The 263,012-nt window shown below is 40.1% G+C and overlaps 6 protein-coding genes, 2 non-coding genes and 1 pseudogene across 14 annotated transcripts; 1 reads left to right on the plus strand and 8 right to left on the minus strand.

Moving 5' to 3' along the window:
- The first annotated feature begins 47,577 nt into the window (after positions 1-47,577).
- Positions 47,578-142,453, plus strand: LOC102799146 (spermatid perinuclear RNA-binding protein-like). Of its 2 annotated transcripts, none has more exons than XM_087849443.1 (18): positions 47,578-47,834; positions 83,554-83,672; positions 92,285-92,514; positions 93,815-93,980; positions 97,932-98,076; positions 107,061-107,185; positions 112,097-112,192; positions 112,393-112,504; positions 116,525-116,622; positions 119,688-119,781; positions 119,978-120,046; positions 127,090-127,298; positions 129,192-129,341; positions 133,132-133,266; positions 134,449-134,589; positions 134,890-135,013; positions 136,215-136,265; positions 141,296-142,453. In XM_087849443.1, the coding sequence occupies exons 2-18, from the start codon at positions 83,670-83,672 to the stop codon at positions 141,382-141,384; spliced, it is 2,037 nt and encodes a 678-aa protein (XP_087705569.1). In that variant the 5' UTR covers positions 47,578-47,834; positions 83,554-83,669; the 3' UTR covers positions 141,385-142,453. The 2 variants fall into 2 exon arrangements, with proteins under 2 accessions (XP_087705569.1, XP_006797754.2); XM_006797691.2 differs by lacking the exon at positions 141,296-142,453 and adding an exon at positions 136,366-138,222.
- An 18,320-nt stretch (positions 142,454-160,773) lies between these two features.
- Positions 160,774-207,403, minus strand: LOC148100334 (uncharacterized). 2 transcript variants are annotated; one of them, XM_087849445.1, is made up of 4 exons: positions 207,236-207,403; positions 188,500-188,607; positions 172,241-172,346; positions 160,774-161,089 (listed from the first exon to the last, which is right to left on the minus strand). In XM_087849445.1, the coding sequence occupies exons 2-4, from the start codon at positions 188,540-188,542 to the stop codon at positions 160,813-160,815; spliced, it is 426 nt and encodes a 141-aa protein (XP_087705571.1). In that variant the 5' UTR covers positions 188,543-188,607; positions 207,236-207,403; the 3' UTR covers positions 160,774-160,812. The 2 variants fall into 2 exon arrangements, with proteins under 2 accessions (XP_087705571.1, XP_087705570.1); XM_087849444.1 differs by lacking the exon at positions 207,236-207,403 and having other exon boundaries at positions 188,500-189,208.
- LOC102799434 (putative G protein-coupled receptor 21) lies at positions 181,494-185,453 on the minus strand. Its single transcript, XM_006797692.3, has one exon. It carries the CDS (start codon positions 184,513-184,515, stop codon positions 183,445-183,447), a length of 1,071 nt encoding a protein of 356 aa, XP_006797755.1. The 5' UTR covers positions 184,516-185,453; the 3' UTR covers positions 181,494-183,444.
- A 5,627-nt stretch (positions 207,404-213,030) lies between the features above and the next one.
- On the minus strand, positions 213,031-226,894 carry p2rx7 (purinergic receptor P2X, ligand-gated ion channel, 7). 2 transcript variants are annotated; one of them, XR_015719868.1, is made up of 14 exons: positions 226,270-226,894; positions 225,545-225,692; positions 225,375-225,446; positions 225,163-225,235; positions 224,199-224,295; positions 223,589-223,669; positions 222,925-223,060; positions 222,275-222,411; positions 222,001-222,091; positions 219,608-219,673; positions 218,716-218,826; positions 218,507-218,614; positions 214,891-215,853; positions 213,031-214,789 (listed from the first exon to the last, which is right to left on the minus strand). XR_015719868.1 is itself a non-coding variant. In XM_087849447.1 (13 exons), the coding sequence occupies exons 1-13, from the start codon at positions 226,389-226,391 to the stop codon at positions 215,347-215,349; spliced, it is 1,749 nt and encodes a 582-aa protein (XP_087705573.1). In that variant the 5' UTR covers positions 226,392-226,894; the 3' UTR covers positions 213,031-215,346. The 2 variants fall into 2 exon arrangements, 1 of the variants encoding a protein (XP_087705573.1); XM_087849447.1 differs by having other exon boundaries at positions 213,031-215,853.
- Positions 226,895-230,287: 3,393 nt separating this feature from the next.
- On the minus strand, positions 230,288-234,735 carry gstt1a (glutathione S-transferase theta 1a). The gene is made up of 5 exons (XM_035910702.2): positions 234,575-234,735; positions 233,912-233,999; positions 233,266-233,422; positions 231,367-231,543; positions 230,288-230,673 (listed from the first exon to the last, which is right to left on the minus strand). The coding sequence occupies exons 1-5, from the start codon at positions 234,681-234,683 to the stop codon at positions 230,473-230,475; spliced, it is 732 nt and encodes a 243-aa protein (XP_035766595.2). The 5' UTR covers positions 234,684-234,735; the 3' UTR covers positions 230,288-230,472.
- Positions 234,736-239,468: 4,733 nt separating this feature from the next.
- LOC102799999 (glutathione S-transferase theta-1-like) lies at positions 239,469-242,987 on the minus strand (annotated as a pseudogene). Its single transcript, XR_015719869.1, has 5 exons — positions 242,410-242,987; positions 241,780-241,867; positions 241,294-241,450; positions 240,582-240,756; positions 239,469-239,838 (listed from the first exon to the last, which is right to left on the minus strand). The product of XR_015719869.1 is annotated as a glutathione S-transferase theta-1-like (transcript).
- A 1,055-nt stretch (positions 242,988-244,042) lies between these two features.
- Positions 244,043-250,390, minus strand: cfap157 (cilia and flagella associated protein 157). 3 transcript variants are annotated; one of them, XM_087849448.1, is made up of 8 exons: positions 250,001-250,389; positions 249,156-249,427; positions 247,369-247,522; positions 247,040-247,286; positions 246,306-246,406; positions 245,758-245,908; positions 244,930-245,035; positions 244,091-244,198 (listed from the first exon to the last, which is right to left on the minus strand). In XM_087849448.1, the coding sequence occupies exons 1-7, from the start codon at positions 250,066-250,068 to the stop codon at positions 244,958-244,960; spliced, it is 1,071 nt and encodes a 356-aa protein (XP_087705574.1). In that variant the 5' UTR covers positions 250,069-250,389; the 3' UTR covers positions 244,091-244,198; positions 244,930-244,957. The 3 variants fall into 3 exon arrangements, with proteins under 3 accessions (XP_087705576.1, XP_087705574.1, XP_087705575.1); XM_087849450.1 differs by lacking the exon at positions 245,758-245,908 and having other exon boundaries at positions 244,043-244,198; XM_087849449.1 differs by lacking the exons at positions 244,091-244,198; positions 245,758-245,908 and having other exon boundaries at positions 244,610-245,035; positions 250,001-250,390.
- Positions 250,391-261,665: 11,275 nt separating this feature from the next.
- Positions 261,666-261,737, minus strand: trnac-gca (transfer RNA cysteine (anticodon GCA)). The gene has a single exon. It is a non-coding gene; the product is annotated as a tRNA-Cys (tRNA).
- A 542-nt stretch (positions 261,738-262,279) lies between these two features.
- On the minus strand, positions 262,280-262,351 carry trnac-gca (transfer RNA cysteine (anticodon GCA)). The gene has a single exon. It is a non-coding gene; the product is annotated as a tRNA-Cys (tRNA).
- Positions 262,352-263,012: the final 661 nt, after the last annotated feature.

Raw genomic sequence — 263,012 nt, forward strand, 5'->3', positions numbered from 1 at the left:
AGACCCCGGCCTGATGGTGGAATTGGATTGTTAAAGTAAATTATAAATATATATATATATACGTATACATATACATATATTTATAATTTAACATGATTACTTTATATTCAAATGTATTTAAATAAAAGTGCATAAAGTGTAGTGCATAAAATATTACCGAATATTACAGAACATGCAATAGCAAGTGTTGCTGTCTGCTCGTATTCTCGTTGCTTTTTTCAAGCTGTTATAGCACAGAACATGTTCCTCTTTATGAGACACGAATCATAGGAAAGGAAAACATGTAAGCGCAGCACGAGGACTTTCATCTGTTTACAGGCTCAGTAGGTGGAGGCACAGAGCTGTCAGCTTCTTGCAACATTTCCTGCCAACGTTTCCTGGTGAAGCAAAATCCCAACACCAACTGAAAGGATTTTACATTCATCTGCACCTTTTTGTAACTTTTTTTAACCACTTCCACTCAGTGACGTTCAAAACTCTGTGACCATATCAGACATCGGTCCTCCTGTCATGCAAAGCTGAAGACTAGTCAGAAAATCAGAGGCGGTAGGAGCACAAGATTTTCTGAAATGACGAAATATTTCAGATTCCGCTTTATTTCCAGGTCAGCAATCAGACTGAAGCAGATGTCATCAGCTATGTTAATTCCAGCATTCAGATGATTCTCAGGTGGTTTTCATTTTAATCAGCCTCTGAGAATATGTATGTGCCTCAAGCTTCCCGCACTAAGCAACAATGGGATTTAGTTTTATTCTTTATTTGTCAAGGACCACTACTGTGGCCATGACTGGTTAGAAAAAAAAAATCTAAATAAAAAAGGAGACTCTTTAAAGGCGGAGCTTCTGTTGGGAACTTTACTGTAAGCAGCTGACGTGACAGCTGTTTATGTATTCTGAGAGCAAACTGCAACTCGTTTCCATGGTAGCAGTTTTACAAAGTATCCTGAACTGTTGAGATGAGGTGAAACAGTCTAAAGTCCAGTTTTTATTCTGACAAAGAAGGACGTACGCAGCTTTAAACCACTTTGGGGAACTGGATCAGCTGGGCCCAAAGCACCTGATGTGAGCACAGCATCAGAAGATCAATGCATCACACTTGGTTCAAATAAAAAACAGAACAGAAATTTCTTTTAAAATGCACAGAAGGCTTTGTAGTAATGCTCTCAGAGGACAAGCAGTGTCTTTAAACCATTACTTGGAAGGAGACACAAGGAAAACCCCTCAGGCTGCAGGACTCAGAGAAACCAGTTAAAAATACCCACTGAATAATTCCAGTTAGAGATGAGTGGCAATAGAAGGGTGACTGTGAGGAGACAAACACAAAGGAAAATGAAAAAGAATGCACAATAGACTTTTCATTACCATCCATCCATTCGCTTCCGCTTATCCTTTTCAGGGTCACGGGGGGAGCTGGAGCCTATCCCAGCTGTCATAAGGCGAGAGGCGGGGTACACCCTGGTCGCCAGTCTGTCGCAGGGCCAACACACAGGGACAGACAACCATTCGCACTCACATTCATTCGCACCTAGTGACAATTTGGATTATCCAATTAACCTATCCCCACAAGCTGCATGTCTTTGGACGGTGGGAGGAAGCCGGAGTACCCGGAGAGAACCCACGCAAACACGGGGAGAACATGCAAACTCCACACAGAAAGACCCCGGCCTGATGTTGGAATTGAACTCAGGGCCTTCTTGCTGTGCGGCAACAGTGCTAACCACCGTGCTGCCACCCGTACATTTAACAAATTTCAGTTTTCATCATGGACATCTCATTATTGAGATTGCTCTGTTAAAAGCCATCACACTGAATTATCTAACATTTAATCATCCACACAAGTCGACACAAAATAATAATAATAACAATTTAGTATTTGAGCCACAAGAAATTGAAATCCTGGCTGAGTTTGGAGCTGAGGAGGTCTCCAAGATATTCAGAGAGGGACAAAACCAAATTACGGCATCTGGTGATGATGGCCACGGATTTTTCAAACGTGTCTGCTTCAGTGTGGGCTGTTTCGAATGGATTTTGATTTTCTGGATCCGAATACGACAGTTAAAACAGCTGACTGGTGGTCGTTTACACACATTGACATTATTATGATGAGTTGGATGTCTTTTACATCTGTTTTTGGCCACTTTATCTAAAAATCTGAAAAAGGGAAGCAGTTACACAGCGGCTATTCTACCACAAATACACTGACTTTATTTTGAGCCCAGCGAGGCCGGATCCAGTCGTTGCAGTTTCATCAATTACCCAGAATATTATGACATGATGTTAGTTTGTTTCATCACTTGGCAGCGTGTCCGTTTACAGATGTCTCTACAACCAACCTTATTTATTCAGTGATACATGGCACGAAAGAGGAAAGACACTTCAAATTTCCATTCAAAAGCCTTTCAGATCTAATGGGAACAAACAGCATTCTGGATGTCTGTACTGATATGGACAGCGTGATGGGTTCAGAATAAACCTACAGAGAGTTGAATTCAAAGACGCCCTGAAAATCAAAGTGAAAAAATAATGCAGCGGGCTAGTCCATTTTGGCAAAATCTCAGTAGTTTCCCCACTTGCTTGTATGCATGCCTAACAGCGTTGGGGAACATTCCCTATGAGACCATGGATTGTTTCTTTGGGGAGCTCCCCTCAGATCTGGACCAGGACATCACTGAGCTCCTGGACAGTCTGAGGCGCAACCTGGCAGCCACCCATGGACAAAGCATAATGTCCCAGAGGTGTCCTATTGGATTCAGGTTAGGCGAGCGTTATGGGTCGGTCAGTGGTATCAATTTTTCCTGTCGAGATCTGTGCATCCCTCCATGGATATGTTGCCCCGGACGATCATTGGACCACCACCGTTTGACATCGGTGGTATAGCTTTGAAATCGGTGGTGATTGGTCCGTAACACTCGCCTAATCTGAATCCGAGTTAGACTAATGAAGGTTATCTCTCTCATCATGTCAAATGATGTCACAGGTAACATAATGTTGTCCCCACCCTCTTCTGACCTTTTCACGTCTGTCGCGTGGTGGTCAGGATCAACCTGCTCTCATCTGTGAAAAGTACAGGGTGCCAGTGGTGGACCTGCCAGTTCTGATACGCTCTGGTAAATGCTAATCTGGCTCCATAGAACCAGGAAGTAATCACAAGTCCCACTAAAGGACATTCAGTTCTCAGGCCACTTTCACAAAGTCTGTTTCTGACTGTTAGATCAGACATATTCACACCAGTATCCTGCTGGAGGTCATTATTGTAACTCTGGCAGTGTTCATCCTGTTCCTGCTTGCTTGAAGAAGCAGATACCGGTCCTGCTAATGGGTTAAGGACCTTCTACAGCCCTGTCCAGCTCTCTTACATTAACCGACTGTCTCCTGGAATCTCGCATGCTCTTAAACCTGTGCTGGGACACACAGCAGACCTTCTGGTAATGGCATGTGTTGATGTGCCATCATGGAGGAGGTGAGCTACCTGTGCACCTCTGTAGGGTCCAGGTCTCAACAGCCCAATGCAAAACTATTGAAAAAGAGTCAAAAAAAAAGAAGAGCAGGGAAAAATGTCAGCAGCTGTCACCAACAAACCAGTCCTGCTTCAGGGGTTGTCTCATTGTTGCCCCTCCACCGAACCTGCTGTTAATCCCATAAACACCAAAGCAACTGAAACTAATTAACTTCTGTACTAATTAACAGACCAGATCAGTGTCCCAGAATATATACTCTGTTTAAAAAATGGTATTTTAATCGTTTTGAGCAGTGTACATTAAAGCGTATATTTTAATGTCCATCCATTTGTCTTTGCTTATCCTTTTCAGGGTTGCGGGGGACAGTGGAGTCTATCTCAGCTGTCTTAGAGTGGGAGGCAGGGTACACCCTGGACAGGTCACCAATGTGTCGCAACTATGGGCAATTTAGAGTTTCCAAATGGCCTACCCCCACTAACTGCATGTCTTTGGACTGTGGGAGGAAGCCGGCGGGAACCACACGAACACGGGGAGAACATGCAAACTCCACACAGAAAGCCTCTGGCCTGATGGTGGAATTGAACTCAGGACATTCTTGCTTGCTGTGAAATTGTTCTTGCACCGTGCTGCCCATAATTTAAAGTGTTTTTTTTTTTTTATGTAACTTTACCGTGTAGAATTACAGATTTCCCGCTAAAAGAAAAGTCCAGGTCAGAGTAGAGCTCTAAAGCTCAAGTGATTGATAGTTTGAGAGACTGTCCATCAGAAAATGAGCACCTACTAAAAAATATTTCACTAATTTCTGGTTTCAGTTAGGAACTTTAATCTTAGAACTGACAAACACGTCATGAAAACCAACCAACAAACCATCGGACGTTTTAAGCGCCATTTCTGGTTTCAGTGACTCATAAGTTCTAAAGTTTGATAACATGTATCCTGAAAGCATTTTGGCTGAGGACCAGTGATATCAAAACTTCTTTTAATCGTTTAGTTCTGTTCTACGTTTACACACTGCTGGTGACACAGACTGAGGTTTGTGAGACATTTTCGATGAATAAAAGCTCGTTTCACACACAGACTGGTCTGTTACTGGGGCCTGAACTGTGTTTTGTTCTGTCCCAGCTGCCAGCTGTGACTTTCTGTCTGCTGCATACAACAGCTGTTATGTCATCTAAACATTGAGTAAACGCAGACAAACAAAGGCTGTACCAAGGAAGACATGTCACTGTGTAACAGCAAATCAGAGTACTCTCACAGCTGAAATGCAGCAAAACAACGACTGCCACCGTGCAGGTACAGCAGAAAGAGACTAAGTAGGGCAGTAGGTCGTTTCTGTATGAGACAACTTCCTGAATGCAAACACTTCAACGTGCAAATTTTCATGTGTGAAAAAAACCCATCCATCACCGCAAAGACGTCCACCTCAACGTTTTTCTGCTATCACGCCCACTATCTCATCTAAGAAGTTTCTTGAACTTGCAAACGAGCCAAACTTGCCTAAGCTGTGATTGTGTTAGAGATGAGTGATAGAGGATTTAGATATTTATTTATTTATTTATTTAGAACATTTACATAATTTTCTATATTGAGACACTTTATTTTATTTTTTATTTTGCTTTTGTGGCTCTTTTTCTACAATAAATATATTGTAAGTAAATCCATCTTTCTTTCTAGGATATAGGTTAGAGGTGAGTGTTAGAGGATAGAGATACTTTTCACCCCAAAGAGCCTAAATATATAGTTTGTTGTTGATTGACTGCTGCTGTGGTGTTCGTGTTCTTCGTGTTTCTGGTCTTGGCCACTAGGTGGCAGCATAACTCCTCAAACAGAAGGCGAGCGGGAACTCGAGGTCACTGGTGACTGTTTACATGTCTGTATGAGCAGCAGCACGTACTTCACAATTTTAACAGAAGCTCTTATTTTAAGGAAGGAAGCGGTTTCGTTTCTGAGTATTGATAAGAGTCTTTCTGTTTAATTTGTGCTCTTGTGCAGTTTGTCCATATCTAAGAGTTTTCATCTTGAATTTCAGGGTCTCTAAACTTCACTGAAGTACAGATCTCCACTTCCCAGTTAATTCACTGCCAGAAGAAGAGATGGTAGTCACACCCGTTACTGCCGTTTAGAATCCTAATTGAGTAAGACCAGAAAAATTCACTTCAAATATATCTGAAGTGTTGGCTTTTTTTCCTCTGATGGTCCTTTCACAAATCTTTGTCATCCAAGAGAATCACTTGCTCAAACAAATTCTTTCTCAAGAGAACTTTGAACTGACTTACAGCTTAGAAAATGACTAAGGACACTTACAGGAAACTTTCATGACTCTTCAAACTTCTTCAATTTCAAAGAGAAACTCCTCAGACCTCTCACATCTACAAGTTATTTTATTTTAAATACCCCGCACTGTTTGCTGTTTACACCACTGCACATACCAAACACAAAGAGCTATTTTGGTTTATTTTACAGAGCCAACAAACAGATCAGTTAGTATTTTGTTTTATTGATCTTTTATTTTTGGACTTATTATTGCCATTATATTTACAGCATTGTGATGGACCGAGCAGCGAAGGAAACTCAGGCACAGGTTAAAGTCCAAAAAAAGGTTTTTTTATTTAACCCAAAAACATAGTTGGTTAAATCATATTAAAAAAAAAATCAAAATCTTGGGTCCATAAAAGATGCCAAAATAACAGAACTCCACTCAAAGTTGCCAACAAACAATACTGGTAACTCAAACAAACTGAGCTAATTAAGTGAGACAAAGGAGAAACTTAAATAGTGGCTGATCAGCCCACAAAAACACAACACACGAAACCTAACTGAAACTAACATAAAGAACTCCAATTCCCCCCATGATCCCGAGTTATGGAATGAGCCAATTTGCTGCTCTCCATATAGGCTTGCTCCGCCCCTTTTCCACCTCTTGGCTCCTCAATCAAGGGACTGCAGCAGCTGCAACTGAGGTAACTCAGAAAACAAAGAGATTAAATCATACATAACAGTGTAAACTCAAATGTGCGCACTTATGTTAGAGTACAGTATGTGAATTAATTCTAAACCAAAACCAGTTATTCATTGACCCGTAAATTAATTCCTAAAGAAAGACAAACGTCAAAGCAGTGTTATGTATAAGCCTCAACACTGATATTACCACTGTGTGTGGCTGTAACTGCAGCCACACACAGTGTTGGGGAGTAACGGAATACATGTACCGCCGTTACCTATTTAAAATACAAAATATGAGTAACTGTATTCCGTTACAGTTACCGTTTAAAAAGGTGGTATTTAGAATACAGTTACTTTGTTGAAATAAATGGATTACACTGCGGTACTTTCCTGTTTCATGTTTGGGTTTTGTTTGACAGCTACGTTCTGTTGCTCCAGGTGGCAGTGTTACGGTTGCCATGGTTACAGGGTGACGCTCTCTCTCTCTGCGTGTTTCCTGGGTGAGAGCGACTTTTTGTTGTTGTTGTTGTGCTAAGCTAATAGGCAGAATGCTACAGGTATAGCTCTAAAGAATGTAGCATCATAGGCAGTGTAGTCCGTGCTGCAGGGAGAATGGACTGCCATACACGTTATGTGTCTGTGAGCGAGGGAGGGAGAAAAAGGAAAAGTACGAGCTGTCATCGAGCAAAAACAGGAACTGGAAGCATGTAAATATAATAATAACCACTGCAGCCAAGAAGAGTGCCTGACGAGCCCAGTTGTAAGTAAGCTATTAAGACTCGACTGTACACCGTGTTCGTGTTTTCCTCCAAAAACAATAAGTTCTGTTGGAGCAGCCTTTCAACGCCTCTCTCTGTCTCTCGCTGGCAAAGTTGACCCAGACAACAAAGTAAAGCTAGTTTTCAGCTACGAGCCCAACACAGAACCCACCATATTAGCCAGAAGTCTCTTTACTACGGTTCAGAGCCGCGGACCTTCAGTAACAGTAATAAATCACAGCAATAGTACATTCATGTAGTTGTAAACAGCATGATAATATATTAAGTAATCCAAAGTATTCAGAATACGTTACTCTCATTGAGTAACGTAACGGAATACGTTACAGAATACATTTTGGGACATGTATTCTGTATTCTGTAATGGACTACATTTTAAAAGTAACCTTCCCAACACTGCTGATATTACAGCCACACAGTGGTAATATCAGCAGCATGGTTTTATCCAGTGAGACATTTTGCTGCACTTTTAGATTATTTAGATCATTTACATAATTTTATATAATGAACTTTTATTTTACAGTGTTTTTGTGGCTCTTTTTCTACAATAAATATACTGTAAGTAAATCCATCTACCTGCAGTCGATTAATTACCCAGAATAATATTTGAAAAGTGAAAAAATACTAAATTGATATCTTTCTTTAAATCTTAAGCTCTGTTGGTTTCTCTGAGCTTTCTGAAAGCACGTTGCACTCTTTGGGGATCTTGAATGGGGGGAAGCATATATTTTGCATGCAAAAATCATTAATACATGAATTAATATAGTGAAGTAAAAGCATAAAGTTGCTCAGAGAGTTAGAGAGAGGGGAGCTTTAGGTGAAATAAGTCCAAGTGCAACAATAAAGAGCAGCATAAAAGAATACAACTTGCAGGTTTGCAGTCAGATTTACAGGTTTTGGATTTACAGAGCCGTGGTAAAATATTCCGTCTTTTATGAAATCAAAGTGAGATGCAGCATGACTCGGGAGTATCTGCATCTGAAAGCAATTTCATTGACCCAGGATCAGTTTGGAGTTGTGTGTGTTGCATGGGGTGAAAATAAACATCCTTTTTTATCTGCCGCTAATAAAGTTCATTTGCCCTTAAAAGAATAAAATTCTGTTTGTTTCCACATCAGTTTAGGACTTCTCCGAGGCTTAGACACGGTCAGGGTGTAATCCTGGATGAGTTGTGAATCAGTTCAGTTCACTTTCTGTTCTATTTGCTCCAAAAAAAATGAAATCTACTGTCAGCTTAACACTGTTTTCGCTTTAAATAATGTCAAGCTTTTAGCTAAGGGGTTCACTCTCAAAAAGGACGTCAGTCTTTTGGTCCAATGCAGAGACACGACCAAAGCAAATCCAAGTTTTTCTAATTTTACAATGAAAAAAACAAACAAACTTGGAACATATTTGTGATATAAAGGCTGCAACTTGGCAATGGTTTCATTGCTAATTGATCTCAACTGGCAATCATGAGCAGAAAAGGCCCCAAAAAAACTGTTTATATTGAGCAACATCGTCTTCTGAGAGCTCTCGTTATAGTGCCTCAAATCAGAGTGGGGAGGAGGAGGGGTGGATGGATGATAAAACTTTACAGACCAGCGTTGGCATCTTCAGCCTTTTGTTTGGAATAATCATTATCTTAAAAATCTTAAAATTAAGTTAAGATTAAGATTATAATCCCCCAGCCTTAAAATGTTTTGCATATATATGTAAGCGCACATTACATTGACATTGCCACAACACCAAAGCTTGGTTATAAATTTATATGTATCTTTTTGTAACAGTTTAGTTTAAAAAGTATGTCAATCAGAAACAAATAAAACATATTTGTTAATTTGGACATAGCCTCTGGGTCTGAAAACTGAAGCCAAGAGAAAGTGCTTTAAACCTGCATTCTTGTTGGCAGCCAGCAGGGGGTGCTTCCTTTCAACAAGGCTACTCCTGAATAAATGTTGCAGTTCAACTTTAAGGCCATCACTACGGAGCCCCGCAGGGGACATGGGAGAAAAAAAATTAAGACGGACTTTTGTGAGATCTCGCAAAACAAACTCGGGATCTCTCAAAACTTTTGCGAGATCTCGCAAAAGTTGAATTCCAACAATGGCGGCAGCTACTTAGCTGTAATATTACTCTTTCTGGGTCACAAAATACACTTTTAAGATATTTTGAGGCGTGAATGTAGTTGTGTAAACGTCAGATACCTGCTCGGTTTTCAAGACATCACATATTTGCAAAAGTGCTCCGACGTTTTCGGAGATCTGACACCCACTAGCTCGAAGCTAACGGGAGGTCGAGACCTACTACAGCCGGGAGGAACACCGCTTTCCCGGCACATCGTGCCTCGACCTCCCAGTCGGCTTCGAGCTGGCGGCCTCCAAAGAATGCGGCTAAAACTTTTGCGAGATCTCGCAAAACTTTTGCGAGATCCCGAGTTTGTTTTGCGAGATCTCGCAAAAGTCCGTCTTAATTTTTTTTTCTCCCATGTCCCCTGTGGGGCTCCGTACATCACAGCGTTTCTAAGTTTTCCTTCCTAACAAATGTTGCTGGGTTTTTGTTAGTAAACCTAGGAGCTGAACTCACTAAACTGGACGTCTTTTTGAGCATATTAATGCAATTATTTAACAAATAATGCAGCTTGCTTGTTTTGGTGAGTGAAACGTACTTTATAAATTTTTTATTTAGCAATAATTAGCATTAGCTTGCCATCTAAGCTGCAAACATTGGCAGCATAATTTATGTCTATGCCATCTTTTATATACAGTATATAAATTTAATAAAGAATCCAACTGTATGGAAGTCAGCGGGAAAATTAGCTTATTTCTCACTGTATATGTGACTTCTATCCTCCTATTCTTTTCTGCTTATCTAACATTTGGTCATGCTAGCAGCAGGCTAACCAGGGTATTCCAGACTTTTCAGTTCCTCCTGGGTGATCCGAGGTGTTTCTAGGCTTCTCCACCAGGTTCTGGGTCTACCCAAGGGTGTGTTCCCTTTTGGGTGTACCCAGAAAATCCCTGGGTGGCATCCGAACAAGATGCCCAAACCACTTCATCTGGCTCCTTCTGACATGCAGGAGTAGCAGCTCTACCCCAAGATCCCTCCAGATATCAGAACTTCTGGTTTCAAATATTATTTTAAAAAGCAAGTTGTTCCTTTCACAAATTGTTCTCCCATTTAGAGTAAAACAAATGATGAAGCAGGATTTGTTTAGGATCATGGCTACATTTTGATTGACAACTTGTTTTGTTAGCATTTCTGGGGAGGCATTAATCAATTGAAAAAGTACATCAGAGTTGTGTTCCAGGTTTACAATCAGTTTAAAACATCCTGGGATCATGAAGTGAAATCACAGGAGAGTCTTCTTGAAAGTGTCCCTGAAAGAATTGAGCGGCTGCTGAAGGACTTTCCTGGCTGCGCCATCTGTCAGTAAAGAAAAATGACGTCTGACATGATTTTGTCAAGGTCTCTTTACCTCAAATAAACATGGAGAATATGAGGACATCTGGTTGATCAAATTAAAATGTGTCCCTCATCTAATGACACCATCTGGCCTGCTGAGCTGTAAGCTTGCTAATTTATGATTTTTTTTTTCCCTGTGCTCAATGCTAAATCACTGCACGTTAATTAAACGCACGGCACTTTCCTGTGGCAGTCGACTAAAGTAATTCTGAATGAAACACAGAATCAGATCCAGATCAATCAAGAAGGGATCATTGAGTGGAAAGAGCCTCGTTCTAGGCCAGATTCTAACCTAATCTACTCCTCATGTCTCATGTTATGTAAAGTCAAACACACAGCTTTTAAAACTAGATTTGCATTCGGATTCTTCTCTTTCAGCTGATCTGCAAGGATGTTGCAAGAACATTAGCCAAAGCAGGAGGAGGGAGCACATCCCTCTGATTCAAACAGTTCAACTGTAGCAGGCTGAATTTTCTCAACCTGTAATTTTGGACTAACTAGCAGCACGAGACCTGTGATCTCATTTGTAGTTACGAAGCATTTATTGTTTACAGTATAATTACATGACATGAATAACCCGGCTGTACACATGGTTAATGTGTTAATGTCCTCAATACCCTGGCTTTTATTATGCAATCACAGACTTATTCGCTTGTTTTATTCGATTTTTTTAGTGTATATTTATTGATGTTTTATATAGTGTATATTTTGTATAACCTGTACACCACTTTGGTCAATTAAGGTTGTCTAAAATGTGCTATATAAATAAATAAACCTGACTTGGTCATTCCTACCATAAAGTTGGGCATTTTTCCACTTGTCTGTGGAGATTGGTTCGCTTTTGTATCAGTTTTTAACTTTTTTTCAGTTTCAAAACATCAAGTTAGTGGCAGCGAGGATTCATAATGAGACTTCACTAACCGGTGTGATGTGAATTGTCTTTTTTTCTCAGCACTGGTAAAACCTCTCACCCTGCTAACAGTACAGACAGCTGTGGTTCGTTATAATGCACTGAAGATCATTATTGTGTAGAAAAACAGGACTGGGCGACGCATTTACTTTAAATTGTCCTTGTGCAATTTCAGTATTGGGTTTTAATAATGTTATTTATTAGTCACCGACATAAAGGAGGCCACACGCACCCTTAGGAAGATGTTTAGTGTTTTATTTTCATTAAATAAAATAAGGAAACCAAATTACAGTCTGCCAGCAAGTCAGTAAGTATGCAGTGTATGAGTGAAAGCATCCATGTAAAACAATAACACAAAGGTTTGTCCGTCAGTCAGCCTGTATTAGAGCTTCTGCCAGAGCTACACTACACTACGCCCAAACTGCTCAGGTGTGAGGCATCCTTAACGAGGTCAGCTCCGCCCACTGATTACCTGGAAGAGACTGGCAGACAGAGCCAACGAGGAAAGTAAAGCATAAAAGGAAAAGGCTGAAATAAATGAAACTGGCTGCCTTCAATTCAATTCAATTCAATTTTATTTATATATCGCCAAATCACAACAAAAGTCACCTCAAGGTGCTTTATATTGTACAGTAGATACAGAGAAAAACCCAACAATCATATAACCCTCTATGAGCAAGCACTTTGGCGACAGTGGGAAGGAAAAACTCCCTTTTAACAGGAAGAAACCTCCAGCGGGACCAAGCTCAGGGAGGGGCGGGGCCATCTGCTGCGACCGGTTGGGGTGGGAGAAGGAAAACAGGATAAAGACATGCTGTGGAAGAGAGACAGAGGTTAATAACAGATATGATTCAATGCAGAGAGGTCTATTAACACATAGTGAGTAAGAAAGGTGACTGGAAAGGTAAAACTCAATGCATCATGGGAATCCCTTGCGACCGGTGTGCACTGGTTATATTCAAATGACGTCCACTGTAAAGTAATCTGTAACATTACGATTACCCACCAAGGAAAGTAACTTCTAAAAGTGCTTGGCTTCCCAAAAATGGTGAAACAATTACAGGCTAATGTAGTTTGATTTTTTTTAGACTCCTCAAACAGCGGCTCCCTTCATTTTTTATCAAATTTGACCGAGACGTGGTGTGTTAGCTGAGGACTTCTTTCAGCGGTGGATTAATACGCACTTCTTCTTCTTGCTTATGTCCTTCATGTCTGCAGTGCAGCACTTGTGGCACTTTCAGTGCTTTAGAAAGCCCTTTACCCTGTTTATTTTATTTCTGCATGAGTAGTTTTGCATCTTGTGTAACAAGCCTATGAACCAGACGTTTCTGTGGGTTTTTTGTCCCTGCCTGTCAGCCCTCTTGCATACATACCCTGAAGCATTAATGAACAGAGATCTCGTTGTGAATAATGACACAGAAATGTCAGCATAAAGGCAGTGGCCTCCTTTTTGTTATCGCGTGTGCTGAAATATTGATGAGCCTCTCTTTTTCGCCGTTGCCGTCTCAGATATTTGCCTCTGACTGATGAATGCTGGGGCATTTTTCCTGCCAGGCAACCAGGACTGTTTACTGTTAACAAGAGCCGCAGTGCAGGCCTTGTTTTTAAAAATCACAAGGGGAGAGGATGGGTAACCATCCTGCGACGTGAACAGTTTGTCACTATTTTCATCTCACTGCGGTCTGTGCCCAGTTTGCCGCTTTCCTCGAGAGCTGCTTTACATGTCGCCTTTGTTTTTAGCTTCTGGAGTCTGGAGGAGACTCATTCTGCTGCTAATTTCACCGGCTCTCCCTCTGTGCTTCATTTGCTGAGCACATCACTACGGCTGTGATTTATCACCACTCTGTGGCTTTCTGGTAATTCCCAGGTGAAACTACCTGTCTTAACAACTGCCTAAAATAGAAGACTTATCACCAAGAAGTAGGCTACAGAGGATGTGAATTTTCCCTCCTGTGTTCATGTGTGCGTTTGGAGTTCATCCCACTGCTTAGAAATCATTTCCCGACAAGATTCACACACTACTGAAAGGGTTTCTCTATTCGTGTCGAGACAAATGAGGGCTCGTGAGTTGCTGCTGAATTAAAAAGATATTTCTGCAGCACATAATCTCTTTCAGTGTGATATGAAAGACCAAAACCGATAAATCATTCACCGAGAGGTGTGCTTACCACCCTTGTTCTTACAAGAGCTCAATCATAAGTAAGGATCTTTTTTTAAAAAGAAGAAGCTTTTTCTCTTCACAAGAAAATGAGGACTGTCTTATCAGGAGAAGAATTTGCATTAACTTTGAGGGGAGACTGTATTTTTATTTTGTGCTTAAAATTCCAGCACAGGAATTTTAAAAAATGGATGGATGCTCCTTTTTGTTCCATTTTACTTCCTGTTTTTGTTTTTCCCTCCAATGTGACCGTTTGCCTCACCCTGACTGGTTGTACTGTAGCTCTGTGTGCGTGTAGTACTGTTTCCCATTGTTAAATGTCAGTGAGCTTAAATGTCAGTATAGCTAGTAAAACAAACTTCAGAAACAATAACTTGAAGTAATCTTTTCAGTATAATTTTATCAGTTTCTCACTATGTTGTGGAAGAATTGTGGCCGACCGTCTTTACCGTACTGCTTCAACTCTCAAAGTCTCCCAACACAGCATTTCAACTGGGCTGAGGTCTGGACTTTGCCTGGGCCTTTGCAACACTTTAATTTAATTTCTTTTTGAGCCATTCTGCTGTAGATTTGCTCCTGTGCTTTGGCTCATTATCCTGTTGGGTGACCAGGTTTGGCCTTTAATTGTCACATTTAAATCTGGAATACTTTGGTAAACAGAGGAGTTCATGGTCGACTCAGTGACTGCATTTTATTGCCTGAAGCTCAAGTGCATTTGGGTTATGCAACAGGACGAACCAGTACATCCACCTCTGAATGGCTCAAAAGGGAAAATAAAAAGAGGCCTAATAATGACGTTCTTGACTTTAGCAGCGCAGTTTCATTAGTGCTTCTATTATAATCTCTCTTTGAAGGCTGATTTCCTAATGAAGACCAAACATGAATCAGATTGAGATGCCTTTGCATGACCTTAAACAGGTATTTCGTGCCTGGAAATCCTCCAATGTGTCTGAATTAAACCAATTCTGCAAAGACTGTGCCCAAGTAATGTGAAAGACTCATTGCCAGTTATCACAAACACTTGATTGTATACTGTATTTTCCGCACTATAAGGCGCACTTAAAATCCTTTAATTTTCTCAAAAATCAACAGTGTGCCTTATAATTCAGTGCACCTTATGTGTGAATTCTGGTTGTGCTTTTTGACCTGGAACCGATTTTATGTGGTACACAGCGCTCAAAAATCTGTCAAAAAATGTTTTAGTACGACTTTGGTAAGCTATGAAGGCGCACCGCTTTGATGGATTGTTGGAGAATTACGGCTGCCGGAGTAATCTGGGTCCAAACCTCCGCTTCAGGTCCCAAAGTCAAACAAACACTGTGGCATCACTGAGAGTTAACCCTGTCAAGGCAGGCGTTGCCGATTTGCAACAGTTAAAAACTAACAACCTGATTACCCCACATACATATTTTATGAGTTTTTTTTACTCAGAAGTACCAGTGCAGGACTTGGTTGTGCATTAGCAACAAAAAGTTTAATTTGAGCCTGAAAGGGTTAAAAACTGTCTAAATTCTTTCATCTTTAATAAAATGATCAGCTTTACCAGGTGTAACAATTAAGTTTAACATCCAGGCATCCATGAAAAAAGAATTTATTAAATTTAACAGAGTTAGAAGTTAGCAGGAAGTTAGCTTGCTAGTTTCCACCTAAACATGATATAGCATGTTCTGACTGAGAGATTTCTGAAAAAATTAAGACATACAGCTTTGCTTTCACTTCTAACATAAATAAAGACAGAAAACTAAACAGCAGAGACGATTGTAGGGTTACTGAAGTGGAACTAGCTGGTATATAATGATGTGATTGCTGCTATGTGATTGCTAGCTACACAGCTATGTTAGCATAACATAAACACAGTGAAGCTGTAGGATGAAAGCTAATTTTTTTCCACTCGATAAAAGTTAGCGTGAGGGTTCCAGATGGTTAGGGACAAATGCAATAGCATGGCAGGATGCTGTAAACGGACCAAACTTCAGTCAGGAGAACAACTGAGAAAATTTATCCACAATACGAGGTTAGTCATTCAAATACTGCTGCATGGGAATAGAGCAGCTGCGAGAGAATTCAACATTAATGAATCAGTGGTACAGAAGTGGAGGAAGCAAGAAGAATGAGTTGAGTAAAGTTTGACGTATCTGACTGTTTGTTTTGCTTAATGTGTCTTATGGTCCGAAAAATATAGTAGTTATTTATTAGGTTTAGGCCTTTTCCACGCAGGTAGCATTGGATAGCTTTTATCAAAACGTCATTTTATATTTATTCAGTTTATCTTTGTCTAATATTACAATTCGTTTGATGTGAAAGATGTAAGTGTATCAAATGTGGGGGAAAAAAGACATCAAGAAGGGAGCAAATACTTTTTCACAGCGTGAATGTGGCACTCTGATTTCACTGCTGTAAATGTTGAATGGATTTAATTATGTCATCATCGTGTTCTTCTCCGATGGTTTAAAGACACCCAGCTTGAAATTTAGCCACAACAAGATTACTGTTACTTGCATAATTATGGCCTTCAACAAAACAACTTTCCCTGCAGCTTCAGTTTTGCAGACAAATGTCCAAAGCTTTAATAAAATCAGAACAATTTTGTTCTTGGTATGAGATGACCATGAAAGCTGTCAGCCTTTTCTTATCTTGAAATTCCAATAAATTTAAATATGTTTAATATTTGCTTACTTTTTTTTCCTTGAGATTATGCAGATAAATTCTAACCACATGAAAAATTAATTTCAGTCTCTCTGTTCAATCCCAACTATTGCCACTGTCATATCCACTCTGTGCAGTGTCTTCTTTTTCTCATGGACACACACACATTGGCAGGTCTGGCCAAGGGCAGGCGTGCTGCTTTGTTCAACAGTTTTTCTTCTTGGAAATTTCCACCAAGGGCATTTTAGTTATAATCTTGTAAGCAGTGACCCAGCAAGTTTCCTGATCTTTGCAAAATCTCATGACTGTTATGTCATCTTTAGATTCAAGTGAGTGCTAGACCGTCTTTTCAGAGCCTTAAATAGATAATGGACATGACATCAGTGGACTGCAATGCTTTTAGATGCAAATCTTCAATAAATATTATTCTATTAATTCATTATGTAAACTCAGCCCTCAGTTTCAATTAGTTCTAAATCTAGAGAGGACAGAGGGCACTGAAGATGGGCTCTCCCAGCTGTTTAAGGAACCTAGACTGGATTATTTTGTGCTGTGTAAATTCAGAAATGTTTAAATGACGTTCTTAGCGGCGCAGTTTCATTAGCGCTTCTATTATAATCTCTCTTTGAAGGCTGATTTCCATGAACAGGCAGAGCTGCAGTCTCTTTTCCCTTCCATCAATTGGCCAGCACCTCAGCGAGCATGCAAACCCAGTCTGAGTTTCACAGCAGATGGATGAGTGGCAGCAGCATGTATATATCAGCACAGATGGATGGATGCCAGCAGCAGCAGAGCGACGGAGGCAAGGACTTTGCATGTGCTGCTGTTTTTTTTTGTTTTTTTTTTTCTTTTGGATCAGACGGAGCCCTCTGGGCAGCTTTTAAATATAAATGAGTTAGGTATTGATGACACTTTAATGATGTATGAGGCCACAAATTGTATTGATGAATCGATCAGGCATTTTTCTGTGTGTGTGTGTGTGTATGGACAAGTAGGCTTGAAAGTCTCCTCACACCTCAACACACTCGTGCTGTCCTCATACATGTCCTGCAACAGTCCCACAGCTCCTCTCTATCATTTCTCCAGATCCACAAAGACACCCAGGTTCTCCATCAGCACTCTCAAAGCCAATATTGCATCTTTAGTGCTCTTTCTCTGCATGAAGCCATAATGCTGCTCACTGATTCTCACTTCTCTTCTTTACCCAGCTTTGATAACTCTTTCATGGTACGGCTCATCAGCTTTACGACAGTTCTGCACTTCACCTTTGCTCTTGAAAATCAGAACCAATACACTTCTCCATTTCTCAGTCTCACTCTGCAAGATTGAGTCAAACAGTCTGGTTAAAAAGGCTGCTGCTCTCTCTCAGGGACCAGCCACCACTCTTCATCCTCTTCATAGTTGCCATCACTTTTTCTTTACTAATACTCTGCACTTTCCTACATTCATCAGCTCCTCACAGCACTCCTACCACCTTCTCAGCACATTTCTATCTCTGTCTTAATCACCCTGACCTGCTGAGCATCCTTTCTAAAAACTCCAGCCCCTCTTTACCCTCCACTGATTTCAGAGCTGTGCATTGAAGTCTTTAGCTTGTCTGTATCTCTTAATCTCCCATACAAGATGATATGATGTGCCAGGTTTCTAAAGACAGTTTGGGCACTTGGGGAGGCCTTTGATTGATGCCCAATCTGCAAATTACTGGGCTGAAGGCTCCTTTGGGCCCAGCCACATGTTTCTCACAATCAGTCCCTTATCCAAAGACGTGGGCCCAGGGTGGGGCACTGGTGATCAGTAGATGTTGGCATCATAGGCATATTTTGAGTCACATTTAATTTAGACCCTCAAACAGAACCAGTTTTGCTTTGGAGACCTGACCAGGGTTAAGAAACCCCAGCAACACCCTCCTGGGATCACTCGGAAATGTGAAATGGTGGTGATTCATAGAGGACGAGTCTGAGTCTGAATATCCTGTGTGGGAGGAATAGTGGGGTAAGAGTGGAGCGGGTGATTGGCAGATTGGTGCATTCAGCTTCTGCTGTGGTGAAAAAAAGAGCTGAGGGTGAACAGCAGTCACCAGTGTTCATCCATTCACAAATACCCTGTGGGTAGTGATCAAGAGGAAAGGATCAAGTGTACAGGCATACAAATGAGCTTCCTCTGTAATGTGTCTGGGTCAGCCTTAGACACAGGGAGAAGAGCTCAGTCATTTGAGAGGAGCTCAGTGTAGAGCTGCTGCTTCTCACTGAAAAGAACCAAATGAGGTGTTTCTGGCATTTTCAGAGCAGTCTGAGCCTGAGTTTGTGTCTCATCGGGATTAGCCGTGCAGACACTGACCTCATTATTTAAACTTTGGCTATGTTTAATATGGACGTCCACCAACAAATAGGTCACCTTTAGGCTAGAAAATTATGCTAATTTAGGCTCTGGACATTTTTAAAAAGAAGACTAAGTAGTACATTTTGGGTTTTATTTAATAACATAAAATATAAGTGGAAGATTGTACCATTTTCTAACATTTTGTTTAATTCTCACTTTTTCAAACAGCTGTTTGGGGGGTAAAACTTCAAGGTTAAGCTTTGTTTTGTGATGCAGGCAGACTAAGAGCTTGGGGAATGGATTTTCTCACTAAGGGTTCTCACAGTTACAGAAGTACAAATCAGTGTCTGCAGACACGCGTGACAGTCTTCCACGTGTAGTGTGAGCATGAGCATCTGCCAATGCTTGTCTCAGAGTTTGTCCCCATGTATGTGTGTTTTTGTCTGTGTGTGAGAGAGTGAGACACTGCAGACTCTTCTGACCTTGGACGCCCGTGAAGCTGCTGGAAACATGCAGCAGCTCATCAAATATTTACGGCTCCATCTAATTCAGGACTTCATGTGGTCTTTCTTCCTCTGGCCTCGGGCGATTGGCCAGAGGCTGCCAGGGCAGGGAGGAAATCATCTGCTCTCAAGTCCAAACTTACTCTGAACACATGAAAAGCACCAGTCACGTATCATCCCTTTAGGAGCTGTTACACAAGCTTTCCGGGGTTTAAACTGTAGTCGGGTCCGTGCTCTGGAATTTACGCCTGAATGTTTTGGTCTTAAAATGAAATGATTATTATAGTAATAACTGAGATTGTTTTGATGTAAAAAAACAAAAATCTCAAGCCAGCTCTGTGACTGTAGGGGGAACAATACTGGTCAGCAGAGATGGGCAGTAACGCGTTACTGTAATCCGATTACTTTTTTCAAGTAACGAGTAAAGTAAGGGATTACTATTGCAAAAACGGTAATTAGATTACCGTTACTTTCCCGTAGGAACGCTGCGTTACTGCGTTGCTAAAACCGTGATTTCTTGCGAGAATGTCTCATGACAGTGACGTAAGCGAGTGCGACGTTGGTGACAACAGCTGTGTGCAGATCAACAATGGATAATATATCGAGTGCGGAGAGAATGTGAGCGTGCAGACCACCAGTGGGTGATGTCGCTATCTCACAGTTACACATAGGGTGTTTTTTGTCTTTGGGCAGGGGGAGTATTGACCCCTGAGGGTTGAAAGCTCTACTTTAGAGACAAATCCACATAAGTACCTGTTGGGGTGGTGTGATCAGTCAAAACACGGTTCACATTCCCATTCCCGCCTTTTTCCCCACTCACTGTTTAGTTTTGTATTCACTCACTTCATGCATTTCCTTTTGTAACCCAGAGTAAAATCTGTTTCCTGCACTTATTCCTGCCATCGAATGCATCGCAGGTACATGACTCCAACCACATGACTTTGCTCAGCCAATCGGACGGCATGTGGGTCATAGTAAGCCTGTCCCGGCTTCCTCCTGTCAGATGCGTGGAGGCAAGCCAGGTGACAGAGCTGTTGCAGGTTTGTATTGGCAAACACTTGCTTTTTCCGTTTTAATGCTTCTTTTAACACCCACTAACTTATGCAACTTAGATGCTGGTTACTGTGAGCCAGAGCCATAGTGTTGTTGTGCACTGAACAGAACGGAATTGGTGAGTTTGAACTTTTAATTGATTGTTTGTATTGCTACCAGCTGGCGCTAATTGGTTGCTGCCGGTCCAAACAATTTGATTTTGATTTGACTGGTATTTGTTGAATAAATAGTGCTGTGAAGCTATATAGTCTGTATATAGCAGTTGAAATGTTTCAGTTGAATCCTTATTGGTTAAATATACTGTTTGTTTATTTGTGTACACAGGAACAAGAATAACTTAATGTTTTTAGCTTAATTGGCTGACATTTTTTGTATTATTCTTGTGAATTCTTATTGGCCTTGTTTATTTAATGCAGGCCAGGTGAACCCTTTTCGGGTATGAAAAAGGATGGCGAGCCAATGAGCGGCTAGGAGCAGGACTCATTCCGCAATCGAAGCTTCCACTGGTTGGGTAGGAAGCTATCAAAGACGACGCTCTGTCCCCATTTTCTAAATATACTGATTTTCACACTCATACACACCATTCCCCCGTTTATGGACAATAGCGCTTGGACATCTCTCATGGACACTCAGATAAAACTCATGGACTTCAGTGTGGATCAGTGTTTTTGATGTCAACATGTGTTGTTTATGGGGAACTGTTTTCTATGGTGCTTGGTACAAGCCGGAAGAATTGGCTTAGTTGTTTTGTGCACCCTCACTGGGTTTTTGGTTAATAGAATAGCTGCAGCAGGAGTGATTATTTAAGTTTTCCTTTTCTTTTCTTGTTAATTTTCTTTGAGGTTCGGTTAAATACATGATACCTGCAAAAGCATTTTGTGTTGTATGTGTTTATTAATTACTGCCCATCAGCTCCTGTAGCATTCCTAGATCTTCTGATTAATAATAATAACCATAATACTTCACTGATTGATAATGACCATAATACCTCACCCAATACCTAGCCTGTATTGAGTCATTGGCGCTTCATCAGTGTTACATTTCTTGGCGAGCCAGCCAGGAGCTGATTTGGTTAGTAATTAATATATATTCAAACTCACCAATTTATTTTTCCCCATAATGGAAGTTTTTGAGACACTTGCCATTAAGATCCCAAATGCGGTTTTAATCGACGGAGTAACTGAGCACTCAGTTGATGAAGCTCCTTTCACTTGCTGGTTAGAGTCAGTGACCTAAAACTATTTCATTAGGTTTAGGAAAGTAAAGCACAGCCATTCAAACTTTGCACTGAGAAAAGATGAGTTCAGAGTGACAACACCATGTAACTAATCACCCTGTGCACACATACCACTGCTAACTGATCCACCCCAGCTGCTTTGAGAAACTTGCATAGTGTTACATCCTGAGAATAAGAACAGCCTGTGTGCAAACACTAGAACAGGATACCTAACCAAAGCACTTTAAGCCACTGAAAGTTAAAGGTTTAGCATATAAATTCACACAGTTCTGTTTGATTCTTAAGGAAGATGCAACTTCGAAAGTTTTTTGTGACTCTTGCAGAAAAACGTCTCTCTGCATATGCCCACGTGTAGAATAAGCCTCATGTCATTAATTAAACTCAATCGAATAAGTTTAGTTTTGTCAAAAGTAGATTTCAGGGCATTCATGGTTATTTGTCACCTGCTAAGTTAACAGCACCAGCTTTATTCTTAGCTCTGTACTTTGTAGATGTAGGACAAATATAAATTGCTACTGCCTTAAAGGAGAAGCAAAAACAAGTTAGTAGAACAAATAGTTGAAGAAATAAATACGACAATCCTTTTTTTAAAGCTTTGTCATAATCATGAGGGCCTCCTCTGCTAAAAAAAATGCCAAGTTTGTGCTCAAATCCTATGCAAATTACAAAAGTAATAGATAGTAATAGATAAATAGGTTGGTGAATGTGAAGAATTGATAGGCAACGGATGTTGAAGAGAACTGAGACGGTTTTGGTTGCATGCAGTTAAACAGCACGTGTGGAAAGCGAAAGACAGACTGGATTTGCCTATGTACAATCATGTGATGACATTATTACAAAAAAATTGTAATAATAAAATAATAATGATGAAAAGTGTGTGATGTGCAAAGAACTAAGAAGCAGTTAGTTTAAATTTCAGATGGATTTTCACAAACGCTTATTCAAACTTTAGTCAGGTTTCTTTACAGGCAGCAGCTGTCCGTATGTGTTACAGTTAAACACGTAAAGCGTATGCTAAAGATTTTATTTCAACCCAAATTCTAATTTGAAAGAATTTACTCAAGTCCGAGCTTTAAATCTCCAGTCTATCAAATGTCACTAAGCAGTCTGTAACTTGTCTTCATCCTCTCCTGTCATGTCTATCTTACGTCTTTCTCCATCTCTGAGTGAAGTTACCTCACTCCTTTCTTTCAGGGAAATACAGCAGCTGCACCTTTAGCTAGCAACACGCTGTGCGACAAACTACACACAAACTGTGTTTGTTGATGTTTATTGAGCTGATAGAAACATTACATTAACAATTACCTGCTGAAAGACTGTGACCACAATGTATGGACTGCTGTTCTGGATCGTTCTAGCCCTCTTTAACCGAGTCCAGAGCAATTAATGCATTAATCTTTTATTTTTTACCTTTTTCATCTCTTCCTTGCAATAAGCCCGTTGCTGAATGCACAAATAGGATTGTCTTGTGTTACTGTTTCCTTCATTTAGGTTCAAATGGGTTTAATACTGGGAGGGAGCTCAGTGAAGTGAATTATCTGTAGATATACATAAATATTGTTAGTATCTGTAGAACATATAGATATTTATTTAAAAACATAGGAAGCAAATGTAAAAAAACCTGTCAGAAAAATAAATACTCAGAGTACAGATACATGAACACTCTAATTAAGTACAGCAACAGAGTATTTGTACCTTGTTATCTCTGTCTTTTATAAACATATATATGAGGCAGATGAAAGTTTTAAATTTCATGCTCCCTGAAATTTGTTATTCTTTAACAGGCACAGCTTCCACACTCACCTCTCCCACCCACTCCCACTCCGCCCCACACCATGACTGTAGATGTGTTCTGACACCGTTTCCATACAGATTTAAAGGTGTTATCACTGTCTCTACTTTTGGTACCTTGCAGAGTCAACCTGAGTTTGGGTGACAGAAAAGATGGAGATGAAAGCTGCTTCACACATCGGCAAGCTCCATCTGACAGAAATACTGTGAGGTGACATGAGTGTGAGCGTTTTTATTCCCAAAGCAAGAGACGGAATAAAAGAGGAAAAGATTAATCACTCGTGATTGTAGCTTCCTGTGAACGGAAACCATTTGTACTTCAGTTTTCAGCAGGTTTTGTAATCTGGCTCTGTTCACATGAAAGTCAAACTGCAAACTCTGGAGGGCTTTTTGATTTTATTCTCAGAGCAAATGTCTTGTCTGATAGCAAAATATCCAATCTTAGCCTTATCAGAGTTTTTTCCCCGTAAGGTTCATCTTCCATCTTTTCACGTGTACAGCAACGTAATGAATGTGGTTTATGGCCATGCTAGCATTAGTGTTTATGCTGAATAATCAAAAGCTAATTGATGCTAAATGGTGCAAATGTAATGTCTCTCTGTTTGCGCTCGTTTGGCATGTTACATTCAACATACGTTGCCCTAAGTAAGTTAATTTGAATATTGTTTGAATCACCACTAAATACAGAAAGAAGAATTTGAAAAAAGAGGCCTGGGAGGAAATCATCCATGGGACGGGTTTTTACCAGTTAGAACGAGCAAAAATCTGATCTATGGGGAGGCTTGTGTCTCCCAAAGACACCAACAGCACAAACACAGTCAAGCGGTCAAGTTCAGTAACGGGAATCAACGTGGCCACACCACAAGTTTAAGGCCTAACATCATCTGAATGAACAAATGATTAACAAAAAAATAAATAAAATTCATAAAATTCTCATGAGGGAGAAAATTAACTTGATAAAAGATATTTGTGACACTGTAAAAACATTTATTTCTTCTGTAGTTGATGTCTGAACATGGGAGTCTCACGTGGCCACTAGAGAAAGTGACGTTGCTTCTTCTTTAACTCGGTGCTTTGCGATGAGCAATAATGTGTTCGTGCTAAAATGTCAAACAGAAAATCGTCTTTTTTTATTCCCACTGAAAATATCTCAGAATTCAGTCATTATCTATAAAATTCTAAGAATGAAGTGACTCGCGTACTGTTTGTTACTTTGTTGCTGACAGTTACTTGCTACTAGATATTCAGAGCTCCGTTGCCTAGGTAACCTGCTAATGTATTTTACCACCCTGCAATATATCAGTTAATGGTGTCCCTCACTGGTAATCAGTGTTGGTCAAGTTACTTGAAAAAAGTAATCAGTAACTAATTACTGATTACTTCCCCAAAAAGTAATCCCGTTACTTTACTTATTACTTATTTTCAAAAGTAATCAATTACTTAGTTACTTTTTAAAAACACGATTTACAACCTGAACAGGTGATAAAGCGATAGATCTTTCAGCCCAATTCTACTTTTTCTGCATAATCCATCATACAAAATGTAATCAAATGGAAAAGTCTCTTTTTAAAACTTGTTTTATTAGTTTTAATCTTTTAACTTTATGTATCAAGCAAAAATGTAATTATATGCACCATTCTCTGGCTGGAAGAAATTTGTTTAATATTTAAACCTATTTTCTGCACATTCCAGCACATAATTTTTGTGTGTGTGTGTGTTTACACTCAGTCTTTCAAATAGATGCAAGTAAAACACAGCAGAAAATAAATAAAATCAAAGACTAGCGGTGCTTTTGCTCTATTTTCACCTGTAAAGCAGGAGTAGGGTAGGCGGAGGTTTACCCTGGTGCAGGTGTGCCGCAGCGGTCAGTGGAAGAATCCGCGAGTTTCTCTGTGAGTTTCCCATTACGTCGTTGCGCACTCGGTGCTTGCTTGGAAGTTTAGGGGTTTTTTCGCTGTAAAAAGAAGTTTTCTTCCCACGCACAACGGACACTAATGTTTTTGTCACTTTTTATGGAATCAAACTCAAAGTAAGGTCAGTACTTCCACGCTTTAAACGCTGCACGCTCATACTCTCTCCTGCACTCGATATATGATCCACTGTTGATCTGCACACAGCTGTTGTCACGAACGTCGCACTTTACGTCACTGTCATGAGACATTCTCGCAAAAAAATCACGGTTTTAGTAACGCAGTAACGCAGCGTTCCTACAGGAAAGTAAAGGTAATCTAATTACCATTTTTGCAATAGTAATCCCTTACTTTACTCGTTACTTGAAAAAGTAATCGGATTACAGTAACGCGTTACTGCCCATCTCTGCTGGTAATCACTTCAAAGTCCACCTCGAAGTTAAGGAAAGTTGAATTCGAGACTCGTCCACTACATGTTGCCATTTACGTCACTTTTAGTTACTTCCTGTGAGGACGCCTCTGTACTCCACAATAAACAACCTTGGGCTTCACAAATCAGATGCTTGTGTCACCTTCACCAGGCCTGACAATCAAAATACACATTTTTACTTTTGTCTAATCATCTTCATCAAAACTGCAAATAATTGTGTAAATATGAGTATTAATATAGCCGCAGTAAACACTGATAATATTGTAACTGCTGCTTCTTCTTCGTCTTCTTCTTTCAGCTGCTCCCTTTAGGAGCCAGCACAGCACTGTCACCCCATCCCGACTATCGTCTCCTCTGTCACGCCAACCATCTGCATGTTCCCCTTCAACACATCCATTAACCTTCTCCGTGGGCTTCCTCTTTTCAGCTCTACCAAATTTCATGAAACAGAGCAGTGGTGCATCTTTCTTGGTCATAGTGATACTAGTCAAAGTCAGTTTGATTCAAGAATTGAATGCCTCAATTAAAAATCAGCCATACAAAGGCTTTAGTTGGGATACATGCTTATTTATACTGATGCAGAGGATTTTAAGAAGAATATGTATTTGCAGCAGAGCACACACTGTTTTTGAACTTTATCCTGCTATTTTCCACAGTACAGTAGATTAGCGATAATGCTGGGTTTGCTTATGATTGCATACGTATACACACAGTCAGAGAACCTGGTGACCAGCATGTGTCCACATCCCTTCAAAACTTATATACGCACATGTACAGCTAACACCACCTCACTGATTTTGTTTCACTGCTGTGCTCAGCTGCTTCTTGTCTTTTTAGTCTCTTCTGATCCCTTGATTGTAATTCAGCGGTGGAGGTGAAGGGCAGATGGAGGCGATGGGAAGATCTGCAGTGAGGAGAAAACAGAGGGAGAGGTTTCCTCAAGTGAAAGGCGTGATTAACAGCGAGGTTGAAGGTGACTCTGAGAAAAAAAGAAAAAGAGAGTGTAAGGATTTGTGCGTCAGTGGAAGTGAAAGTGCAAAAGAGAAAAGCAGAGGAGGGAGGTGATGTGTCGACAAGACGTTCGCTGCTGTTAACATCATGTTTTTGTGTCTGCGTGAGAACACAGTGAGGACAAAAGCCACGGAAAGAGTTCAAAGCTCAGCCTGTCATTATGCAGATGTCAGGCTTTATTGTTTTCTTTTTGTGAGCTTTTATGGAGAAATGTTAAGTCTCTCATCTCAACCACTAATCTACAAAATTAATTACACAGATTTACAGCACTGTGGTGCAATAGTCACAAACTGCCTTTCAGTCAGGACCACTTCAGTCCAAACAACATTGTTCCACCTTTCCACAGTTAAGGCCGGGCATGCAAATTAACCTTAAGTTCAGTGCACCTTTTTCCTTTTAGTTCACCCTGAGGTCGGCAGGGACTGGCAGTGACTTGCTATTGTCTGCTATTGTCTTTACAGTCAAAAGCACCTGTTAGTCCGGGCCTAACTTCCTACAAGGTGACCGCATGTTTCACATCATGACCATCTCACGTGGAGTAGCATGGACACCCATGTGGTAACTCAAGAACAAGCCAATGTAGGTTTTTCAAATTCCTCCCATAGGTGTTATCTACCAAGAATCTCAGATGAGTTTCAATCCAGGAGTTTTGTAATTTCAGAAAATCTTGTGATTACAATAACTCAAACAAGGCAATGTAGGCTTTGTAAATTCATCCCATAGGTCAATCTACCAGGTCTACCAGGTCAGCTTTTAGAAAAAACACCTTGTGCTTTTCAAATTTATGCTATCCGGTCGTAAAGTCTGACGTCACTAGCCGTGTCTGGGCCTAAACTCCGCTGCAGGTCCATATATCAAACGATCACTATGGCATTACTGAGAGTTGAAAAACTGTCTAAAGTCTTTCATCTTTAATAAAATGATCAGTGTTCTGCTCTACCAGGTGTAACAATTGAGTTTAACATCCAGGCATCCATGAAAACGGAATTTATGACATTTAACGGAGTTAGAAGTTAGCAGGAAGTTAGCTCGCTAGCTTCTATCTAAATACATAATAGCATGTCCTGACTACGGGGTTTTGGAAACAAATTCAAACGTACAGCTCTGTTATCACTTCCAACATAAATGAAGACAGAAAGCTAAACAGCAGTGACGTTTGTAGGGTTACTGAAGTTTGGCTAGCTGGTATATAACGATGTGCTACGTGACCGCTAGCGACACAGCTATGTTAGCATAATATAAACAAGCTAACTTTTTTTCCACTCGATAAAAGTTAACGTGAGTGTTCTTGGTGGTCAGGAACAAATGTAATCGCATGGCAGGATACTGTAAACGGACCAAACTTCAGCCAGGAGAATAACTGAGATAATCCATCCACAATACGAGGTTAGTCATTCATATACTGCTGCATGGGCTGGGCTGTAGTTACATCCTAAGGTTTTAAAAACTGAGCTTAAATAAAGGATTAGCGGTAATAAAAGCCGAGGGAGGTCAACCGTTATCACTGACTGTTTTAGGAGCTTTTTGAGATTAAATAGAATAAAATACAAAACATTAAACATGTTAACAACACAAAAGCCATTTTAAACGCAGACTACTTTAGGCCCGGAAGTAGGATTCGTCACGTCATCACTTAACGACCGGATAGGTGCTGTTAGAGTGTTAGAGGCTGTTATAAATGCTAATACTGATAGATCAATAAATAGCCAGTATTGGGTGATAATATTGGCCTTCAACAAATCACTCAGGCTCTCTAAAATGATATAGACTGAACCATCAAAACTGCAATCTGCTCTTTTCAAGCATGAGTTTGGCTCCTGGCTAAAACTGAACAAACGTTATGCTCAGTTTGTCTTGATTAAGAATATGAGCATGTCTGAAACTGTTTATCCAATCATCTCCGCATTCATTACTTTTATGGCATTTGGGAAAGTCTTATAAAGTGAGACAAAACTGCCAAATGCAACATCTAATAGGAGTTTTTTTTTTTTAAGTCAAATAAAATGATCTATGGAATATGTTCGGTGACAGCACACGACTGTAAAATGTTGCTGCAAAGCTCTGCATAGCACCTACAGACTACCAACACACAACCATGCTGGGAGTTTAATAGAGCACTTAATCACTCGGATTCTTGGTCAAACAGCCTTTGCAGAGCTGTCAGATGTATCTGCTGCTTGAACTCCGGGACGCACCGATGTGAGCGCAGATCTGAGCAGCTGTTAATCGCTGAGTCTTCGTCTTCCTTTCCTTGGGCAGTCATCCCGAGTCAATTTAGATTTTTTTCACAGGGTTTGAACTTGAGCTGAACTTCAAAAAACTTTAAATGTTATTGAAATCTTCAGCAGTTTTCTTATATTCTTATACACAGAGCTAAATCCATTCGCCACTGTGTGTTTACATTGGACTCAGAAAAGATGCTGAGCATAAAGAACTCAGAATAAGCAGGGAGTAAAAACCCATCTATAACTCACACACCTGTGATCAGCAAATGAAATCTACTTCAACTGACAGGACGTGCCTTGGGGTTTTCCCCTTGTCAGCAAGAATTAGGGTTTTGTCATGAACAGCCAAGGACCAGACAAGACAAGCAAACTTATTTTTGGAAGATGAATTATCTTATTACAGAAACATCCATGAGTGAGATGTAACCAAAAGACTGGACTGTTAATGTAAGGTAGTCTTGACTTCATCATTCGATGTGTGGCAGTACTAAATGTGTTTGCATAATTCAAACAAATTCATGTAAAAAGTAAAATGTATTCATACGATTTGTGATTGAAACACACCATCACTATGATGGCAGCGTAACCTGAAGCCAGGTGATGCGTATCATTTGGGAAACCAAATAGTGGGTATAAAAACACAAAGCCAAATACGCAGTTGAGGATTGTGTCACTGTAACTGTGAACTGTGTTTTTGTCCTACGATGAATTAGTTCATTCTGCGTGTCCTCATTCGTGGGGCGTCACTTCGTACAGCTTTGCTGCTAATGTGGCTAATTTACAGACAAGGTGTCCTTAAGCATTTGTGCTTTGATGCACCGAGTTATGGCATAACTAAGAGTGATGTGATACTCACAATGCATCATTGTCAGGGTAACTATTATTCAATTCAATTCAATTTTATTTATACAGCGCCAAATCACAACAACAGTCGCTTCAAGGTGCTTTATATTGTAAGGCAGACCCTACAATAATACATACAGAGAAAAACCCAACAATCATATGACCCCCTATGAGCAAGCACTTTGGCGACAGTGGGAAGGAAAAACTCCCTTTTAACAGGAAGAAACCTCCAGCAGAACCAGGCTCAGGGAGGGGCGGGGCCATCTGCTGCGACCAGTTGGGGTGAGAGAAGGAAGACAGGATAAAGACATGCTGTGGAAGAGCAACACGTTCTCACTCCCAAAGCGTAACATTTTACGCTAGGTGACAAATCGTCAACATATTACGTTTTCGGCTACCCACCACATTCCTAAATGACGACCTCGGAAAAATGAGGAAATATGAGAACCGTATGGACTCAATCTACACATGTTCGCTCTTTTTCTTCAAATCACTTAGAAACACGCTATTTAACATCATTTAAGTCCTGGTTAAGGTGAGGAAAAAGGTTATGGTTAGGGCTAGGGATAAGGTTAGGTTTAGGGCTGGAATACAGGGCTGGAACGTTGATTACCGCGGGAGCATCATTGCACCGGATTTCAGCCATAACCCGCCGTGTACCATAAGAACGCCGAAAGTCTCCTTTCGCGTTCCTCAGGAACGCCGCGGGACGTGACAAAACGTCGCCATGTTACGCCTCGGGAGTGAGAACGGGCTGGGAAGAGAGCCAGAGATTAATAACAAGTATGATTCAATGCAGAGAGGTCTATTAACACAGCGTGAGTGAGAAAGGTGACTCGCTCTCCCTCCCATTCTACTTTTAAATATCTAGTAAGCCTGCAGTGTGAGAGGGAAGTGCTCTAATGGGGTAATATGGTACTACAAGGTCATTAAGATAAGATGGGGCCTGATTATTTAAGACCTTGTATGTGAGGAGCAGGATTTTGAATTCAATTCTGGATTTAACAGGAAGCCAATGAAGGGAAGTGAATACAGGAGAAATATGCTCTCTATTTCTAGTCCCTGTCAGGACTCTTGCTGCAGCATTTTGGATTCACTGAAGGCTTTTCAGCGAGTTTTTAGGACATCCTGATAAAAATGAATTACAGTAGAAGTAATAAATGCATGAACTATGAAGGAGAATATTTTAACCTATTGTACGCAGTGCTAAACCTAAGTGAGACATCCATGATGCCTAAGCCTAGAACCCAGAAGAAAAATCTTCTGGGAAAAATGTCAATGTTCACATTTTGGACAGAGAAGACAGATGGTTTGAAAGAGGAGTGAAAGAAGCCATCTATGTCCACTGTGATCGACCATCTTTGAACAGAGGTGGTGGTTTAAGACACCAACTATCTACCATCTATAAATAAGACGCTTTAACACTCACTCACATCCTGGGCCATTTGACCTCAGTAAATCCCATAATAGGGTGGGGCTAGGTTTCACAATGGGTTCACCTGTAACCTTAGCTTATTGTGAACCACACCCATTTTCACACCTTGGCTCGTGTGATTAGGTAGAGGGTCAATAGGGGGTCCATGACCCTATTGGGACTCTCCACCACTGAAGAAGCTTCTCAGAACTTAAAGAAGTCCAGACGCTTTTCTTTCCAAGCTCCTTAGACTACGATTAAAGCGACAAGCCAAGAGATCACAGAAAAACACACTAGAGAAGAGCTGGGCTACACTAACTGAAAAGAGTAGAACAATCCAGCGAAGGCCAGTACTCCACGAGGCCTTAAATACTGCCTGGAGTAATCAGCTGGGATGAACAACAGGTGAGTAAGTTGTGGGTGTTGAATCCAGGGGGATACAGAACCTTCAGGCACCGCCGTGGTGGAGAAGGTAAGCACAACCACCAGAGCAGCATCCAAAAGAGCGTGACAATTAGAGCCTCAGACTAAAGTGCTATATCTGGTTAATGCAAACATATCTAACTTCAGCCAAGTTAAACTGCGCTGATGAAAACATATTCCTAACAAATGCACAGAAGCAAGAGAAATGCTGTTTCACAGTGTTTGCAAGAAGGATTCAGACATTTCATCAAGAAATTAGACTGAAGGCTTTTTAGGGTTTTTTATTTAAGCAAACCTAAAGCTATTTTCATTTGGTTTCATAACTATAATATTATAATAACAGTGAAAAAAATGTATTAATGAACCTCAGTCTTCACCTGCACTCTCGTGTTAGTCATTACACATCTACACTAATTATTTCTGGTCGAAGGTGGAAAATAATGAATACCAAACAATGCAAATGAGTAAATAATTGATTTTCAGAAGCAAATAAAAAATAAATAATTGCTCTTGTGAAGCCTCACAGGCAGAGAGGTAGCAAAGGGCATCGTTTTTCACTTTACAAATAAATAAAGATTCTTCACTGATCTTTGTGCTCATCAAAAGAAAACCAAATGCTAAATTTGCATTTGAATTGCCAAGATTATAAATGCCTTTTGTTTGCTTGCTATTAATAAACGAAGTTGTTCTTTTTCAAAGCGTGACTGCAGCAGACTGAGGGACTGATGTTGTGTAACAGCCCACTCATGTATTCAGTGAAAACACCGGCTATTCACTAAAGTCATTCTGTGAAGCTGAGTGATCAGCCACAAATTGCTTTGCCTCACATAAACCCAGTTAAGAAGGAATTATGAGGTTTGCTTAATTAATTAGTTCTGCGATTTTATCCTCACATAAATCACAAGTAAAGACAAACACGAGGTGCTTACGATAACAGCATTCAAAATTTATAATCCTTTATTGAAGATCCATCAAGTGATCGCCTAATGGGTGACATTACACAGTGCTGTGATGACTTTTGCCAAGCGCGTGACCTCAAAACCTCAAACATGTCATTCTGGTAGTCGTAAATCAAACCTGCAGACTTTTTGGAGCTGTTTTCTTCCTCCTAACTGCTTCAGCTCAAATGTATCCTCAGTATTCTTTCATGTTTACAACAGCTGTCCTGCTACGTGATCCAAATTCTGCTGACTATCAGTAAAATTAATACAAAAACAACCCCCTGACTAGGGATGCAATGATACCAGTTTTTTCAAACCGATACGATACCGATACTTGGATCTGAGTACTTGCCGATACCGAGTACAAAAACCGATACTTCTACCACACACACGCACACACACAAATGCAATGAATTGGAAGACAGGTTTTATTTTATTCTCTGCCGATAAAAAAATAAAATCTTAATAAAAATGACCACAAAAAAATTTCAAGTGAAAAATAAGCACTTCTGTTGCGGAGTCTCCACATTGTAATTTTACAAAATATCACTGAACTATTGGCACTGTCCCGAGCTTTCAGAATAATAAATAAGCACTTCTGTTTATTTATTATATTTCATATCGCAGCTCGAGTATGCTGAGAAGACGGTGCAATCCTATGTTTTCCACAACCGGCATTGGCTGGTCATCCAGAGCGATAAAATGAGTCGAGTCTCTGTTATTTTAACTGCCCGTGGATTTTCTCTTGACATTTTTCTTCGCTTTTCCAAAACCTGAGTTAAAGTTGGCTGTTCCACACTGCTGACATTTTGTTTAGCCTAGCTACAGCAGCCTCCAGTTTCTCTTTTTTTCTGGAGCCGCCAGTCTCACTCGCCTAACCCTGTGCCTGTTTAGCGTGGGATGTCCCCCTTGTGACCAATCTAAAAAAACTACAACAGAAATGACAAGCCACCCTCTGATTAATGAAATAAGTTGGTATCGGTTCATGGTATCGGTTAACTTTTACGAGTATGAGTACACACACATTTTACAGTATTGTCCCCGATACCCGATACCAGTATCGGTATCGGTGCATCCCTACCCCTGACATTACCCGTTTAGATACCTTGATAAAACTGAGGGAGAATACATTTCATTGAAGCTGCTGGGGTGGCTGTGGCTACGGAGATAGAGCAGGTCATCTGCTAATTAGAAAGTTGGTAGTTCCATCCCTGGTTCGCTGTGCTGTCCTTGGGTAAGATCCTGAACCCCAAGTTGCACCTGGTCGGATTTACAAATCAATGCACAGTTCAAATTCAGCAAATGCACTGGTGATCTACTGAGAATGCTCTAACTGATAACCAACACACAGCCGGTTCATTCCAATAATGACCAGCAGCGTTCTCGCACCAGCAAACACAAACTAGTGGGACAAAAACAAGCAGACCAGATGAGTAACACACTAAAAATAATATTGTGTAAGTGTAGATTTCTTGCTGGAAACAGCATGGCAATTCAGAACCATGAGAAGCAGCTGAAGGGGAATCAATACAAGGGAAAACTCTTGTGTGGGCCTCTAGGCTGAGACAGCCGCAAAGCCGTGAGCCAGACGAGAGCTGGAGTGTGACAAACCATTCCTCTATAATCTGTGTAGCAGCTGAATTATATGATGTGAAGAAGAATGTAAAATCTTTTTTAACTGGAAGATTCTTAAGTTAATTACATTTTTGTGCCACGTGTCTATCCATCGCCCTTTTTTCAGGCTGCAGGTATTTATTAAAGTCAATATTGCCCCTTTCATTTAACGATTCAGGTGTTAATCTAAACCACTTGAGGTCTGCCAGTCACATTAATAGCTGCATTGCAGCAGACACTTTAATATGGCGTGCTCCAACAGAATATGCCTCAGCCTTGTAAGTATGCCACGTTACATTTAGTTCAATTCTGCCCTGTTTCATCTAAAAGAGAAAGAAATAAACACTAACATTAACTGATGGTCCTGCTCTGTATTTACAGGTTTTCTGCATTAGTCTGTAGTTTCATGATTGCTAAGTCAGGCAAATTCACAAATAAGCAGATGCACATTTATTTTCGTCCTTGAGATCAGTGTTGGGCGCGTGACTCTAGTCTGTCAGGATTTTTATGTTCCCTCTTCTTGCAGTAAAACCATTATCCCTCCTGTGATTTACTTTATGTGGAAGCTGATACTGTTATTATGCCTCTCAGCTGCTCACACCTGTACTTGCTTACAGACACCTCTACTGACTGGAGTAATCTCATGTGTGTATAAAACTGATTACAACAGTCTAATGTGAGTTAGTGTGTCTCAGTCTGTATGCGTCCACTAGTGCACTATGAGTACTACACTATGTTCAATATTTAAGGTATGGTTGGTATTCTGTTTGTAGTCTGTTTATATTTTGGTTAATTTTCTTGGTTTTGTATTACTCAGTTAGCATCTTCTGTGACTCCCCAGTCGTGTCCCTATATCTGCCCAGTCTGTTTGTGTTCTGTCTATGTAATGATCCGGTTACCCATTTCGTTTTGTCAAGTTTCAGATTCCAATTACTTCCTGTTTTATTTTGATAGTCTCTCATCCTGTCCTATTAGTTGGATTTAGTTCAGCTGTGCGCTTTTCCCCAGGTGTATCTACTTGTCCCTAATCCCCTCTTATGTACTTAAACCTTCAGTTTGCTCGTGTCTTTGTTGTGTCCTCTCTCATCTCTCACTGCTCCTCTAATGGTGTGGCTTCTTCTAATTTTATCTTTCAGTCAGTTTGCCAAAAAAATAACACCATCTGTTGCCAGCAAATAAAATCTGTGTTTTAAGCTTATTTCCGCTCTCATGAGTCTGGCTTTGGGGTCCAACGGGAATTTTAAAAAATAAATGCAAGCAATCATGGAGGGTAACCCATGAAGAAGAACAGCAGACATGTTTACAAAAAGGGAAGATAGTCCTATCTGTAGATTAGAGCATAAGGGTAAAACAGGTGTTCAGGTCCAGGCAGGCTTGGGTTTGGTATCTCCTTTCTTCTTCTGTCCATAGAAGGAAAAATGTCCAGGGCTGGCATTTCCTTGCCGGCCCACCTTGGGCTAAGTCTCTGTCACTTGGGCTTTTCTTCCCACATTTGCTGCAGTTCTCTGCCAGTGTCATCATGGTGGTAATCAGGCCCACTTTTTGCCCTCTAACCTTGTTTTTCATCTGCCTCTCAATTGCCTGCTTCAAGTCTGACCTCAAAACCTGTTTACCTGGATCCCTGCTCACTGAGGGGTTTTGCAAACACCACCAGTCACCTGAACCTGATCATCTCAGTCAGTTCCTGCACCTGCAAAGAAAAGTACTTACCAGTTACTCACCTAGCTGTTCACTCTTTCTGACTCTCATCCGCATACTTTAGATATTCACCTGCCTGCCAGTGACCCCTCCAGAGCTCCTGTTTCAGAAAAGAAACTGTTCTCAATAATTACAATATTTCATTGAACTCACCTTGGCTACTCCTAACTCTCCTCCCCGTCTCCCCTCTCTGACAGTGATGCCAGGAACGCTTCAGTGTCCCACTGGGGAGCTGGAGGAGGTGGCTGTGGAGAGAGGGTCTGGTCATCTCCATTTAAACTGCTGACCCCACAACCCAGACCCAGATAAGTGGGAGAAAACAGATGGATGGACTTTTGGGACTGATCCTCTGTATAAAAGCTACAAATACAGGACATGCAATGCATAAATTACAGTAAGAAAAAGGTGTGCAGAACACAGATTTTATGTCTGTGAAGGTTCTCAGTCATCCAGGTCATCGTAGTCTAAGCAGCTTGGAAAGAAAAGCGTCCGGACTTCTTTAAGTCCAGACGCTTTTCTTTCCAAGCTACTTAGAACACAGATTTTAAGACTTACCAAAAGCTTCAACAAATCAATGAACAAAAGAGATCATCAGCACAGATTCAGAGGCAAATCTGAACGTATTTACACACAAAAATGATGTAAAAACTCTATCATTATGTTAATGAGGGCAGGAAGGCTCCTGGAAGGTTTGTAATTTGCATTTAGAAGTAGGAGAGAAAAAAAACTTAACGCTACCCAAGATTAATAAGCACTGCAAAATGCCCCTGAAAATCAGATTAATAGCTCGACGCTATTTAATTTCAGGCCAGAGCTCAAATTCAAAAACTGATTAAATTCTGCAATTAAGTACGCTGGACCCGAACCTGTGAACACTCCCACCAGAGCTGTCTGCCACTGTGTTTCACTGCTTCAGCTTCAGAGAGCGCTGAATAAAAATCTGCTGCTTCTGGCTCGTCACGGGCTTTCTGAACATCAACTCGCTTGTCAAACAAAAGCTAAGCTCAGCATTTGTGATGGCTGAGTGATGTGTGCATCCAGAAAACGTCCATCTGGCAGTGGATTTCTCGTCCACGTGTTTGTCTCCGGAGAGTTACTGCAGCTGAGTAATTTAACTGGGAACAGCTACAATGCAGAAACTCAAAACACAAAACAAACAAAAACATATTTTAAACAATATGAAGTTTGCAAAACTTGATCTATTTAATTTCTCTGAGCATGCAGGTTCACTGTGTGCATTCGTTGCTGCTTTCCTCCAGAATGCACCGCTGTGAATGTGTCCTCTAGCTCGCGCTGAACAAATCTGTAGGACTGCCTTATTTAATCTGTGCAATACTGTCAAAATACAAGCATCCTGTCTCAGAGTGATGCTACAAAAAAGTAATGCATTTGTTATTTGTAGGCTGGACTGTTGTAATTCCTTATTACCATAAGTACTAACAGGGACTAGAAAGAGGGATTATGCATTTTAGCTTCTCTTAACTGGCTCCCCGTTGAATTATTCTGCTTACATACAACATCCGATGATCAGGACCTGTCTTATTTTAAAGCCCTATTAGTATTGTATCACGCCGACCGTGCACATCGCTTTAGACTGCAGGCTTACTCGTGATTCCTTGAGTCTCTAAAAGTAAAATGGCAAAGCCTTCAGCCGTAAGCTTCCTGGGAGCTCCCAGTTTGGGTGGAGGAGACAGACACTCTGTTCTTTTTTGACAAAGCTTTTAGTGAAGGCAGAGGTTAATAAATACTAGTGATTAAATGCAGATAAACACATAGTAAGTGAAAAAGGGGTGAGAAGGAGAAACACGCAGTGAATCATGGGAATCCCCCAGCAACCTAAGTCTACTGCATGGTAACTAAGGAAGGATTCAGGGTCAGCTGATCCAGCCCTATATGCCTATATTGTCAAAAAGCAAAGATTTCAGCCTAATCTTAAAAACAGAGCGTGTGTGTTTCCGAATACATACTTGGAGCTGGTTTCACAGAAGAGGGGCCTACCTCCTCACCACTCATCCTAAACACAGGTACGCCACAGGGTTGTGTGCTTAACCCCCTCCTATATTCCCTGTTCACACACGACTGTGTTGCTAAACAAGAGTCCAACATCATCATCAAGTTTGCTGATGACACAACCATCATAGGCCTCATCAGAGGCAATGATGAGATGGCCTATAGAGAGGAGGTGATGGCGCTGTACGAGTGGTGCCTGGAAAAGAACCTGACTCTCAACATCAGCAAAACTAGAGAGATGATAGCGGACTACCGGAAACGACCAGTCAGGGAACACCAGCCCATCCACATCAATGGTGTCAAGGTCGAAAGGGTCAGCAGCATCAAGTTCCTTGGAGTCAACATCACCGAGGACTTCTCCTGGACCCTTCACACCACAGACACTGCTATCAGGAAAGCTCGCCAGCGGCTTTACTTCCCGAGGAGGCTGAGGAAGTTTAGCATGAACGCCAACATCACCTCCAATTTTTACAGGTGTGCAATTGAGAGCTTGCTGACGAGCTGCATCACAGTTTGGTACGGAAGCTGCTCTGCCAGCAGCCGTAAATCACTACAGAGGGTGGTGAAGGCAGCAGAGCACGAGGCTTCCTGCCATTCAGGACATTTATCTCCAGCGATGCCTCCGTAAAGCACACAGCATCATCAAGGACCACAGCCACCCAGCACATCAGCTGTTCTCCTTGTTACCATCTGGCAGACGTTACAGGAGTCTGTCTGCTCGGACTACAAGACTTAAAAACAGTTTTTACCACCAAGCCATACGACACCTCAACCACAACACTTAAACACACACACACAGTCCACAGGACGCACTCAGAAGCTACCCTGCAGCTTCACAAGTACTCTGTTTAATCTGCACTGGTCACTTCACTTTATTGTCATTGATATTTATATTTAAAAGTGCAATACTGTAATTTTCTGCTGCTCATTCCTGTGCAATATCCATCTACCCTCCCGTCATATTTCTTTTCAAGATTTTCTTATTTAATCACTAGTGTACATATATTTATATTTATAGATACATATATATTTAGTCATCTTTTCTCTTTTACCATGTCTCTCTAATATTTAGCTCCTTACTATTTTTATATTTTTATATTTTATTATATTTTATTATATTTTCTCCTACTGTATCATGCTGCTGGGTGACTGCTGCTCGTCAAACACATTTCATTGCAATGTTGACCCTGTGCTAACTTGTATATGACAAATAAAACTGAAAACTGAAAGCTGAAGGCTCTGCCTCCCATTCTACTTTTAAATATCCTGGGAACCACAAGTAATCCAGCAGTCTGAGAGTGAATCTGTTAGAATTATGCAGTACTATGAGGCCTTTAAGATCACGTGATGCCTGATTGTTTGTTGTTTTTATCTGTCTATGCTCCTTTTTTCTGTCTTTTTTCCCACCTCGTAGTTTTTCCTCCCCACTGTTGCCAAGAGCTGCTCAAAAAGGACCATCTGTCAACATCCTCTCTATAATATTACAGGATCTTTACAATATAAATTACCTTGAAATAGCTGTTGTTGAGAATTTGCACCATATAAATAAAACCAAACTGAACTGAACTTCTTAAGTAGTCAGGGATCTCTTCCATATCGAATTCTCTTTTCACTGAAATCAAAGAAAGAGAGGATTTCTTTTTATTTGCTCTGCTGCGGTGAATCTGAAAATGGCCTAAAAAGTAGTCAGACTTTGCATAATGTAGCAGGAATGAAAGTCTAAGTTTTCAGCTTACATAAATCCACAGGATTGTAATAAGTGTGAAACCAGAACGATGCCAAGAGTGGAACAATCAAAACTTGTGCCTGTTTATACGAAAACAGGCTGTAGGGTTGCAGCAGTGAGGGAGGCTCTCTCACTCCACAGTCCACCTGCTGCTAAGTGACGCAGACAGGGCTGCCACACACGCGCGCGCGGGACACACACGCGCTCACCCCTGTAACCCGGCACTTTGCTGATGCAGCAGTACAACAGCCAGTGTGTCTCTCCATCTAAACAGTGTTACTTGAGAGCGGTGCAACATGACAGATAAGCCTCGTCCTTCTCTCCACTTGAAGGGCTGAGACGGCTGCTGATGCACACCGTTATAGATTGACGTGTGGGACCTGACGTCTGTGGCGTTAAACGCATACCAGATGGAGGGAGTCAGCTTTGTGCGTGTGTAAATGTGAGATTGTGTGTGTGTGTTTGTGTGAAAGAGACAGTTGACTTTAAATGCGAGAGAGAGAAAAAGAAATATCGTAGGAGAATGAGAGCAGAAAAAATAGCGCGAGTGTGTGTCTTTGCTGCAGCGTGAGAGATGCCAAACACAACAATGGTGCGCACACATCAGTTCAAACCACAGGAGCCTAAATGATCAGCTGTCACATGTCGTCTTCATCAGCCCCAACTTTCAGCTGAACCTGAGTGTGATTATTAATTAACGAGAACAACCAGCTAAGCATGGAAATTGCTGCAATTATTGTAATTTTCAACATGACGTGGCATAAAGTCATCAAAATCAAATGCTCATTTGGATAATATGTGATGTATATTAGCACGCTGCACTTCTTAGTTTATTCATCTGCGCGGTGGTGGTGACTCACCAGCAGGATTACTTTGTATTACCTGAATTGCCTGAGCTTCTGCTGCCAGAGAGCTTTTTTTGCCTTTACACCTGAGATCAGTCAAAAAGGTGAGATGCTCCACTCTGCTGGAGGATCTAGGAACCAAAATCACCTCTCAGCATAACAACTTACTGAAAAAACATAATAACTTAAAAAACAAAAAACAAAAAAACGTGGTCAGAGCAGTCGTGACGGCAGCCGACCTCACCGGCGCCATCTTGGAAAATCCAACAATAATAATAATAATAATATTTAAATATATACATTATTGACAATATATCAATATTTCATCTTTAAGTGTGTCAGGATATGACTGGCAACAACAGGGAGACATATCGGCGCCTCGTTTTAAGATTTGGCTTGAGATGACTTACTGGTGCACCGCTCGTTCCAGTTCAGTAGCTTTGTGTTTCCTGTCTGTAACTCCTCCATATTTAGAGGTTTAGAGGAAAGAAAACAAAGTATATTGAATTAATCTGTATTCATGTGGCAAAAAATATCACAGCCAAACAGTATGACAGAATTAACTGTCAATAATCCAGTAATTTAAAAAAATAAGGGGGTGTATTATAAAACCAGCTGGTTAGCACATCTGTACAATTAAGTGATTTGTCTTACATGCTGATGTGAAAGTGCAGCTGGTACCTGCAGCTGTTTCACTTGCCAAATACACACGGTGGAAACTGGGGCTTTTCTCCTGGTGATCAGAATAATCGCTGTGAAAGATTTCATCACTAAAGTGCTAAAGGAATTATTAAAAATTTGTTCAGACTACAAACTCATCTCCATCGGACATGTTGGCAAATGTGATTAACAACAGAAAATTCATTTGTGAAGATGAGAAATAATAGAGAGTAATTATGTATCCACTCGCTGCCGCTGCTTCTGTTTGCACGTATCTGATCCACAGATCGTGGCTGATCTCAGGGCAGTCAAAGCAGAGCCAGGAGTAGCTTATCTAACATGCTGGTCTCCTGTCAGCCTCCCATCAAAGACCAGAGGGTTATCCACAATATGCAAACAACCAGAAAAACCATACGCTTCAGAGCTTGACAAGCTGAAGCTTTGCAAGTGGAGCAAAGACACACCCAGGAATCATCTGTGGCTCAAAGTCGAGCTAAATCCAGAAACAATAATCAGCTGTAGCTTCGAGACGACAGTGATTTACACGATGGATGGAAATAGGCAACATGAGATCCTTTAGGACAGAAGACTGTTAGAAATGTAAGGAGAGAGGACACTTTTACTTTGTTGGGCTTTAATTGATGTCTATTTTTAGATGTCTCTGGGGAAGTATTACTTGCAATGGATGGATGGATATCTATAGAGAGAGATCTATGTAGATCTATGTAGGGGGGGTTATCATGAAATCTACCGGCCTGTGGCTTCAACTGGACTGAAATCATCAGCAGACCTCAGTTTGAGTGTGTCACTGCAAACTAAACATCCCTTCTGAGAGAAAGCAAGGCTATTTGAATAGAATAGAATAGACAAGGAAAGCAAAGTGCAAGTTATATACTGGTGGAGTTGTGAATTTAGATACCATAGATATGATGCCAGGTCCAGACTGCAGAAAGCAGCAGTCAGTACTGCCCTTATCTGGCAGCGCAATCAAAAGAAGAACTCGTGCCAACTCAGATGAGCCGTTTTGTGCAGATGATTATTGTGGTGTTCCTTGAAATTTTAGTCCTTTGGTGCAAAAAAAAAGTTTGAAACCACGGGTAAAGCTTTTTTCAGACATGGGATCATCGCTGGTTTCATCCAGTGGTTAAAGTGACATCATTCAGACATGAGTCACGTCTCTTTTAATGTTCCTCGCAGCTTCATTCTAATAACACTAACTTGTGTTATTTTTTATTTTATTTAAATTAAATGACATGTAAATTTGATCTAAACGGAGTGACATGTAGCTGGCACAGGTTTGTTGGTCAGAGCGGTTGGAAGTGCTGCAAAGTCTGCCCAGATGTTGTGAAACAACCTGGAATTTTTTGACATATTACTTTTAACATGCTCCGTATCTGGGTCAAACTAAATCTTCTTTTGGCATGCTAATATGGTAACTGGAACACATCCTCCATGTGCCCTGTTGGCCACACCCCCACAACGATGACATAACTAGCAAGCTTTGTCATAAATATTCTTCCACATAAAAAAAAAATCAGGTCTTTTGAGATAAAAGGAGATTAAAGATTATTTTTTTAAATAAGCAGAGACCCTGGAGTGTATGTTTGAATGCCCACATGCTCACAGAACATGTGGTTTCCCTTTTTCTGTAATTTACAGAAACATGTAATAGTTGCATCGCTTGAAAATGAAACTTTAACAGTCTTCACACCTTTGCTGTGAATCTTCACACAAATGCACTGTCCCTCTCTTTTATTTAAATGAGCCCCACATAACAGGATTCAGCAGGGAAAAAGAAGCGTTCTTGAATTTCATCAGTTACACGACAAAGGCTGTCCTCGTGTCCCTGAATCAAACATTTCATGCTACGTGCAGCCATTTGTAACAGTGCACAGGTTCTCTGAGGTCAGCGAGGGGTAACAAGCAAAGACCATCATGCACAAAATCCAGAATGTCCTCGTTTAGGTGAAGTGGGAAAGCAGCTCCTTTGCCAGTGCACATCAATTTACTTTTTGTATTTATTTTATTTATTTTTGTAGCAGTAATAGTATAAGTAGTGCATTCATCTGCAGATGTCCAGGTATCATTGAAAGGCAGCATACACCCAGGAAAGCTTTTGAGTCCATCACAGTGCAAAAACAGCGAGCCAGACAGCCACACACTCACATCCACACTTAAGGCCGATTTAGATTCAACAGTTAACCTGAAAGGCCCATGTGGTCATTTCTATGGGGAAAACTAACATGGCTGATGACGCCTTCTGCCAGACGCTAATGAAAAGTGGTGAAGGAGAACATGCATCGGTGCACCTGACAACCAGGTTCAAACCCAGAACCCTTTCTTGTTCTTGTTTTCTTCCCTCCTGCTATGCAATTTACAGCCTTTTGGTGACCTTAATCCATCTCTCACTTACTTGTAGCCTACAGTATACTCTATATATAGAAGAATAGCAACAAAGTTGAGTTTAACGCCATCTGTGCTGCAGCACAATAACTTGTGTTTAAAAGAGATTTAAAAATACTTTAACACAAGCAGAGGTGTATTTAGAAGATCAGTTTAAACAGAAAGCCAGATAGTTAAGTTAAATAAAATGAAGGTTAGGTTAAAGTAAAGTGCAAAACAGGACAAATAAATTAAATGAAGGAATAAAAGCAATAGAAGATTAAAACGTGAGTGTGCAAGCTTCTTCAGGTTGTTTTACAAGTAGATGGTCCTGATGCCAAAACCGCAGTCACCTTTAGATCCAAGGTACACTCGCGCTGTCTTCACTTTAAAGCTACAAATAAATGGTAAATGGTAAATGGCCTGCATTTGTATAGCGCTTTTCTAGTCCTTAAGGACCCCAAAGCGCTTTACACTACATTCAGTCATTCACCCATTCACACACACATTCACACACACATTCACACACACATTCACACACACATTCACACATTGGCGATGGCAAGCTACATTGTAGCCACAGCTGCCCTGGGGCGCACTGACAGAGGCGAGGCTGCCGGACACTGGCACCCAGTGTCCATGAGGCTGATGTGTTTTATAACCGCTCAGTAGAAACCCAGTTTAAATCTGAAACGTGAGAGTTAGTGTTTTAGTCCAGACCAGCTGTGGAGAATAATCATGCAGACACTCATATTTACCTCTTGGCATGACTTAAAAATCAAGTGAAAACACATTTCAGATAGGCTCACATTCCTTTTGTGATTTCAACCTTCACGTGTGGGTGTCTTCACATCGCCATGACTTTGTTTGGCAATGCTGGTTCTAGAATTGCTCTCGTGCCATATTTGACTGGCAGTGCCAATGGTTTCCGCTCTGCTAATTTCCAATGTACAATCAAGCCTTTACTTGCATAAATGCATGCGAGCCTATTGCCCAGACACTCACCTAGACCTAACAAACAAAAACAGGGTTTTGATGGTTTTATGTGGATGTGATCTTAGTTCTCAGCCATGAAGCAGCAAGAAGAGAAGAGAAGAGGTAAAACTAGGATACGAATTCTGCAACGCAGCCTGAGGCCAGACCCAGATGGGTTTTGAAAGATTACAGTAAAATCTTAAGATTCACTCTGAAATGAACAAAAAGTTAGGAAGTGGGTGAGGCGATGATGCCACCTCAGCCAAGTTACTCCCTTCAGAGGGAGCCTGAGTAAAGAGACTGTCTTTTCCTTTATGGTAGTGTGTGAATGTGTGTGTGAATGGGTGAATGACTGAATGTTGTGTAAAGTAAAGCGCTATACAAATACAGGTCATTTACCTTTTTTTTTTTTTAGAATGGAGGGAATTATGGAAGTCAAGGCTCCAGAAAATAAGAGGCTCAACTGAACGAATGGTTTATTTAATGCCACTAATTTTGTAGTACATGTTATAAATTAGACGTGTTTTTAAATTTTGAATTCATGTCTTTGAAAGCTGGTTGTCAGTTGGTGGGCATATGAACTGTACAGCTGTGTCACATTTTCTGTGGATAATTCAGCAGCAAAGTGATTCACGCTAACTGGTAAGTGCACTGAGTGACTTTGTTGTGGGCTGAAGTCAAATTAGCTTTGAGAATATCGCGTTACAACCAGCCAGACTAGAGGTGCACGCCGGCCGCCGCAGAGGTCTGAGTGGTTGTTTTGCAGCAGCCTGCTATTGACTGGGCACAGCTTAAGAGTAAACAGTGCACCAAAGCACGGTGTGCAATGTCACAGCAGTTTTCAAATTAGAGGCTGCAGATGGAACATTTAAACAGTTGAATGGGAGGGCTTGCACGCACAGTAAGAATAGCTATGGACGATCATCCATTAATCTTCACCCAGCAGAGGCTAGCCTCCTGATGTAGTTACATTAAAGTTGTAATTTTGAGCTCTATTTTTAGTACAGCTGTGCCCAGAGAGTCCCTGAAAGTCCTTGGCTTGTGTTATCTAATCTGCAGGGAACTTACCTCCCCCTCAGCCTTTACACCTCAGCCTGAGTAAGCTGCACATCTCACAGAAAATCTTATCAACACTGCATCTAAAATGCAGAAAAGTACAGATTTCCAAGCACAGTTTGCTTTGCTATATAGTGTATAGCACATTTAAGCCCAACAGTAGAAGCTCTTTTAGGCTCAAATTAAACCTGTATAGCCGAGTGAAAATCGTGAAAATGCGTGCATGGTTTGTTGCAAATGGACAGAAGTTGCAGCACATAGATACAGTATCTGACTCAATCTAAATACCTGTGAACCCGAAGCATAACTGATCTATGGACTATGCCAAGGTGCTGCAGATGGCACACCAGCATCTTCCATAGCAGCTGTGTGAGCGAGTGAATGAGAAACACACTGTAAATAACTTTGTAGAAGCACAAAGGTTAAATAAGCATAATGCATCTACCAACCATTGTTTCTGTGTTATAAATGAAATTGAGTTGGATGAAGAAAAGAAAAAAAAACACATAAATAAACTGTAATCTGGAATAAAAATCAGATGGAATATTCAGTGTTCCCAGAGCGCTGAATTTTCTATTATCAATAATCTTTATTATTCACCATTCATTACCAGCCATCACTAATGAGCAATAAAACAGCTTTTAGTTTTAGTACTAATTTCTAAAGTATCATCCATGGAATCAGATATTTTTCTGTGTATTACTGACTGAGAGTGAAACTGACAAGAAGCTTTAGCTTTTGTAGCCTAGACAAACACAACAAAGCACATAAATCTGATTCATTTTAGATTATCTCAGAATATTTTAAGTTATACCTTTCTTTTCCAAGAGTCTGGATTAACCACCAGGCACCTATTGAAACTCAATAAAAGGCTAGATTTTAGGGAAAAATAAACTGTATTTTAAAATATTTTATATGTTATATCAAATATATGATAGTCATGGTAACTGGTGGGTGCAGACTTACAGTATCTCTCTGATACAATAGCATTAGCTTTTATGCAGTTTTCTGTGTGTTCATAACTTGAGAAAAACTCCAAACTGAATTATAGATGAAAAACAACTTGCAAAAAATAAGCAAATTTCTGACTTAATTTTAATCCAGTTCCATTCTTTCAGTAACATTTTTCCACTCAAAAGGTCCTTAAAGGATACAAAAGAAAATTCTACTGGAACCAGTCCCTGAGGATTTTATCAGAATGGACCTGGTGGGTTGTATGCTATAGGATTCTTAACCTATATAATTTTAATATATTTAATCTTATAATTTCTACAGAATCATGGAGGAATTTAGTGTGCATCTCATTCTGCCAGATTATCCCTTGGGATTAAGTGGACTAGGTGTTGAAAAGGGGACAAAGATAATTAAAGAATTAGTGTAATTATTTTAAAAAAGAAACAAGCCCACATTCTCATATGTTTTTACATTTTGGAAAGATATAACTACAGAATTTTAAATGTGCACCTTTTAGACTTTTAACAGATTTAATGCTACCCCCTTTTATTTCAATTATGACTTTTCATTATAGAGGTTAAAGGTTGTGAAATTCTATGGGTTAAAATCCGCTTGTTAAAATGGTAAATGGCCTAAGATTCTATTAGAAAATATAAGATTGGTCCAAAACCAAACAGACTCTTGTATTAAAATGTGAGCAAATACTTGTTTCTTTTGCCCACCATTGCTGTTTTTTTTTCCATTTGACATTTTTGTTCTGTTGACAGCCCAAAATAAAAGTCATGTTTCCTTCTCTCTATGTTTTTCTTCTCTTTATTGTTTAAATTCCAGGGAAATATACAGAATGCAAATGTTATATAGGGGAAAAAAGACTGGTCCCAACAAACAGATTTTTATGCCAAAATCTTTGTTTTGTTTTGCTTTGCTTTTTAAAAACTTTTTTAATGGGGGATTGCAGCTTTTATATTGCCTGGTCCTATTTATCTGAAAATGTAAGACTGTTTCCAGAGGCAGAAAAGGACAGAATGTAAGAATATTGCTTGAATTCTTGAATGTCACTAAATCTGAAAGCTGTACTGTACTCTAAAAATAGTGTGACCAGAGCACAAACCCCATTTATAGAGACAAACTGGACTGCAACTGCTCATTAGACGATCTCTGTTTTTGCAGTAGCGATCGTCGTGCGCATGCGCGGCGTCAGTCTCCACTCTCTCTCCCTGCGCTGAGCGCTGACAGGCAGCAGGCTGGCCGGAGACCGTTGGTGCTGCTGCCGTTGTTGTTGCTGCTTCCGCCGCCACCGGCTTCACTCCACGTTGTGAGCTTCCGTCCGGATACAAAGTGACGCCGGAGCGGGACTTAAATTCAGTTAACGGACAGAAACAACAGCAGCAAAGTGTTTTCGGAGGCTTTGGAGTCGCTGACCGGCTGAGCTTTCTCCTCTCCCGTCCTCCTCCTGGTCGTCCGCGGACAGTGGTTTGAGGTAAGTGTCCGCTTTTTGTGACAGTTTTTGGGATGAGCGGTCGGCTGCTGCCCTGTGGGTGCCTGGTTTAACTTCAGACCGGCTTTAGCTCAGCTTCAGGACTCCGTGTTTTGTTTGAACGTGTTTGAACCAACTGCTCGTTCACGAGACGGACAGTTTAACGGGAAGTTTTCCTCGCGCGTGGAGACCCGCGAACCGTCCTGAATGTGGCTTTTAAGAGAAAGCAAACTGTCAGCACTCCTCTACAGGGTATAAACCCTCTCCTGTAGGTAGCGTATGTACTACCTGCTAGTAAATGCCAAATGAAGTTTTCGCTGGCGTTCATTTGTGGCTCTGACCAGCGGAGAAAGAGCACCTGTTTGTTGGAGTATTTGAGGAGGACAGGTAGGCCCGCATAGCGCAGATGCACCTACACCCTGCATGATTTATCACACATTACCCTGCAGGTTTCCACTGAACAGCATCAGTACTTTGCAGCCTTGTTAATGCTGCATGTTTAGTCTGCTGCACTGCCTCATAGTAATGCTGTAAATATCAGGCACTCCATCTGCTAAAGGCTGAAATATGGATCTTTTGGACAAACCGCCTTAATATTCATGCTAATCTCAGAGGCGTGTCGGGGGGGTCATTGGGTGGTACTGGGCCCTCTTAGTGTAACAAACAAAAACCCCACATCAACAGGACAAACTAGGAAGTTTTCAGCAGGTGCGCATTTATTTACCACCCGCATCAGAGGAGAAAACCTTTGCTTTCCATTGAATGTGCTTCCTTGTCAGGAGAACACACTGTTACGTACATGTTGTAGCTGTGCAGTGTCACCAGGGGGCAGTGTCAGAAATGTGTGGACCAGGTCTGTGGGCTACTCAAGCTTGTGTTTATGTGGTTGCTGTGTCTTTTTAGCTATTGCTGTTCAGTGCATGACTGTTTCTCAATACCGAAGTACGCAAGTTTGTACTTGTGTACTTTGCTAGTACTTTGTTCATGCAGGAGTCTGAGCTTCCAGAGGACAGGTGGAATGGCAGTGTATCTGATCACATGACATCTCAGCTCAGCCCACCTCATCTCCATGTTTTTACTCCAATCCATCCATTCTCTTCCGCGTATCCTTTTTAGGGTAGCGGGAGGGCTGGAGGCTATTCCCCGCACCTTGGCTATCTTTTTACTCCCATTCCCCATAATTTCACGGATTAATATTTACGGTGGAAATTGCCCATGATACGCTTAATTACTAGATTTCTTTGAAGAAGAACAATAAGCATAAAAAAGCCATCAAGGTGAAATAATATAGAAAGATTTGGAAAATAGCTTAATTTAGAAAAATTGCAGTAAACACTTGTTGTTGGCTGTAGCTCAGGAGGTGAAGCAGGTCATCTACTAATCGCATGGTTGGTGGTTTGATCCCTGTTTACTCCAAGTTGGCGTGCCAAATATCCTTGGGTAGGATCCTAACCCAAAGTTGCTTTCCGATGCATCCATTGGAATGTGAATGTATGTGAATGTTAGATAGAAAGCACTCACTCAGAAAAAGCATAGAAGAAAGTTTGAATGGGTTAATGAGGTGACTGTTCTTTAGCTCTTAAAACAAGACTAATATGATAGTAGTCAGCACCTCTAGATCTAAAATATAATTTATATGGCACATGTATGCACATGTTACTGAAATAGGAAGTGACTGGTTGTTATATGGCACTTTTCTACTCTGAGCACTCAGAGCAACCTCACTGCTTTTAGTCTTTATGATTATTATTAGTGATTCATATGATCTGTTTCACGCTGTTTATTGAACAAAGACAAACTGTTCAGATGCTAGAATGATTTCATTTTTATTCTAGTAGACTCTCACAACTTACAACAGACAGCTGGCTTTTAGAATAGAGTTGAGTAAATATTAAAAACATAATTTGATCATTTATGGTTTATCGTTTCATAGCTTGACATCTGTCTCCATGAACAGCATAAACATGCTGGCCCAGATGTTTCTGCTTCCAGAGAAAAGGCTCATACTTTCCTCCTGGATTAAAATATTTTTAATGTTCGTTTTAATTCAGGAAAAGCTGCTGTTACAATAAGTACAGAACATTCCTACCTTAGGGAACAAACCAATTTTCTCAGAAACAAGTAAAACACTGAAATAAACGAAACATCAACAGTTAGAAATCATATGAGTGAATTATATCTAGTGCTTAACTTTCACTGAGTGGCGAAAGGGTTTTGAAAATGATGTGCCAGCACTCAGGTTTTCTGCCAGGTATAATGATCCTTGAATGAGTGGTCAGCTGACAGCTAGTGGGGCAGCTGGCATTTAGACCAGCAGAACATCTACAAAAACATCGGAGCACTTTTGCAAGCAGGCAATGTCTTGCTGATAAATCAAACAGATATTTGAAGTTTACAAATCTGCATTCATACCTAAAAACATTTTAAAAGTTTGTTTAATTCATCAAAGACAGTAATATTTTAAATTTTACTTACAGTTTTGGCCGCTGTCCTCCACTATTGCCGCTTTTGAGTTTCAGATGAAATGCATTCTGGGGTACTTGGCTGCACCAAGTACACACAAGTCATGATTAATGTACCCTCGATAGAGTGGGCGGAGCAAGAACACATCTGGGCATTTTCAGCAATTTTGAATTGGAAGTGTACTGGGGTTGCTACTTATTACATTTCATAAGTACAGAACTACACACATTGTGCATATTGAAAAACAGCCCATACCCAAAATAAGATTTGTTCTAGGAGTGTGCGAAAGGGCTCCTTCTTGTTCCGTCTTTTCACAATAAAAGTTCTTGTCATACACTGTGTGACTGGGCTGTGCCATTTCATGTCATCCATGTTTAATTTTTTGGAGTGATTTAAAAGTGGAATATTTCACAATATCATTGCTATCGCAATGCCATGTGTTTACATGTCCAAGTGCACACAACAACAAGACAAGACTCAGAGCTGGAGGCAAATCTCAGCCTCTGATAAAGATTTAGTACCTTCAGCAAACTCCACCAAAGCACAGTGCTTTGGAAGATATTCAAAAAACCGTTCTGCAGCCCAAAAGTAAACAATATGATGGAAATTACTGATATGGTTATGTGGTGGGAAAGCAGCGATTTAAGCAGCTGGTTACAAAGACTTGAACGAAAATAAAACATTCAAGGTAAAAAAACAAAAACAAAAAACATTCTGTTTTATTTTGTGGCAGTGTTTTGCAGCGCTTCTCAAGTTATAAAGTTAAATTACTCTAGTTGTTGTTAGTGTTACAGTTATTTTATACTTTTACATAAAATTTCCTGGGAAAACATTCCTACTACTACCAGCGGTTTGGTCTATAAAATGACAAAGTGGCCTGTCCAACACAAGCATACAATGTACTATAGTGAGTTTTAACGTTTGAATAAAAAATATGTAGGCAATGTGAAGATACATGGATATAAAATAAATCACCAGAGTCCTGCTGCCATAAGAGTAAAAGCAACAAAGATCTTTTTTGTCTCAAAGGACTGATAATAATAAGTCAAATAATTTCATCATGGTTGTTGAGAATAAAGGCTCAGAGCTCTGCAGCCTCTGCAGCTGTAATGAGGATGTTCAGGTTACAAGGACAAGGACTGGGTGAGACTACACTGGCTGTGTAATCATTGCCATCGCCTTGTGGTCATTTGAACACACCCTGGACCATGTTTGTTTAATGAGGAAAAGATTTGACATGCGGAAAAGAGTTTATGTAGCCATTGTTTTTGAAATGTCTCAGTTAGGGAACTTTAGTTTGTTTATATTTTATTTAAAACTGATTTAAAAAATCATTAAAACCACAGGCATTCCTTAGAGAAAATGTCCTCATTTTTTGGAAATCTGATGTGTCATGTTCAAATGCAAAATGAGAATTTTTCCTATTCAGACATTAATATTAATATGTACAATGTACCATTCATGCCTTGTAAATAATTCATTGTGTGTGTTAAATTGTGCCAGGCATCTTATAAATGTTTAATTATTAATTGGAGGATTAATTATTCGTACTATAAATAGCTGCAACTGTGATTGTTGGTGTGTAAAAATGGTTGATGTGCCCGGCGTTTCTGGCGAACCTTGCCATTAACCTTGCCGAGCGTTTATTAATCTTTCTTTCTTTACATCTGCCAAGGTATTTTCCCTCCATTACTTTTTCTACATTTAGAAATTTTTGTTCTATTCACAACCTGAAAAACCATCAAAAAACTCACATTTCTTCTCTCCGCTTTCTGCTGGTCTTTGTTGGCATTTTCATTTTTTTAACTTCTGGGAAAAAGCTGGTTCAATTTTGTAAAAGTTTTATAAATGTGCATATTCACTTCTTTGTAAAACATACCAAAACAATCAATGTCCAGCCTACTGGTGTCCATGCAAAATATTCTTGTAACTACATAAACATTTAAGGTGAGTTTTCTCCAGAGATTGATTGTGCCAAATTGACATAGATGACTGATATACTACAGCTGAATTGCTGAACAAGCAGATGATGCCAGTCGCTGGTTCTTAAAAATTGAGACTCGAGTTCTTTTGTGACACACACTACATGGCTATCTGCTGACTCCAAACACTGGCTCAGTCTGACTGGAAGAGACCTGGGCCATTTGCCAGTGATCATGTCTTAATCACATGTATAATTAGCCTGACAGTTGTTAAGTGTGTGCCCAATTTTAGACAGGATGCTACAAGATCATCATCAAAACAACAGATACCAGTATTGGGAGTATCTTTTGAATCTGTGAGGTTCAGTAGAGTTCTCAGGCAAACAATGCCAAGCAGCACCAAAGCTTTTGACAAAAGACATTTCACACAAAAAAGAATTGAATAAGGATTTGGATTTACCATGGCAGTAGTTGAAGCTTTGTGACATTCAGGTGTGAAATTCATTTTAGTTAATTGGCTGCATACAGGCAATTGGATATCAAGTAGGCTGAGCCGGTCAAACCTTTGGATAACAACTTTTATCTTTTTTTTTTTGTATGTTCATATTTCATGGTTACTTGATGTTTTTGTGTTAGTTACAGAAAAATACTAACTACTAAATACTAATACTAAAAATACTAACTGTTACTAATACTAATGTTTATAGTTAATATATTTGTATAGGGCTGAATGATAAACAAATTATGGCAGTACTAAAAATGTCCTTTGTTTGAAAAGAGTGTAAATCATTCAGAAATTAACTAAAACTATCAACAGAATGTGAAGATGGCATCTTATCTATTGTGCTGCTTTGATACTGGTTGAAGTTGAAATGGGGACCATTGCGAGAGGGGAGAAATTGAAACCTGGGGAACACAACAAGATGGAGATAAAATGAGAAATCAAGACAAATCCTGTGTGTATTTATATCAGACATCACAACTTCTACTCTTCCCAGAAAGTTAGACAAATTGATTCATTCTATTAAAATGCTTAATGAATGAAACGGCACATTATATTTATGTCAGTCTATGTAAACGGTGAAGTTCTAATCTGAATTTTAATCACATTCAGGGAATTTGTACAGTTTAGATTTGTGTCCAAGAAGAGACATTTAAACATTAATAAAACTGGTGTTGGCTCAAGGTTTGTGTAGAATTCATGTTATTATTGTAGACAGTTGACATATTTTGTTGGCTAGAAGAGCTGATATTTAATTTATCCAAGGTAGGGCCTGGCACTAGGAGACACAAGCTAGTGTCACAGACCCTGAGGCTTGTTCTCTTCCACGTCTGAAAGAAGGGATCTTTTGATGTAAAGTGAATGTATTAACCAGTGCACCAGGGAACCATCGCTTAAACAAACTGAGAAAAGTAAAGCAAAATAAAATATAAAAACACACCACATTTATATGCTAAAAATGGGTAATTGTAGCCTGTTCCTAGGTGGTTTCTAGGCAACATGATGGCATCATGATATCTGATATAGATACAAACCTTCAGGTTCCTAAGGTGTACCTGGTACAGGTAATCAAACAAACCCACAGACAGAGTTGTGGTCACTTAGAGCAGAGCAGGAATCTTCCAAAACTACGCCTTTAAACCTGAGAGAAATTATATTTTTATATTAGTGGTGATGGTATTTTTTTTTTGCTTTGTCACCCAACCCTTTTCTTATTTTATGTCCACTAAGGAGGTTGACTTGGTTTGGTTTGTCTGGATTTTTCAAAAATATCTGTATGTTAGCAAGAATGCTTAAAGTTGTGGGCGGGTTATTTTGTCTGAGTTTGGGCTTGGAACTTGGAAATTATTAACTTTTAGAGTCATCACCAAGGACTCTTGATTCTTGGTACATTTGTCATCACATCTTCACAAATGCATATCAAATTAAGATAAGAAAAATTCAGAGTTCTTAAGAATTGCCCACACCCACCCAAGAAAATAATCCGAGACTGAAGTCATGCACTGTGTGGAGTGAATTTTTAGCTGTGGGGGAGGCTTGGAGTCTTGGACCGCTCTTATAACAAGTGAATCAGAGTCATTAGAAAGGATTCAGAGGCCAAAAATAAGCCTTTTTACCAGATGTAGAAGTAACTTAAAAAACCCTCAGGCCTAATCTATGTTCAATGATATTACTCTGTCACATGTCTGTGCCAGATTGAACCAGCTGATTATGACTTAACAGTCACTTCTGATGCTGCTGATGTTTTAAATGACAGTTCGAGGCTCAAATGAAAGCAAGTTGGTATGGAACAGCAACAGATCCTCTCCTGCTCAGGTTTTACTGCTTGAAAGGCAACAGGGAAGAGAAATTGGGATCTTCTGGTCCTTACCTCTGCTGTAATGGACAGTCAGCAGCTTAAAACATGGAAATATTAGTGTTTGGGAACAAAGAGGAGCTCTGTACTATTACTGCTCCCCTGCATTTGCATTCCGTGCATTTGCCTGAACCCGATAAATACACACACACGTCACAGGTTCAGGTTTCAGATGGGGGGGTTGTACTCGGTGAGCAGAGCACTGCTCGAAGCAACTAGCTTCTCCAATCCCAAGGTAAATAGAAACGGTAACCAGAGCCTAACCTTGGAGCTCAGCCTCCTTGGGATGGGGTGCAGCTAAAAGTGTTGACGAGGATGCAACACTGCTCTTGTAAATGAGGATCAAGTGTGTATGTGACATTTTGATTTCAATTAGAGTTGTCCTGTGCTGTATGTAAGGAATACACAAACAGTGAATACTAAGAGTTTGTTTGAAGCTGTGGTGACCAGTGGTGCTGAGGTTGACTTCAGATCAGCACAAACTCATTGTGTCTGACATAAAAAACAAAAAAACAAAACCATGCAGTGTTTATTTTTCCACCATAAGTGTCATGAGCTTAAATTTTTTTTCCTTGATACTTTTATTAACTGAGAAGTTAACAGATTAAGACGGGACAAGTTGGTAACTGTTTTGAATGACTTCCTAGTTCTTATGTCAATCAAAAGAAGAGATGTTACGTCACTGATATTTTTGTTGCACATTATTTAGAATTGCTATTGTAGTAAATCAAAGAAACCCATTGGCTTGGCTTCTCTGGCCTAACCACTCAGAAAAATCTCTTAGTCATTACCTGGACTTGTCACTCAAAGCATTAAATAACAGAGAACATTATCTATTATTAAAACTTTTTTCCCTCAAATGTAGTACTGCCAGTAAATCTCTTACTTATGTAGTGGTGAATGACAGGCCAATGACAGGCCATGATAACCTTGTTATGAAAAAGACTACAAAATGAACAAGGATCCAGATTCATCTCGCTCAAATGAAATGAGGAATTCAGACTCCATGGGCGTAATCGATTGTTAAGGACAAAATACAGGTAAAAGTTAAAAATGCACGCCCTCCTTTTTTTTACAAAGTCATCCAGTGGACGGGATTGGACCTTTTTGGTGGACTGCATGCTGGACATCCCAGCTGTGCAGCTGTCTAAAATCACTTCACTGTCTTTTCCCAACGTGTCGGTTGTGACATTAGCTCTGGAGCACCATCACATGGTATGTTTTTTGTTTTTTTAGCTATCCCCAGCTGTTGTGGGTCACTTCAGGTGCTGCAGTACATGGAGGGGATGGCAGTGATGCTGTCCTTTTGATTTGCCCTCCCTGCAGTAGCACACAGTGTCTTTATAGCAGAGCTGCCTGCACTAAGTGAATATCTCAGGATGTTTTATATTCCCTGTTGATCTTCCATTTTCATGAATAACATATACTGAGCTTGCCTTTATTTTTTTTTTATTTTTTTAGCATGGAAAGGCTTTGAAAACACATTTAGATGATCGCGGGAAGCTAAAGCTCTCCATGGAAACCAGCCTCATGAAAGTATTTGCTGTTAGAAGATCTCAACTCAGACAGACCTGCCACACTTATTTAATAACTACATGCATGAATGAGAAATGGTGGATTAACTTGCTAAAAAATGTGGTGCTTAGGCTAAAACCGCTATTAAGTATTCACTGGGAACTGTTGTATAATGACTAGCTAGCTTCAAGGTAGCATTGTTTTACTAATTCTAATAACTTTTTTAAGGCTGTAGTCGTTTATTTTATATTATTTAATATTGTACTACACTATATTTCATTCATCTCATTCTATTTCTCTTGACAGTAATGTCTTTAAAGATAAGAAAAGTGTTTTGGGTTCAACTTGAAAAGCAGATACAAAATGTCAAAGTGAGATCAGAGGTTAAATGTGACATAATATTTGGATGCTAACTGTATGACATTTAGATTTCCCATATACCTTAGTCACCCTTTGTAAAAATACACAAAGAAATCTAGCAGTGAAGGTCATACTTTGCTTTCATCTTGTGGGAATCTCACTGGTGCATATCAATAGTGAAATATCTCTGCATCTCTTTAAGCTCGTTTTTGTTGAAGAGTGCAGGTCAACTGGAGGATTAATCCTTTTAACCTGAAAAATATGTTCATAAATTGACTGTGCATTGTTGAGATGAGATTATACATTTTCCACCAATAATGGTGATGTTTAAAACTCGCAGTCAAACAGTAAATTTAGAGTTTATCACAGAAAAAGATTGTATTTTATGACAATTAAAAGCGGCAATAACAAGTTCCTCTTACTTTCTTCTCCAGTGGGGGAACTTCAACTCCACTGTTGAACTACAGGACAGTAGTCCTTGTTCTGCTCTGTAGCCTCAGTGAGCTGCAGAGTTACAGAGTAGAAGAAGAATTGGCATCGCCAGCTACCATCAAGAGTTCATCTAACTCAGCTGAAAGACCACAACATCGTCACCCTGTCAGTATTCTGGACCATAAGTCCATGACTGAAAGGAAGCTTACATATAAGATGCATCTGTGATGCTGCAGTTCAAGAAATATCTAATAATGAAAACATAATCAAAAATCAAACATAAATAATGGAGATGGGAGCAATAAGATTTGATGTTCTTTAATAATGCATTATTACAGTGGAGGCCACAGATTCAGCCTGTTTTTAGAGACGGATAACTCAATATTTGGGTAGTATGGCTTCTGTAATTCAAACTGTTTTTCTTTTCTTTTTTATCCTGATATTTGTAAATTTGTCAGATCTGCACAAACCCATTTGTCCTTTTAAAGGACAGCCAATGCCTGAGATTAAGATTAGAACTTCACTTTCTTTATTTCTGATGACAGAGAAGCTTTGCAATGCTGGACACATGTAATCACATAAATTATGAATTGAAACTAACATTTAATGACAATTACATCAGCATATTGTTCTCTCGACCTGCTGCCAGCATTGATCTTCAGACTCCGGTCTGCTCTCGTGTATTGGCTGGTCTGCAGAAGCTTCGTGTTCTCTGTAACTGAACAGAGCTGTTGAGGTAAAACTGTGAAACCTGAGTAGAGACTTTCCTACCATCAACAGCTCCATCTTCTCTTATTTCAGCTCATCCTTCGCCCTCATTTCACCAAGCTAGAGAGCCCGGCTCATCCTGCATTACAAACCTCAGAAAATAACCTTGCTTTAGAGCCCTGATGATGACAGAATCCAGTTGGAGCCGGCATCTCTTTGGTTTTGCTAGGGTGAAATGAATATCTCTTCATCTGAGACATTTTTTTTTATTTTTTTAAAACTTTTTTCCAGAGTCCCTGAGGACATCTCTTCTCCCGAGCTGTTTGATGTGCTCTGAAAACAGAAACCCTGCAGCACTCTGGATGTTTAAATTGTGGTAGCTGCCAGTCAGTTTATTTCTGCCAGCACCAGAACTTGTTTACCAAACCCTGCATGGACTTTGATCACAGCCCTGTTAGCTTACATTTACACTCAATTCCTCAATGGCATGCATCAAAAGCCAGACCTCTCTTGAAGTATTTCTTCATTTGCTATTTAACTATTTAATGTACGGAAGCGTAGAGCTGCCACCCAGGCAAAAGAAAAATACAAGTGTATCACGTTATAACGTGAAAAGTTTATTGTTCTAACAAGATACTTTTCCTGTTTGTACAATATACTATCATGTTTGTACAATATACCTTTCACGTTTGAACAATATAATATCACGTTATTACAATATACATAATTATCACGTTCGTACAATATAAATATTATATTGTACAAACATGATAGTATATTGTACAAACAGGAAAAGTATCTTGTTAGAACAATAAACTTTTCACGTTATAACGTGATACACTTGTATTTTTCTTTTGCCTGGGTGGCAGCTCTACGCTTCCGTATTAATGTGTGTTGTGATTGTGACTATGAACTTGTGTGGTGCTTTTTCAGCAGCTCACTGTTACTAAACTGTGTCTGGTTGCTAATTTTATTTCTACTTTGCATGAGTGGCCAGTTTTCAAGTGTGCAAGTCTCTTACTTTTATTTTGAAAGTTCCACTAACCAGCTAGCCCAAGCAGTACATCTCTGGAGTTGGAACAATTGGTGGTGGGCTATTTAACTGCTGGCTGGTATTTTGGCCTGAATTATAGTCAATATTTAACAGTTTAACTTTTTTAAAATAGTGACTCGATGTCATAGCCTCTGAATAGCAATAAATGAATGTATAGATGGATGCTACCACCTGTGGAAAACCATTAAACCTGGAGCAGTAAAAGGTTGTGCAGCAGCAATAAAAATCAATGTTCCACCAAAAGTGGTGAAAAGCAGAAGATGGGCAGTAAAAAAAAAAGGTGAGGAAGGGCTGAACATATCAGATCTTTTAAAAAGGAAAAGAAAAAAGAAGGGCACTGGAAGATGATGCAACCAGATGTGCAAAACTGACATGTTTTCAACAGCACAAAGCAACTGGAAGCTGTGGATAAAGAGTGAAATGTTGAAGAGTTCAGACTTTTAAGTATAATACTTGTCAATCTTTTACAGAGAATTTTGGTATGCGACATTTGTATGTGGCCAAATATCACAAATCTCTTTAATTTTTTCAAAGATGACTTGCCTTTGAGAAATACAAAAAATCATTTTATCCATTGTCTTTTTATAGTGACAAAAACCCAAAGTCTTCCACCAATATTGGCCTATAAATTAGCAATGATGATCTTAGAAATTAGTCCTCTCTTTTGTCCTGGCTCAGTGGCCAAGTTTCTGCCACAGAGGTAGCAAGTACTTCTGAAGGAAAGATAATGTGCTCTGGTCAGACATGCTCCATCTCCACCAACTTGGACTCCAGCTGCTGACAGTACTGCTTAAGCTTATTAGTTCATGTACCAGATGATTATGTTGTTTAGCTTTTTATTGGTCATGAAGTATTTTGCTAATACGATGATTGCAGGAGAAGAAACATATGAACAAGATTGTTTGAGAGTTCACTTAGAAAAGCAAATGTACCAATTTTCACTGGCTCTGTGCCTATGTGTGTGTACACATCGGATATTTCCTGACTCAAAATGCATTTTTAAGAGAGAGGCTATTGTGCTTGTTACCATGATTAGTGTATAGTTGATGCAACGAGTCCATGCCACCTAATTGAAGACGTCTTTGCATTTTCCTGGTATTTCTGCTCATTTGATGATTTATTTTTATAACCTTGATCCACAGATAATGAAATATTGTTATTGCCACTCTAGTGATTTGACTTTGGGGAAGGGTGACAAACTTTTTTTGTGTATAATAAGCGCTGTCACAAATACAATGTAAGTCTGTGAGGAAAAACTGTTCTTCATAGTCTGATTGTCCTAACATCACCCTGTAAGACTGCCAATACCTGAAATGATTGTTGTGAAGATGGGTGGGGGAGGTGAGCATCATTTTAAATCCCTGTTTCTGCTGGAAATAAAGCAGTACAGTATGAGATGGGAGAGCCAAAACAATAGTACTCAGAATAACTGCAAGGTTACTAATAAATCTGTCACTTAATCACTTGAAGCAACTCCTGTCACATTTATTGGGTTTTTATTTCTAATGTAAAAATATTGATTAATTGATCTTACAGAGTCAGCAACACATGAACCAGTCTCACTTTAGGAGTTGTGTGCTGCCTTAGTGCTGTCTAATTTATAAATGCACAAGCATTAGTAAACTTATGAATTTTTTAATCTCTATATGCTGAACTTGCACAGACATTAATGTATACTGTATTACATTTTGGCACTGGTGCAGCTTCCTGATCAGCTGTCAGGCTCAAATTCAGTTGTGATGTGTTTACAGGCTGCTGGAAATAATGCATTGATGATTATGATTATAATGGTCAAAGGTACTCACAGTAACATGTAGGGGGTCAGTTGTGAATGCTGGGTTGCCAGTCCCAATCAAAGTCTGACATATATTTTATAACAACCAATCAACCCTGCAAGGAACTAGGATTTGTATCAGTCCTAACAAGCTATACGCATGCCAGTGCATTACCTGCACTAACCAGGCTGTGGTCTCCAGTTCTTCCACACAAACTCCAGTTACTGTGCTGAATCAGGGGTGATGGGAGTCTCCCAGGGATACAGGACTAGGATGGAGGATAGTTGGTTTCTAGTTTTGGCAAGAACAATGTTCGCCTTCACAGTAAACGCTGTGCCTTACCCCTGAAACCAGCATGTTTCAACTAAATGCTTTTACTGTCAAAGCGAATTTCCGTTTCTGGTTTGCGTCATTCTCTTCACACTTTAGCTACCCCTTAGATAGTAGCTGGTTTAGTTGGATACTAATTTATTCCTAGCAACCAGTGGTTGCCAGGCAGTTGCCAATGAGTCTGTAAACCATTTGAAAGAGATGGACTTTCAAATGGAAGGAGCATGAGTCACTGCTTGTTTGAGGTTTGATGGAAAAAGGCGCACATAGAAGCAGGGTACTTTGCACACAGCATGAAAGGATGGTCTTCACTTTCTCCTCTGTGCATTCGTGTTCATCCAGCTTCCTGCAGATGAAGGACAGAGGACAGAGTTTATACACTGGATAAGCATAAAATGGATTTCAGGGTGACACTGGCACATTGAGCTGAAACTGGCCCTTTTATTCATCATCAAGACATCAGCAGCCAATGATCCCTAAACACAGCATGAGGACCAAAGGAATATGCCGTGACTTTATTTCTGTAGATACTTTTTGTCATCATTCAATCAGTCAGCAGGAAATACTATCAATTATCTGTTGACTAGACTGTTGGTGTCTATTTTTCCTAATATAATTCAGGGTGGTAGCTATGACACCCAATTAGGGCAATTAAACTGAAAATAATGTTAAATTGAAGCGTATTGTGCCAAAATAATTGAACTTTACAGTTTTCTTTGGAATGAATGTGACATGTTTGACTGCATATCATTTTGCTGTCCAGTAAACGATGTGAGCAACAAAGATAACTGGAAAACTTTCTGGGAAAATCTGGGCTGATTAAGAGAGACGTGCATCTCACTGTAGATGATGCAGCTCTCATATCTAGAAACATGGCTGAGTTTCTATTCTGTTAAAGGAAAGAAAAAGGAAATGTCACTAGTGTGATGTCAGTGGAGAGTTTGTTTTCTCTCAGTGGTCCACTCAGACTCTCAAATATGCTGTCTGTATTTTTGGCACGTAAATATCTGAAGTAGACTCAGATGGTTTGGATGAAATTACATTTTTTATCACCACAAATGTAATTAATGCTATTGATATCTACGGTAGTTTTTTGGCTCTGATCCCAACCCAAGTTCAGTAATAGAGGAGACAATATTGAATTGACTGGAGTCCTGCAAAATCATTTATATAAACATTATACCACAAGCAAGGGTTCTGCTTAGAGTAGACAGACTCACTTCAGTCCAAGTCACAAACAGAACAAACCGTCTACATTCCTGTTTACATACTTAGGTTGCACTTTAAATACAAACAAATGGCTACATAATAACCGATATGTTGGAAAGGAGGAATGCATTTCGATAAATGTAACCTGGCAGACGTTCGTCCACCTCAAAGTGCTGTGATGGAGGGAAAGTCATCTCAACCGATGGCCAGTGAAGCTCAGAATTCGCAAGCAACTGAACCGTGCAGCAGTGACAGTGTCTAAAACCCCCCTTCCCTCATGGATTTCCATCTTATTCAAACACATACGTTCATTCGAGCAGCACGGTGGCACGGTGGTTAGCACTGTTGCCGCACAGCAAGAAGGTCCTGAGTTCAATTCCAACATCAGGCCGGGGTCTTTCTGTGTGGAGTTTGCATGTTCTTCCCGTGTTTGCGTGGGTTCCCTCCGGGTACTCCGGCTTCCTCCCACCGTCCAAAGACATGCAGCTTGTGGGGATAGGTTAATTGGAAAATCCAAATTGCCATTAGGTGTGAATGTGAGCGCGAATGGTTGTCTGTCCCTGTGTGTTAGCCCTGCAACAGACTGGCGACCTGTCCAGGGTGTACCCCGCCTCTCGCCCTATGACAGCTGGGATAGGCTCCAGCGCCCCCCGCGACCCTGAAAAGGATAAGTGGAAGTGGATGGATGGATGGACTGGAGTCCAGTGTTTACCACAGAACTGCTTTCTACTTGTGGTGATAGCAGGGGTGCATACACGTGTGGATGAGAAAGATGAAAGATGATGAATGCTGTTCGCATCCTAAATGACTTCTGTTTAATAAGTGATGACCTAATGATCCTATTTCTCGGTCCTTAAGCCTAGCGCATTGGATGAGCTCTCATCCTCATAATGAATATTTTCACCTAACAAAGCCGCGCCAGGTGGCTGAGTTTGTTAGCTGCGTAAATCCACAATTTTTCGACAGTCCTTACTGTTATCATGGCTTCTCAGGGTGTGTTACGTGTTTTTGTGAAAACATGGTTTTGACACAGTTTAATGTGTATTCTGCTCTGTTCCTTTGTTGGGTTTTAAATAACCAGAATATCTCCACACTTCCAAATTAGGTCAAAAGGCGACAGTGTCCTCGTCTTTTGAGACTTGGGCTGTGTGTTGGGGTGCTAGCGCTGTTGCTTTAGTTTTCATTTTGTCTTTTTTTTTCTTCCTACGTAAAATCCTTACATACTAGTGTGTAGCAGCCCACACATTAGCACATGTGATGCTGCTGGCTATGCTCTGTGCATCAACCTATCCTGACATTGCTGTAACTCTATTGCAGCCACATGACTGGTCTGTGGAGTGCTATTACCTTTGTCACTGGCTTTTCATGTTGTCTGTGAAAGTATGGATCTCTGTCAACTTTATATTGATGTTTTATATTGCGATAGAGGAACTTTTTTTCACAATAATTATTTTAATGTTTTTATTGTCCGGCTGTACTTTGCTGTGCTAATATATTTATATTAGCATGCCTATAAGTCTTTTTGCTAGCCAAAATAAGCTTAACTTTACTAACCCTCCAGACATTGCTGGTATTTAGTTTTCCATCTTTCTACACATCCAAAGTTATAGCACTGCTCCTTTTTATTTATATATTCTTTAATGGAAGCTTTAGAAACCAGATAACTACCCCAGACTCTGTTAATGCTTGTAAATCATTTTTTTCATGTCTATGTTGACATGAGATTTTCTTGTAACTGTTGGGAGAACAGTTACATGAGCTGAAAGAGTTAGCTCTCGGTGGTCTCTGTGTCTGTTTGCTTTTGGGAACTGGATCATTTGAATCTGAAATGAATAATAATGTCAGACTTAACAAGTGGAGTCTCTACTTTTTGGAAGCACGCTGTCTTTTCTTCTAGCTGACAAATAGTCATTATTCTGCTCTGTAGCCCTGGTGAGCTGTAGGTTCTGTTTAGAGCGACCATGTTGCTCACAGTGGGTTTTCGTAGAAGAACTACCATCTCAAGCTGGGATCCACAATAGTGGAGTTGAAATCCATCAGGCCACAAGAGAGGCAACTTTCTGAAGAAGCAGTTTAATGATATCAAGGACCACTGCGGTAGGGGTCTGATGTGAAATTTAGTATTTTGCTTAGTGTGGCCTGAGTTTGTTATAAAGAACCAGATCAAACTAATGAAGGAATGTAAATATTTGGTGATCAGATTAAAACCTGTCAATTGAAACAACAAAACTGTCCAAATAACTTATTTGCAGGTTGTTTTTCTGTGTGGCTTAATATAACCACTTCAGTGCTTACATCTCGAGGTAAGGACTGTCTCAGGGTTTATACTATAAGATGGCCTCGACAGTCAGGCTGATGAGAGCTTACATTTCAGCTCTTTGCTAACCCTGAGTGATATCTCTCATCTTTTGCTAGCATCATAGAGCTGTTTTTACTCAAGTCAGACTTTTGAAATTACTCGCTGCTGAACTTTAAATCAACTCATTAAACCAGGTTTAAACTGGAACAAAATAAAAACACTTATTGGTGAATATGAAGTTAAAGCTGAGGTCATCTGATGCTGTTAGGATGGGTGATTTATTTAAATATTTTTTTATCTCCCCCTCCCTCTCATTTCTTCGCTTCTTTTATTTCACACAGCAGGAAAGCTGTGACGAGGTATGTAAGCTGTGAGTGTGATGAGGTGGAGTCAAGAGGCACACTAATGAAAGCCATTAGTGGACTGAACTACTTCAGAGGAGACTCTCCCACAGCTTCACCTGAGCGCGATCCAGTACGGGAATTGCGTCACGGCCCTCAAAAGCTGCCAGGGCTCAAGCTTTCATCTTCACTGTTGAGAACATAAAAGCTCAACTTTCTTTGTGTTTTTCATGGTGTATTTAGGGCCTGACAGTGAATAGGTTTGGCTCAGGGCTCAGGACTGTTTCAGGCTGTTCTGATGGCCCAGCTGGTGGAAAGTACAGCCACAGCAAGCTGGTTGAATCTCAAAATGCTCTTTATATGTGAAAAATCACTTTAAAGTGAATGGACCTATTATGCTAATTTTCAGTTACAAGTGTTTATTCTTAGACTCCACTACAGTGGCTTTGCATGATTCAGTTATGATTCATTTATGTTCTGCTCGGCTTTGGTACAGCTCCTTTGTTTATAAAAAAATAATAATAATAATCCTGTCCTAGCTCTGAAATGTAAAAAACAAACAAACAAAAAAAAAGGTATTTGAGTCCCTAGTTGTTGTTGTTGTTGTCGTTTACATTTATAATAATAAGAAAAGAAAAAAAGTTTTCCAAAGGTACAAAAAATTGTATACAATAAAAAAAAAAAAAAGTTTTTGTTTTTTTTTACTTTTAAAGCTCATCTTACAAGACTAACTGCTGGTTTTGTGCTGTCAGTGTTGGACGTCTGTGTGTGCAGGGCCACAGATGGCAATGGACTCTTGTACCTCAGGAGACCAGCAAAATGTAAAGCTTGTTGACTCTCCTTTTAGTCCTTTGGATCATTTGGAAGAAGAATAGCTACTGCACTGCTGTCTCTAATGGCAGATCTTAATAAACTAAACTAGTCATCATGGCTCACGCTGAACTAAACTATACATGAGTTTGCACTTTGAAATCAACGTTACAGTTTCCATGTCTTCAAATTTAGTAGGATTGGTGTGCGTGACCTCAGTTTTACCGTAAGATGGTAAATGCAGCGGACTGTGCTGATGCTTTTGAAGTCATAACCTCTCTGAACTCACCACTTTCCTACTTTACAGGTCTTTCTGTTTGTTTGAGTTTGTTAGGGCTCTTCTTCTTCCTCGCATGTGTTTGGCATCATTTTGAAATGCTTTGTTCCTATAATAGGATCAACCAATCATCTGTCATTTGCATGTGACTGCGTATAGATCCACAACCGACTATAAAGGCAGGGGAAAATGCATCGCTATAAAGGAAAGAACTGTGTTGATTTATTTAACAAGAATAAAATAGAGGAATAATGTTACCCTCATAATGTTTTAATTGTTATTAGTGGCTCTATAGTGTGGTGGTGTACAGTACGTGTTTGCCTCTGATTTTGATCCTGGGAGGAGACACCTTTGTGGTTGCATCATTAAGGGCATCCAGTGTGAAAAGTCTGCCAAACCAAACATGCGGCACAACCCGCTGTGACAGCCACCTGTGAAACAGGGAGCAGCCCAAAGTAGCTTTTTCATTTTGTTTTCATAGTCAATAAAAGTTAAAATCATAATTAAAATGTCAAATTCACAAGCAGCCCTATCTCAGTCAGGAAAAACAGTTTTTCTTGGTGTTTGCTTTCATTTTCACATTCTGGTTAGGGAGCAAAGGTGGTCCACACTGCTAGGTTTAGACACCCAGTGCACTGTGCTGTGGAAAGAGATTAAACTTTAGGCCAAAATACATTATAGGAACATCTTACAAAGCTTAACACAACATTGATAATGGAACTTTTACTTGTGCGTCTTCATACGACCGTAACATCACCACCTCTTTAAGGCAACAGCCTACTGAGGCACCTAGAAGGTACAGAGACTCGTATCAGCTCAGGTTGGCCTTTCATTGAACTGAACTTTCAGTGAACACCGAGATCAGGGGCTGAAACCTCCAGAGATAATATTTAAAGAGCAACTCTGATGGTTTATGTGTAATGGTAAAGTCAGAGTAGAGAGACCGCTCAGGCCCTTGTGATTTGCTCTGTTGTGTGAAAGATTAAAGGATTCAAGGTCAAATCTAATGATGCTGTTGTACCTTGGATTTGGAAGCAGTGTAAAAATGCATGTTTTTGTATTTGTTTCAAAGCACTATTTCTACGTATATTATCTCTTTTATGAAAGAAACCAACAATTTTCACCATTTGTGTTACATATCGTTTGAATTGAAATAAAATCCTTAAATTTCATGGCCACTTCATCAGTATTTTATTTTGATGCCAAATCTCTGCAAGGTTGCATAAAAGAGCTCATGTTGAGAAATGGATTTTTAAAAAAATAAAACATTATAATATCAGGACAAAAACGGTCCCTAAATCCCTGCATAGACTGCCCCGAACTTTGAAAGTGGATTTCAGTTTGCGGCTCACAGCTTTATTTGATTCCTCAGGTGTAGTGGCAGCAGGTCTGCTGGAGCGCCGCGAGGTGAAAAGTCTGGCGGTGAGATAACTCTCCCAGGCACTGGATTGTATGAGGTGAATGGTTGTACTGAATTGGGCTGAGTCCATGAAGGCTGCCTGGACGGGAGCCCAATACTACGCTGCTGTGTATTATAATTAGCTTCTTACACTGGAACCTTATTCAGGGCTCACACAGGGCTCCCAGGGAAGTTTGGGAAAGGCATTTCATTCTGTGCACTCCCTTCAAAATACACAACAACCGCACTAAAATAACAATGAAGGCTATGCAAGAAGCAGAAAAAATAGATTGAAAGAAATTTGTTTGGGCTCATTGGTGAATGGGTCAAATGTTTCAGTTTTTAGATCATAAAGGGATGAGCCAAATGCTCAAATAATTCTATGCACCATTTACTGTAGCACACAAATAACTGCAGTGGGTTTTTGGTCAGTTTCCACGGATGATTTTTGTGTTGAACTCACTCCTGAGTGGACATTATTTACCTCACTTTATTTGTCTAATCGTGAAAAAAATCTAGCTTCTTTATCTGGCGTATAAACACATATTACATTACAATGTTTTTACGTGTCGTTGTGGTTACATGTTTTAAGTAATCCTTTGAAATTGATCTTAAATGACAGTTTTGGCTTCCAGTGTTTATTATAAAAGAATCTTTGTGCTTAAGATGGTTTTTCAGTGTTTCTTTTGACTTGTCAGGTGTTAGAAGGTGTTATTTATTCTTTTTTTTAATGCCTACTTAATCATTTATAGCTTAACTGTAAATTTAGTTAATTACCAAGATGAACTGAAACATGAAGTTAGTCTTAAAGCTCCAACACTTCAAGTTCATTTACTTGTGTTCTTGCTAAATGAAAAACGACACTTCTTCTAACAGTGTGCTATACTCCGAATGTCAGCTTGTTACTCTAAGCAGTAGCCTGTAGTCGGAGTGATACTGACACCCATTTACTCAAATATATAGTCGTTCAACAGTGCAGATATGTGAAATCATTTAGGAAGGAAACGGCCGAGTGTAAGTGTCCACGTTCTCTGCCCTCTGAGTTCCTCTCTGCTGAGCTGTGAGCGGTCAGCCATGCATGGCCACATGATGTCTCCATTACCTGGCTGAGAGACGGACATGCTGCCTGCCACACGCACTCATATACCACCTGCTGCTTGTGTTCACTGCAAGCAACTCGCTTCATTGTCACTCTCTTCTGATTGGTTGCAGCCCGTGCCATGAGGCGAAATTGGATACAGGAAGTGTTTTACAGCTGCACATATACCAAAGTCTGCTCGCCAGCTTATTTGTTGTTGTTTAAGGAGTCCTCTGCAGGGCGTTTTGCACTAGTTATTCTTTGAGGCCGTATGGGTTGCATCCCTATTGTTGTCTGTTTTAATTATTTGAAGCTGACAGCTAGGAGAAAATGAGCAATTAATGTGGACTTGAAAGGTAAAAAATGGGTTTATTTAATGTGAATCTCTGTTTACAGTAGGACTGTTCAAAGCAGCTCTCTAACCAGGGTACAATAAAGCTGGAGTTGCCATTAACAGTTTACTTTTAAGCCTTTATTAAAGTTGATATTTTGTGGGTTTTTCCTTTTTTCTCTCTCTCTCATGGGGGTAAGAATGAATAGTAAAAGAATAATATTTTCACAGTGATTATTTTGTTTGGTATGCTCGTAAAATTCAAGAATTAAATCATAGAACTGGATATAATCATAACAGGTCCGTGTGGAATAAAAACGTCAGGTATCTTTAGTTCAGTAAAGAAAACATACCCAAAAGATATTCAAATTTAAGAGCGGCACAATTTAACAACTCTGAATTATTTTTTTTTTGCTTAAAAAATTGCTAATTAATGAATAATTGTCCTGCCTATAAAAACTGACTTTTTTATATGGACGTAGTTCTCCAACTGGAAACGCTGAGTTCAGATGAACAGAACTGACTTTTCTTACCTGGATGATTGAGCATGCATCAAGAAATTTATTGGACTGGCTGTTTCTTAGCTGAGGTGTGGCTTAAAAGCTGTTAATGGAAGTCAAGCGAAGGGCAGCCAGTCAGAAAAAAGGCTCTTAGGGAGCAGAGCTTTAAAGAGACGGGAGCAAAACGGCGTTTTTTCAGACAAGAGATGCACTAAGGCCCTCTGTGACTTCATGGTATAACATAAATAAGGATTATTGTGAAGTTTGAATTGCGCAAAGCTATTATAAAACGGCCCAAGAATAAAAATATAGAGCTGGAAATGAGTTGGGTGAGGCAAACAACCTAAAATCTTCAGTGTGAAAAAACTAATACCTGAGTCCTGACATTGAAAAAGTACTGCCTACCCACTGAATGAAAAAAATGTTTGGGTGAAATTTTAGCTTTGAGTTTCCATAGAACAGATGCAAAAAGGAAAAGGTTGCAGACTCCTGAAACTTTTCAAAGATTAATCCAGGCTTCATGTTCACGGTGACAGAATTTGAAGAATCCATAGAATCGACAATAAAACCAATGATGTTAGAAATGCATTCGACAATGAAGACTAACCTTTCTTACCCTTACAAACACAGCGGTGCTGTCTGTTAAAACAGAAAGCGGGTTTCTATTCAATTACTGTTGGTAAATATCCACAGTGCAAACTCAACTTTCCTGTTAATTTCCTGCAGCAGTTCACACAAACAGAAACACGCGCACATGCATGAAATGTAAACTTAATCTGCTGCATATAAAACTTTCTTGGGCAGAAGCAAAAGTGCTTTACAAACACTATAAGGATAATAAAGAAGATGGTACAGCAAGCAATAAAATTGCAAGGCAAGCTTCCTTCTATGGATGAGAATAATAAGGCAGAAGTGAAGAAAGCAGCTGCTCTCTGTTCTGTCTCACAATTTCCAGGCGGAAATTCTTCTTTGAGTCATTGTCGATACAGAGACAGCTTTATCTTGGAGATGGTTACACTTCTGTGCTATGACAACATCCTCACATTCACAGTTTGACTCAGTTTTCCTTTGCAGGAAAACTTTGGTGGTTAAGTTTTGGCTATTGTCAGCAGAGTCTGGCAAGTTTGAAATCCCTTACCTGCAGGGAGAAAGAAGCACAGCTTAGTTAATAAATTCAGATCCTGAATTAGCTTAAAATGCTCAAAAAAAGTTGAAGTAAACATCTATGATCAAATAACAGCCAAGCACAGTCCATCTGGAGAAGCTGTTCAGTGGCAGCAACACAGCCAGACTTGAAGTTTTGGTATTGGTATTCCGTCTTACCTGTTATTCACTTTAGCTCATTTCCTTTGGGAGGGATTGCTATTTTCCTAAAAAAAAGCAAGTGCGCACTCATCTAGAAGCCAAAACAACAACAACACAGTGCTGCTGAAGTATATTTGCCCTATGGTTTTTATTTCTATCTTACTTTTTTTAACTCTGTCTGAATGTAGTGCAAAAAATGAGTGCAAAAAAAACAAATTTAGTAATTATTATACAAGAAGCCCATTTTTTGTTGTACATTTGTAAAATCTCTACAGTAGATCCTGAGGTAGACATTCTGTGTTAACTTAACTTAAATTTTGCAAATTTATGTGACAGATTAGGTTTTTCAAATTAGTAGCTCCAGAGGGACAAACAGAAGTTCTGGTACCTTGAACCACTTTTGAAAAGGTTTTTAGACCTGTCTGCTGCCCTGTTAGTGGGAATAAGTGGACAGATGGTAAAGATGGACAGTACAAGGTAATAACATTTGCTTGTTCCTTTTTTTCGTTTTTAAACTTCTTGGATGCATGAGCTAAACCCAGGCAGGCTTGAAGTCCACTGGCAAAACCTTTGCTGACAAAATTATTATGCCTACTTGTGTCAAAGTACCACATTAATGGGTTATTGAAGGGTTTCACTCGCCTAGCTGAAATATAAGGTTCTCGATGGCCTGTTTGGACCATTTTGAGTTCTTACAACAAAACTGCTTAAATTTAGAATCTCTTCGTCCTAGTATGACACAAGCCCAGTGCACAACATTTGTCTAAAGTGTACATACAAATACACAAACATGGACACACACTGCTGCTGATGCTTTTAGTATCAGCCAGGGATGAGATTGTTGTGCTTACTTGGATATTTTCAGGCCCTCAGTGCGGCGCTGATCCATTAATGCATTAATGAAGGCCTAATCCTCCTCTGAAAAAAAAAAAAAAACCCACTGAAGCTGCCGTTTCATAACTAAATAGTTGAGTTTCCTGAGTTCTCTGTGTGGGCGTCACCCGGCTGGGCTTTATAAATTGCACCTTCCTCCAAAGGAGCCTGACTGCAGGTGATCGTGCAGATAGTGGGCTCCGTCTATTGCTAAATCTGCTGCTAATGATCAGAGGTTAACCGTTCTGTGGAGAGACCTGAACACATGCCGCGAGGCGCCAGCCTGAAGCTTTATGTTCAGTGTGCCAACTCCAACACTGCAAAGATGACAACAATTACTCATTTATACATTTTTCTATCTGCTTGTTAAAAAAAATTTTTTTTATCAGTTTGAGAGCTTACATCTGTACGCATAACTCCTGAATTAAACGTAGGCATGTTCAGCACCAGAGTAGTTCAGCTGATTGTTGTCTGCACGACTTTGATGGTACAATTTTAAACAGCTGTAGAAAATGACAGGGCTGGAGGCTGAAACATGCTGTGCCAGACTGCACATCGGCAAAAAACACAGCAGGGTGTTCTCCTTATACCTGCATGTACAACTGACAACCACAGTAAATAAGTGAACATTTAAAGTACCATTATTTAGCTTTAGATGTACATTTATAATAAAATATTTAAGAGGAAAACATTATTAGAAACTGTTTATACAAACAAGCAGAACATGGGTCAATATGGGCAATGAATGCTCTGTCATTGTGCTATGGTGTGAGCTTTGCACCAGGTGTCCTTTGGCACTGATGTCATCACTACTGTTGGATGCAGAGAGGGATCTCTGGCCTTCTAAAAGGTTTCAGAGCCCACATTTGGATACTGGAGAGTGTCTCTTAGTGGAGACTGTGATTAGGGGTCCAGCTCAGGAGCTTTCGTGATTTTTGCTTTACTTAAGTGCTGCCAAGCATTGAGAATTTGTTTTATTTTTAAAATGTTTTTTCAGACACAAGCTAGCTCTGTTACGCGAACTTATGTATTTAAAAGGCTCGCCGTGACTGTTAATTACACATGTAATGACAGAAAGAGTTATTATGGTAAAAGAATACAAAAATATCAAAAATCCAAATAAAAGTTCTCTGGGCAAATAGGTCCTCAGCTGATATCAGTCCAGAGCGTGGTGCATGAAATGATTTACTGTTCTGTCATCAGTCGCTGTGTGTCTGAAGTCTGAAGTAGCAAGAACTGCATCTAAACTCCCGCCAAACAGCTGTTATGGCTTTGTCACACAGTGTGTAGTGTGGTGGGTGGATAGCCAGTGGGTCTAACACTTTCATGGTGGAAATCCAGGAAACCATCCACTGTTAGTGCTGTCCTTTTTTTCACAATCACTTATTCATTTTCACAGTCAAATGTGCAAATGTTTGTAATATTTGATTACAAATATTTGATTTTCCTTCAGAAAATTAACCCAGACCTTTTTTTTTTTCTTCTTTTCTAACAATCATTTAATTGTGACACCGGGGGCTCCTTAACAAGCTTCCAAATATGGCAAGGCCAGACTCTAACAAATACTGCTGTTCTGTTAATTTTGTCCAAGAATGATGATTTCAACAGAAGCCTGGAGGCTCTAGTCAGAGTCTTTGGACTCTCCCTGTTGATCCAAGTGTCTTGATGTTGCATTAGGGTTCAGAGCCAAAGAACAGAGCTGTCTGTTTGTTAAGGATAGCTTATTTCCAACAGTGATACAATATATAATCTGCTGATTATTGAGGATTTCACACGTACACTTTTATTGCGCGGGCAGTCCAGGTGTATCAATGGCCATCTGGGTATAGTTTGTCACGTATTTTAATGTTTTATCCATCCGAGAACATGCAAACACACACGTGCTTCTATCCACACTTCAGCCGCTAATACAATCTAATTCTGTGGAAAACACCATCAATAATTTATAATTAGCAACTTTTCCTTAAAGCTAGTATGAAAGAAGCATGCAGTCACCCACTGGTTAGTGTGTTCCCACGATGACGTCTAGAGCTGAGCATTGGTGGTCGGATCTCAGTGTGAAACTGTACGTTTTTTGGCTAAAAACTTTAGAGCATATCATCAATAATCCTCCAGCAAGGAGGATTATCGATGGTATAGTTCATCATGGAATGAACTATGTTCCAAGGACCAGTCATGTCACAGAGAAAGTAAGCATGTTTTCCCAGACATGCTCTTTTTCTTAGAGGAGTCTCCCCCTCCTAGCAAGGCCTTTTTTTATTCCTTACAAAACTGAGGCTCACACCCTCGGGCCCACCTGTTTTTTGTTGTTGTTGTTTGTTTGTTTTATATATCTATACCCATATAAGAAAAATACATAGCAAATGAAATGTTCCCCCTTTAAATAAAAAGGAGGACTTGTGTAGTTCACCTCACACAGCCAATAATCTAGTTACTATCTCAAGACAGCTCAGTTGTATATCATAAATCTTGACCTCAACTAATGGATCTTTACAGCCAGTACCAATTTAAGATTTAAACGCAAACAACTGCAGAGAAAACAATTGAGCCCGGACAGGCCGTGGTGTGAGCTGTGAGTCGATATGCTCTGTTTTAAATTGTGTGGACCGTCACCCTTTGCTTTGTCTGCTTAAACTACGACCAGGATGCCTGACGTTTGGAGGCCTCTGCCTCCAATTAGCACTTTTCTAGAGACCCTGATGTGGTCTCGCCTCTCATCTTTATAGCAAATGTGTAGAAATTCTGCAGATCCCAGCCTGTGATATGGGATAATGGCTTCTTTAAAAAGACTGTGAGCAACAGCTAGAACTTCACAGACAACCGGGTGTTAATTAACATCCCTCTTAATTTTGATGATATTTTACACGCTATTTTTATCTCTGGCTGTTAGCCCTGACTCTTCTTTCCAGTGCTTGGCTTTGTTAAGATCTAGAAATTGAGTCTTTTGTACAAATTTTTAGAGGCTCACTGAAATGTATAACATTTATTGTAACATGACTCCCTTTTTCTCGCATTCTAGTCTTACACAGGAAACTTTAGGCCTGGCTCAGACGTCTCACCCTGCCTGCGACTCCTGACTATAAATTCAGAGCATGCTGTGATATTTTTTTAAGGTAAATATTAGAGATGGCATGATACCACTTTTTTATGTCCATCTCTAGTAAATATAGCCTTGTCCCTAAAAGCATCTACCTTCGGATGTGTACCTTCGGATCTCTGTTGCTGAGTGTAGCTCTTCCCTGCCAGCTGTGGCTTACATTTATAACATTTGTAGTGGGGTTTATTGGCTCTGCAGCAGAGTCGGACATCTCGGGCTCTGCCAGGAGATCACAGAGGATCTGTGCAGCTGGTGAAATATGTTCTCTGCTGTGCTGTGAGGCGTCATAATGTTCAGGGTTACAGTACCTGCACTGAAACGCATTATGATTCTGCAGAGCTGGTGGGAGCGCCCACACAGATTGCCTCAGTGTTAGGAGAAAGCTGCAGAGAATGAGGCTCTGTCACCGAGGTTAGCGGGTCAAGACTCGCATTGTTTTTGAAATTAAGTATAAAAGAAGGAGTTTCTGACCCGTCTTCACATCCTGCACATCTGTCGTAGTATGTGCTCTCACACTGAAAACCTGCAGCATGCCCCAAAAATATCCAAATCCAGAGTGTGTTCTGGAAATCACATTGCAGTCAGGATAAAGGAGTGAGTGTGCACAGACTGATGGACGGGGGAGATGGTGAATGAGGCTACGGTTTCATGTCGTCATGTATTTTTCTGTACAACCCTTATCAGTTTGATTTTATGTTACACAAATTTTTCATAGTAAATTAGAAAAGTGTATACTTGAGTTTTTTAATGCTTATTTTTTCCTTTTTAAGTTCTTTTTTTTTAAACGAAAGATGTTAATGTATGGAACATTACAAATAGTAACGAGAGAGAGATTAGGATGCAAAGGTGAGTCTCAGCTTGAATCTGATTGGCTTGCTGAAGCAGCCTAACAACTTCCTGTTTAATATTTGACACAGAAATCCAAACCGACACGCATTTTGCGTTAGATTCATAGATTGTATAAAATATGGATGTAACTTTCTGGTCAGAAAAATGTCAATTTGGAAGTGCCTTAAACCTGCATTTTATCTGATGGTCACCAGATGGCGATAGTTGTGGTTGCAAAAACGCTTGCAATTGGCTGGGAAATGGCTTTCTTCCTGGACCTCTGTAAATATTTACTTACGAGTTTATGGGCTCAGTTGCTCACCTTGTGTCATACTGAATAAAACCAACACTCTTATTTTTTTACATTTTGGTCATACCACGTTATGAAAAGGTGGATTAGCCATGTTTTCCACGGCACATCGACTAATGTCAATCACAAATCAGCGAGCAGTCAATTTGTTTTGGGGTTTTTTGTTTTTGTTTGTTTGTTTGCATTTTTGTGTAACCAAGATGGCGGTGGCCAAACATTTTTTTTTTTTTTTTTTTTAAATAAACCATACTCGATGTAGACAATTGGCAAATAAGATAAGATAACCTTTATTAGTCCCACACGTGGGAAATTTGTTTTGTCACAGCAGGAAGTGGACAGTGCAAAAGTTATGAAGCAAAAATTAGAATACAATAAGAATAAATACAGTATACAACTGTACAGAATAGAATAAAATAAAATACTATATACAGTAGAATGAAATAGAATAAAATATACAATAAGATAAAAATAGAATACAAATGCTGTATACAACTGAGTAAAAATACAACGATGCCAGAAAAGATTATTGCACATTAGTGTTATTGCACATTAGTGTTATTGCACATTAGTGGATGTGTGTGTTTGATCAGTTAAAGTCTTTATTGTGGAGTCTGACAGCAGTGGGGAGGAAAGACCTGCGAAATCTCTCCGTCCCACACCGTGGGTGCCGCAGTCTCCCACTGAAGGAGCTGCTCAGTGCTGTCAGAGTCTCTTGCATGGGGTGGGAGATGTTGTCCAACAGGGATGACAGCTTAGCCGCCATTCTCCTGTCACTCGCCACCTCCACTGGGTCCAGAGGGCATCCTAGAACAGAGCTGGCCCTTATGATCAGCCTGTTCAATCTCTTCCTGTCCCCAGCAGAGATGCTGCCGCCCCAGCAGACCACACCATAAAAGATGGCTGAGGCCACCACAGAGTCATAGAAGGTCTTCAGGAGTGGGCCCTCCACTCCAAACGACCTGAGTCTCTGCAGCAGGTACAGCCTGCTCTGCCCTTTCCTGTAGAGGGCGTCTGAGTTATGAGTCCAGTCCAGTCTGTTGTTCAGATGAACACCAAGGTACCTGTAGCTGTCCACAGCCTCAATGTCCATACCTTGGATGTTCAGTGGTTGCAGTGGAGAATGCTTGTGCCTGCGGAAGTCTACCACCAGCTCCTTGGTTTTACTGGCGTTAATCTGGAGGTAGTTCAGTTGGCACCAGTCCACAAAGTCTTGAGTCAGTCCTCTGTACTCCTTGTCGTCCCCGACATCACTAATAAATAACCTAACCAAACCTAATAAATAACATTAAATGTTAAAGATTTATCAAGTCAAGCTCAGAATGACGTATGAAGTTTGAAAGGACTTCACAGGCAGAAAAACATATTTAAAAATGGGAGAAAATAATTAAAGCTCATCAACATATTGAAAATGCGAAGCATACAAATACACAAGGAAAAATCCAAAACAACCAAAACTTTAACATGCATTAAAACCAACCGAGAGAGAAGGTGAGAAAGAGAGTGTAACAGAGAGAGAGAGAGGAGGAAAAACACACAAACTTAGAAGAAAACCAAACAGCCAGTATGGTATAGATAAAGAAAATGTGCATCGGCTTGACCTGATTACTAAATGTGACTGAAACCTAACAGTTGGTGTGTCTGGTCTCTGAATATATGCTTGCTCAAATTGGATTCAGATTCATTTTTGACATTGGCTATTTGAGAGTTTTTCCTCATGCTTGGAACAAGCTGCATCCTGTTTTGAATGAGCTTCATTCTGCTGAAAGTCCAGCAAAAAACCCTTGTAGTAATACAGCTTTCTAGAAAGGAAATGAGCGTGATGCATTGATTACTTGACAGTGCAATTTTGTCGGACACCTGGCAACAAATCTCCTGGGAAAGAAACTAAAACAGCCAGGCTATAGGCTTTTGTTTTCCCCAAGCTTTTGGTAGTTTTTCCCTGCTTAAGTGGTGGATGGTAAAACTGTGGAAAATACCGAGGAACTATACTTCACAAAATAAATTCCTGAGAGAGAGGGTCATGGAAACAAAAACTAAAACATGAAATCATGTTAATTTTATTCTCATTAGTTTTTGAGCCGTTTTACTTTAGTTTGCAGGTATCACTTCAGAAGCAAATCTCAAGTGTAGGAAACCGTGTCATTCTCAGCACTTGGATTATTATGAGAGAGTCTGGATTGTCTTTTGTCGTCAGATCAAGTGTAAGTCAGAAAAGCTTTGTAAAAGAGAAAAAGCCTTTTTCTTCCCTTCTTCCCATCCCCCCCTGGTGCAAGCTCACAGGATTGCGCAGGGCATTATTTGAAGTCTTGTATGAACATAAAAGCCTGCTCATAAAAGTTCCCTGCAGTGAAAACGACCTAAATAAACACAGCCCTGAAATAAAACTCTCCCCAGGTTCAGCTAACCTTTCCTCAGAATGGAGGATGGGGACAGGAGAGGCTAGAAGAGGCATTAGGGACCGAGTGGCTGAGCATGGGATGGTTTTGTAGTGGCAGAATGCAGCTATTTGGTGGATGTAGTTGTCCAGAGTGCATTACAGCAGCATGAGTGGTTGCATTTTTAGCCAGGCTACAGTCTGACCTCTGACTCTGGTAGTGATGGTAGTGTTTCAGTCCCACTGGGGATGGAACCAGTAGCACTTCTGCCTTTCTGCGCACACAGTCACACACATTCACAAAGGTTGTATGTGGAAGTTGTCTATTTGAATTTCAGTGAGATTTCTGAAAATATCTTGAGCTGTGAAGCTGTTTGTTTGTCTGAATGCATCATTCATTCATACCTTAGTCGCCTACTGTGGCTCACGCAATCCTAGCAATCTCTTACAACGTCCTGTATTCTGCCAGTTGTGTTTCTAGTTTCCAATCTTCTGACTGACACCAGGTTTACTGCATCTGCTCACGTCTCCTATCGGGTTGCTTTCTGTATATGGCCACATTCAACAGAACATGTGAAATACAAACTAAGTGTAACACATCTGAAAATGTGATCTGCAGTATTGAAAATACTGTTATTCAGGCCACTCTCATTCCAAAATCTTGTGATGGTTTGTGTAACACATCCCAACCACCTAAACATTATTAATGCCCAGGACACACCCAGATCTCATCAACCTTTCCCACAGTTCAAGGAACGTGCTCAGAAAGAGCTCACAGCTGAGTGACTGTCCAATAAAAGTATCTGAACATGTGTCAGAACAAGCCTGATCTGCAGAGGTCACAAGCCACAAGCCACAGTGCATCCTCTGCCAGTGGTGTGTGAGGTCTTTTGTCCATACCACAAAATATGAGAGCTGTTGTGAAGCATGAGTGGGAGCTACCCACTGTTACATGGTTTTAATTTTATAGCTGATCAGTGTGCAGACATTGTTTTTTTTGGGCTCAGCCTATGACCTGTGCTTCTTTGCAACAAGCCTTGCCACTATCACCATGCAGTAAAAGCTATTTTCAGTTACTTTACCTTTACCTTTACCTGAACCATTACACACCATTACACATCTGTGTACACCAAGACAGAACATGATCTTAATATAAAAAAGGTGGCTAAATGAACCCCAATGACAGTGTATCAATAGTGTCCTTGCAGTTAGCTACAGTGATTAAGGATGCCTTCATTTCTTTGCCATAGCTGTTGCTTAATCCTCCTCCTCCTGGTTCGTATGTTTTTTAAATTCATGCATTTAAGTGCCACATTTCATTTTACAACCTTTTGAAGCCTCTGTTGGTAAAGTAATGAGAGCTCAACAGCAGTGTTGTGGGATGGTCACGACATGGGAAGATATAACTGGAGAATTCCTTTTACATTCAGTCTAATTTAGAATTCACGTAATGTAAATCTAGACTACAGGGTACTTTTAATTCTTATTGTTGGTTAAAAACATATTTTAATATAATGTAACTTGCAATAATTAAAGAAAGAAAAGAAAGAAAAGAAAAAAAAAATCAAGCAAATATAATAAAAGTGTCATCACACTTGTTGGCAGATGCTGAATATTTAAATTGGATTATGATATCTTTGTGGTCCTTATTATTTAATTAGGGACATGTAAGATCCTTTCGTGTAACTGATCCCCCTCTCTGTGCCTGTCCTCACAGCCAAGTTGTTGCCTGGCTCGACCCTCCTCTGTTATAAATAACCAGTCCTCATAAACAACTAAGGTTATTTGTACTCCATGTGCAACAAGCACTGCATTTGTACCACGTCACTGAAGCGCAGCGAAACTAATTTTGCTTTTGTTGCTTAATTCTTGCAAACATTTGTCTTTGACAGGAGTTTAATGACGTTAATGGCTGTTTGACAGAATCAAATGAAATGCATTTGCAGAGTTTTTGTTCTTGTCGAAGCTCTGAGATTGGGGAGTGCGTTTTAATTTATTGTCCTATAATGTGGGTGTTTTGAAGCCCTTTGAGACTCTAGCTGTGATTAAGTTTATGCAAATAAACCTGACTCAAAGAGAGTGGATGCATTTAACGCAGTGTTTACATCCTTTATTATGCAGGCTTTTCAGTGTAAAACATGTCAGTCCAATGATAAACGTTGTGTGGAAAGTGTATTTTTAACAGTCTTGCTTGCTAGTGCTCGCTCCCTGGCCTGCTTTTTACTTTTTTTTCTTTTTCTTTTTTTTTTTTAAAATCATCATTGTCTTTTTGTCACATGCTGAGCTCACCATCTGCCACTGCTGCAGTATCGTCAACGTCCTTAAAAAGTCATTGCTGTATTCTTAATTATCTTGCTTTAATCGCCTGCCCTCTTCAGGGAGATAAAAGGTTATTAGAAAATGAGCCCACACGGGGATTTTATTAAAACTGAAGCACAACTCTGTATGCAAGTGTATATACAGCCACGGTTGGGGATGTAGGTCCTGTTGTCCTTGTACCATGTGCTTCTTTTTTCCTTTTTCTTTTTATAAGTGCTTGAAGCTACATCCATCACACTTGAATCCTTCCTCTGGCTGTATTTATATTAGTTCTGTATGACTTGTTTGTGTTGTTCTGGTCTGTCAGGTCCTGCCATCTGAGAGTTCTTGGAGTGTGATTGATTTTAGATCCTCCTACAGTTCTGATCAATTCCACTTTTAATCATAAAATGCTGATTTAAGAAAACAACACTCTGTGTCACCTCTCACCTCACCCACTAACGCTCACAATCAAACAGAGGCCACTCTCAAATGTGTTAGCAGTTTACTAAAACTATATGTGTAATATATTGAATAAATGTTTTAATCAAATGATACTACTTAAAACTTAATAAAAGAATATGAACAAATAAAAGATAATAAAGAATAACCTGATATAAGTGTTTTGTAAGCATGTATTGCAATTCCTTCCAATGCCCAGGCCAACCTCACACTGGATTGGCCAGACATATCGCTGGCCAAAGCTCTTGACCTTCAATTAAACGGACTGAGCCACAACTCTTTAAAAGGCACAAACTGCAATGTGTATAAAAATATGCATCTGGAATACAAGGTTAATATGATAACAGTATGCATAAACATTTTAAGGCCACCTTAAAGCTATCTGTTACATTATTAAGGCAATGATCATACTGCAGATTATATTGTACTGATAAAATACTTTTGTTCAACCCCACAACAGTCAATGAGATAATTTTGTTTTTGAGCATATTGAAGTTCCGACATGTCACGTCACAAGGAGGCTTGCCTGCTCTTTCTTAACGAAAATAATATAATATAATATAATATAATATAATATAATATAATATAATATAATATAATATAATATAATATAATATAATATAATATAATATATGACACTAAATAATGGCACATTAATCAGCTGCCTCTGTAGTGAGTTTCCACAGGATTCCTCTGGGATCTTGGACTGCAGCGGTAGTCCAAGGAACACGAGGAAATCACCCAAGTAATAGCAGTGTGTTTACCTCCACCTGCAGCTCTGTAAAACAGTGAGAGCAATTTTGAATTTTTCTATTATTTTGTCTGTAAATGTGTCACATACACGGGTGTAGAGAAACCCATGGCCTGGTCCTCGGTCTGTCCGCCAACAAAAGAAGTGGTAACTACATCACCTTACTGTGTCCTCCATCCTCTTCCTCCTCAGTAATCCATCACTGGCACTCAGTCAAATCACACTTTTCATGCTAGAGATGTGTTAACCAAATGGGAGCAGAGATGTAGCAGAAAAGTGGAGCGAGGAGGCCTGAATCCTGTGGCAGAAATGCAGCTCTCTTAGTGTGAGAAGCAGGCTCGTTAGCATTCATGTGTTGCGTTCCTGGTCTCTCACACGTAGCAACATCCTCCATTATTGAGCAGTAGTAAATGCTTTGAAGTTGTGCTGTTTGGGGAGTTTGTGCTCCAAAAGAGAGTAGGAGTGGGGACGCGAGGCTTTGAAAGGCAGAAATCTCAGCTAGTTATTGTGTTGTATTGATCAAAATCCTTTTTCCTGATATTTCTCTGCCCACTGTTGCACTGTGTTTTTTCCTTTTACTGGATGGTAAAAATGGCTGTTCCACATAAAGCAAAAGAAGCAGCAGCACCATCAGCCTGCTCTGCTCTGTCATTGAAAACAAGGTCAAGGTGACGGAGAATCTAATTGACGCTTGGCACAACCCCGCCAGTCCCCCCGGGATGTTTAACAGCAGCGCTGCTCACTCACCCTCCTGCACCGCCATTGCCACGTGGTTACACCACAAGCTGCGACTTGCATCTCATTAGCATTTGACAGTGTGGGCCAAAGCTGCAGTTTCATCTAATGCATTTAATGGTGAGACTATATTCAGAGTAAATTAATTAATGCCTTAGTGTGAGTCTGCGGTCAGATAACATTAAAACAATTTCACAGCAGCGTCACAATCAAAGTGGTGTGTTTCAAATTGTTAATAGCTGGTTTATTTTTATTCATAATAGGGAGCACATCTTTGATATCATCCATATTAAAGCATTTTGAATTTTTAGATTATTATAGCCAAATAACTTACACTTGGTACATGTTACATGTTTACAGGTCTGTGATTTGAAGGAGTTGTTGAGCAAACTGAAGAAATCCTATGGATGTCGTCATATATCTTTTCTTTCTGTTTTTCTCTTTCTTTAATTTTGACTGTTTATTATTCTGCACATGTGAGAATTCAACCTGGTAAATCATTTTAAGGTGCAGTTGCTTAGTAGCGCCACATGGTAGTGAAAAGGCAGTTCCTGTTAATAACATTGAACAGAAATTGGAGGCAGCCAAGGGTGTAGCAGGAGGTAGCCCTCAGCAAATGGAGCTAAGGGACTAAAATACTTATTTCTACATTTACACCTGCTTCTAGACTTTTTAAAAATAATTTTAATTTTCACAAATGTGAAATGGATGATCTGATTGGATTTATAACAGGACAGATTCCCCAGATTGCATTAATTTCCAAGCAATAGCTGGAGATTATAGGTGTAGTTAAATCACAACAGAAACTTGGGTGCTCCAACAATCGAACGATCCACCCGTGTAGGCAATTGGTAACAGTGGGAAGGAAAAACGTCCTTTTAACAGGAAAAATCCTGTGACAAAACCCGGCTCAGGAAAGGGCAGCCATCTGCCAAGAGAAGAGAGCAGAGGAAGGTGGGACAAAAGAGACACAAACGAGAGAGCTGGAGTTTAAAATTACTGACACATAACTGTAAACAGGACTTTAACTCGGGAGATTGGGGTTCATTTAGCAGCAGATTGACGTCAGCCTCGTCAGATTTACGTCCCGCCCTCACATAAAAACTAAAAGATGTGGTGGATTTGTGGAAAGTGTGGTTCCATTCCAATCTTTGCTTTACTTTGATGCTTTTCTGACAGTTTTCTCAGTTTTCATACCTTCTGTTTTAAGTCCACTATAGTTGTACGAGGATGGAAGATTTGTGATTAATAGATGTGCAACATGGAGCACAATGTCCAAAAATGTGACATTTGGGATTATTGTTTAAGTCTTGATAATGCAGCTTCACATTTATAGCATGTAGCTGATGTTTATTCAGAGCAGCTTAGAATAAGCTCTAAATCCTGGATCACCCACATTATAAGCAACAAACTGTACAAATACAAAGATTAAAGCAATACCAGCAATCCAACAAATGAATAAACTCTCTGAGTGTGTGGGTGTAACAAAGGTTAATGGAGGAATTAATCTTTATATTTTGTCTCCGCAGTGAGACTCTGACCGAGGAGCCGACAGTCGAGAGGTGTTCGACTGCATGAAGAGGCCGAGTGACGGGACTCTGGTCCTCACCTAAACCCCTCCCACGACCTCTCCAAAAGCCTGGACATGGTGAGTCTCCTGATTATGTCTGGTGTTTGTATATTTTGTGTGTTTAGCTATCAATAGTGTATTTCCAGCTGTTATATAGTGTGAACACTGATCAGGTACATGATCAGTCAGCACGATGACCGATCTTGTGTACCTCATTCAGGGAGAGGAAAAATACATTGAAAACAAAATTAAAATGCTAGAATTCTCTAGTATAGCACGACAACTTGATAAGAAGAGTAACTCTACTTTTCCAAGTCCTATTTTTGAGAAAAAGCTGATGGGATGATGCCCTGTGATCTGGATCTTATCTTATCACCAGTCGTAGCTGTTATTAATGGCTATCAGTCACATACACATCCCCAGCGGGCATCTTCTTTCCCGCTGAGCAGGCTCCATAGACTCTTACCATTCATTGTAACCACTGACCAGCGGAGAAAACCAGATTATGTAGACATCTAGTGGTTGTGTGAAGAAGTGCATGTAAAAGCTCTGATGGTAAATGCTGTGATAAATGTTGTGACAAAGTTTAACAGGCTAAGATTTATTTTTTATTTCCTCACCCTAGAGCTAATTGTCAACAACTGCAGTTCCTCTAGAGGCCACTTGAGGCTGGTTTCAAAGGGAAGTAAATCCCTACTGACTCCCAGGTTACAATGATAAACAGCTAAAATAATAATGTGCCACAAAAATGGTTTTGGCCTGTATGCCTTGTTCCCTCTTTATATCGGCTTTATGGTGGATTGTTTCTTCTCCACTGTTGCTAAGGCTTTAGGTGTATGAGCAGTCAAACACCTAGTCATACAACATGGGCAGCTGTTCTTGTGATGCTTGTGGTTCTTGTGCCGTTTGGACCACTTATAATGGAATTATCTAACAAATAATTCCAGGAAGTTTGCTTTTGAGATTTGTTGAGAGAAATTATGATATTTTATTAGTCTGTCAATTGGCACTAATTGGCACACAGGCCTCTGGGCTTTCACAACGCAGTCTTGTACTTAATGAATGACAACAAGATAATCTTTGCTTATCTTTTGTATACGCATCACTGCATATTGGGTACTTTCAGAATTGCCTTAAACTTTTATGGCATAGGTTCAAGAAGCATTTGTCATGAATTTTAGTGCATGTTGACATGATAGCATCACACAGTTGCTGCAGATTTTTCAGCTGCACATACATGATACGAATCTCCTGTTCCAGCACATCCCACAGGTGCTCTGTTGGGTTGAGATTCCAGAGATGCTTTGGTTGAAAGCAGTCATCTGACACTAACAAACACGTCACGTTCAAAGACACTTAAACTGCCTTTCTTCCCCATTCTGACACTAATTTTGAAACTCAGAACACGACCTTGACCATGTCTATGTGCCTAAATTCACTTATTTTTAAAACCATATGATTGGGTTGATTAGATATTTTACAAACAGTTTATCAAGTACACCTAATGAGGTAGCTGTCTATGAACAGAATTTGTGAAGGAAATGTTGTTAAATGGCAATCGAATGATGGATCCAGGCACCGCCACACCTCCAGCCTTCAAATGTAGATTTTTGTTGTTTTCTTTCTGACTAGAGACACAGCAGGAGCAAAATAACCACATTTGCATTAGAGTATACAACACTTTAAGCAGAAGAGGCCACCTGCGTCTGATAACGACTGATAACAGTCATTTAGTTAAGTAACATTTTCACACTCATCCTGATGGTATAGCTTCTCTGAGGTAAACATCATCCAAGGAGTAGAGTCTTTAAGTATTTTTCTGATGAAAGTGAAGCATTAAACACAGTAATGCAGTCCAAGTCTTACACTCTCACCTGTCAGGCTTTTAAACCTCTGAATCACTTTCTCTTAAAGTTGCAGTTTGCACTTGGTCCTTTTGAGCTCCAAACAAAACAGTTTTGAATGGTACCAGTCAATCATTCTTGGTGCTGAAGGACTCACTAAGAATGGACTGAAAACAGTCTTTACCATCAGACAACCCCCACCTTTTATTATTAGCAGAAAGTATCATCCTGTATGTGTCAGCCTGTAACATTTTGTGTTCACGCTACTTCCCAAGTTTTGTTTTTAACCAAACACAAAACATTATCTACTGTATTTTTGTTTGTGCACTCACCAGAAATAATGTCGTCTGGAGAGTACTGGCAGGTTAGTGGCTTGTTTATGTGTCAGACAATATAATTAATTGTAGACATTGAATGTGCCAGGCAAAGTGATTGGAAGCTTGTTTATGTTTTGTTGGGGTTTTTTTGTTCATTATTTTTAATTTTGCCATGTTAAAAAACACTTGCCTCCTTTCCTGCTCTGAAATGGTCTAAAATTAGTGGAACTCTTGTCAGGCAGTCCGCTGAGAAAAACAAAATAACTGCAATAATGCCTAAAGCTATATTAACATTATCGCCTCTCTATAAATTTCACGAATGCTAACTGTTAAAAAAGTGTCTTTACTCTACGGATTTTAAAAACAAATACAAATGTATATTTTCCTTTGTGGTGGTCAAAGATTCCACAGGTGGTTTAATTACTTGCTTTCTGTATTTAGAGCACATTTGCAGACTGTCATGAATGAGATGTGCGGACACCTGAGGAAGGGCTGTTCGATATAACGATATATATCGGATGACGATATAAAAACGTCTATCGTTTCATTTTACGCTATCGTTTGTTTCGTGGTGTCGCAAAATAAACTGTTTACGGCAATATTTTTTCATCGTTTTGATGGTCGCTGTAGTGGCTATATATATATTTGTTAAAGTTCTCTCTTTCTCTTATATTTAATATAACCACATTATGGACGGACAGCCGCCTGTTTTTATGTGTTGTCGTTAGCAACAACGACGGTAAAACCATCGCATATCCACTTGTTTATTTTCCACATAAACCTTTCACAATAAAGCTCAAGATCGTGTTGAGACTTTTCAAAATAAACTGAATCCCGTGAACTAGTATGCAGAGTGTTTACGGATAAGAAACACAAAAAGAGTCGTCAGGTGCTAAAAAATAAACCTTAGACTCAAACGTTAGAACAGGCTTTTCCCCGCAGCACGCCGTGTAATAAATACTCACAAAGAAAACGGCGGCCGTTACAACTTATGTCTAAAAGTGTATCGTTTAATGCATCGGTTAAAACACTCAACTTCAGCTACATGACGCCCAGCTGGAAACACTTCACGCAAGTCGAGCTGCCCGAGATTCACAGAATTTACAGAAAATGTTAAATTTTTGTGATTTATATCGTTATCGGGACGATAGATGTCTTATATCGGGATATGAGATTTTGGTCATATCGCACAGCCCTAACCTGAGGTCTGATTCATAGTAGGAATTTCTCGCATATCTTAGAGAGGAGATATCTGCAGACCCGAACCAGCTGGGTGGACCGAAATAAGTATTTGTAGACTTGAGCAGAATCACTAAAAGTTTCCATCATGTGTCTTTTTTTTCTGTAAGTGAGCCTCTATATTCAATTACTAAACTAAATCTATATTCAAAAACAAAAAAATGAATATGCTGCTCTTTGACTTTGGCCACTAAATTAAATAATTGACATGGTTATAGAGTGAGTTCTTAAAGGCTGGATGTAAGGAATTTTTGTTTTTGTTCTTATTAAATTCAACATCTGGTTAAGTCACTCATTGGTTTCTGAAGTATACAGAAGTCCCATTGACCTTGGCATTTTAAAACTGGATGTGATGAGCGAGTGGATCTGACTGTGATGCCACAAAGTTCAGGTTTAACTCATTTTCGAACGTAAGTGAACTACTGTAGTGGCTTGCCGCTTGGTTTAAGCATGCAGCTAAGATGTCCTGAGAGAGCGTTTATGTACATCTTTTTATCAATGAAGAAAGACTTCTGGATCCATATCTGTATATGTCTGCTGGCTTCACAGTAAACCCGGCTGATTTTACTCTGTGAAAACCTGTTTGTGTCAGGTATCATCTTCCTGAGTGATTCCACAGTGAAAACAAAATGTTAAAGGAATTACTTCTGATTTGTATGTTAGATTTAAGTACAAGACATCCTCCGAAAAACGTTGCAATGCAATTAATTAAAGCAGTAGATTTGATTATCTTCTAATTGCAGCGCGAGGTTGAACTCCCAGCTGACTCGTAGGCCACAAACAAAAGGAAGCAGCCTGATGTGAAGCCAGCCTGTGATCCAAATCGGCGCCGATGCCGTGAAACTCTTAATCTTTCATGTAGATCTTGTTAATGTTTGTGTGTTATGGTTGTCGACGCTGCCCACACTTGCCGCTACACAGCCACGAATGCCCCGTGGCAGTTCAGTGAGAGATTAGCTAGGTCGTGATGAATGACCCCCGCAACTCCAGCACAAGCCCTCGAGATTCGTGGCCATGAATTATTAAAGCACCGTCATAAATAACTCACCGTAATGAGGGGTGCTTACACGCTGCAGGCAGGGAGAACAGGAGGAGAGAGGGGAGGACTGGAGTAGAAGAGGAAGGGATGATTGAGAGAGGTAGCAGTTTGACCTTGGACTGAAAGCCTGCCTTGATGTTCGACCGGCGTACTCCGGCTTGTAAAAGCGAGCGCTGATACGCTTTGCACATCAGCCCTTTTTCATCTACCCCTCAGAGAGATGGGCTCCATCCCTAAGCACATGCCATAAATGTTAATGTTAAGTAACAGCAGCTGAATCTAGGCCACGCACAGATTGGCAGCAGCGCAGGTTGCTTCAGGTGTAATGCTGTCGTCGTGCTGACTGTGAGGAATCTTTCTGACACCAGAAACAAGCATTTGCAGCAACAACAGGAGAAGCACCGGGAATCGAAGTATAAACGGTGTGTTCAAGTTCAAAGAAATCGATTTTGCTTTGGATTTAGTCTGCGTCCTCCAGCAGCGGCTTCAGCTTCAGCCTGCTTTCTCTGTAATTAAAAGGAGTTGGCAGTGCTTTGATGATGGTGTTTGATGAGTAACAATGATGATGATGATAATCCAAATTTCAACCATTAAACCAGTTTTCTGGTATTTTGGCATTGATGACCTTTAAAACTTGGCTGCTGAATATCTGCATATGTGAAATCTGTTATAATCATTGATCAAATTTGGCACTTTAGTGACATGGCCATAAAACGAGAGAGGGAATATTCTGCTGCTTTAAAAGCCTTCAGGTTTCTGGGGAGACCCTTCCTACATATGCAATTGCAGACTTGGTTTTTACCTAAGAAATTTGTGTTTTAGCCCCGCCCCCCTCAACGTTGCTCTCATTGGCTGCCCCATGTAAACAAAAGGATTGAACAGCAGATGGTTGGGGCTGCTGTGTCTGAGGTGACCATCGTGTTGTGTTATATAGTCCTGATCATTTTTGTTTTACTTGTTTGGGAAGCAGGTTGTAAATGAGTAAATAAAACTGTGTGGGTGGACCTGTCCTGCATTTTATCTACTGTAAACCACATCAGCAGTTAGTTTGCTTATTAAATGGCTTTAAAAGCAATGGACAATGAACACAAAGAGTAATGAACGCACAGAACACATTCTTAGTTTGAATCATTACTCTGTTGACAGCCTGGAGATGATCCAGATCATCAGCACTGAATAATTTCACTCATCACTGGCAGAGGAGTGAGTTAAGAGAACCTCAATTTCCAGGGTTGTTGTTGGTGAGCAGATTGTTGCTCCACTAACTCAACTGTCGTGACAGAGCCTGTAGAAGCCTGTTAAAGATTCCTGTTATTCAGTAGTTATTACTCCTTAGTTTTCCCTGTAAAGAAAGTAAGTTGTTATATTTTTGCAGTAATATATAACACTAAACTTTTCATATTTCCATGTATCTGTTTAAATCTCTATCCACATAAACGTAAAAGGAGGCTTTTAGTAGCCTGTTTAAATAAAAGCTGACAGCCAAGTAAAAAATCAGATATAACCAAACAGATGTTGTGTTGGTTATATATAGAAATGTAGAGTCCTACAGGACGGTTCACCTCTGCTGTCGTCAATTAAGCTTTGGCTTCTTGGTTAGGGTCTGCATGCAGTCAGCTACAAGCTTTTAGCATCATAAACCTGTGACCACATTAACGTGTTGCTTTTGTAGAGCTTCGACATGTTAACTGGGGTTGTCACGATGCTAATTACCCAATACTAGAAGATACACAGGAATATATTCAATACTTGATACATTTTTTGATATGATGGAAAAAAATTATAAAACAAAAATAAAGAGGCATTAACATAAACGATGGCACTCATTTTTATCTGTCTGATGTACTGCAAAGAAATATAGACATTAACATAATTTTAAGATGTATGTATATGACAGATTCTCGTAGGTAGTTTAAAAAAAAAAAAAGGCTGACTTGGCTCCATGTTTTCATTGCTGACCAGAGCTGGTAAGGTCGACTACACTGTTTTTGTCCAGCTGCTGCTAGACTTTTCACAGCCTCAGTCTGAGCTTTAAAGAGAAGTGTAACAGTTTCTAGACACAAACACTTGTATTATTCTGTTCTATTAATGTTACAGACAGGTGTGACTGATAATGTTTGATGCCAACTCTCACATAAATATTATTTTATTATTAGCCATAGCTGCTAGCTGCTACCTTAATGATAATTTAACAGATAGCATTTTTAATTTAGCACAGCTTTTATGCTAGATGGCCCTTCTTGACACAATCTTCCTGTTTATCCAAGCTTGGGACCGGCTGAGGCCGGTGATGCTAACAGTAAAGTGCACTGACCATGTTACCATTTATAAACACTGTGCTGTTAAAATGGGAGCTTTGCTGACCTCACAAAATTTCTCATAAAAGGCACGGTGCTTACCTGTCTGCAGGTGCTGCGGGGAAGTTGTGCATTAGCGGGAGAGGTGTTTAGTATTAATTAATATCTGAATAGTGACTTTTCCCCCCTTAATCTATTTTTTAAAATTGTTTTTCCTTTGTTTACGGTCACATTTTGCTTTTCCCTCCACGCAATAAGAAGTTGTTGTTGTTGCAATAATTGTCCTTAAATATTGTACACCTCACTGTTCTTCTTATTCTAAATGACTTGAGTTTGAGTGAATGTTGCACACATATAATTCTTTCTATCTAACCATCCTGCTAACTGAAGAGCTTGCATAGGTAAATAACAACTAGTTTAGTGATAAGGGTAATGTGTGATGTTACCCAACACTGTCCATCCATGAGCTTTACATGTATACGTCCAGTGTGGCTACTTGATTATGGCAAAAATCATGTTTTGATTGCGATTACCTAAAATCGATCAGTCACAGATTGAACAATATTAGACTTACTCAACTTTGGAAAGGAAGAAAGTTGTCATTTTAATGAAGTCAGTTTCTTTGAAGTTTAGTCAAAATAAATAAATGATTGTGAACAGAAGCAAGCTTACCACAGGCTGCTAAGGAGTGAAGCACATGTAGGAAGACACTGAGGTGTTTCTATGCCAGACGAGAGACTTTATCTCTGCGGCGTGTCCTGGGTCTGCACAGGTTCACGAGTTCCCAGTAGGACATGCTTGAAATGCCTGATCTAGGAGGGATCCAAGAGACATCATATGCTTAAGCAGACACCCTAACCACTTCAACTGGCCTCTTTCTATGTGGAGGAGTAGTGCCTCTACTTTAAACCCCTGCTGAATGAATTAACTTCTCACCTCCTCTTAAGCTGACCCCAGAGAGGAAGCTCTTTTCTGTCGATTGTAGCCTTCTTTCAGTCACTAACCACAGCTCGTGACCATAGAGGAGGGTCAGAACAAAGATCAACCAGTAAATTGACAGCTTTGCTGTAAGCCTGGCTCTTTTCACATCAACGTTAATGCGTCTGTCGTTCCCTTTCTATACTCATCCTCCAGAAGAAGCTGTGATACTCAAACTCCTGCACTTGAGGCAACGACTTATAATCTGCACTCCACACTCTGTCAGCTGACAGCCATATTTATTGCAATCAAATATTATTCTGCAAATTATTGTAGCAGTTTTTAGAATTTTTGTTTAATCTTTCTTGTGAGATAACAACGACCAAGTTTCCCAACTAGCCTGCTCACTGCCCAGTGCACTGTTTTGGCTCTCAGTAGCTTTCAGCTACCTCAAGACCAGTTTGATAAAATTCATCACTCTCCCACACTGCCTGTGGAAATCTGTGTCTCTCTGTTGGCTAGGGGCTAATTTTATCCGTGATGTTTGGTGAATACAAAAAAAATGTGGATTCACAGTCAGGGAAATGGAGTCAAACATGCTCTCACAGTCGACAGTAAATCAGCAAAATATATTTTTTTCTGCTCTGTGGTTTTGTTTTAATAGGAAACTCTAGCTGTTATTTATAACTGAGAATGTTTTAAACTGTATCTTTAAGTCTTGTTTTTCATTTGAAAACATTTTCTACTGAAAAAAGAAAAAACATTACAGCCTCTTTTCAGTCGTTGGGTCATTATGTGCTCACTGGGGTGATATTTATGCTGATTAATAACATTAGATCAACTAGACAATCTCAAAGGCCACAAGTTGTAAAGGCCACGGGTTTGAGTCCATTTAAGTCCATCAGTGAACATATTTCCTGTCTCCATGTCTTTGAATCTCACTATGACCCTCCACCTGCTCTCTCTGCATGATTCATGCCTGATGTAAGCACCAGCTGGAAAGACAGTAAAAAATTCTCTCTCTCTTTCTCTCCAGAGGTCGTTTCGGTCGTTTGCAAATGATGACCGCCACGTCATGGCCAAGCACGCCAGCATCTATCCAGCCCCTGAGGAGCTGGAGGCTGTCCAGACTCTCGTGTCTACCGTGGAGGGAGCCCTTAAGAAAGTCTCTGATTGGATGGATGACCTCAGCAAATCCTCAGGGAAGACATCCACCAATAACGAGGCCGGGGATGACACGGTGGAGGAAGATGCTGCTGAGAAAAAGTACGTCCCACGGCGAGTGCTCTATAATGTTCGTACCGTGACCATGACTTTTATGTTAGTGCAGTATTTTACTTCAGCTCAGTTTTATAAGAACGAGTTTTCAGAGCGTAACATGACATAAATTTATGTCTTGTTCTAGTTTTTAAAGAATGTTTTTTACCTTCAGCTGTTTCCTGTGCACAGCTCGCTCCCGTTATAAAACTGTGTCGTATATCTTCATCGGGTAGTGAGGTGTGATGACTGGGCAATTAAACACACACAGCGGTCATAAATTCACAGCATTTGGCTTGTAGCCTAAGCATCCACACAGAGCTTCTATAGCAAAACACCTATATGAAGATTTAGTGCAGAGCTGGTTTTATACAAATAAAAGGGAACCAGGACGGTTAAAGAAAATCTTTGGTTTTTCATGTGATGCTGCAGGTCAGTACAGACACATTACACACATGAACTGTTTTTCTTTGGGAGGAGGGGATCCTGAAGGAGCTTTGTGAAGTACACGTGGTACCTGCCCCTCTGCTCAGCATGTCGCTCACGATCTGCAAGTGACACGCACATACACAGATTGAATATATAAATACACCAAGCCTGCATTCTCTTTAATGGTCAGCAGGGGGTGACTCATCTGGTTATAAAAATACTTCTGGTTGTACTGGAGTCTATGGGAATGTTTGGCTTCCGTGTGCTTCACAGGCATTAAAAAATATAGTAAAAGTGGGAATGACCTGCATATTAAAAAAAACCCCAAGCACCCAACAATATAAAAATAGGCCAAATTTAAATTGAGGGTATGCTTTCATTTTTATTTTTTTATGGAAAGAGCTGCAAAACTCTGACTGCATACTTTATACCACATATACTACACATAAAGCATTTTTAATGTATTTTTATTAGCCTTGAAACTAATCAAACGTATCATTTCCTACTATTAGTTCTTATTTTTCATATTTAAGGAACCATTAACAAAAGTTCTTGTGAATGTTTTAAACAATTTTTAAATATTTATTGACCTAAAAAACTAGTGAAAAAACTAACCAGTGAGGAGAAATACATGAGAAATATTTGTTTTTAGCTCAGATTTGTTTAAAAGAAAAAGCATCGTTACCTTTGCAGACAGCAGAGATCGTTCACTAGATTCTTGTTCAGCATTGTTCAATGTTGCTAATCCATTTGGAATATCAGACCCTGTTGAGCAGCCCAGGGCTCGTTCTCTGGCTTCAGTGTGTGTGTGTTATCACCTCTAAACTCTCTGCATGGCTCTGGGATAATCTGACGCTGGCTGCCTTCCATCTGCCCTCAGGCTGGATGCTGCATCGGTGCTGTGTGGGGTGACGCGTGTCGGCCTGGTAGCCAAAGGGCTCCTCATCAAAGGGGACATGGACCTGGAATTGGTTCTAATGAGCAGAGAGAAACCCACCAAACTGCTGCTCTACACCATCAGCGCCAACCTCCCCCTTCAGATCCAGGTACGCTCAGCCACACCTCCACCACTGTGGTGTTCAGCACTCTGCATTTAAAATGAGCCACGCAGCTGAGGGAGGCTTTAAAAAGTGTTTACGATCCAAGCTACAGTGGAACAACACCCACAGAGGTTGTTTGGTGACATTGAAGAACAGACGTGATGATGATGATGATGATGATGCTCTCATGTGGCTCAATGGGACAGTAATGTATAGTATATAAAATGCATCAGCTGCAATGAATATCAAGCCTTTCCCTTAAAAAAGGTTTAAAGTAATTTAAAAAAGAAAAGAAAAAACAACTTCTTTATAGACAGTTGAATAAATTCTGTGCACTTCCGAGCGAGTGCTTCAATTAATGCTTCATAATAATTGGAAATCTTGGAGACTGTTTTTCACTTTGGTCTCTCCAACCGTCATCATGTAAAATGTTAGCAACCAGGGAGTAGCTGGAGGTTTTTTGTGCCTCACTTTCTTTACGACCACTCAGCAGCCACTCGCCACACATTTTTCCACTGTACACTAGTGACTAATGGTTGACATGCAGTGGTGTCTGGTCTCTTCGCAGGTGTGACTGAAGTTTTGAAATATATTCATTTGGATTTTTAAGATGATGCAGGCACTCTAATGAACCGTGGACAGTAAATGGAGAAAAGCAGAAATAAAAGTCAAGGTTTCAGACTCCGTTCAATCCAGAATCCAAATACTTTCTCTTTACTGTGATGTGTAACAAAGATAGGCGTTCAAAACTGTGTTCTAGGAAGGATTACATAGTTTTGTACCACACTTGCGTTTGACTTGTTTGTAAATGCCTAAATTTATTAGATCATTTTCATGTTCTTAGGTTAATTCATTTTAATATTTAAAATGGGTTCTGTTATTGATATTCCAATCCACGCAAAGAAGAAATAATCGTTTAATCATTGTTTAGACCTCTAATTAAGACTCCTGCAGAGCTTTAGCAACATATTTAAAGATAAATTTAAGCACAAACCAACGGAGGAGAGCTGCAGTCTGAATGGAGCACAGACTTTTATAGACATCTGTCTGGGTGACGGTGTTTCTTTTTTCTTAAACCAGATGAAAGGATTATTTTTAGTCCGTGGGAGAGGAGAGGGTACAGAGGAGATGATTTGAAGTGGATATGATATAAGGAAGTGACTGCTGCTGCTGCTGAGATCGTACTTGATTTATGTCTGCCATTCTGTTTCCTTTAGACATCCAAAGCCCAGACTCTATAGTGTAAACTCACCCCTGCACCTCTGACCACTGGGACTTTCCCTGCTTTTGCTCATTTCACTTGAATATGATGCATCCCAACACTCTGAGAGCTCAGCGAGTTTAAGCATCCCAGCTCTGAGCTCTGTGCTCCTGAGTCGTACAAATAATTTCATCAGAAGATCGCCTCCCTACGCAGTGTTTCCCCAAGCAACTGCAGTCGCTAACAAAGCAGCAGTGTCATCCACAGAGCCTAAATTTCTTCCTCTTCCCCTCATCTCAGTTAATTACCTGCCAAAGCTGCCGTGCGTGCTTTATCATCAAGGGAGGAAACCGTTTGAAGCTCTCATTTCCTGGGCCAAACTGGGAGAGATTGGCAGGCAGTGGGGTGATTGATGGGGTCATTTCTCAGAGAGACGCGATAGAGAGAAAGCACTTGAAAACATGCCACTGAAGGTAACAGCAATCTTAAGGGTGGAATAAAAGAAAAGAGGATCGTCTGGCATGCTGGGAACCGGCTGGCAATAACAGGCGTGTAAACTCGAGATGAAAAGCTGCATGTAAACACAACTGTTTGTGCCTTTTGCCGCTTTGATGGGCCTGCTTAGTGTTTCATTGTTGAGATGTGTTTTGCAATTATTTCTTTCAGTGCCTAAAGGTCATCTTTCACATGCAATTATAAAAAGGATATATATATATATATAATAAAAGGAATGGTTGCAAATGAGCAGAGGCTGTTCAATAATAAGGTCAGCAGGATTATTTAGTTTTAATATAATGACTCATGTGCAGGTAAATTCCTGATATATATGTTCACAGCTGTTATAACCCCACTTTGCTACATGAAGGGAGAGCAATATTCGTTAACCAGATGGCAGAAGGTTTCGTGAGCTAGTCCGAGCAGGTTTCACAGTCCACAGATAAAAGCAAACACACACAATAAAGGAAAGACACGGGAGTGCAATATGATTGGCTGCAACACAACACAAAGACACAGAGACTTGTAATAAAAGCGTAAAAGTTACCAGAGGAAAAAAATTAAATCCTTAGGTCACTGACCTCACTGACGATATCTAACAGCTTGGTGTTTGTAGAAAAATTAGTAACAGTTAGTACCTCACCCAGCTTTCTGCCTCAAACAGAGAAACATGAGCAGCTTACTGAAACTGAAACCTCGCTGGGAGAAAACCCACAATACGCAAACCTTTCTATTGATGCCTGCTATTTTTGTAAAGGAATTAAGTAATTTTAATCAAGTACCAAACAACAAAGAGGAATGGGGCAGACCACTCGCTGGACCAATCAAAGGCGGAACACATGACGGGACACATGAGGAAGACGTGGAAAATGAACAGGTCTGCACAGACTAATCAAAATAAAAAACAGTTAAATTACACAAGCAGGGAGGAGTGGAGTGACCTGGGGCCTTAACAAAAACACTAATCCCACCAATACGCCAGAGGTCATGTGACACCCACCGATGGGGCGTTCTGAGTTTCTCTTTTTAACACAGTAATTTTTTTAATTCGCTCATAATTCAGACATATTTTTCTTGCTTGTAATCACTGTAAACCCAACATTTCATGAAAATGTTCAGATTCCTACCAGGAAATAGACTGTTTATTCAAAATGTTTATTGTCTCAAACATTTGCTTCTGAATAAAATGTGATGCTCACTTTGTAAATAATGGACTCCATTAGGATATAAATACAGCCACTGTCTTGTCACGTCCAACTAGGAGTAGGGAAAAAGTCAAACTCTAAATCTTTAATGTAAAGGAGGCAGGGGTCATACACAGGACAGCAAAAAGTAAGACAAATATTCCATGAAATGGAACAAAAGGTCATACACGAGGGAAAATGAAAAACAAGAGGAACTACAGAAACCAGCTAGAAAGCCTGAGCCAAAAAACAAGACCATCTGGCGAGTGGAAGGTGAAAGCCGTGAGTTATATATACTGAGGTGACTGATTGAACACAGGTAGGCAAATTATACAGAGCTGGTACTAACAAGGGCGGAGAAGATAATCACAAACTGACAGTGTAAATAGACCAGGAAGTGTAACATAATAGAGGAAATTACTTGAAAAAAATCACAAAACATGCCGGAGATTCTTTTAGGAAGCCAATGAAAAAAGAAAAAAAGAAAGCTGATGATTTCAAAATCAAATTAAAGCAAAAGTATAGAGCATCACCTCCTTTCTTGTCCACTGATACTTTTTAACTGCGCATGACCAAAGCCTACTCAAGCAGTAATTGAGCTCAGACTACAAGCTGAAAAACAGAAAGCCGAAAGCTCCTGGGAGGAAAAACTCTGGGATCTTGAGACAGCTGTGTGACATGAAGGACTGGGGAAAAAACGCCAACCCAACTGGAGATTTTCCAAAAATGGTAATGAGCTGTTGCATTCAACATTCAACATAAATGTATGAACAACTTCATCAAATTCAGTGCTTTTTAAAACCCAGCATGTGGCTGCTGCTTTGAGTTTCTTCACATGGCTGAGACTTCTCATAAAACAAGAGAAAATACGAATAGCTCTGTAAAAAATAAGTATGTCCGTTCATATTTTACATCTTGTTTTCTTAATTTAACAATAAAATCTGACCATTAGTTCCCTGAGCTTGAGGTAAAACAGTCTCCAAATAGGTAGAGCAGTGATGCCTTGTTACAAACAGCAGGAGTCGGTGCTACAACTGTGATTCGATTTTTAATTAATCGTGCAGTTTTGCTTTGCAGACAATGACCGACGACAAATACGAGGTGCGGTCGTGCGTGCCCGAGGCGGCCATCCAGGTCTGCACCACCAAAGACCCCCATCTCACGCTGAAGATCACCCTCTCCTCCTTAGCCATGAGGGACGAGCAGAGCGCCACGGAAGAAGGTATTGACTCCTCCTTCATTCCCCTTCCACCCCCTCCCTCCACCCGCCTTCATCTGTGCCTCCTGTTTCGGCAGGATGCCTCACCTGTTTTTATCTGACCTTTTTATGACTACAGAAGGCTGAAAGGGAAGGAAGAGGGGAGGGATGTGAAGGTAAACCTCAGCTTAAACTAAAAGACAGTCTGGGGAAAACTGTGGAGGATGATACAGCAAGAGGTCTGAAAGCTGAGAGGCAAACGGGGAGAAAAAAGGAGAAGGGATGATATGGATCTGGGTCAAGTGTGGTGGAAATAGCCGAGGAGAGATGATTTCCACTGGGAATGTTTGGCTTGGATTGACGAAAAAAGATATTTCCGCCTTTGGTGTCCTTTTGTATCATCCTGCATTCCTGCAACTCTGATAAGAAAAGAGTCAGCCTTCTTTTAAACAGAATAGATATATTTTAAACAACTCTGGCTGTACAAGTGAACCAATATGTGTCACCAAACAGATATTTCATCTCGTGTAACCAGCTGTGGAAAAAATAAAAAAAATAAAATCTCATTTCAGGTGACCAAATTTGATGGGAAACGTGCTCAAGAGCCGCCGGCGTTTGCCATCAGCGGTTTCATTGTTTGTTCTCGGCCCACAGATGGGAAGGAAATTAAAAATGAATGATAGGCGAGCTGGGACTGAAGAGCTGCCATTACAGAAGCGCGAGTCCCTTAGTGGTTCTCACTCACAGTGGGAAAGATTGAGCCTTCACAAAAAAGGTAAAAAAAAAAAAAATGGATTGTGCCAAACAGGAGAGAGGCAGAGCACAGCCGAGCTCAGGGCAACAAGGCAGGGAAAACAGTTTTTCTTCAGCTTCAGCATCCTGTCAGGACTCACAAGGACACCGTTTCTTTTGTTTCATTTCAGTGTGAAATGAAACACACTGGCATAGTATACTGTTTTATACACTTCAGCAGAATTTAAATGAAATATTCTAAATAGACTCAGGAGAACCACAGAGTAGCTCCCTGAAGAAACACTTCATTTAAACACCTCTTTGTTTTTTCATGCTTGGTTTAATAATTTCTATTTAACAAGATATTATCCTGAGATATTAGGATTCTTTTTAGCAGGTGTGTCTCTGGTTAACCTAGCATGTTTTCACATAGTTGGATATTTAGATATAGCACTGTTAAACTACTGAATACATAAAGAACATCTTTTAGCCTTGGTTTAAACAGCTGAAACCAAACCGTCAAGTCCAAAAAGGTAACCCGCAACACTGTGAGCTGGTGTCGGAACTCAGCTGAAGCTTGTTTGTTACATAAAAAGACAGCACTCTGCAGCACCAATGCATCACTCTGAGTGTTTTCGTGCACTGGGCCGTCTGCTGTCAGTCAGCTCATTGCATAATCTCGGAGTCAGCGTTTGGAGTCTCCCAGTTACTCTTTCAGAGCTGTGACAAGTAGGAATCCGAGCAAGAGGCTCAACGAAAAGGGAAACAAAATGCATTTAAACCAACACAGGACAACAATGGTGTGTGCAAGGCAGTCGTTTCATTAATTCAAGTAGTCAGTGGATGTGTGTTACTGTAAGTGATGGGTGGGTTAGTGGAAAGTGCGGACACAAAAGTAGGTTTATATCGGGGAGGGTGAGTAGATATGAGGCTGGATGGCCCAGTTCTCACCCACAGATAAAAGCTACAGTAAATAAAAGAAACAGTGACATTACTCCATCAGCATTACTACAGTCAGTGTTTTGGCCACAATTTCAGTCTTTTTACAACACATGTACTTGCTAATTATTGTCATATAGCAAGCTAATAATGTGACTTCCAGTAACCACAACTGAAGTACAGGCTTCTTAAACAGGTTGTTCCAAAATGTCTTCATAGACAGCTGAATGACATGAAATCCAGACAGATGTGGTATAAAACCAGCTGTTATGGAGTGGGAAACTACACCCTGAGAGCCTCTTGGGTGAGAAGTGAAATGTCTTCATGAAACTTAAAGTCCAGTTGCTTTCTTTTTGAGCTCCTTAGAAGACCAGAGGTTACTGAATTCTGACTTCGCTGGCCATTTAAACTGGTAGTCTTTGGATAACTTTTGGAGGCAGCTTCAATTGGCCATTAGAGGAAATGTAGTCTTTGTGACTTGACCGTTGGCTTCATTTGTCTGGTCCAGAGGCTGCAGCTTGGACCCACCTCCAAGACTGTGAGAAGGCTGTCACAATGCCATGTGATGTGAAAAGTTTTCAGTCTTCACTTGGAAGTACATCAGTGAAAACAGAGGCCTCCTGCATCTCCTCCCTGGCATCTGTACACATTCAATGAGTGCTTTGCCAGTTTATTGAATGAATCTAAGGATTTAAGCTGTTGATTGTTAAGCGACAAGCAAGATTATTTGTTTTATTTGTTTTTGCTGCATGCAGAGTAAAATTTGGATCCAACCAATAGAATTTGGAACAAGTAGATCTTAAAAAAATGGGAGAAAAATTACACATTTTAAGCAAGAATTTCTCATTTTATTCAAATGTGAGTTGGACCACCCAGGAGGAAGTTTCCTCTGCAGAAAAATAAACAGCAATTGTGAAAATTGCAAAGATTTGAGTATCCTACTAAGTTAGTACTCAGCAGTTCCTCTATGGCAGTTTGCAAATGCTTTTTACAGATAGGTAATAGTCTTTTTATTCTGTTCTCACTGTTAAACCCTCTTTCTCCAGATTACTTTAAGTTCTCGCTGCAGATGTTCAGCTCAAATGGCTGATGGGAAAATCTGAACGCTCCAGCTTATGTTTCTTATAGTAGCTAAAAGTGGCTTTTGATGTCTTCTTTGGCTTTTTCTGCTGTTGCTGAAGTAATCTTTTCAGTTTCATTTTCTTGACTGACTGCAGGACATCAATGCAATTGAAATTTAGCGCAATCCATCCTTCCCTCCATCATTGTAATGTTTCTGTGCCACTAGCTGTTACACAAACCCCAAGCAGAATATTTCCACCCCAGTGCTAAAAAGTCAGCAGTTGATTCTTTCCATCAAGCACTGGCTCCTTTTTTCCAAATGTACGTTTGGTGATTGTGGCCAAATGGCTCTATTAATGTCATTTGTTTCAGAAGTTCGCAGACTATAGATATTGACTAGTTAATTTTGTGATGAGCTGGCTCTGAGCAGCTTTGTATCTGTGCCCAGCAGACATGCAATTTTATCTAGTTTTATTTAGTTTCAGAAAGTGGAAACTGTAATGTGGAGGCACATTTTTGACTCTTCTTGCATCATCAGCCCTGCGTCAGTTTAGATTTAACAAGTTCATGAAGTTCTGTGACAAGCATGCCAGAACTGAGTTTTGTCTGTAGACAGAAACACATGCATAAGTGTTTAAATGTCTGCAATATAACATGAGATTTAAATTTTGTGTTACATTGTGCAGGTTAATAAACATTCGCTAACTGTGTAATTACTTTTAAATTTGACCACATTTATTGTAGAACATTGGTTCTTACTTCACCTGTGGCATCAAGCTGTGGTTAGTTACTGAAAGATGATGTTTACAAATACCAGCTGCTGAAGGTGGTCTGATCTCAGCTTTAGAAAGAGGACTAAGAGCTCAGAGTAGAGATTTGGGTATATCTAACTACATGTAGACCTAACCTCCACCCTCAAGAAGAGCTGGTGGAGTCGGAAAGAGTCTGAGCCTCTGGGCTTGTGATCTGGATGCCAATAAGAGGCAGAAAATATAGATGGATGGTTGAAATAGATGGATGGATCCAAAGCATAAAAATGGTATTTAGGACGGCCATAGATTTTAACGTTTAAAAATACTTTGCAAACCTGAAATTACATCTGATTAAGGCCGTTTCCACACAGACAGTTTCAGGAGAATCAGGTCTGGAGAGTTTACACAGTTGGCAGGACATGACACCCACTTTCTAGCTGTGAATTCACTGAAATATTAGCAGCATTTTTCAGCACAAACTGAACTTACACAGACTTTAAAATAGAGAGCTGGCAGGTTAAACACGAGCTGCGCAGGGCATTTGTATTCGCACATGCAGCTCTCATGGTTGTTGCCTAGAAAAGTTGTGTCACAGTCAAGTCCTGATAAGCAGTAGGACATGGATCATAATACAAATGAATAATTGATTTGATATGAAGGTCGTGAAACCACTGAAAGCGTCACTTGTTTAAAAAAGTTAAACAGATAACAATTAGAGGTGGGAATCACCATACATCCCTCGATACGATATTATCACAATACTTAACGCACGATACGATATTATTGATTTTTATAAATATTTTGCGATATTCAGATTCTGTACATAAAGGTAAACTTTATCAATATTCATTTTATCTAATATCAAAGTCTCACACTCAGTCTTTCTCTCATTTCAGTTTTATTGTTGACAAACTGAACGGTTTGTATTACAGTCTAGTCCAACTTAACTGAATGCAACCATCTGGTACAATTATAGCTATTCTGAACTATGCAGTTTATGAAAACTATGCAGCCCCTTCAGCAACTGAAGAATTTGAAAGTAAATTAAAACAAAATATAATTTTACATTAAATAAAAAAGTTTTAAACTTGATTAAAATAAAACATGTTTATTGCTGCCAAAAAAAAAAGTTAAACACATTTGGACAGTGAAGGAATGTCAGGGTTCTTGCTCAGAAAAATGAGCTGATCAACATGCTCTGAAGTCAGAGCATCGATTTCTGCTGTCCCTGTATCGATACATTATTAGCAAACAAAATATCACAATACTACACAGTATCGATTTTTTCCCCCACCCCTAATAACAATGCAAAATTGCTAAACCTACACTTGTAGAGGTTTGATTAATAAACGGTAGGGTTTTTAAATTCTTTGATTGAAACAGATTGTCTACTTTAACACTCCATACATCTCCACTGATGTGTACCAGTGCATTTTATTGAAAAATCGGAGCAATTAATTACTTAACTGCAGTTTTCAGGCTTTGAAAAAGCCATCTGGTGGGTTGAATAGAAACTTTTGGCAGGCTGAGAATGGCCCCGGGACACATGTTTGACACATACTGTTTATTTCATTCTCTCTTTTTAAATAATGAGGTTAACAATGGGGTGTTTCTTCTTTCTTTGCCAAGTAAAGGTGATATCAAATCAAAATCAAGTTTAGTTCTAACTTCAGCTGTTTCTGGGTTTTTGTTTTTTACACATGTTAAAATAGGTTTTTATCAGTAATAAAATGCCAGCCAAACTCAACCCTATCTGTGCTACCTTGCAGGGTCTCTGAGGGTCTTTTTTCTGGTGACTGACCCATGACAGTCTAAGTGGTTCCCTGGTTTTTATCGTGTGCCTCCTGTAGCTGGCCGCTGCTCACTGACTCTTGGTTTTGTTGCCGTAGCTCCGCAGGTCGCCTCGCTGCGTGGATTGGCACATCTCTGCGGCCCCGCTGCTGACGAGGCATCCCCCACACCCAACAGCAGGAAACCCCGGGTACAAGGGGCTTCCCCAACAACCAAACCAAACCAACCCACTCTCACTCTCTGCCTCAGACATGCTCCTCTACCCCCCTCCTTCTTCTCCCACCCCTTCCTCTGTTAACTGGACTTCTCACTGGGTCACCATGAAATTCTGGTCCATGTCTACTGATAGAGCACACACACCAAAAGGACAAAATGACTACATTACCCAGCAGCCCACATCCACACCTGTACTCCCTTTGCTTTAATTACTGGGGCTGACCTCTGTCTGTTGATCAGTTGTTATTGGCTCAGAGTGACATCCCATAATTTCATGTTGGAAAAATTGTGTTAATTGAATTACTCTGATGTCCCGGTCACTAATCGAAATTCCCCTAAGCTAATGATGTCGGGGAGAATTTAGTGGGGGTTGTCCGTATTTGTATGTGGTGTTGACCTCTGACTGATGGTTCCTTCATGGCCTGCCTCTGGGAAATGATTTTCACCGCTCACTGTTTCACACACATACTCCTTATTTTTCATTCATGATTAAATCTACGTGTGTTTTTAGCTCTCTGCTGTACAGAGCTTTGAGTTTGTTGCCAGAATAATTCACTTTTTAATGACTGGCCACCTGGTCCATCTAAATCTGGTTGTTGCTGTCATTTAGATGTAATTTAATTTGTAGGTGGCGCTCGGCAGTCCTGTGAACTCAATTACAGGCAGTCATCTTTAAATGAAAGCTAATCAGAATAATTAAAACAAATGCCAAACCATGAGACAAGCTAATGCCTCTAGCAGCTTCTTGTAGGTCTTAATTTTAAAATTTAACTCTGGTTAATTACCAAAATTTATCCTTGGTTTAGGTTTATATTCAGTACACAGGATTAAAAAGAAGTTCAGTGTTGATGATGAATGATGCTTTAACCCCTGCAGTTTGTATCAAACTGACTTACAGACAAAGCAAAGAGCAGAGACAAAGCTACACGTGTTAGATAAGAATGAACTGTTTAGTTGATTAAACAACACAAAATTGATTTTATGTCAGTCAGAGATTTTGAAAATACAAACACTCACTTTTTTCAGCTTCTTGGATCAGATAACTGCTAGTTGTCCAAACGTTTTTGGTTTTGTGTTGTTAGACAAAAAATATAAAGAAAATTTTTCTCTGGCTCTGAAAATGTAATTTAAAAAAATTCAGATACTTTGTAATCTAAACAATTTAATAATTAAAATAATTGATGGGATGACATCAGTAGTTATTTTTGTATTTAGTGTTGCATCAGGCAATTCATAGCTGCCTGCATATTGTCCTTATTGAATAAAATGTTTTAAGTCAGTCTAATAAATAGTACTTATAGTAAAAGTAGCACATGACATCTGTTTCTACAATTTTTATTTTTGAACTTTATAACTTCAAAACAGCAAAACAAACAAGCCGTCTTAATAAATCTGATTGGGTTTTTTTTTTTGTTTTTTCACAGTGTTCATACCAAGCAGAACAAGTTAAAAGCACCTTTTAAAACAACAAAACATAAAAACTCAATAGTAATGATAATGAGGTGTATTTCAAAATCTAAGGATTTAATTGGCTCCAAAGATTCCATAGATTTCACTATAATGAAGAAGATGTCATGCAGTAAAGGTTAGGTAGGTCCCTAATGATTTAGTTTTAGACTTTACATAAAACTGAATAATTGATTCCAACTTACAAAGAAAAACGATCATTAGCCTGGCATATTTAAGAGCAGAGGAATGCAGTAAATGTAGTAAAGGTCTGACGTGTTTGTAATACTTTTAAGATTTTATATTAAGTTAAATAATTAATTATTGAAAAAAAATAAGCACCCGTGATTAGCATGGCACACTTGAGACTCCATAGATTCCACTCAGCCTGTCGTGTAGTGTGTAAAGTGTTTGTATCCATCATGCTCTGCTTTGTTGTCTGTTTATCTATATGGAACATCGTTTGCGTGACCCTGGTATCCAATTGTCTACTTTGTATTCCGTCTTTAGTTTATAGCCACAAACTAAGAGCCTCTTAATGGCTTTTTGTCGGTGTTCACTTCACTTCATTTTCATTTGTTTCCGAGGTCTCCAGATGCATCAAGCAAGCAGAACGGAAAGAGTGCGCCCACACATGCACGATTAAAACAAATCACGCCATTAGCTGCACACTTGCTGCCAAAGTGGTAAATAGTAGCCAGAAGTCCCGGGGGCAGAACATGAAGGTCCTCACTCAGTCTTGGTCTTGGAGGAGGAGTGACATGGGAGAAATCCCCCGTCTCTCTCATCAGCTCCTTCGTTTGTCTTCCACCTCTTCCATCCTGTTCAGCTTTCACTACGGTCTCTACAGCAACAGACTGCCAGACCACATGCATCGCTCCTCGGCTCGCTTTACTGCCGCGGTGCCACACGGATAAATTGGAATTTGAATACTTGTGGATTTAGAGGCTACACTGCTGTTTCCTCTCTATGAGCAAGAGCCTTTTAATGCTCTGCGTCAGCACTCCTGTCAGCTTTAGTCCCAATTTAATCTCTGCTGGCTGTTGCTCATCGGAAGAGTGCTTTGAACCATAATGACACTGATTCGAGTGAGATGGTACATCAATCAATATCTGATATTTGCAACAATGTCTCAGCTTGCAGATAACTCATTATCTTAGATTTATTTGATACGAGATAACCTGCGGGCCTTCGCCGAGCTCTGCAGTGTGGTCTGCGGTCTGTTCCCCCTTTTGTTCGTCTGCTTGACTGTCCCACAGTGGGCACCCCTTAGCTGCTCCTGAGAACAAACAGCCTTCACTTTCTTTCCAGGGTGGCGTTCTCACTCTCAGATGTTTATGTTGTCATCTGCTGTCACTCTTCTTCTGCTGTCGTTCTCCCATGGCTTGGCCTCCAGTCATGGCAGGAGTGCTCCCCACAGGAACCCGGTGTGGAGAGACTGTTTCAGTCAAACATAAACATCTGACCGACCCCGCAAGAGTGAAAATACTAGCATGGCGCCCCAGAAAACTGCATAGCCTTTTGAGCAGGATGACTTTTGTTCCCCTCTTCAAGTGGAATAGCTAATGTCTCTTTGTATCAACTCTGCCTGTCACCCAAACTCAGACCCCCTTGAGCCAGTTTTTCTCGATCCATCCAATGTGTCCTTGTTCTAAAGTGTTATTTTTAATCTCTAATCTGGCTTTTGGTCCCGAGTCATTGCCATGCTCTCATTTTCGTCCTGCGCTGTAATCGATAACACACTAATCTGGCGTGTTCCATTGCCTTCAGCCACTGATCTGCATCTAGAGTGAGACTTCGGCCGGGCAGCAAGACGCATGCGCTCACGTCTACTCCGGTTCCTCCTGTCAGTGTCATGAAAGATCCTGCCTTGTGCATGAGAATCCTCCCTCTCCCAGAAAAATCACACAATTTCTCAAATTTCCCCTCCTCTTAGCTCATTCGGTCAGATCAGTGGGTTTGCCTAATAATTAGCTGTCCGACCCTGCTGCCCGTGTGTCTGTGTGTGAGTGTGAGAGGTCAGCGTGCTCACGCTCAGTCTGTCTTGTCTCATCCTGTCCCTCTCTCCAGAGGAGGGCGAGCAGGACGCTGACAAACGGAGACAGGAGGAGGAGGAGGAGGAAGAGGAGGACGTCCTGGACAGGCAGAAGTGCCAGACGGCACTGGCTTCACTCCGACATGCCAAATGGTTCCAGGTGAGCACAGCTGGGCTGTGACAGATTTCTCTACACTGTCTTTATATTCTGGCAACCTGAGCATTCAGCCGCGTGCCTAAAATTACATTTGCTTGGCTTTAATGTGTGACAGCAACTTGGTTTTGAAGGAAACGTAATGGCACCTATATTTTCTTTGTATCACCGTAATAAATGACACAAAGTAATGAAGTCTATCATTAGCACACAGGTGCTACGGCATTGACATTATGAAGCTTTTTACTGCTCAACTGATGCACTCATACCAACACTGCTGCAGCAACAACAACACAACCTGCTCCTTACATTCAGAGTTTTTGGTTCTCTCTACTTGTATAAGATGAGGGAGTTTTCCACCTAACACAGGAACTTCCCCTGACTTCCTTTAGGGCTAATTTCAGGGGGAGTCTGTTCACAGTCCTGTTAGTTTATGCAGTTCAAAAAGCATGGATCATTTAAGGTGTTTTTTTTGTCCACATCTGTGCCCTAGCGCTTCAAGATAACTAGTCATTTGTAGACTAGCAAGGTGACTGCTGTGCAGGAGGCAGATTTCAACCCATAGTGTGTTCTATTCCTAACCATGACCAAGTAATAAGTCAGAAAGTAGAAAAACAGCAGACCAAATGGGACAAGAACCAGGCTGTCTGATACACCTGCAATTACCCATCCAACCGCCCGCTGTGGATGTTATTACTCAGCCGAAACACAGCTGTTATTTTTCTGCCATGAAGTTTTATGTGGGACAAACAAGTGCTCTGACAGAACGGCGTTATAAGACATTTTGGGATGAACATGCATTATTTTGAATACAAACACAAAACATATCGGAAGGGGGAAGCACTTCATCGCTGAGTATAAAGGGACAGATGTCATAACCGATACCAATTTCAGGAGCGCCTCATCGTGTGAACCTGTCTGTTGGCATGTCTGTTTTAGGAGCCACTGCTACCAAATACACTCTGTGTTTTTCTTCAACTGTCTTCAATGTGGTCCTGAAAACATGAACATGAAAATAACACTTTCAGAAAAGCTGTTCACTTTGTTACTTACTCCTGGACCACGATGCAGGCACGTGTATAAAGGACATAAGAAGAAGACTGAATATGAGCTGGGAATTGTAAATTGTTCACAGCAGCAGTAAAGTATATTTGTTTCATTTCTCTTACATAGTGATAATGCAATTTTAAGACAGTATGCAAATGAACTGATGTGCACAATAGGTCTAAATTTATAGTCATTCCAAGGTGGCCGACTGGGTGGTTGGGGGGCAGAAGACTGGGGGAAGAAACTGTTGAACAGTTTGTAGAACCTGCTCCCGGAGAGGGGTGTAAAGTATGTGAGCTCTGGGATGACTCAGTGAAGCTTGTGCATCTCATTTCCCTGAAACTCATCAAGCCACAATGAAAACATTAATGAGAGGTTGAAATGAAGCTCCTTTTTTAATAATTTAAACAGCAGATAAAGGCATCATTCATCATGTCTTCTGTTCTTTACTCCTTTTCCAAAGCTGCTTTCCTGATCTATTAAAGACACACATCAACATTTAACGACTGAAATCATTGGCAGTTATTTTTGCATTCGCCTAAATGCAAAATTTGCAAAAATGTGGGGAGGAGAGTATTTAAATGCGTGATTTAGTCATGTTTGTAGCAGTCAGTTTACTCCAAAATGCACCATTACTTAAAGTTGGAAAAAATGTTATTGTGCGCTTTATTTAGCTGCAGTAGTTGCTGTGAGGTATGCCAGGTAGTTATCCAAAGAGCATGTAATTGATGTGGGTGGATTGCTTCAAACTGTGGGGGCTTTGGTTTTTTCCACTAGCTCTTAACCCTGAATATTTGGAGCATAGCCTCGGATGTTCCTGGTCTTTAATAAATTGTTATTTTAATACAACACAATGGAACTTAATGTGGAGTCAGAGTGAGAACATTGGCTCAATGCAAAACACTAACAAGCAACTTGGGCTCGATTAAAAAGGCAGCAATATTGTATGAATCTTACAATGTGTCTTTCAGGTGTCACTGAGCGTAACTGATGCCCACAGGTGGAGCTAGATTCTTTCCTTCGACTTGGAATTGTCAAACCTCCCATACAGACAGAAAATTAGAGCGAGGTGTTGAAAGATTCTGGAGAGAAATGGATATAATATTTAAGATTTCTTTCTCCCTCAATGGTTCTGCTTGTTTTTGACCTTCCAGTTTTCTCTATTTTTGTTGTATTGCTTCTGTCCTTATTTGAATTAACTGATTGCAAATTGTTAGTAAATAACCTACAGAACAGTTCCTTCAACACAGTTTTGCACTTTGTGCATTATGCTAGTAAATCTTATGTGTGCTCTTTGCCGTATTTAATGGCAGATGGGTCAATAAGCTCATCTCCAGATGTCAGAAAACTGCACTGGATAACGATGCATATTCCTTTGCACTTCCTTTTGTGAGAAACTTAACCAGTGAGTCCAACTGTGGAGTAACAGAGCTGAATATAGATGTTTCCAGGATGAGCTTGTAGAGTGTGTTAGAAAAAGAACAGGCAGCATGGGAATAGAAGAAACGGAAGTAGTGAAGTTTTTATCAGCGTGAGTAGCTGAGGAGCCTGAGATATAGCTCCGACAGAGACGGGGTCATGAAGAGGTTCTTCACCAAATCAAGTTTCAGATGAGCTTCAGCTCTGCTGTCCTGAATGAACTGAGCTTTTCCTCCACTTGAGTGGCAGGAGAGAGAGAGGAGGGTCAAGGTCAGGTGAACCGGCCAGTAGTTTCCCTCGGGGAAGGAGATCTAATTGCCAAGTACTATCAGAGTGAAGGGCTGCACTGTGGTCTGAAGGTGCAGCACAAGTCGGATTCTGTTTCATCATATTCAGACGGGGCTGACATGACCTGAGGATCTCTGATTTGTAATAACTGTAGATACAAATAGCGACGTCTGTCTCATTCGCCCTGTCTGCGTAGTTTCAGTGAGATCACCTGAATGAAATTACAGTCTTGATTATTATGAAAAGCCATCCTGTGCAAATGAAAGTGTCAGTAATCTCAGGCTTAATTTGCTTTCTATTAAAGTCTAGATGTAATAGCCTCAACCACCGTCTTCTTTGGGTGGTTCAGTTACTTTTCTCTTTATATTATAAGTGGTTTCTTTTAAACTTGAAGGGATTTAGCAACAGATTTGCTATTTTATTAAATGTATAGGTGTTGAGTGAATCATCTGTCCTGAGTTTAGACATTTTTTTTCTACTCTGAGGGACTGTGTGGAGAATTATCGTATTGGAAAAGTGACAAATAACACTCTCTGTGTGCTTGTCTTTTTATCTGATCTGTGTTTGTGCAGCGTGCACAGAGCACAAAGTTTCAGGTCGTTCGACAGAGCGGTTCTCATCATACTTTGGCTACAGTTTGGTCCCTCTCTCGTTACCGGTGTTCCCCCTAGTGACTGCTCCACTCTGTGTGTAGGAGGAGAGTAATTTCTGGGTTCCTAAGGGGTCCAAAAACAGCAGCCCGGGGCAACGCTTTGGTCTAAATGCACTGTTCCATCCACTCCATAATACATCAGCATCTTCCTTTGTCCACATTCCCACCTCTCTACCAGACTTCATTAAATCCAGACTGATTTAGCAGCTCTGGGTGGCAAACGATGCTGAGATGTCTGCCTCAGTAGAGGGAAAAGTAAAAAGAAATCGACGTGTCATTTTTTTATTTTTTCATCTCTAGTTTCTCTGTAATTCAAATTTTATCAATTTAATCATCTAAGAATGATGATTATGAGGAAAATGAACCACACACAGACTTGTAACAAACCAGCTATCCACCAAAATGAAATTATTCTCAATATGAATATTTATGCAGGCATTCTAGTTAATCACATTTTGAAAACTACATTTCGGCTTCACTTGTGTTATCTCAGTGTTGGCTGCTCATTTATTTCTTTGGAGAAATGTCCCATTCATTGGTCTGGTCAGGATTTTTTTTTGTTTGTTTGTTTTTTAAGATTTTGGTGGAGTTTTTTCTTTTTCTTTTTCTTCTTTTGTGCCTTTTCTCTTTTCTCTTGTTCCACTTTGCTTTGTGTCTGTACCACAGAGCCCAGCAGTTAGCTGTGGTACATACAGTGTTACATAAATAGACAGAATAGAGAGATTGCAGAGCTTGTAGGGTGTTTGTGGCTCACTAAAGAAGCAGCTAATGCATCCGTTTTTGTCATACAATTGAACGATTAAGGAAAAAGATGTAAAAAGTACATATTTATATAACATATATACAATTTGTGACCAGATTAAGTTTGTCTTGCTTCTGTTCCAAGTGCAAGAAGTCAGAACTGGACTACCAGGGAGAAATCTAAACATGGCAACCATGCTGGGAGTGGTCCAGCAGTGCATGAGAGGAATGCAGTCTTGAGGTGGGAGCTGCCCAAATTTTAATCAGATGAGGTGTTTGATTTTTGGGAGTGTGCAGAGTCATAAAGAGCTGTGCTCTCAACCCAAACTCTCCCTCAAGACAAAGTCAGCATGTGAAATTGCAGTCATTAATTAAGGAAAAACACAATAAACCACAGTTAACTTAAAGTCAGCAGGAGTGAGGCGACAGGATAGAAAAATTCAGATTCAGCCGAGGTACCTGAATTTGGAGGTTGTGACAGAGGCAGCTGCTGCAGTATTCATTCCACAGCTGAGCTCCCCTGAATGTAATACGTCCGATATCTTCACATTGTCACGTTAAATCTCGCACTCAGTCTCTTAGAGAGGTATTAGCAGCATATTGAAATTTCAGAACTCATGAACATGCCTCTCATAATGCTGCACAATTTTCATCTTTCAGAGTCTAAAAGTTTTACTTTTTAGAGCTGGCGCTGCTGAGCCTGCAAGCACTTGCCTCTTTAAAATGCTTCTCGTGCTGTTGGTGACTTTTGCCCGTTTTTCCCTCCCTAGGCCAGAGTCACAGACCTCAAGTCCTGCGTCATCGTTTTGAGGATCCTCAGAGACATGTGCAACCGGCTGCCTGTGTGGCAGCCTCTCAAGGGCTGGGTAGGTGACGGCCTCAGAATCAGAATAATGTTTGGCGTAGATACATGGAAGATGCAAACTGCAAGCTTTATTTTAAGTTTGTCCTTTAAAAGTGCTTGGTATGTGTGACGCGTAATAAACTGCCCCAGTAACAGAATCAGGACTGTGACTGATTTAGTTCATCCTTCGCTGAGTGTTTTGTGTTTGTTCGTCCTCTGCAGCCTTTGGAGCTGATCTGTGAAAAGGCCATAGCCACCTGTAACCGGCCGCTGGGTCCAGGTGAAGCCCTGCGCCGCGTCATCGAGTGCATCGCCTCAGGGATTCTTCTCCCAGGTCAGCAGTCATTTACACTTTCACTCTTTTCTCTCTGCTGCAATTCAGAAGCCACAGCTCATCCAGGAATATCTTAGTATTCATGAAGTCATATAAAATCTGATGAATACCTGAGAGAAATTTAGAGGCAACTCAACAAATACAGAATTCACTGAGAGGTATGCACTATGAGTTTAAGAACTGTGGCAAATATCTGTAATATATAGACTTAGGATAAAAAATAATCCCAGTTTTGCTTATATTTAGTTCATTCATTTAAACCTGAGCATGCACTGTTACTCTGCAGTGCTTACACACCTGATAACAGGTGTAAACTGTAAACTATCAGAACAGAAATCAGTCCGGGAAAAAAAAAAAAAGCAAATAAATCTACAGAAACTGATTTTCATTCAGAGTAACATAACATTACATTGCATACAAAAATAAAATCTTCAAACAATTCAGCTGCATTGGATTTCATTTGTATAGTTGTCAACTGTCACCTTGATGTGCTTTATATTGTAATGCTAAGACCCTACAATATTAGAAAAAAAGCCCAAAGATGACGTGATGCCCTAAGCACGTGGCGACAGTGGGAAGGAAAAACTCCCTTTTAACAGGAAGAACCCTCTGACAGAACCAGGGTTAGGGTTAGAGGTTAGAGTCACCCGCTGTGCCCCGTGGTGGGAGGAAAGAGGAGGGAGCAGAGAGAGGGCAAAAGGCAAGCGATGGGAGTAATTTACTAATAAGTGCATAAAAATGTTTTTGCCCTGTGCAAGAAATAAGAGAAGGAGAGCAGGAGAAATTCCAGCTGAAGAAACAGAAAAAAATGGCATTCAAGGAGACAGTGAGAAAGAGAGAGCGAGAGAGGGGCTTGGGCTAAAATAACTGAGGTGATGCAAAGAATGCAAAAAATTGAATTAATCGGATACAGAACATTTTTGACAGGAAAAAAAAAAGTCAGCTGGACAGAAAAATGTCCAATTTTAGACAAAAACAAAGGAAGCAGGTGTAGCACAAAAGAAGCACCTGATCTGGCAGAACAAGAGAAACTCACTGTAATCGTTTAAAAGAAAAAAACACAAGTGAGATTTTACCTGAGAGTGAGTGGTATCCAGTAAGGTCATAAATGTTTAAGCCATTTCAGGTAACATTTGATGTTCACCAAGAATTAATGCATCACATAGTCCAAGTGAAACAGCTCCCGCGCCCTGGATTTTTACAATACTGTAAGGTACAGAAGACACTTGGAACTCGTTTTCCTCGAGAGTGCGTGGCACATCACTGAGGATCACTCAACTCAAAGATGTGTCACAATACATGTCGACTTGCAATCTCACCAGACATATTTACAGTCTTATTGAATTTGTTCTCGTTAACGTCAGGGAAAGAAAGATACGAGGCAATAAAGTGGAAAGTTTGAATACTCTCTCCAAAACAACAATATAAAAGATCAAGTGTGTGTGGTTGCTTCCTAAGAGTCGCAGCTTCCGCATGGAATTCAATCGCTGCAGTGCGTCTTTGTAAATGACACTTGTTTGAATGACACAGTTTTTCATCGATTGCTGTCCCCAAGCATTTATTTTCATTTACAACCTCAATCCAGTCACCATTAATGTGTCTTCCTTGCCACTAAAAGAAGAAATAATTGTCTTTGTTTTCTCTCTGTTTAACTGAAGAGACACAGATTTGTATTCACATTGTGCATTTGTTTGTGAGTGAGGCCCAGTGATGGAAAGGGTTAGCAGCAAGATGCAATAAAGCAATACTTGGGTAAAAGGCCCCCAAAAAAAGTCAAGAAGAAACCCAAAGAGGACACAGTGGAAGTGGATAAGCATAACAGGTAGATACAATGGCCAACTACCGCAGAGATGGGCAGGAAAACCAGCAACACAAAACAGCCAAACAAGACAGGAAACAGAGACATGAAGAAAGAAAAGCAGAAGACATCAGGAAAGGATGAGGACAAAAAACTATAAAGATGAACACAGCATCAAAACTCCTCAGACGGTTTTAGGACTTTGAGTTTTGCATGTGACATCATGGAAAATCACTTCAAGAGGTGTTTGCCACACTGGATGTGATAACTGTTAGCGGTATCCAATAACGCAGGGGTGGGCAATTCCAGGCCCCGAGGGCCGGTGTCCTGCAGGTTTTAGATCTCACCTTGGGTCAACACACCTGAATCACATGATTAGTTCGTTACCAGGCCTCTGGAGAACTGCAGGAGCTAATTTAGCCATTTAAATCAGCTGTGTTTGTTTAAGGACACATCTAAAACCTGCAGGAACACCGGCCCTCGAGGCCTGGAGTTGCCCACCCCTGCAATAACGCGTACCTTGTTTACATAGAAATTATTGCTGCCATGTTTTTTGGCCTATATTCTGCTGCACTGCTGCATTCATCAAGAAAAGAAAGAAAATCTTTTTTTTATCACTTTCCTGCTGATTTGGATAAAAGAATGTGGGGGCTAAAAAAGTCTGATAGTCATAGTATCAGTTATAAGTTGTTTCTGCCATCCATCTACCAGCCTCAGTCCTAAACTGAAGTCCGGTTCTGAAGTTGGTCATCGTCAGCAGATCATGCTGTGACCCTCCTGTCTCTGGACAGCTGACAAGAGCCGGCTAAAAAACATAATGCTATGTTTATGCAAGCTAATTTTAACGTTATGCTAACGCCCTAAAACTCTTACTTTTCCTGTGATAAACAGTTTGATTACATTCTCACAGCACATGCTAAGTTCACGTCCACGTTAGATCCACTCCAAAAAAGGGTTCAGTAGCAGCGGGGAATAGCAGTGAACAGAAGCTAACTGATGGAAAATGATGGATATTCTCAACAATTCGCCTCAGTATCACTCTCATCAATCACAAATGATCTACACGGACTTGTTGAGAATGTTAGGGATAATACGCAGAGCCATGTCAATATCAGAAATTTCATAAACATCAGTTGAATACCTGAGCAGTGACCACTTGATCCTGTGACTACAGTTCCAGGCAGAGTCCCGTGACTGAGGCTTCTTACTCATCTTGACACAAAATACTGATAAGCCTCCAAACTTTTATAGGGCTTCAGATCTCATCCAGTATAATTTGAGGGGTTGTTGATAACAAAATGATGAAAATCGTGAGGCGTGAAGTTGGGAAGAGGGCCAGGGTTGCACTTCACAACATGAGTAAACACCCTCAGAGGGAGTAAATAAACATCCATCCTCAGCTCCTCCTTTGCCCAATTTCTCCACATAACGAGCAAAACGCTTACCATGAAAGTGTTTTACTTCCTCTGAGAGAAACACTTGTTTGTTTACTCGTGGTTGCCATAGTTTCTCATCGTTTCCAAAATGGCCGACAAATTAATGTCGTGTGGTAAGCTGTGACGTATCTGCAAGACCTCAATAGGTGGTTTTTCTGCAATGTAATATCTTTACATATATGGTCCTAACATTCATGGCAGGCTGTGGAGTGCACTGTGATGCGTTCACGGTTTCCAAACTGGGGCACAGAGTCCCAGCGGGTTCACAGCAGCATGATTTCATTCAGTTAAAATTGGTGATGGAGTATTTTCCTGAATCATGGGAACATTTATCCCCGGAGACTCTGTTTTCATTTCCGTGCAGTCCACATGAAGAAATGTTTCCTATTTACCTCCAACAACAGAAATATGTTCTCACGTTTATTTTTTCCACCGCTGTTCGCTGCTGTGTTTGAATGCTTCATCTGGGAAAACTTCAGCTCGAGCGAGTTCGTCCTTGTGATGATGTCACTGGACTTTTAAATTTTGGCTCCGAAGTTCCTTCAGCATTGAGTGGAGTTTGTTTCATGAATGCACTCGGTCACTGATGAGTTATTATTCAGTCTGTGCACATTAAAGTAAGGTGAGCTTGTTTGTAAAGCACCTTTCATGCACTGAGGTCTTACCGAGTGCTTTACGTGAGGCATAAAAAGCATTAAGGCAGCAGGAGAATAATTTGTGTTTACCTGTTGAGTGAAATAAAGTTCAAAATGTCTGACTGTTTTTGTTTTGTTTTTTTCTTCAAAGGGGGTCCAGGAGTTCATGACCCCTGTGAGAGGGAGCCCACGGACGTCCTGTCTGACCTCACCGCCCAGCAGGCCGACGCCATCACACACAGCGCTCAGGTCAGTGAACATGTTACCCATCCGCCTACTATGATGACATCACGGTTTCCTCTTCCTGCAGTGTGCATGCTAAGCTCTTCAACCCACAAAATTCAGAATGTATGTCACTTTTTTTGACATTATTTTTTCCCCCATCCATTTCAGCTGCTGATAAGTGAGAGGCAGGGTACACATTGGACAGGTTGGCTGTCTGTCACAGGGTTAACACACAGATACATCACCATTCACACTCACATTCACACCTATGGGCAATTTAGAATCACCAACCTAACCACACGTCTTTGGACTGTGAAGGGTAGGTGGAGTATCCGGAGAAAACCCACACAGGTACAAGAAGAACATGCAAACTGGATCTGAGCCTTCTTGCTGTAGGGGAAGAGTCGACTAATTCACAGCTTAATTGATCTTTGGTTTGGCTTTGGTTTGCTCATTGTGTATCACTTTGTAGTTGAAGACTCGTTGCTAAAGGAGATTTCAGGCTCTGGTAACCATAGGCATATATAGTATAGGCATAATTAACCTTTTAATTCAGTTCTGTTTTATTTATATCGCATCAAAGCACAGCAACAGTCACCTCAAGATGTTTTATATCATAAGGTAAAGATCCTACAGTAATACAGGGAAAACTCCAACAATCAGATGACTCCCCTGTGAGCAAGCACTCGGCAACAGTGGGAAGGAAAAACTCCCTTTTAACAGAAAGAAACCTCCAGGAGAAATAGGCTCAGGGAGGGGGAGCAGTTACATAATAATGAGATGAGTGTGGAGCCTGGTCCTGCATGGCTTTATAAGACAAAGTCTTTATGTTGTTAATAAAATAAATGCAGAATTTCACTTGAAGCCGGTGAAGAGAAGCAAGAATGGGCTGACGTGAGAGCGCTGACTAGTGTTTCTGGAACAGCTGAAAGACGAGCTCGGGAGGACTAGAGAGAGAGAGATCCATGTGAAAAGTGAGTCACAGTAATCGAGACGGGAGAAAATCAAAGTGTGTAATAAAAGTTCAGAATTACTGGATGACAGTAGAGGTTTGATTTTTGTGATGTTTTTTAGATGAAAGAAACTGGAAGTGCTTTGAGATGTGAGATTCAAAGTTGAAATGCTGGTCAAAAATAACACCAGGCGTCTTAGCAGAAGATCTGATATTGCTCGCAGGCGGGCCGATGTAATGACTGACCTTTTCAGAGAAACTGTCAGGCTGAACACCAGCGCCTCAGTTCTGCCAGGATTGAGAGGGAGCAAGTTTAAAGAAACCAATTAGTAATAGCAGTGAAGGAATCACTGAGGTAGGAGCGGATGTTGAGTAATGGTAGTAATTACTCAGTAGATATCATACTGATATCTGTTTTTATTCACATAAAGGTACCGATTTTTTTAGTATTTTAGCCATCTGCCCCATAGTGCAGGACTTTTCCCCCTCGGGTGGGTTTCAGTGTGTTTGTATAATACTGTTTGCTCTGTGTGACAAAGGCGTTACTACTACACAGTAACCACATTCTTGTTAACCGGTTATCTGAAATTGATCTGAGATTACTCAGTAAATATGACAAAATGTCTCATGTGTAATAAGATGAAGGCATGATGAAGCTTACAACATTCTGCAAGAACAGACTTTGAGCATATTTTACCTATTAGTATAATATTCCTTCAGTCGAGCCTTCTGAAGGAACAGAATGTTTTATTTTGAAGGAAAAAAAGACACAAACTGTGGATTTAGTGAGCCATTATGTCCCTTTTGCACAATGATACACAGTGAGGTCCGTTAATTTACAAAAATTGTGTCATTGCCCAAAAGCTTATGAACCTAACTGTGCTTACACCATAATATTATATTACCCCCTTTAGCTCAGCCAAATTACTCTCGCTCTTTGACCGTAGCTGTAAAGAAGTTCCCATTCATAATATGCTGTTTGCTCCTGGGGGATGAACTCCATGTCTCACCTGTGGGCCACAGCTGTCCAGGTTTTTACTGGTGCTGCTGAAAATCTCCAGTTTCATCGAGTCTGGGATGAGAGAGAAGTAAATTTTTTTTATTTTAATTTTTCTTAAACACTAAATCACTAAAAGAAAGATTAAAGTTAAGTTGAGAATATTTCCGTATTTTCAGAGATCAATGACGTCCAAACTCTTTCCTCCCTGGAGGTGAATCAGTGCTGCAAAACCACAGATGTTCTGAATTTAGAGATCCATTTTCCATCTAAGACACTCTTCTTTATGGATGTTAGCTTTACATCTTTCCCTCTGAGAAATTCCCTTCCTGCTTTCCAACTATAAAACCAACCACAGACACTGAGAAAAATCAGTTCATGTGCCAAGAAAGAAAAAGTCAGACTCAGCCATGCAGCTTGTGAGACCTTGAAACATCCCACTATGGTGTGTTTCGATGCTCCCCTCCACCCACTGTATGAAAGTCAGCATTTTTTCCAGTAAATCGGACATGTAACACTTCTTCCCGCTACACCGATTGATGGAGGGTTATTTAAAACGAGTCCTGGGCCTCCGCCGGTGGAGCACCGAGCTCATGTCAGCACTATAAATAGCTGAGTGTCCACAGAAGCACAGTCTCTGACCTCAGATAAGCAACCCCTCAGTGCTGCGGAAGCTTTGACAAACTGGCAGCTTAATTAGCCAGCTAATGAGCGTGGGAACACTCTTCCTCATCTACACCCACACCAAGACTACTACAACTACTACCACCACCACCGCTGCTGCTCCACACGAAATAACGAAATCTGGCCCCGGGCAGAAAGTGTAGGCTCAGCAGTGAGAAATATAAAGACATCCTCATCTTCATCTTTGTTTTGCTTTCTTGATGAAGTGCAAGTCTGGGAATATATTTTTCCCCATTTCCTCCTTTGTTTGTGCCTCGTCTCCATAATGCATGAAGTTTCTCCCAACAGAATTAGTCGGTTTACACAAACGGCGAGCAGCTCGCTCAAGTTTCCCCGATAATTACAGCACATTGATCTGAGAATAAATGGCCCTGCTCTCCTGTGAGTGCAGGAGGGTTTCTGTGGCGTTACCACCGCAGTGATGTGCCCTTATTCTGTCGGCTGTGTGTGTTTCAGCATGCGTTACGCCTCCTGGCCTTTGGACAGCTTTACAAGGTCTTGAATATGGATCCTCTGCCAGCCAGCAAGCCCTCACCAAGGCTGTTAGAAGGTGCGTGCAGACTTGTTTGTGCTCTCTGTTTTGCAAGTTTATTCGTTTCCCTGTTTTTACCTTTTTTAAATTCATTTTTGAGCCCTCTGTTCAGATACAGTCCTGGCAGCACTAATAAAAACAGCATGCTTAGACGGCATGTGCGTCTGAGTGGGCAGTGTGATGTTTTAAGTGCTCTTTCGTTTCCGCTCTGCAGGCGGCTGTCAGAAGAGGCTCCGGGAGGACATCGGGTCAGACGACAGAGACTTCATCAAAAGGATGAAAGGTGACTTTGACCGTCAACTCACCCGTATCGAAGAATCACTGCTCAGATGATCGAAATCCTCTTCCTCTCACTTCTGAGGTGCAGCTGACACTTAGATTCAGGCTGATACACGTGGCTGGCTGTAGCTTTATATTAAACAGAGTTTATTGCTGGAAGCTCGAAGTCACACAGGAGAAAAGAGCAAGACTCCGATATAATGAATATTGATTAAAAACCTTATGTTGTGTGCTGTAATTTAACTTTAAAGTGGCTGAAGGGGCTCATTTATTAACCCAGTCCATATGTTTCTCTATGCTCTTGTGATATTTCCAAACATAAAAAAGTTTCCTACATCAATTTACTTCCCATAGTCATTTAGACAAATTGGTCCATTGGTGTGCTGGTGGGTTTTTATAAACTTTATCAGGCTTTTGTTGTATTTTCCACATCTAAACTCTTCATTGCAGCCTTAAAACAAGATATCCTTCAGTGCATGAAGGATCTTTTCAGGGATGTTTGCATGTTTAAATATTATATCGCTCGTCCTGATCTCTGTGTGGATGAACAGTTGGTAGCTTTTCAGGGGCAGGTGCAGTTTCAGGCGATACATCCCTTCTAAACATGCAAAGTATGGCATAAAGATCTAGTTGGAGCTGTGATCCTAAAACTTCTTTCTGCATAAGAAAACTGAAAGCGTAATTCATTACATCATTATGAAAAGACAAAGAAGGAATATAAAGAAGACTGTGTAGATATGATACAACATGAACAGAGCTGCTAAACTAGTCGGCTTTCTTGAAGTCATAATTTATCTGAAAAATGCTTAAATAGAAGACAAAAAGAGACAAAAACACATATGCATACGTGTAATTATTGCAGTAAAACCACAGTCAGACACTTGCAGCACTGTGAGTACATGTGAGTGAAAGTATGTGTGTAATGTGAAAGTTCAGCATGCCTCTGGTTTCTGGAGCAGCAGGGTAGCTGGGTTAGATTTATTATGAATTTATTATTGTTTTATATTTTACTAATGTTATTTTTATTGCATCTTATAACTATTGCTTTTTGGTCTTTGCTTTCTTTCATATTATTCTGGCCAAGAGCCACAGTGAGGTTCTGGCACTTCTTGGAAACGGCTCATCAAATATTAATTATTTATACAACTGTAGATACCATATGCAGTGCCCTCCAAAAGTAATGCACAATAGTTAACTGCAAATTGTGTTTGAATATAATGATGATCATAATTTGGCTGAGATGAAAGTTAGAGACTAGCTTCGGCGTTTATTTAAGACCATATAATCATTGGATGCAGTGATAAAACCACAAAGCCTCAGCTGACTTACATTTTTAAGCTCTTTTGTTCACGGTCTTCTTCTGGAGTTTTTGAAGATTCCGTTTTTAGATCATTGTGATCAAAACTCAAAACTAACACAAAGAGCAAACATCAACTTTGTTTCAAACTGACTCAAATTTTATGAGGAGCGTCGTCAAAGCTGGGTCTCCAGATACAACCGAGCGGTCTTCAGCGGAAGAACAAAGGCAGCTCGTCAGGCGATGAGCGAGACTGGAAGCATTTTGCTGTTTTGCTTTGCACCAAGAATTCATTTCCCACTCGGAGACTGCCAGCGCAGAGTTTTGCTGTAATGTCCCCGTACCATCTGATGGAGAAAACTCTGAGGAAATGCTCTGAACTGGTGCCTCTGAACTAGTACCTGCCAGCGTGCAATCTCGTGCCAACACAAAGTGCTTTGAAAACACTGGAGTTTTTTGGCCATAACAGCACACTTTGTACTCACCACGCGTCTGCTTGCCAGCTTTGCTTCTCTGTGACTTTGTCCACTTCCAGAAAATGAAAATCTGATTGAAGGATCATTGCTTTGACCCACTGGAGGTGATCCAGCACTCGTCACAGAGGTACAAGAGGGCATAAATGAATGATCTAAAAATAAGCCGCCACATTGGAACCTGCCAGATTTAAGTTAGATAGATGTTTTTCTTTTTCTTTTTATGAGCCCATTCCTGGAACTTTTTGGATCACACCTGAACATTCATGAGTTAACTTATGAACCAATGTGAAAGTTTTTTTGTTTTTGTTTTTTTACTTCTTGTGGATAAACCCATTTTTATCTTTCTCTTTTAAATTTGCCTTTTTAATAATGATTCTTCTTAATACTAAGCTGATTTTTATTCATTCAGATTTTGTTTAAACAGCGTTTGCTGTAATATAGTGGCAGCGGATTTTCCAGCTCTGCAAAAGTTATTAAGGCGGTGGTTAATTTCTCCTGCTCTCGATGAACAGTCGAATTACCCCATTGACAAACGTAATTTTCCAGCAATGTGCACTTGTGCATATCTGAGTGGCAATTAAAGTGCTGATGAAGTGCTTTAAAGCAACTCAACCCTGCATTTGTCTGTAACAAAAGACACGACGTTTAGTGACACAGCGCTAATGTGTTTGTAGGGACTGGCTGTTGCAGGTTGTGTCCTCTAAAGAGCTATTTGGATTCCTTTCCACCATGATGATATTAAAAACTCTGGCTTGTCTTTAATGGAAAATGGCGACATATTAAAAATGTGCACAAAAGATTGATCCTGTGCAGGTCACATTTACCACGTCGCACAGAGGCTGACTTCCCTGGACAAAAACTCTTCACAGCAGATAAGTGGATATTGACTGACGACTAAGAGACAAGGCTCATGGTTCAGTGTGTGTGTGTGTGTGTCGGACATGTGTGCACTATAGCTGTCTGTAAAAGAGGTCTTTGTGTAAAAGGTGGAAAAGTGAAGCACTGGAGCTGAAAGAAGTGAGCAGCGACGCTGATCTTCTCTCAGAAACCAGGACGCTTTGTTGTGACAGGGATCAAATCGGCCTGTCAGGCCAAAGAATAACACGGCACATTCACTTCAATCTCTGTATCAGAGGAGAGAAAATGGCCTGACCCCGCTGAATGCGATCCATTATAGTCTGGATGTGTAAAACCCAGCAGGCAGCGACGTCCGATATCTTCATGAGATCTTATTAGGAATCCATTTCAGGAACCAGCTCGTCCCCTTCACTGCATCTCAGCGCGGCGTCAGTCAGCAGCATGAAGCGGGTTAAGGAAGATTTCAGGCAGCAGTGGCTTTTAGGTGAGATGTGTCCTCGAAGCAGAAAATTGTGTGAAGTTATCAGATTTCCACAGAGCCGATAGAGAAGCTGGTGAAGCTTAAAAGACATTCAGCTTCAGAGAGTTTTAGGAATCAATCAGCTCAGGTTGACAGAGGTCTGTGTGACAGTGGCTTAATGTCAGATTTCAGTCCTGAACACCAGAACAATGTCAAACCACCCAGATTTTTATTAGCTTTCTGAACGCTCCCTCCTCACAGAGGGTTTTGTGGCAGCTGTTTGGACAGCACTTACACAGGCGGCGTCTTCTCTTGTGACAGTGTGTTTATCAGGCTAATTTTTTAAGTATGGCATCTTGTCATATTTCTTGGCTGACATAAGTTCATATGGTGCTGTCATGATTTACAGTGTTGTGTGGCCCCCCTGCTGTGCTGCTCTGTTGACATATTACACAAAGTTTCGCTCAAAACACAACTTCTCACTGATTTTTCTGCTAATGAGACATTTTTCCTCTAGTTCAGCGGTCCCCAACGTTTTTTGCGCCACGGACCGGTTTATGCCCGACAATATTTTCACGGACCGGCCTTTAAGGTGTCGCGGATAAATACAACAAAATAAGTACCATACCAGTACCGAAAAAAAGATTTATTCATAACACACGTGAAAAGACCCAGGAAAACCGAGTTAACGATAAAAACGATAACAAAATAACGCTGAAAACCGATAAAAACCCTGAAACCCATACATTTCACACCTGAGCCTCAACCCTCAACTCCCGGGGGTTGGGGACCGCTGCTCTAGTTCACTCAAATACAATGAAATATTGATGATTTATGTCAATTTTTTAATAATAATTTTTACTTGGTCACTGATGTCTCAAAGGATTTTAACTCTTGGTTCAGACCATAAAATCCATAAAATCCACGTGCACAGGTCACCTGATACGCACAGATCACATCACCTGTGTTCAGACACTGAATGGTTTTAGCTTCTATGGTGTATTCAAGTGCATCACATCAGCTCATCAGATCATATAGGTTTCTCTCCTAATGCACTACTTTAGTTCTGTTCTTTATATCCTGGTCTCAGCAACAAAAGAAAAAAGTCTTTGATCATGTACTGTGCTGTACACAGTCTACTGTTGCATAAAATTAACTACAAGTAACAAATAATGATGAAAATTTGCAAATAAACTTCACAGTTTCCCTGAAAATCTCTCGCTCAGCTCTCCCCTCTGCAGTGAAGAAATCTCACTTTGAGAAAAAAACATGTTTTGCTTTAGTTGCCTCTTCAGCTCAGCAGCTTTCTGCCTCGCGTCTCCTCCTCCGTGGCTCTGCATCTCTGCTGGTGCGTGGAGTTGAAATGTTGTTTGAATACAGAGCCTGTGTCGTGGTGGAAACGCAGGCCTCCCTTCACACACGCTTCTCAGTCTCCCATCTTTCTTTAAACCGCCTGCCCTCTGCACCAGTCTTTTTTCTTTTTTGCCAGTTTGTGTTTGTAAGCTCGGGTGCTGGGAAGCTGAATCCCTTTGTTTGGTTTGTTGTGTTCCTGTGCAGACCACAGCTGAGCTTAGGTGGACCAAAATGTGTTAGCCAAAAAGGGATGTTCAAACTGGATTAAAGCATACAGAGGCCTGTGTTTGGCCATGAGTTTGACACTTGTTTTGTACAGATATTCAAATGGATATTTTTAGCCATGGACTGCTCGTTAAACAAGACATTTAAAGATGTCTGGCTGCTTTTTCTGGTATTTTATAGACAGTTTAATCCAATAATTGCTAAAAAAAAAAAAAAAAAATCAGCACATTAGCTGACAGTGAAAATAATAATTAGCTGCAGCCGTAAACTAAACGGTCTTGGCACTGATGGCTGCAGCCTTCGGCCTCTTCACTCCTCCTCCCCCTCGCTCTCAGAGTCTTGTCTGTCAGTGTCACAGTAATTAAATTGGCCCTCGCTGGGACCATCGTCTCCGGCAACCCTCAGCTTCCAGTTCAAAGGAGGTGACGGAGGCAGAGATAGAGGAGGATTAATACTGCTGGCTGTTGCCACGCAATTATCTCACCACCTCCCACCACACGCGCACACACACACACGCACACAGACACGCGCATGTTGGGTTTTACACACACAGTTACAGTGCTTTAACACCTCCCCCTGTCTTCCTTCCGGCACCTGTCCACCAGCACCTCCACATTCGTTTTCTTACACCTCGTCTGCATCCATATTCATAGAAGCCACACTCAAGTCTAAAGTGCCTGTCAGAACCTCTCAGTAATTACACACAGTGGCTGCAGAACCAGGCGGCTGCACACTTCACAAGCCTCAAGTGTCCCCGCTGTGACACCTGTTACACAAATGCTGAAATCTGTGGGCGGCCATATGCAAATAAATGATCACCTCAGCATCATCGATAACTCTGTAGTGTTTCTCAAGAATCTGAAATTACACATGAACGTTTCTGCCGGCGCTCTTCCTCTTCAACTTTGCCCAGTCCATTAACCCTGCGTTAGATTTTAATACCTGTAATAATGGTACAGGTGGTGACAGCTGTAGCCTTGAAGCTCTAAAGCATGTTTTGTGTTTTTTGTTTTTTTTTTAATATAAAACTACAAATTAAAACTCAGATGACAAGAATAATTTAAAAAAATCTAAACAGGTAACAGAATGTTTCTATGAGGATTTACTCGCTTTTGTGACGAGCCCCAAGTGGTCATTAGAGGAACAGCATCTGTCAGTCAGAGGAGCCATAACTTCTAGCCCAGTGGTTCTTAACCTTGTGGGAGATACCGAACCCCACCAGTTTCATATGCGAATTTACTGAACCCCTCTTTAGTGAAAAATAAAATTTGATTTTTTTCAAATTCAAGACATAGATATGTTTTTTACTGGTGCACAAAATGAGCCATGCATGTGACGGCGGAGGCTCTGCTGAACCCCTAAAATTCGACTCACCGAACCCCTAGGGTTCGATCGAACCCAGGTTAAGAACCAGCCTTACCAGTATAACTCAAGGAAGAGTGGCCACTATCCACAGAGGCCAAAATAGTTGTTTGTTTTAATACCCGCAAGTTCATCTCTGTTTTAAAGTTGTACATTTTAACATACAAGTCTGTGGGGACTGACTCTGTTTTAAAGCCAGGCTCAGGTGGCCCTTACAGGAACTGCACCTTTTGGAAATTGATTTCATTTTTCTGCCCCGGATGTTTCCACTTGGTGACATCTGTTATCACCTCTCTATGAAACCCTGCAGGTTGTTTGAACAGTTTATTTTTTATAAAATTCATAGATTAATAAATAGAACTGACTGGATATGTCCACGTACAGAGATCTGTCTCCTTTATATTGAGCACACGTTTATGTAATGAGCATTCGTCAGTTCCTTGGAAACAACCAGCTGATCCAGTTTAATTGATCAGTTTTCCTGTGGGTCCGAAGAGTTTTTGTTTTTTTAAAGCATCTTGCTGAACTTGATTTCAGACTGTGATGTTGTTCCCATTTCTATATTAATATTAAAAGTTTGACAGCTGACAAATGTCATTTGACTTCAGTTCTGTCCTTTATAGATCTTATTTGTTTACAAAATCAAATCTTTTGTAGCCTCATAGCACAGTTGACAGAGTTGGACTTAAATCTGGGAAAAATGCTTATTATTTGGCGACACTCGGCACTTGTTTTGTAATGGATGTCACCAGGAGTGAGGTTTCATTTCCAATTCATCAGTGAGATATTACTGCTCGGGACTCCGGGGAGGCAGCTCATCTCTCGTCACTGTGTAGGTGTGAAGTGTCGCTGGCTGAAGTGTCCGTGGTGTAACACCCGGACGGTGTCATTCCAGTCCCATCAGCTAGCTGCTAATAGGAAAGAAGCTGGGCCAATGAAATGGCTTCTCTCACTCCTGCTTGTGGAGTCATGAGGTCTCTGTTTCATTACTAACATGTGCATCTCTCCTCTTTAAGTGCTGGACTGGAGGATGACCGATCCAAACCATCCCATGAATGCTCTGATGCGTCTGAACCAGATCCACCCGGGCCTTCAGTACCGCCTGCTGTCCCAATCTGGCCCAGTGCACGCTCCAGTCTTCACCATGTCCGTGGAAATCCAGGGAACCACATACCAGGCCACAGGGAACTCCAAGAGAACCGCCAAGCTCCAAGTAGCTCTCAAGGTACCAACACAGTTCAAAGAGCTGCATAAAAGTCACAGAAGTCTGGGGGTTGTATTTTAATGAACCTTAGATGGGTTGTCTGATAGTCATCGGTTAGCAAATGTCTTCTTTGGGACATGTAAACACCTCAAAATCCAGAGTATGACTTGTGCTTAATGTTTGAAAGCCCCAGATTGAGACAAACTAAAATGATGAACATCACTACCATTTAATTCTGCTCAGGGTCACAATGGGCTAGAGCCTATTCCTTTAGATACTGGGTTAACTGGGTTATAGATAGATAGACTGATTGATTTATGGGGACTTGGATTCCACAGCGTTAGCTCCATAAATACTTAGACACAGACGAGCAGATACAGAAAGATTAAAAAACAAAACAAACAGGAAACATCACTCAAAGATTTGAACTGTCCTGCAGTTCCTTTAGGCTCTAATTTCAAATTCTAATAGACATATAAGAGTTTTCAAACTGCTGAAAACTGTTTTATAATAAGAAGAAGAAGAAGAAGAAGAATGGGGCGGCACGGTGGTTAGCACTGTTGCCGCACAGCAAGAAGGTCCTGAGTTCAATTCCAACATCAGGTCTTTCTGTGTGGAGTTTGCATGTTCTCCCCGTGTTTGCGTGGGTTCCCTCCGGGTACTCCGGCTTCCTCCCACCGTCCAAAGACATGCAGCTTGTGGGGATAGGTTAATTGGATAATCCAAATTGTCACTAGGTGTGAATGTGAGTGTGAATGGTTGTCTGTCCCTGTGTGTTGGCCCTGCGACAGACTGGCGACCTGTCCAGGGTGTATCCTGACCCTCTCGCCCTATGACAGCTGGGATAGGCTCCAGCGACCCTGAAAAGGATAAGCGGAAGCGAATGGATAATAATTATAATGGATTGGATTTATATAGCGCTTTCCAAAGCACTTTACAATTCCATTATTCATTCACTCTCACATTCACACACTGGTGTAGGCAGCTGCAGTGGTAGCCACAGCTGCCCATATCGTGCCATCGGCCCCTCTGGCCAACACCAGTAGGCGGTAGGGTAAAGTGTCTTGCCCAAGGACACAACGACCAGGACAGAGAGCCCGGGGATGGAACCGGTGACCGTCCGGTTACAGATGCGCTTTCCAACCTCCTGCGCCACAGTGCCCCCGTTTTAGTCTTCTAAGACTAAAAGGAACAAGAGAAATCATGAGAACAAAGGAAATCCGGTTTGTCATTAGTTGCAGAAACTCCACTAAAAGCAAAAGACATAAAAAATAAAGAAAACGCAGAATAGGTTCACTTTAATATCAGCACAAGTATCAAGTTGCTTTCTCTACTTTTAAAATTATGACATCTATAAGTGAAGCAAGTAAAGAGGGGTTCAGAGGGTTAACAACACCACTTTAGCTTCCAGTCCTGTGTCTGCCTGTTAGTTTGGTTTGTCAATAATTTTGTACTCGGGTGTTTAAAAGCTGAACATTAAGTTGGACAAAGAAACAGCAGCTGAAGTTTTCTTCTAAATCGATACGAGAACACACAATGTTCTTTTTGCGACAAATCTTTTATTGAACTAGAAGTTTGACTGCTCACACTTAGTCTTTTTCACACATATTTATTCATTCAGTTGCACTTTCACACTCTCAGCACAGCCAGTCTTTCTGTTCTTGTTGTTCGCTTTGCAGCCTCACTGCAGCAGCTGGGGTTTGAGTGCCTTGCTCAAGGACAGCTCAGTGACAAATGATGGATGTGAAAGCGTGACTCATCTCCCATTTGTGGCTGTCAGGATGTCACAAAAAGTTTATCCGCTACTTTTGTAATCCGATGACTGTCGTGTTGAATGCAGCAGGAAGTCGTGCGGTGATGAAATTTAAACGAACGTCCTCTGGCTGTTTTTGTTTTCGCTGCTGTCGTCCTCAGGCGCTGCAGGCTTTGGGCTACGTGCTCGGCAGCGATGGAGACGTGGACTCGCTGAGTGCCGACGAGAAGTCAGATGGCGAAGGGAAGAACGACAGGATGTCCACCAGCTCCAGCTCCACCTCCATCACCTCCTCCACAGACACACAGGAGGTGAGGAACACACACACAGAGACAGACTGTGGCCTTTTGTGAAAGGTTCTTCCTGAGTACAACACTTCCATGAGGTTCATTAGAGATTCAACACAATAAAAATTCTTCTGCAGCTTTTGGGTTGTCCTGATTACGAAGGCTGGAAACCTTGGATTTAAACATGTTCTGTGCAACTTTCTTTTCATGTATTACTAGTTTTTTTTTTCTTCCTGTCATTATGTGAACAAAAATGTAACCTTCCCCGACTCTGTTGCCTCTGAGAGCCTGAAGACTGATTTCTATGTGAAGGTCAAATTTTCTAAAAATCCAAAAGGCCGTCATGTTTCTACTCACTCCCGGATACCTCAATGCCTCTCTTAAAATCACCACCAAAATTAATTTCTGTTTTATTCATATGGCACCAATTCACAGCAGCAATCACCTCAAGATGCTTTCATCATAAAGTAAACCTCCGACAATTTTAGAAAGAGGATTACCTATATGGGGCAATTGGTGACTGGGGGAAAGAAAAACTCCCTTTTAACAGGAAGAGACCTCCAGCAGAGTGTGGGGAGAGTTTTGGTTTCACAACCACACTTAACCCTATAAAGCCGGTCGGAGCAGGCGCGCTCCGTTTTGCGTAACTATTTTTAAATACCGGTAGAACTGCAACCACGTAAGCTAGCGCAATAATTTTTTTTGCATATGAAACCGGAGGAGTTGTACTTGCATCTTATGCCATCAGCTTGTCCTCAGTCACAGTTTCCTTCCACATATAGCTTTGCAAAAACTGCATAAAAAGCGCTTGCAGCAACAAAAACATAATATTCCAGAAACACGCTTTGCCGATCCGATCAGCTGTTTGTAACACTTCCTACGTCCATCAGCGCAAACTATCGCATGTCCGCCATGACCTGCCCGAAACCGGAAGTGACGTCATTTTGCGGAAATGTAGTTTTTTATCATCAGAGCCTCATGAGCCTATACTGGTGTTTTTAAAAGTTATGTTTGACTTTATGACTTTCTGTGTCGTTTCTGGGATGCTTAGGACTCATATTGCACTGCTGGAAATAGTTTATTTTGATGCATATGCTGCTTTTTTGCAAATTTGCATTATAATATTTATTTTCGTTTTTCCTGCAGTGTATAAAAATTGGTGTATTTCAAAAATAAAACTATGAAGACACTCAAAATAAATTTCCTGTGGTGGGAAACTATTTTGTGCAACTTCTTTGTATTTACAGTTTTGAGGGATAAGCCTCTTAAATTTCTCTAATTAGAAATATATGTTAAAAAAACAAAAACGATTTTCAATTTTTTTGTAGTTTATTGCACTTTTTTGCAATTTATGTAATTACTATGCACTTAATGCAGACATATTATTACAATTTAGGCTGTAATGGTTGTATTGATGTATATCAACTTGAAATGCTCCCAAAAATGGCTCCACAGCATGTAAAAATATAATATAAGCTCTGGCGGACTTGGTTCTATGATAGGTCTTAAAGGGTTAACTAATGTTAGGGATTACCCTGAGGTCAGCAGATCAATAACATGAGCAGCGTGAAAGCAAGTTTTGCTTAATCATCTTATTAGTTCTTATATCTGTAGCTCCGTTTGTCCCCTGCAGTCCATTGGTTGTTGAGGTTGTGTCTCCTTTTTACTTGTAAATATGTGTGTGTGTGTGTGTGTGTGTGTGTGTGTGTGTGTGTGTGTACAGTAGGTTTACATACTTGCACACTCAATGAGAGTGAGACAGTCAGAGCCGCCCCCTCGCTCGTCACGTCCGGCGTCAAACCACTGACAATGGCGATGGAGAAGACACTCAACTTGGGACTTCAAAAACGTTTGGCGACCTCACAATGGTTATGCCCATGTTTTATAAAGAGCAGACGACCTTGCTTGTAGGTGTTGTGTGTGAAATATTAATCTCGATAGGTTTACAATCATTTTTTAAAAATGACAGATACAGCCATTTAAAATTGCTGCTCTCGGTCAGAGCTCAGCCGTCAGCTGCTGGGAGTCTGGCGCCATATAAATAAAAGTTAATTGAATTTCATTCTTTTGATAGATTTCATTGTAAACCTCCTCACTCATTAAAATATAAAAACTCAAAGTTGTAAATAAAAGTTTACAGTCAGTTTGACCATTCAGACATGTTATACTGCAAATCACGAAACTATTTCCAGTAAGCATTTCTTCATTCATCCATTTCAGTCCAATCTAATAACATTAAAAAATAGATACAATTTAAAAGAAAATGAAATACAGTAAAATAATATTCTTACACGCAAGTTTCCTCATAGATCCCAAACCAGATGTGGAGGTTATTTCTGAGACTGGTACAACCTGATTTTTCATTTAGCCAATGGTTTGTTGGGTTGTTAGTTCTTCAGACCATGAAGAAGCATGAGCTTCATTTTATTCTGTTAGGTTGCAACTTGATATTTTGATTTATTCTTTAGATTTCTTTGAACTCTTCTTTAAAGTATTGAGCCAGACTTTCAACTAGTTTTTCTTTTTTTAAGTGCTCTCCAAGTTACATCAAGATGTTTCAAAGTTGTTATTTGGAAAAAAAAATTTTAAATCATTTTCAGTCGTGTCCTCAGAACGTTTTTTCAAGCTCTGTTTTAACATCATATAAATTAAAGTCTGTTAGACCAGTGTTAACTTGATAGATGTGCATGGGTGTGTGACTATCAGTGGGCTGCGTTTTATGTGGGCTGGGACAATGTCTTTGAAAATGTGAGCAAAAACACAGAGAACCTCATAATATAGGCTGCATACCAAAAATTATTACTATGTGAATTCCATAAATTTTAACAAATTAAATTATTAAAGTGTTTATTTTTATTCGTGGTCAGGGTTCAGACGGGCCCTGGGGTTTCCTGTAAATTTTGTGTGGTTTATTCCCTACATTCAGGTTGAGGGGTCATATGATGATGATGATGCTTTGATTGAACAATCCCAAGAACCAATATAGAAAAAATATAATTTTAAAAAAGGTATCAGCTCTCAATAATCAGAATTGCATAGTTAAAAAAAAAAAAAGGTAGCCTGGTGGGGCTGAGAGCACCGTCTGCATAGTTCATTAAGACCAGGTTGAACGCTAATGACTGTTTTGGCCTACCTGTCAGCACAGAGTTTGTGCACTTATAACTGTCTAACCATCTAACTAACTAACTAAATAAATACATAAATACTGCGGGCTGGACACTTATTTGTGGGACATACGCCCGTTGTTGCATTTGTTGCGTCTCTTTCACAGCACAACTCCCACTAGGGCTTAAATACCTGGGACTCTCCACCAACTGCTCTGAGAAGTGAAGAAACTTCTTGGATGAGAGAGTGAAACATCTTCAAGAAACTTAAAGAAGTCCAGTCGCTTTTCTTTCTAAGCTCCTTGGATACTTTAATACCTTATTTATCTCAAAAGTTGGGAAATGATTTTGTTACAGAGTCTTTTAACAAAATAGGTTAAGTAGATCAGAATACATTATGACAGGGGCCAAATATCTCACTGCATAAAGAAAACAGAAAAGAAGCAGCTTAGTAAAGATGAAAAACAAAAAGACTACATTTTCTAATTGGCTGTAATAGGCATTTGTATCTGTAAGCTGTGCAGCAAATACTGAATATCAGCAGCTTGTTCTTTCTCACTCTTCCAGCATGTAGGAGGTATACCTGATGTGAACAGGCTGCTTAGATAGCTTGTCTTACTTGGAGGACACATGAGCTCTTGAGCACATTCGGGGGGATAAACCGGATGTAAAGCCTGCAGCTGATTCTCTCTCTCTGCATGCGTCTGCAGTCTAGAGCTCCTGGACCGATCCTGACGGCGGGAGGTAAGAACCCGGTGATGGAGCTGAATGAGAAACGCCGCGGCCTCAAATACGAGCTGATATCGGAGAGCGGCAGCAGCTACGACAAACGCTTCATCATAGAGGTAGGAAAACAAACACTCCTCCACTCACTGCTCCGCTCTGTCTCCGATGTCTTCTCTTATTAGGAGCAGATGATCGACAGAATGTGTTTTATGTTCAGAGCTTCCTGTATATGAAAACAGCTTTAAATGCCAGCAAACGCAGCTGAACATGAAACTAGTTTAGTCCCTGTAAAATCGCTGCTGTAGTTTGTTTTCTGCTTGCTTTTTATATATGTTGTTGCAGTGCTTTATGCAAGAAGCTCTGTGTTTCTTTATGTGGCGATGATTTCCTTTGGCATTAACAACAAAAGAGCTGCATATGTAGATGTCTTATTAAGAAACAAAGGTGCTCCAGAGAAGATGTTAATGACAGGTGTGGGACTGAATTAGTCACATAACAGTTACTTTAATTTCCAGTTTCTCCCTTGTCGATTAAGTCATTATTAAAACAAAAGAAGAGCTTTTTCAAAGTGGTGCTGCAGGAAAAGAAGGTTGTTTTTGACTTTTTATAGATTAAGCTGGTTGGCATAATCTATAATAGCGTGGCATAATTTATTCGATTTATTGTACCATTGATAATGAAAATCTGTATGATTCTATTATATGTAAATATAATAGAAAAATGTAAATTTAATATGTAAATTTGTTTTTAAAATGTTAAGAAAATTCATTTATCTTAAAAAACAGGGCCTCAACTGGTATTACAGTCTACAGACATCAGGCTTAATCATGCTAACATGCTTTAAAAGGGGATTTAAGGAAGCAGGAGTTAATTGTTTTAAATAAAATTCTAATATTGCAATTTAAAAGTTGGATAAACAGTTTACTGCACCGTATGTTTGCTAGCAAAAAAATAAAGAAATGCAAATTCAATGAGAATCAGTTATTTTTAATCTAAGTACTGCAGCTGTACTGAAGCCATGTTGTGTTTGTGCAGAATGTGTTTTAAATTTTTACATGATGGGAATCGAGGAAGCCCGCTCAAATTGAAGCATTTTGTGTTTCTTCTTTCTTTCGAACATAAACTTTTTCTCTAACCATCGGGGAACAGCGTTTTGTTCTTATTAATAAAGTTATTGTTGAGTCGATCTTGTACACAAATCCAAGTGGTTTTTTTTGTTCTTCTTTGTCGTCTTGAAGACTTCAGTCTTTAGCAGGAGGAACCCTGTTAATATGAGCTCTCATCTGTGTGTGCGATAACAGGTTGAGGTAGACAAGCAGGTTTTTCGGGGAACGGGTCCCAACAAGAAAGTAGCCAAAGCCAGCGCTGCGCTCGCCGCTCTGAACAGCCTTTTCTCCGGCTCTAAATCTACGACCAACAAGAAGAAACGGCCAAACCCTCCAGTGAGTAAAACATTAAGGTTCTCAGAATGACTTTCAAATTAACGTCCTGCATTGTGTTTGTGTGTGAATTGGTGTCAATGCCACGCTTCACAGGGAATTAAAGGTATAAATAGAGTTGAAATAACAGGAAACTGCCCACACTGGAAACCAGATATTGACAGATGAGACAAATCAGAGAGTTTTAAACTTAAATCAGTCTTTTTCCTTTTAGCAGTTAGATCAGGATTTGAGTAAAATGTTGATAAATTCCCAGTGAAAGAAAACATGTGTTGTTCTTACTGTGGTCTATTCTTTGTGCAGCCAAAGCGACCCGTGGCTTCAGTCCTCACCCTCCCAGCCCTCGCTGCCAGACCTCCACGGGTCCCCATTATCCCCAGAGCTCCCTACATCAGCACCCCACCCGCACATGGATACATCCCACCAGGTGAGTCACGCAGCAGTCACATCATTGTTTAACATGTCCGTTACATATACCAAGGGGAAAATTAATAAATCAACACTCCTTCATTTGACTGACTGTTATTAAGCTGTACACACCTGCGTTATACTGAATGATCTTTAATTCAGTGCTCAGGATTTACACCAGAGTGTAAAGTGTTTTAATTAGCTTCCTCTTGCTGTTAGCCTTCTGTATAAGAATCTGGAAATAAAATCAGTCCCCTACAAAACTCTTTAAGCAAAACAAACAACCTTTATTTGCCACATACACAGTTATACAGGGTACAACATGTAGTGAAATTCTTGCGTCCAAGCTGCAGACATAGCCGCGCCATTCCAGGGCTTGATTTTAAGCACGGGGGGTCTAGCCAGGACCCTTACTGGATACAAGTTCAATACCGGGTGGGAATTGAACTTGTGACTCCTGCTCTAAAGGTGTGTAGTCTTACCACTACACTATCCAGCGTCCAGGTCCAAGAGAATGGAGCAGATTAGCACCAAATATTTACCCAGAATAAATTCGAAGGACCTATCTCAAGTAGTTTTCTTGATAATGGAATTTTAAAATGACCTGTCAAGAAATTGCTGCTAAAAACACTTAACAACACCTCACCCTGATTTATTTATTGGAGAAAACTAATGACAGCCTGGACCCAAAATTCTGTATAATTCCTATTAAGACATATCTTTCCCAAGATTTCTTTCAGGCAAATTCATCATGGTCTGGTAGGATTCTTTTTTTTATTTGATGAACTGACATGAGCGTTGTGTCCACCAATTACAGTAGATTAGATCTTTTTTTTCCCATTTGAGAGTAACTTTAGCCATAATTCGGTGCTCTCTCACTGGTAAATACACACTCGTGTTCCATCTGCGCCTCACAATTAAAGCTGTAGCAGATTGATAGTGCTACATTAATTGAGTGCAACATTGAATTGCCCCCCAGTGCTGTACAAAGCTGCTCAGATTAAAGTTTCTGGCGAGGTTCATAATAAAATGGCAGCTGAGCAGACAATCTACAAGGGAAAAAGGGCTGGAAGCACAACAGTTTTCAATATGATTCAACATAGATGTAGGTGAAAACTCTTGCTGAGATGATGATAGATTACAAAAGCTGAGGGTGATACAGGTGTGTATATATACGTGCTATTTAATGATAACATTTGATTTATTTTATCCCCCCGCAGGTTTTGGTGCTCCTTATGGTTACAGCCCTGCAGGCGCCCTCCCTGCTTACGGTAATTTCCCAGTTTCACTTTCGATCCTTAATCCATCCATTTAATCTATTCCATCACCCCAACATTTGAGTTTCTTTTTCTTTCTTTCACTCTTCCTCAGGTTTTCCCTCCAGAATGCCCTCAGTAGTTGTCCCAGTCATCAGAGTTCCCACAGCATACCCCGTCACCCACCTCTACCCCTATTAGGACTCTCCCTCACCCACTTCACAGGAAGTCACTTGTTAAAGGAATATCCTGACTTTGGCTGTGTATTCACGACACAAACCCAACCCTGCAGTCTACAAACCTTTAAGCATCAAATCAGGCAGTGGGATTTTTGTACAGCATTCATCCTCTGGGCTAAAACAGTTTCACAGTCGTGTCATTACTATCCATGTGAACACAGAGTTTGACAAAAAAGCTCATTACTCATTACGCAATCAAAAGTTCAGCATTTAATGAGCAGTGTATGGAAGACTGGAGAGGTAAATATGACAAATTAAACAGCCCTGCATGTCCTGCTGGGTAATACATCCAGCAGAGAACACAGTAATACAGTGTAGTTTGTTTTTCTTAAAACTTACTAAACAAAAATATATTATCCACTTAAATGTCATTAGTATTATGAGGCGCAATAAACAATAATTAATGACCATGGTTGAGTTTCCTATTGTGGGAATTTCTGTATAGGACGACTACATGATTATCGGTGAGAGTTTATGCAGTGGGGAAAAAGCAACTGGTTCTAATACATCATCCTACAGTGTTCCTAAATTATTTTAATGATCCAAACATTCCCTGTAGGATTAAATTAACAGGATAAGTGATATATTTAGAGGCTCTTATTTTGTTCCCCTCGATCTAAAATGTACTGCAGATGGCTACTGCAGAGAATTAAATATGACATGAGCATTACAAGGAGCTGAAGTGAGACTACTGAAAATACGATGCAGTAAATATGTAAATAAAAACATTAAATGTTTAGAAGGGATCTAAAAATACATTTAACTAAGTATTAAGTATCTACAAAACTAATGTAATATACTAGCAGGTAGGTTACTTAAAACTAAATACATAAATTCAGGTTTTTAGGGAACTAAATTAGCAACAACTACACACGGATGATGAAATGGCTCACTAAAACAACTAGAACAAACAGATGACAAAGTATACGATGGAAATATTCAATAAAACGTCATCTCTAGTTAAATTATTTATTTATTTATTTAATTTCCCTAAAGTGTCCCAAAGCTTACCATATTCTATTTGAATTAATAGATTTAAAAACAAATGTTTAACTACTCGAGGGAACTAAATTAAGACCAGGTATAAAGTGACTACAAAGTAGCAAACTAAAATTGCTGATTTTTTTATTTTTTTTTTTTATATATATTTTGAAAAAAAGAGAGTAACAAATATTCAATGTGGAAACTAAAGAACTAAAAATAAATCTGGAGGGAACCAAAGACCTTTCAAATCTAAGTAACTACTAAATACCAACAATATGGAGCTACACCGTTATTGTAAAGAACCAAAAGAGCTACCACCACACTAAACATACAATAATTCAGCGTCCATGATAGAGAAAAAAAAAATCAGTCGTTGTAGGGAAATGAATAATTATAAACATACTTTGTTAAATTAAAGCATGTCCTGGAGGTGAAAGTGATCAGAGCTTCTTTGTCAAAAGGCTATGTATTCCTTTAACAATCATTCATATATGTGAATGTTTTGTATTTTCATTTCTCTCTGTTTTCTGCAGATGTTTTGTTTCTGTTAGAGAGGGAAAAAAAGACAGGTTTACAATATTCGGTTGCACTGAGAAATATTTTCCTTTCGTTTGGATATCGAGTGTCCGAGTTTACACTTACTGTTGAGTATGAGCCATTTTGTGTTGAGTTCAAATAATTTCTTCTCAGAGAGCTGTTTTATGTTTGTAGGTAATATTCTTTTTAAATAAATTAATATTTTTGTCAACAACTGATTAACTTGTGGTCCCCAGTTTGTTGCATGTCAAATCTCTAATTAGTATATTGTATTAGTCACACTAATTACTCTGTTACAGGACAGGCTTTCTTGCCAAATATGTGAAACGTTTATCAAAGGAGCTTGCAAAGAAAAGCGTCTGGACTTCTTTAAGTTACTTGAAGACGTTTCACCTCTCATCCGAGAGGCTTCTTCAGTTCTAAGGTCAAATGGTGGGGAGTCCCAGATATAACCCTAGTGGGAGTGTCCCCCCACAGAGGGACAAATCTGGGACTCCCCACCATTTGACCTTAGAACTGAAGAAGCCTCTCGGATGAGAGGTGAAACGTCTTCAAGTAACTTAAAGAAGTCCAGACGCTTTTCTTTGCAAGCTCCTTTGACTACGATGACCTGGATGACTGAGAACCTTCACAGACATACTGTGAAACGTTTAGTTTTTCCCATGCCGATGGATATTCATCCCATTAACCAATGTATGGTATTGCTACAAAGCCCCTGGACACCACAACCGACAGACGAACTGGAGGGTGCTGACAGTCTGTGGGTGATACTGGTCACAGAGAGGTTTACAGTGCTGCATCAGATCCCGTCTTTATTGAAGCAACGTCTTTGTGATCAGTCTCACCTAGCGGCAGTCAACAACCACCCAGTTTCTAGCAACTAGTGGCAGGGTCGACCCCAACTGCTACTGGGATCTTATTTGTCAAAACGTGAGTAAGAAATAATTGTAAAGTATTGAACATCCACAGTCAGGCAAATATAACTTGAAGAAACTGTCCTGACTTGGGTAATAGAAATGCAAAACATACTCACCTATTCCACCTCATGTGTCCACTAAGAAACCCTTAAACATGACCTCAAGTTTATTATAATTGTTACATCCAATTTTCATAGCTCTGGCTTTTGTTAGCATCAGATTTTAAACTTTCAAGGCCAAACACTTTTTAAAATAAAATCTCTGAATTTTTTGATGTACCAACAGATTTTTTTAAAATATGAAATCTGTCTATTTATCAACTCAAAACCTTCTCATAATTTGAAGATAAAGTCCACCCGGTGCCTTCAAAAAAGAAGCCTTATTATCTTTGACATTAACAAATTTGTCATTGGCTAATTGAAGAATCTCAAGATAATTATTCATTATTTAAGGCTTTGTGTCAGAGGCGTGAAGGTTTTAGTCCTTGCAGTACATACAGAACAGTTGTTAAGTTAATGAACTGTTAATATAGCGTTAGCTTTAATACCTGTTATCCTGCTCTAATGTGCACAGGTCTTAAAAATAATTAAATTCGATGTCTAAACAATGCTAGTAAAGCCATGTCTGCAGTAATCTCTAATGCTCTTTCTGCCTGACTTTACATCGTGGTCACCAAGTGCAAGGTTTTAATAGGTTTCTCTGTTTCCCTGTTTAAAGGGCTTGCATCCATCATGCATGCATTGAATCTACTTAATTCTTCTGGCCTTTAACAATCCCGAGAGCCAATAAAGCTTCCTCTAAAAACAGCAGCACCCTGAATGTTAGGGATCAGTGTCCTGCTCTGCTCATGTTACAGGTTAAATTGATGACACTGGGTGTTTTGTTTGTTTGTTTGTTTGTTTTTGTTAAACTGACTGCAGAGAGAAGAAAATATCTTAAAGGTGGAGTTTTAATGAACTGCATTAACACCATTTAAAAACCAAAACTGTTGCACTCTATGAGTTTTGATCCCCTCAGGCTTGTTCCAGTAAGTGAGTTTAGTTTGATAAACTTGTGATGAAGGAAACTCTGGGTTTTCTGCTCATGAAGGAGAGTTTTTCTACAAAAAAGGAGAGTTGTTTCTACAACAAACTCCCCGAGGGCTCCACCGTGAACCAGGCTGAAGCAACTGTCTCACATTCATTTCCTCACTCATACAGTTGATCTCCAAGCCCGTATCCTTGATCAACTACAGTATAGAGAAAAGTGCAGTTAGGTTCACTGCTTACACTGAATCAGGAAGAAAACCTTATCGCCACCTACAACATATTAAGACTTTTATTCATACTTTGACTTTACTAGCATAAAGTAAAATCCTGCATTATTCACAGGTCTAAATAAGCTTCATTTCTCTTATACTATGCCTCAGTGCAGCTCCCCAATTTATCCTCTGTGTTAATGAGCAGTTCGACTGTTTAACACATCAATGATACAAATTAAAGTCGACTAAAACACAACATTTCCGAATTTTGTGCTGCCTCTGTTTTCTGTGCTGAAAGCGTCTCTCTTGCGACTTCATGTTTTGAAACTCGTTAAACTCTGGTCAACCAAGACGACCTCTTACGTTCTAATTTAAAAATACTGCTGAATAAGCTTCCTGTTTTGATGGTCCCCTCTTCATGACCATCATGCTACAGCTTCCTGTGTCTCCACACAAATCTGCAGAATCAGACTGTAACATATGTTTATAAAACATGGGGTAACTTCAACGTCTAAAAAATGAAACTAGCCTGGAAGTGCCTGTATTTCTTTTAATGGCCAGCAGGGGGCGACTGCTCTGGCTGCAAAAAAAAGAGGCAACTCTCTTGTTTTGTGAGAAAGTACATTACTACAGTTGTGAAGGAGGATTATCCTAGGTATGCTCATTGGCTAACTAGCTACACTAAGATGAAAATGGTAAAAACACTCTGCTCGAGGCGTCATAGAGACCTCATTAACCATTGGGTGACATCCTAGTAGCTGTGTTCATCTTTTTTACCGCCTAAGGGCAGGAACAGCTCGACTAGAAAAATGGTGATCCACAAAGTTCAAATCTCTATGATTAACAAGCTCCAGCTTTTGCTGACAGAGGGTGGACCATAACCCTTGACATGACAGATTCAGTGGCTGGTAGGCGAGCTAGCTTTCAGAGACAGTAACCAACTGTGGCCACAAGATGGCAGTAATTTTCAGATTGGATATAGGCTGAGATCCGCTTAAGAACAGCAGCTTTTGGTATGGACTTATGCTCAGTGGATTTATGTTTATCTACTCTCAGAAAAAAAGCCTTCCATTAGCTGATAATGATTATTTCCTAATCATGTTAACCCTGCCTGTCTCCTCTCTGCAGGCGGCCTGTACATCGACAGTGCCTATTACCAGCCGCAGACCATAGCCACACCTATAATCATCCACCTGGGCCCTCAGGATCTTTTCTGACCCTTCCAGTCCACAGAGGAAAGACACAGCAACAAACTCCAACCTCCCGTTGAATCCCTCACCCTTATTAAACACTGTCAGCGCCCCTGGATTACAGCGGTACAGCTCTCCCGGGCTTCTCCTTCGGCAGCAGCAATATTGAAAGCAATATAGGAGAAGGAAACGCCCCGGGCAACGCTGTAACAGGTCCAGGTTGCAGGTCTGGTTTTTGGGGAACAGGAGACCACGGTCGAGACTCACCTTTTTCTGTCTCAGAAAATGTCAATAAAACACGAAGCAATACCCCTGCTGCCTTCGGGAATCTCAGCGTGTCCCAAAGCAGCTCGACTCGAAGCGCTATTTCCAGTCCAGCTGCTGAACTCAAACAGGCCATCAGCACATTCACAACAGTGTGACCTACTGTAAATATGACATTTACTATCTGTACATATGGATGTGTGTGTTTTAAATATATATATATAAATATATATAAACATGTTAATAGATTTGAATATGTAAAACCCAACATTTATAATCTATCTGAATGTAAATACACTAGTGACTGAAGTAGGTTTGTATTTAAAGCACTCTCAGATATGATATCTATAAATATTGAAACTTACATTTTACAAATTGTCTATAACGCTGTATTGCTATGTTGATTCTATATAATCCCAAATTTAACATTATTGCATATAGTAGATTAAGTAGTAATTTTCCAATCTGATTGTCTTCATGTTTTCCATCTCTGCTGGTATGGTTCAATCAGTGGTTCCCAATATACGGGAAAAGGACCCATAAGAGGTCACATGGCAAGTTTAAAGAAGTTTTTATTCTAAATCAACATTATTAAATCCTTAAACTGGATTAAATTTAATTCACATAGCGTCTATTCACAACAACAGTGGCTTATACTTTGTATAATATTAGAGATAAAACAGCAACAAACAGATAATCGACTATGAGAAACACTTGGAAACAGTGGGAAGGAAGAACTCCCTTTTGTATACCATCTACATCTATCTATATACGTACCATCTGCATTCATTCAAATATAACCCCAAGTAAATAAAGTAGTGCTCTCAGCATTAATCTCATTAAAATGGCGTTAACGCGGCAAATCTCCGTTAGCAAGTTAGCTAGGATTGCACCGTGTGTGGGGCTTCACGGCGTCAACGCGTTAGCTCGTTAGTGTGGTTAGCTCGTTAACACGTTAGCGCCGTGCAGCCCCAAGCACGGAGGGATCCGCACTAACTCGCTAACGCCATAACTGCGTTAATGTGGTTATGGCGTTGACGTCATTTTAACAAGATTAACGCTGACAGCGCTAAAATAAAGTCTCAGCTCTCGTTCTGAAGTACATCAAAGATGCCTGTTATTCTCATGGCGTGGTCATGTTCAATGAAAATTCTTTGTGTTTTGGCAACAAGCCTTCATCAGGAAATAGTACCTCTTTGCTACTTCCACTAATAAGAGTCTTTGTTTACTAAAACAATAGCAAAGTTCCATTGCAAAGCACATTGCTGCCCGGGCGCTGCACCGGGTGAATGGGTTAAATGCAGAGGAGTAATTTCCCTATGGGGACTAACATATACACACAACCTGGTGTGAAGGATTTTCCACCAATAGGAATCTTGGAACCTGGATGAGGCGTACAAAAGGATGTCCACATAAAAAGACATCTTTGGATCAAAAAGGACAATCTAAGGGTCATCAACCTGGACGTCCATAACCCATCCAAATTTCAGGTTTTGGAACGGACCACTTCATTCTTTACATACAAAGAAGCAACAAATAAAGACGTACACAAACACAAGCTTCGATTTATAAATTACAGACCAGCAAACACCTCGGCCTAAATGAGGGCTTTCTGTAGATGTGAGTGCTTTTTGTTGATTCCTATTGCTAGAAGATTCCTGTTGGTCGCACATGACTAGAGAAAAGCGACCGTTTCCATCCCTCTTTCTAATTTTCCCAGATTGCACATCATCGACTGCTCTCCCCACGTCCCTCCCACCAGCGATTCAAGCGGGGGAGGCGATGAATGGAAACGACAACAACTACATCCCATCTACTGCCGAATTTATGACCTCAGATGTAACTGTGCTCGTGACATGTTTTATATTTAGGGCATTGCATCATGTTGTGAATTAAATTCATAATATGATGCAATGTGACAGGATATCATACCTTTTTTTCCAAAAATCTCACACACAAAGGCTGAATGTTTGATCCTCTTACATAACTGACACAACATATGAATAAAAAGATGAGTTCTCCTCTCTCCATGTTCTTCATAGTCCAGCTATGTGCCATGCTTCTTTTATAGTGAAGGTAAAAACATCTCGAAGGATGTCTGTGCATCCTTAATCACAGCTTCTCCCTGTGCCTCGGCCTGTCCTCTCTCCTCTGTCCTCTTGATGCATTTTAGGAAGTGAGACATCCCTCAGCTCGGAGTACTGAGATTGATTCAGGGTCACAGCGAGGAGGACAGGGGAGACGAGGAGGCACAGATTAAAGCCTCATTAAATCCTGCTTGCTTGTGGAGTTTGTATGCCGAAGAGCATTAGATTAATGGAGGTAAAACATGAGCATGCCATGTGAATAAAAGCATTTCAAGTCATTTTTAAAAAGATTTTTAAGCTTTTCTATATCTGCCTTTCAAACTGCAATTCAAACAAAAATTACCTAAATGAAGAAAGCACTGCACCCCAAACGCACTCTAAACACGTCTCAGTCTTAGGTGAAAATTTTGGGAACAACTGGTTTCAAACGTTTGTAGATTTTCCTGAAAGAAAAGGTCCACAAGCTTGTTAACAGCGCCAATTCAAAATTCTAATATAATTATAATATTCTGATATTTATCACAGTATACATATTAATGATTATATATATATTAGGGGTGCAACGATACACAAAATTCACGGTTTGGTTCGATACTTTGGTGTCACGGTTCAATATTTTTTCGATACAAAAAAATGTTCATGCTTTTTTTATTTGTCATTTATTAAAATTATAAATATATATTTTAACTCAAAAGTACAGTTTTTAAATTTAATGTTGCTGAAACAACAAAGTAATAAAAAAATAAATCTGATTGAGAAATCACTCATCTTTGGAAAAGAGAGTTTATTACAGAGAAATGTCTCTTTCCAAAATAAAAGCTATACTATACGCTTCTTCTGGGCTATATTCTCAGCAGCATATTAAACATATCAGGTCCCCATAAGGAGAATCATGTGCTAACGGCTGTCTAAATGACTCGGGTAAAGTTTGTAGCATGCGTGCTTGTTGATTTTGTCTGCTTCCACTTGTCGGAGTAAATGTGCAGTCATATTCGTTGTGTTCCCACTAGTGCTGTCAGCGTTAATCTGAAATGACGTTAACGCCACAACACGGCAAATCTCCGTTAACGAGCTACCGCAGATCGCCCCGTGCATAGGGCTGGACAGCGTCAACACGTTAACAAGCTAACTGTGCTAACGCACTAGTTCCCACCAATGTAATGGAGCATTGCGTGGCACATCCGACATACTGTTTTACTTTTGTCCATGACGCTTACCTTCAGGGTCATACATCACATGAAAACCAAAATAGTTCCAAACGCCAGATCTGAATCAGGGTGGGGGAGGTTCAATTTGCCATGTTGCAAGGAGAGCTTAGCTTCTGTCTGCTAGCTTGCCCTGCGCTCAGTGAATCTGCGTTCGACTACTCCGCCTAGGCTGCACTGTCGAGCGCAGATCCACTGAGCGCTCAACACAGACAGCATCTCAGAAGGAAAGTTGATAAAATAAATTAAAAATTTTGTATTGTTCGATACATAAGCGTACCGAACCGAAAGCACTGTATCAAACGTTTCAATATCGATATGAGTATTGTTGCACCCCTAATATATATGTATATATATGTTTACAGTGCATTATAGTAAATACTACAGAAAATCAATCAACAAAACAGAATTTGCCTTTTTTGGCTCATTTGGTATTAAATACATTTTATGCATTTCATGGTGCAGCAAAAATCAGTGCATGGCAAAACATATTTATTTAAATTTGCATGTTACCAATGGCATCACCATCAAAATTGTGCCAGACATTTGCTGCATTGCTAGTGTGAGCGTTAAATACTTTTTATTTAGCGTGCCAGCCAATGAAAAACAAGAAGCAAAAAAAACAAATAAATCCATGTCAGTGATTTGCTGTAGGTTGTTAGCTTTACTTTGATAAGCACAGATGAAATACAGTTTCCATTGTTCTTCAGTTGCAGGGTTTTTTTTAACTTTTATTTAACCGGGAAGTGAAGAGTGAGTTTCTTAGGCCGATACAGGGAGCATTAATCTAGTAAAACATGCAAACTGCACAGAAAGACCCAGCACATGTTTGAAACCACCTGCATCTGTGCTAATCACTGAGCCACCGCGCTCCTCATTAAAACCAATGTGAGCAGCTGTCAAGCGCAAAGTAGCACTCTGAAGCTGCTCCAGTTCTACATGATTGTAGCAAGGATGCAACAATCCAACATTTTCCAGTTCACGTTTCCAGTATGACACCTTCAATAGCAGCACCACTCTGGTACCAGTGTTTAAATGAAACAAGGGCTGGGAAATCATTTCTATGGCATCATCAGGCTTGACTCGAGATGTGAGTAAAATAAAATGTAACAAATAAATATCTAACAAAAGACAAAAGCGTAAATGAAATGTTATCACTCGTGCTTACAACACACATCAGCTTTCCAAGAAGTGTAGCAGCTCACAGCTGATCGCAAGTGGAGTCGAAATGAATTTAACAGATGACCTCACATCTGACCAATATCCAATCCAAATACAGACTACTTGTTGCGGCCCTAGGTTATAAATACTCATTATCGTATAGACACTTCATTAACATGTTTTAGCTGTATACCAGAAACTATGTATGGAGGCACACAGGGCTACAGATGTTAATAGAACAGTGACTAGCTAACGTCAAGAGGTACCTAAAATATGCTTAAATTAACCAGTTTCTGGGGCAAAAAAACCTCTTCAAGACAATTTAGCAAATTTGGTGGGAAAAACAACTGAGAGACATTTTTTAAAAAGTAAGTTACAGCATCAGTACAGTTTGATTTAAAAGAATGAAACATTTCTCGAAGCAGCAGCAGATCATATTACATTTCTGGTGACTGGAAGCACAACCGTCTCAAGCAATATTCAACTCAGGAACATCCAAACCATAAAAAACAAAACAAGAATGCAAACTTGATCTGATTATGAGATGTGGAACTTCTCTACAGTGCAACTGCATAAGGGATGAAATAATGTTCTGACAGATTAAACTATCCACAGTGGCATTCATTGTAATATCCAGATTGTTGTGTTGAATGTCTCTGGTAGAATGTAAAACATGTACTACACTTTTCCCTCTTCTGCAGATGATTTATCAGCATTATGTATCCAAAAGATGAAGAATTATTAAAATGATGTTTTTTTTATTTCATTTTTCAGTTTATAATTTAATTCTGAATTAATTTTAAGGTCTAAGTTTAACTTTGAAGATTTACTTTTGGCTTTGGACATGAGAGTGACATCATGAACGACGCCTTTAGAGTGTTAAATGGTAACAAACCTACCACCCGTCGCTGTATGGAAGTTCATTAACAACAAAAGTATAAAACCACAAAATGTGACCAAATTTTTTAAATTCAGTGTATTTTAAACCTGATAGGCCAGCACTACTCACTGGGTCAAAATGCGAGTAGAAATTGTTTCATTATCTCACGACATTATATAAAGCAGGGTTAACAGTTTGCAACTTTTACATGTCAACATCTGTATTTACAATTCTCAAGATTTTTTTAATAACACCTTATCACAACCACTATGAATAAAGTGTGTATTGATAGTTAATTATCTTCAATTAATAGTTATTTACGGCTAACAAAAATAATAATAATTTGAGTTGGGTAATGGTTACTGTAACCAAGCTGCAAGTTGACAAGAAACAACCAGATAAGTAACCAGAGGACGATCTGTCCGATCAAAATAACGTAAGATTGTGAACTTTTGTCCTGTTTCTCTTTGCTGCTGATTATTAGTGTTATCAACTTATCTGCTGCTCTCAGTCAAACACAAACACACTTCAACAAGTGTATTAATAAGTTATTAATATAGTTTCCCCACAAAAGAGTGTCAAATATAAATATAAGATAAAAAAGTAACATGTTATATTAATAATCCAATTAAATACGGTAATTAAGTTCATTATTTTTAATTTTTCAATGTTAAATTATTTTTTAATTAACTTGCTTATACATTTATTTACACTTTTTAAAATTATTATTATTATGTTTATTTTTCCATTCAAATGTATATTTTCTTCACATTTTGGATTAATTCATTCATTTACCTATTTATTTATATATTGTCACATTTCTCCTTCATTAAGCAAAGGAGGCACTTTTTGTTTTCAAATGTATTTTTTTTTTTAATTTTGAAATTGGAAATTATTTTCAAATTCATTTTAAAACATATTGTTTTCATTCATTTCTTTTTTAAAAAAAATTAATTATTTACTTTTTTATGCACTTAGAGCTGAGGCACTTATATAATCCATTTGAGAACAAGTCCAAACTCAGAGTATTCAGTCATATGTACAACATTTCATAATTCCCTATACCAACCCCTAACCTGATCACATCTGCAAACACACCTTAATAACTGTGTCTGAGTTCTGCAGTCTCTTAAACTAAACTGAAATCTTGGATTGAAATTCCTCTTTTTTTGTCATTCTTGAACTTCCATACATCTCTGCAATCTGGGTTTCTTGTCTTTAACGTGCAAAATGAAAAATGTTTTTGTGATTTGTGACACCAAAGCAAAACACAGAAATTGATTAAAAGTGCAACATGAATAGAAGAAAAGGGGATAAAAGGAGTTGTAGAAATGTGTACCAGTTGTTTGCTTCTAACCTCTTTTTCATCAGGGCGAGCGCTCCCCAAGTCACGCTCAGCTGCTGCGGAGCTAATTACATCTGAGAGAAAAAAAAGAGTGAAAGAAATGTCTGATTACACACTGAGAGAATCAGATAGCAGCACAAAACAAGACATTTAAAGCAGCTGTTTGTATAAAAAGCTGCAGCACTTAATGAGAAGAAATGTGTAGAAAGAGTGTAACTCTGCAGGATGCTTATTCGGTCTCCAGTATCCCACCGATGTTTCCTCCATCTCACCTCGATGCTACAAACAGCCAGGAGACTAAAAACAGACTAAACACATTTTAATTTTCCACTGAATTAAAACCAGTGTTACTGCTGTCGAGGTAACGTTCAGTTTTATTACAATCACCGATCAAAGTCAAAGTGTTGATGTTTTCACCTGCTGATTCATGTCTGAAATGTTTATGTCTCTTTTAAATAAACTTTCATTTCCCCTAAGGCAGCACTTTGTTCTGCTTTAGTGAAATTGCACACGTCACATAACACATTTTGATAAAAACTGTAATACTTCTGAGGCTTTTCTCTGTTTTTCATCAGGGGATCATGTGGAAAGTTATGAAAGCTTGAACTGATGAAAAACTCAGTTTAAGAAATGGTTGTAAAGATACTGAGGGAAAGAAAAAGAAAAAAGTCACAGCAACAATCTGGATTTTCACTGGATAAAACCCCTGAAAAAGATCTAGGTTGTCAAGAGTCAAGAGTTTCTCTTCAGGTTTGCACTTCTGAAACCAGAAGTCCAGAAAATCTGAATTCTTGACTATTAAAATAAAAATTAAAAAAATTAAAAACTTGAGCTTTCATTTCACCGCAGACAGCAAACGTATGCAGAGAGAAATCATCAACTATCTGTGTACACTTATAAAAGTTAACTAAAAAAACAAAAACTACGTTTTAAAAAATAATAATAAAAAAAATACTAGGGTTGATAAATCAGTTTTTGTTTATTGTGGCAACTTTTTTGGCAAAAAGATTAAATTAATAAACAAGTCAGAGGGAGGCCATGAAGACCAAAACGAATAACTTCACAATGACTTACAGTGTGATGCAATAAATCGTTATTGCCTCCATTTTTGCAGCTCATGCTTCTTCCCCGTGTACCAGTTTGTGTCCGTGCACAGGAAGGTGAAGATTCTCCAGTTTGAAGGGGAAAAACTGTCTGCATTTGGAGCAATGATTGTGGCATATACGTGCAATTTTTAAAGTATTTCACAACCATCTGGTTCTGTTGTTTGCAGCAGAGGATAGCGTGTTAAAGAATGGCACAGACTAATGCAGTCCAGTGTGACATGTGCTGTTTACATCCGGTATTTGCAGTCAGCAGTCTGAGTGCTGCTTCTTAAAACCACCATGAACCGGAAAAAAGCCTCAACGTCAGCCACCCTGAGATCCCCTACAGCTGACCTACAATCAGAGCTACAGTACGACACCTCTGTGTGAGATTAAAGCAGTGGTAAGGCATGGGTGGGTTTTTATTTTTCAGTGTGAGGTGGAAGCATGCAGATGCAGACGGTGAGGATGGTATCAGATGGAGATCCAGATCCTGCTGGTATTTTTAGCTTTGAGAGAGGAGCCAGAAGGTGTTGGATTACGCAACGTCGGCACATGCCACCCTCACTGATGGCAGTTTGTCATCTTATATGAGCACTGAGGACCACGATGCAAGGAAGTATACTGCTTATTTATGTTCTTACCCAATCAAACACCTCAAACATCGGCCCAGAGCATGAAGAACAATGTCAAACATTTTGCTCTAATATTAATAATAATAGAAACATTCTTGCTGTTGTTGGTTAAACTTTCACACTTCAACTATAATTTCGCAGACAGAAACTGTACATTTTATATATGCACCAAGTTAATGGCATCAGTGTGTCTGTGTGTGTTTGTTTGTGCTGTTTTTTATTGTTCGGTTCATCAGCAGTCAGCGTCCCTTTGTCAACACCCCTGATTTTTTATTGCGAAACATACTAATAAATATTTTTTGTCCCATAATTAAGTGATAACTATAGTTATATATCTTAGTTAAAAAAAAACAGTCATACAATAATATTTTATTTGGATTTTTTTTCATGAGATCAGAATGAAATCAGACACTGAGCTTCAAAAATCTTCTCACAGGACTTTTTGAAGGTGCAGGCTGCTGCGAGTTTTACTGTGAGACCACAGCCTCCTCTGCTGGTCGTCAGACAACATGTAGCTGAGAGGCTTTTTGAAGGTTGAGGTCATTTCTTCATTTGTGTCTATCTGACTTAAAGTTTTCTAAGGTTTTTTCTTTCTTCTAAAGATGTGAAGCAGCAAGAAGAAAGCTGAAAAAAGTGAAGATGGTAAAAAAAAGAAAAAAGTTCAGTAGAAATGCAACAGAAACAAACAAAAAACAGTTAACAGGAGGAAAGAGAAGAAATTCAGAAAGGAGAGAATAGCTGATGAGGATCGTGGTTTTTAAGACAAGTGCCTCCTGCCTATCCCTTCTTCTTGGTCTTCTTCTGTTTTACTAGCAGTTGGCAACTCATTTAATTAGAGCAGGTAGTTGTACTGCCCTCTAGTGGAAGAGAATGTAACCGTTTTCCCCATTACTCACGCCGATCGCTGCTGCAGCACAGTGGTTGGGAAACACTGCTTTATAAAGCTGCATAATAACTCTTCACTCTGTGACAGGTAAACACACCTGTCAGGTAAAAGATCCCAAAGATATTTTTGTATTATGCAGCTGTTGTTTGTTTATTGTCTATTGTAGACTTTACTATTTTCACTTTGTATTATTCTGCTGTGGTATCAGTGAGGTATCTATCCATCTTAATCCACATGAAGACACATGGATGATCTGAGTTTGCAACACTGAAATCAAGTGTCACAGCAGCTGGATGTCACGCACTACAGCTAAAGGAGGGATGCTGTTGTTTGCCAACAGAAACACTGACAAGCTGAACAGGAAATGAAGCAACAAGAAAGCATCCATCCCGAGACCCTCTGTGATTCAGGCCCTCCAAGATAAAACAGATAAAACCAATATCCAGGCTATCAGTGCCTGTTTGTATTCCCCACAATAGCAGACATTAAACTGGTTTCATTTTGCTATTGAAACTATATATAGTTATATAGACCAGCGGTCTCCATCCTTTTTTGCGCCATGGACCGTTTATGCCCGACAATATTTTCACGGACCGGCCTTTAAGGTGTCGCGGATAAATACAACAAAATAAAACTAGTACCGGTACCGAAAAAAAAGAAGATTTATTCATAACACACGTGAAAAGACCCAGGAAAACTGAGTTAACGATAAAAACGATAACAAAATAACGCTGAAAACCGATAGAAACCCTGAAAACCACACATTTCACACCTGAGTCTCAACTCTTGCGGCCCGGTACCAAACGACTCACGGACCGGTACCGGTCCGAGGCCCGGGGGTTGGGGACCGCTGATATAGACTATATATACTCTGGTTAAAGAGTAAAACATGGTGAACAAAAAAAAGCTTGTTCTAGTTTCAGGTTGTCATTCTTTGAGTGGAAGTAAAACTGATTTAGTTGATCTGGTTTTTAACAGAAACTAAACGTGTGTTTTAGCCCTTAAAATCTGGAATTTCCTGTAAGACATGAGGTGTTATAAATGTTGGAAAAAATTAAGTGATAAAATTTGACCAAACCCATAAATTACTGGTGCATGGCTTCATTAAACAGAAGATGGCAGCAAACCTCCAGCAGTCTGACTGAGCTGCGCTGCAGCTGCAGAAACACTGCCGGCTTTGTGTCCTTGAATTCGGTGAATGTTTAATTATGAAGAGAACAAAACATGTTATTGTCTGAGGCAAAGATTGGGCTGCATACACGCCGTTATCACAGGGTGTTTTCAGCTTATTTTAGTTACAGCTTCAGTGACTCCTCCGGCCAAACACACTGGCACTTCTCCAAAAAGGTACCTTGTGTTTTAACCGCCAGCAGTAAATGGTTCTGCATGTTTATCACGAGGATGATCTAAAATTATGCAACCTGGTTAAAAAAAAAAAAAAAAATCAGCACATTTACTTTTTATATTCTGTGAAGTTACAGAAAATCAGGTCTGAAGTGAAGGCAGCTGTCTTTGGTAAAACACAGAAGACTTAAAGGATAGCGAAGCGTGAAAAAGTGGTGTGTAATAAACAGAAAACATCCATTTAAAGTGTAGAATTGTTATTGATTTTGACCTCTGTGTAACCACCATCGTCCTCGGGCAGCTGAACGATAACACATGCGAAACAAGGAGAGTCAGGAGGAAGCTCAGAGGAGAGTTTTTATGCCTGTAAACCACCGCTCAAACATTTTGGACGTGTAGAAACGTCTGTGTTTTGAAATAATGTCTCAATAACATTTTATTTTAACAAACAAAGCAATTCATTCACAAATTTTACAAATAAATCTACAAAAGTGTACAAAGAACCATAACTGCTGTATTTTCTGTGCATTTTCAATCATCAACATTTGGATGAAACGGTAAAGTGGTAAGCTATCAGCTAATGCCAACAAGCTGAATAATTACTCAAATTAATCCAGCCAACATCATCTGCATCCCTGCAGCCGCAGCACCAATCTGTCTGTCAATCTCCCCTCACTCATGAACAAGCCCTGAGATACTTTAACTCCTCCACTTGGTGCAGGAGCTCATCCCTGACCCAGAGTGGGCACTCCACCCTTTTTCAGCTGAGGACCATGGCCTCAGATTTGAAGGTGCTGATTCTCATTCCCACCACTTCACACACAGCTTGGAACTGTTCCAGTGCGAGCTGGAGGCCTTCACCCGATGAAGCCAACAGAACCACATCATCCGCGAAAAGCAGAGATGAGATTCTGAGACCACCAAAGTGAAAGGCTTCCACCACTTGGCCTCACCTAGAAATTCTGTCCATAAAGATTATGAACAGAATCAGTGACAAACGGCAGCCCTGGCAGAGTCCATCACCCACCGGGAACGAGTCCGACATACTGCCGGCTATGCGAACCAAGCTCCCGCAACAGTTGTATATGGATCGTAGCAATGGGCCAGAATTGGTCGGTCATGATGAAGAGAGAGGTGAGGGTAAAAGCGAAGCACTCAATTTACCGGTCGATCTACGTCCCTACGGTCACGAGCTGTGGAAATGAGCTTCCTCCGAAGGGTGGCTGGCATCTCCCTTAGAGATAGGGTGAGAGTTCGGCCATCCGGGAGGGGCTCAGTAGAGCTGCTGCTCCTCCACATCGAAAGGAGCCGGTTGAGGTGGTTCGGGCATCTGATAAAGATGCTTCCTGGGCGCCTCCCAGGACACGCTGGAGAGATTATATCTCTCGGCTGGACAGGGAACGCCTGGGTGTTCCCCGGACAAGCTAAAGGGAGAGGGAGGTCTGGGTTTCTGTGCTTAGGCTGCTGCTCCCACGACACAGCCCTGGATAAGCGGAAGATGGATGGATGGATGATCTCACCAACACTATAACATATTCTTCTTTGATGACTTGTCTGTATATTATTTGTCAGAATAAGGCAAAAAGGCTCCAACACCACAAACGGCCCAGTTTGGTAACACCTGTTCATCAAAGGAGTCACAAACAACACTTAGTTTGAATAAATAAAGTTAATTTAGTGATCTTTGATCTGGCGACAGAGTAAAGTGATTTTCACATCTCCTCTTTTTAGACTATGGGAAAGTGTCAGACACTGAGTAACATTCAGTGTTGAAGAAGATCAAGTTTCAGAGCTCTGATGTGCAAACCAACAGAATCACTGAGAGCGAACCGAATACCTCAAGATAATATTGTTTTCTTACCCACTCTGTGCATTTGCGATGATCATGAATTTACGTTCTGCAGCTGGGGTCTCGTTTGCTCTTGCAGATCCCGGTTGATCAGTTGTCCCCATATCTATCTATGACAGGGTTATAGGGTTGATCCATGCTGTGCAGAAGAATGAAAAACACATCTACATCCCCTTTCATGTGAAGGCAGCCAGAGAAGAAAAAAAATTTCACATTTTCCTATCAAAACATAAACCATGAGATGACTGACTCCAGATATTTAACATCATTTTTGAATCAAATGCGCCAAACTGATTCATCAGTGCGTCTTTGTTCGAGCTACAAACAGAATCTATGTATGAACTTCTAGATTTGATTTCCTGACACGTCTACATCTAATCTTTTGTTGATTTACACCCCAAACACGGTCCAACGGACATGTGCAAGAGTAGAATTGGTGTTTGATGGTCTATGTGCCAACTCACACAAGAAAGAGTGCCAGGTTGGTAATACACAGTCAGAAACTCTACCCAGAGGCCCTGTCAAAGCACCCAGATCTATCAGGCTGGGACCATTTCAATAACACTGTGAGTCACAGTACTGATGCCAAGTGTATTTCTGCAAGAAGCTTAACCAGGTGTCTTATTTAGAAATGTATTACTAATGTATAATTAACAATGTATTCTTATAATTCCTACAAATTAGCATTGTGTGGAGTACAATTTTTGCTGTCTCTTTGGACTTTGGCTCATTTTCAAGCCAAAGTTCTTTAATTCAGCAGCACTCCTCTGCTTTATTCACTGAGGACACAACTGCAAACGTGGAGGCAGCTAATACCGCTGAAGATGGCTAACATGACGCCCAACAGCTTTTGTTTGAATATGCACAAAAAACATCTGTGCTCATTCTGATAAATTGTCCAAGTACAAACAGAATAAAATGGTTCAAGTTCATGTTCATACACCCCAGTGAAAAAAAGCAGTCAGTCAATGGAAAGAAAACTGAAATTATTAAAAATAGATTTCACACTATTCGACCAAGAACTGATGTCTCGACTTCCTCTGCAGCAGCAGGAAGACCTGAACCTGAAATATTAATGAAACCACAGAACCAGAGCCGGTAACACTGTGCAGGAGCTTTAACTGCTTTATTTCATCTAAAGACAGCAGCACTGTAACCAACCTGTATCTCAGATACGCTGAATAAAAATATCTATCATTCAGGAAAAGCCAGTAACCGCCCGAAGCAACAGACATTTTCACTCTTATATGGTAACAGTTGAAGGTGTGTTGGCTCCATTTTAGTAAATACAGATCAGCACAGCAGGATGAATTTACTCGACTGATGTGTGTTTGTACCTGTTGCACTGTTAGTGGGTGTTCGTGCACCATTGCTTAAGTGGTAAGTATATGCAAATATATACCTACCACTTTACTTACAATTGTGTCACAACTAATTTTATATTAATATTAATTAATTAATATGTGTAATTTAGGGGGGAAACAATTATTTTATAGTGAGCAGTTGAATGCATATTGGTTTTTTTTTTAGAAGTTAAACATCATGTACTACAACATTCACTAGGTTTCAATCACATGTGGGATTATAATAGGGGTGGGGAAAAAAATCGATACTGTGTAGTATCGTGATATTTTGTTTGCTAATAATGTATCGATACAGGGACAGCAGAAATTGATATTTTGTTACAAAAAAGGTTTTTGTGCTCTGACTTCAGAGCATGTTGATCCTTTTTCTGAGCAAGAATCCTGACATTCCTTCACTGTCCAAATGTGTTTAACTTGTTTTTGGCAGCAATAAACATGACAGTTTACTTATTTTAATTTAAGACATGTTTTATTTTAATTAAGTTTAAAACTTTTTTATTTAATGTAAAATTATATTTTGTTTTAATTTACTTTCAAATTCTTCAGTTGCTGAAGGGGCTGCATAGTTTTCATAAACTGCATAGTTCAGAATAGCTATAATTGTACCAGATGGTTGATTCAGTTAAGTTGGACTAGACTGTAATACAAACCGTTCAGTTTGTCAACAATAAAACTGAAATGAGAGAAAGACTGAGTGTGAGACTTTGATATTAGATAAATTATATCGCAAAATATTTTTAAAAATTGCAATAATATCATATCGTGCGTTAAGTATTGTGATAATATCGTATCGTGGGATGTATGGTGATTCCCACCTCTAGATTATAACATTAACTTTCTTTGATTTTGTTTAAGTTTTACACCCAAGTTTCTCTTTATTTATTAAAAAAAAACATGTCTCTACTCACATTTGTGATTTTCACCGACAGGACGAGGATGGCATCTGTTTTGGGAACCTCAGATTAGCATCCCTGTTTGAACCTGTGTAAACAGTCACTCCAGGATTAGTTTTTCTGTTTTCTTCTTATTTTTGTTTACAGTACAGAACAGCAGACCCACATGACAAAGAGCTGTTATGACCATAAACTCAATGCAGAGAAAAAATCCATTTGCCGTGTTGTCACATTATTTTAGTGATTGATTAGCAGGATTACTTTGTAGAGGCCCCGTACAGCTGAACACCACAGAAACCAGTCGCCTGTGCGGTGCAGCTACAAAGGAGTCCTCCCAATGAGCAGAGCAGAGAGCCTTGTTAGTTTCAGCTTCTTGCACACTTCTCACAGTGCGACTGATTTTTGTCCACACATGGTCCATATCCTCCATTGTGGCCCATAGATTATGCTCCTGCAGTATTCTGTGACTCATTAGCTGCTGGTTCCATTATTGATGCTCTGTTTGCATGCCGCAGAGAAACCTCACTGAATAATAGATTGAACCCGACTGCTGCCGCTTTTGGGACAGAAAGGTGGGGAGCAAGAACAGAAGGAAAAAACGAGAATGGTCGTGGCCATCTTTATTTACTCTGCAGAAACCAAATGTAAGAATAATCATTTTGTACCGTTTTTAAAATGTAAAGCTTTTACATGATACTTATTATTAGAAAGAAACTTCTAAGTTATGTCACTTTTCTAAAAACAACCTCTTTGTAAACATGTAGGACTTGAAAAAAGACGCATAAGTGTGGCAATCATGTGATATTTTCTTTCCAGAGTCAGCAGATATCTTGAATTTTCAAATAGCTGCAATTGACCTTTATCAGATGATGAGTCAGAAAAAGTATGTGCGGCTGTTTTGGTGCTTGTGTCCACCTGTGAATGATTTCCTGAAAAGTTAAACAAATAATGTGCTGTACCATTGTAGACTGATTCTGTTAAAGAAACCTTAAATACATTTAAATTATGTTAGCACTGGTTTGTGTAACGTTGCTAGCTTATCTGATAAACTGCCCCTGAAGTAACCAGCTAACATTAAAGGACCAGTTGTGTCCAGTTTTCCAGTCACGTTCACCCCTCTCCACTCAGCCGGGCACTTCGAGACTTTACCGACCAATATGTGATGTCAGAGTAGCCGTGTTTAAATATATTTAATGGTCCTGAAAAGCAGTCCCACTGGAAAACCAGCTGGAAAATAACTGACGTCAAATCTACACTTTGCTGACAGATAAGATCTTTTCAACGTCAGAGTAACATTTCACAAATAACTACTTACTTAAATCACACTCAAGATCAAAAAAGGCAATAGGTCAGTTTTATAAATAAAGTCCTAGCAACGTAATCTGATACCAGTATAAATGCAATTTAAAAAGCAAATTAAAGAATCTTAAAGGCAATTTTATTCGTAACTGGTAACCACTGAAATGAGAGGCCAGCAGAGCTGGCATGGAGTCCCTTTTAGTGCTGCATTTTCCACCAGCAGCAGAATAATACGTCTGTTTTCCTCCAGGTTACACACTGAAATGCAGATTAATCAGTTTAGACACACATGAAAGACTGAAGCTGCTGCTCTTAAATCTTAACTCCCTGTTATGTAGATCTATGGTAAAGAAAATAAATAAAAATAATAATAATGCAAAATTTCAAGTCTTTGTTCAGCATTGAGATCACTACTCAGGTTCTAGAACATCAAACATTTTCTGTTTTTTCTTTTTAAAGAAAAGTATCTTTTTTGTTGGAAACCATAATTGTAATTCAGTGTAAGCCGCTCAGACAGAGCCAGCTCCGGTGCATCAAGACGGCTATAAAGATGGAGCCTGTCTGTTATCAATCCGCTATCAGTTTGAGATTTAATGATGTCAGGCTGACAATTACATGCAATTTGTAAATGATATCACTGCAACTAACTGGTGAATCCAAAATCACAAATCTGCTGCCACCTCCACAAATTTCCGACCAACAAGGTGAGCTGTGCAACCGCCTTGCAATCAAAAGTCACCCAGAGGTTGAGGATGTTGTGTGCTCAACATCTGGATAATCAGTGGACCTTTGCAACTACTGTAATTGTTTGCCAAAAAAAAAAAAAAATCATCCAATCATCAGCCACCAATATTTCCTGGTTAAAAGACAGTTTCTGTCCCATCTTTTCTGTAGTGTTTGTAAGTCACAAGAACATTTGTACACTGATACTACAGGATGAGCCCTTTTTTTAGAGAGTTGGAAAAGTTGGAATATAAAATATATAACTTTTATATAACTGATGCAAGAACTATTACCCAAATAATTTGTGTTTATTTTATTTTTATTTTTTTTATCTGAGCATTCAAAAGTTGTGACTACTGTCCAACATCGTCTCACGCAAAGATCCTCTTTGCTCCATATTTGGTTTGTTAGGATCAAATCACCCAATCCACTTTATGTAATAATCAAATAAAACTATCTGCATTGGATTTCAGTTTATTTTTACACAATCTGTAGCTGCAGCAGATGAACAGATGACAGTTTAATGACTCTCAGATATCAGGCGGGTAAAACAACGAAGTGTTACTGGAAGTGATGCCTGCTGTAGAACGTGGTCTGTGGTCATACGCTCACAAAGGCTGTTAGCAAACATCGCTACGTCTTTCAGTAAGATTACATCCTCGTGTAAAACTCTCTGCTCGAGTCAGAAAAAGAAAACAAACAGCAGGGCGGTTAACATGATTTCACCGCAGAAAAGAGCAACGCTGCGTGGAATTGGACAGTGCTGAGTGTTATTACAACATTTATTCAAATCAATTCAAAGTGAAAACAGCTTTGTTAACATGACAGCCATGGTGTGTTTCTGCCAAAGCTGCACAACAATCTCATTTGTCGAGCTTGGCAGGAGGAATGTGAGTTTAACGGTGAAGAAAAGACTCATTATGATCTGTGAAGAAACCCTTAAAGGGAGTGTGTACTCTGGATTTTTGGCTGCTCTTGTTAATTTGTCAGTGGGATATCCCATCAGCTCACTAAAGGCTCATCAGGGCTTCCACATGTAGCTTTGTTTTTGCCAAAGTGCTGCAGTTTAAAGAAGTGTGGTTTACATTTTTCCCAGGCTACTTGAATTTTATTCAACTATTTCCATTTTCTGCTACTTTATTATACTCCACTTGTGTCTGCATGTTTTATGATTATTCCACTATTTAAAGAGTAGCCTAACACGGGCTAAAAAAGGACTGTTTTGCTAGCCTTTCTGCTTAAAGAGGACCTTTAGGGGGCTAAATAATGAGATCAGCATATATTCATGTAACAACTCTGAATCAAAATCTCAGACTAAATAGTGAAGTCAGAGATTATATATATTAGGGGTGCAACGATACACAAAATTCACGGTTTGGTTCGATACTTTGGTGTCACGGTTTGATATTTTTTCGATACAAAAAAATGTTCATGCTTTTTTAATTTCTCATTTATTAAAATTATAAATATATATTTTAACTCAAAAGTACAGTTTTTAAATTTAATGTTGCTGAAACAACAAAGTAATAAAAAAAATAAATCTATCTGATCGAGAAATCCCTCATCTTTGGAAAAGAGAGTTTATTACAGAGAAATGGCTCTTTCCAAAATAAAAGCTATACTATACGCTTCTTCTGGGCTATATTCTCAGCAGCATATTAAACATATCAGGTCCCCATAAGGAGAATCATGTGCTAACGACTGTCTAAATGACTCAGTAAAGCTTGTAGCATGCGTGCTTGTTGATTTTGTCTGCTTCCACTTTTCTTTGCACGAGGATGATGTCGGAGTAAATGTGCAGTCATATTTGTTGTGTTCCCACTAGTGCTGTCAGCGTTAATCTGAAATTATGTTAACGCCACAACACGGCAAATCTCCGTTAACGAGCTACCGCAGATCGCCCCGTGCGTGGGGCTGGACGGCCAACACGTTAACGAGCTAACTGCGCTAACACACTAGTTCCCACCAATGTAATTGAGCATTGTGTGGCACATCCGACATACTGTTTTACTTTTGTCCATGACACGCTTACCTTCAGGGTCATACGTCACATGAAGACCAAAATAGTTCCAAACGCCAGATCTGAATGAGGGTGGGGGAGGTTCAATTTGCCATGTTGCAAGAAGAGCTTAACTTCTGTCTCGCTAGCTTGCCCTGCGCTCAGTGAATCTGTGTTCGACTACTCCGCCTAGGCTGCACTGTCAAGCGCAGATCCACTGAGCGCTCAACACAGAAGGAAAGTTGGTAAAATAAACTAAAAATTTTGTATTGTTTGATACATATGCGTACCGAACCGAAAGCACTGTATCAAACGGTTCAATATCGATACGAGTATCGTTGCACCCCTAATATATATATATATATATATATATATATATATATAAAAAATTCCCCACTCGCCCCTGTGGGCGGTCAATCCTTCAAGCTCGGGTCCTCTACCAAAGGCCTGGGAGCTTGAGGGTCCTGCGCAGTATCTTACCTAGTGCTCCAATTACCACTGGGACCACCGTCACCTTCACCCTCCACATCTTCTCGAGCTTCTCGTGTTCCTTCTTCCTGATGTTGCTGTCATTCGGAACCGCTACATCGATCACTACGGCCGTCTTCTCATGTTTGTCTACCACCACTATGTCCAGTTGGTTAGCCACCACCATTTTGTCCGTCTGTATCTGGAAGTCCCACAGGATCTTAGCTTGGTCATTCTCCATCACCCTAGGGGGTCAACCGAAAAGTCAACCGGCGTTTTCGGTCAAGGAAAACTGAGCTTTTTGAAAACGCTTTCCAAGGTAGATACATTTGAAAATGCCGTTTTTGTGTCACAGTGTGGACAACGACAACGGAGGCTTTTCGAAAACGATGACGTATTTTAGTCATGTGTTGCAGTCATGTGACCAATTAAACGAAGATTATGGAGGGAATTATGCAGCAGTTGTTTTGTTTGCTCTCAATGTTGACAGCCCTATTAAAGATTAAAATCAGTCTGTACATGCTCCAGATAGCTTTTCTTCAAATTCGTTTATTCTCACTCGCTTTTGCATCTTTGTACTTTTGTGTTACTCGCAGCAACAACTCCACCTCATTGTTAGTCCATTTAAAAAACTCGGTGCTTTTACTCGACATTTTGCCGCGATAGTTAGATAGATAGATAGATAGTTTGCGCTCTTACCGGTTTGTAAAAGTTGGTCTTGGCCTTAAAATTACTGCAGCAGTTTATCAGAGATGTGCGGAGCGCTGATGGAGTTTAAAAACTACAGGTGATTCATAGTGGGCAATGTACAGCATTTTAAAAATAGACAGTAGACAACTTGAGTAAGCAGGCAGGGCTTTGATATTTTCCGCTATGACTGTGAATTTATTTGGAACTTGTAGATGGTGAGGATTACCAGCAGCTGTGAGCACAGCGCCAGAGCTTCGTGGTTCTCTCCTACAGCAGCGTTTCACTGAAATTATTAATCACTCGAACAAAGAACAAAGCGCCGCATATTTCTGGCAGAAATAAACACACATACATATTGCTGTGCAATCGCAGTGCAAGTGTGTATGAACCCTGTAAATCAGGGGTAGGCAACTCCAGGCCTTGAGTGCCGGTGCCCTGCAGGTTTTGGATCTCACCCTGGGTCAACACACCTGAATCAAATGATTAGTTCATTACCAGGCCTCTGGAGAACTTCAAGACATGTTGAAGAGGTCATTTAGCAATTTGAATCAGCTGTGTTGGATCAAGGACACATCTAAAACCTGCAGGACATCGGCACTCGAGGCCTGGAGTTGCCTACCCCTGCTGTAAATGAATGAATGCTCCTCCTGGTGGATACACCATTACAACCAGCGTTAGTACTCATGATTGTGTGTAACCCAACCAGCGCAGAGGCCTCCCTACACCCCGGACTCTGCCTTGTGTAATTTTGTCTTGGATTGGGGTACACAGAAGAGAGACCAGTGGGATACAAGCGTTCAATTTGTGGCTTGGATGGCGCCATTTATTTAGATGCTGGGGCATAAACCATAAACCAACTCTGCTGCTGTCCCTTGCAAAGCAATCACAGAAAACATTGAGCCAAGATGGCGCTCGTGCGAACAAGAAACTTGAACTACGGTGTCCTGTAGAGGACAAATGGTCAAAATTGCGCAAATCTACAGTGTCCATGCAGCTCAACAGCGGCACCCTGCGATGTGTTCAACTCACTATCTTACAGTTGAATCGTCCACGTCACAGGTGGAGGATATCATTACGGCCATTGGTCAGGATTCCACTGTGCATCACATTCTCACAGGAACATGCACATATCAATCTGAAAACTTACAAAATGTATAAATGTTGTTTTACTTCATTCTCAATCTCTCTTACACTGCTGGAGTTGTAGCTACTTGAAGGTAAGACACACACAGAGAACATCTGTTCAATCAAAGTAACGTCACCGACCTGGCGTCTCCTTTAGGCTGTAAGCTTTAATGTTTAAATGGCACCAGTTTAAAGCTTCAGAGCTCTAATGTGAAGCCATCACCTTAGAGATGAACATCAGCACCACCATCAGCACACTCAGTGATAAAATAATTAACTTGAATTTTACTACTCCCTGTCAGAGATGAGCAGTAACGCGTTACAAGTAATGCGTTACTGTAATCTGATTACTTTTTTCCAAGTAACGAGTAAAGTAAGGATTACTATTGCAAAAACGGTAATTAGATTACCGTTACTTTCCCGTAGGAACGCTGCGTTACTGCGTTACTAAAACTGTGATTTTTTTGCAAGAATGTCTCATGACAGTGACGTAAGCGAGTGCGACGTTCGTGACAACAGCTGTGTGCAGATCAACAATGGATCATATATCGAGTGCAGGAGAGAGTATGAGCGTGCAGCGTTTAAAGCGTGGAAGTACTGACCTTACTTTGAGTTTGATTCCATAAAAAGTGACAAAAACATTAGTGTCCGTTGTGCGCGGGAAGAAAAAACCCCTAAACTTCCAAGCAAACACCGAGTAGCTACGACGTAATGGGAAACTCACAGAGAAACTCGTGGATTCTTCCACTGACCGCTGCGGCACACCTGCACCAGGGTAAACCTCCGCCTACCCAACTCCTGCTTTACAGGTGAAAATAGAGCAACAGGACCACTAGTCTTTGACTTTATTTGTTTTCTGCTGTGTTTTACTTGCATCTATTTGAAAGAGTGAGTGTAAACACACACAAAAATATTTTATTTTATGTGCTGGAATGTGCAGAAAATAGGTTTAAATATTAAACAAATTTCTTCCAGTCAGAGATTGTTGCATATAATTTAATTTTTGCTTGATGCATAAAGTTAAAAGATTAAAACTAATAAAACAAGTTTTAAAAAGAGACTTTTCCATTTGATTACATTTTGTATGATGATTATGCAGAAAAAGTAGAATTGGGCAGAAAGATCTATCGCTTTATCACCTATTCAGGTTGTAAATTGTGTCCTTAAAAAGTAACTAAGTAACTAAGTAATTAATTACTTTTGAAAATAAGTAATCAGTAAAGTAACGGGATTACTTTTTTGGGGAAGTAATCAGTAATTAGTTACTGATTACTTTTTTCAAGTAACTTGACCAACACTGCTCCCTGTGCACTCCAGCATTCATCGCGTGTCCTTTTTCCAGCAGTGTTGCCTTTTGCTGTTATATTTTTTATGTTCTTTATAGATGATGGCTGTTGTCCTAACAGTCATCTTAAGTAAGCTTTACTTCATTTTTTTGAGGCAACGGGTTTCGAGTTTTTGAGTTCTGGGAACTAACAAGGCTGTACAGAGTACTCAAAATGAGTAAGTTGCCCTAACTTGGTCATTTTTAGCTAAGCTTTACTCAATTTTTTTGAGGCAACGAGTTTCCTCAATTTTTTTGAGTTCTGGGAACTAATTCGATTTTACAGTGCAGAAAGCACTTAAACTAACTCAGTTAACAGAATGAAATGGGTGGGTTACATCAGGAAGGGCAGCTGACATTAGAGTCTGTGACAAATCAAATATGAGAATTTATTTGCTGTGGCAACTCCTTCGTAAATAAAGGAGAAGCCAAGAGTGTATTTGTTAATGTACAGTTTGTTCAATGCATACAGAACCAAAGACACTAAGTGTGTTGTCCAAAAAAATGACAGCACATGTATCTGCTTCAATGTGACGTTTCACATTGCGTTTGTATTTTGCTTAATTCCGTGTTTTTGCTAAAAAAAATCCACCATGAGCTCATAAATTCTACGAATTCGGGCTTACATAACAAGCAGATAAGATGAAGAATGCACTGCCATCTAACCACGGCCAAGAAATAATTGTTTGTTCCTGGGAAGCCAGTAATATTAGCGTGATAAGAAGCAGGCGTGTGACTGGAGAGCTGACAGGGAGAAGTGAAGGAGAAACACTTTGTCTCTCTCTTTAAAGCTGCCACCACGAGCGCTCGAGGAGAAATGCTTTGATGTGGTTAACAAAGTCAATACACAGAGCAAATCAAAGAACACGCAGATGTTTGGCATATTTGTATGACACACAAACATTAAATGTCTCTACATCAACTCTTTCGTTTTCCTAAAATGGTTTGTTTAAATTGTTAACACGCCTCATTTAAAAAGAAGAGCCAGAACCATCTGCTGCTCGTGGAAAGACTGAATGTGAAAAATGCTAAAGAGAGGGAGAAACTGCTTTAAAATATCACTTTGTTTTATTCATTTGATCTTTGCTTCTTCGTCTTTAGTTTGGTATTTTGTTATGACACGATCCAGCATATTTAACACATACTCAAAGCCTGTTAAATAAATCCATATTTAAATCATATAATTAAACCAACGGACATACTTCAAACATACACAAAGAATTCCTAAAACTACTTTCTGGAGTTCTGGTTTCATGGGGCAGAGATAGCTGCACATGAATGAATGCGTTTACATTTTTGTAGCCCAAAAATGTAAACGCATTTGTCACATTTCTGACTGTAGGGAGGTGGACACGGGTTGTAGTTCAACTGCAGTATGAGACACTTTATGGCATCCACCATTTTTGTTCCATCAAGCGAGCAACAGCAGACTCCTTCAACCACCACGATGTGATGCAAACACTTGTTTGCCTTTTCTGTCTAGAAGAAGCTGTGCGTAGTTATTTTATTATGAGCTGATTCTTTGAAGCATCCTTTTGTTTTGCAGGGATGGAGAAGTGAAACTGGCTCCCCCTGATTAGCCCTGAGTGAGTTAATTTGGTGCAAAACACGAGAGAGAGTTACCCAACATGCATGCTGGCCTCTCAGTTGCTGACCTCTTTTCAGCTAGCATCTACTCAAATGTGATGTCAGCAGACTGCATGCCACTGATTAGCCTGGGAGTGACGTCCATGGATGAGTCATGAGACCGACTCCTTCACAAGAATCAACCCTGCAAAATTTTGACACTCAGCAGTAGGGATGGGTACCGGTATCCGGTACCCATGATGCCATGATGGTACCAGTTCTGACATAAACGGTAGTAACCAGACCGAAAAGCAGCGCACATTTCAGTGCTTTATTTCGGTGCTTTTTTTTCCTGAGCTGTGATACACTTTAGATTCTAGCCAATCATTTTACATTTCCAAGGATAGTAGGCGGGGCCAGGTACGTACGTTCTTTTAGAGCAGAGCTACAGATTAAAAACGCCCAAGGCGAAGCGATCAAAAGTCTGGCTGTACTTCACAGCAAAAGATGCAAACTCAGCAGCCTGCAACAAGTGCTTTAAGCTGATACTGTGATACTGTCAAAGGAGGTAACACCTCAAATCAGATGAAACACCTGGCGATGCATAGCGTTTTTTTTAAAAGCCGAGAAATGCACCGTATTTGATAGCTTGCTGCGAGACCTCACACCGAGCACATCTACTGCGGGTGTGGTGCCTGTTATCGGACCCGGAGTTAGCAACATCCCCCAAAAACCAAAGAGTAGCGTCCTGGCCCCTAGCCCTGCCAGTGTAGCAGAAATGATGATGATGATGATGCAGCAGCAGCCGTTCTTCTCTGCGTGAGTAGCTTAATGTTGTTCGTGTGTAATTTACGTTGAGTAGGCTAACCACGTTATTACATTAATGCATGTAAGGTGAACTAGCAAACACCGTCGTAGTTACATGCGGCTGTCTTTTTGTTTGATGGCAGATACTCCCTTCACCCTGGCCAAAAAGGCTAAAATGACCAAAGAAAAAGTGGAAAACAGTTAAACACGAGAAGTTTTTGGACAAAGTTTGTGTTTTTTCCATTGATTAAGCACTGCTTCCAGCCAAGAGTGATACCATATATGCCCTATAGCTGCAGAAAAGGCTAACATTGTTATCTTTTTACAAAAAAAACAGCTGAACATGAGAGGTTTTTGGACCAATTTTGTGTTCTCCATTCTTTAAACACCGGCACCGTTTCAAAAGTACCGGTTTGGCACCGGTATCGGATAAAACCTAAACGATACCCATCCCTACTCAGCAGTGAGCAATTTACCCAAAGTCTGACAAAAGTCATAGACTGGGCAGCAAATACATGATCTACACGACTTAGCAACCCGAACCCACATTGAGGAGATAATAGAAAACAACAGATACTGAGTCAAGTCGATGCTAGCGGAAAAGAGGTACATTCAATAGTGCAACATACATGCACATCTGTGCATGCCTCATCACTGTTCTGGCCAATGAAAGTGTGAGTTGTCTGCAAGTGCAAGCAACAGAATCCTGACTGCAGTTCCCTCCGCAGCCCTGACTTCCATTAAAAACAATGATTTTTCTGAGATTATGCAGAGCTCCTTTAAGTAAACCGAGTAGTTCAGTCACGTTTCTTCTTGCACTTAGAAATGCAAACACAATGCTCCATTTTATGGAAGTGCTAGTCATCTTACTTGAATGAAAAAGTCAGGTTAAAAGTGTGCTTGACCAGTGAGAACAAAGACAGCCCATGTAAGCGAGAGAGCTGAAGAATGACAGGAAGTATGGATAATGAAGCTGGAGGGAAACTGGGGAATTTCAGCTTTCTGCGTGAGACGTTGGCCTCATGGTGTTGCAGAGTTCAGACCGCACTCTTTTAAAAAAGTCAAGTCTGTAAATATTTAATCTGGACAAGGAAATTTAAAGTCCCGCAAACTGAAATAAAGTGATCTTGTTTGTTTAGATCTACGCACAAACCATTTTTCTTCTTTCCTACAACTTACAAACAACAATTAGCTGAGCCTCTCTGCATTAGTTACTTCTACAGAAATCTATCCTTACTTCTAATTTTGAAGTGTCTAACCCTTATTTTGAAGTTTAAGAGTCTGGACACTAATAAAACTTTTACGTGAGGATTAGAAAACTGACCTCACCTTCACCGCTCAGGAGAAAAACTACAAGCACATACATAAACTTGTTTCCCCACACACCTTTTTCTCTCGTCTTCTGTGGCAGACAATAATAGAATTCATTAACAGCAGCATGATGTAATCTGTCTGTGTGTGAGAACCAGATAACAAGAGTAAACACTGCTGATTATCAAGGCCAGAGAACAATGTGCTGTAATAATAATAATAATAAAACTGATTTAATGGAGGTCCTGAACATCCATAAATCAAATTAAGATCCGTGTAAACAGGTAAACATTCATGTTGGACTACGCAGCATTTTTACACCACATTTTAATCTCCTGGTTTAATTTTGTCTCGTTTCCAAAACACATCCTATGATCCTAAAAACTGATGCCACCCTATAAATGGAATAAACTGAATTTAACAGCCGCTGAAAAAAACAGTAACAAGGGGACTTCATAAGTTAGCTTCTTATCATTATTGTATTTGGGAAAATTATAGTTAAATAAAATACAGTGAGGTTGTTCTGCATAGGATCGTACCCAACCTCTGATCTGCATCGTTTCTGTCAGTTTATTATTACCTCCTAACATTAATACTCACGCAGATATACTCGTGGCCTCAGACTTGCTGGGAACTGATCGATATGATTTTCTGCCTTTTACCCTTTTTATCTTTCACTTTGCTTTAGTCGAATTTTTACTGGTTCACAGACAAACTGTGGAAACTTTCCACAGATAGTGTAAAAGATGCACGTACCCACCTCGAGACAAGCCAGAGATGGATCCGAGCTGTCAATCGCAGCTTCTAGCCACTGACCAACCAAACTTTACAAAATGAACTTTATTCAATCCGATGTGAAATAAGTGACTGAGCACGTAAACTCAGGAAAGTGTCTGCAGAGGTCAACTCTGAGGGACGTTTTCCCACTCTATAGGACTGGAAGTCTGCAGGGGATCAGTGAGCTTCCTGCTTAAGTGACAGACTTTGAGGCAGAGAGTCACTTTACCCTGAAAAACTGTATTTGGCTGGTTTACTAAACTTAATCTCAACTCATTATTTCTGCCTTTCAGAACTGTTTACACAGCTGTAGTCTTTATGTCTGTGGTTTGTTCCTGTCTGTTTATACATACATCTGTCTGTGGTAATAGATATACAGTATGTAGCTGTATATAAGAGACTAATTAAAGTTGATGTAGCACAGCACTGGGCCACCTCCTCGTACTAGAACATCTTCAGTCCCTATGGATGAGGCAGTGTCACCATAGAAAGGAGCTTATAAAAATTATATTTATCTGTTTCTTCTCTTTCTTGATGTTTTAAGTAGAGTAGTCACAGTGGATGTCAAATAGCATTTTTGGTTGAAATGCCCATTCCAGCAATCCACTTCCATAATTTCTAAACTGTGCATTGCTCTGTTGTGACTCTTCACACCAATAGGACGAATGGACCCAAACCAAGCCAGCAGAAAAGCAAATTCCCTCCCTGCAGGGGTCGGATGTTTAGGTTTTCCTTGAATTTGAATGTGTGTGATAGCAGTCAGGTGAGTCCTCGTGACTCCAGGCTCTTTTCCTCGGTTCTAAGAATAACCACCAGCATGAACGGGCTGTTTTCACTGTGATTGTAGATAGGCCCAGCAACTTCTTATCGCTTTGGTTCCCACACATGCTCAGCTTCAGCACACACACATTCAAACACTGCAGCCACTTTCAAGACCACACTGCAAAGAGCAGCTCTTGTTTGTGTTTTTGACATACTTCTATCATGGGTACTTCTAATGATGATTTCCAGCCACAGCTTCAGTTGACTCTACTACATTAGATTCACAGCAAGTTCATCCATATGTTACACTGGACTTTTCTGCAAAAGCTCAGCATGTATGCTAAATTACTCATTTTTTACTCCATTCTCCTCTCTTTAACTCTACGCTCTTCTGATTGGCCACCCCTCACAAACAAATGACCTCTGTGTTCACAGCTATACCTGTGCCTGAGATGACCTTAACAGTGATATCTGCTCTGCTTGTTTGCTGTTAGATGCACATTTTTAATTTTAAAAAATTGTTTATTTATTTTGAGACATATTTAACCTCCTAGGACCCTGCGTCCACATATGTGGACATCACATTTTGGGTTATTTAGACCAAAATACTCAATTTTGCTCTACAAGGGCCTCATATCCACTTACGAGGACATTATACTGCTACTGTTCTTTCAAAATTTTAAATTAATATCCTAATACGTGGCTCTTATTTTTCTTAAAAACAAAAATAAGGTAAAAAAAAATCTGGTAATTCTTTGTTTTTACATTCATCGGGCACCAATATGCCCAAATATCAAAGAGAAATTAAAAATGCATGCTGTGGAAGAGTTCGGGTCTTAGAAGGTTAATTAAGTATTTGAGAGGACAATTTCTCATTTTCATTCATTGCCTTCTGTTATGGTTGTCATAGATGTCCCCACGATTGGACAGACTCTGACTCTACCCTGTTGGACTGCAGCAGGTAGTCCTCCTTCTGCTCTGGAGAGCCCAGGCGACCTCTGAGAAGATCATGCTAACCAGAACATAAACTCGGAGTTTGCAGAACATTTTGCAAAATACTATAACAATGTTTTTATTATCAAAACAAAATAAGGTAAATACTTTTCTCCTGGAAGTTTTCAGCATCCTTCTATTCATCCATTGATTCCCTACTGTGAGTACTAGATTCAAACCCAGGAGTTATGGGAGTTTTTTTTTTTTTTTCATTATATAAACTGTTGTAAAACATCTTTGGTTTAATGTTAGGGACATCACAGCACCATCTGCTGTTTCACAGCATCTGACATTTTGATTTCAGGTCTGAACTAGGGCTGCCACAAACGATTATTTTGATAGTCGACTAGTCACCGATTATTTTTGCGATTAGTCGACTAATCAGATCATCATCCATTGGACGTACAGCTTATTGCACCAGCAGCATCTGCTCTTATATAACTATCATTAGCTTACAGCTTTAAGTGTTTAAGGTATGTGCTAACTAAAAATAAAGACAAGATGATAGTTTATTAAATTTTAATGAAATTTGCAGATTGTTTCGGTGAAGTTTAATAAACTCCTTGCTATCTAAAATATAACAGGACACAGGAGTATATTCTCGAGCATCTCACACTTCTGATAATCAGCTGTCTTGAGGTTTATTCAGCTGTGTAAAAACTATAACTTTAATCTCAGCCAAACCGATTTACTCAAGAACAAATAAAATACTAAAAAAAAGCCAAACAATAACATTTTTAAGTTAATTAAGTGACTTTTATATATTTAACCTGAGTAGCGAAAGAAGGCGGTGGGTTTGAAAACGATTAGCGGGAGTCCGGTGTTCTCACGGCTCTAGTGAGCCTAGCCCCCGGCTAGCTATCGAGCTAGTGGGTAACAGACGTCTCCGAAAACGTCGGAGCGCTTTTGAAAATATGTGGTGTCTTGATAAACTGAGCAGATATTTGAGGTTTACACAGCTACATCCTCGCCTTAAAATATGTTAAACGTTTATTTTGTGAGCCAGAAAGAATAATAAGAGTAATATTAAAACTAACTAGCTGCCGCCATTGTTGGAAACTGAGCTGGGCTGAGCTATGAATTCTGGGACACAGCTTCTTCTTCTTCGGGGTTTAACGGCAGCTGGCATCCTTGTACATGCAGTGCTGCCATCTTCTGTTTCAGTCCGTTATTACACTCTTAAATCCTACTACTTATTCCTGCGTCTTTTGTGATCTTACAAAGCTTCAAACGACGCGTCGACTATTAAATCAGTCGTCGACGATTTTGATAGTCGACGTAATCGTGACTAGTTGACTAATCGTGGCAGCCCTAGTCTGAAGCAAGCAGAAGAATTTCTAGAAGCAGCCACCTTCCACCACCACAGCCAGCTGCTTTCAGCTGTGGTTTAACAACGCTTTTAATGTCTTTTTGTCATTTTTAACGGGCGCCAAGAAAGGAGTCAATGCTGCAAACTTTTAACCAACCAATCGTCGTGCAAGAAAAACTAACTGCATTGTCCCAACAAATATGTGAGGTTCTTTGTGTAGGTACAGGTGTAGAGAATAATTTTAGCTGTTTAAGTCAATTCATTCCTATTCAATCAAAGCTTTCCAGTGAACACACCCTGGCTCAACTGTAGCCAGCGTGTGGAATTAAGAGAAAGTGGAATGGCATCCCTAGTTCAGCTCTGTTCTTAGTATGGGATCAGCTCTTTAAGAGCAGCCAGAGGCTAATAAAACCCTGCAGTTCAGCTGTACACATTTAACCCAGGACAAGGGGAAACTCCTGAAGAAGAGCCATGCATTGTCATTTGCATTGCCACAATTCTTGTATCATGACCATATTTTAAAATTAAATGAATTTATTATACAGGCAAAGTTATAAAATTTTGTCACAGTCCAAACATCCACAGCCCAGACTGCAAAACGCTACAATTAGACCTTCATTATGGTGCCAGTTCTAAAAAGAGTGTGGGTGGAAGAGACCCAGGATGGACGTTTCCAAACTAAATACATAAAAAAAGTGTATGCACGTCTAACCTTAAAACTCCCTCCCTCACCTCTCCTTCTGCTCCCAGTCCTGGTCCAAATTTGGCAATGCTGGTCTCTGCGAAAAGGCATTTCCTCCTGGGGATCGTGGCTCGTGGCTCTCACGGTTTTCCCACACTAAAAGAAAAACAAACCCTGACATAACATGTTTTTGAATTAGGGGATCAAAGCTGTGAGAGCAGAGGCTTCGTGGGAGCCAAGCATGCCACCCAAAAATACTCTACGTGAGAAGGGGGGGGGGGGGGGGGGGGGGGGGGGGCTAGCCTCCGTTAGGTTTTAGGAGGGCATTCAGAAATACGGTCACATACTCAGAAATTAGTGATGCAATTGAAGTGACGCACCTATCGTGCCTGCGGCGGCAGAGTTATGATCTGAAGCTGCGTCACTCGGTCAGGTTTAGGATCAGCATGTGCCCAAAAAATGAGGTTCCCCAACTACATGAATATACTGAATGACCAGGGGGTTTTTCTATCAGTGGATTTATTTCTTCTCTGATGCTGCATTGATGAAGGATTCATCAGGCTCAGACTCTGAAAGAGCGACTGAAAGAGCATGAGAGATCTTTTTAGACATGGATTCATCCCCACAGAGAATCTTTGAGACCTGCTCAAGAAGACTTCATGCACTGGGCTGAATCTCCAGTGTAATAAGTGGTAAACACAAAGACCACAACTCGGCACTTTGATGGAAGCTTTTGGAAATTACGGCGAAATGTAGAAAAATCGTGGAGCAACACTCTTTAAGCAACTCTGAGTTTAAGCATGAAATCGAGTGTGAAGAACTCCCACGGTTCAGCTGGATGGGATAACAAAATACATCTGTCTACAAAAGCACTGTTGCAAATGCAGTGGTGAAAACTTCTCTATGGCAATACTTGATGATTAGGATGAGATGATGAGCAAATATTTACACCGTATTTGGCAAATTCTTTTGTTACATCAGTTGAAATGATGATGAATCGATAATAAAAAAAAACAAACTTCTTTCAGCTTCAAATATGAATTTTACCTGGCAGATGTATTGTATTATAGAGGGTGAGAGCATGTGGTATGAAAGCTTTCCTGTATCAGTGGAGCTGAATGAGCTGAATGAGTGGTGCAGAGGGTGTGCAGGGTTATTCATGACGCATCTACAGCTACAGAGCCAACGATCATTTTGTTGCTTACACTAATGGATCTCAGCTTCCTTAAGATTTAAAGGCTGCTAACCCTTTTTTCTATACACCTCTGCAATCCTCCTCCTGCCCATCACTAATACATCCAACCATGGCAGAATCGTCAGAGTATTTCTGCAGTGGCATGAACGGGAGCTGTGCTGAGAGTCTGAGGTGTACAGGATGAGCAGGAAGATGGAAAGAGAGCAGATGCGAACTAAAGATATAGCCAATGCAAAAGGGCCTTAAACTTGCATCCTCTCTCATGGTCTGCAGGGCGTAACTCCTCTGCAGAAAGAAGTCAGACTGTGTAGTTTATGGTATACAACCCTACTTCTCACTTGATTTTTGATCTTGGCAAACACTTTCCTGATGGGGCTACGGGTTCATTCACTGGTTTAACACCTTCTTTAAAACAACAGTGTTCGTTTTGTTAATCATGGTCCCATTAAGACTAAAGGAGATGATAAACGGAGGCATGATTTAAGGCAGGGGTGTCAAACTCAAATACACAGTGGGCCAAAATTCAAAACTGGAACAAAGTCGCCGGCTAACGTTAATATTTATTGAAAAAAATAATAATCTTCCTCCAGATATAAGAATGAATCTTTTCTTATGGACTCAAACAAGTTTTGCTGAAAAACTGAATATGGAACAAGCAAAGCTTAATACTAAACAATATATATATTAGCTGTATAATACCAGTAGGCCAGCTCTAATAGTAATTTGATATGGCTTCGCGGGCCAAATGTAATTAGGCAAAATTTGGCCCGCGGGCCAGAGTTTGACACCTATGATTTAAGGTGTGGCTACAATGTAACTGAAAAATCGTGACTATAGTCCTGTTTAGGTATCCTCATTTTCTCAATTGGCTCCACCACTCACAAAGAGGGTGACAGCAGCTGGATCGGTGATATTGGCAACTTTCAAAAAGTTTGGGCATAAAACAAAAAATATGTGATATAATCATACTGTTTTGATATGGTTCAGTCCTTTTCTGGTAAATTTTAATGCTTCTTATTGATCAAAATCCATTTACATAATCACAGAATGTTCTCTGCGCTTTGTTTTTATCATCATAAACCAACTTCTGTACTAAAACATCCATGTATTTGTGCTGAAGTAAACAGATCGCACAAACCAGATGTCACTTAAACAATCCCACATTGTATAAGATGTTGACAGTACTCTCCTCCTATCAATACGTTTTTTGTGAGCCTAATCAATCGCAAACACAAACCGTCCCTTCATGTGAGCGCAGTCAGCCGATCAGCTTGGCACAGAAGAACAACAGTGATGTGAGCCAAATAAAGCATGACTCTCCTCTGAGAAACAAACTGTAAACGGAGTCGGAGATAGCTCAGCATGTGGGGGAATTACATTCATCATATCTGGGTTGACTCAGTAACCAAAGTGTCCAGTCACACAGTAAGAAATCACTGATTATGTTTGTCCTTTAGAAATATTTTAACATTTTTTTACATGCTGTGTTTTACAGTTGAGGGGAAAAGCTTAAACAAGCAGAGGATGCAGTGATGCAACGTTTTTTTTAGTTTAAATGTTTAAAATATCAAAAGGCAAAAAAAAAGATTTAATTTTCAAATATATCTTATATTTACAGTACCTCTGTGGCCTGTGTCTAATTGATACCATTTCTTTGTCTAAAATGAAGAAATACTAAAAAACTAAACAGTAACTATTGAAATATCATGACTATGAGTGAAGTACACGTGCTGGGGGCGTGTTCATGGTCACACTGAGCAGGTGTGCGTGCAGGAATGTGATCCAGTGAAAAATCACCACCGATCCATCCCAAATAACTACTGAGCAGACTCGGACTCCAAAAATGCAACGTGGCAGTTTCCATAAGCTTCATTTTTGTACAGTGGGAGGAACTGGAGCGAAGTCATCCATCTTTTTCTTTAAAACAATCACGGCCACTGACACAGAAGAATTGCATGCTAAACAGTAAACTACTGTCTTAAGTGGATAAGGTCAGCTAGGGCCCCAGTCACATAGGCCTAGAGACTGGTCAGCTACGCACTGGCAACCTGCAGTTGCTAGGGAAAAATGTGTATTCCCTGACTGTTTGCGAGTGGAGGTTAGTGGATGTCGTTAGGTGAAATTTGTTGCAATTAGCGTGGTAAACTGCACCAGCGTCTGACTCACTGAGGTCTCACTCCTCCATCCTCCTGTGGATGGAAAGGGGCTTAAATTACTTTATAACCTTAGCTAATAAAGTAACCATTATCAAATTTGCATAACACAGCAAATGGACTGGTTCAAATTCAAATTCAAATTTTATTTGTCACACACACACAACCATACACAGTATGACATGGGGTGAAATGCTTGTAGCTGTGCAATGCCCGACCATTAAATGACAGAAAAAAAGTTTTAGTATTTACAATTTACAGGTTACTACAAAAATTTACAAATTAACTTAGGAATTTACAGTAAAAAAATGTGCAAATAGCAGAAAGAAATTATAAAGATTATAAATTATAGGAAGTGTGCATAAAGAAAAACCAGAGTGCGTGTGGTGATGTGATGTGTGGGAGAGTCCAGTCCTGCACCTGGTTCAGGGCCCGAATAGCCTGGGGAAAGAAGCTCCTCCTCATTCTCTCTGTTTCGGCCTTAAGGGAGCGGAAGCGCTTCCCAGACCTCAACAGTGAGAAGAGTCCATTGTTGGGATGGGAGAGGTCCATCATAATCTTCCTAGCTTTGGACTTGCACCGCTTGGTGTAGATGGACAGCAGGTCAGGGAGCTCTGAATGAATGATGCGTTCGGCCGAGCGCGCCACTCTTTGCAGATCTCGTCTGTCGTGCTTGGTGCTGTTCCCAAACCAGGTGCAGATGTTTGCCGTCAGGACGCTCTCGATGGTGCAGGAGTAAAAGTTCTTGGTTCTTATATTATATTCACTTTTCTATAAGCGCTATATAAGAACGAGTGCTGAAAGCACTTTGCTCTAAGACTGCAGGCTTACTTGTGGTTCTTGGAGTATTTAAAAGTAGAGCCTTCAGCTTCCAGGTCCCTCTACTGTGGAATCAGCACCCAGTTTGGATTCGGGAGAGAGTCACACTCTCTACTTTTAAGATTAGAATTAAAACTTTTCATTTTGATAAAACATATAGTTAGGGCTGAATCAGGTGGCCCCTTAATGCTCACTTGGTTATGCTGCAATACTTCTAGGCTGCTGAGTGTTTCTGTTTCACTCACTCATTAGTTATTATTAATCTCTGGCACTCTTCCACAGCATGTTTTTGTCCTGTTTTCCTTCCTAACCGGTCACAGCAGATGGCCCCGCCCCTCCCTGAGCCTGGTTCTGCTGGAGGTTTCTTCCTGTTAAAAGGGAGTTTTTCCTTCCCACTGTCGCCAAAGCGCTTGCTCATAGGGGGTCATATGATTGTTGGGTTTTCTCTGTTTACTTTGTATTGCTGTAGAGTCTTTACTTTATATTATAATGAGCCTTGAGGCGACTGTTGTTATGATTTGGTGCTATATAAATAAAATTGAACTGAATTGAACTGAACTGAAAGTGATAGCTGGCTGACTACGAGTAGCTTTCTGCTTTACTAACATTATCACTCTATGATACTAAATTATTAATTTTAGCAAGGAAAAAAAAGATGTATACCAAGCATAACATATATGTATGCAGCTTGCATGCTCCCCCGCAGTCCAAAAGTCTGCTTTTTATGAGCCTCTCCGTGTTAGTCCTGTGATGGACTGCTCCCTGCACCTCACTCTGGGAGAGATTCCAGCCAGAAGCAGTTAAGAAAACTAATGATTAGATGGTCTGAGATTCCAAAGTTATCAGTTTGGGAGACAAGTATTAAGTGCGTGTCACATTCAGCAATTGTATTATTATTGGAAGTTGGCAGAGCACAAGCACCAGAGATTATTTCTTTTTAAACAGACAAGAGCTACAACTTTTAATATAAAGCAAATATTATTCTCAAAACAGGTTAATAAGTGCAGTTTTTCCACATTTTCCACATTTCTTCAGTTTGTTTTTTATATGAACAGCAGCAAAAATTTTCTGGCACAACTTCACCTGCTTCCAAGGTGCATGGAGAGGATGAAAGAATTCACAAAGCAGGAACTCCAGCAACACTTGAGGGAAGATGAACAACTTTAATAATAGACCAATGCGTTTCGGCTTGTGGCCTTCATCAGGGTCCCTGATGAAGGCCACAAGCCGAAACACGTTGGTCTATTATTAAAGTTGTTTATATGAACAGTGCTAGTTCAAGTGTCTCTTAAAAAAAGGTCCAAAACCTCCACATGTAGAATAAAAAGTAAACTAAAAATTTGCTTATGTATTATTTATTTATATAATGGTAGTGCATTTTATTTCTAAAAGTAAATTACTGGTCATTTCTGTGTAGTTTTCAAACTTTGCAAAGCCATCTGGTGAGAAGATAGATGGCTCGCTGTGCAACGTTTGAATTTCTTACTCTTTATACCAAATCTGTTGTAAAACCATAAAATTGCAGCATATTGCATCCAGTAAAGGCTTTCCTACTGCACTAGTAATAAATTCTGTGCAATTCAAAGAATGTCATAATATGCAGTGCATATACTATATAGAGACAGATTTGTGCTGAAGATACAGTCTAGTGGACTTTTGGATGGTGGCAGGGAGTTCAACCTGAACATGAAAACCTTGAATAAACTAGCAAGTTGCACTCCAATGCTTCGTTCACAGTTGTTAAGGAACTAATAACTAACCTCAGCTGGCTTAGATTTTTCCAACATTACTACAATATGGAGCATTTAAAGGATTTTGCATATCAAATCAACCCCAAACCACATAAACAGAAAGTCTCTTTTTAATAATCAGACAATTACACCTCTATTTACAATAATGTTCAGCAGGTTTTCAAAGTTCAGGTCACGAGCTGAGAAGCAAACAGTTCAACCAGAGTAACAACATTAAAAGCCCTTCATTCAGATTTTTCTGCTACCACTAGTGATTTGTTGTTCGAGGGGAAGCTGGAAGCTGCATCACACCCACTCCCACAGATGAGCAGCACTGCGAGGCTGTCAAGGAAAATATCAGGACTTCAAAAGATCTGCATGTTAATTAACATATCTGTTTTTTGCACATGGAACTCGTCGACGTAATCATACAAAAATGTCACTTTTGGCAGATGAATGTGATGTTTTCCTGACAGCAGGAAAAGGAGGAGGTCATTCCTGTTTCCTGAACTCGTTGGCATCATCAAAAAACAGAGTGAGCCAATCTGTGTTATGCAACAGTATTTAGAAGACAAGGAGCACAGTCAGTAAATTTCTCTCAGCAGCATCATGAGACAGATGCACTGATCCAGACTGCACCAGAATCATGCAGGTAAAGACGATGAAGCATCCTTTGCAATAAATAAACCGGAGCGTCCGACATGTCAACATTTTACATTTCAAAGCAGATTCTGTAGACAGAACGCCACGAAATAGCATGACAGAAAAATGTGCTAAAAATCTAAACAGAACATTTCAGGGAAGTCTCTAGAAAGTCCTGCAGCTGACCCCTGAACCCTGACATTGATCTGACCTCTGGCGCCTCAGCCCCTGTGGTGAAAAGGCATGTTTGTGTTTCTATTGGGAAAACTAAACACTGGTTAAAGTCACAATGAAATAAAAAGAGTAGTAACGATAATGATTTTAACAGTGTCACGTTTCTCTCGTTGAAACGTTTTATAGTTCTCATTTATTTCCATGCACACTGTGAGAACATAATTAACAGTAAAACGACCAAATGGACATAAAAATATTTAAGACATCAAAGACAATAAAACCGCATGTATACTCAGAGTATATGTGAACTAAAGTATTATTAAGAGCATGTTTCTTCAGAAAAATGTTATTTGTCAATTACACACAGCACATTTACTCAAAAGCAGCAGGCAAACTGAAGTTTAGACTATAAATATACGATGGATACAACCATAGTGACTCAGTTTTTTTGGGTCTGCATGTTAAGACTAACTCTTGAGCCTGGAGTGATTCTATTTGGGAGTCAGACACCTGCTAATTAGTGTTAATTAACAGACAAATAAAATGCTAGAATCTCACCAAAACTGAAGCACAAACTTCTTGGACAGTCTGCAAACTATATCATTTGTCAGATTATTCCTTTACAAACGTTCTTAAAGGCACCAACTCTGCATACACAGCTTAGGGTCCAGTTTAATGAATCAAGCAGCTGTACAAATTAACGTTACAGGAGCCAATTCCAATCAGAATTTGTACGATCATAAAGTTATTAAAGTTTGCAAATTGATTCTGAAATTGAGGCGCTGCAGTTTTGTCTTACTGGCAGTTCTGGGTCAAATTTCCTGGTCAGCTCGAGGCCTTCCTGTGTAGTCTGCATGCTCTCTCACAGTCCAAAGGTGGGCTTTGTGTGTTAACTAGTGATTTTAAACTTGCAGACATGCCTCTCTGTGTTAGACTGCTCCCTGCACCTCACTCTATGGAGGCTGAGAAGCACTTAAGAAAACTGATCACCAAGTAATTGCATGCATATGCAGCAACTGTATTATTACTGGGAGGTGGCCGAGGTTTTTAAACAGACAAGAGATACAACCTATAATATAAAGCTACTGTCAAGCAAGTATCTTATAGGGCTACTGTTATCTTTGATTACACATGACAACAGTCCTAAAGCTTTAAAAAAAAAAATCGAGACAAATGGAAAATGCAGTTACTTAAAACCACCTGTGACCAGTAAGTAATCACAGCAGGCTAAATAATCCAGTGAACATTGATAATCGTGACTCGGTGTGCTCTAACTATTAAGGTCTTTGTCTTCGAGCTGAAAGTGAGAAATAAACTCCTTGCTCCTCTGTGCACAGAGGTGGAGAGCAGCTATGTAGCATCTCTGGAAGTGGATCAAGTGAAATTTCATGCCCGGAGCCATGTTTAACAACCTTTTTTGCAACCATATTACAAAATTAGCAACTGGCAAACGTTAGCATTAACAGCTTGGATCATTCCAGTATCTCAGACAGTTTTCCAATTCAGCATCATCATTTCTCCTTTACTTTAAGAACCATCTCCAGCAGTGAAAGCTACTTTTACGTTTTATTATTTTGGTGCTATTTTGATTTCTTTTCTTTGCATGAGCCCAGTTTCTATCTGACAGCTGTTGATGTTCGTAACAAGAACCTTTCAGAAGCTTTCAAATGTTTTAGCTTCTATTTGTGGTCCGATTCCCTCAAGAAAGGATCTTGTGGTACAAATTACGTAAAACAAATGTGTCCAGGAAACCATTTTGCATTCTGTCGATGGAGTTATTCTCGTTACTGTTTTAAATTTACAATGAGCCATTGCAGGAATGTGACTTCATGTTTTAGCTTTGTGGGGTTACTGCTCGAGTATAACTGCAAATATTTCAAAGTAAATAGACATTTATTGTAACTATTTCAAATTAAAGCATCTCCAGGTGTTATATGTATGTTATGATTTATTCTCTATTATATTTAAGGTTTGTTTATAGAGATTTTGGTTCATATACTGTTGGTGGGGTGGATACTGGGTTTGACAACCATTCAAATGTGTGCATTATAAAAAGAGGAAAAGCTCAATATGATTTCACACTTCTGCCCAATAAGAGAGTTATTACTTCCTATTAGCTTAAGGCAACGTTGTATTTCAGCTGAAACAGTTGTTAGCTGAAAACCATCATTTATGCTGGAGAAAAAGAGAAATAAAAGCTTGCCTTTCTTTGTGCTTGCTTTAAATAAAAGGCCTGTTTCGTTCAGCATCCGAGGTTATTAACGGCACCGGACACTATTCGAATAAACACAGTAAAAGCACTTGCTAATACAAACTGTGGCTAGCTTGTTTGAACGCTCGTGTAGTTTCTCATTCACAAAGAATGCAGTACATGGCACAGCCTCATTTTGGCTCATTTAAAGCTGTTTATTAATGTGAGCTCTTCTAAATGAGACAATAAATTAATTTTTAAAAACCTCTACGAACTATAGCCGAGTACAGCCAGTGCAGTTTGGATTTTCATTCAGTTTTGCAAGCAATTTTCATGAAAACATACATTTCTTTTAAATGCATATGATAAAAAAAAAAACTGATTCTACCTTTAAGAACAAACCAGCTAAATCCCAGAAAGACAGTAAGTAAACGTGTGTGGCTTCTGGTCTAATACTCTTATGCATGAAATACTTGCAATGTTTTTTTGTTTGTTTTTTTGCCATCTAGGGGTGGCATGTGAAGCAAAATGACTTTACAACAACACTTCCACATTCAGCTGTTCTCCAAAGATCACCCACCCACTCACCTGCTCTGAAATGACTGACAAGTAAAGGTACAGGTTCCCAGGATTCTGTGCAAATGTTCATCAAGACCATCGATGAGTTTTTGTTTATTCTTTAAAATTTTTTGAAGACTGCAGTCACCTCCCACTTTGCATATCCATCCTACTTGTGCAAGTCACTGTGACACCCAATTTTTATCAGGCTGGTATCTAATAGTCAGTTTTTTCCTTCAAACACGTGGTAAATGGGTAAATTACCAGCACCTTCCTATCATTATTAAACCTATCCCATTCCCTCTTCTTTGTCCAACTACAATAAAGTCAAATTGTCAAGATGCTTTCAGAAATTTCATTATGACTTTAAAAAAACAAGTCCTGTTTTAAGTTTTTAAACGCAGCATACAAAGAAATGCTTTTCCTTCTACTCAACACTAAATTATTTTTTTAAAAATGGCTCCAATCCGGAGGTGCAGCATGTCAGACCTCTGTGGCAAATAAATAATCTTAAAAAGCTTCTACTGATCCACAAGATCATCTGGTATCCCGCAGGTCTACAATAAATCAATAAAACCCCCGAAGTTAGCCATTGTTTAAATATTGATACTCTACGTGCATTTACATGAAACCAAAGAACAAGAAACAGAAAAAATAGAAACGCACTCGTTGGCTCTCAGAAACAGGCTTTGACCCCTGACACGGCGAGGTCGGGCTCGTAAAGCTGGGTGATATCCCTCTTGCTGGATGAGGGCAGAAACACGAGCTGAAACCAGATGTTAGGATCCTGACAGACAGCTGATTCATTATCGACACCGACTGCACTACAAGTCGTGAGCTGATTACCTTACAATGTGCCTTTTGATTTAAAAGACCTGTACTCTGTCAGCTGAGATCAAAGGCAGACAGCACAGAGGCTTACAAACAGAACCGCTGATAGACCTGAGGATGAAACACAAGAATAAATCATATCATCTATTGTTTGTTTAACAAGGATTCTTGTCTGCTGGCAGAAAAACTTTCCAGGCCATGTTTAAAAAGTAAAGCTAACTTTTTCATGTGACATCCGATGCTTTTTCAGATTTTGAGCTTCTCACTAACACCCGAGAGAAACATCCTCTTGATAAAACACACACAAGCTCCTAAATCTTCTTAATCTCTGGGAAATAAGTCCATCTGTTGTGCATTTTGAACCCACACACGAGCCGATGATGTGACGATTTTAAGGTGAATGATTTTTCCTACACTCGTTGGCATCTGGAGTTCCCCAAAGGAAACAGATCAGAAGTCTGCTTCAAGTGTTTTAACATTTTTTTGCAACACATACTTCCACCCTGAAAGAACCAAGACAATTTACAGATTTACAGTCAGGCTTGAAAAGATTAATAAATTATTTTTTGCATCTCAGTGGATTGGGCAGCCCAGCTCACACTGTGCTATACTTTTTTGCATTTGGGAGTCATTAAATCAGTGCAGTGAGGCATGTTTATCAAATCCTCTGAACTTTCTTCATCAGTATCAAACTTATTATCTCCGTGTCATCCGCCTGCAGCCATGAAAGAGCAGCATCACACAGAGAGAATTTGAGAAAGGAATGACACGGCCTCCTTTTCCCACAAAAATCATCCTCTTAAAACGGCCAGAAAGCTTCTGCACAAGCGCCTCCCTGTGCTCACCGCAGGACCAAAAAGACCTGTGTCATGCTACGCAGTAGAGAGCAAAGCACACACAGGGGGGCCGATGCCTCCAAATCGACCGGAGCGAATCCATCCTAGTCAAAGCTCATCAGAGCTCACACTTGGCATCGGGGATCTGGTCTCAGGCTGACGGGGGCTGGAGCCTTTTTGGCCTCCGTGCAGCCAAGGCAGGAAGGAAACAGTGGGCTAAAGAGGCGGCCGAGACCTTTACGGAAGACGCTGTTGGAGAGGCTGTAGATGAGACAGTTGCAGAAGCTGTTGCTGATTGCCAGCCACGTTGTGAGGAAGGACGCCACCTCGTGGTGATATAGGCCGGCGCTCTCTAGGAGGAAGTAGAGGATGTACGGCATCCACAGCACATAGAAGACACTGGTGATGCGGAAGAGCACCATGGCATAGCGTTTGTCCGGGCAGCCTTCGCAACGCTCTCCCCGCTCGCCTTTATCACCCTCGGTCTGCGGGCTGAAGCGGGCTTGGCGTTGGGAGATCTCCCTCGTATGCTGCCGGCAGATCCGGAATATACTCCCATAGGTGAAGCAGACAGTAAGTGCAGCTGGTGCGTAGAGCAGCGCCACAATGAAGGTGCTAAATGCCGGGTTGGTTTTCCAAGAGAGTGCGCACCACTTAAATATGTCCCCATGATAACCTGGTTTCCCCCAGCGGAAAAACGACGGCAGGAAAATCAAAGCAGAGTAAACCCAAATGAGCACGATGCACACCCTCAGGCGGCATGGGGTGACTAGCGTGGTGTACGACAGCGGTCGCGTGACGGCGATGTAGCGGTCCACGCTGATGCAAGCTAGCGAGGCCATGGAAACACTCTTCAGCACAGAAACCATGTAGCCGAATCCCTTGCAGGTGAGCTCCTCATTCAGGCCTCGAAGGTAGTGGAGGAGCGACATCGAGGGCACGAGGCAGCTGACGCCCACCAGCAGATCGGCGTACGCCATGGTTTGGATAAAGTGGCTGGTGGTGTGGTGGTGCAGCAGCGGGGCACAATGGAAGACAAAGATCACCACCAGGTTGCCAGCGATGATGAGCACAGTGAGGAAGAGGATGACAACCACCTCCAGCACGCAGGTATCCATGCTGTGGGAGTAACCCATGGAGCCCAGCAGGCAGAACGAGGGCGAGCCGCTTTGGTTCGCATCAGAGGAAGAGTTCATGTTTGGACTGGAGAAGAGGGAGGGAGGAGAAGGGGGCGGTTTCAGCTCAACGCAGCCATCATCCTGTCATCCAAGTCTCTTTATTTTTTTTTAACCCTGAAGTTGCAGCTCCAAAAACAAAGCATGCCCCTGTTCTTCTATATCAGCATCTTTTCTCCCTCAGCGGGCAGCGAGCCTGTCCTTAAAGTAGCAGTAATCCATCGGTGCATGCAAAACGCAGCCGGCCACTGCTGCTGCTGCTGCTGCTGCTGCTGGGGGTGAAATATGTGCATGTGTGCCACCTCGAGAGGCAGAAAAAAAATTCCCCAATGTAGGACAAGAGATGCCCGTCTAGTGGTGCAGTGCAACCCGTCCTCCCTCTCGCAGCTGTTTATCATACCCCCCTCCCTTGACTACAAATCCCGAGGTAAGCACTGTTCTCCAGCGGGCAGGAACCAAACAATTAAAACATTGAAAAAATAAATAAAAAGAGCCATCCTCTGGCACTCTTCAAATGCCGGCAAAAGGGTAAAAACAGGGAGAGGAAAACGATCCCAAAATTCCCAGCAGCTTCTGTGTGCCGGCACTGAATGCTTCCTCAGCAAAGAAAGTCAAGGCGGTCCAATCAGACGGCACATCTGAAGGTAGAAGCCTCGTCCGCGGGTCATTAAAACACAGATTTCCAGTGTCCTAGAATCCTGGAGGCAGGCAGGGCAAACATCCAAAGGTGATGGATAATGTCACTGGGAGCGCTTCTTGTCAGGCTCGTGGCGGCTGGTCGACTTCCAGTGTGTGTGTGAAGATGGAGAGATGTGTAGTCATGAGTGTGAGACAGAGAGAGATGAAGGAGGTAGACGGTGAACTGCTTCTCCTTTCTGCTGTAGTGGCGATACAGTGATGATGCAGCGCTGCCACTGCTGCTTTCCTCTCCTCCCCCTTCACTCACTCGCTCTCTCTCTCTCTCTCTCTAACACACACACTTTCCTTCCCTTTCCACTCATTTCACTCTCTCTCTCTCTCTCACACACACACACACACTTCGCTTCCCCTCCTCCTCCTCTGTCCATTTTAATTTTTTACTTCTTTCTGCCTCCCAGTGTCCCCACTCTTACTGTGCCACAATTACAGAACTGAGAAGAAAAAGTTTTAAATAAGCTTCAGAGCAACTGAAATTTATTATATATACAAGAAAATATCTAAAATCCATAAGAAACTCACAAATGTTAAGCAGAAATCATGATTATGGCCTGGTGCAAATTCCATCGGTGTGAGGATCATTTGTTTTGTAAGGCATCTATCGGATTTTATTGATGCTTGAAATTAAGGATGTGAGACTTTGATTGCATGGCTGCTTGATAGACTTCACATCCGCTAATGTGAGTCACCGAGGGAGATCTTTTAACAGTGTTTGTGGTAGACGTGTCATAAGAGGAAACACAGGAAACGGACGATTAACTTCCAGAGGGTAGCGGGTTTGTTAAAAGCTTATTTTGCTCTTAATTTGAAGTTTTGAAATAAACTCCAAATTAAGAGAAGAAAAACCCATCATAAGATGCCTGCCAAGTGGTGACCTGCTTCTACAAAGAGTTTGGCTTGTAGTGTTGCTTCTTTTTAATTTTATTGAAGGAAGTAATAGGCACATATTAAGGCTTTCAGTAAAGACCACCCAAAGGTTTCTGCTTATAAATAAAAAGCAGCTGAGCAGCAGGTGAAGCTGCCAACATTTAAAATAATAACTCCAGACACAACAATTGGGTAACATCCATCTTTGTTCACTGCTGCACTGTTTAAACAATTAATACTACAATATACACTCTCTGACCACTTCATTAATCGCACCTATTGCTGTCAGAACCGTTTAAATTCTTTGTGACATATAATGAAGTTCTTTTGAAGCATAAATTATTCATTACAGTCTCCATTTTCTCTAATCATCTTCTCTGCTCTCGTTCTTCCTTTGAGTCCCTTTCAGTATTACTCTAACCCCCCTGCAGTTCTCTGTAAGCTTCATTTTCATGGACCTCCATTTTGCTCCTAACAGGAAGCTCCTCCCCCTTCCACATCTGCTACCCAATAAACATCAAGCAGGATCCCCTCTGTACAGAGACCATACTCAACCCAACCACATGCACTCCGCACTCTCCCTAGCAGCTACACCGATCACATATGAACTACATATGTGCTCAGAGGCACTGCAAGCAGAAATGTGTGTAAACAACACACAGGACAGTTTCTAATGGATGATTAAAATTTCTACAGATCATGCTAAATGTAGAACAAACACAGGAAAAGATGAAAGGAAAATAGGGATGCAAGAGAAAGGAATGAAGACTGGCATGGAAAAAGACGAAGCACAATAGACCTGATTTTTTAATTTTTTGGACCCAAAACACAGAAACTACAATAGCATTTCAGAAAATCTGAATCCAGCTCTAAATCAGAATTCATTGGTCATAAAAATCTTTATATTTTATTTTACACTTAAATTATTGTTTATATTTAATCAAAAAGGTATATAAAAAAAGTCCTATAAAATTACTAATTTGGCAAAATTTAAGTGAACTTACCTTGATGATGTCTGCTGTGTGAGCGGAATATCAAGAACACAAACTGATATGGTATAAAGCAGCGGTCCCCAACCCCCGGGCCTCGCACCGGTACCGGTCCGTGAGTCGTTTGGTACCAGGCCGCAAGAGTTGAGGCTCAGGTGTGAAATGTATGGTTTTCAGGGTTTTCATTGGTTTTCAGTGTTATTTTGTTATCGTTTTTATCGTTAACTCGGTTTTCCTGGGTCTTTTCAGGTGTGTTATGAATAAATTTTCTTTTTTTCGGTACCGGTACTAGTTTCATTTTGTTGTATTTATCCGCGACACCTTAAAGGCCGGTCCGTGAAATTATTGTCGGGCATAAACCGGTCCGTGGCGCAAAAAAGGCTGGGGACCGGTGGTATAAAGCACCAAAAGAGAATACAAAGACAAGTGAAACAATATCCAAATATTCTGGCGCAGCTCTACTATCTGCTTAAGCATTCAAAAAAACAAACTAATCAACTAGTTAACCCACAAAGTTAAAAACAGTCAGTATGTATGTAAAATAATCTGAATTAATTGTTTGGCAGCCTTTTGTGACAACTACTGAAGTTGTGTTAGTGTGTTTTAAACAAATTTCTCCTTTGATGCATTAAATTATCATTACTCTTAGAGTTCACATATAAGCAACATTTGCAACGCAGAAGAGTGCGTGTGCGCGCGTGTGTTCTTACTATCTTGTTGGGGGCCAAAATCTGAAATTTACTATACTGGTGGGGACCAACAGGCCTTGTGGGGACCAAACTCCAGGTCTCCACGAGGTTGAAGGCATTTTTCACACTTAAAATGTGTTTTCAATGTCCGGGTTACAATTGGGTTATGGTTAGATTTAGGGTAAGTGATAGGCATTCCTTTTATGATGGCTAGGGTTAGGGTAAGCGGCTAGGGAAAGCATTATGTCAATGGGACGCCCCCACGAGGATAGCAAACCAGACGAAATACCACACCTGACATTAGAGAAGAATAGAATTAGAGTAGAATATAAGTGCACATTTGGAAAGATATTTCTTCATCTCATCTGTAATGTTTTCTTTCCTAAAGTTGTTTCTGTTAACGAGACATAAATGTGTCTTCATCCTGGAAATGACTGTTTCATTCTCACCTGAGCACTACTGAGGTTTTACTGTTTGAGCCACACACTGTGCATTATGGAATCTGGAAAGTCCAATCCTGGTTTCATGCTAAACTCCTAGGCTGCCCTCACCTTTCTTCTTTGTTGCTCACACCAAGTCACAAACACGTAAATGAAATTTTGGACACAATGTAACTGCTCTGCATATTTTAAATGTTTTACCCACAAAATCTTTTCCACTTTTTTAAGATTCTTCTTGCTGCTTGTAACTGTCACACCAACACTTGCTCAGATGTTTTTAGGCTACTATAAAATAAGAAGCCCATGTCCTATATGCGTCATTACCATACGGTGCAGTCTGCTGATTCACCACATCAAACCAAAGCATCTCTTGTGATATTTGGTGCAGGAAGAACTGGAGGGGTCACTGCAAGAATGTTGGCTCCTTCCAGCCTAATGGTGGGGAACAGAGACATCATTCAGACACTGTTTGTTTTCCTGGTACCATATGGTGAGCACTCGCCACCATGTTAGTGTCTATTTTTGCTTTCATTTCCAGGTCAAGGGTCAGAGGTGCCACATCTGTCAGACTTGTGAGGCTGAATGTTGAGGTACCTGAATAAGCACCCGCGTTATCTCAGTTGTAAAGTTGTTGTAAAACATCAATGTGAACACAGACATCAGCGCCTCGTTGGTGTTGCCAAGTCAACACAACAGCAGTAAACATCAAGCAGGCCGACGGGGGAAAGCCACCTTGTGACTGATTGTTTGGAAAAAGAGAGCTTGTGATCCTGAGCCTGCTGGAGGCCGATTTGAACATCAGCACATTTTTCTTTAATTATGAATGCAAAGTTGCTGTTGGACAGCACTGTCAAAGACTTAAAAAACTACAGTGGTAAATGAACATGATTCATAGTTGGAGAGCACACACTACACTTCTTTGTCAGGTTACCCAACCAATACAGAGCGGAAAAAACTGGACTTCTTGCATAACAGCACAGACTTTGATTGCATTATGATATATGAGAGAATAATGTGATCCGAAATGGCATCCAAGTTACTCACTTGGCATAAACAAGAGGAGAAAGAATTAGGCATAGGAGTTCAACAATTAACAGTAATATTACGTAATGTTTACAAGACTGATTGAGACCTGCTATGATGGTTTGGAGACGATGAACATTGAACATCATTGAACAGCTCAGGTTTAGCAGTTTGAAGACAAAATTAGAGTGCAAGCCTGGGATGTTTTGGACATGTGCAGAGGCGGATATGTTGGGCAAAGGATGTTGACTATGGCAGCAGGAGGAAAAGAGGAATATGGCACTGGAGGGTTCGTGGATCTAGTGAAGGATTACATCCAGAGAATAGGTGTGCTGACAGCAAGGCAGGAGTAATTCTTGTTATAACCAAGGTAGGGCTGGGCGATATGGCCTAAAATCCATATCGCGGTATAATTTGAAGCATGTGTGGTAACGATATATATCGCGATATATTCTTTTCTTCTGTATCACGTATTTTACACACTATATGGCACATTTAAAATCCTTTAATTTTCTCAAAAATCAACAGTGTAACTTATGTATGGATTCTGGTTGTGCTTACTCACCTCGAACCGATTTTATGTGGCACACGGCGCTCAAAAATCTGTCCAAAAATGTTTTAGTACGACTTTGGTAAGCTATGAAGCCGCACCGCTTGATGGATTGCCTTAGTCAGGAGCCTTGCAGAGTAATCTGGGTCCAAAACTCCGTCTGCTTCAGGTCCCAAAGTCAAACAAACACTGTGGCATCACTGAGAGTTAAAAACTGTCTAAATTCTTTCATTTTTAATAAAATGAGCAGCATTGCTGCTTTACCAGGTGTAACAATTAAGTTTAACATCCAAGCATCCATGAAAACAGAATTTATTAAATTCAACGGAGTTAGAAGTTAGCAGGAAGTTAGCTCGCTAGTTTCCACCTAAACATGATATAGCATGTTCTGACTGAGAGATTCCCATGATGCTTTGAGTATTTCTGCTTCAGTCACCTTTCTCACTCACTGTGTTAATAGACCTCTCTGCTGATTCACACTTGTTATTAATCTGACTCTTTTCCACAGCATGTCTTTATCCTGTCTTCCTTCTCTCACCCCAACTGGTCGCAGCAGATGGCCCCGCCCCTCCCTGAGCCTGGTTCTGCTGGAGGTTTCTTCCTGTTAAAAAGGAGTTTTTCCTTCCCACTGTCGCCAAAGTGCTTGCTCATATGATTGTTGGTGTTTTCTATGTATGTAATGTTATAGGGTCTACATTACAATATAAAGTGCCTTGTGGCGACTGTTGTTGTGATTTCGGTCAAGTTTATTTATTTTGGTGTTGTATAAATAAAATTGAGTTGAATTGAAAATTGAATTAAAACATCGGGGCTTTATGGAAACACAACTGAATTGAAAATAAAATATACAAAAACATCGTGTAACAAATTTGTCCTAAAACTGTCTTAAAACTAAACAACCAAAAACAAACCCACTCAAATAATTAAGAATTCTGTCAATATCTTTGTTCAAAACTTTGAGTATATTTTTATTTATTAGGCTGATAATAAGCTGAAGTCATGTTTTTATACTCAATTTTGAGCCAGCACACTGGACCTCTCTAGGAAGTCAGAAATTTAATTTCAACCACTAAAACAAATTTTTATGTTTAGGAAAGCAAATAACTGTAATTTGGGATCTTAATTGAAAAAACAGTAATGTGCTTTAATTTTTCCCCTCTGCTTTTTTGTAAGATAGTAAATTTGAAAATTACTGGATGATAAGAGTAATTATATTTTAGCATTAAAAACACACATATTCTAGAAACATAAGAAATTGTTTTAGTAATTACCAATACTGTTTATTTAGGGTAGCTTGACACCCTACATTGGGTGGTGTTCTATTTGGTGGGGAATTTGTTAAGCACTGTAAATAAAAACTGATTAGAAACTAGAAAAAAAAAAAAAAAACATAAATATGCACCAGTCTTCATAGATGTTCTTCTTTCTGTATTGAACAGGCCTGTCAGTACAGTTGCTGTGTCCGTGGATGCTTCTCTGCATGTATCAAACAGAGTCTGGTGCCTTATTTTTCTGCAGACTTTTGATGACATTACTCATCTTCTGTTGTTGGATTTATCCTTTGTGCGTTGTCATACCCTGGGGCTGGAGATATATCTTCTTATATTGGCAGTGGTGGTATTATTTGATAGTCACAATATCAGTTTTGACCTGTTTAAAACCTAACGACCCAGCAGTGGGACGGTAAACATCACTCCTGAGTAACCCCCTGCTGCAGCTGACCTTTTAGTCTGCACTTGAGCTGTAACAGAGGCAGGAAAATTAGCTCAACCTTTGTACATTACCTCTCATCCACCCTTGTTTAACAGCTACTTACAACCTTTTTTTAAGCTGATGAAGGGAAGGCATACGCTGCTTATTATGTTTAATCTCCTCAGTGTATATATTTCCTTTTTGGCAGGCACTGACCATAGGGAATATATTTATTTTGACAGAATGTTTAGGTTAATCATGGTCTTCGGTTGCTCCCTCTGATTGGTGAAGGTAGAACTGAAAGATAGAAAGAAAGACTCTAGTGTTTTAATATTTTTAACTTTTTTGCAGATAATTGTTTAATTTGACATGAAGTATGTACAGAGACAGAAAGGCACAGTAAGCAACAAGTGCAAAGTTGCCCTCATGTGATATGTTCTTTAATAATTCGGACAGTTAATGCCCTCAACCCAGGAGACTTCTTAGAAATCTGGCCCATGGCCTATGGGTTGTGATAACTTGGGACTCATTGGCTTCTTTGTTAGAGATTCTGGAAAATTGAGCAAGCCAACTTTCCAGATAATCACAGTTTTTACATGAATCATTTCAAGTCAGTTATTTCAAAATAATCACAGAAACAAACCAAATGGGAGTAAATTATTACTAAGTGTATCTAAATCTGGGTCAGCTTGTTTGTTGACCTAATTGCCGTGCATATTCATCAGTCCACAGTCTGGGTATGTGCTGACTTTCACTGTGGTCAGGCTGTTTTCTAATGATACTCAAGAAGGCCAGTGCAGAGGGCTGAAGGCATGTTTGCAGTTCAAAGTGTCACAGACATACAGCAAAAGACTATTCTTCTTTTCAATTCCCAAATGATTTATTATACAGATTAATGAGGACCTATCATAATGTTTTTATTCTTGGAGTCTACTAGAATACCAATGCATGATTCAAAGCTGAAAATTATTATTATTTTATTATTATTTATCTTTTACTCAGTTCACCCTCTGTCAGAAACAAGATGTTTTAGTTTCCTAACATCTCATTTAAAGCAACTGTCTCCTGATTGGCTGCCCTTCGTAATCAGACACAGGTGGGTTGGGCTTCTGTGCTTTAAATGTCAACATTATGGTTGTCCCATTTGTATGACACAAACTTGTCACAAAGTGTTTAGACAAGTCTGAGCCTTTGGCTAAAAAAGTTTACTTGTGCATACACTGACATGATTATTGGCCTTGTTTATGTGCGCATCCAGCATTGCGACAGGAAATGATGCCTGTTGACAGTGGGCCATTTATATGGTTACACCGTAATAACATGGGAATGGTTAATACAACATAGACAACATAGCCCAACATAGCTTCTCTGCTTAGGCTGCTGCCCCCGCGACCCGGCCCCGGATAAAGCGGATGAAGATGGATGGATGGTGATATTAAAGTCCTGTTTGTGGCACATTAGTATATGTGAGGGGGCAAACTCCTCAAGATGGGTGGTGACCATGGTGGCCATTTAGAAGTCGGCCATCTTGGATAGAACCCCAAAGATAAAAGTCTAAGGGGGTCAGATCGGGAGACATTGGGGGCCATTCAACTGGCCTACGACATTCAATCCACTTTCCAGGAAACTGTTCATCTAGGAATGCTCGGACCTGGCACCCATAATGTGGTGGTGCACCATCTTGCTGGAAAAACTCAGGGAATGTGCCAGCTTCAGTGCATAAAGTGGGAAACGCATCATCATGTAGCAATTTCAAATATCCAGTGGCCTTGAGGTCTCCATTGATGAAGAATGGACCCACTATCGTTGTACCCCATATACCACACCAAACCATCACTTTTGTTGGTCCAACAGTCTTGGAGGGATCCATCCAATGTGGGTTAGTGTCAGACCAATAGCAGTGGTTTTGTTTGTTAACTTCACCATTCACATAAAAGTTTGCCTCATCACTGAACAAAATCTTCTGCGTGAACTGAGGGTCCTGTTCCAATTTTTGTCTTGCCCATTCTGCAAATTCTGTTCGCCGATCTGGGTCATCCTCGTTGAGATGCTGCAGTAGCTGGAGTTTGTAAGGGTGCCATTTGTGAGTAGCTAATATCCGCCGAAGGGATGTTCGACTAATGCCACTCTTGTTATCTGGCTTCATGGACAGATAGAGCTGGGTGACATCTGCATAGCAGTAAAAATGTATGCTGTCTTCTGATGATACTGCCTAAGGGAAGCATGTATAATGTAAACAGAATTGGTCCTAGCACTGAACCCAGTGGAACTCCATAATTAACCTTAATGTATGAAGAGGACTCTCCATTTAATTTAACAAATTGGAGTCTATTAGATAGATACAATGATAAAAATCACTGCAGCACAGTACCTGTAATATCTACAGCATACTCTAATCGCTTTAATAGAATATTATGTTCAACAAACGCTGCACTGAGGTCTAGCAGGACAAGCACAGACACGAGTCCACTGTCCAAGGCCATAAGAAGATCATTTGTAACCTTCCCTAAAGCTTTTGTTGTGCTGTGATGAGCTCTGAATCCTGACTGAAACTCTTCAAATAAGCCATTCCTCTGCAAATGATCTGTTAGCTGTTTGACAACTACTCTTTCAAGGATTCTTGAGATGAAAAGAAGGTTGGAGATTGGCCTATAATTAACTAAGACAGCAGGATATCGATGCATTATTGATTTTAGTTTAGCTTTTATTAGTTTACCTTAGCTTTTTTCAGTTATTAGAATATGAAGCCTACTTGTCAGGGGCAGATTTTAGAGGTTCACAACAAAAACAATGCTGTGTAAACCCAGCTGATTCGCGGTCATGTATTCATCCTGAAGTAAACAAACACCAAAGCCTCACCAGCCTTTGACCAAACTGACCAAAGACTGAAACTAAAGGTATTTGCAGTACAGTTTTTAAATTGAATCTTATTAATACACAATATTGTTTAATCTAGTACTTTTTTCCCAGCATTCTAGTTTTTTGTTTGTTTGTTTTTATTTCAGCTACCAAAGTGTTTCATCACACCTACTTTCAGTTTAGTTTTACATAACTGTAAAAATCATAAAAGGCATGTTATTAAAACTACCAAAGAAGGGCATCCTAGACCTCTCCATCCACATTAGCTGACCAGAGTCAGCATTGGACTCTAGCAGGAAGGGTTCAGATGGTGCAAAGGATATGATGAACAAACCTTTGCTTTTCACAATATCCTCGAGGAATCTGAAGCATTGTCTGGAATCGATTGCATTTCTCTGCATCAACTTCAAAGACCTCAATTTAGTAAATGGTAAATAGACTGTTACTGCTATAGCACTTTTCTACTCTGAGTACTCAAAGCACTTTCTACTGCAAGTCTTGTTCACCTAGTCACACATAGTCACACTTGCACCCTGACTCAGGCTGCATTATCTTCCCCAAGGATACCTTGACATGTATGCTAGATTTAACCATCCCATTGGTAGAAAACTCGCTCTACTTCTTAAGCTATGGTCGCCCCATCTGACAATATTAATCTTATGAGCCAGTTTTACCAAAAGTTCAAGTGTAGCATCATCTTATAAAGTTCACAGATTGACATTGACTGAGAATCAAAGTAAGGATGGCTGTAGCTCAGGAGGTAGAGCAGGTCATCTGCTGATCGAAAGGTTGGTGATTCGATGTCTCCATGCTAAATATCTTTGGGCAAGATACTAACTCTAAGTTGCTCTGATGCATCCATTGGAGTGTGAATGTTAGTTTGAAAGCACTGAATGCATGGAGTGAATAGGTGAATGGGTGGCATGTTGTATAAAGTGCCTTGGGTGCTATGTAAGAAGTCCATTTACCAAAGTATTTCATTGTGATGTCCACAGACATGGTTATGTGTGAAACCACAGCAAATGTACAAAGTAGTATATAGTAGGTTAAGTTTGAGGACCTGAATTATTAATAAACATAATTAGTAACAAGACAAGTAGCAAAACAGTTGGCGATAGGAGAAAAACGAGCATCTCACCAAAACACGGTTACAGTTACATCAAGCTTGAACTTAAAAATCAAAGATACAGACATAAACACAGTCCTATTTCCTCTAGTCTAATCCTTTATCCAGTCTCATTGGGCTTAAAAATCCATTTTTCAAGGTTAATTTGACCAGAAGAGCAGCAGAGACTGTAACAAATATAAACATAAATTTAAAAAATAACACATGGCACAGAGTGAACACAACATCCAGATCATATGCAATAAGATATCATGAACGAGAGCAATTTCCAGAGCAATGACAAAGAGGATCACTTCCCTAGTTCTTTATAATGTCCTAAAACGCCTCCACAGTAATCACTTGTGATGGCTTCAGATCGTACGGCAGATTATTCCAGGAAACAGAAAACGCATGTTTAAAAGCATTTTTTCCTGATTCTGCTCTGACTCTGGGGGTCAAAACAGGGCTCTTTGAGACCAAAGGTTGTGTGACTATTGTTTTTACCATAATCAGTATATCCTCAGATAACAGTCAAGCAGAGATTTATAATTTCCCACACGTGTGACTAATAAAAGTTATCTTATCTTATATAAAAAAAACCATGTAAAGGGAAAGTGTGGCCTCACAGAGACAAGAGCATACAGAGAACAGAGTTGTGAGATGATAATGGATCAGACACACATAATAATTTTACAAACTGCAGAGTTGCAATGAGCAACTGAATCTAAAAGTAATAATTCGATTTAATGCATTAAATCGCCTTCATTGGCAAGCTACTGATAATTACTCTGACCTGAGATTATCGTCCATCCGCATGACCTTAAGAGAGAAAGTAATCTGCTACCTTAAAGAGTGCGTGTTAAGCTCACCCGGCCAGAGATCTATCTGTTATTAGCAAACTTACAGGAGAAGGACGGGCCAATGGGACTAAAGAGAGGATCACCCAACCCTTCTTCTTATCCAACATCCCAAAAGGTCACCGTTTCATAAAGGGAACTCCTAAATCATGCAATACAGACTAATTAACTTAAGTGATTAAATTACCTATACAACTACAACAACTACAAACCATCAATAGCTGCTGAATTGTTCGTTCGAGTTCTTATTGAACCTTCAGTCATTTTTGGACTGACGGCAGCAGGTAGAAGAATCTTTTCTTTATTCTTTAAATAAGTAATGAAATAAGTGTTCTCATCTGAAATCATGAGGGATGGCTGTGTGAATGATCACATATTAGTCAAATGTACACTGTTAACAAGCTCACTTTTTTTCCACCGGCTCATACATGATTCATGATGTCATAAATTCACGCTGATATTTTTTCCCCCCGTTTTAAACCACCCTCTCTGTTTTTTACCCCCTCGGAGAAACATTGTGACCTGCGAGAACTCCAGTTAAAATTGAATTAACCTCAGGCACATGGTTCATTAGTGGAAGGCCTGCCTGGTGCCATAGGCAATTAGCTTTTACAGTCCGAGTCTGCACAGTCAGTTCTGTGTTCTGGATGTCACACAGACACACACAGAAACACACAAATGCAGGATGCAGCCTATTAGCATCAAAAAATAGAGAAAACAAAATCTAACATGTCACATCCTCTTGGTTTTCAAATCCTTCGGTTCTTCTGAAGTGAAGCCTTACTCCTGATCAGAGTAGATTTGCATCTTTGAAGCATTTCCTCTTCTGGAAACAGCAGAGGAAGTAAGATAGAGACACACACAGCGAATCAGATGTTGTCCAGGTGCTGGCCCACCTTTAATAGGAGTCTCGTTCTGCTCACTGCAAGCTAGAAGGCCGCTCTAACCAGAACCTGTACATGATGGAGAACTGCTGCTGTGAGCTCAGGTCAGCATAGCTCACCAGACTGCAGAGCAGACGTGGGGAGTTCCTGCTGCAGTGAGCGCAGAAAGAATCAGGAACTGACTGCAGCAGACTTTTTGCACCATTACTTATTGACACATAATGGAAATGGTATTATTCAGGCCAATCACATAATGTTCATAACTGCAGCTTCTCTAATGTCCACTTGAGGATGTCTTTAAAAGAGAGTTAATCCTCACAGACTCCCATGGTATTGTCCTAAATTTACAGCACAGTTAATCATGTTACTGCCTCACAAAAAAAATAAGTTTGATCTCGGCGGAAAGTTTCCAACTTCATAACAACTCTGAAGAATTTTTTCTAACTCATTCACCTGAGATAGCCACATAGTGACTCTGACAGCTGCCCCATGGTCACATCAGGCTCCCAACATGGCAGCAGCTAAAACATAAATGTTCAAAACCATTCACATCCATCTTTAATACTCACTATGGGAAATCCAACTTGGACACTACTTGGGCTGCTCTCTCTCCCCCTTCCCTTCCTTCACTGTTTCAGGAATTCTTAATATCAACATAGACAAGCTTCAGAAATGTGAACCTAAAGGTTTGCAAATATGGAGCTCAAGCTAAAAACGTAAAACTAACAAGCTCACAGTGAATAGCTAAAACTAAAGCAACATGAATCCTCACGACCCTCAACATTTTGACAGTGAAGTAACCGTCCAAAGACTCTGCTTGAGTTGTAAAATATACAGACCTGATGTGCTGACAAACATGACAAATGATGAGGGAATGAAGGACACTAAAAGAAAACAGGTAAGCAGACAGTACAGCAATGATGGAGTTGGAGTAAAATAAAAAAGAATTACACTAGACCTGCTATTAAATAGTTCCTGCACCTGCACCCAACACCAAAAGTGTTGGGTGCATTTAAGTTTTTATTTATGATTTTGAAGCCTAGTATTTAATCAGCAATCAGGTTGACACTAAACTGGCCAACTATTTTCATGACCAAATAATATTTCTCTAAGCAATGGTGGTAAAATGTTGATGCCTTCCTTGTCTTCAAGAAAACTTCTTCATCTTTAGATAAATAGACAGACGTTTTCTATCATTTTCTATATACTCTATTAAATTGTTAAGGTTAAACAGCTGAACACAAAATGAGGCTGTTTTGAAGCCAGATTTTGTCAGACTGTTTGTAGTTAAAAAGGGAAAAAAATCTGACCATAAACATCCTTTAAACCGTTTAAAACTAAACGTTGCCACAGAAGTCACAAAAGCTGACTCTGTGTTGAACTCCCCACCAGCTGCTGAGCAGTGCAGTCACATCATGCAGGGTTTGTTATGTTCCTGGCAGTGGTTTACATTTTCTGAAAGGTGTCAGCAGATAAAGGTCAGAGGTCAGCGGTGTTCATGTAAACCTACCTGAGTGATGTGGACCAGAAGACAGAAACAGTCACTGTGACTGCTTAATGAAAGTCTTAAACGGAGTTAAGGTTAGATTAGAGTTTTCTATAAGTTTGTTTTTGCACAAAAAAAGCTTAATTTAATATAGTAGTAATAAAGGGTTTGCTCATTTCAGTAATAAAGGGTTTGTTCATTCTATGAGAATGTTTAGCTTGGTTTTTATTAAAAACAAAATGCTTTGGAACTTTGTGAAGGCAGCTGACTCAAGTCAGAAGTGGGAAGTGACGAGGTACAAACACACTAGGGATGGGAATCAATGCAAATTTAGCAATTCTGATTCCATTATCGATATCACTTATCCGTTTTATTTCTTATCGATTCTCATTGGATTCTCATTAGCTTCACTTTGAGAGCCACCACTATCGTTAAGGCATCAAGCGAATTAATTGCATGCCTTGCACTATACATGCACTAATTACTCCCAGGAGAAAGTAATTTGTTATACCACTTGTTACATTACTTTGGCATTTCTCTGTAAAATGAACTGACAAACACAGTCTCATAATTACCATTTAATAATATAAACATATAGGCTAGAGTCTCACAGACCAATACATATTCCTATCATAATGAGGACACACATATAATCTTTCTCTTAGCATTTAGGTATGAACACAAAGCACAGAGCAAATATGGGAACAAGCACAAAGAGTCTTCAAAGCAATCGCCATGGTGACGCTGGAAACACTGATATTCGTACTTCAGAGTCTATACCAGGGGTGGGCAATCTCAGTCCACGAGGGCCGGTGTCCCTGCAGGTTTTAGATGTCCTCGAACCAACACAGCTGATTTAAATGGCTAAATTAGCTCCTCAACATGTCCTGAAGTTCTCCAGAGGCCTGGTAACGAACTAATCATGTGATTCAGGTGTGTTGACCCAAGGTAAGATCTAAAACCTGCAGGGACACCGGCCCTCGTGGACTGAGATTGCCCACCCCTGGTCTATACAGTCTTTCAAATCCCATCGTAAAGCTCACTTTGTTATGTTGGCTTTTAATCAGAGTTCATTTTGAGTACCATCAGTTGTTTTTGTTTATATTAAATATAATGTATCTGCTTCACCTCATGTCTTATTCTTCTGTATTTATTTTTATATGGTTTCCTCTTGTTCATCAACTAACTTGCGATGCACTGTGGTCAACTTGCTTTTAAATGTGCCATAGAAATACAATTGACATTGACCTTGAAATTTTACCAGAGCATCTTTTTAAGTGCCTGTACTACTTCTTCACTATACAAAAACTTACTTTTTCCAATTATAAATGCTGTATTGATTGTTAACAGATTTGACTAATCCTAAAAAACTGATTATACGCTAAAACTGAGACGTTTATTTCAGCTCACGCACGTTTGGAGGGTTTCATGGATACTATATCTTGGAATACATTAGATCTCTTAGTAGCACCTGAGCATTAGTTAAATGCCAGAGCCTGCCGGAGCAATATTGTCCACACCTTTATGACCAGTACCCATCATCTGACGGCTCATTCTGCTGCTCATTTCAAACTGATTTCTTGAACATGAAAAAAGAGTTTAAATAAGTGAGTGGGTTCATCACCATCATTCACCTCCTCATTATCATAAGCTGAGTGGAGCTGAGGAGTTTGGTCATTCAGGACCTCAGAGCAGACCCACTACTCCTTCACGTCAAAAGGATCCAATTGAGGCGATTCGTATTTCAGAAACTGCTGATCTACTGTGATTTTCCCACACTACCATCTCTACGGTTTACAAACGTCAGAAAAAAAGAAAATATCCATGCAGTGTCAGTTCTCTGAGTGAAAATGCCCGGTTGATGTTCAGATCAGAGGAGAATGGACCACTTCAAGCCTATATGATGGAAACAGAAGCTCAAATAACCACTTAGTACAACCAAGCTATGCAGAAGAGCATCTATTCACGTTAAACCTTGAAGCAGCTGAGCTACAGCAGCAGAAGACCAGACCCAGTGCCACTCCTATGAGCTGAGAACAGAAAACGCAATAGAAGACTGGAAAAATAAATGCTGCCCGGTCTGATAAGTCCTAATCTCTGCTGTTATATTCAGATGGTATTGTCAGAATTTGGTGTGAACAACATGAAAGCATGGATCCATCCTGACCACAGTTTACCCATCTTTTGATGCCTGTTTCCAGTATGATAACGCATTATAAACAAAGCTCATCTCAAACTGTCTTCTTGAACATGACAATGAGTTCACTGTACTCCTGCGGCCTCCACAGTCACCTGATCTGAATCGAACAGAGAACCTTTGGGATGTAGTGAAATGGAAGATTCACATTATGGAGTGTGTAAGTGTATTTTTACTTTCTGCTCACTGATACCAACAAAAATCAAATGAAAAAAGACAAAAACTAAATCAATATCTGCAGTCAACATTAATTATTCCTCATTATAGCCGTCTAAAATAACACCAGTATCTCTGTTGATCTTACAATCGTGTGCGTGTTATACCTACGGAGCAGTAAGAAATATAAAAGAGTGGAAGCCACCCTCTACACATTTTTGAAAATCTTGTGTTTAATGGGAGAAACATGACAATTATATTCTGAAGCAAATGTCTAAATAGTTTCTAAGCATTCTTGGACAAAACATTCCACGAATTGGACAAAGAAAAGAGCTGATACTTCCAAGTTTGGTTTGTTTGATATGAAAGCATCCACTGAATGCCTTTAACTTAATTTAATCATGACTTGGAAATTCTCCACCACTGCAGCTGCTCACCGAACCAACATAATAACTTAATAATCATAATTGCATTGCATTGTTTAAGTGGAGGCCTGTAGATTAGACAGCTCCCCGTGGGCTAAGCACACTTTTCCAAACGGGCGTTTCAGCTAATGGTTCCCTGGAAAGAGCGCTGTGCTAAAGGCTGATAAATGAGCACCTCCATTTATGGCACTCAGCACACACAAACACACTTGCGTACACACACAGCTGGCAGACAAGCACTAATTTTAGTTTTAATTAAATTCACCACCTCTTGAATTCATCTCAGGGTTGTGATTAAGAACAAAAGCTGCGCTGTGAAACAATCACGGCTGATTTCTCCTTCACAGCTCAGAAACACCTCTGCTGTTCCCCATGACTGATTTTCAGCTGAAGTGTGCAGTGAGGGGAGGAGACCAGTGTGTATAACAGGCCTGTGTTTTTAAGACTTTTTTCTTAGCAAGAAGCACATGTGTGGGCATGTGTTCATGAAGACACCATGTGTTTGCATGCTTGAGTGTGGATACCCGTCCATCTCATGCATTGTGCTTTCAGCAGCCACCGTTATTGTCAAAATTGGCCTGGGTTCCTGCACTATTAAAAGCCCCAAATCAATGCTTTTTTAAGACCTTTTTAAGACTTCAATTAAGGAAATGCACTTGTGAAATGATGACATATTGACCCAGTTTCCCGCGCTTGGATGGAGCCTCTCGTTTTTTTTTTTTCTTCAAATTGTGCCGCATTTCCTTGTCTTTTGGTTTTTTTAATAAACACAAGCACCCAAAAACCATTCAGTTGCCATTTGGAGCCTCTCTAGCTTATTATTCATGCCTAGCACATCTTTAAGCTAACTCACAGTGTGCATGCAATATTCCAGACACCAAAAATTCAACGCCAAATATTCAGAAAACAATCGAACTCAGGCTGAATAAAGTTTAAGTGAAGACGTATGTCTGTGAAGGTTCTCAGTCATCCAGGTCATCGTAGTCAAAGGAGCTTGCAAAGAAAAGCGTCTGGACTTCTTTAAGTTACTTGAAGACGTTTCACCTCTCATCCGAGAAGCTTCTTCAGTTCTAAGGTCAAATGGTGGAGAGTCCCAGATATAAACCTAGTGGGAGTTTCCCCCCACAGAGGGACAAAAGGACCCCCTGATGATCCTCTAATCGCCTGAGCTAAGGTGTGGAACTGGGTGTGGGTCCCAATCAGCCAGAGTTTTGGGTGAGTTCATTGTGAAACCTGGCCCCACCTTATCATGCGAATTCCTGAGGTCAGATGGACCAGGGTGTGAGTGGGCGTTAAGGCGTCTGGGAAGGGATCTCAAAACCGGATTATAGATGGCAGAGAGTTGGTGTCGTAAACCACCGCCTCTGTTCAAAGATGGTCGCTCACAGTGGACATAGATGGCTTCTTTCACTCCTCTTTCAAACCATCTGTCCTCTCTGTCCAAAATGTGAACATTGGCATCCTCGAAAGAGTGTCCTTTATCCTTAAGATGCAGATGGACAGCTGAATCTTGTCCTGTGGAGGTGGCTCTTCTGTGTTGTGCCATGCGCTTGTGAAGTGGCTGTTTGGTCTCTCCAATGTAGAGGTCTGGGCATTCCTCGCTGCACTGTACGGCATACACCACATTATTAAGTCTGTGTTTTGGCGTTTTGTCTTTCGGGTGAACCAGTTTTTGTCTGAGTGTGTTGCTGGGTCTGAAGTACACCGGGATGTCATGCTTGGAGAAAACCCTCCTGAGTTTCTCAGAGGGTGATGGGAGTCAAACAGTCGTCCTTTGTGTCTTCCCTTTGTGTCTTCACCAGGGAAGACACAAAGGACGACTGTTTGCCTTTCCTGGACTGCACTGTGCACATTGAAGAGAATGGCAACCTCAACATCGAAGTTTACCGGAAGCCCACACACACACGGACCAGTACCTCCTGTTTGACTCCCATCACCCTCTGGAACACAAACTTGGAGTAATTAGGACCCTACACCACCGGGCAGAACATGTTCCCTCTAAGCCTGAAGGGAAAAAGAAGGAACACACACATGTAAAGGAAGCACTCAAAACGTGCGGCTATCCTAAATGGGCGTTCGTAAAGTCAACAAAGAGGCACAGAAAAGAAGATCAGACACCAGCGAGGGAGGATAAGAAGGACGGACGCAACAACATTGTCATCCCCTATGTAGCCGGTGTATCAGAGAAACTCAGGAGGGTTTTCTCCAAGCATGACATCCCGGTGTACTTCAGACCCAGCAACACACTCAGACAAAAACTGGTTCACCCGAAAGACAAAACGCCAAAACACAGACTTAACAATGTGGTGTATGCCGTACAGTGCAGCGAGGAATGCCCAGACCTCTACATTGGAGAGACCAAACAGCCACTTCACAAGCGCATGGCACAACACAGAAGAGCCACCTCCACAGGTCAAGAATCAGCTGTCCATCTGCATCTTAAGGATAAAGGACACTCTTTCGAGGATGCCAATGTTCACATTTTGGACAGAGAGGACAGATGGTTTGAAAGAGGAGTGAAAGAAGCATCTATGTCCACTGTGAGTGACCATCTTTGAACAGAGGCGGTGGTTTACGACACCAACTCTCTGCCATCTATAATCCAGTTTTGAGATCCCTTCCCAGACGCCTTAACGCCCACTCACATCCTGGGCCATCTGACCTCAGGAATTCGCATGATAAGGTGGGGCCAGGTTTCACAATGAACTCACCCGAAACTCTGGCTGATTGGGACCCACACCCAGTTCCACACCTTGGCTCAGGCGATTAGAGGATCATCAGGGGGTCCTTTTGTCCCTCTGTGGGGTCACTCCCACCAGGTTTATATCTGGGACTCTCCACCATTTGACCTTAGAACTGAAGAAGCCTCTCGGATGAGAGGTGAAACGTCTTCAAGCAACTTAAAGAAGTCCAGACGCTTTTCTTTGCAAGCTCCTTTGACTTTAAGTGAAGACATTAAGCTATGCATCAGGATTTTTTTCAGTGCAAATAATCCGAACTGGTAACAAGCTCTTAATGAGCAACTTCTTGCTGTGGTTTGGTTTCGGTGAATTCTTCCTGCTATATGTTGTTGTTTGCTACGGAGCCCCGCAGGGGACATGGGAGAAAAAAAATTAAGACGGACTTTCGCAAAACAAACTCGGGATCTTGCAAAACTTTTGCGAGATCTCGCAAAAGTTTCATACATCTCCGAAAACGTCAGAGAACTTATGTGATGTCTTGTAAACAGAGCAGATATCTGACGTTTACACATTCACGCCTCAAAATATCTTAAAAGTGTATTTTGTGACCCAGAAAGAGTAATATTACAACTAAGTAGCTGCCATCATTGTTGGAATTTAACTTTTGCGAGATCTTGCAAAAGTCTGTCTTAATTTTTTTTTCTCCCATGTCCCCTGCGGGGTTCCGTAGTTTGCCAATCAACGACCCTGGATATGACCTTTTATTAAGAACAATATAACCGTCATACTTTATATTAGGGTGACTACAGCTCTGTAGCTAGAAAAGAAGGTTGCAGATCATTATTTGTAATCTAGCCTATATTCACTAACCCTTCAAATATTGCTGATATTTAGTTTGTGTCCAATTTAAATACTTTAGTAAGAACATGGTATATCATCTAGCTATTTACTTACTGCTAGGTTCGAACTCAGCCGAATAAAATTCCTGGACATTAAACTTTTCAAAACACGTCTTTAGATGGCAACACACAGCCACAAACACAGCAACGTAACAAATGTTTGTTTTTTCTGCAGCAGAAAGAAACATATCACCCGAAGCATCAGAATATCCGATTCTACAAATCATCAAATACTGGTCAAGCTTTAATCCATGTGCTGGTTTCAAATATTTAAAACAATTTACCATTTTTACAACACTAATCAATAAGTGCACCGAGGCTCTGAGACATAAATATACTCAGTTTGAAACCAGAATAAGTTAAAACATCAATGTTCTGTCATGTGACTGTAGAACAGGGACTACAAGAGAAAGAAATGGAAAATGACAGTAATGACGGAAAGAAGGATTCATTTCAGTGACTATGATGTTAGGAAAAAAAACAAAAACAAAAAACAAAAAAAAAACACACACAGATGAGAAACTGAGGTCCCAGAGTGAAATATCTCATTAACTCCAGAGGTCAAATGTTACAGTACCTTGTGCCACATTTAGTGTTCTGTTAAATAAAAACCAGGTGTGTGCTAAAGCTGAACAGACCTGGAGATAAGTTGGGGCCTAAAAAGATTACAGGTCCCCCCCTGGGCTGGGTCTTGTTTGTAATGTATACTTGAGCAGAGGTTCCCAGGCGCTCCGGTCTGACCTACTTCCACAGTCCTGGCAGCTGAACTCAAGAACCCCTGCATCGACACCGCCCATCAGACTCCAGATGTGCTGATCTGAACTAAACTGGAAGCTATTTAACAATGCTTACAACATAAAATATTACTGTAATAAATCTTCATTTGGTCTAGCTTGCTTCTTTTACAGTAAAAACTGCACTTCCTCTAATGGCCACTGTGGTCTCTCAGGACAGTTTCCTCCTGTATAACAGCTATACAGTGAGCTTTTCTTCAAACATGAAATGTGAACTTCGGTGAATCTTAAAGTCAGTGGCATGGCTGCTTACACCGCTGTAGCTGCTAGCTGTATGCTAGGACTCACCTTCACTAACTTCAGTTTATTGTCACTGAGCCTTACCTTTCGATTGTGTTTTTATGTTTTTTGAGCAAGGAATTCTCTAACAAATCATAGCCTGAATGAGTCTAAGCACAACTCGTGGGGACTCTACTTCCATTCCTGTTTAACAGGAAGGTTACTAAGTGCAACCGTAACTGTTAAATATTAATTTATGTAACGTAGACACATGATTTTCACTGATTTAATCAAAGTTAATTTCTGTTTTACTAGAAATAGATTGTATGTAATATAATCAAAACCCTTTTCTTCTCACTCAGTAGGGGCTTCTAGCTCAGGAGTCATAGTTTGTTGTTTGAGAAGACCAGATTTTTTTTAAAAAAGCTCACTTTCCCTCTCATAAACAGTTTATCTACATTCATTCACATCATACAAACACCATGAATTTGTATTCTCTAGTGCATGCATGAGACAAACCCAGGCATGTCTGAAAGCCAGAGTCACGCGTCTTTTCTGATACAGATTTAGCATCTGATAAGGAACTACTTCAAAAAACTGTTCCTGCTAAAAGTGGAAACAACAAGGTTGTTTCACCACTTGAGGCAAGAACATAGTGTCAAGTACAACCTGGTTATGAAGGAAGTGATAGTGGTATGAAAATGACACAGCCATGCTGATGTGGTTACATCATGGAAAAGCAGTGCTTTAAGCAGCTAGTTATAATATCCTAGATATAAAATATTTCTCAGTGTTATTGTGTGAATATATGGCGCAAATATATAACGCAGGCATCTGATGAGTTACAAGCTTTAGCTACTTTAGCTGTTGATAAACTAAAGTGTAAATGAGTTATTTTAAACTTCATACTTCAAGTTTGCTGGAACAGAAACTGCAAATGTTCTTGAAATATCATGTCATAATTGTGAGGCTATATCGCTGCCCCCCAAGCATTAGCCAATTAGAAAAGAGAGGGATTGTCAAATAATAGTAATGGAGACACAATAATATTTGGAAACAACTTACCACTCTCACTCAGAAAAGAAACAACGACAATAACAAAAAACATGGACGCCTTTTGTAAATTCTGATTGGGTGGGCAGCCTTCAACACAAAAGCGACAGGGTCTAATTAGCAGGATTTTGTGGCCCAGCAATAAGAAAAATTAAAAACGTGAAAATCTGGTAAACTTACCTTTAATACTGCGACATTACTGCGACTTAAATCCGGACATAAAAGCCACTTTGTGAGGTCATTTAAGAGCTTGTAGCCTCTTTAGCTTGTTAGCAAACATTCCTCTTCGTGTTTTTCTGATATTCATTTCCTGTTATTTGTTTTGCTTATTCACTGTAATGGATTCAGTTAAAGGTCCGTCCGTATTTAATGAAGTCCCGCGTGACACCTGCGTCATAGACGCTGGCCCCTATATGAACTTTAACCTTTGGCAGGAAATACTCCCACAAAAGTTGAAACACGTCAAAAATACGTAGAAAAATAACATAATCTAAAGGTACATATGAAAAAGTGGATTTTTTTCCTTTTCTTTTCTTTTCTTACTTATTTTGCATTAAAAAAAAATCAAATAGCTGTGAGTTATCAAAGTGGTTAATCACCTAATCATTTCAGTTTAATATTTTATCATTTCTTCAATTTTTTGTTTCTTTTTGTGTTTTTAAAGGTGTGATTGGGTAGTATTTTTATAAGTAGTATTTTTTTTTTTAAAGTGTTATTAGTTGAAGAATGAAGGCGTACATAATTTTAAAAGTCTACGTATATTAAAGGAAGTTTTAAATTGCATTAATACATTTAGCATCTTTACATTACATCCACAGATCAGAGTAATCCTTTTTTATCTACTAATGAACCTTCATCCACTTAGTTTTAGCCTTTCCTTCTTTCTTTAAACCAATTTTCTGAGTGTTTAGAGCTTTTGGTTCACATTAGATTACTTGTACAAACACTGACTTTGTTATTTTAAATGTTGGCATGTTTTCATCCACCATTGCAGTAGTTTGTATATCACAGAAAGTAGAAGGAGAATAATAGAAAAATGGTATTTCCTGCAACCTTGAGCCCTTCACTTAGCTGACTGTTTAAGTCAGGCTGAAAATACAATGACAGTTTATATAAAACATTTAAACACAAACCTAAAAAAGGAGGTTTTAATGTAAAATCACATTGTACAAAAAAAGCATGTGGATGTTTGAGTGCAGGAGGAAAAAAGAAATGATATTTAGACTGAATGTAATCATTTTCTCACAGGTTACATTTTAATATTTGGGTCCCACAGGTCACTAATAAAATGTTGCATTAAATATTTACCTTTGACTTCTTTTTATATAAAGTCAACAAGTACAAGACATTTTTGTTCTTATGAATATGCTGTTATATAACTGAGAAGAATCTGTTTTTCTTATTCTTATTGTTTCTAAAAACCTAAACACCATCTTACTCCATGAACAAAATCAGGATCTTCCAAGAATGATGAGGCTATTATCCAGAGAACTGACTGGTCAGGTGCTGGTTTGTCACCTCTTGATCTCTTATCTCGACCTAACCTTCTCCGGATCATGTTAGGCCACCTTCATAAAAAACCCAGAGTTAAATCTCAGGTAAACTCTGAGGTTTTTACTCTGTAAGCAAAGCTAGAAAGGAGCAATAGTTCACACTTACTGGACCTTTACGTTATAGTTCATCATCATGTTTTATGCCCTAGTTATTCATTCAAATGTATTAAATCCAGCTGATATATGTTATTTTAGAGTACTGATAAATTAGACTGAGTCATAACGTTTTTTTGCAGAAACTCCACAGGGGCATCTCCAGTTTCACGCAAAATGTACGTTTTTACATTCATAAAAAGTGGAGTAAAAACAACATTTTTAACAAATGTTTCTCCCCAGGATACTGATATAATGCCTTAAGGTTTTAATGTGTGTTGGCTTTGGAATATGAGTACAGTACTGTATTGCTGACCACGTGTGATTTTATTGGCGGACAAATTGCTGATGAAAGTAAATCAGCTTGTTATTTGGCCATTAATTTTATTATCAGAGTTACATTTAATGGTTTAATTTAATTTATTATGAGCCTGAGGGGATTGTGAGGACATGCCAGACTGGGATAGAAAGGATGATGAGCCAGAAACAAACAAATAACTGAAGAATCATAAAATGCAGCATTAGTGCTTTACAATAACGACCCGAACCTGAAGCAACATCAAACCTTTGAAATTCAGGGTGCTGTGATGAGGCGCTGCAGGCTTTGAATCTGCCTCAGACCTGTTCCTGTGAGCTGGAGGACCTGAGGTGAACCAAGGCAGGAATGGGAATCCATTCAAACTCCACACAGAAAGGCTGGAGCTAGCTTTTTAATATGCATGTTTTTGTATCAAAACAACAAATAAAGATGAATCTTTTGACATAAGTGTAACACGTGTTTGTTCATTTTTAATTTTCATGTCAATCATCTCTATATCCTGACCTCTTAGGGGCCAAACATGGCTCACAGACTGTCAGGGGCTCAGTATAACCTACGATGGACATAATATTAACTACATCCAGATGTGCGTACACTCTTTTTAAAAAAAAATCACAGTACAGGGCAGCTGGAAATCATTGCTGTATTTTCCCAAGGATAATACAGCCTTTCCAATTTCTATAGAGACAGATAATCCAGTATGTAACATTTGCCTGAAGAATTCCACCTTATGACAAGTCAGTGAGTTCAAATATATAGGAACTACTGTGAGTAGAGATAGAAGAAAATGAAGATTTAGATTGCAATTGCAAAGAAAGCATTCGCTGACTTAGCAGAGACTTTATTCAATCGACAAATTTCTTTCTAGATGTCTGAATTATACCGATCATCACGTGCTGTATGAAAGAAGAGCATGGACAACAAACAAGAGAACTGCAGATACCATCCATGTATTATCGATATAATAAGAATATCACACTGAAATTCTACTTTTTTTACTCTTAGTTTGGTACATGAATACAGGCACACTCTCTTTGTGATTGACAGCCGAAAACGGGCTTAAAAGTGGTGTGGGCGGAGCTAAAACAGTTTGATTCAATAAGAAAAAGAAAGAAATTAGTTTATGTAGTTAATCATACAAAGCTAGTCTATCTGAAGTCTTTTAAGCCCCCATAAATGTGTTCAGTCCAGCAGAGACAATGCACGCTTTTAATGTTCATCCATTTACACGGTTAACTGTGCTTTGTCCATCGTCCATCCATTTGTAAATTCATCCATTCATCCGTCCAGCTGCCCACACTGTGAATCAGATCATCCTTCCAAAATGGCCTTAAATCCACCCACATACACTCCACATGCCTCCACCCACAATCTGCATATTAACACTATTAGCATAATTAGAAAACAGTAAATAATTATTTCTATTTAGCTCTACAGGCTGTCAGTAAACACACTGCCTGATGTGGACATAATGAAAACGCGCATTCTTAAAATATATTTCTTCAGGAGGAATGTAGGTTAATCGAATTATCTTGAAACCAAAGAGTGATTCCTCATGCCAGGCCTGTTTCAAAATAAAGTTAAAAAGACACATGCTAACAGATTAGCCACCTTTGGCTCCTGCATCCTCCCGAGGCTAGAGCAAACAAAAGTAGGGGGTCAATGGATGAGTAATGGGAGGGAAAAGGGATATCTGCTACTGAGACCAGTCATGGAGGCTATTTCAGGCCAGGGCCTGTTTAACAAAGAGTCCTTATTCAGTTCAAAAAGGCCATTTATAAAAACAATGGTCAAGGTCTGGAGCCAGACTCTGGAGAGTGAAGGACTGAAAGTGCTTGTATATATCAAATAAGCCACCTGAAGAATGGCAGCGGTACAAACAGCTAATATTACTCCAGCTATTATTGTCCTGGATCGGACAGAGGAAGTTAGGGTTGTGTAAAAGATGACGGCAGAGCTATATTTTTAAACTAAAGTGGATTTTTGCGAGAAAAAAAAAAATATGGGAGGAAAAATCAAAAGCTGGAGCTTCAACAAAAGCCATCATCCAACAACCAGCTGCAGATCTGATCCTATTCATAACCTTTACCATTAGTTTTTGAGCTACTTGCAGTCAGACTGGGTGTTTTATGCTACTGAAAAAATACTATTAGTACAAATTTGATGAAATTAGAAATGAAGACGTGGCATTGAGATCCCAAATGTTAGCACATACCAACTTAACTTATTATCACATTGTCAAGGACCTTCACTGCTCATTTTCTGGATAAAAAAAATGTCTGCTTGATTACAAGCTGAATAATCAATGATTTTTCCATCACTGTTGCACATCTCAGGGTGTGATATTAGGCCATTTTGTCAGGGAGGATTCATATGTAGTTGTTGTTTCAGACTTTACTGTGTGCATGCTGGGCACAATGTTTATAGAGACAACAGCCAGTGAGCCTGAGCAGCAGGCAGGTTATCTTAGAGAAATGAGACATGTGCAAAACCACCACCCACTGACCAATAAATCATCTGGATAAAAGTGGTTCAAGTGTCGTCATTCCTAGAAGATCCCTCTGATGTCAATGCACAGACAATAAGAGCAGATTTAATTTCAAGAGACCATCTAAATCCTTTGGTTTAGATTCTTAGGGGAAATTATTCCTTCCAGTTTTTCCCTCCAATACATTTTATTTATAGATATATTTAGCGTTTCTATGAGATGCATGGAGATGTAGTCCTTAAGTAGGGCACCTATGTCAGCTCATAGTCAATGAAAAAACAAAGAGTTGATTCATCGTCAGCTTCTTGCAACCAGTAATCATGACTGATGATGTTAGGGGTGAAGCCAGATAGGGAACATATTTCCTGGATATGTTGGACTTGTTTCAGAGGACAAGCCCCAGAGAATAGTTTGCATTGGAAATTTTCACTTTTCTGCTGGTTTGGATCTTTCTAAAAAACTGTCAAGGCAGCATTTGTTCATACCAGCTGTATTTGTCCATGTTAGGAAGGCTTGTCTTCAATGCACAGGAACAAATACCATCCAATTGTTCTTTTCTGTTTCTAAATAATAATTGCACTCTCCTTGGAGTCCCAGGGCTGAAGAGGCTCACCTGTGTTCATATAAATAGGTGCAGGGACAGCAGCTGGGTTTCTCCGGCATTGCCAGCAGCCTTTTGCTTACACTGCTTTTTGCAGTTTTGACTGCAGTCCTGTTTTTACACTCAGTTTTATTAGTTTGGTTTATTAACATACCTGCTGAAACCTGTATAAGACAGCACATTTTATGGTTGGTTTAAACCATTTCTCCCCTTTCTCTCCTTTGCTGAAGCTACAATCTCACATTAACATGGCTCCATAGTGTATTAGTTTACCCAATAAGCTTCCCAGTTTGAGCCCAGAAGGAGAGATCTATCCCTGGTAGGGTTATGTCCAGAAGGGCATTGTTGGGTGTAAAAAACATCCATCCATCCATCCATCTTCATCCGCTTTATCCGGGGCCGGGTCGCGGGGGCAGCAGCCTAAGCAAAAAAAAAGACAAATCTACCAAATCTTGTGGATCACACTGCTGCAGTGACCCATGGTGAATATGTGAGGAGGTGAAACAAGTTTCTTTCTTTTTCTCCTTTCATAAACCTTCCCTCCTAAAACTTTTTTTAAAGTGCAGCAAGGTTTTGTAGCATGTCATATGCTGAGTTCCTTTGAGCCACAGATTTGGGGACTCCAACAGAAGAGCTGAAACTAAAGACAATTGGTCTTTTTTTGTGCCACGATTTCATAATACATCCTGAACTGCAGATAAGTGACATCTCTAGGACTTTACAGTCTTTCCTTACATTGTTCTGCAGGCACTGGTTATCAAAGGCAGCACCTAAATGAAGAACCAAAATATACCGTTACATCTGAAACTCTTGTTGCCGTGCCTGTGCCATTTCTAATTGGCTGATTATGAAAATTAAATAGAAGAATAGACTAAAAACTTACATGGAAAAAAAAGCAGTTCAGTGAGATCTTCTGTTTTATTAGAAATGTATAATATAAACATTAAAGTGCTTGCACCACTATCAACACATTCAGATGTGGCTCTGTAAAATTATGGCGTGTCATTTCTCATAAAGCGGGATTACGGCTGATGTATGACCACCTTCTTCTGCTATCACCCCAAAACCGTGTCACCGTATAACAAATTAAGCGTCTTATCTTTGTGTGAAGATGTATGTACTTATTTTGGACTGTTAGAGGTGTTTTCTCTTTTCCAAGCCAGAGCAGCTGCTCCAACTTTTTTAAGCCAACTCTTGTGTGTGTTCTGCGAAACTGCTGATTTCAACACAGTTTTTACACCAATCAAACAGCTCTTCCCATTTATCATCTACTGCAAACAAATAAACAGGCTGAACAAGGGAAGACGGAAAAGATAGCGATCAAAGATAAAACAGCAACGGTTTAAAGAAATAGCTTCGTTCTGATTTTAGCGAAAACTAAAATCAGATGAGTGAGTCTACACTAATGTCTTGGTACTGAAATTGAACAGTTTGGGGGTTAAAAAGCTCATTTGTTGGCTGAGATTAGGCGACAGGACTGAAACCACTTTACAGCAAATACACAGCCAGCAGCTGATTCACTTAGCACCTCATTAAAGGCGTGAATACAGGAAAGAGACAGTTTGACTCCCTTCAGATGTGACAAGAATCAGCAGATTGAACCTTCGAAGTTCAATATGTCACAATCTGTTAGTATAAACAACAATTCACTCTGTATGTACAGGGCCCAAGAATGTGAAGGTTTGGAAGGACATAGCAAGCAAAACATGCAAAAGTGACGGCACTATCAAAAAGAAAATGCCAGATATTTTAATCAACATAAAAGCACCAGTACAAAATCTTGTAACGGTCATACCATATATTAAAGATGGATGTGAGCGTTGTGACATCACCCTGAAGGCTCAATAGCTGCTACCATGCTTTTTAATCTTTTAAGTGACCAGTGGCATCCAAATTGTAACATTTTAAAGGGAAGTCCAGCTTTGGTGAAGAAGTGCCAGATGTGTAAAGTTTCATGTACAGCATTCACTGACCTTAGATAGATAAGGATAAGATGTGTTGCTGTCAAAACTAAATTATCAAGATGATGTATTAAAACAAACACACATAGACACATACACATTAAAAAAGGGTGAAGAAGATGTGAAAAAGCTGGAGTCCCCAAAGTCCTGAAAATAGCAGGTTTGGTAGCAGAATAATGCCAAGTTTAAGATAATAAAAAGCACTTTCAGTCACCAAAACTAGAGAACAGACCCCTTAAACATGCTGTTAGTACAGTTAACCACAAGCCACGATAATTACCCATTCAACATATTCAATAAGAATCACCAGTTCAAATCCATCACTATCTGACTAGTATGGCATCAAGTACCTAGATGTAGAAAAGCATGCTTGTGTGAACGGGTGTGAATGAGGCATGTTGTTTAAAGCACTTTAAATTCTCCAGTAGGGAAGAAAAGTCCAGTCCAAAAGAACCAGTCCAGTCCAAATCACATAAAAGGCACCAACAACACAAAAATAGTCAAGTGTTCCATTTTTGTGACATGAATTTGCTTAGTGAAGCCCAGCAGACTGCCTATATGGGCGCACCTGTCAGTAACAGTGTCCATTCCATTAATAACACCAACTGTAAGCTTGATAAAAGTTAAACTGGTCAGTTATATAAAAATGTACCTTCTGTGCAGTTGACCGTTTCTTTACATGCAGAATGAAATCAGGAGTACAGAGTGAAATGGCAATACTGAAAAACATAAACACAATAACTTTCCATTAACCCAAAAAACAGCTGTTGTTTTTAGTCTCATCTGTGTACAAATGAAATTACACACTCAGGCTCCCCACCTTACTGCAGTTAGTGAACCTTAGTGGAGATAGGAGAAATATGTCAAATCTACTCAGGGTTGTTTCTCTCCCATCCTGGAACAAAACTCTCCATCTTTCCATATAATTTGATGAATGTGAACACATTCCTGGCAGGAGAAAATCTTTGTCTGAGCCCGATTAGAGTTAAACCTGCCCTATAAAGGCAAAAAGCAGCATAAAGAGAGTGAATGTAAGAAAAATGGCAGCCAAGCAGCCAAACGACTTGACAGATTTGAGAAAATGCAGTAATTTATTGACTTAGTGAAGTTTTTCTTCACCGAACACAAGCTGACAAACTGATTAAGTTTCATTTTCCGGACAAATGAGTAAAGTTGTTGCATTTTTGTTTTGCTTTGTAAGGCAGACGGTACATGAACATTGTTAGTAGGTCAGTTAGTGAGGGCTTCCCTGCTCTGTAAATTGAAAACACTCCTTTCATAGTTCTCCGTTTTCACAGGCTTGCATGGAAGTCATGTTTACAGGTCTGAAACCACTGTACTGTCCATCTGGGCTCGGGTACTCCCTCCTGATTCTCCACACGCAGCAGCTAGGGATGGCAGGATGGGTGTCATTGGGTGGGACCCCAAACCGCCAGCTGATGTACTCTCTGTAGGCACAGTGACGCAGGGTGGCAGTCTGAAGCTTTTTCACTGAAAGAGACAGGGGATCCTGGTACAGGAGCACTGCCTCCAGCAGGGAGCGCCGCAGCACCAGCTGCCCAAACAGAGGAGACGAGGTGATGCAGGTGCCCTCGGTGCGCCTGCAGCACAACTCCTCCTCTGGGAGGGAGGAAGGAGCACAGGAGTCACACATACACCAGGCTGGACGATGGGGTTTGGCATTTGGATCGGTTTTCTTGCCAAGGGAAGGCTGAACATCATCATTGGTGTCATCACTTGGCTGTAGGAGGCAGAGAATGGCTCTCAAGTGTCCTGGATCCTCCTGCAGAGATGAGAGCATCATTTTTAAAATCTGTCTCTGCAGCGAGAAATAACGAGAAATAATGTTGCATGACATCACACACAAAAAATACACAATTAGGTTTTGTCATCATAGGTTTGTTTGTTTTGTTTTTTTTAAATTGTGCTTATTCCAGTCCCTCAAAAAGGACCGATTTGCCTTAGGAGATAGTACCAAGTTCCTGGGATCACTTGGATGCGTAAACCCCTAAAACACAATAAGGTAGCGATTCATGGAGAACTCTGGATGCCTCAAATAAGAAGAATTCTTGGAATGTCCAAGTGAGAGAACTTGAGGCCGACCCAGGACACGTGAGAGGGATTGTGTCTCTCAGCTGGCATGCAAGCATGTCTCCCAACAGAAGAACTGGTGAAGGAGGAGGTCAGGGTATCTCTGCGGATGGATGGATGGATGGAACTTCTTTTTGATGAAGATGCTCAAAACTTTCCCTATATTTACATCATGTGTCTATCAGATATAATTATATAAATTCACAGTAGAATTTTCAGAGGTAGGGTATGAACTAGGGCTGCCACAAACGATTATTCTGATAGTCGACTAGTCACCGATCATGCATCCATTGGACATACAGCGTACAGCTTATTCCACCAGCAGCATCTGCTCTTATATAACTATCATTAGCTTACAGCTTTAAGTGCTTAAGGTATGTGCTAACTAAACACAAAGACAAGATGATAGTTTATTAAATTTTAATGAAATTTGCAGATTGTTTCGGTGGAGTTCAATAAACTCAGCCGTCTGCTCCTTGCTATCTAAAATATAACAGGACACCAGAGTAAATTCTCCAGCATCTCACACTTCTGATAATCAGCTGTCTGCTTGATGTTTATTCAGCTGTGTAAAAACTATAACTTTAATCTCAGCCAAACTGATTTACTCAGGAACAAATAAAATACTGAAAAAAGCCAAACAATAACATTTTTAAGTTATCTAAGTGACTTATGTATCACGTTTAACCTGAGTAGCGAAAGACCACGGTGGGTTTGAAAACGATTTCTCAGCGGCTCTAGTGAGCCTTGCTCCCGGCTAGCTAACGAGCTAGTGGGTAACAGACTTCTCCGAAAACGTCGGAGAGCTTTTGAAAATATGTGGTGTCTTGATAAACTGAGCAGATATTTGAGGTTTACACAGCTACATTCTCGCCTGAAAATATGTTAAACGTTTATTTTGTGACCCAGAAAGAATAATAAGAGTAGCATTAAAACTAACTAGCTGCCGCCATTGCTGGAAACGGAGCTGGGCTGCGCTATGAATTCTGGGACAGTTTCTTCTTCTTCGGGGTTTAACGGCAGCTGGCATCCTTGTACATGCAGTGCTGCCATCTTCTGTTTCAGTCCGTTATTACACTCTTAAATCCTACTACTTATTCCTGTGTCTTTTGTGATCTTACAAAGCTTCAAACGACGCGTCGACTATTAAATTAGTCGTTGACGATTTTGAATTACGACCTCTTTGTGTTTTGGGAGTAGAAAAGACCTGCTGTGAGAGAAGAATTATGTGCTACAGGTGAGCACAGATATTATTCTCATCTCGCTGCCATTTATAATCTGGGTTTGCTCACATGGTGTTCAAAGGAGCTTGCAAAGAAAAGCGTCTGGACTTCTTTAAGTTACTTGAAGACGTTTCACCTCTCATCCGAGAGGCTTCTTCAGTTCTAAGGTCAAATGGTGGAGAGTCCCAGATATAACCCTAGTGGGAGTGTCCCCCCACAGAGGGACAAAAGGACCCCCTGATGATCCTCTAATCGCCTGAGCCAAGGTGTGGAACTGGGTGTGGGTCCCAATCAGCCAGAGTTTCGGGTGAGTTCATTGTGAAACCTGGCCCCACCTTATCATGCGAATTCCTGAGGTCAGATGGACCAGGGTGTGAGTGGGCGTTAAGGCGTCTGGGAAGGGATCTCAAAACTGGATTATAGATGGCAGAGAGTTGGTGTCGTAAACCACCGCCTCTGTTCAAAGATGGTCACTCACAGTGGACATAGATGCTTCTTTCACTCCTCTTTCAAACCATCTGTCCTCTCTGTCCAAAATGTGAACATTGGCATCCTCGAAAGAGTGTCCTTTATCCTTAAGATGCAGATGGACAGCTAGCTGTCCATATGCCATCTATAATCCAGTTTTGAGATCCCTTCCCAGACGCCTTAACGCCCACTCACACCCTGGTCCATCTGACCTCAGGAGTTCGCATGATAAGGTGGGGCCAGGTTTCACAATAAACTCACCCGAAACTCTGGCTGATTGGGACCCACACCCAGTTCCACACCTTGGCTCAGGCGATTAGAGGATCATCAGGGGGTCCTTTTGTCCCTCTGTGGGGGGACACTCCCACTAGGGTTATATCTGGGACTCTCCACCATTTGACCTTAGAACTGAAGAAGCCTCTCGGATGAGAGGTGAAACGTCTTCAAGTAACTTAAAGAAGTCCAGACGCTTTTCTTTGCAAGCTCCTTTGACTACGATGACCTGGATGACTGAGAACCTTCACAGACACTCACATGGTGTATTTAAAAGCAGTAAAAGTAGGGTTGTATGTGCAGGCTACTATCAAGCATCTTTTTTTGTACATTTTCCTCATTTACACTTTGATTTCTGCACTCTGTGCTCTGTAGGTTTACCTTACGTGGCTGAACAGACATCGGTTTGATGACCTGTAAACTTTTCTTTTGTGAGCGTTTTACCAGTCGAAGGTTGTTCTCATCAATGTAGGAAACACAAAGGATGCACTGCAACACACGGTCACATGAAATAACATTAATGACATTATCTATTACATTTTTTGTCACTGGTTCAGAGCTGCAGTAAACACAAAATCAAATCAAAACACCTTCATCTTCTCTTGATCTCGGATTGATTCCACTTTCCTTTCAGAGTAGTTCTGACCGACCTCTGCAGAGTAACAGCTGGTTCCAATCAACCAGTCGATCAGGATGGTTGTCTGGACGGAAAGACAGACTTTCACATAAATAGAGATGAGGGACACTTTCCTTCAGTAAACGTGAACTTTACACTAAATACAATAAATTACATTAGACATATACAAAATACAATCAAGTTGTTTTAATCAAAATTAAGTCAAAAAGTTACAATTTGGACATAAAACCCACATTTATGACCAAACCTTTCTTGCCAAATTAAAAGGTTCACTTGCCATATGTAAACAAAACTAAAATTACTTAATTTCTTTTTTTCTTTTTTTTTTACTGTGGATATTTGAATTGTAAGCTTTTAACTTTTTGAAAATTTTATAAAATTTAATTAAAAATCTGTCAAAAGACAGTCAAAAGTTTTTAAATAAGTTCTTAAAATGTATTAAATAATAAGGTAACCATGACATTCAAATGACATCATCATGTAAAAATGTTATAAAACTATAATTAAGGTGAAAGTATACATACAAAAATGTTCCTAATGTTAAGTCTTACGTTAAAAAAACACTCTACACATGAAACTTATTTTGACTTTTTACTGTGAGTAATTAATACAATTTAAGAAGATTAAAATCATGTAAATTTTATGAAATCATGGATAACTTCTCGATTTTTTAATGGCATTAATTAGCTTCCTTTGATATTTATAGTTGCTCCCCTGCATCTGCAGAGAAGTTGAATATATTTTCCATGCGCTGCACTCCCACTCTGGACTTTAACACTGAGTCCCACTGTGCTCACTCCTGAAGGAGGATAAAAGCATGAATGGACATGTGTGTGGTCTCTCACCAGGGCGTAGTAGGACAGCGTTGAGCCGATGTAGATGATGAGTTGAATGAAGCTAAACTTTCCCGCCTGAAAAACAAATCACAACATTTTCCCCTTTACATTCTCCTCTCGCCAAAAATTTGGATATACTGACGCCAGAAATTCCCAAGAGCAAACGGGCAAGCACAAATTGAGTTACTGATAAAATACATCTTGTATGACTTGTCAGTAATTTTATTTCACTAACAAGATACATAACTTTTTCCCTTTCAACTGAAAAAAATAATAAAAATTTCACAGATACCGAGTCTAAAAATATTACCAATCACATAAATCTGATTTGTCTGATCTGATTACATTTTGCTTCTCTGTCCAACATCAGTTTGAATTTCCCAGTGTTAAACTTAGATTATTTCCTACAGCATCACACAATCAGTCCAATTTTAAGCATTTTTTAATCCAGATTCCAGCTGACTTGACATTTGCATAGTTTTAAATGGAGTCAAAGTTGCATAACAGGAGTAGGGAAGAAGTAAATACATAATTACATTAAAAAAGGGGGGGTGGGATGGCAAAGAAAGTAAAAGAGGAAAAAAAAAAGAGGTTATGAATGAGTTTTTCGAGAATAGTTTGAAAGAGTTTTTCAAAAAATAAGTCAGTCTTATGCAACCGATTTCTTTGAATCCAAAAATTGTTTGACATGCAAGGTCAAATGACCCAACTGTAATACATTATACAGTGAACTAATGGTTTGCAGAAAATCTGATCTCCTGGAAGTACATCTAAAAATGACCACAATCTCTTCACACAAGGCAACAAAATGACAGGAAGCAGGTTCTATTACAGCTGTGTGAAGTTCAGAATTCAGAACATATCAGAAATGACTGGCATGAAATAGAAAGGTTAACTATTAACATTTACATTTGTCAGTGATGTTGACTGTTTAAAGGAGCACCTCATTGCTGTGCATTGCCGTTATCGCCTTCTAAGTGGATTCACTGCTAAAAGAGGTAATAAAGGAAGCACTGACCAACAATCAGCTCTCAGATACTTCAGGGTCACTGAAGCCTTCCTGAGAAAAGTTCACTTTTCAGCCACAGTCCTGGAACTTTTGTCTTAATGAGGGCTTTTTGATAAATTATTAAATAGGAGGAAAATATACGGTGGCCCTGAGAGGCCAAACGGAAAGCAACTTAAGAAACACCAGCAATAAGAAAAACGCTGCAAAAGCACACAAAACACAACGGAAATAGGAAAAACAGATTTCCAAAAGCACAAGGGAAGTGTTTCTGGGGAGACAATAACCCGACGGACCAGTTGCAGGAACCAAAATATGCTAAGAATTGCGCTGGGAGACACTTAAAAGAAGTGGAGGAAAGTGAGGAAAGAAAATATGAGAGGTAAGTGTGTTAGCCTAACTATTAGCCTAAAAATCCGTCATCAGTATTATATGAATCATGATAAAACACACCTACCATGTTTTGGGTTCCTGCAAATGGTCCGTCAGGTAATTGTCTCCCCAGAAACACTTTCCTTGTGTTTTTTCCTATTTCTGTTTTCTTTTTTCGTAGATCCATTGTCGTTTTTCCTTTTTTCCCCTATTTCCCCTATGTTTTGTGTACTTTTGCAGCGTTTTTCTTATTGCTGGTGTTTTGTTAAGTTGCAGTCTGTTTGGCCTCTCAGGGCCACTGTAAAAATATCATAAACTCACATTTTTCCCACTGGGAACCCATCAGCTAATCTAAAGCAAACATTTCCCAAATTAGCGTGCCAGTGTGGCTACAGTATGCAAGGCCTATAGCAGTGCAGTAGTTAAAACTGCTGCCTCGCAGGAAGCAGGTTGCTGGTTCAAACATCCTGGTTGGCTTGGGCATTTCTGTGTGGAGGTGTGTACAGTTTGCATGTTCTCCCTGTGCCTGCGTGGGTTTCCTCCCACAGTCCACAGGCATGCATGCTCGATTAACTGGTGGTGCTAAATTGGCTGTAGGTGTCAGGTAGTTGTGTTTTAGGTGAATACTGTGAGTGTTTTGTTCTAATATGATTTGTAATCTGAAGTTCTTTGACATTACCATGATTGACATCATGGTTTGGGTTTTTTTTATGGTTTCTTGCTCATTTAATGTGAGTCATGCTAATATGCAGTAAAAAAAAAAAAAAAAAGAAGAAAGAAACAGCAGCAGGATCAGATTGTTTTGGGAGAAATCAATCATCTCACGGGGGGGGGTTAATTAAACTATTCTGAAAACATGACAACAAAAGAGAAATTTTCAGTTTTGTTGTGGTGTCTTATATTAATATTGTATTTTTTTACTCCTCTGGGCCACAGTAGTACATTGTTAGATCGATTCAATGGATCAATACTGTGATTTTCTAAGGGACGTAGGGACAAAACAATGAAGAAATAAAAACCTCACCTGTCCGAATACCATGACATCAAATCTGATCCCAAATGCTTTGTAGAGTGTTCGCTCCTCCACTCCATTCACAGTGTTGTACTTTGCAAACCTGGTGAAAAAACACAGGATGTGACAGATACAATAACTTTGAAGGGCTGACGTAAATATGAAAGCAAGAGGAGGTTTGTCACCGCTTGTGTATAGCTTTAATTGTTTTCATTGTTCCTTTAGTGACTCTTGACTGTCCACTGCACACAGAGCACGATGGAGGTGACCTTTGACCCGCGCTCACCTGAAGTTGAGGCCTGGATAGAGCGTCCTGTTGCTCTCTTTTTCATCTAGTCGCTTGAAAGAGTATCTGGGAAGGCAGCGCTGCATGAGCCTGTCGAGGTTGCAGTCCCATTTGATCAGGATGCCGATGACGCCTCCCTGTGGTCAAAAGCGGGACTACAAAAGCTCAACATTTACAGAGGAAAACCCAGAACTGATTTTTTACATCAGTTCATGAGTCATAATTTAGAGTTTTTATTGTTTACTGTGCTTGTGTAATAAGGTATATTTTTCCCAACATATTAAACTTCAAACCTTCAAATAAGAGTATTTCTACTTATGTCTGAGAAAGAAAGAAAAAGCAGGACAATAGCGGCAATTAAAACAAAGTGCACCCTGAAAACATAAACATAAAAAAAATTAAACTATTTCTTTATTTTTATGTCCACACACAGTTTGTTGTGGCAACGCTTCCTTTTTTTTTTTTTTTGCCCATCAGCGGTTTTTCATTTCTATTTGAGGACAGAAATGGCTCACAAAGAGGAAGGAGTGTTGATGTCCATTTTACTGACTTTAAAGTTAAAATCTCAGGATGGAGAAATATTGTGGTACCAAACCACTTGGGGATGAATTCTGCTTTCACCTGAGAGACCCGTGAACACATTAACTCACCTCCACTGACATCTCAGAGAACTTTTCCCCGGCCTCTCGGACGATGTCTCCCAGTCTGAAGATGGGGCACAGGGAGTCGTTTCCTCGGTGGCAGTTCCTCAGGTAGGCGTCGTTCATCTCTGGGAGGATGTTCCTTCTGTAAAAGAAAGTTTCAGTTCCCTGGTAATGAAGAGGGTCTTTCTGAATGTTTTTTTTATGCCAAATGCAAAATATTAGCATCATTAAACACAATGTGCAGTTGCAGCAACCCAGCAACAAGGAGCAAGGGTAACACAGCAGCATAGGGGTTTCTGTATGTATTTGTGCAAACAGATTTGCAAATGCATGGACTGCTGAACAGTTTTGCTCCTGCACAACAGCACAGTAAACCTGAAATGAAACAACTGTGATCCAATTTAAGTGATATAACATCACTGTTTTCATTGAAGATAAAGATCTGCAAGATGAACTGTAAAAAAAAAATCTCCTTAGCATTAAAAAGAAACTATCACAATGATCCAGCTCCAAGAATTAAAAACTACAAACTGCTGATGCAAAAAAAAAAAAGACCCTGAAAGAAAAACAAACTCATTGAAAAAAATACAAAATCTCTGCATTTCTTAACTGAAGCAGCTGAAGGGGAGAAACTGAATCTGCTGTATCCGCAGGCACAGAGCAGTCTCACCTGATGTAGTTGAAAGCTGGGAACCGGATGTTGTTTTTGACGAGGACAGTGAAGTTCTCAGCTGCTGCCAGCAGAGCAGGTCTGCGTCACATGAAGCGATCATTATTAGCCAAAACGCTTTTGAGAGCAAACTAGGCCAATTAAAAACTGCTGGGAAGTCCTGTCAGATTCATAAAAATGTTCTTGCTCTGTATAATCCATAGATGTTAATGTTTATATGAGTGATAAACGTATGACTCTAGTATTCGAAGATTGTGTGGTGGTTTAAACTTGGTTTCTACTTATTGGAGGGGGTGTGATGGCATGTATTAGTATGTTTTTCTCCTGCTTTACAGTCCAAGCTTTTGCAGAGGACTACTTGTATGATGTATCTTCCAGCTGTTATCATAACAGAGCCAAAGAGGGCGTGGAAAGAAGGGAACAAATCATGGAAGAATAACAGCTGTGTGTCTTGCTCCTGATTGAGTTGGTATAACCATTGCACAGTCTACATGCATCTAACTAGATGTTGTACCCATGTTTTTTAGATCGAGCTCACGTGATGTGGCTGTCGGTGAACTTCAAAGACTTCTGAAATGTCACATTGTGTAGACAAATTCGTTTCTCTTACCTTGGAGGAGTGGATCTGGTTTCGATCGGACACCACGCAGAAACTTCACAGGTTTTCTTCGATAAATCAAACTTCACACACGATCCCGTTTGAATCCCTGCAAAAGGGAAGCAGTCAGAACTACAACCATCTGAGCTGCAAACCAGAAATGATTAATTCCTCTAATTTCTGTGGACACAGGACGTCACTCTCATTTTGGGAACAGCACAGGGATCCAGTGGTTAGCAGAGTCACGTCACAGTGGGGCCTTTCTGTGTGGAGTTCTCCTTTCACATTGGGCCTGTGTGGGTTTCTCCCAGCTTCCTCCCACACGAAGATATGCATGTTAGATATGCATGTTAGGCCGTGGATGTGAGTTGTAATGTGGGAAGTAACCATTATATAATATAAACAGATGGTTAAAGGTGCTTTGTAGCCTAAAACACTTTGAGTGGTCAGTATAAAATGAAACATACAATATTTTTAATGCTGTGTTTTTATGTTTTGTTACTCTTGATTGTCTCACAGTTTCAGTAAAATGGTTTAGCTGCTCTACTTGTTGTGTATGAACCAGCTGAAGTTAAAAATTAATATAATGTGAAAAAAGTGCTTCTGAACACAACTTTAAGAGAAAATACAGATGTTTCTTTATTTTTACATTTCTAATCTTTATAGAAAATCTATTTAAACTGACACCAACAACGTGTCAGTTTATCTTTTAATACTTAATGATGTCTTTATTCTTAGCTTCAAGCTCAAAAACTGCAGTTCCCGTATCACTGGTGGAGGTTGACCCCAAAAGTGAGTGAATCTCCATAGACTCTCATGTTAAAATGCCCAATTTCAAAGTAGAAACAAACATGTTTAAGGTGAACTGGACTCCTTCTTGTTTGCTGCCCTTCTAGCAGCTAAAAAACCTGCAGTCTGTTGGCTCAGTTTTTAGCCCTGGACATGAAACAAGGTGTACTGAAAGAAGTCACTGTACCGTGTTTCTGCTGGTCCCAGGCTCCTTTCTCACAGTCCTTATCAGTGTGACAGAATCTGCCTTTGAGAGGAACCTGAGAAATAGACAGAAAATTGGAGTTCCTCTTATTAATGACATCTTCTATTTACTGTAGTCTTTGTTAGCAATATGTGATCTCATTAAAACAAGATGAACACAGATAATAATAAAAAATATAAATGTTGAAAAAGCACCTGCGCACATTTCCCCTGCTTCTGATTCTTTGTCACAATGACGTTGGTCACCACAAAGAAGGTGTTCTTCCCCTACAAAGATTTTAAAATAAATAGATAAAGGAATTTTTATTGTTAACAACCACAAAAAAAACCTTCACAGCTCAGCACCCAGAGGATCAGGCTCCCACCTTCCAAGGCCCGCTGTAGTCCACCTCATCCCAGACCATGTTCCCGACCTCGGGCAGGGGCGCCTGAGCCACACCCTTTACCTTTGTGGTAACCGAGCTGACCACCAGGTCAAACTCCTGGTACTTCCTGTTCCATAGCATCATGATACTGCAAGATAGGAAATAAATGAAACATTTTAAATGATTAGAGCTTGGGGATTATGAGTCACATTGTCTGGTTTAGAGGATAAAGACTCAAAACTGAAGGAATACGTTCAAGTTGTAGATATTTACCGGACACTGATGGTCAGCTTTTTGTAGCTTAACCAGTTTTAGGTACAAAAAAAGCTGCAATTAGCTTTTATGGTGATTAATCAAAGGCCATTTTGACATCTTCTTGTCTAATAACAGAAAGGTCATGTTTTTCTGCAGCCGTCTCTGCTACTAGCTATGCATGTTTGGTGGGAAGCAACAGAAATGTTCCTTTTCCAAATGGAAATCAACCAAAATGAGTTAAAAACTTGCTGGATATGAAATTTGTTCCTCCACAAATTGAAGATAATTTTAAGGATCTCGCACTCAAACTGGAGTTCAGACTCCGTCACATATTCATAAACGACCACTCGTGTCTGTTTCTCCCTGCAGACGCTTTGAGCTTTAACGGGACTTGTGAAAGTGCAAAAGTGAGAAGTGCGAGCTGAGCCGCACTGTGCGTGCGTGGGCTCAGATATTTCACATCCACTCACCAGATGAAGAGCAGAATGGCTCCGTTCAGACTCCACTTGAGTGAGCCGAGCCGGACGCTCTGGATCCGGACCAGCTTGTTGGTTTCATACTGACACAGAGCGCGCAGCCTGCAGCACGGCATGGTGACGATGGAAAGGCGCTCCGGGCTGGATTTTTAGGACTTTTTGTCTGATTTCTGAGCGGAGGAGGAATCTCTGACTCATTTCTCAACTCCTCTTCCTGTGTGGATGGTCACATGGCCACACTTCTGCAGATGCACCATGCGCTCTCGCGGAGGGAATTAACCTGCAGCGCGTGTCATGATATCAGGATTTGTATGTCTAACAAATGTAAAAGGTAAGCTAGACATCCGAATTATTTTTCTCTGACGTTATTTAGTGTTCCAATATTAACGATAGCCCTTAATTTCATTTACTGGGAAAAGCTTCCTACGGTTCCCAGTCTCATTCCCCTCCTAGATAATTTGTTTAATCTGTTCTGCTGATTTTATTTGTGATGTTTAGTTGAAATGTTTCCTGTGATGAGGGATCATTAAGTCTGATATCGGCAGTGTTGGGAAGGTTACTTTTACAGAATACAGAATACATGCCCCAAAATGTATTCTGTAACGTATTCCGTTACGTTACTCAACGAGAGTAACGTATTCTGAATACTTTGGATTACTTAATATATTATCATGCTGTTTACAACTATGTGAATGTACTATTGCTGTGATTTATTACTGTTACTGAAGGTCCGCGGCTCCGAACCGTAGTAAAGGGACCTCTGGCTAATACGGTGGGTTCTGTGTGGGGCTCGTAGCTGAAAAATAGCTTTACTTTGTTGTCTGGGTCAACTTTGCTTGCAGGAGACAGCGAGAGGCGTTGAAAGGCTGCTCCAACAGAACTTATTGTTTTTGGAGGAAAACACGAACACGGTGTACAGTCGAGTCTTAATAGCTTACTTACAACTGGGCTCGTCAGGCTCTCTTCTTGGCTGCAGTGGTTATTATTATATTTACATGCTTCCAGCTCCCGTTTTTGCTCGATGACAGCTCGTACTTTTCCTTTATCTCCCTCCCTCGCTCACAGACACATAACGGGTATGGCAGTCCATTCTCCCTGCAGCACGGACTACACTGCCTATGATGCTACATTCTTTAGAGCTATACCGGTAGCATTCTGCCTGTTAGCTTAGCACAACAACAACAGGCCTCTCTCACCCAGGAAACACGCAGAGAGAGAGAGAGAGAGAGCGTCACCCTGTAACCATGGCAACCATAACGCTGCCGCCTGGAACAACAGAACGTAGCTGTCAAACAAAACCCAAACAGTCCTGACCCGCGACAATATGAAACAGGGAAGTACCGCCGTGTAATCCATTTATTTCAACAAAGTAACTGTATTCTAAATACCACCTTTTTAAACGGTAACTGTAACGGAATACAGTTACTCATATTTTGTATTTTAAATACGTAACGGCGGTACATGTATTCCGTTACTCCCCAACACTGGATATCGGCTGCTTTTGACTCTTTTTAGCGCGAATTTATGAGCTCAGGTGTGTTTATCCTATACAATTTTTTGCATGTTTATACATATTTATGCTTTTTGTTTATTTATTTTTGATTCATCTTATTGAAACTGCTGTTTTGGTTTTTGTTTTGTACATGATAAAGGTCGGTTGGACCGGAACGCTGATTTAATAAAATAATAATAAGCGAGAGTGTGTGGAGGTTAGAATTTATCCTTTTACTAAGACTGCAAAGCACTTATTAACTCACAACCGTCACCGAGCAGCTTAGAGATCAATGTGCACAGATGGTTGAGTCTGAGCCGTTTTCAATAACTGGAAGTAGCATACGGGACATATACAGGATGTTTTTAAAATATGGAAAATGAAAAGTGACACAAGAATAAAAAATCATTTAAAAGTATTTTAGCTTTTTCATGTCTGTTATTCCACTGCAGTTGTGAATTGCTGCTGCACCCCGTGGATTAGAGCGCAGCTCGTGTTGGTGAATATTTTCTCAACAGTTTTGGAAAATATACGTTCATACTTTTAGCAATGTATAATTTCAAAACGCAAAATTAACCAGGTCTTTTTTGTGTGTTTATTTCTCGTCTCTCTTGTGAACAAACTTACTTGATTTTTAGAAGAAGAAAAAAAATCTAATTTTTCCTTCTGGCGTCTTCGCGTTTGTCCACCTGCCTGTGTACACAGAGCCAGAGGAGAGGAAATGCTGTGCCACTGCTGACACTGTGTTTGTGTTGTTGTAGAGGAAAATACATTTACCTCTAGACTCATTCAATTGTTCTGTGAACTCATAGTTCAAAATCATGAAAGGAGGTTCAGGATGCGGAGGGGAGAAACCACTTTAGGACTGTCAGAAAAGTTCTAGATGAGGACATCAAAATGATTTTTGAGAGGACAAAGAATAAAGAAGAAGGTGTGAAGCTCTTATGTTCAATGTGTAACACAAACATGAAAAATAAAGGAACCAAGACTTTCTTCTGGGGGTTTTTTCTTCTTCTTTTAAACAAACGCCTTCCTGTACTCTAGATGGCAGTGTTGTCTCAAATGAGTTTAGGGGACTCTAATCAGATCACTGTGGAAGGATAACCTCTCTCTGTCTCCATGCAGGCTTATTAAAATTATTTTTAAAAATGTATTAAATTAAAAAAAAATACCAAACTGAAACTTTTTTCCATGCAGCAAAGAGAGAAAACTAAACAGCAGCAAAATGAAGAATTTGGTTGTTCCATGTTTGCTTATCTTCAAGATAAAGAGCTTCTTGTCCCCAGCAGGACAAATGGATTGTTGTGATGGGACAGACTTTCCCATGAGGAAACAATGAAACAGTCATGCAGAGCTGGAATTTCACTCAGGTCAGGGTTTCTACATAACCAGTGCATTAAATGTCAGACCTTTTCCTTTCCGTGCAGTAGTTTAAAGCAGGAACTGTAGAGCCAGTATCATATTTATTAAATGTGCCTTTAGCATAAATAAGATCAAGGTGGCATCCAGAATTGAACCAAAAACCTCTTGATTTGCAGTCAAATTCTGAGCTCTACCCTACATGTCCCCGGCCCTGTGCAAGCCCATCATACAGTGTGGGTTACAGCGAGCCTGAAGGCAACACTTTCGTAATCATACAGAGAAGAGGACACACAAAGAGCTCCTGACATCTCTTCTCTTAGTGGTATTAAAAGTATCACAGAGCCATAGCATCCCCTCACTGCAGGATTCAATAATTCATTTTTTGTCCATTTTGCCCAAAGTCCCTACATCTAATTTTCCAAAAAAGAAAAAAAAACTCTTGCACCCTCTCATATCAGAATTACAGCTCAAATCCTGTTTTCCCTCAATTTAAGATTTTTTTAGAATCTACACATCTTACACAATATTTTTTCATCCTTTTAAAATTAAATCTAACCTTTTTGCTTTAGACGTCCCAAACAGAGCTCCATCAAGACCCTTGGTGCATGAACTGTCAACCTCTCCAATCAAGCTATAAGGGACTCTTATTTTAAATCCAGGGGCAACGTTTGAGTTTTCGAGAAGTTTTTATAATTTGGCTTTTTCTTGGTCATTCATCTTGTTTGTAAATGCACGTGCGTGGTGTACAAACATATGCAAGAACCTAAGCTCGTGTCAGTGTATTTAGTTTGGGATATTTTTATTACTGTGTAGAATTTATCTAAATTGTGAAGCATTTTTTAACTGTAAGTTAAAAAAAGTGATGCTGAAATTAGGTTATTATTGTATTATAACCTATAATGAGCATCAGTTTTCTTAAAAACTCACAACAAATGTTTGATTTCAGACGTTCACTGCTGGAGGATGGTTTCTGTCAGTATCACAGATTTGTGGGGAAAAGCTGAAGATCAGGTTTTAAAATATTTTCTGGGGAGGATAGCCTTCTTGTGACCTTATCTTGACTTTGTGATAGCCACAGGCTTTGTTATTCACCCATTACATTTGTCTAATAGGAAAAATGTCTAAATCTGTTCTTACATAAGAAGCGATTTCCAGAAATTCTGTGACTGGCTGACAACTTAGTTTTAATCAGATGTAAATTTATTTATTTTTCTTTGTACAAAGTGCAGATGGTTAAATGTTCATGATTATTTTAAGTATGAAAACGTCCCAAAAAAAACAAACTGGACTGAACAGTCCGACCGATAAAGTTTGATTTTGTCGGTTTGCATACAGAAACCTCCTCAGCGGAAAAGCTTCTGCAGTATAGGTTTAAGCTGGGCAAAACTGCTGCTGTTCTTCAGCTTCTGTGGCATGTTGCTGGACTTCATGAGCGCCTCGTGAGCTTCTTCGAATAACTTCTCACCGAGCTCTTTCTTCACTCTGTCCCTCCAGGCGATCAGCTTCGGGCGACCTTCAAACCCATCAAAACCAGTTCCAATAGGCTGCAAAACAGACAATAGTGCAGTTATATTTGTGGAAATCAGCTGACAATTGTTAGAATTTAACAAATCAAACCATAAAAACTCAGAAGACAAAAAAAAGTTAGAACAATCCGAGCATATCATTTTCATTCAGACAAGTCACCTGATGGACTATCCTGCAGTTATGACTGTCTGCCAGCTACACGCTTATCATCTGGCCCTAATGTGCTCCATGTGAAGCAGGCTTAATGTGGAAGTGGCCCTAATTTAAATATATGGTAGACATGTAGATGAGTTGAGGTACCTGAACTCATCACGAGTCAATGCTGCAGGTCAAGGCCAAATGTTGTCCATGAAAACAGTTAGAAACGACTTTTGACCAAGTCCAAGGGATTTAAACCCGGAGTAAACTGCAGTTTAAGACAACTTAACTCGACCACAATGGACTGGTAACACAAACCAACTGGGCACAGTACCATGGATATGACTAAACTAAAGACTAAAGATTAAAACCTGAACACACAAATGATTTCAACTGGCTTAAATGTGAGAAGACTCTTGGAGAAGAGATTTTAAAGCTCCCTCTTCACACATGCTGTGGGAGTTTTAATGTATACGCAGTATTTACTTATAATTTTAGGTTTAAAATTAGTTATGACAGGCAAAGTAGAAATCCTGCGACAGAAGCAGCAGTAGTGATGGAAATATTAGTACCTGGATGATCTCCACTACGGCCACCACATCGGCCACAGAGATTTTGTCCCCGAGGATGAACGGTTTACTCTGGAGGAATTTCTCCTCCAGCAGGTTGAGCGACTGCTTTACATTCTCAAGAGCAAAGTCCATCGTCTCCTTCGGGATTTCAGCGTCCATGACAATCTGATACATAGCCTGCCATCACAGACACACAGAGATTAGCTGTTGGCACCGGCAATGCAGTCAAGAGTAGGGATGGGTATCATTTAGGTTTTATCCGATACCGATGCCAAACCGGTACTTTTGAAACGGTGCTCAAACCGGTGCTTAAAGAATGGAGAACACAAAATTGGTCCAAAAACCTCTCATGTTTTTTTGTAAAAAGATAACAATGTTAGCCTTTTCTGCAGCTATGGGGCATATATGGTATCACTCTTGGCTGGAAGCAGCTTAAACAATGGAAAAAACACAAACTTTGTCCAAAAACCTCTCATGTTTAACTGTTTTCCACTTTTTCTTTGGTCATTTTAGCCTTTTTGGCCAGGGTGAAGGGAGTATCTGCCATCAAACAAGAAGACAGCTGCATGTAACTACGACGGTGTTTGCTAGTTCACCTTACGTGCATTAATGTAATAACGTGGTTAGCCTACTCAACGTAAATTACACACGAACAACATTAAGCTACTCACGCAGAGAAGAACGGCTGCTGCTGCATCATCATCCTCATCATTTCTGCTACACTGGCAGGGCTAGGGGCCAGGACGCTACTCTTTGGTTTTTTGGGGGATGTTGCTAACTCCGGGTCCGATAACAGGCACCACACCCGCAGTAGATGTGCTCGGTGTGAGGTCTCGCAGCTATGCGTCGCCAGGTGTTTCATCGGATTTGAGGTGTTACCTCCTTTGACAGCATCACAGTATCACCTTAAAGCACTTGTTGCAGGCTGCTGAGTTTGCATCTTTTGCTGTGAAGTACAGCCAGACTTTTGACCGCTTCGCCTTGGGCGTTTTTAATCTGTAGCTCTGCTCTAAAAGAACGTACGTACTTGGACCCGCCTACTATCCTCGGAAACGTAAAATGATTGGCTAGAATCTAAAGTGTATCACATCTCAGGAAAAAAAAGCACCGAAATGTGCGCTGCTTTTCGGTCTGGTTACTACCGTTTATGTCAGAACCGGTGCCATCATGGCACCGGATACCGGTACCCATCCCTAGTCAAGAGCCTAAGAGAGATAGTTATTGCTGATCCAAAGAAGGAGCTTCAAACTTTTCTGTTTAGTTTTGTTTCAGTTTTTCTTAGTTGACTCTTTTAAACGTTTTTCCGTGTGGAATGTGCGTAGATTTCCAAATGTTCTTTTGGATATCGTTATGCTTAAAATCTTTAATTGTTAGTGTCTGACTGCCAGGTGGTCATAAACTCAACATTTACTGGATGGACATTCATAGCACGCAGAGGATGCACTTTTTGACTTTTCCTTTTGTGGCACCAGCAGGTGATCCTGTGAAGTATCTCACTATCCTGGCACACTGTTTACTGGAAATTATTACTGTAAATATCATAAACAAAGCATTGTACTAATGGTGCTTATTCTGTGTTTTTTTTAGAAGTGCCAGTTTTCAGCTCAGCCATCCTGTGTCGTTTAAACTTCATGCAAAGCTGCTGACTTTGTGCCACATTGTGCGTTTCTCTGAAAGAAGAATCAACTCTAAATTGGTGCAAAAGTCTAAATCCAAAGTGAAACTGGTCCACTGAATCGTCCAAACAGACGTGTCAGTGGGGACCGAAATGTACAGCTGGGCATTACATAACTTGTGAAATCATATCTACAAAAGGAACTAATCAGACAAACGAGGCTGATGAAATGTGTGTGTTGAAAAGCGTCAGGCGAGGACAGTTGATTGAACTGGGACACGAACCCTGAGCAGGAAGACCTTTGAACAGTGAGCTCTGAGGTTCATGTGCTGCCAGGAGAAGTATTCGTTCACACGTGCTCGCTGCTGCAGATCAGCAGGAAACCAGTGATCTGCCACTGACCCCGAGTATTTCTGCGTAAGGTACTCCAAGATCGCAGTACTGCAACACAAGAGAGAACAAAAACAAATGATGTTTTAACCCCTACTTGCTAAAGTGCAGAATTTAACGATTCCTAATTATCTTTTAGTTTGAGAAACTCTGTTTTGTAGGTTCAGTTTTAGCATTTAGGATGTCACAGTCCTGGTTTTTGAGCTGTATATGACCATATTTAGATTACTCTCACAAATATCTGCCAATTACTGCCAAGTATCAAACAAGTGAAATACTCAAAACTCACTGAGCAACACTGAGGCAGAGACGTCTTAGATGTACTCTTAGTACAATTACAGTAAATGCACAGGAAACCGTTTAACGTGGCACAGAACTCCATGCACAAATGTGGAACATGTGATATTAGCTATGCTGCAAGATCTAAGTAAAGTATGTCAGAGATACAAGAGACAAGTAAAGTAATTCAATTAAATATATAATTATATCATTTAAATAATGTGTAAAGAAGCCAGACCAAAACTCAGACGCCCGATGTACCTCTCAGTCAGAATGAAGCCTCCATCCTTCATGACAGGAACCTTTCTCACAATGCTGATGTCCCCAAACTCCTTGCTGTACTGCTGCCCTGAGACAAACACAGAATCCATGCAAACACGTTAAAAAACAGGTCTAGATTGCACAACTCCATAAATTGTTTCAGAATGTGGGGAAAGGAGATCAAACAGACTAAACTGTCTGGAAGCAGAAAGCACTGCAATGTTTCTTTGTTCCTTTGTCTTGGGGTTTTTTCTCTCCCTGTTTTACTTGCTTGAAAAACGTCCCTGTCTTAAAAAGTCGGGTATCTCAGAGTTAACAAAACTCTTTCTGGGTGAAATGTGAAAAATGTAAAATGATATCCCAGAGGGAGATTTCGTGAGTGTTAGCAATTACAGCTGAAGTTAAAAGCCCCGGGGGAATTCATCTCCTCTGAACTCTTGCGAAATCTTTTTCCGGTCCAAATTATTCACACACAAAGAGAACAACTTGCTATGACTGCAGTCATGCGGACTTCTATGATAAGTTCAAAGTCTACAGATCATTTAGCTCTATATTTTTCTCCAAAATATACAAATGCAACTATTTTAGAATGTGAGCGGAAACTTTTACAAAAGCATGCATGAGTCAAATATAAACGATCATCTCTGTCTCGTGCAAGATTACCTGCGGCAAGGTCGACAACCTTGAACTCAAAGGGAATCCTGAGCGCTCTGGCGAACAGAAAGACAGAGCGGCAAGGTGGGGATATCAAATCGAGATAGAGCTCCATCATGTCGGAGTGTGACGGCTGCAGATGCTTCCCTCTGTGTTGTGGCTACTCTCCTGCCTAGCCTGATATAGTCTACATGACCAGAACTCCGCCTCTACTTGCTACATGACCTACTTACGTTTAAGTGATAGTGATCGTTCAAAGTAAGCAATGGTTGAGCAATCTGAGCTTTGGTCTCAACTTAACCAAACATTTCATGAACTCTCTTGAACTCATGAACTCACTTTTTCATCGACTTTATGGGTCTCTTAGCTCAGCGGTCTCCAACCTTTTTTGCGCCACGGACCGGTTTATGCCCGACAATATTTTTCACGGACCGGCCTTTAAGGTGTCGCGGATAAATACAACTAAATAAAACTAGTACGGGAGACCGGGGATAGTTGTAACGTGGGTCAGTTGTAACACTTCCAATTTCTCCAATCAGGGCTAAGTTTCAAATGATGTGACTCATCCTGTGCATGCCCAATTCAGTTCTGCTATCACATGTGAAAAATCAGCACATTTTGTCAAACACAGACAATTTAACACGAAAAAAAGTAATTTGTATGCCCAAAAGTAAGTTTTTCTACTTTATTTCAATTTCTAACAGCATTATCTGCTTTGCAGTTAAACTCATCAAACTTAAATTATGTTATTTGTGTGTCTATGGGGATATATTCTGTGTAGGTCTTTAGTGCTAATGTTTTAGCTGTTGGCTGTAATGTTAGCTAGTTCATGGCTATAGGAGTCTGGGTCAGTTGTAACAATAATGCAGATGTTACAACTTACCACACTATTACTTTAACTTCTATTAAACAAGTTGGGGCAACAACATCAGCAGAGAGAGGTTCACTGGTCGCTTTTTTATATGCGGTTAATGCCATTGGCAACACAATTCCTCCACTGTTTGTGTTCCCACACATAAATTATGCAGACCACTGTGTCAGAGATGGACCAGTATGAAGTACTGGTAGTGGAAATAAATCAGGATGGGTGCAAGAAACAGATTTCCTTCCATCTTTCTGAAGCACTTTGCAAACCACACCAAGGTAAGCCATGATAAAAAGTAATGGAATTGCGATGCTGGTGAACAACTACATTTTTTCAGCTTCATTGTTATGTTCAAAATTAGTGCAAGAGTTGTAGGTTATAATGCCCACAGAGCCAATGAGGCCAAACTCAAGGAAGACCAACCAAAATTAATGAAATATTCAGTTGCAGAAAATTCCATAATTTGTCTTTTTTGGGGGGTTGACATATGTACAAAAGCTAGATTTCTGCATTCTGTCACACACACACAGCTACATAAATGGCTCTAAGTGCATTCATGTGTTGAATAAAAAAGATTACATGGTAATGTTTTGTTAGTACCCTTATTTCATTGTGTTACATTTCACCCCAGGATATGTTACAACTAACCCAGACTATGGGGTTAATTGTAACATTTCACTCTTTGTGTTTGAGACCATACCATGCAATGGGTAATTGTGCTGCAGAGAAAATAGCTGCGCTATTTAATAGCCGAGACATGTAAATACTTTGCATTACATTTTGAATCCACTACCCCAAAAGAGCTCTAATTTACAGACAGAAATGTCAAAAATGTTACAGCTATCCCCGGTCTCCCCTACTGGTACCGAAAAAAAAGAAGATTTATTCATAACACACGTGAAAAGACCCAGGAAAACAGAGTTAACAATAAAAACGATAACAAAATAACGCTGAAAACCGATAAAAACCCTGAAAACTATACATTTCACACCTGAGTCTCAACTCCCTCCCTAACAGAGGGAAGACTGCAGCATTTGTGTAAAAAAACGTTTATATTTAAAAAGAAGTTATTGTGCCTATGCATAAAATGACTAAATCCTAGATTGTTAATTCAATACTTTTTTAAATCTTTGAATTAATCTTCAAAGTTTCTAATTAAATTTTCATTTAAATCATTTTGCATTAAAACTTACAACATTGCATAACTGTGCAAATACTGACTGTAAGTCATAGAGCTCTCACCTACATCTTATCAGATGCAGCTGAAAGCAGGGATTTGGATTTTGTTTTTGACACGACAGCAAAGTTCTCAGCTGTGTCAGCAGAGCAGGCCTGCATCAAAAGAAACAATTGGTAATATGAGCAGAAGCCAAAATCAATTATTCACAACCCATAAAAATAGTTGTTGTGTTGGATGCACAACGTGGAACTGCAGAACTTTATGTATTTAATGACTTCTTGAAGTTAAATGGTTGTTCCATATCTGCAGATGCCTGAAAACAAACTGAATGATTGGTCCAGAGTAGACTGTGGTGTCCATGGATACTATAAATTTTATACTAACTTTACACAGCTGTTTAAATCCATAAAGGGTTGCAAACCTCAGAGCCACAGCAGTATAGGCCGACTGATTACAGTCTGATAAGCGAGAACAAAACTGCACTAAAATGCTAATTGTTTTCTGATTTTTTAAGTTATAAAAAAATGCTGAACTGCTGCACTGGATCTTTAAACCCTAAATAAACCAGTAAGACTGCTGAAATTGCGCACTGTGTACACACCTTCATTGAACTTCGCTTGTGGGGCTTGTTGTTTCTATCAGACACCACACAGAAACTTTTCTTTTTTTCCCTCACACATCAGACTTCATACATGATCCTCTCCAAATGCCTGCAGAAGATTAACATTCATTTAAACCTTTCAGACCTTTTTGATTCATTTTACAGATGAACTGAACCAACCTTGAAATTAGCACAGAGCTGCAGAGCTGTATGACTGACTGGCTGAGCCTAAAAGTGCAACACAGTAATGGTAAATGGCGCTTCACTAGTCCCTAAGGACCCCAAAGCACTTTACACATCCACACATTCACACACTGGTGATGGCAGCTACATTGTAGCCACAGCCACCCTGGGGCGCACTGACAGAGGCGAGGCTGCCGGACACTGGCGCCACCGGGCCCTCTGACCACCACCAGTAGGCAACGGGTGAAGTGTCTTGCCCAAGGACACAACGACCGAGACTGTCCGAGCCGGGGCTCGAACCAGCAACCTTCACATAAGGCGAACTCCCAACTCTTGAGCCACAATCGCCCTGATAAAGTCCTCTGCTGTCTGTGGAAACTGGTGGTTTCTATCATTGCTTCTTTTTTCTCCCCTTAAGGAGCTTTAATTTTGCTAAAGTTAAACATGTTAAGTGTTTAAAATGCAATATTAAAATGATCTGAGACTTTTGCACATCTTTTTGGGGCCTTCTTTGTTATTTTTTATTTGTTTGGTTTGTTTGTTTTTAATCATGTGCTCTAGATGGCAGTGTTTGCTCAGCTTTGGTAATAAGCAACTCAAATTAGATCACTGGATAAAAGAGTTAAAACTACTGTCAAACTGAAACGTCGTCTCACTGCAGAACAACCAAGAATTTGATTGTTACATTTTGGTCTTCTCCCAGGAAACAATGAAACACATATATGCTAAAAGCTGAAATATAACTCAGAATATAATATTAGTGTTTAGGTTTCAACACTGTTTTGAAATAAATACCAGCTCTTTAGTATGTACCCTTGTGACTGTGTATGTCTACATCACAGAAGTAGACATGCTGAATAAAGGCCTTTGAGTATTATAATCGTCCTGAGCGGGAGAAGCGTTGCAAAGTGAGACCTCGTATCCACTCATAGTAGTACGAAATCACCCAAGATGTAAAAGAGTGATAGGATCAACTAAATGCAGTGGGCAGTAGTCTGTTTTATCTAAGTTTAAAAAAATAAAAGACCACAATACTACATTTTGCTCTACAAGGGCCTGATATGCTCTTCTCAGAGACTACATCAGGTAAAAACATAATTCTTTGTCTTTACATTCATCAGGTCCCAATCAGCCCAAATAGCAAAGAGAAATTAAAAAGGCATGAAAGAGTTCGGGTCTTAGGAGGTTAAACACACACACAATATTGTTTTTTGTCTTAATGATTAATACAAGTTAAAAATCACCTGAAAGTTGCAGGAAACAACATTTTTAGCCCTGACTTCAATGAGCTAACAGATTCCACACACATCAGGTGTGAAGGGTTTTTCCACATCTGGGGAGCATGAACACTAAATGCAGTTTGGCTTTGCTTCATCCTAACCCTGTTCCTGATGACCTGTAAAACTATTAGCACGACTTTTAAATCTCTCCTTTTATACACAGGGAGCCATTGCAGCGATTTGATGACTCGTGTCATATGGTCCATTTTCGTGGTGTTGATTGGTTTTCAGTTGCCTACTGAAAAAATATATATATAAAGTTTTTCTGTAACTTTTTTCACCAGTAATCCCTTAAGTCTTGCAATATTGTTAATTAATAGGCTAACTTAGGAGTGTCAGTTTGTGCTGTTGGGATGCATATTTTAAAAATGCGTTATAGACAAAGTTATAATTATTTTGAAGTTTCTTTGCAGAGAACATGTCCAGCCATCCATAACGAGCCATCAGACTCCAAAATAGATTTATCTTAAGAAATCACTACAGATGGTCAAATTTACAGTAAATGATCAATTAAGTTATGAACTTGCATTGCTTGATGGTGCTGTCATTTTCAGGGAGAGTGTGCTGTACTACTACATACAAGTTTATTTTCTTTTCCCTCTACAAGGCCTGGTTCTGCCGGAGGTTTCTTCCTATTAAAAGGGAGTTTTTCCTTCCCACTGTCGCCAAAGTGCTTGCTCATAGGGGGTCATATGATTGTTGGGTTTTGCTCTGCATCTATGAAGCGCCTTGAGGCAACTTTTGTTGTGATTTGGCGCTATATAAATAAAATTGAATTGAATTGAATACAATGTGTTAACCACTGGCTTTGTTATACACAGTTTTTCACCCATGTCATCCATCAAAACAGAGAATCCTCCCCGTGATTTCTTCATGTATGAAAGAAATACAGCAGTAAACTTTAAGATGCAACACAACAGGCAGTCAAAGATTTATTGTGTCTGTTTGTACACGTAAACCTCCTCAGTTGAAGAACCTCTGAAATCTCAGTTTGAACTTCTCAAACTCGCCGCTGCTCTTCAGCTTCTCTGGCAAGCCGCTCAACTGCATGAGCGCTTTGTGAGCGTCGTCAAACAGCTCCTCACCGAGCGCCTCCTTCACTCGCCCTCTCCAAGCAATCAGCTTCGGACGGCCTTCAAACCCATCTACACCAGTTCCAAGAGGCTGTAAAACACACATTGGGAAAGGCAGTTATTAGTATGTGGGATCTATTCCTGTTCAAAAATTCAAACCTTTTTGTTCCTATATACATAATTTAGATCCTAAAATGTAGCTTTTGAGCATGTAGCCATCAACAAAAACAACTCTGACATCTTGGGCTGAAAATGTGGGAGAAATAAGGTGTCATGTGTGGCTGTGTGGCATGCAGGATCAAGGACCCATGGAACGTAAGCAGCAGCTTTATTTGCTGGAAAAATCCTCCACAAAATAAACATACAAAAAAAAACAAACAAAACAAAACCCTGAACATGGAAACTAAGAACTAAACACTAGGAAATGAGGATCACAGAACTAAGAATGACAGAAACCAGAAAAACTGAGACACCTACAGCACATGAAACAACACGACAACAGGCAAAGGAAAACACAGGGCTTAAATACACAAGGGAGCAATGAGGGAAAGAGACACAGCTGGGAGTAATCAAACATAACGAGACGGGGAGGAAGCAAAACTGAAAACATTAACAAAGGACGCGAGACTGTCAAAGTAAAACAGGAAACACGAGACGGGCGCAGAGACACGGAATTGACACTGAAATAAGGAGAAGCACAGACATGAGAACATAACTTGACTAGGACACAAGGAACACAGGAGAGGCACAGAGACAGAAACCTAAAGACCAGGAATCCAAGAATATAACTTAATCAAGAAACACAAATAGAAGTAATGACAGAAGCTGTGGTACCTGCATGATCTCCACTACAGCCATCTGCCACAGAGATTTTGTCCCCGAGGATGAACTGTTTGTTCTGGAGGAATTTCTCCTCCAACAGGTTGAGCGACTGCTTCATATTTCCAAGAGCAGCATCGATCGTCACCTCCGGGACTTCAAAACCCATGATGACCAGAAACAGAGTTTACTCAAACAGACACAAAGATCAGTAAGCAGCAGTACTGATCCAGATTGGCAGCTTATAGTGGCCGGAAGACCAGTAGGTATTTGTTAGCATGGTCAGAATATGACAACATAAAACACGAACATGGTAAGGAATCATATGAGTATGTTAACTTTTGCAGCTTGTTCTCTAATGTGTACCTTTATATTGTTTTTGTATATATTTTGTATATTATTCTCTTGTCTATTATTTATATTTTATTTCAGCACAGTTGGTGTGGAGCACACACAAATTCATTTTACGTGTACAATGATAATAAAGGGTTATTCTACTCTATTCTATTCCATTGTATTCTGTTCTATTCTGTTGTAACCTCAGAGAACAGTTGGGCTTAAGGAGAGCTTCACAGAGCTGCTAACATGACTGTAGCAACATTAATAGTAGAGGAAGAAGGATATTAAGTATTATATACCTTATAAAATCAGCTACAGATAAGAACTAATCGAGCTGATGAAATGTGTCATGTGAGGACGCAGCACTTGGTCGAACTGGGACACGAACCCTGAGCAGGAAGACCTTTTGACAGTGACCTCTGAGGTTCGCGTGCTGCCAGGACAAATATTCATTGGCACGGGCTCGCTGCTGCAGGCCGGCAGGAAACCAGTGATCTGCCACTGACCCTGAGTGTTTCTGCACAAGGTACTTCAGGATTGCAGTACTGCAACACAAGACAGAACAGAACAGAAACTAATGATGTTTTAACGACAGGAAATGTGACAGAAACTCTGCTAAAACTGAAGCGCAGAGTGCCTGGATGGTCATTTTGTTCAATTAACTGCAGAATCATCCATTATTGTTTTTCTGATAATAGCACTATTAAGTGTTAATAGTACTAACAGCAGCATTAAACCATTAGATCTTCATCATTAGTAACTTACTGTGAACAAATGAACCGACCAGACTCCCAAAGCAGCTTCAGGCAGCAGCTTGAAAAAGAATCAAACTATTTGAAACAAAGCTGAGCGGAAACTCGACGCCCTGCTGCACCTCTCTGACAGGGTGAAGCCTCCATCCTTCATGACAGGAATCTTCGCCACGATGTTGAGTTTCCCAAACTCACTGCTGTACTGCTGCCCTGACACAAACACGTGAAATTCACAGACGTGCTGAAGTTGTTTGTGTTGGCATGTTTCCATCATGTGGAGAATGCAGAAATAATAAAGACAAAAATGTCAAACTGGTCTCAATTCCAATGGATTTAATGACTCATAATCCCCCTTTTTCTTCTTTGTATCTGCTATGAAACAGTTTTCTTTCTTTTCTTACTTTTCTTTCCCCAGTACGTCTCCATTACACACAGTCAGGAAAGGAAAAGTTGTGCATCAAGACTTAATGTAAATCTAGCTTTCTGGGTGAAATGTGAAAAAGAAAAGCAGCCCAAAGGTGCATTTTTTGTTATTGTTAATGGTCACAGCACAAATGAAAAAGCATGCAGGACATTTTAGTCCCCTGAACTCTTGAAGAGTCTTTGTGTAGAGTTGCAGAGCTGCAAACTTCCAAGTTCAAAGCCCGCTGATCCCTCAGCTGTGTAAAGCTGGTCAGTAGCATTCTGTTAATCTCCAAACTGTAAATAATAATTACCATTTTACTGCAGAAAGTGAGCTGCTGTGAGATTACCTGCAATCAGGTCGACATACTTGAACTCAAAGGGAATCTCGAGCGCTTTGGCAAACAGGAAGACGGCGCGGCAGGGTGGCGAGATCAGGTCGAGATAGAGCTCCATCATGTCGGAGAGTGAAGGCTGCAGAAGTTTCGTCTCCACCGACCTTCCTCTGTTTTCTCACTCCTCTTCTATCCGGCCTGTCTGTCCAGAACTCCACCTCTCCTTCCACTACACCTCACTGACTTTTAAGTGGTGCCAGCTATTCAAAGCAGGAGGTCACTGCGACAGAGTGAGCTGAGCTTTGCCCTTAGCTTTGCCACCATTTTTTAAAAATGCTGAGATTATCACTTTTACCTACTGGTGCTTGCAATCAGATGCACATTCTCAGGGCAGCAACTATATAATTGTCATGAACTGTGTGGAGGCAGATGAGGACCCAAACGCAAAACTCACGGAGACAGGAACTGAACTCAAAATCACTGCTTTATTGCAGGCCTTAACACGAAACAGAATTAAACCGGGAATACTAACAAAAGACCGAGGGAACACAGAAAGCCACACAGGTTCGGGGAGGAGACATTGACAACGCGACACCGAACTGAGGGAGACATGCACATAAATACACAGAGAGTTAACGAGGGAAGTGGAAGCACACAGGGAACACAGCTGACACAGATAAACATAACGAGACATGGCAGGAGTGAACCACACTGACGGGAGACTGTCAAAGTAAAACAGGAAGTACACAGAGGTGCAGACAGGAGGAGAGAGCACAGACATAACGGGCTGGGGAAAACATCAAATGAAACACGAGGGGAAACGAGGACTCACAGATACACAGAGGGGCACACAGGGGGTAATCAAATAAGGAACATCTTTAACAGAACCTAGGAACCACGGCATAAGGAACAAAATACAAGAAAACTAAGAATGCTGGGCCAACATGGCCCAGGACCATGACAATAATAATACCAGCCTGAAGTTCCTGACACAACTTCAAGCTAGAAGATTTGGATTTAACACTTTTCTGTGCAACCACTCACTGAAATAAACTGCTGGAACAAATCACCCATGAGGTATACAACTTTAACTCCACTGATTAAGCTAATTATGATTTATGGCTCAAGAAGGTTGTAAAGTAAAGCTCAGCAGCATTCCTAGTAGATCAGCTGATCTCAAAGCTAGCCACATCAGCTAACGGTTTCTACATAACCACTGGGAGATGTCATATGGAGCGGGCTGTTTAAGCAGCCTTAATAAGCCCGCAGTTGTCACGCATCTATGAGCCGTTTTGCATGGAGGAGTCCCAGGACAGGACAACATGGGAATTTTCTTCTCTCTAAAAAACAACTCATGGTTGGGAACTCAAACGAACATCCATCCATCCTCTTATCAGCTTCATGCGGGGATTGAAACTAGAGGACAATTTAGAATCACCAAGTAACCTACCCCAACTAATTGTATGTCTTCGGACTGTGGGAGGAAACCAGAGTACCTGGAGAGAAGCGGCATAAACACAAGGAGAACATGCAAACCTCCACACATAAAGTCTCCAGCCAAACTGTGGAGTCAAACTGAGGACCTTCTTGCTGTGAGGCAACAGTGCTAACCACCACACCGCCCACATAACTCTCTGTAAATGTAAATGTTCTGTAGCAAAACGACGGTGATTATTTGCAATAGTACCAGAACAGGCTTAAAGATGTTTATTTTCACACAGGTGACGGACTCATAACCACTTTTTCTTTCTCACTTTTGACAGGATTTTGTTCAGCTTTCTGCAGAAGCTCCTGTGTCTGATTCCTGAGGGAGAAACAGATTTTACACGCTGCACAGGTCACACATAAACAGGACAAGATTAGGAATGCTACATTTACTACCTTAAGATTCTTTGCTGAACGTTAACACCTCATGTTTACAGAGACTAAAACACAAGAAAAATGCTAAATATGTGCAGCACACACTAGGAAGGCCACGTTAGAAGAATCATGTTATAAAACTGGAAGGAGGAATTTGTTAGCAAACAGCTGCTTATTTCCACATTCATCAAAGTGATATTACCACTCAGTGTCTTTGGTTTGTCTGCAGTCGTCTTTTAACATCTGCAGATTCACTTATAAGTGAGATCAACCCATAAAATAGCCCCATCCCTTTGTTCTTCTTCCTTCACTCTTTATTCTTATTTAAAGGAAAATAATTTAGGTGCTGAACTACTTTTCTAAATATCTGGCATTCATGCAGAAAGGGCAGAACGTTTGAGGCCCAGGACACTGACTTACTCTACTGTGTGTTAAACTTGAAGCCTCGTTTAGTGAGGAATGCATTGTTGTTCAGCTACTTTGATGAGAAGTGTTAACAGCCATTCTGGCTCTGTTAGGACTCGGGCCTCGCAGGGCTCTGATCCAGCTCACTGAGCTGCTGAGAGGAAACAGCTTCAATGAAAACAAGAGATCAGCTCCCAGCAGAGTCCGCACTGTTGTTTTCACAAGTCATGAGAGTATGACACACAATCCAGTGAAGAGCGGCTCCAGTACCTGACTGGCATGAGGCCAGAGGTCATCTTCAGAGCACGGCGGTGCTCTCCAGGATCTCCAGCAGCCTCTGCACCTTCCACTGATTCTCAGACGACTTCTCTGCGTCCTGCAGATGACAGAAAATACAAAGCTTTGATGATGACTGAGAGACATCTCAGTGGACAGAGAAAGTTTTACTCAAATATCTGATCTAGTTGAATATTAAATATTCTTAAAACGACTACCCAGTACATTTGTGAGAATCTAACAGATTATAGTTCTCAGTAGTGGATATGCTAATGCATTAAATTATATATAAATATAATTCTTTTTTTTTCTTCTAACTGTAGGTTTTACTCCATTTTTACTGCTGTATTTCAGCTCTTACTAAAGTCTAACTATGTCTTGTGTGTTTTTAAGATAATAATTGATATTTTTCTGTTTGATCCCAAACACTTTTCTCCTCTGGGAGGCAAAAAGACAACTTGATGTTTTAAACTTACCTGTAAACATCACATTCTCCAACCTTTCAAAAGAAACGCTGCAAATTCAAATGTTTTTAAATAAACCATCATTTGTTGTCTTTGTGACATCTGTCTTTAATTTACAAACAAATACTCTGAAAATAAAGAAATATCATAAGTTCTGAATATAAATCTTTACTTTGTCTATAACTCTTGCACCACTTGATGCGTGTGTTAAGAATATAAATGGGATGTTTGCCTTCTCTTGATCAAACGCAGCTCTCGTGGACAGTAACCGATATTTTCCTGCCCTGCAGCTGCCACACATATCCAGAGTTTTCAGGGGCACTAAAACAGCGGCACTGATACCCTGACTGTGTTTTACCGACAGGATGTGTCCGAGAATGATGGCTGCGTCCTGCTTGACACCCTCCAGCTTCAAATTCTTGCACCTGACTTTCTGGATCTGGTCTGAGAGTGAAGTTATCCTGGCTGCTTTTTGACGACACTCCTCGTGTACTAAAGACAGACTCTGGCTGAAAACAACGGTTAAACACTCGGTTAGAGCGTAGCTCAGTTTAAATGTGTGACGAGAGATCAGATGATCTCTGGTTAAAGTCTATGTGTGCATACACGTACGTAGCACAATTTACAGGTTACTGACAATAAACTGACAAATGAGATCGTGACCTTGAACGCAATTTAAGTGAAGACCCATTTGGGATGCTGTGTTTAAGCATCAAACTTTCACTAAACTGTAGACGGACGATGGCCTTTCACCCTGGCATAAAATCATTAGTCCTTCAGCCAAATGAGCTGAAAATGTGTTTAATAGCCTGAATCTTTACTTTTAATGTAAGTCTGTCAGTCGGTACTAAAATAAATATGTCTGATCCTGTTCTGTGGACATTTAAAAAGACATTTGTCTTCTACCTGAGAGTCTTGATTTTAGCCAGTGTGCGCAGCTTATCCAACGTACAGTCCTTCAGCTCTGTAGTCAACTGCTGGCACTGCTCTCTTAGCTCATCTACGTTCTGAAAAATGGAAGACAGTGAATGATTTTAGTGATTATTGTGCTTTAATTAATGATATTTAATGTTACTTTTATTTCATAGTCATAAACAATATCAAGCTCAATGCTGGGAGCTTATATATTTCAGGCGTTCTCGTTGCAGAAGCTGCAAACATAATGATTTCATACATCCAATCAGATAAGACATCAATTTTCCATCTTCTTCTTGGGTTTGACCTTTGACACTAAAACAGATATCTGTGTAAGTGCAAAACACTGAGACCAGTGCTTGGTCCTCACAGGAAATGGAAGACATGCGCTGTTCATTTCTTATTTGATGTAGAGAAAAAAATGTAATAAAAAATACTGCAAATTCTTAAAAGTCTCAAAAATACTGCTAACTTCTTAGGAAGCAGCGACTTTGAATTATAGGTATAAGTTTGTTTTTTCAGTCCTACTTAAAATCACTCTCATCAGTTGACTGTCTTCTTTTAAAAAAAACTGAAACTGAGTAGATTTATATAAACTTTCAGTCTCAAACCCGTTTGGGGAAGCTGCTGTGAGCTGTCCGCAGTTCACTTTGAAGGCGCTTTAATAAGAAACATCCAGTGTCTTAGTGAGGTGACATTACTGTCATGAACAGCTGTCCTCTCACCTTCTTGAGGATGGATTTCTGCTGAATAATCTTAATGAAATCTTTCTCCAGTTCATCTTGTTCAGAACAAAGATCCCTCTGTCTGGCTTGCATGGCGTCTACGTCCTCCTGCAGGGGCACCAGCTCACTCTTCAGAAAGTGGAGCTGCTCCAGCCGCTCTGCGTGCTCAGCCCTGTTTTTCGTAAGTATTTTGTCAGTCTTCAGCTTTACAGAAGGCTCCACGATGCTCTGCAATCTCTCAACCTTCCTGGTGAGTGGACGAGAGAGAATAATGGATGAATATTTATTGCTTGTTGTGAAGAAACAGTCAGACCCGGACTGGACTTCACCTGTCCATCTCCACCTGTGCTGCCACCGTCACTGTTTTGGTGGCAATGTCATGCTCTTCCTTCTGTTTTTCCAGCTGCTTCCACAGAGACTCCACGGCAGACAGACGCCACTTCACTGAAATCAGGTCCTTCTTCTGCTGCTCCAACTTTTCCACTGAGGGGAGGAGAGGAGTGTACAGGTAGCAAAGAGATTATTGATGCATGCTGGGTAATCCAGGTAAGGAAATCTAAAAAGTTGATTCTGAAACTAAGCCTGTGGCTCACAATAGTGCTAGTTTTAGTCGTTTCTAAGGTTTGGGATTTAATGACGTAACAATATGTCTCCCTGAGATAGAGAAGAGATGACGCGCCACTCGAAGGTGTTTGAAACAGTGTGTAAGCACCACCTGTTCAGTGGGGACCGTGACCACACTGTCCTCACTGCTTCTTACATTTTATTTTTATTTTAAATTTCTCTATTTGACATCACACTGTAAACAGCTCTTTACTAAGTTATTGCATCTATAGGTATCCAACGTTTGTACATACACACACCGGCCATTTCATTAGTTACACCTTGCTAGTACTCAGTGTTGGAGCTATTTGTTCTTATTTTTTATTATTTTGAAATTAGTTAAAGTTTGTTGTTAGTTTACTTATATTTTGGGGTTTATTTACAAGTTATTTGTTGGTTAATATTTTGTTTCAAAGTTTGTTTGATGTTACTTTGTTAAATTAGTCAGGAAGAGCTGTAGGGCCATTTTGTTTTCTATAAATAAAGAGACTGGTAGAGGACCAGCATGCACTGGGGTGGGCCTATGGTTTTTTGCCAGAGCAGGAGAAGCAGCAGGAAGTAACAAAAAAAATGGATCTTGTTATTCCTTGCCAAACTGGATAAATAAACCATAAAAACGCAACTTTCAAGTTTGGACAGTGGACTTCTTTTGCCTGCGTACGAAATAGTATCTCAGTGCAGCAGTGGCTTGTGGACTTTTAATTGTGGGATGTTTGGTTTGTCAAACAAAAGGAATTGCCACTACACTCAGATTAAACTCCTCTTGCCTTAAGCGATGCCTTAATTCTTCATGGCATGGACTCAACTGTAGCTCATCTGCTATCATCGAAGTTCTGTGCATTCAGAGATGCTCTTCTGCATACCTGAGTAGTTATTTGAGTTACTTTTGCCTTATTATCAGCTCAACGTGGCATTATATCCCAGAGAATTCACCGGATATTTTCCCTTTTTTAGACCATTCTCCGTAAACCCTAGTATTAGCTGTGTGGGAAAATCCCAGGACATCAGAGGTTTCTGAAATACTGGGACCAGATCATCTGGCACCAACAACCACGCCACAATCAAAGTCACTTAAATCCCCTTTGTTCCCCATTTATGTGCTCGGTTTGATTTTCAGTCGGTCATCTTGACCATGATGGTTAGATGACGCCTCACGGAGTGTGTGGAAAAGTCTGCTTAGTGTGTGGAGAGAGACTGAACTAGAGTTAATCATTCTCACATCGCAACAACAAATCACTGAGTCACTGCCATGCGAGTGACTGATTAGATATTTGTGTTAAAAAGCAGCTGCAGAGGTGTACCTAATAAAGTGGCTGATGAGTGCACATGGATATCTTTCCCCTTTCAAAGAGCTCCTCAAACAACAACAGTGTAAACCCAGGAAGTGCTCTGATGTGCTTCCTGTCCTGTTTTCAGGTACTGAAGAATTAATTTGTAAGAATATCAAAGAATTTCTTTGGTCTCATTAATAATTAGCTTTTTCCTATTGGTGCTGCTGTCAAAATGTTCTCACCCTCTATCTTGTTCTCTGACTTAAGCTCTTCAATCCGCTCACGCATCTCCTGCAGCTCCTTGCTGTGCTGCAGCATCAGGTTGTCTCTGTTGCGTTTGGCTTCCTGATGCTCATTCTCCAGCTGCTCCAACAACTCAGTCACCTTCTTTTCTTTTGCAGTCAGGATGCGTTTCAGGTGACTAGTCTGGATTTTTGAGTCCTCCTGCAGCACGGCGAATTCAGAGACGAGCTCCTGGTATTCTTTCTCCATCTGCTCTTGTTTAGGCCGACAGCTGCAGGTTGAAGAGGGACACGGCAGGCTCAGGGATTAGAGTCAAGAATCTAGTTTGATCTTTGTTATACATACAGTGTGCATCATTGCATTCACTTGTTCACCTAATTGTTGCTCAAGGCCGCTTTAAAAACATTTACAAGGAGAACTGGCTCCTTGAAGGCAACACTTAAAGAAATGTGGGGAGGGGGGGTGCCTCAAAACTGTTGCCTAGTTCTGCACTTTAAATTAATTCTCTGTTATATTTAACATAAACATAGTATTCTCTCAATTTTATTTGCATACTACACTATTTGCTTCCCAATAATCTAAATTTCGAGATTTAGGTTCAAATAAAGAGCCAAACCTTTTCATTGAACTCAAAGGTTTTCTCATGAAATATTTATTCATACACTTAACATGTTGGCATTAGCGAGTAAACAACACTGAAGGGAAAAGCTCAAATTGTTTTTGATAAAATTAACATTAATATGTTAAAAGTAGGAAAGAAAGATACAATTACACTCATATTTCACTGTACTGAATGAACTCTTACGGATTTATTTCGATAAAGGTTAAAGAGAAATAGACTTACGTATCCAGCTGCTCCTCTAGATATCGAATTTGTTTCAAATATAAGGCCATTTCTTTATCGGAAGCCATTTTATCTGCTGTGCTTGCTTTTTTCTCCTATTTTCCGGTTTTATTAGTTATTTAACTAGCTTAAGCAGAAAACGCTAACTGCAGACAAACCGTTAGGCTACTGTCCTTGTTACTAAGGAACTGACCGCACCGGAAGTTCTCAAGTCAAACTTTACTCGTTAATTAAACGTTAAATATTATTAAATCGATGTTATCTATTTTATCCGATATCAGTGCCATTTTCTTCTTTGTGCATATCTTCATTCCAGTTTATGGTGTTTTTCAAAAGAAAAAAAAAGACGAAGAAGAAAAGGAATAGGTTGTACAGTGATGCTTTCAGGGACCGTTTGTCAGATCAGTTTTCACAATCTAACTTCAATATTATGTGGTTGCGTTTATTTATTTATATTCGCTATTTTGATGTTTTAGCCTTTTATTATTTCTAGTTTAAAATTTATATAGAAATATATGTAAGATTTTCATATTTCTTAAATAAGAAAAGAATATTTTACAATTCCTGTTTTATTTTATACTTATTATAAATTAACTTTTTTCTATGTTATATAAATTTCTTTTCCATACTGTAATATTTAAAAAGCAATACAAACCCCCATGAAACAGTGCCAACACTGTGATCATCATTAGTTGATTATACATACAATACACATGTCTGTGAAGGTTCTCAGTCATCCAGGTCATTGTAGTCAAAGGAGCTTGCAAAGAAAAGCGTCTGGACTTCTTTAAGTTACCTGAAGACTTTTGTCCCTCTGTGGGGGGACACTCCCACTAGGTTTAAATCTGGGACTCCCTACCATTTGACCTTAGAACTGAAGAAGCTTCTCGGATGAGAGGTGAAACGTCTTCAAGTAACTTAAAGAAGTCCAGACGCTTTTCTTTGCAAGCTCCTTTGACCATACAATACATAGTGACTGCAATTTATCTTTAACATCTATGCTTTTAAGCTGCTGATGTCATCTTTTTCTTTAGTTTATTTCTTTTATATTTGGATGGATTTGAGTTCACATGTGTTTTCTTTTGTTTTTTCATCCTGTTTTTGTTCCTTTCCTCTCCCTCGCTGATTGTTTTCGAATACACCATGTCACATAGCACACTGAAATGAAAGGTTTCCCATTCCTAGTCTGGATGGATAACAGCCAACTCAAAATAGAAGAATAAGCCCAGATCTTGCTGCGTGGATGATTTAATAGTAGTTAGACTCTGGTAATAACTACACTTGCACATCAAATTGTAGATATGAAGAATAAAACACACATATATAGTCAGACAGTATGTCAGATTGACTTGAACATCAGTAATTGCTTGATTTATTGTCAAGGTTTGTCTTATGATTGGAAAATGCAATGAGGTGGCTAATCTCTGTCTTATCTTACCTGTCCTTCCTGTTCTTGAACTTAATCAGTGGTTTGCACCTTGTTGTGAACTCAAGATGATGACATGCCGACCTCCTCAGCAGCAGATGTTGTCTTTTGTCTCTCTTTGATCCTCATATTTAAAATCCTGGAGAAAAGCTTTACACTCTAAACTCAGCACTTCGAATCAAGCTCAAACATCATGTTTACTTTATTTGTTTGAAATGAAGAAATAGGCCTTCTTCATGTCCAATTAGTTTTGAGGATTTGACAATGTGGCAGTTGTACAGTGGCAAAATTACACAATTGTGTATTTATCCAACAAATTATAGACTTAACTGTATAACTCAGTTAATTAGATTGGTTGTGTACTCATTAATCACTCATTCATTAACATTTTGTAAGAAAGACTGAAGACAATCGGTGTGACTGTCTCACAAAGGGAGATTTAAGTGGGTATTTTTAGAGATATTTTCCAGTTGGATGCATTTCCAAGTCACCACCAACAGAGGTCAGCAGAGACGCTGGGATCCTCGTTATTCCCCTTTGTGTTCACAACATGTTTGTGTGCATGTTAAGCTGGAGGCAAATATTTGGACATAGGAAATAGTTTGATGGCTGACCCAAAATGAGCCTTTCTTTAAACGTTAGTGCACTATTACTGGAACTGGGAATCCTTTGTTAACGTTTCAGGACTTTCATGGATCATTATCAGCTGATGACTTTCCAGATGATTCGTTTTCTGTCTCCTCAAACACTGATGGTACCCAACAACCACCCTGGGGTCAGAAAATAAAGTTTACTGATGTTTCTAAAAGAGGCAAACGCCATAAAAAGATATTAAAGTACTTCCAGCTTGCTATTTCAACTCTCTGAACCATCCCTGACAAATGGCAGTTAAGAGAAGCTGTGGAAGTCATGACGAAGTCATTACTGAAGCTTTTCACATAAACTGCACATCAGCTTATATGGTACGTATATGAAACAGTAGCTGGAGAGCTTGAAGGAGGCATGGTGCTCAGACAGGTCTACAAGGAAGTGTTATAAGGAAGAAATCCATGTTTAAATTAAGTCTAAATTTATTGCTGTCTTAGTTATTACCCTCTTGGGCTTTTTGGCTTTACCGCCACCTCTTTCTGTAATATGCAGTTCTGCTCCTGTGTTTCAACCTGTTATCTTTCTGTTTTGTTTTGTACAAATAAGCCAGCAAAGTGTAGATAATAGAATAAAAAGTATACAAATTCCATCTTTCCAATACTTGACCTAAATTCTTTCACGTTCTCAGAAAACAAACCTTCAAGTGGGAAAAAGCTTAAACTATTTGGAATCAACACATATGTGTAAAAAATAACAATAATTCGCTTTATTAATTTCTTTTACTCTCAAACTCACCAGGTTTTAAGAGTTACTTACCAACAACCTTCCTGTGTGCATTTTGATAATTTGAGAGGAATTTTCATTTTTAAAAAACACCTAAAGCTGAACATTTGTTAACGTTCATTGTAACATTGGTTTACAAGTTCAAAACTTCAGCGAAAGAAAGAAAGAAGCAGCTGTTGTGTGCCCACCTTATTACTAAATTAGGCAGAGCACTCTGAATTGAATCAGGACATAAAGCACGGTCTTTATCTTGCTTTATTGAATACTGTCCATCTAACAACTAGCCACTTAACGGGGCCTCCTTCGGACCACAACATCCGGTTCAAAGGTCATCACATTAAGACATAGCCATATCAATACATGACATCCCCCTTTTCCTTAGATTCAAACTTTAGTCTTAATAACTTTGATGTCTTTTTTTTTTCTCTTCAACATTGAACATTTTTTTCTTGTCTTACTTTCTAACAATTATATTTTCTAACTGTCTCACCACACGTACCCCTTTTTTTTTTCCAATATATACATGTCGACATACACATATGAACTTGCAACTTGAAACTTGCCCATTTTCAGTTACCTCTTCACCTTAACATATTATAGTTTATTTCACCACAAAATCACGAAACCTCTCAGGTATCTTTTTAGCCCTTTGTGATCTACTTGATCTCGCTGGCCCCTGGGAGCCCTCTTGTGGTGTTGGAGTGAAGATGTCAGTCTTTGTGGGTGTTTCACCTTCCTCCCTTTCAGGTATTGTGTCGTAGTGTCCTTCTCTAGTCTCATTTGTCTCGCATTTCTTCACATGTGTGGTGTTCCGGTGATAGCGAGCTCCTGTTGGTGATTCAATAATGACTTGGTTTCCAGTTCTGCTTACAACTTTGTGTGGTGTTGCGTTGAATGGTGTTGTAAACTTGTCCACTTTGTCTTGTTGAACCAGCACTGTGTCTCCCGTGTCAACTTTTGAATACTCAGCTCCCCTTCGTTCATCAGCATAAATCTTTGATTTTCCTTTCTGTTCAGCGTCTCTGTCACGCACGTCTAACTCTGTTGTTTTTGCCTCACCGATGTTCGGTAACTTTCCTCTCATTTTGCGGTTGAACAGGAGTTCTGCTGGACTTTTGCCCGTGGTTGGATGTTCAATGCTGCGATACACTGTTACATATTTTCTTAGCTCTCGCTTCCAGTCAAGTCCTTCGGCTTGTGCAATCCTGATTCTTTTCATCAATGATGCATTTTGCCGTTCCACTTCTCCATTTGCTTGAGCCCATTTTGGTGTAGTTCTTATATGTTTGATTCCATTAGTTTCACAATATTCTCTGAACAGCTCAGATTTGAACTGTGGGCCGTTATCAGATTTCATGGTAACTGGTAGCCCATGTCTGCTAAATATACAGTCAATAGAGTCAATGACTTTTTCAGCAGTTGTAGATGACATTACATCATACTCATAGTACCGACTGTAGTAATCTATCAGTACAAGTATTGAGTGGTTCGAAGGTAGCGGTCCCAGTAGGTCTACCGCCACATCTCGCCATGGTCCATCCGGTAAAAGTGTGTTTCTCAGTGGTTCAGGTGGATCTGGTCTGGCTACTATTTGACATCCGTGACAAGCTTTACAAAACTTTTCTGCAGCTTTGTCCATCCCTGGCCACCAAACTTTTGTTCTGAGATGCTGTTTGGTTCCAACAATTCCTAAATGTCCTTCATGAGCTAGTGAAAGTGCTTGAGCTCTGAGGTTTTCTGGCAATACAATTCGAGTTCCCCGCAAAACTATGTAGCCGATGACACACAGTTCATTTGCAATGGGAGCATATGTTTTGCATTTTTCAAAATGTCCATTTTCAATAGCTCTTCGCACTTCTGTTAATTCTGAGTCTGTAGCAGAGGCTTCTTCAACCTCTTTTGTTGTGAGTGCTTTTGGAGCAGCATTAACTGCAACAAATCTCACATATTCTTCAGATTCATGCTTATGTATCTCTTTTGACGTGGTGTCAGACAGCAGTCTTGACAGTGAATCCGCAATGTTTTGTTTTCCCGCAATGTGCACTACTTTAAAATCATATGGTTGTAGTCTGAGAACCCATCTTTCTATGCGTGCACAAGGTTTAGATCTCTGGCTATATATGACCTCTAATGGCTTGTGGTCTGTGATGAGGTCAAACTTCCTGCCATACACATATGGATGTAGTCTCTCACATGCCCATACCAGTGCTAGGGCTTCTCTTTCTGTTTGAGAATATCTTCGCTCACAGTCTGTTAAACTCCGACTAACGTAGCACACTGGTACCTCTTCTCCGTTCTGTATTTGTATTAGCACTGCGCCCAAGCCTACAGGGCTCGCATCTGCTATGACTCTGGTTGGGGCTTCTTTGTCAAAATAGGCTAGGGTACCTGCTCTGGCTAACTCAGTCTTTAGTCTTTCAAATGCTTGCTTTTGTTCTGGCCCGAATGTAAACATAGTTTCTTTTCGAGTTAAACGTCTAAGTGGTTCAGAGAGTGTAGCAAACTGTGGTATGAACCTGCTACTGAAGCCTACCAGTCCCAGAAAGCTTCTCACCTCAGTAGCATTCTTTGGTTCTCGGGCTTCCACCACAGCTCTCACTCTTTCTTCAGTTGGGCCGATGCCTTTCTGTGTCAGCAGTATTCCCATGAACACGAGTCTGTCCATGTTGAACTGACACTTCTCTGAGTTTAGTGTCAGGCCACAGTCAGAGAGTCTCTTCATCACAGCATGCAGGCGCTTATCATGGGTTTCCTGGTCTGGCGCGTGTATGATTACATCATCTGAAATGTTCTCAACTCCTTCAATGCCAGCTAGTGCATTGGCAATCTCATGCTGATATTGCTCACTAGCTGATGAGACTCCAAATATTAGCCTTTTGTACCGGTATACTCCGTTGTGCACTGCAAATGTAGTTATCTCTCTTGACTCCGGGGTAAGCTCTAGCTGATGGTATCCCCACTTGAGATCGAGTTTGGTGAAGATTGCAGAGCCGTTTAGTCCTTGCAAGATTTCATCCACAGTGGGTATGGGGTATCTTTCCCTGATTATTGCTTCATTTGCTTTTCTCATGTCTAAGCACATTCTGATATCATTGTCACATTTCTTTGGGAGTACCACTACAGGATTTACCCAAGGTGTAGGTCCTTCTACACGTTCTATAATGTCCATGTCGATTAGTTCATTAATCTTTTTCTCCACTGCATCCCTCAAATGATAAGGTATGCGCCTCAGTGGCTGTGCTACTGGTTTCACATTTGGATCAATGTACAGGCTGATCTGTTTGGTGTTTAGCTTTCCTACTCCTTTGAACACTTTTGGATACTTTTCTTTAAGAGTGTGCTTTAAATCTGTGACAGCCGCCACATTTTCACCTATTTTCAACACTCCTAACTTTATGGCAGTCTTTTTCCCCAGGAGTGGTTCACCATTACCTCTAATCACAATAAATTCAGCCTCTTCAGTCCTGTCACCAATCTTGATTTCGCATCTGAATGCACCTTTAACCGTGAGTGCCTGTGCTGAGGAATATGCATATAAATTCCTCTGCTCTTTGGGTACATATGAGTGACATTTTATCTTTTCAGCTTTTAGCTTTTCCCATATGTTGTCTCCCATCACATTACTTGTAGCTCCAGAGTCAACTAACATTTTCAACTCTATTCCCCCAACAGAAAAGGTAAGTTTCTCAGGTACACTATCATCATTTACAGTAAATGCATAATCATCTTGTTCAACAGCATTCACATTTTGTTTCTTTTGTCTTTTGGTACGACACATTTTTGAAAAGTGGTCCTTACCATTACACTTGTGACATGTTTGTCCTCATGCTGGGCATTTGGGATCTTTGCCCATGTGGTCAGTATAACCACACCTGTAACATTGTCTGTCTGTTTTATTATCATCTCTCATTTTTCCTTTTGGTCTGTTGTTCTTCTCTTTCTTTGCTGTAAAAATCCGGCTGACCGTGTCCTCTCCTTTCTTTTCCCCGGCGACGCTCATCGCCGCCATCTGCTCCTCCACGCGTTCGCAGTGTGAAGCCACCTCCAACGTGCGAGTTAGGGTTAAGCCTGGACCCTCCTCAAGCAGCTTTCTCCGTACATATTCAGAAGTGCATTTACTCAGGATAGCGTCCCGTATCTGGTTATCATTGTCACCTTGAAAGTCACAGTCTTTTGCAGCTCGCCTTAAACGTGTACAAAATTGTTGCACAGTCTCACCTGGTGTTTGGGACAATTTGTGGAAAGTTTGGCGTGCGTATGCTGCATTCACTTGAGGAACAAAATAAGTGTTGAGTGCAGTCACCGCAGCGGTGTAATCCTTTGCCTCTCCCGTCTGTGGTAGAGTGGAGAAGACGTCCTGCACGTCTTGTCCGGCCAAGTGCAGTAGAAGAGCGCGTCTCCGCTGTCTGATTGCGTCTGTAGCATTATCCGTCAAAATAAGACCTTTCCCATCAGCAAACAACTCGAAGGATGTTAACCACCGCATCCATCTCGGTCCGAGCGTAGCTGGATCAGTGTAGCAGGCGAACGGTTGAATACCCGACTTTTCCATGTTAGCCCACAAGTTTTTCGCTAACACCGTACCGCCGCTGGGTCTACTTTTCACAAAAACAAATCCAGGTCCGTGTCATCCTCGTCGCCATTGTTGTGTGCCCACCTTATTACTAAATTAGGCAGAGCACTCTGAATTGAATCAGGACATAAAGCACGGTCTTTATCTTGCTTTATTGAATACTGTCCATCTAACAACTAGCCACTTAACGGGGCCTCCTTCGGACCACAACATCCGGTTCAAAGGTCATCACATTAAGACATAGCCATATCAATACATGACAGCGGCTGATAAACTGAGCCGTCTACAAAAGGCCTTCTTTGAAGTGTCAAACTGAAAAGCATCACTTCTGTTGTGAAACTGTTTTATTTTTAAAACAAACACAAACACAGTCTGTTCCTGAAAATAACAAATCTGATAAATAAAAAGCAAACACATCGCAGAACAATCAAACATATTTTTACAAAGAAGTCAATAAAAGTAAAAAATAAAAATAGAGAAGTGTATGATGTGAAAAGTATTGAAATGGGACCCTGAGGTCAGAATGTTTTTGAAAGGTTAAAAAAAATATTGTTTTGTTGTTGTTATGTATATGCTCAGTGTTGGGGAGTAACGGAATACATGTACTGCCGTTACGTATTTAAAATACAAAATACGAGTAACTGTATTCCGTTACAGTTACCGTTTAAAAAGGTGGTATTTAGAATACAGTTACTTTGTTGAAATAAATGGATTACACGGCGGTACTTCCCTGTTTCATATTGTGGCGGGTCAGGACTGTTTGGGTTTTGTTTGACAGCTACGTTCTGTTGTTCCAGGCGGCAGCGTTACGGTTGCCACGGTTACAGGGTGACGCTCTCTCTCTCTGCGTGTTTCCTGGGTGAGAGAGGCCTTTTTGTTGTTGTTGTGCTAAGCTAACAGGCAGAATGCTACAGGCATAGCTCTAAAGAATGTAGCATCATAGGCAGTGTAGTCCGTGCTGCAGGGAGAATGGACTGCCATACACGTTATGTGTCTGTGAGCGAGGGAGGGAGAAAAAGGAAAAGTACGAGCTGTCATCGAGCAAAAACGGGAGCTGGAAGCATGTAAATATAATAATAACCACTGCAGCCAAGAAGAGTGCCTGACGAGCCCAGTTGTAAGTAAGCTATTAAGACTATAAGACAATAAGTTCTGTTGGAGCAGCCTTTCAACGCCTCTCTCTGTCTCTCGCTAGCAAAGTTGACCCAGACAACAAAGTAAAGCTAGTTTTCGGCTACAAGCCCAACACAGAACCCATCATATTAGCCAGAGGTCCCTTTACTACGGTTCGGAGCCGCGGACCTTCAGTAACAGTAATAAATCACAGCAATAGTACATTCATGTAGTTGTAAACAGCATGATAATATATTAAGCAATCCAAAGTATTCAGAATACGTTACTCTCATTGAGTAACGTAACGGAATAAGTTACAGAATACATTTTGGGGCATGTATTCTGTATTCTGTAGTGGAATACATGTTAAAAGTAACCTTCCCAACACTGTATGTGCTTCACTGGAAGCTAAACCTGCTGAAGATGAGGAAGTAGAGGAGAGCATCCATTACTTGGAGGGTTGGTGGTTCAATCCCTGGCGTGCCAGCGTGTCCTTGGGCAAGACACCGAACCCCAAGTTGCTCCTGACTCATTTGTCCAAGTCTGAATGTTAGATCAAAAACACTTAGGTGTACAAAATTTCATGTCTGAATAGTTGAGTGGAACAAGTTGTATGAAGTGTTGCAGTAGAGTAGAAAAGCTGTGGTCAAAACCAGTTGAGTCACCATTTAATAGCATTAGTACTTTTACCAAAAGAGCCACTATAACGCCACTTCCAAAGGGAAGTAAGGTTTAATTCTGTGTGGCCTTGCTTAGATCCACTGCAGATTTCAATCATTCTAACAATCAAAAGTCTTGAACACCCACAAGCTCAAACGTCTTTTTCATCCCAGAAATGACAGGAAACTGACATTTGCTGATGTAAACTTATAATGGGAAAACCCCTTTATTTGACTGCAAAGGATGCTGAAACCAAACATCCTTAAATGGAAATCAAAGATTAGCAGCAGAACATTTTACTCTCCCCATTTTGATCTCCTTTCTTTCTGCTTTCACCTCTTTGGCCCTTTTGTTGTGGCGAGGGCTGCCACGGGTCGGCCGGGGTCACGCCAAAACGAGGGAACGAGGCTTAATGCCTTCGAACCCACTAATAACCCCCACCGCGTCCTCTCTATCCCCCTTCGGAGCGATTTTTCATAGCTCTCCGCCCAGTCAGTCCACGGTCTGGTTTGCATTAAATGGACACATGTGCTCTTTGTTTTGAGAAGTGCGGCTGACACGGACCTATAACCAGCCACATGAAAGATGGATTTCTCAGGCAGCGGCTAAACTTTGTTCAGGGACTTTTAACAGGAAGCGTCATAGCGACAGGAAGCAGATGATTTGACTTCATTAAGAATGACGGGTAGAGTATGCCTCCAATGTGGACGAGTTGATCTGAGAAGACCTTTATAAGCGGGTCAGCAGATAGATATAAATCTAAAGCCAGTATGAGGTTAGATGCTGCAGCTCTACATCATATATCACATGTCAGAGCTTTACACTCGCATGTTGCTGTAAAAGAGAGGCGACTTTTCTGTCCAGGACCAGCATTTATACTCCACAGTCATGAATAATAGCTCAGTGTTCAGCTCGAGAGCATGTGGAAGTTGATGGACACATGAGCTAAAGCTGTGACCCAACAATTTATCTAACTACCAAACCACCCTGGAGCACCAAACAGCCATGAAATGTTTTAATGAAGCTCCTTAGAAGGGACTTCAGCACCAGCATGCTGGATTCAAGCAGTTTTGCATGATTCACAATTTAAAATAACCCTTATTCATTGACTTCCAACAAGAACCAAGACAAGGAATCACAGTTTTTTAAAGCATTTTTACTAAATGTCTCCATCAGAGAGACAGATGGAGACAGAAGAGATAGACAGATAGAGGATGTTGAGCATAATGCACAAAGGAGGTCTTTTGTCTGTTCCAGAGGTCCGACTGATGAGCTAAAGAGTGTTTGCAGCTTCTCATCCTGTGTCAGCTGGGACGGTCCCCCACAGCACGCCTGTGTTTAAGAAAAGTGATGCGCTGATACCCATGTGAGCAGCAGGGAAACTAGCAGGAGGGGAATCTGGGTTTAATCCAGCGATCTCTTGATCTGAAGTCAAATCTCTCCCACTGAGCTATACTCCCTCTCTCCTTCAAGCCACTTTGAAAACAAAACACTGTATAAGAGACAGACTGTGCCCATTATGTCACCTGCTGGTTTGTGAATATCTCAATTTCCCTGACAAGCAGACCCACTGAGCACCACTGTAAGCTTATCAGCAACTTCTCAATCACAATTTAGGTCTGCCCTAAAGCGTATCATAATTTACCAAACATTGTGTTTTGAACGCAGTGGTATCCAGATTGAGTCTCAACTATCTCATCATACAGTCGTTGTCTTACATTATCTCTGTGTGCTCTTTCTTCTCTGGGACACAGAATATGTTTGAAAATCGAGACCCTACACGGATGTGGGCTCTGTCATCCTGAATGACAGAATTTGACTCTATTATCAGAAGGCTAAAGGCGCTCGTTCACTGCATCGTTGACGGCAGCAGTGCTGATCGTATATTTACATTTACTCAGTTACACTTACTTGAGTAACTTTTTGAGAAAAAATGACTTTTAGGAGTAGTTTTACTACACTGTACTTTTTACTTTTACTTAAGTAATAATTTTATGAAGTCTCGCTACTCTTACTTGAGAAAAGATTCTTGCTACTCTATAGAATAATAAACACATTTTAACCATAAATGCATGAGACACAGACTCAAACCTACAGTGTTTAATGTTAGTCTATCTGCTGAGCCTGTCGTGCCATTTGGAGAAGTAAAGTATCACCATGTATTGTCACTTGAAGTACTTTACCCTATTCTAACATATATTTATATTACCTTCTCTAAATATTAGTTTCATAATGATTTGGAAAAGTGTTTCCTCTGCTGAGATTTATTCATTTGTAATCATCTTATTTATATGTAGTATTTTCATTTTGCTTTTCAGTATTAAACTACATATTTTTGTCTGTCTGAATATCTCATTTTTACTCAGTACTCAAGTAGCCTTTTTCACCCAATACTTTTTAACTCTTAGTTGAGTAATTTCTTGGATGGCTACTTTTCACTTGAGTAAAACTACGTCGAGGTAGTGCTACTATCACTTGAGTACAATTTCTGGCCTCTGCATATTAGTAATAGTGAAAATAGCAGGGGGCACCCGGATTTGAACCGGAGACCTCTTGATCTGCAGTCAAATGCTCTACCCCTGAGCTACACCCCCACATTCAGGGCATTTGCCTGCATAACACCACCCACTGGTTTATGAACGTTTCAATTAAACTGACATGTAGACCCAATTCCACGCACGATCTGATATCCTCGTGTTGGTGTTGTTCCCAGATCATCATACTAAAGGTTGTTCCAGGATCAACATTGCAAGTGACCAATCAGAATGTTGTGATGTCATACTTTTGCGACTTCGGGAAAAACCGGCGTAAAACAAAAAACTGTACTTAAGCTGCGAGAAACCGCCTTTGTCCGCCGATCAACGGACCCTAACCCTGACCCTAACCCTTTAATAAACGCTAAGCAGAATTGATATTGTCCTTGCAACATTGGAATTTCATAAATGCACAGATGGGTTGGTGCGCAAAAGAATAACGTCACAATAATGTGATTGGTCACTTGCAATGTTGAACCTGGAACAACATTTTCATGATGATCTGGGAACAACACCAACACGACGATATCAGATCATCCGTAGTGCTACTATCACTTGAGTACAATTTCTGGCCTCTGTATATCAGTAACAGTGAAAATAGCAGGGGGCACCTGGATTTGAACCAGAGACCTCTTGATCTGCAGTCAAATGCTCTACCACTGAGCTACACCCCCACATTTAGGCCTTCTGCTTGCATAACACCACCCACTGGTTTATGAACGTTTCAATTAAACTGACAAGTAGACCCAATTCCACAATAGCAAAATGCAAACACAGCACAGCAGATCGCTTGACTGTAGCCACGTTTTTCCTTTAACTTGTCACGTTTCTGTATTTAATTCTGGAGCAGGGGATCCAGAGACCTCCCACACTCTGCAGATATCGTCAAAGAATGTTTCCAGCACCTTGTTCTCTCTGTGCCACAAAGAATAAAGGCAGCACTGACAGCAAAAGGGGGTCCAACAAGGTACTAGGAAGGTGTCCTTACTAGGGCACACCCACCAGATGATTGTATTTATATTGTACTTTTGTAAATCCACATCATGAAATGCTTTACAGAAGCTACAAAATAAAAACACAGAAAGGTAAGACAACATTAGGTCCAAGAATCTGTAATGAAAAGAAAAGATTGCTTGAATTATATTAAAAGTAAAGCAAAATGAGGGGACTTTCCCATAAATATGTGTTTGAAGACATGACTCTAACTTTGTGGGACATATTTATAGAACATTGTTAAACGTGCAAAAGTGTTTAATTAAAAGATTGAAGTTTGGATACCTTGTTGTGCTGAGCGCAGCATCTTGAAACGTTTCGCCTTTGGTGTTGTTTTGTCTG

Source organism: Neolamprologus brichardi, chromosome 12 (genome assembly GCF_056152115.1).
Source record: "Neolamprologus brichardi isolate AB-2024 chromosome 12, ASM5615211v1, whole genome shotgun sequence".
Lineage (NCBI taxonomy): Eukaryota > Metazoa > Chordata > Actinopteri > Cichliformes > Cichlidae > Neolamprologus > Neolamprologus brichardi.

Excerpts from the sequence above, each read along its gene's own strand:
- LOC102799434 (XM_006797692.3), bottom strand. The coding sequence starts at position 184,515 with ATGAACTCTTCCTCTGATGCGAACCAAAGCGGCTCGCCCTCGTTCTGC.
- LOC148100334 (XM_087849445.1), bottom strand. The coding sequence starts at position 188,542 with ATGCTTTGGTTTGATGTGGTGAATCAGCAGACTGCACCGTATG. Across the intron at positions 172,347-188,499 it reads TCAGCAGACTGCACCGTATG|TGTGGGAAAACCGTGAGAGC; the intron begins GTAATGACGCAT and ends TTTTTCTTTTAG. Across the intron at positions 161,090-172,240 it reads GACTGGGAGCAGAAGGAGAG|GGTGATGGAGAATGACCAAG; the intron begins GTGAGGGAGGGA and ends TTGACCCCCTAG.
- p2rx7 (XM_087849447.1), bottom strand. The coding sequence starts at position 226,391 with ATGCCGTGCTGCAGGCTGCGCGCTCTGTGTCAGTATGAAACCAACAAG. Across the intron at positions 225,447-225,544 it reads ACTACAGCGGGCCTTGGAAG|GGGAAGAACACCTTCTTTGT; the intron begins GTGGGAGCCTGA and ends AAATCTTTGTAG. Across the intron at positions 222,092-222,274 it reads TATCCAGGCCTCAACTTCAG|GTTTGCAAAGTACAACACTG; the intron begins GTGAGCGCGGGT and ends TTTTTTCACCAG.
- cfap157 (XM_087849448.1), bottom strand. The coding sequence starts at position 250,068 with ATGGCTTCCGATAAAGAAATGGCCTTATATTTGAAACAAATTCGATAT. Across the intron at positions 246,407-247,039 it reads AGAAATCCATCCTCAAGAAG|AACGTAGATGAGCTAAGAGA; the intron begins GTGAGAGGACAG and ends TCCATTTTTCAG. Across the intron at positions 245,909-246,305 it reads GCTAAAATCAAGACTCTCAG|CCAGAGTCTGTCTTTAGTAC; the intron begins GTAGAAGACAAA and ends CGTTGTTTTCAG.
- LOC102799146 (XM_087849443.1), top strand. Across the intron at positions 93,981-97,931 it reads ACCTCCCCCTTCAGATCCAG|ACAATGACCGACGACAAATA; the intron begins GTACGCTCAGCC and ends TTTGCTTTGCAG. Across the intron at positions 116,623-119,687 it reads CCATCACACACAGCGCTCAG|CATGCGTTACGCCTCCTGGC; the intron begins GTCAGTGAACAT and ends TGTGTGTTTCAG.
- gstt1a (XM_035910702.2), bottom strand. The coding sequence starts at position 234,683 with ATGATGGAGCTCTATCTCGATTTGATATCCCCACCTTGCCGCTCTGTC. Across the intron at positions 234,000-234,574 it reads GGTTGTCGACCTTGCCGCAG|GGCAGCAGTACAGCAAGGAG; the intron begins GTAATCTTGCAC and ends TGTTTGTCTCAG. Across the intron at positions 233,423-233,911 it reads GGCTTCATTCTGACTGAGAG|TACTGCGATCTTGGAGTACC; the intron begins GTACATCGGGCG and ends CTTGTGTTGCAG.